The 216,216-nt window shown below is 38.2% G+C and overlaps 2 protein-coding genes across 12 annotated transcripts; both read right to left on the bottom strand.

Moving 5' to 3' along the window:
• Nucleotides 1–19,058: 19,058 nt before the first annotated feature.
• Nucleotides 19,059–190,969, bottom strand: pleca (plectin a). Of its 11 annotated transcripts, none has more exons than XM_063014810.1 (37): nucleotides 190,738–190,969; nucleotides 180,505–180,700; nucleotides 79,060–79,121; nucleotides 74,095–74,184; nucleotides 72,536–72,571; nucleotides 69,751–69,828; nucleotides 69,482–69,574; nucleotides 63,056–63,222; nucleotides 59,930–60,045; nucleotides 55,671–55,777; nucleotides 55,396–55,515; nucleotides 52,091–52,186; nucleotides 50,849–50,976; nucleotides 48,797–48,890; nucleotides 47,519–47,673; nucleotides 47,065–47,401; nucleotides 45,756–45,833; nucleotides 44,816–44,977; nucleotides 43,563–43,667; nucleotides 42,864–42,959; nucleotides 42,430–42,555; nucleotides 42,072–42,224; nucleotides 40,805–40,959; nucleotides 40,526–40,652; nucleotides 39,903–40,086; nucleotides 39,550–39,582; nucleotides 38,923–39,080; nucleotides 38,090–38,268; nucleotides 37,730–37,868; nucleotides 34,999–35,355; nucleotides 34,684–34,767; nucleotides 34,486–34,590; nucleotides 33,492–33,590; nucleotides 28,618–31,965; nucleotides 21,318–28,418; nucleotides 21,144–21,226; nucleotides 19,059–19,868 (listed from the first exon to the last, which is right to left on the bottom strand). In XM_063014810.1, the coding sequence occupies exons 1-35, from the start codon at nucleotides 190,879–190,881 to the stop codon at nucleotides 22,089–22,091; spliced, it is 14,037 nt and encodes a 4,678-aa protein (XP_062870880.1). In that variant the 5' UTR covers nucleotides 190,882–190,969; the 3' UTR covers nucleotides 19,059–19,868; nucleotides 21,144–21,226; nucleotides 21,318–22,088. The 11 variants fall into 11 exon arrangements, with proteins under 11 accessions (XP_062870880.1, XP_062870838.1, XP_062870905.1 ...); XM_063014768.1 differs by lacking the exon at nucleotides 190,738–190,969 and adding an exon at nucleotides 186,725–186,799; XM_063014835.1 differs by lacking the exon at nucleotides 72,536–72,571.
• Nucleotides 190,970–199,778: 8,809 nt separating this feature from the next.
• On the bottom strand, nucleotides 199,779–213,703 carry eif3eb (eukaryotic translation initiation factor 3, subunit E, b). Its single transcript, XM_062986194.1, is given in 14 exon segments — nucleotides 199,779–199,862; nucleotides 200,740–200,874; nucleotides 201,614–201,716; nucleotides 202,023–202,061; nucleotides 202,063–202,118; nucleotides 207,294–207,395; nucleotides 208,343–208,469; nucleotides 210,593–210,717; nucleotides 210,814–210,906; nucleotides 210,908–210,967; nucleotides 212,380–212,479; nucleotides 212,951–212,989; nucleotides 213,068–213,187; nucleotides 213,690–213,703. Coding segments are annotated over 13 exon segments (1,113 nt in total). The 3' UTR covers nucleotides 199,779–199,862.
• Nucleotides 213,704–216,216: the final 2,513 nt, after the last annotated feature.

Genomic DNA, 216,216 nt, shown 5'->3' with positions numbered 1-216,216 from the left:
GTACCAGGGTCTGTCATGGTATGGGGGTATGTCAGTACCAGGGTCTGTCATGGTATGGGGGTGTGTCAGTACCAGGGTCTGTCATGGTATGGGGGTGTGTCAGTACCAGGGTCTGTCATGGTATGGGGTGTGTCAGTTCCAGGGTCTGTCATGGTATGGGGGTGTGTCAGTACCAGGGTCTGTCATGGTATGGGGGTTTGTCAGTACCAGGGTCTGTCATGGTATGGGGGTATGTCAGTACCAGGGTTTGTCATGGTATGGGGGTGTGTCAGTACCAGGGTCTGTCATGGATTGGGTATAAAGGAGGATCCACTAAAGGATCTTTAAATCAAGACTGAAAACACACTTTTTTAAATTGTCATTTAATTTTTAAGTGTTGTGCAATCTTGTTAAGTATTTATCTATGTTTTAGTTTCTTAGATTGCTTGGTATTTTATGTTTGTATTGTACAGCACTTTGGTTTACTCTGTCATTTTAAATGTGCTAGGCTATAAATGCTACAAATGTCCTAAAACAACTCAGAATGAAGAAGTTTATAAAAAAAGTTACATTATATATTATATTATGAAAAATTTTTAAATGTTTAAGATTTATATAAAAACATCTTTTTATGAATTAATCTTTGCAGGAATGAGAAGTGGTGGCACAGTGGCTCGGTGGGTAGCACTGTTGCCTCACAGCAAGGTCCTGGGTTGATCCCCAGGCGGGGCGGTCAGGGTTTTTCTGTGTGGAGTTTGCATGTTCTCCCCGTGTCTGCGTGGGTTTCCTCTGGGAACTCCGGTTTCCTCCCACAGTCCAAAAACATGTAGTCAGGTTAATTGGAGACACTGAATTGCCCTATAGGTGAATGGGTATGTGTTTGTGCGTGTATGTGTGTCTGCCCTGCGATGGACTGGTGCCCCGTCCAAGGTGTTACTGTGTGCCTTGCGCCCATTAAAAAGCTGGGATAGCCTCCAGCACCCGACCGCCGAAACCCTCGAGTGACCCTAATTGGATAAGCGGTTAAGAAAGTGTTTGGCCACTCAGGTAGCGCAGCGGTGAAAAAGTACGCTAGCACACAGTGTGGTTTTGAATACATCGTATCAAATCTCAGCTTTGTCTTCAGACTGGGCTGGGCGGCATGAACAACGATTGGCTGTTGTTCATGGGGTAAAAAGGTCTGATTATTGGTCCTAATAACTGGTGCAACTGTGGCCCCCGGCCATCTCCAGTTCACCTCACTTGCATGTGTTTGGACTGTGGGAGGAAACTGGAGCACCCGGAGGAAACTCACACGGACATGGGTAGAACTCCACACAGAAAGGACCCAGACCGCCCCACCTGGGGATCGTACCCAGGACCTGCTTGCTGTGAGGCGACAGTGCTAGCCACTTGGCCACTGTGCCACCCAAGAAAGTAAGTGAGTGAGTGAGTAAGTGAGTGAGTGAGCAATGAGAAGTGACAAGCCAATGGTTTCACAGGTCTTAAAAGTGCTTTTTCCTAGTTCTTGCTAATTTCTGACCAATGTGTTTTTGTTAGACCCATTAAAAAATGTTGGGGTTGGATTATTTGCCCAGCAGTGTAGTACTTTCTGTAAGTAAGCTGAAGGAAAAACATTGTAATGGAATTACATTATTAACATACATCTTCCACATACATTTTCACATTTTCATAAAATCTTAAGGGACATGTTGGTACATTTGTTCACTTATAATACAATGACTTAAATGTATGTTTGCAGGTGTGTTATCTGTCTTCATCATCAGGAGTTATCTTACTCTTGTAAGGATTACAGAAAAGCAAGTTTTACCTGCTTCCGTCTTGTCAGGCACAACATTTTTTAAGATAGTGGGAGTGGTGGCACACCTGATCATTTGTCATGTACAAACAAGGCACGGCAAGATAAAGGTTTTCTGTGGAAACAGGAGTGGCATGCCAAGGATAATAATCAAAAACTCCTTTATTTGATATAACTCTTTTAATTACATTAAAGCTTTTGTTTAACTGCCATAAACAAAGAATGACTTAATGTTTTGACTGGCCAACTTTATTGTATTTTGTAAATGTAAACACATTTAGAATTTGATGCCCTTAACACACTCAAAAAAATTTAATTGTAAAAAGTTAGAAGATGTAACGTACACCAGTTTTAAACATTGCATAATAAGCAGATGAACTGCTAACAGGTGATGGTATCCTAACTGGCTATAAACAGAGGATCCACCAAATGCAAGCAAAGATGGGTCATAGTTCACCAATTTGTACCAAACTTAATCAGAGAATTAATCAGTTCAAAATAAATATTTCTCAGTGCAAGATTGTAAATAATTAGTTTTTTATAATCTACCTAACATTTGACTGTTATCAGCAAAAGGTGCAAAAGCCAACATCCATCATAATGTGGGGGTGCATTAGTGCCCATGGCATGGATGAATTGCATGTGTGTGAAGGTACCATTGACGTGAAGGCATTTGTTGGGATTTCAAAGAGACACATGCTACCATCAAGGCAAAGTCCTTTAACCAAAAAGTCCATTTTTATTTCATAAAGCCAATGCCAGCCTTCATTAATTCATGTGCTATAACAGAGTGGCTTAATGGACACAAAGGGTGTCTGTGCTCGACTGACCTGCCTGCAGTCCAGATCTGTAGCCTATTAAAAATGTGTGGTGCAGCATGAAGAGGAGAATCAAACAATGACAACCATGGCCTGTTAAGCAGCTAAAGTGACATATCAAGCAGGAATTGGCAAAAAATTCCACTTGCAAAACTGCTACAATTAGTGTTTTCAGTTCTCAATTGATTTAAAAGTGAAATTACTAGGAAAGGTGACAAAACCCAGTGTTAAACATGCATCTGCATTAACTTTTTTTGAGTGTGTTACAGGCATTACATTTATAATTTAATTTATAATTTACAAAATGCAACTTAGGTGTGCTGTGGTATCTGGCAACAAGATGTTAGCAGCAGATCCGGGAACACCCCACAAGAGCTGCAGTTTTGGAGATGCTCTGACCCAGTTGTCTAGCTATCACAATTTGGCCCTTGTCAAACTTGCTCAAATCCTTGCAGTTGCCCATTTTTCCTGCTTCTAACACAACAACTTTGAGGATAATATGTTCACTTGCTGCCAAATATATCCCACCCACTAACAGGTGCCGTGATGAAGAGATAATCAGTGTTATTCACTTCACCTGTCAGTGGTCATAACGGCGGCACAGTGGCTAAGTGGGTAGCACTGTCGCCTCACAGCAAGAAGGTCCTGGGTTCGAACCCCAGGTGGGGCGGTCCGGGTCCTTTCTGTGTGGAGTTTGCATGTTCTCCCCGTGTCCACGTGGGTTTCTTCCAGGTGCTCCGGTTTCTTCCCAAAGTCCAAAGACATGCAAATGAGGTAAATTGGAGATACTAAATTGTCCAAGACTGTGTTCAATATAACTTTGTGAACTGATGAACCTTGTGTAACTACCGTTCTTGTCATGGATGTATCCAAAGTGTAAAACATGCATTAATATCCTAATAAACAAACAAACAGTGGTCATAATGTTATGCCTCGTATAAATCACTAAGCAGTCATTTTTTTAGTTAATTGAAAATTAATAATGGTAATAATTAGGCTGTTTCTGAATTTCTGCTTTTTGAGCATTTCAAACAGCAGCATTGCTGTTCACAGGCCCTTATCATGTACAGGCCTATGTCATAGTAATTTTAAATGACTACTGCAGTTGTTCTTTTTCTGTGACTGAATGATTGTAACACAAACGTCTTAATACAAAAAAAAAAAAAGAAGTTTGCTGTGATGTTACATCTGTAACATTTGCAGAATCCACAATACTTATGCATCCATACATGTCCTTTTCAAGTGTAAACTTTTGACTTCAAATCAAATCAAATCAAAGTTTATTTGTCACATACATAGTCATACACAGTACAACTGGCAGTGAAATGCTTTAGTGACTGCTCCGCCACAGTAATTACAAAAACTACAAATAGTTAAAAAATATATTATACAGAAAATATAGAATGTATATAAAAGTAAGAATATAGAAACATTAGAAAAAAATAACAATATAATTAAAAAGAGCAATTTAAAGTAAAGTGAACATCAGAAGAATTAACAATGTAATTACAAAGGGCAATTTAAAGTGAACAAGTGTGTAAAGTGACAGTAGTGCAGAAACTGTGCAACATAATGCTACATAATGCTATACAGATGTGATAATATAATAAATACACAAGTACTAATCTATACATATACATACATATACATATAAAACAGTATACACGCATATACTTATATACACATACATATGTCCACATATATACACATACATATACATATAAATTAGGTTGTGCACATTGTGTAAATTGGTCCTAAATGCTATTTTCATTGAGGACTCGAATAGCTTGTGGGAAAAAGCTTCTTCTCATCCTCTCCGTTTTGGCTTTTAGAGCACGAAAACGCTTCCCAGATCGTAACAAAGAAAACAGTCCATTACTGGGATGACTGTCCTTTAGTCCTTTACTATCCTCCTGGCCCTTGTCCAGCACCATTTCCTGTATATGGACTGCAGGTCAGGAAGCTCAATCCGGATTATGCGTTCAGCTGAACGCACCACCCTCTGTAGAGCCTGCCTATCCTGCTTGGTGCTGTTTCTGAACCAGGTTGTGATGTTTCCCGTTATGATCGATTCAATGGTGCAGGTGTAGAAGTTACGAAGCACCTTGGATGGTAGTTTGAAGTCCCTCAAGCGTCTGAGGTGATAAAGACGCGGACGGGCCTTCTTTGCCAGCGCAGTGGTGTGGCAAGACCATGACAGGTCTTCCAAGATGAAATTCAGCTGTAGTTGTTATAGTGACTGACAAATGAAATCAGCATTATCTTTTAGTTATATTAATTGGGTTTGATTCAATGTACTCCAAAATTGTGACTTATACCATCAGAGCCTGCATCATAAAGTTATTGTTAATTTGTTCATTTTAATGAACAGCTTCATCCAGATCATCATCACTGCAAGGCAGAAAAGTAAAAGTATTGTACTGCATTTTAAAATTGTCAAATAAACCCCCCCAACACACACATACACGCAAAGTAATAACCACTTCATTCAGATCAGGGTGGCAGTGGGCCCGGTTCCACCTGGAAACACTGAGCACACGGCAGGACTACAGTGTGTACAAGACAACACACACACACTCATTTAATCAATTACACCTAGGGTTAAATTAGAATGGCCAGTCCACTTTCATGTTTTGGAGAGGTGAAAGTGAAATTGTGTGAGTAATAACACAGAGACATGGTGAGAACGTGCCAAACTACTCAGTGACAGGACCTTAGTGCCGTGGATCACTCACACTTGCTGCTATACCACGGTGCTGCCCTTACCTTTCTGTAAAGGCATGAAAAATGTTTTGCATATAAGGATGACAAAAAATATTTTCCAATGAGGGAAAATGGTCTTTTAATTATAGTTTAGATGTTTCACCTAAAAAATAGACCAAAACACACCTATGTTAACCTTTAGCTTACATGACATTTATCTCAACAAGTCATTTCTGTCAACATTCTGTCAAACATGTTTAAATGTGCAAAATACTTTTACTCATGCACAATTGCTTGTAATGTTTAAATTTGTGTGGGAAAGAAAGCAGCCAAGTCAACTAAAACGTTCTTTAGAATGTGTGTTTATTCAAACATGCATATTAAGTATTTCCACCGCAAAACTATTTAACAATCTTTTTTAATCGTCATATTACATTTATTTTAAACATCCATAAAATCATTTTGTACAACCCCAAATCAGAAAAAGTTTGGACAGTATGGAAAATACAAATAAAATAAAAATGCAGGTGTTCCTTACATTTACTTTGACTTTTATTTGATTGCAGTCAGTTTAAACCTGAGATATTTCATGTTTTGTAACTAACTTTATTTCAATTATTAATATACCTGCATTCCTGCATTTCAGGCCTGCAAAACATTCCAAAAAAAGTTTGGACGGGGGAAATTTAGGGCTAGTAATGAGGTGAAAAAACTAAATAATAATGTGATTCCAAACAGGTGATGTCAACAGGTGATTATAATCATGGTTTGGTACAAAAGCAGCATCCAGGAAAGGCTTTGATGAGCAAAGATGATCAGAGAATCTCCAGTTTGTCAACAAATGCGTGAAAAACCAAAGACGAAAATAACCATCCAGTTTGTTATCAGCAACAAGTCCAAAATCCAGGGTCTGTCATGGTATGGGCTGTGTCAGTGCCCTTGGCAAAGGTCATTTAAACCTCTGTGATGGCAGCATTAATGCAGAAAAGTACATTGAGATCTTAGAGCAACATATGCTGCCTTCAAAACGTCATCTTTTCCATGGAAGTTCATGCGTTTTCAACAAGACAATGCAAAACCACATGCTGCACACATTACAAAGGCATGGCTGCAAAAGAAGAGGGTACGGGTACTGGACATACCTGTCAAGTTTTGGATTTTAAAAAAAGGGAAATTTTCCGCCGCCGCGCTTCGAGCCGTCCCACCAGCCCAACCGAGGTTCAGTATCCCTTACATTTTAAGACAGGTTTACAAGAAATCTAAAATAACCACCTGTGAACCACTTACAAACTACAATTAGATGATCAGAATCTGATAGGCCTACCTTTGTTGACACTGAAATGCTGTGGACATTCCTACATACAGTGTATCACAAAAGTGAGTACACCCCTCACATTTCTGCAGATATTTAAGTATATCTTTTCATGGGACAACACTGACAAAATGACACTTTGACACAATGAAAAGTAGTCTGTGTGCAGCTTATATAACAGTGTAAATTTATTCTTCCCTCAAAATAACTCAATATACAGCCATTAATGTCTAAACCACCAGCAACAAAAGTGAGTACACCCCTTAGTGAAAGTTCCTGAAGTGTCAATATTTTGTGTGGCCACCATTATTTCACAGAACTGCCTTAACTCTCCTGGGCATGGAGTTTACCAGAGCTTCACAGGTTGCCACTGGAATGCTTTTCCACTCCTCCATGACGACATCACGGAGCTGGCGGATATTTGAGACTTTGCGCTCCTCCACCTTCCGCTTGAGGATGCCCCAAAGATGTTCTATTGGGTTTAGGTCTGGAGACATGCTTGGCCAGTCCATCACCTTTACCCTCAGCCTCTTCAATAAAGCAGTGGTCGTCTTAGAGGTGTGTTTGGGGTAATTATCATGCTGGAACACTGCCCTGCGACCCAGTTTCCGGAGGGAGGGGATCATGCTCTGCTTCAGTATTTCACAGTACATATTGGAGTTCATGTGTCCCTCAATGAAATGTAACTCCCCAACACCTGCTGCACTCATGCAGCCCCAGACCATGGCATTCCCACCACCATGCTTGACTGTAGGCATGACACACTTATCTTTGTACTCCTCACCTGATTGCCGCCACACATGCTTGAGACCATCTGAACCAAACAAATTAATCTTGGTCTCATCAGACCATAGGACATGGTTCCAGTAATCCATGTCCTTTGTTGACATGTCTTCAGCAAACTGTTTGTGGGCTTTCTTGTGTAGAGACTTCAGAAGAGGCTTCCTTCTGGGGTGACAGCCATGCAGACCAATTTGATGTAGTGTGCGGCGTATGGTCTGAGCACTGACAGGCTGACCCCCCACCTTTTCAATCTCTGCAGCAATGCTGACAGCACTCCTGCGCCTATCTTTCAAAGACAGCAGTTGGATGTGACGCTGAGCACGTGCACTCAGCTTCTTTGGACGACCAACGCGAGGTCTGTTCTGAGTGGACCCTGCTCTTTTAAAACGCTGGATGATCTTGGCCACTGTGCTGCAGCTCAGTTTCAGGGTGTTGGCAATCTTCTTGTAGCCTTGGCCATCTTCATGTAGCGCAACAATTCGTCTTTTAAGATCCTCAGAGAGTTCTTTGCCATGAGGTGCCATGTTGGAACTTTTAGTGACCAGTATGAGAGAGTGTGAGAGCTGTACTACTAAATTGAACACAACTGCTCCCTATGCACACCTGAGACCTAGTAACACTAACAAATCACATGACATTTTGGAGGAAAAATGACAAGCAGTGCTCAATTTGGACATTTAGGGGTGTAGTCTCTTAGGGGTGTACTCACTTTTGTTGCCGGTGGTTTAGACATTAATGGCTGTATATTGAGTTATTTTGAGGGAAGAATAAATTTACACTGTTATATAAGCTGCACACAGACTACTTTTCATTGTGTCAAAGTGTCATTTTGTCAGTGTTGTCCCATGAAAAGATATACTTAAATATCTGCAGAAATGTGAGGGGTGTACTCACTTTTGTGATACACTGTATGTAATTCTTATAATACAGCCTAAATGAAAACACAGTTACAAACCTTACAGAATGCATAACTCTGCCCCATCCTGCTCCTCTTTAGAAAGGTAAATTCGATGTCCCATTTCTCTAGATATTTACATGCAGTCTTTACTTTTTTGGCAGGAATGCCCTCTCTCTCCTTGCATCCATCCATCTCTCCCTGTTCCAGGTTTGTTCCCGCTGTCCGCACTAACCTCGTGAGAACTGCCACTTGCAGCAGCCTGGGTGGCAGTTCTCACGAGGTTAGTGACATTTCAGTTTGGAGAGGCACAGGAATGTTTTTTAAAATTATAATTAGTGATGGGAATTCCGGCTCTTTTTCTTTTGGCTCGGCTCACTGAAAAGAGCCGGCTCTTTCGGCTCCCAAGTGGCTCCTTAGATTTTTTGTTCCTTAAATTAATTTATTACCAAATTACATGTAAAATTAATTACTAATGTAAAAACATTGTATCAAATGTTTATTATTTAAATTGTTTTATTTATATACTCAACATGGAAGAGTGCTACAACAATAAATTATAAAATACAAAAACAAAGACCCATCTCAATTAAACAAAAAGGTCTGATTGTGTATATTATTTGTACATTTGCATCTAGAGTAAAAGAACACATCAACAAAACATCACTCAACAGTATAAATGAAAATGTGCAAAAAAAAAAAAAAGCAGCATCCAGGTATTTGTAAGTCTTTAGCGACGATCCTGTTTCTCCTTCTGTTTTCATCTGCCCTGTTTTTTTTTAAAGATTCTCTTTGAGGGGACAGATGTTGCTACATTACACAGTCTATGTGCCATCACATGTATAAGATGTGGGTAGACTGAATACACCAGTTCAGTGGGTCTGTAAAAGGGGCTCCTCGTGTCCAAACTTTACTGTTTCCTCTCACTCATGTTCCTCACCTTTCCAGCGTGTAATGTCTGCGTATGTAAAGCGCAATGTCAAACTTCATCAAGTTCTCTCTATCTCTCTCTCGCTCTCTCTCCTCTGTTCGTGTGCACACCGCTACGCATCTTGACCAATCATGTGCGGCTTTAACAAAAAAAAAAACCTGGAAAAAAAAACCGAATCGGCTCCCGATCAGGAGCCGTATCCCATCGTTACTTTAAAGAGCCGACTCTTAGAGCCGGATCGTTCGCGACCGAGCCATCACTAATTATAATATAATACGGGAAGTTTACGGGAAAATACTAATACGGGAGGACGGCGGGAAAGAGGGGTAAAATACGGTAGTTTCCCGGCCAAAACGGGAGACTTGACAGGTATGGTATTGGACTGGCCTGCCTGCAGTCCTGACCTGTCCCCAATAGAGAATGTGTGGAGAATTTTAAAACGAAAAATGCGACGACGACCCCGTACTGTTGCACATCTTAAGACGTGTTTGCAGGAAGAATGGGACAAAATAAAACCTGAAACATTAAATCACTTGGTTTCCTCGGTTCCAAAACGTCTTTTAAGTGTGGTGAACAGGAATGGCAACATTACAAAGTGATAAAAGCTTTACTGTCCCAACTTTTTTTGGAATGTGTTGCAGGCTTGAAATGCAGGAATGGATGTTTATTAATAAATGAAATGAAGTCGAGCAGATAAAACATTAAATATCTCAGGTTTATCCTGTCTGCAATCAAATAAAAGTCAAAGTAAATGTAAGAAGCTCTGTGTTTTTTTATTATTTGCATTTTCCATGCTGTCCCAACTTTTTCTGATTTGAGGTTGTAATTGTGATATTGTTTTTGTTTAATACAAATATTGTTCTTTGTAGAAAGTTTCTTTAATTATCTGCATTTCTGTGCATGTTACATGATCTTTGTCACATAAAGAAACGCATAACAATTGCTTCTGATAGCTGTGTTGGTCGACACCCTGTATGATCTTGACTGGATTCACTTCTCACATTATCACTTCTAAAGAATTTCGAAGTCGATGGGTGTAATTTGTTGACAAAAGGATAAAGTTCATCAGCAAAACCTGAAATACAGGTCCATATTAAATAAATACTGATTGTATCAACAATAGGGAAAGTGTTTACTTACTGTTTTTTTTTTCTTCAAATTAAATTAAGTGTATTTTAATGATTTTAAATCAAGTGACATGTATTTTATATTTTTTAAATAACCCATTGTCTGTAAAGCAGCTTCATTAACATGTAGGTTTAAACCGCTTAATTAGCAAGTCCATGGTATAAAAGTCTATAATAGAAGTAAGTAAAACCTCTCTAAATGTAATTATGAAAAACCTTAGGAATCAAAAGAGATCGATTCCGCCTGAAACATTGGGAGAGGGGTGTGAAACATGCATCCCAAGTATGGGGTTACCTGTAAAAGCTGTTTGGCTCTGATGTTCACAGAGTTGTTAATTATAACAGGTTAACATCACAATTTACATTTACTGCATTTATAAATAAATAAAATGAAAATGAATACAACTTAGGGATACAAAAGTGGACACTTGGCAGTGGTGGTGCTCTGACCAGTCATTACTGATCATTCTGATCACTAGTTTAGATAAGTGTTATCTGTAAGGCGGAAGCAAGCATAATAGCACACTTGATATGATAGCATGGCACAAATTCGTTTTAAAATGGTTAACATATTAACAGACAGTGTTCCAAAAATCCTTTGTGGTAGAACACAGTTGTCTGTGTTAATATTAAATGTTATAACATCTAGGGCCCCATCCCATTTCAAGTGACAGCATTGTATTGTAGAATATACTTATATGTAGTCTGAAATATCCTCTTTATTATAACAGTTAAAGTATTTTAGGTTAAAAACTTAAGCGACATAGGGCCCCCCACATTAATGATAGACAGACAGACAGATAGATAGCTCTTTTAACTACATGCACTTTAAATAAGTTGTGAATTCAGAAAGCATTCAGATCTCTTGACCCTTTGCACACTTTATTGTTTTGATTGATTTAATTTTAAATGAATATATTTGTCATTTTTACTATCAGTCTACTCCTGATCACCCATAATGACAAAGTGAAATTATGCTTTCTGCAGTTATTTAATAATCAAAACCTGGGGTTTAAGGCAGGGGTTTGTCTGAGCAACTCATAGACATTTGTAGACTTGCCCCAAAGCCACTCTAGTGTTGTTTTGTTTGTATTACATGTTAAAACATGCCTGTGCTCTACTGGAAGTTTTCTTCAAGAATGTTCCCGTGATTGGCTGCATTGATCTGTCCCTTAATTCTTACCAATCTCCCCGTCTCTGCCACTGAGAAGCACCCCATAGCATGATGAATTTTAACTTGTGTGAGTCCTTTTCAGGCTGCCATATGCCTTTTACCAAACAGTGGCTTCTATCTTGCCAATGCAGTTTAATCCATTCAATTTGCCAACCAATTCATTTAACTTAAAATCCAATTAATTTAAAATGCAACAGGTGAACTCCAGTTAGGTTGTAGACACATCTCAAAGCAAACAGAATACAGCAGACTCAATGTGAAGTGCCACAGCACAGTCTGAATACTTTTGTAAAAAAGAGATTTAAGTTTTTTTTATTTTTATTTAATTCTTAAAAAACATTAAAACATTACTTCAGTTTCAGTTTCCACACCACAATAAAGTATGTAACAAGTCAGGGGTTCTGAGTACTTTCTGAATCTACTTTAAGTAGTGTTTTCTGTCCAGTAGAAGCTGATTTAAGTAATCTAATAATTATTGATCCTAGTTTTAGTTTAAGGTTGTTTTTACATTAGAACTATTTTGGCTAACATTTGCAATTTTTTAAACAGTGTAGGTATTAATGAAAGATTCCACAAATACTGCCATGTTAATTACTGTCAGACAGCTACTATCAGACATGACATAAAGTAAAACATGATGTAAGACATGGTGTAAAACATGGAGTCAGGAATCAGCATGACAAGACATGCAGTTGTAAGAAGATTTTAAACTTCAGAATTCATGCTTCAGGCTGCATGACACCACTACGTCATTAATAGTTTTACAATAATCATGTGCCCGCCCTGCTTTATTGTGTGTTAACCATGGCAATGTAATAACAAATACATATACTTCATAAGACATTTTTTACAAACTGTGTGGTTAGCAAAAGAAAAAGGACCTGGTAAGGATTCAAAAGCAAACTTGATATTTGATAACCTATAGTAATAAGCTAACCAAAGAAATTTGTATGTAATATCCCAATAGCATATTTTTATAGCGATGTATTGCTTAGTGGGCATTGATACCTCAGAGGTTAGGGCTGTGGGTTGACAAATTAGAAAATTGAGGGTTCAATTAATGACTATCAGTGGGTTTTTGATCATTCTATACATAGTCTGTACATAGATTATTTGCTCAACAGGCAAACAAAAAACAACAAAAGTGAGATGTAAAAGAGCATGAACAATTAAGTTATCATGGTGTCTGTTAATGTCATCCCTAATTTTATAGCATTAATAGGCAGAGGTTCTTAATGGCTTCAACACTAAACACAGTTAAGTCTCTGATTGTAGTACTAGTCTCTTTAAAAATACACAATTAAAAGATCATTAGTACTGTTGTTACTGTATGATGTAATTTTCAGATTTCATTTGAAATTACACTTTTGTTTGATTATATGTGGGGCCAATTAACAAATAACAGCCTTGTAATTAATGTAACAGTTTTCTTTTACAAAAAGGACTCTTAGCAGGATGATCTGTCTGTTTACTATTTGTCATTAGAAAAAAAAATGGGGGGCAGGGATGCTGGCTATAAATAGTTTTAACACAGTAAGATAATATTATATTAACTTAATCTGTTATTTAACACTTTTAAATAATAACAAAGACAGACAAATCTTAAAATCTATAAAATTATGAAAACTTATGAATACTGCAGCTTAATTTACATTTTTCGGGATTTAGCAGACGCCTTTATCCAAAGCAACTTACATTACAGTTACAGTATACAGTCTGAGCAACTGAGGGTTAAAGGGCTTGCTCATGGGCCCAAAAACAGCAATTTGGCAGTGGTGGGGCTCAAACCAGTGACCTTTTGATGATTAGTCCAGCACCTTAACCACATAGAAAACTATATTAAAGTCTAAACTGAAAACTATTAAAATGCTAATACAAACTTAAAAATCAGGTCTATCACCTTTTTTGCTGTAACAAATTTAACTAAATGACTCCTCATTAGGTCAATATGTACAGAGTTCAAGATTTTAATATTGCCAAATACATGTCTATTTGTGATTAAATAATTGTATAGAGGCTTACTCTCTGTAAGAAATAGACTACAATGATTATTTTAATGATCATTAACAAAGTAAGTATAATAAATACATTAATGAAGTGATTTCACACAGAGCTGAAAAACAACAACTACTACATTAAAAACAGCACAGAACAGTTAATGGTAGTGACAAAATTTGTTGTCTCCCTCACTTGGCTAGTGCTTGTCTGTGCTGTTTTTAAGCAAAGGTGTGTATTCATGCAGGTGCAGTATTCATCTGTGCTAGCCATTATTTTGATTTCCCATTGGCTCATTACAATACTTAGCTTATAAATAGTGGTTTTATTTATATAATATAGTTAAACAACCTCTCCAACAGTTCAGGTTTGGTGCAACATTTCTGCTAACTGGTATCAGTATCCTGAAACTACTTATACTGCTTTTGAAAGCTGAAATGACCTAGAATCCATTTAGTTTAAGGTAAGTAATAGGGCATGACTAGCACTTCTAAACATATAAACTCATAAAGTCAACAAATCTCTAAAAATGGTTAGCCAAGTCTGCTAAGAGGCTAGTTAATGCTTTAATATTTTATATGCTTTAATATGACATTGGTCTGCCAACAATCCAAGAAACACTGGATACAAGGCCAGGTAAGCACCTTTGGGCTCCTGCAACAGGCCTTAGCCCTCAATTGTTTGGACTGTTTTTGATCATAATTGTAAGCTGATTTGAATGAAAGTCTCTACTAAATGCATAGATTTAAATGTAAAATGGAAAAGACACAATAAACAGAACTGACTTACTATCCAGAGGCAATTTATAGTATCCAACAAATGTTTTTTAAGGAGTTAAGAAAACCAAAATAAACCAAGAACATTCACACATACACAAGGATAGAGGGAGATAGCTTGTGCATGGAAACTGCCGACATGTAAATGAAATGCAATTTCATATATGTTGTCATTTTCACCAAGGTGCAAATATTATTTTTACCCTGGTACAGATAGCACCCAGGTGCAAATAACATCTGCCTGAAATAAAGAGCTGTGGAGGAAGAATTACACACAGGGTTACTACAGGCTAGGGTCAAGCTAGTGTTGTTAATGCTCCACTTGCCTCTCCACAAAGTTGCCTTTATGCCTAATTTATGGCAAATAAAATATTTCACTTTTTCTCACTCACTTTTTTCTTTTTTTCATTTAGTGACATATTTAAATGTTATTAAAGCAAATTATCCTAATGTACAGTGAGAGGATAACATCCCAGTAATAGCTTAAATCCTTCTCTGAATGTTGTCATATTAGGCCTGAATGGTTTGCAGGGGAATGTTTAATCATACTGTATTTTAAGAACATAATCGTTGAAGGCTGCAAAAGCTTTATAATGTACTTCTCGGACTAGAATCCATGAAAAACCGATGGAGGGTGTTAACAAGCCCGGAGTGGCTAATCGGGAGATTCGGGAGGATTCCCGATGGGCCGGCTCATGTCAGTCTCGAGTTTGGGCTGGTTGGATGGAAAAAATAATTTTGACATTTATCTGTCACTTATCTAATCTTCTTCTTACATTCATTCATCTGACAGCGCAGCCCCTACCTACAGGGGTTGGACAAAATAACTGAAACACCTGTCATTTTAGTGTGGGAGGTTTCATGGCTAAATTGGACCAGTCTGGTGGCCAATCTTCATTAATTGCACATTGCACCAGTAAGAGCAGAGTGTGAAGGTTCAATTAGCAGGGTAAGAGCAAATTTTTGCTCAAAATATTGCAATGCACACAACATTATGGGTGACATACCAGAGTTCAAAAGAGGACAAATTGTTGGTGCACGTCTTGCTGGCGCATCTGTGACCAAGACAGCAAGTCTTTGTGATGTATCAAGAGCCACGGTATCCAGGGTAATGTCAGCATACCACCAAGAAGGACAAACCACATCCAACAGGATTAACTGTGGACGCAAGAGGAAGCTGTCTGAAAGGGATGTTCGGGTGCTAACCCGGATTGTATCCAAAAAACATAAAACCACGGCTGCCCAAATCACGGCAGAATTAAATGTGCACCTCAACTCTCCTGTTTCCACCAGAACTGTCCGTCGGGAGCTCCACAGGGTCAATATACACGGCCGGGCTGCTATAGCCAAACCTTAGGTCACTCGTGCCAATGCCAAACGTCGGTTTCAATGGTGCAAGGAGCGCAAATCTTGGGCTGTGGACAATGTGAAACATGTATTGTTCTCTGATGAGTCCACCTTTACTGTTTTCCCCACATCCGGGAGAGTTACGGTGTGGAGAAGCCCCAAAGAAGCGTACCACCCAGACTGTTGCATGCCCAGAGTGAAGCATGGGGGTGGATCAGTGATGGTTTGGGCTGCCATATCATGGCATTCCCTTGGCCCAATACTTGTGCTAGATGGGCGCGTCACTGCCAAGGACTACCGAACCATTCTGGAGGACCATGTGCATCCAATGGCGGTGCCGTGTATCAGGATGACAATGCACCAATACACACAGCAAGACTGGTGAAAGATTGGTTTGATGAACATGAAAGTGAAGTTGAACATCTCCCATGGCCTGCACAGTCACCAGATCTAAATATTATTGAGCCACTTTGGGGTGTTTTGGAGAAGCGACTCAGGAAACGTTTTCCTCCACCAGCATCACGTAGTGACCTGGCCACTATCCTGCAAGAAGAATGGCTTAAAATCCCTCTGACCACTGTGCAGGACTTGTATATGTCATTTCCAAGACGAATTGACGCTGTATTGGCCGCAAAAGGAGGCCCTACACCATACTAATAAATTATTGTGGTCTAAAACCAGGTGTTTCAGTTATTTTGTCCAACCCCTGTACATCGCAGTAGATCAGATGGGTTCTACCATCTAAGGGAATCCCCCCCTCCCAAATGTTTCAGTTGGTTTGGCCCACGAGTCGTCTTTTCTTGAGCGCCGGTAAAAGTAAACTTAGAACAGAATGGGCTTGTTAAGTCTGACGTCACACGTGACGTTCGGACCATTTCCGGGTCCAAACGCAAACAACTATGATATGATAAGATAAGATAAGGCTGAACCTCTGAACCTTTTTATATATATTGTAAAAGCTATATTGCACTAATTGTAATTTTCTATGTTTATTGTCATAAATATTTCCTGTTTGGTTAAATAATACTTATTTGAAGTGGAGACTTGGTATTTTAACTATTGATAATTTTTCCTGGTAATCAATGTATGCTGTTATTCATTAGTCCTATTTGGTTAGCCCTTAAGAGGGCAGAATTGTATTGGCTCTATATACGGAAAATATATATAAAATATACGGAATGAAAGAGGACGCGGAGCAATAGATTTTTTACCGTAGTTTTGTTTGTTATACGCCAATTGCGAACATATTGAGTTTTTATTTTGTTTTTATAAGAAACTTGGATTAATGGATAAGCCAATTTAAGAAGAAAGTTAAAATAAATAATGTTTGTGGAAAACTTATGGAACTCTGTGTCGCTGTCATTGGAAATTGGGTTTACAAACACGAGTCATAAACTTCTAGTCCTTCTCAATAGCGATCTGGACGAGAAAAGGTCTTTTATATATATATATATATATATATATATATATATATATATATATATATATATATATATATATATATATATATAGACAAGATGTGCAGTACACTAGTTACATATTACATGTAAATTAAAAACAGCTTGAAACACGTGTAATGAATATACAATTTGACAGTTTACATTAAATTATGAACAAAAATATTACTTCATGATATCTAATTGCAAGAAAAGCGGTAGAAAGACAGTTGGGTAGTTTTTTTCCGACTCGGACACAGCACTGTGGTATATCCGCTTGTTAAGTCGTGACGTGTCGACCTTATGAAACGTCACATCCGGGTCCAAGTTGGCTGAGACCCCTCGTATTTTCAATATACCACAGTGCTGTGTAATAATAATAATAAACATAATTTGAAGTGTAATATATTAAATAGCCTAACTCATTAATGGAATGATCCATGACTACTGAAGGGACAGGTAGTCTAACAGAGTTATGTAATGTAAAATATAACGTAGAGAATATACATGATATATGTTAAATTGTTCAGACATTCAGAAAGATGTCAGCATGATAGCCTAATTTATTTTAACAAATGGAGACAAATAGCCTAAATCACTATCAATTTTACACCATCATAATATAGGCTAAAAAAAAAAAAATAATAAAAAAAAACACTTCAAGCATGTTATGTTATTCAGCAAAATAAGCTAAGCCTTAATGAAATGTTTTATTTTAGCCTCAGAGCAGCAGATAAGCCAGTCTGATCCTGCTGGTGAACCGAGTAGGCATGGAGAGGCCAGGACTACAGAGACAGGTAGAGAGGATAAAAATGAACTAAAAAAACTAACAAGTTGCACACAGAACAGATGTGATGGATAGATTCTAAATGATACCCAGTACCCAGATATTCAGAATGCTGAAAATGCATTAAAATCAGCCCAAACGAAATAGGTAAACAGGAACTCTTGGAGGCCTTCATGTTAATGTACACAGAGAAGGAAATTCTCATGTCTATAGACAATCACACCGTTATTAATAAAGTTGCAGAAACCAGTGCACTGCTTAGGAGGCTTTTGATGCTGTAGGTAGCCTACTAAATATGTGTGTAGTGAAGCTACTTAAGAGTTTAGTGTAAACCTCTTAATAGAGCACCTCTCTGTGGGGAAGACATGCAATTTTAATTTCAAATTATTTTTATTTCAACTTATTGCTCCTGTACAAATGTAAATACGTTTTCATCTTTATAACATTTTTTACCTTTTAAATCTTTATCTGATTTAAATTAAACATGTTTAAGTGAAGTGTTTTCTGTTAACTTACCAACATATACCTGAACTTATACCCAATAAAAAGGCATTGTAAGAGCTAGCTGCTGTTTTATTTATTCAAATTCTTCCTCCATGGAAAAAGTGGGCCGGGTTTGGGAATGAAACTCCCGGGCTGAAAAAGGGTCCCCACTCCGGCCCTGGGTGTTAACGTCCAGAAAACTATGAGCATCATCAGGAAAATGTGTTTGCACTATAGGGTGTTCCTGTAAATAAACCTCCCATTCATTTGTTGTTACATAATCATGCAACAGCATTTTAACCAACTGACACATAGACCATTATATCCACCCGCTGTATACTGCAGACACTGAATACTGAAGTGTCCAATAATGTGGCATAATTTGGGAGGTGCATGATCTTTTAAAGTAAGGCATTTTGTAAATTATAATTTATTTCGTTCTCCGCTTAATACAGACACAAAGACATCACCAGTCTAGTGTCATATTGCTTTTTTCAAAAATGGATTTAAAGAAAAATAATGTATTTTATTTTTAGATCTGACATATTTCTTATAATAAAGAATAGCCATATGTAAATATTGACTGTCTCACAGAGGTGCAGTTAATTCTGTGAATATTTCTAAGTTGTAGTTTTGGGACATTTAGCAACTATTTCATAAACTGGCTATTTATGCATGTATATATGTTTAAAGTCCACAATAAAAGCAACATAATTCATGTTTAAAGCAGTTTTTAATAGTTGAATTTCGATACTTTATTTACATATGAATACAATACCATTCTTTTATACAGTCTTCTTTACCATGCCCAAAATCAAGGCATTATTGGTTCAACTATATCCTTAAAACAATGTTGAACATAGTTGTTCATACTGCATTGTTTAAACCACATTAGCACAAACATGCAAAGCAAAAACAACAATGGATAATAATAAAAGGACAATATTGCTGATATTGACATGATATGAATACAGAAAATGCCATTGTTAATTGGAAATGTTACGGTGGGCAGAATAAACATAAAAGCAAAAATATACATATAATATAACAAGTACTGTAATGGCTATTTAACATGACAATTAACATTCACAACATGTGGTGAATAATGCATAATCTGCTGCCTTATCTGTGCCATATATTACTATACAGAACTTTAAATAAAATTTAATTTTGTCATAGATCTCAGACTGTTCAGTAACATCTAACTGACTTATTTGCAGCAAATATTTTATAACTTAGCAAATGTCAATAACAAGATAATTTGGCCCATTCAGGCAACCTGAACAACTATAGTGTTTAACCACAGATCCCACAAATGAGTCTGAAGATTTAAATCCTTTTTTTAAAACCAACTTAACAACATAAAGCAAAACTAACAATGAACTATGACTGCAAAACATATTAACAAAGGTAGCAGAACATGTATGTTGGTCAGTCAAACAGTCTATTTGTAGCTTTTTTTTCATTGGAGAAATCTGTTCCTTAGGATTTCAACAGTGGGCAGTGAATGCACATGCACAAATACTAGAAAGACAAACAGAAACAGTCCATTAAACCAAATCAAATAAAAATTATTATTGAATTGCATGGTAATTTAATAATAATAGATTTAGCAATTTATTTAAATACATGGCATGTATTGCACTATTTTAAAATACTATATTTATGAGTGCATTTACCAAAACTATTTGGGTCAGACTGGTATTATTGTACACAGATAAGACAGCTTTACATTGCCATTGGCTTAAAGACTCACCGTTGACTTAAGTTTTTTTTTGTATTTATTTATTCATTAAGATTTTAACATCAAGTTTTACACACTTTGGTTACATTCATGACAGAAACGGTAGTCACTCATTACACAAGATTCATCAGTTCACAAGGTTATATCAAACACAGTCATGGACAATTTAGTATCTCCAATTCATCTCACTTGCATGTCTTTGGACTGTGGGAGGAAACTGGAGCTCCCAGAGGAAACCCACGCAGACACGGGGAGAACATGCAAACCACACAGAAAGGACCCGGACCACCCCACCTGGGGACCGAACCCAAGACCTTCTTGCTGTGAGGCGATAGAACTACCCACTGAGCCACCGTGCCGCCCAAAAGCAGCTTGTAAGCCCATGTCAATGTAAAGCTTGCTTGACTGAATATATGTGTCCTTTATTTTTGACCGCAGCTGACATTTTCTCTCAGCATGAAAATCACCAGACTCCATTTTATGTACTTTTTAAATAGGGCCAGTTAAGCTAGCCCTATTTATATGGACCCATGAAAGTCACAAAGTATATCATTATTACTAACATAGAAAAAAAATGCAACAAAGAGTAATAACTTTTTGGACAAATTAATAGTCTAAGTTGATGTATGTATTTTTGAAGAAAAAAAAACCCTTATAAACCCACAGTAAGGTATAGAAGGTATAAAACAAACTAATGAGAGTTTTAGGTGTTTTAATCATGTAGTCTAAGGGAAATCCAAACATTTTTAGATTGTCACATTAAAAGAAGTCTATGTAAACTGAACTATATTATACCAGTTTAAATGTTATAAAAGAACAATATTCTAACCAGAGTATTGCAGATACCAATGTCTGGAATAACTTTTAAAAACTTTTAACAATATTTTTCAGTCACTTTAGTATTAGCATAACACACTTATAATAATATCTCATGATAACATGTACACGGTCAACCAAGTGACATAGCAAATGACTTAATAGCATGCATTAATATGAGATTGACGTAAACCAAAACAGTATAACAGACAATATTCTGACCCAAACCTAATTATTACCTTAATCTCTGAAGTTCTGAAGTAGTGGCAGAGTTTTAATTTAGAAATTTAAAGCAGATGCACCTTGTATCAGGAAGAAAAAGCTGGTGAAAGATCAGAAATCTTGTTAAGACACTTAAGCTTGAATTAATTCTTATAAAAGAATATGACAAATGAACATATCTGTATACTTACAATATAGTGAATGCAGACATCTGGTGACGTTTGGTGAAGAAGACTTGGTGAAGTTGAATTGTTCTTTGAATGGGACAGATTGAGACAGGAGCTGACGTAGACTGGGTATGGGTAGGATAGGATTTCTCTTGGATATGACTGCATTGTTTAGTCTTTTTGAGTCAGTTCTTTTGTAGTTGTAGTGAGATTGTTAGCTGGACCAATGAATCCATCTGTATGTATTTAAAATATGCAGCAATAGAAGGGCATGGCTGCTGTTCCATTCCATGTGAAAAGGAGCTGTGACAGTTTTACCAAAGTGTTTTTGAAGCCTTGTGTTTCTTTAAAATGCCTTATTCTGCTCTGCAGATGGTTACCAGTTCTTTGAACATGCTTCTGTTAAAATGCCCAATATCCGAAAAAGATCTTTACACAGACAGAATCAAAATATCCTACACATCTCACACATGCTGTTCTTTTCCAGATTTTGTTCTCTTCAACCAATTTTAAATAAAAAAGTAAATATTTGGCATCAGCCTCATTAAAGAAAAATACAGAAACAGCGTAATTATAACACTGACCATTGTAATATGGATTATTAAAAAGAAATTCCATCTAACCATTGTTTGAAGCTCTAACATGAAAAAGTACATTCGATATTCCCAATAATTATAAAATAATACAGAAAATATATTTTGCCCATTAAAAATACACTAAAACACACTAATTAGCAATAGACCCACAGCCCCATAATAGCCACATGCAGAGCAGAATAATAGTTTTAAAGACAAATTAAGCAATTAAAGAGCACTGGAGCTGTAATGGTGCCAACATGTTCTTATCCTCAGAGAAACAGTTCCTGTTCAGTGTTAATGCTGTCAGAGCTTGCGCTAGTTTGTCTATATTCAGCTCATTATTCACGCCGGAACTGTACCGTCGTCCATAGCTTGGGGAGCCATAAGAAGGCGAGGAAAAACTCATGGAGAAGCTAGAGCCTGTAGCATCAAAGCTCCCTCGTCTCGACCCAGACCTTGAACCAGTTCTGGAGCCAGACCTGGACCCTGAAGTTGATCCGGAGCCACTGACATTGTATGGGCTATAAAGACCTTTAGTAGACTGGGATGATGCCTCCAGTAAGCGTAACCCAGTGCCCTCCTCAATCATGCTTCTGTCCATGGCATCTTTATAAGAGATCTTTAGCTTTGTTTTGGGACAGGTGAGGTATTTGGAGTATCCACTAATATCTCTCAGTTTTTGGGCAGTACGTGCATCTAGGGTACCCTTCTGTACAGCCTCGTCTAAAGACACTCTGCCTTGAACGTCTGGTTCAATTAATCCACCAGTCAGATATTGGACTTCAAGGAAACGCTGGCCAGCTTCATAATACAGCCAACCCTTCTTTAAAGCTTGGGCAGCTGACATTTTGGCTTTAGTTCTTGAATCTTCAAACCCCTGGAAGGCCTTCTGAGCCAAGTTGATGCGATCAACCATTATTTTGTCAACCAGGCCTTTGTTCATTGCATCGGCAACAGTGAACTTTTCACCGGTAGTTGGGTCAATTATACCACCAGTGCATGCCTGTGCTTCGAGGAGTCTTTGACCAGTAATGTTGTCAACCAGGTTCCGGTGCATGGCCTCTGTAACTGATACCTTTTCCAGAGTATCTGTGTCTAATATCCCAGCCACTGGACCAGTTTCCTCTGTTGGGTCATTCCAAGTTGTTGCTGGGGCTCTTATAGAGGGAACTGGGCTCATGGGGTATGATGAGGATGAGCCAAAAGAAGACGAACGTGATCTAGAACCGCTCATATTGCCAGACAACATATCAGCAAATTCAGTGATAGACAGGGTACCTGAACGATACTGGTCCAATGCCGACTGGTCTATAAGACCCTTGGTGAGAGCATCATCGATGTCATACTGACGCCCAGACCTTCTATCAATGATCATAGACTTGACCCCATCTGAGGATGAAGTGGTAATTTCTTCCCATTCACATTCCTGTTCTGATAGCTCCATATATGTCTGCTGATCAATAAGACCTTTGCGGTAGGCCTCGTAGACAGACATTTCTTTTCCTGTTTCAGGGTCCACAATCACTACCCTGCGTTTGCGCACTGATGACTTTGATGAGGTCTTTCTTTCTCGTTTCTTCTCTTTTAGCAGTAAAAGAGCAAGTCCAGTTTCAGGGTCAGTCATGCATCGCTCCATTAACTGAAGGTAGGTCAGATTTTCTTCTGTATTTGGATCAAAGAAACCTTTAGTATCATCAGAGGGATCTGTAAGAATATTGTTCATCTCCTGATCAAAGAGGCCACGTTTGTATGCCATTTCCACAGGAAGACGGTGACTCTCCTCAGGATCAATAATTCCACCTGTGGCAATTTGAGCCTCCAAAAGACGAATGCCATGATCTTTAAGGATCAGATTTTTTTTCATGGCTTGGAATAGGGAAATGACCTTGCCAGAGTATGGATCATTGTACCCAGTCACAGCTCGCTCAGCAGACAGAAGCTTGTCTTTAAACTCTGGGCCAACCACTCCCATTTTAACGGCTTCATTTACTGTCAATTTAAGATTTTTAATAGGATCAATGACATATCCAGTGGCTGCTTGGGCCTCCAGCAGTTCAAATGCAGTGCCTGGTCTAATCATGTTTTTCTTCATTGCTTGATAGATTGAGAGTCGTTCTTTACTAGCTTCCACATACACACCTGCAATACAACTTGTACCCTCAAGGTATTTCTTTAATTGTTTGCTTATGTCTTCCACTGAGATTATGCCTTCTGTGAGCTCTGTGTAGGTCTTCTGATCAATGATCTCAGAGGATAGCAGTTCATCCAAGGTAATTTGCTTCCTCAAACCCCTTAATAGGAGTTTCTTGTCTGCAAGAGACAGTAAATACATTCCACTGTCTTTGTCAACTTTGCATCTTTTGAGAAGTTGAGCATATGATGACTTTTCCTCTGTTGTTGGATCGGTAAACCCTTTGACAGCAGTAGACAGCCTCTCACTAGTTTCTTTGTTGATATATCCACGCTGCATTGCAACATCAATTGGAAGGTGAAAATTGTACTCATGGTCCATAATGCCACCAGTTGAAAGTTGGGCTTCTAAGATTTTCAACGCATATTCCTCAGGAATCAGATCCTTTTTCATGGCCTGGTACAAAGAAATAACTTTTCCACTATATGGGTCTTTGTACCCTGTGACTGCCCTTTCTGCAGACAGGAGTTTGTCATGGAGTTCAGGGCCAACTAAACCCTTGCGGACTGCCTCATCAACTGTTAGCAGCTCATTTTTAACTGGGTCAGTCATAAATCCAGTAGAGGCTTGTGCCTCCAACAAGTCAAGTGCAACATCAGGCTTGATGAGGCCTCTTCTCATGGCCTGGTAAATGCTAACTTTGGCAGAGTTGTCTGAAAGCACACCAGCAATGCTGCCTGTACCAAAGAGGTAGTGCTTAACAGTCGGCATTTCCATAACCTCCCGAATGGTTTTCTTGCCTTGTTTTAGTAGATTGTAGGTTTCAAGGTCGATTATACGAGAGCTGTATAGCTCTTCAATTGTAACTCTGCGTCTGATTACATCACACAACATACTTTGCTCAGTTTTAATGATTTCTCTGTGTTCAATAATTTCAATGACAATGATAATCATTCTCTCCTTTGTGATTTTTCCTGACCGGTATTGTTCAATAAGTCTTCGTTTATCCTCATCAGATATCATGTCTGATGACATGACATCCCATAAGGACATTTCTTTTCCTGCAAAACTTTTGTGTGGTATATCTATTTGAGTACAAGCCAAGTCTGATTGTGCTTGTTCTTCAGTGTAAACAAATGACTTCTCAATATCTTTTGGAGTTTCAGCCTTAGAAAGTGGTAAGAGATGAAAGCCAAAATCAGGGTCTTTTGTACACTTTTTCATAAGCTGTTTGTAAGTGACACCCTCTTGGTTGTTGGGATTGATAAAATATTTGATGTCATCAGAGGGATCTTTGAAGGACTTGACTACTTGCTTGTTTAGGTAACCACGCTGAATGGCTATGTCTGTAGGAACACGGTGGCTATTTACTGGATCGACTATTCCACCAGTGGCCTCTTGAACATCAAGAAGAGAAATGGCATGATCTCTAGGGACAAGTTCTTTTTGCATGGCCTGGAACAGCGAAATCTTGTGACCGGTGTATGGATCTTTATATCCAGTTACTGACTTCTCTGCAGACAGAAGTTTTTCATGTAGCTCAGGTCCAACAAGACCAGCTTTTACAGCATCATCCACTGTAAACCTCTGATTTCTAACTGGATCAATAATAAACCCACTTGCTGCTTGTGCCTCCAACAATGAAAGGCCAGTACTGTGCGTTAGTAATTTCTGCTTCATTGCCTGGTAAATGCTGAGCTTTTCTTTTGATGTTTCATCAAGTACTCCAGCAATACCGTCTAATCCTTGCAAGAACCTCTTGACTGAATCAGTTTCACTTATCTCTTTTGGCTTCTTGTCGCCTTGCTGGAGTTGATCATAAGTGGATTTATCAATGATTTTAGATTCTAACAGGGATGTTGCATTCACAGGTTGTCTGAGGCCTTTAAATGTATGTTGCTGCTTTTTATTCTCATTTTCATCAACCATTGTGATGACAATGCTAATAATCTTTTCAATTGTGATCTTGCCTGATGTGTACCGTCGTATTATTTCAATCCTCTGTTCTTCTGTCAAATATTCAGAGTTTATAATTTCCCAGATGGTAACCGTTCTTCCTTTTAAGGGTCCACAGTGTAACTCCAATGTTGCCTTATCTAGGGCTTCTTTTGTCTTCTCATTTAAAGCTGTGTCTGATTCATTGGACGTGGTCTGACTCATAGCTTTTTCTGAAAGTGGCAACAACGGTAGTCCTGTTTCTTTATCATTGATGCATGTCTTCAGCAGCTCTGCATAAAAAACATTCTCCTTTGTGTTTGGGTCCAGAAATACTTTGCTAATGTCAGATGTGCTGCTTAAGGCCTCTGACATTTTCTCACTGAAGTATCCACGTTTATAGGCAATATCCTGAGGAATTCGATAGCTCTTCACTGGGTCAATGATTCCTCCAGTTGCAAGTTGGGCCTCCAGTAGCCGGGTGGCATAAGCTTTGTTGATGAGGTCTTTTTGCATTGCTTCAAATAAAGATGCAGTCTTTCCAGTATATGGATCCTTGTACCCACTTACTGCTCTTTCCGCTGATAACAATTTTTCATGCAACTCTGGACCAACAATACCCGATTTTACAGCCTCATCAACTGTGAGCTTTTGGTTTTTCACTGGATCAATTATGAAGCCAGTTGCAGCTTGAGCTTCCAGGAGGTTAAGTGCAGGTTCTGCTTCAAGCATTTTCTTCTTCATGGCTTCATAGATCGATAATTTCTCCTTAGTTAACTCATTGTACACTCCAGCAATACTATTTGTTCCCTTTAAGGCTTTCTTAATAGGTTCCCTCTCAGACACCTCTTTAACAGAAGTTTTGCCATTATGTAACTCATTAAATAAATCTTTATTGATGATCTTTGAATCTAGAAGCTCAGATGCTGGCACAGATGATCTCAAACCATCAAAAGTTGGTTCTTTGTTTTTCTCTTTGTCTTCCACAACAGTAATTACAATCTTTATTATTTTCTCGACTGTAATTTTGCCTGATTTGTACTGACGAATAAGATCTTTTCTTTGCTCCTCACTGAAGTACTCAGAATTGATAACTTCCCAGATGGTCACAATCTTTCCTGAAAATCTTCCAAATGGCACTGACACATTAGTTTTACTGAATGTATCTTTTGTTTCTTCATCTGTGTATGTCCTTTCAATAATGGATGCTTTCTCTGTAACAGGTAGAAGTGGAAAGCCAGTTTCAGTATCTGGTGTACATCTTTCTATCAGCTGATGATAACTGAGGCTTTCTTGCGTGTTGGGATCAGTAAATCCTTTTCTATCATCGGGAAGATTGGACAAGACTTTACTTAGCTCCTCATCCAGCTGACCTTGTTTACATGCCATTTGGAGTGGCACACGGTGACTGTTTACTGGATCAATTATGCCTCCAGTTGCACTTTGAGCATCAAGTAGTTTAGTTGCTTGCTCCTCTGAGACCAGGCCCTTTTTCATGGCTTCAAATAATGAGATCTTTTGCCCAGTGAAAGGGTCTTTGAAACCAGTGGCAGCCCCTTCAGCAGAGAGCAATAAGGAGTGAAGTTCAGGGCCAATAATGCTCTCCTTTACTGCTTCATTGACAGAAAGCCTTCTGTTTGTGATGGGATCAATAATATATCCAGTTGCAGCCTGAGCTTCAAGAAGTGTCGTACCTGTGATAGGTAAAATTTTGTTTTCTTTCAAAGCTTGATAGATGCTCATTTTTTGGTTGGGTTCTGCAATTATACCGCCAATGCAATCCTTGCCTTTCAGACACATCTTAACTTTGTCCAGCTTGCTAAGCTCTTTCGCAGTAGTTTTGCCTTTCTTGAGTTTGTCAAATTCTTTTTTGTTAAGCACACCAATCTCATTAAGTCGGCTTGCAGGTACCTTCTCCCGGATTCCATCAAATGCCAATGGTGATTCCTTGTTTGATTTTACACCATCCCCTTCTTCAGAACCGTTATAAACTTTGCTTGTTGTTTCCTGGACTTTTACTGTGACTAACTCTTCCTCAGTAACATTGTCAGTTTGTGTTCTGATTTCCTTTGTTTGGGATATTGCGGGTTTCTGTGCTCCCTGGAGTTGCTGAAGCTTTTCTCTTAGTTTCTTGTTTTCCTTACCCATAACTTTTTCTTGTTCTTGTTTTTGCTTTTCTAGCTCCCCCATTTCTTTCTTCCTATTGAGCATCTCTTCTTCAGCTTCTTTCTGTCTTTTGACTGCATCATCCAAGATAGCCTGGAGTTTCTTTTTCTCTTCCTCCATTTGCTTTTTCTGTCGCTCTTGTTCATCTTTGAGGGCTTTGGCTTTCTTCACTTCCTCCTCAAATTGTTTCACTAGCTTTATTTTCTCCTCTTCTATGGTCTTCTCCCTTTTTAGCAAAGACTCTTTCTCTGTAAGGAAAGTCTGCTCAAGTGCCATCTTCTCTTGTTGTATTTGTTCTTGTTGCACATTGGCTGTCTGTAAAAAAAACCCAGAAACATGAATTATATAGACACAGCTATGACGATACGCAGCTATACAATGCCTCACTAGCAATCAGCATACAGAAGGAAAACATTATAGGGTTTTAATTAAGGTTTAATAGGGTTTCTAATAAGGTGTTAATTAAAACATTTATTTTTAAGGAAAATTTAAAAACTTTATTAGATGACTATACCTCTTTTGCTTTATTTTGTAAGTCCTTTGCCTCTTTTTTTAGTTTGTTCTTCTCCTCCTCAAGCATAGCAATTGCTTTACGCAGATCATCTGCCTCTTTGTTGCTCTGCAATCTCTCCACTTCCAGTTTTTCAACAACTCTTTCAGAACTTTGTTTCTCAGTCTCGAGCAAACGGTCTCTGATTTCTTCTGCCTGCTTTTTAAATTTCACAGCCTCTTCTTCTGCCTTTTTCTGTGCATTGCTTAGCTCCGTTACCCTCAGCTTTAGTGCCTCAGCCTCGGCAGTTACTTCCTGCTGCTTCTTGCGTTCTGCTTCTAATGATTTCTGGAAACCCACAGTCTCGTTCTCTAAACGCTGCTGCATCTCCTTTTTGGCCTCCAAAAGTTTTTGAGCCTCTTCCTGAGCCTGGTCTTTTTGTTTCTGGAGATTTTCAGCCTCAGCCTTTAACTTGGTTGCTTCCTGAATAGCTAGCATTTTTTCCTTGAGCATCTTTTCAGCCAATTCTCTTTGTTGAGCAAGTTCAGCCTCTGCAAGTTGTCTCAGTCTGGCAGCTTCTTGTGCATCAACACTAACCCGAGCAGCCTCTTCAGCTAGATTTTTCAATTTCTCAGCTTCCTCTTCAAGGAATTTCTTAGTGTTTTCTTCATCTTTTTTCATAAGTCGCTGATTCTCCTCTTCAATCTTGACCTTCAATTTGATTAATAGCTCCATCTGATTTTTTATTTTAGTAAGCTCATCTTCCACCTGTGCTTTCTGCTTTACAGCGTCACTGACTTCATTCTTTAGGCGCTTCAGTTCATCATCAAAGAGGGATTTCTGTTTGTCTGTTTCTTCAAGTTGTAGTTTGACCTTTGCTAACTCTTGCTCAACCTGAGACTTTTGATTCAGCGTTGTTTCAGCAAGTTGTTTGTGCTTGGCCATTTCTTCCTCAGCCTTCTGTTTCAGTTTCAGTGCATCTGTTTCTGCTTTAGCACGTTTTGAAGCTTCTGTTTCAGCTTCTTTTCTTAATTTTTCAGCTTCCTCCTGAGCTTTGGCCTGTTTAGCTGCTTCTGCTTCAGCTGCTTGCTTTTGACGTTCAGCCTCATCCGCTTTTTGCTGAAGCAGAGCAGCTTCTTTTTCAGCTTTCTTTTTGGCTTTTTCCGCATTGCTTGCCAATTTCTTTGCCTTCTCAAATTCTTCTGTTAGCTTACCTTGAGCAAGGTTATCCTCTTTCTGTTGGACAATGACTTCTTGAGCTGTCTGCTCAGCAGCAGAATACTTTTGTGCAGCCTCTTTAGCTAAAATCTTCTGTTTCTCAGCTTCCTTGTCAGCATTTTCTCTCTGTGTTTTGGCCTCTTCAGCTTTCTTTTTAAGATGCTCAGCTTCTTGCTGAGCAGCCTTGCACTGTCTTGCTGCCTCTTCTTCAGCAGCTGCGATCTTTTTTACTTTTTCTTCCGCCTCCTTTCGTTTTTTCTCTTCCTCTTGTGCCAGTTTTCTAAATTTCTCTGCCTCCTCTTCTATTTTTACTTTACTCTTTCCAGTTTCTTCTGCAAGGTCCTTAAGTTTCTTAAGCTCAAGTTCAAGGTCTTGCTTTCCCACTGAGGCCTTTTCAAAGTTTAGTTTTAAGATATAAATCTCCTCTTCTACAACTTTCTTCTGTTTCAATATTTCATCAACAATTCCCTTCTGTCTGTCTAATTCAGCGTCGGAGGATGTCTTTAACTGGCTAATCTTTTCTTCAATATCTTGCTTGTGCTGAGCTGCCTTGTCTTCTAATGCCTTCCTTTGATAAGCTTCCTCCTCAGCCTTTCTCTTCAAACGTTCATTCTCAGCTTCCTTCTCTTTTAGAGCGATTTCAGCCTCAGTTTTCAAACGAGTTGCTTCATTAATAGCAGCTAGTTTTTCTTTCAGGATCTTTTCAGCCTCTGTTCTCTGTTTGGCTGCTTCATTCTCTGCGAGTTGCCTTTGTTTCTTGGCTTCCTCAGCAATTGACCTCAGTTTAGCAGCCTCTTCGGCAAGTTCCCTCATTTTGGCTGCCTCAGATTCAACAAATTGCTTGCTCTTTTCAGTACTTGACAAGGATTCTTTTTCAGCCTTGGTTTTTAGTAGCACAAGTACTTCCATCTCCTGTCTTACTTTGGAAAGTTCCTCCTCCAGTTGCTTCCTTTGCTGTACAGCTGAGTTAATTTCATTTTTGAGTCGTTGAAGTTCATCATCCAGTAAAGCTCTTTGCTGGTCTGCGTGTTCAAAATCTAATTTCAAACGGATAAGCTCTTGCTCTGCTGCGAGCTTTTGTTGAGCAGTTTCTTCGGCTTGCTTTCTTTGCTTTTCAAGCTCCTTCTCTGCAACCTCTTTTTGTTTGAGTGCAGCCTCTTCAGCTTTGGCCCTCTTCTTTGCCTCTTGTTTAGCTTCCTCTTTCTGCTTTTCGGCCATCTCCTGAGCAGCGCTCTTCTTAAGGGCTTCCTCCTCAGCCTGGAGTCTCAGACGAAGAGCTTCGTTGGCCTTCTGTCTCCACATCTCCAGTTCTTTCTCAGCTTCTTCTCTTGCTCTATCTGCATCAGCTTGTTGTCTTTTCAGACGATCTGCCTCCTCCTGCAGCTGAATAACAGTGCCTTGCTCCTGTTTCAGCGACTCTTCCAGTTTTGTTGTTTTTTCAGCTAATGGTGAGGGTTTACTCTGCAGCGTCGTGGCCGCTGTTTGCTGTGCCACCTCTGCAGAGACTTTGATTTGCCTTTCTTTTTCCACTTCAGCCTGCTTCACGCGCCTTTCAGCCTCTTCGGCTTGATGCTTGAACTTCTGCAGATCCTCGAGAGCCTTTTGCTTCTGCTTTGCAGCCTCCTTTTCTGCCTCTGATTTCTGTTTTAACTCTTCCTCTGCCTTGCGTTTTTTCTGAGTCTCTTCGCTGACTTGTTTTCTTAGCTTTTCTGCCTCTTCTTGGGCAGCCTTTCTAAGTTTGTCAGCCTCGGCCGCTTTGTCCCTGAGTTGCTGTAGTTCTGCCTCTGATGTAGATTTCTGTTTCTCAGTTGTTTCTAGCTGAAGTCGGATTATGCGGATTTCTTCCTCAATCTTGATTCTACTTTGCAAGGCCTCTTCTACTTGTTGGCTTTTAACTTTAATCTCATGATCAGAGAGTTTTCTTAGTTCCTGCAGCTCCTGTTGGATGTTTTGTTTCTGTTTTTCAGAATCAAGAGCAACTCCTTGTCTTTTGCTGACCTCTTCTTGCATCTTTAGCTTCAGTTCGGCCGCTTCTTGCTCTGCTTTGGCAATGGCCTTAGCGTGAGTTTCTGCTAACTGTTTCTGCTTTTCTAACTCGGCTTGCATCTCAGCCATTTTACGCCTCTCTTCTTCTACAAGTTTTTCGGTAGCTTTCTGTAATAAATGGAAAAGTAAAGGATTGCATCTTGGTTTAGATATTATATTTGTGAAAGCATACACAAAAAATGATTTAGTTTAGCCAATAAAATATATGGCACACAGAATGAGACACAATCACTTTACTGCACAATAAAACAACTGGAATACTGAATGAAGTCATGCCAATGTTCTTATTTCTTGAGACAGCTTAAACATAAGTATTTATCAATTCCAAATTGAAGGCTATTTTCTCCAAACATCTGAGTAGCAGCAGTGTAATATGTATATTGCTTCTACTTGTGGGTAAAATTAGAACAGGGTGACAGTTAGCCAAATAAAACCAAAGTATTAAGTACAAATTACTGCCACAAACATGGGAAAAATGTATATGCTGGAGTTTTATGTATTACAAATATAACATTTGGGCTTTCGGGAGCCACCGGGAGACTGGCCATCCTCACAAACACAAATGGTCAGGTTTGAGAAAGGGAAGGTCATATAGAGTCTCTTTTCGCTGCCGCTGCCATATATGATCCTGGTAGTGGTAAGGGTGCCTGCACAAGGGGGAAGGAGTACACATGGTGCTCAGCGTGGCTCTCACTAGATACAGCATGATACAGCTTTGTATCACAAACCGACACTGGCAGGTAATAAGAAGCGCATAAAATTGGACAAAATCTAAACTTCATGTATGTGTGTATTGCAGTCTAGTGATACAGCAAACAAATGATAAAAATAAAATGAATGACAGAGCAGAATGCATAACACTAAAAGATACGAACTCAAAATGCATTTAGTGCATGACTGCCATATAGCATCCTTTAATTTAGTATTTTAGACCAGAACATGATGTTAATGTATGCAAGTAGGTTGACAATGCACTGTGGTGGGAAATTTACCTCATTAGTGCGCAAACATGATAAACATTTATCATGATAAAGTACTGGCAAGCCGTATAGAGAGGCAAACAAGCAGAAATGCATAGTTAGAAAATAAAAGAGGGAAACCAGAATTGTGCTTCTTAAGAAAAGAAAATAGAAAAAATGACATTCAGCCTAAAGCATTCTCAGACTGAAAAATTAAGAGCTCAAGCAAGGACAGAAAACAGGAAAATGTTATTTAGATTTTTAAGGGTTTAATAAAAAAGGAAAATACACCATTTATTTTGTATTAGTGTTTGTTGAGTAGGAGTATATGCTGTATTTGACTGATAATAATCTGAGTTTGCTTCAGGCTGAGAACTGACTGCAGCACTTTTATATATTTGATTTGTGTCAGAGATACAGAGCATTCATCCCTACACAGTTGTGCAAATATAATGAAAAACGGAGAGCACTAGGGAAATGGAATGTGCTGAAGCACTTGCCTTAAACTTTACTCAAGTTCTAGGTGAGCAACTTGCATGCAAAACACTCAAACTATAATCCATTGTGTAATTGTGTTACTATCTACAATTGTAACTGAAAATGTCTAATAATTTTCACATTACTGGTAGAGTTAATATTTTAGTATCTAACATGATGTTAGTTTCTGACACTTACCCCTTCAACCTCAAAGCGTTTTTGTGTATCCATGATGAACCTAATATACTGGCTTGTCAGTGTCAGCAGCTCACTGTAGTGTGTTCTTAGAATGACATACTGGAAAAACAATAACAATCAATATCAATTGAAAACCTGACAGGTGACAATTAAGCATTTTAAAAACATTTTTAACAAATCTGCTTGAATGGATGTAGAAAAAAGCTCTTAAAAACTTTACTTGTATTTATTTTTTTTAATATTCAGGTATAAATTTACTGACTAATTCAAATAGAAATAAAAACTGCTGTAATTACAAAATATTTCATATTTAATATTATTAAATATTATATTATTATATTCATTTACCTAGCTAACTTTACTAAACATTAAAATGCAGTTACAGACTGTGATGTCCAACATTACAATGTAATAACAGCATAGGTTTATCTAAGAAAAATCTGTTTTAAAAGCAGGACACAAAATTAAACTGAAAATATAAATCTCTGTAACAGTCAACTGCATTGACAACTGATGTACAGATGCTGTTTTTATGACTGCCCAGCCAAACTCTGTTCAAGGAGGACTTTTGCCTTCTGAAAAACTTCATCTGCAACTTTTTCTCTAATGTTAATTCTAGTTCTAATTTAAATATTTATTCATAAATGCAGCTCCCATGTAGGTGTCTACACATTTTTTATAATTTAGAATCATACCTTTAAAACATTAAAAATACTTTTTAAATTGACAGTCAATAGTAATTTTTAACCATAAAAAAGTAAAAAAATAGTGCTTTGTAATCAAATTGGATTATTTCTAAACTAGGCATATTCAGGCATATTAATTTAAGATGTAATATGGTGCAGTATTGTGGATGCTGCACAGTCTAGAAAATTATTTTATAAGCAAGGATTAATGCCAAAGAATATCTAAAAATAAATCACACCACTTCAAATAAAAAGAGACACTAAATGTTAAAACACTAATGTGAATATACAATATACGTAGTACACACCTCTTGAATAATGCTGTCAGATGCAGACTCCATCTTAATTTTCTTCAGAGGTGATGCAATGGGCTCCACCAGTGCTTTATAGGTGACTAACTGAAGTTCATAATCCTGAAAAGAAACAAAAAGAAATAAATTGGTGCTAAAATCGTGATACATGACACTAAAATCTGTAAAAGAGCTTGAGAACTTTAGCTTGCTTACCTTTACTGTGTCAATGTAGGATTTAGTGTGTTTTTCGCACTCATCCACCTTAGCTTTATTTGTGTCAATCTCTTCAAGGAGTTTCTGTTCATCGTGGTATAGAATACAAAATACACAATTAATATACATTTTAAATGCTAACACAAGACCCAGACAGATGCACTAAAGAGGTGATGCTCAATCACCTGCTATTTTGGCCTCAGCCTAGTTAAGTACACGTATATTTATACCTTATTTTTCATTTAAATCAATTGAGTATTAAGCAAGAAATATGTATGTTTTTTTCATCTTAAGCATCACCCCCAGTACTAGTACCTTCTCCTGAGCCAGCTGTTCTTTAAGGGCCTTGATATCATTGATGGGCATTGCCTGTATCTTCTCTTGTCTCTGCTTGGCATCTGCAATCCAGCGGATGAGCCAGTCATAGGTCTGTCTATAATCTTGCATATGTTTGCCCAACAGTTCCAGTTCCTTCTGGCGAAAATCAAACTGGGCAAATACAGCCTGCCAGCGCTCCCTCAGGCCTGTTACCAGCTGCTTGTAGTGATCCAACTCAGCATCACGCTCGCTGTGGACCTGAGACATGCACTCTGTAACTGTAGCAGCGTTCTGAAGGTCAGCATCAAGCTGGTCAAATGTTGGCTGGTTACTCTCAGCTTCTGAGCGTAGTTGCTGAAGAAAATAAACAAAGCAGATATGAATTATTATTTCATAATTTGTTTAGAATTAAAAATGAAACATAGAGGTTTACAAACATGATGCCTTTTTATTTGAGCTTATATTGCAAATCTATGCTTTCATAAAGGTTTATGTTTTTATTGACTACCAAAATTATGGTGCTGTGACAACTCATCAGCATGGTGTTTTCAACTGCAGAACTATTGTTTACTTAAAAAGAATTTTAGAAGAAGAATGCCTTTATTTGTGATATATGCATATACAGTGTATCACAAAAGTGAGTACACCCCTCACATTTCTGCAAATATTTCATTATATCTTTTCATGGGACAACACTATAGACATGAAACTTGGATATAACTTAGAGTAGTCAGTATACAGCTTGTATAGCAGTGTAGATTTACTGTCTTCTGAAAATAACTCAACACACAGCCATTAATGTCTAAATAGCTGGCAACATAAGTGAGTACACCCCACAGTGAACATGTCCAAATTGTGCCCAAATGTGTCGTTGTCCCTCCCTGGTGTCATGTGTCAAGGTACCAGGTGTAAATGGGGAGCAGGGCTGTTAAATTTGGTGTTTTGGGTACAATTCTCTCATACTGGCCACTGGATATTCAACATGGCACCTCATGGCAAAGAACTCTCTGAGGATGTGAGAAATAGAATTGTTGCTCTCCACAAAGATGGCCTGGGCTATAAGAAGATTGCTAACACCCTGAAACTGAGCTACAGCATGGTGGCCAAGGTCATACAGCGGTTTTCCAGGACAGGTTCCACTCGGAACAGGCTTCGCCAGGGTCGACCAAAGAAGTTGAGTCCACGTGTTCGGCGTCATATCCAGAGGTTGGCTTTAAAAAAAAGACACATGAGTGCTGCCAGCATTGCTGCAGAGGTTGAAGACGTGGGAGGTCAGCCTGTCAGTGCTCAGACCATACGCCGCACACTGCATCAACTCGGTCTGCATGGTCATCATCCCAGAAGGAAGCTGACGCACAAGAAAGCCAGCAAACAGTTTGCTTAAAACAAGCAGTCCAAGAACATGGATTACTGCAATGACCTGTGGTCTGACGAGACCAAGATAAACTTGTTTGGCTCAGATGGTGTCCAGCATATGTGGCGGCGCCCTGGTGAGAAGTACCAAGACAACTGTATCTTGCCTACAGTCAAGCATGGTGGTGGTAGCATCATGGTCTTGGGCTGCATGAGTGTTGCTGGCACTGGGGAGCTGCGGTTCATTGAGGGAAACATGAATTCCAACATGTACTGTGACATTCTGAAACAGAGCATAATCCCCTCCCTTCGAAAACTGGGCCTCATGGCAGTTTTCCAACAGGATAACGACCCCAAACACAAGCTCCAAGATGACAACTGCCTTGCTGAGGAAGCTGAAGGTAAAGGTGATGGACTAAACCCAATTGAGCACCTGTGGCGCATCCTCAAGTGGAAGGTGGAGGAGTTCAAGGTGTCTAACATCCACCAGCTATGTGATGTCATCATGGAGGAGTGGAAGAGGATTCCAGTAGCAACCTGTGCAGCTCTGGTGAATTCCATGCCCAGGAGGGTTAAGGCAGTGCTGGATAATAATGGTGGTCACACAAAATATTGACACTTTGGGCACAATTTGGACATGTTCACTGTGGGGTGTACTCACTTATGTTGCCAGCCATTTAGACATTAATGGCTGTGTGTTGAGTTATTTTCAGAAGACAGTAAATCTACACTGCTATACAAGTTGTACACTGACTACTCTAAGTTATATCCAAGTTTTATTTCTATAGTGTTGTCCCATGAAAAGATATAATAAAATATTTGGAGAAATGTGAGGGGTGTACTCACTTTTGTGATACACTGTATATGTGTATAAGCTGGGGTCAGAGTGCAGGGTCAGCCATTGTATGGCACCCATTGAGCAGACAGGGTTAAGAGCCTAGCTCAAGGGCTCAACTGTGGCTGCATAGCAGAGGCTGAATTTGAACCGACAATCCTCCACTTGATAGCCCAATGCTCTACCCACTAGGCTACCACTGTCCCACTAATGTAGGTAACATGATGGGACCCGTAGACAGTTGGGTGCTGGATGCAGGCTGCATCAAGTGGTAAAAAGGCTGCTTCACTCCCTCTATTGCCTTTTTAATAGTTTTTACTGAATTCTTTCTATTCTTTTTGGGAACTGGTAGACTGAGTAGCTGGTAGCCTAATTGAGCTTTTGGCCACACCCACTGCAACAGGTGAAAAAACAATTATATAAAACCATTTTGGAGAAAAGGCCACTCCTTAATAATGCCCATGGTTTTTGAATGTTTTGCTCATAAAACACATATTTTAGGTGTCCAGATACGCAATTAGGTAAATGATGAGGTTATACCTTCAGCTGTACTTTGGCGGTCTCTAACTCTTTTCCATCTGCTGGAACTTTGTGGACATCACGCAGCAGGTTCTCATACTTTCTGAGAGCATCTTCAGCACCTTGTGTGCTGCGTATTACCAATTCAATGGTCTTCAGCCTACAAAGACAAAAAGATAAGTGTGGATTTCCTAACGAATAAAGTGCTTGGAGTAGAAAATGCATGTTTAATACAGGGAATAAATATGACTATTGAATTCATACCTATTAAAGTAAAACACACAGTCGAATACAAAACATTAACAGGACTGTTTCAAACTTAAATATTTTACACCAAGCTGGTCTATAGTAAATGAATACATTAGATGTAATATGACTTACTTATCCAGGTAGACAGAGGAGAGGCTGTAGATATGTTTCAGCTTCTTCTGGGTGATGTCGAGCTCAGAACGCAGAACAGGAGCGGAGGTGGATTGCTGAGAAGTGGCTAACGCAGCTTCACTCTGCTTGACCACAGCATCCAGATCTTTCTTGATGCCATCCAACTCTGTCTGCTCTTTCTGTTTAAGGAAATAGAGAGTATATGGTTAGAGCTAAGACATTTGCATTGATGGCATTTAGCAGATGCTTTTTTTCCAAAGCGATTTACAATTGTGACCGTGTCCAGTCCAAGCAATCAAGGGTTAAGGGTCTTGCTCAAGGGCCATACTGTGGCAGCCTTGAATCAATTACTTAGATGGATGGATGGATGGATAGATAGATAAATCACTTTATTAATCCCAAAGGGTAGGTCAAGCAAAGAACAGTGCTGGATGAGCTGGAATTACACATATGGGTAATGCTTTATTGTCATTAGTGTCCTAGGCTGACATACATGAATTGTGTCAACCAGTCAACATCACAGACAGTCACAGCCCTAAATGCATTAGACAACGTTTATGTCAAAAAGAAAAGTATGTCAAAATGGAATTTAATACTCATTTAATACTCAAGTGCTAATTTGCTTTTATAATGTTTTTTTATATGTCAACATCAAATGAACTTCAGAAATCAGATGATTCTAGTTTTGTATAAATGTAAACACACATATTGACATACTATATCAATGCTATGCCTTTTCACCATAATAAGTTTGACTAAATATTACAATCTGCATGACTAATTCTGAATATTACATTATAAAGCTTTAAAAAAGCAGACATGGCATAGTGTACCTTGTGCTCAGTGGCCCTCTGGGCGCAAGTTTTCTGTGGGTCCTTGTCCACTGGCTGCCGTAGACGGCTGACCATACGTGACTCACAGCCCTCAAGTCTTAGCCTCAGGTCTTTAATCTGAGTGATGTAGTTCTTACACTCAGACTCATCCTGCTCTCCTATTAGGGATAAAAATCATTTTATATTAGGCACTTGAAATGTAACAACAAAATAGCCCAGCACTTTATAAACAATAGATTAGAATGTTTTATGGTGCAATTTAACAATTTACTTTATTTATTTAAATAAAAAACATTAGTAATAATCCTTGACATTCAATGGAAACCAAGTGTGTAAAGAGTGCATTTCAACACTGCAACAATTCACTAGCATCGTACAACTACAATTTGAAAGCTTCATGCATAGCAAGGTGAAACAGGCTGACTAAGACATAAATGATAAGCAGCCAGGCTGTGAATGTCAGGACATTCAAACAGCTCATTCACACAGCACTGTTAAAAATATACCGGAATGAATGAATAACATACATGTGAGTAAAATAATATAAGATCAAACAGAAAGTGATGCTTGGTTTAATCATAAATGCAGTTAATTAATTTTTAAATCCAATCAGATTTTTTTTTTTACCAGAAACTTTGTCTTTGGAGGTGAAGACAGGTTCTGTAACATACATTGTACAGTTACTGTCTGATGTCAGGTTAATGGGCTATAATCAGGGAGATCAGACTGGTATTCAATCCTACATTAATCTATGTGATTAATGAATGAAATCATTTTAAATACCCAAATACAATTCATATTTTAATAAAATATTCATAAATATCTTAAAGAAAAATGAACTCCCTGATTACAAAACCATTACAATGTAAATGAAGACTGATGCTGAGAAATAAAAACCTAGGTGAATTATAGTAAAGCAAAATTAATAGAATAGCTTATGTAAAATAAAAATCAGCTATAAAACAGGTCATTGTGCTTACCTTGCTCTAACGAGCGCTGTAAGTTATCATAGTGCTGAGTAGCATTATTAAAAGAAGTCTCGGCCCGCATACGCTCATCTGCACCAAACAGTTCTGAGTCTTGGCTATCACGCATGAAGATCTGATAATGCTGCTCTAGGTTCTTCAGAGATAGATTGTACTCTTCCAACTTTAAAGTCCTAAACTGGAAAACAAAAGCAAAGAAAAAAATCTGAATAAAGATAAAAAATAGGTGATATTTTAAGGAGTTGTATTATTATTATGTGACTAAAAAATGTGGACACCCCTTCTAATAAATTAAGTGGTTCAGCCACAGCTAAAGTTGTGTCCGTGTAGAGAGCCCTGACATAAAACCCAAATTAATGAATTGGAACATTGATGCTAACCAGAATATCTGGTCCAACATATATGGATGAGATTACAATGGCTACGTTGATGGACATACTCCAAAATCTAGTGGAAAGCCTTCCCAGAAGAGTGAAAGCTGTTACATACAACAAACATTAGGTCAGGTGTCCACATACTTTTGTCCATAACTGAAACTACTCTTAAGATTCAAAATAGTTAGAACAGTAACCATACTGCTATGTATATGTAATAATACTTTCATTTTTTTTTTTTACCATAATTATGTTCCAAGAGTTGATGAACTGAATGTCTCTCATAAGATACTGCCAGGACAGAAGACTCTTCATGTCCACGTGTAACTTCTGCCAGAGAATCATCAGCTTCTGTAGACTTGAGTCCAGACTAAACACAACACACAACAGACTGATCTTACACCAACACACTGTAAATAGTAAGGTTTGAGTCTGTGTTATAAGTGTTTTTGAAATATCCTCTAGCTTTACATGGATGTCGCCAACAAAATAAAAAAGGTCAAAACAAAAGCAGTTCTTTACCCAGTGCAGCTTTCTACAGCCTCCTTGTTGGTGGGTGGAACGATGAAGCAGATGGACGGCACTGACGCTTCATTTCCATTTGTGCTTCTTACCTTCCACTTGGAGACCTGTGAGTTGTTTAACAGCATGCATTCGTTTCCCCTGTGTACTGTGATCTGGATAACGTGGACAAAACGAGAAAGCCTTCATGTTAGCATGGCACTGGTTGATGCAGGATACCAGAAAACTTTTACTTACATTACAAATATGTTACATTATATGTAACATATTAAATTACATTACAATATGTTACATTACAAAAATGAAAGTGATAAAAAGAAAACTGTCCTATAGTTATAAAATACACTGAAGTAAAAAAATGGGATTTGTCAAATTCAAAGCATGTTAAAGGAATAACTAAGACAGCTTGATTTCTCTATGGGCCAATTACTTTTTTATGTGCAGGATTATTATAGTAAATAAAAACAGTGCCACAGTGGGTGGTGTGGGTGCTGCATAAAAGTGAGAGTCAGGGGACCTGGGTTCAGTCCTTGGCTCTAGTCACTATCTGTAAGGAGTTAGTCATGTTCTGTTAAACTCCATGTGAGTTTCCGCAGTGTAGTCCAGTTTCTGGACCAGCAACAACCCTGGACCAGCAACAACTTATTACAAACACAATTTACTGGTGGACCATAAATGATGCACTACATGGCCAAAAGTATGTAGACACCTGACCATTAGCTTGTTGGACATTCGATTCCAAAACCATTGGATGTCCAACTACATGACCCCTGTTTTAGCAGCTGTTACAGCCTCCATTCTTTTGGGAAGCTTTTTTACAATATTTCGGAGTGTGTCTGTTCAAATTTGTGCCCATTTAGTCCAAAATCATTTGCAAGGTTAGCTACCAATATAATATGAAAATGCCTTGTTCGCAGTCAGTGTTCCAATTTACCCAAATTACAATTTTAAGGTGTTCAGGGGGTGTCAGATCTATGCAGGATGTCAGATATGAGCAGTCCACTAGAGTTTCTCCAGGCCTCAACAAACCATGCTTTTTTAAATAACTTCACTTTGTGCACAGAGGCACATTTCTGCAGGACCAGGACTATCCTTAAACTGTTGCTACATAACTGGAAGCACCTTATATTATATAACTGATTTTATTGGTTCCAGCACCACCACTGCCAGGGTGTCATTGTTGGGTCCATTAGCAAGGCCCTTAACCATCAATTGCTTGGATGGTATTCGATTACAACTGTTAGTATGAAAGCAGTGTTTTTCTTACCTCCATTTGTTTGAAGTCACACACAGCCTGAAGGGGTAGTTTGCCTTTGATTGGGGTGGCAGGATTTCGGGGTTTAAGTTGAACAATGGTCTTGGCTCTCCTGTTTAGGCCATCTAGGTGAGTCTTAAACTCATTCAGTTGTTCTTTCTCATCCTATGGTTTAAAACAGACATAGCACAATTTTATATTGAAAATAACATACAAGTTTTAATAAGTAAATTATACTTTAATTATGGAAAGTATTAAAACAATACTGGCTAATATGAAGACAATTTATAAAAGTAAATTTACTATAATAATGAATTTAAACAATGCAAGAGCAGTAAAAATTTATGTGGTCAACATGCAAAGTACCTACCTCAGCATCCTGTACAAGGTCCTCTAGGCGTGTCACAGTGATGGAGCGGTCACACACATATTTCTTCTTCATTGTCTCCTGCATCTTCCTCATTTTCTCCTCTGCTTCTTTTACATCTGCAAAAAACTGTCAGCCAGAGAATGTTAGGAGCACAAACTTGATTTAGCTTTGCAGCTTTAAAACATTTTGTGGATTCAAAAAGCATTCAGACCAGGTTAAAAACTGAAATCCATTTTTGTTTTAGACCATTCATTTAATACTTTGAACGCCCTCAGTCAGCAATTACATACAGCTGTATATTCTTGGATATATCTCTACAAGCTTTGCACACCTAGATTTGGGCAGTTTAACTCATTTTTAACAACAGATCTTTTCAGGCTCCCTCTGAATTGCAATCATGAATGAACTCTGAAGTGATAGTGTACAACAGATACCTGGAAGTAGGCAGTGTTCTCTTTGAGGTGAGTCTCAATGCAGCAGCACAGCTGTAAGATCCAGCTCCACTGAGTCTGCAGAGCAGCTGTGAATGCCTATAGAAAATACAACAATAAGAGTTATACAGTAGTACTGATATTTTGTGTACCAAGGCTGATATAATATTTGCTTTTCTAATAAGTCATGCAATGATTTGATAGTGAGTATGATATAGGAGCAGATATTTTTAAAAAGCCCTGGATTGGTTTGTGTTGTGTTGATGGAAGTTTGTTTGACATTTTTGTTTGTTTGACATTTTAATGATTTTTTTATGTTAAATAACTCAATATTATGATTTTATCATTTGCTCAAACATAATTGTAGCACTCTAGTTTTTCATGTGAACATTTACATTGTTGGTGAACATTTACACAACAGTCACATTAGTGCGAATCATTTATTATAGTTACTGTAATGAAATTCACACAAATTGGATCAGTCTGTGATCCATTTTTCCATAGATTTTTGGTGTGGATTCGAATCCTGGCCTCAGTGGTTAATGTTTTTCAACTTCATTGATAGTTGTTATGATCATTTTGTTCTCAACAAATTACATAGTTTGTATCAGTAAACAATTTTTGTAAATTGAGATTCATTGTGTAATTTAAGTGTTTAAATATTTTGGGCAGTGTAGTTGAAGAAAAGGTGGTCTGTCCTACCTCCACAATGCTCCTGGCTGGATGGCCTTCCTTAAGCAGTTTCTCTCCAGTGGCTTGAACGGCATTCACTCTCTTTTCCCTCTGCTCTAGTTCTTTCATCAGGCCCTGTATTATAGCACTTCTTTATTAGACTCCAAATCTACTTCAACGCAATTTTTACATATAATTTCAAACCCATAAAAGTAAGGACATTTTGTGAAATGCAGTAAAAACAAAAATATGTGGTTTGTTAATTCTCTTCAACATTTATTTTACTATATAAAGTACAAGTAAATTACTTTTAATGTCTTAGGTGACCAACTTTCTATTTTGTAAGTGTAAACACATTCAAAGAAAATTGGGACAGAGGCAAAATAAAAGTGAAACTTTTAAAGGAGTATAAAAGGAGGATAAAAGGAGAATCCACCAAAGATAAGATAACACTTTATTGATCCTGAAGGAAATTGCAGATTGATCCCGAAGGAAATTGCAGAAGGCTGAGAAATTGCAATGGTTCAGTCTTTACAAACAAAGATAGGTCATGGCTCAGAACTACATGTAATAAGTTCAAAAATAAAATTCTGCAGATTGTTTTTGCAATATTGCAAATAATTTAGGTCTTTCACCATCTACCATACATAAAACTGTGAACAGATCCTGGGAATCCGGATGAATCTCAGTAAGTGCAGGGCAAGCCCGGAAATCACTGTTGAAAGTGTGTGTCCAGTGAGCCCTCATGTAGCACTGCAGAAAAAACTATCATGCTACTCTGATAAACTGTAATGTGATGGCCACATGAGCTCAGGAATACTACAGTAAAACATTATCACTTAACACAGTCCACCTCTGCATCAAAAACTGCAACCTGAAACTCTGGCCTGCCTGCAGTCCATATCTGTCTCCTATCAGAAATGTATGGCTCATGAAGAGGAGAGTCAAACAATGGTGAACATGGACTGCTGAGCAGCTGAAGTCCCGTATGGGTAAAAACCTCTGCTTGCAAAACTGCAGCAATTAGTGTTCTTAGTTTCCAAACTAGTAAAAGTGGCTCCATCCCAACTTGCAGGCATTCAAAAATTATTTATAATTACAAAATACATGTAAGTTTTTAGGGAAGTATTAAAAGTACTTGGGTTTACTTTGCACTGTTAAATAAAAGTAAAAAAATAGAAAAAAACTAATCACAGATTTTTGTTTTTACTGCACTTTACAAATGTCTCTATTTGAGTTTGTAATGGTTATCGGAGAGCACATGGCAAAGTATCATGTCATACCGAGTAGTTATCCTTCTTGGCAGTCATATTGGTGTTGCGGTCACTCCAATCATAGTTCACCTCTTCCTCCTCTTTTTCATTAAGCCACATCAGTTCTCTAGTAGCAGCTATAACAAACGCATGAAGCTGGGTCAGACTGGACAGCCGAGCCTTAGAGGAGTTCTAAACGAGAAAAACAACACAGGGAAAAAGCTTATTTTTGTTTTTGTGAAGTCCATCAAGGAAGAGTAGCTTTAATAAAATCCTCAGCCCTACATTTACAACATTAACGTTATAGTGGAAACAGCTTTGAGATTGATTTATGGAGAATATAAACAATATAGAATGATATAATGATTTTATGTCACATTTACTTATAAGTAAAATTTAAAAACATGTTCCATGCAAACTTGTATAAATTCAGGTAAACTGACACAGCAATCACTAAGATACAGAGTTTTAAGCTGACCTGAAGCTTTATTGAGAGACAAGGTTTTATATGTACAAAGACAAAGAAGTGTGAGTGAAAAATTTAGCCTAATCTAAAGGGTGTGTGTGTGTGTGTCAGATTAATCGCCCTGCATTCCATTCCAGTAAGTAGGGGTGGTTTGTTGTTGTGTCCAATATGAGCTATGTGTAATTCTCTAACTTCTTGTGTTTATAAAGCCTTTATTTTTTTACTTAATTTGTTTGATACATGTTTATTGCAAAACATGCTGCTCAAAGATTCCACTTCACTTGGTCCGGAATGTATTATAAGATTGGTGAAAGCAGCAGAATTAGTTTTTTTCTGTACCTAATTCAGCTAATTCAGTCTGCATTGATAACAAACCATTTAACACTTGAAGAAAATAAATAAGTAGATGATACAATCAGTTGCTGTGGTGGTTGCTAACTTTTTAATTCCTTAAGTGGCCCTACAAAATGAAAAGGGTGTGGGATGTTTTTTTTTTTTACCTACCAGAAGTTTTTTGTATTGTAGGTCCAACTTGGCCAGGTAATCCCTGTATGCTGCTTTACTTGCAGGGGTTAACTGATTCTAAAAAAATAACATGGAGGAAAAACGCATTTTTAATGCTACTAGTAAAACACAATTTACTGATAATTCCTTTTAAAACTATTTCTGTAGAAAGTAAAACATGATTCAGCTTTCATCTATACCCTTAATATATGTACCACTACAAAACATTAAATACCAACAATCTATTATTATTAGGGATGTAACAATACACTCTACCCACGATGCGATAGATTCACGATACTGGGTTCAAAATACGATTTTTTCCTGATTTTTTTAAACAAAATGAAATTGAAGACAAATTATGACAAAGTTTCCTTTTATTATTTCTCTTGAAAAAATAAAATCAAATACTGTATTTGTGCTTATCTTTTATTTATCTAAATAATGAATGCCCTTTTATTTCTGAGGTAGGTACAAACTATGCCAAATAATGCTTATTGTGTAAAAAAAACTGAAATGACATTTTAAAACAAATCGAACATTATATAAATAGATGAATAGTACAAATAAAGTATCCTCCCATAAATAAATTTGGCTGGAAAATCCCCTATATTTTAACTTTGTGTAGTGCCATCAACCAGGCGAGGTGAATAGCGCCAGTGCCCTCTGCTGTTTAAAGTGAATATCAATTCATCTTAAACGAATAACCGATTCAAATCATGGCACATTGTGGTGCATTGTTACATCCCGGCTTATTATTATTATTATTATTATGATCAAATAGAAAAATCTGTCTTTTGTCTTAATGGTTCTTTGTTCTATCCATTCTTCTTGTTGCTGGCTATCCTCTTCCTTTTTTACCTTCAACTTTTTCAGCCATAATTGTCTTCTTCTCATAATGTGTCCAAAATAAGAGAGCTTTAGTTTGGTAATATAGGCTTAGAGGTTAGGTTTGATTTGATAATGGATCCATTTCTTTGTCTTTTTTCCATCAAAGGTACTCATGTCATGACATTTTTCATGTCCTGCTTTTTATTGTGCAGCTTTCACACCCATAAAAAACACACATTTACAATTATGCCATTTAGCACATGTGAAGTGACTTACAGTACTGTGAAAGTATACACAGGGGCCTTGCTCAGGGGCCCAACAGCAGCAACCTGGCAGTGGTGGGGCTTGAACCAGTGACCTTCTGATTACTAGGCCAGCTCCTTAACCGCTAGACTACAAAGTCCCTACCATACTACCATACCCCACACACTACCATACTATTCATTATATTATCAACATTTACTGAAGACATATGTACCTCATCTGCCCGTGCACGGTCGATCTTAGATTTAAAGTCCTCTATAGACTGATTAAGGCCTCTGTGACTGCCCAGTTGAGATTCTACAGAGGGCAGGTCTGCTCCCCACTCTGAGTTGTCCATACGTCTTTGGTTTTCTTCTACCCAGGCCAGCAGGTCCTGAATGTAGCGGAGCGTGACTTCATCCAGCTCGGGACGCACGCGCTGAGGGGCCTGCTGCAGGATTGGAGATGCAGACACCTGCATCGCGGGTACCTGTGTCACTGGTACTCCAGACTTCAAGCGCAGATTGTACTCGCTGCGCAGGTTCACAAGACGCTCATGCAGACGGTATACTCTGAAAAAGAAACAGCAAGTAAAATATTAGTTATCTCACTATATTATTATAAATATAGTTTTCTAGCACTTTGAGAAAATAGGTTTGATATGTTTAAAGAATTTAAATTGTACTAACCTCCTGTACATCTGTTCTGCCTGTAGATGGCGGCCATCCTTAAGAAGCTGTACGTCATTGAAGAGATAGCGGATCATGTTCTCAGCCTTGTCCAGGTCAGTTTCAATCTCTGCTGCATGCTTGACTGGCTTTCCAGTTCCCAGAGAACGCACATCCTGCCATTAAAATTACTATTTACTAAAAATTACTATTAGCTTTTAAACATGACAAACTAAAATGTTATACATATTATATATAATGTTATACATTAAATATAAAATGTTAAACATCATTTTGCCTATTCTTCTTATTATTTTTTACTGACTTTCCATATGGGATTAATAACAAGATCTATCTATCTATCTATCTATCTATCTATCTATCTATCTATCTATCTATCTATCTATCTATCTATCTATCTATTCTTATTGTTATTATTATTATTCATTTCATTTTTATCAGTGGCTTTATCCTGGTCAGAGTCACACCAAGTAAACAGTGGGAAACACTGAGCACAGGGCAGGAATACTCACAACACAATACTCACATATATATATATATTAACTTGATTAAACCTTTTTGTATTAAGAGGTATGACAGTTATATCAGATACTGTGCTAAATGTCTGTCACTGGAGCATTCTGAATTGAAATTAAATGATAGTGAAAATGATGAAAGCAGCAATGTCATTTATTTTGCTACAATAGCCTTAAATCAACTTTCCACAAGCTTAAGAACCGTACACAAAAAGGTACACAAAGCTCAATGCTGCAATACTAAGAGCAAGGCAAGTATTTTAGAACAATAACAGTAATGGCAAAAATAATGCCAACTGCCTAAATGAACTGAAATCTAACTTGTAATCATAGATTTTTCTTTGTGCTCCTGTTTGTTTAAGTTAGAAGCACCAATGCTCCAAGCCAAAAAGCTTTTGGTGAATTCCTGCAGTTTCTGTACCCACAAAAAATGTACATGCAGTGGAGTAATATAGTGGCATCGGCGAGGAAGAAGTAAGCATTTAGCTCTTTCACTCATAGGGAGTAGCTCTTTATTAAGAACTGCCTTTGAATGGTATTACACAAGCAAGAGCAATGACCAGATCTGACGTAGCAGACCACTCACGCACTTTTTATCCCCCAAAAATGCCTAGGCTGTGGCCGCACAACGTCAGCCAATGACGCACGCAGGGGAACGCCCCCCCGCCATACTACAATGGCGGACCAGCCGGTCACCACAATATTCTTGAAGTAACATTCTTTTTTTTCTGTGTAAGTAAAAGTATATTTATAAGTATCTCACCGTCTGCAGCAGTGTCTCCACCTGATTCAGCTGCTCCTCACACACACTTGATTCTGTCTGCACCTTACCAACTGTCCTCTGCAGTCGCTCCAGCCTGCACACAACACACATGGTGCAATTCTTAAGAGACCAAACTATGGATATAATACAGACAAAACCTGATACTGTACTTCTATTTTATTCAATCATTTTCAAGGACTATCTTAGTTATGTCTGTCACACATTCATACCTAGGAGCAACTCAAGAAGATAATTTACTGTTACATTTGTAAGACTTGAATGGAACCTGGGTTGTCAAAACAAACCCACTAACTTTAAAATGATCATACTTTTTACATGGTAATTAAATCAGTGTTATTTTTTTCTGACTGGCTGATTGCAATCCATGACTGCATCCACTGAGTCGCTTCATATATTACTCCTAATTATGTGGCATGATACGACTAAACCACTGAATATTTTCCTCAATTTGCTGAGCATAAATGCAGCCTGGTAATTATTACAAAGCATAGCAATAAATCACATAAACACTTACATCTTTTTCTGGCAAAGCAGATATTCCAGTCCATGACTGTAGTTCACAAAAGCCATGACTAAAGCCAGCCACTATAAAGCTTTATATTTTATCCTTAGTGATGTGGAATAGTAAGATCTCTTTCTTTCTATTTCTAATGTTATAGTGGAGCTTTACTGAGGCACAGCAGACTCATGATCTTGTGACAAAGGGCCGGCTTCCAAATTATTAAAGCTTGTTTATTTCAGATTTGCCCAAAAGCACTGTAATAACATGCTCATGATATAAATAATCTCGTAATAAATAAGTCTGGTGAAAAATAGTTTATTATGAAGGCTGAAGTGGTATGCATGAACTGTATGTTTTTTTTTGCAACAATATTATTTTGGAACTATGTAACATGTTTCACTACTAAAAGATAGTGGATGCAGATAAAATAACTAGAAGAGTTCATCTTTTCTTCTCTTTCTTTTTTACTTTCCAATTTTACTTATTTTTCCCCCCAATTTTCTCCCATAATCTAGTCATATCTAATTACCCTGGTTGCGTTACGCTTCACCTCTATCGATACAACCCTTCACTGCTGACTGAGGAGCTTCCCAACTGACACATCCACTCGGACATGTGTGCAGTACCAACTGCCTCTTTTCACCTGTATGAGGCAAGTTCATATGCGGATCAGCCTTGAGCACGAAGAGACACTCTGCGCAGACACCATCAAGGCGTTGTAATTGCACCAGTTATGAGGAACCTTGGTCCGGCTATTCCAACCCTATGAATAACAGCCAATCGTTGTTCATGTGGCCGGCCAGCCCAGCGGATGGCAGAGCTGAGATTCAATAGAATGTATTCGAAATCCCAGCTCTGGTGCGCTAGTGTAATTTTACCTGAGTTCATCTTTAAGATTATACACACCTGATCTAGGTTTCAATCAGTACTTTTTGCTATAAATGTATTAGAATCCAACTAAACATTAGTAAAAAGGCATGCTGTGTGTGATTTGTTACTGACAGTTGCAGAAATTACTGCTGCAAGGTATGAACTGAATTTAATGTATTTAGTTCAGATCTTCTACAGAGAAGGCAAAATCACAGCTGGTGCAAGTAGAATGAATACTATGGAAATTATTTAGAATGTCAATGTCAGATCGTTGTTTACATAATTACATACATAACTGAAGAGTTTGGTTTCAATATCCAGAATAACAATTTGCAAAATATTTGAGCAAACCAGTAAAATGGTTTGTTAATGGGAGGAATTATACTGTTATTGTAGTTTCACATATAAAATTCAACTAGGTGCCTAAAAAGTATTAAAAGACAAGGCAATTAAGATTTGTTATTAAAACTTTATATAGCTACGAATAACACTGACATACTGAAAAAAAAAACTAAATTATGTAAATAATAATCTTTTAAATATTAAATAATTAATTAGAATCTTGTGTTTGCGTTTTTATTCTCTAATACAGTGGTAAACAATTGTCACACTCGTGACCATACTTTAAGAGGGCTTTAGGAATGAAATTGCATTCTCACCGTTCAAACTCAGTTTTGAGCAGTCGCTCTCGTTTAAGTATGGCTGCATGCAGACGACCCCACTCTTTCTCCACATCGATGGGATGGTAACCAGGAGGAACCTTAATCTGACCCTTCTGCTCTGCACCCTAAAAACAAAAGTAGTAATAAAAAATGTCAAGTAGAATTCAAGTTTTTAGAATAACCGTAAAACGACACGCTAACATACTACTAAGTGCCTTAAAGTCGATTCCGACTCCTGGTGACCATATAAAACAGGATGTTTGGTGTTTCTCCAGAACTGTCTGCTGTTTTCATCTTCATAACTCTTAATGGTTTATTAATTAGTCCTCTAATTGTATCAATCCATATTGTTGCTGGCCATACTCGTCCTCGTTTACCTTTAACTCTTCTAAGCATAATTGTCTTTTCCAGTAAATTGGTTCTTCTTATAAAGTACCGAAATAACAAAGCTTTAGTTTGTTTATATGGGCTTTAAATGAGAGGCTAGGTCTGATTTGGTTAAAGATTCACTTGTTTGTCTTTTTTTCCTATGAGGTACTCATAATTTCGCCAGCACCAATTCACCAATATTCATGCTATTTTACTGTCCAGCTTTCACATCCATAACGAACAACATCCATCCTTTCATCCATCCATCATTCTGACAGAAACCTGTTTACCTGCCCGAGGTTAAGGAATAAAGTCGAGACTGCCGTGCCAACAATGCTGCTCCTGCTGGATGTGACGGATGTAACTCTGTTATTATTTATTTATTTATTATTGCTAGTTATAACTTTTAGTTCATTTTCATTCTGTGCTTGTATGATTTGTGTAAATCTTATTTATTTAAAGTATCCTCCAGACCACCCAAGAAGGATGGGCCCTGCTGAGTGTGGTTCCTCTCAAGGTTTCTTCCTCTAAATTTAAGGGAGTTTTTCCCTGCCACAGTCGCCCTCGGCTTGCTCAACAGGGGTTTTTGTATCTGTTGGTCCTGGATTTTGTAAAGTTGCTTTGAGACAATGTCTATTGTAAAAAGCGCTATATAAATAAATTTGACTTGACTTGACAACAGAGATGACCACAGTCTGAACAATTACTATCTTTATTTGATGAGACAAATTATTACATCTAAGGATCTTTTTTATTTCCACTTAATCTTGTTCTGCTCAGTACAAGCCTCTGTCATAGTACCTGATTGATAGATCATTTGCTGTTAACATATTATAATATACACCTACCAGGGCACTGTATGTTATTTACCTCAAAAGCTTTGTAAATATGCTTGGAGCGATTTTTGTCGGCCTCCTTTGCTGGCAGCTCTGTCTCCTTGTATTTGAGGAACTGGCGCCAAAGAACCTTCAAAAAAACAAGACAGGTTTTATTAGTTATTTCTATTCTGTATTTTTGAATGATGTGTACAGTGGCTTCAATGGTAATTCACTAAATGTTTATATTAAATGAATAGAGCAATAAAATAACTAAAGTTTAAAATAAGGACCATGCTTAAAACTTTATCATATAGACAGTATACAAATCACACGTTTTCACATGATCTCTACTCCATGACTCCAACATCTGTGTCTTTTCATACAAAACCTGACTGTATAGCATTAAGCAGAGTTTATGCGTATCAGAGGATTTCCCCTTTCCAAATTAAAATCACCACATACAGTGTATCACAAAAGTGAGTACACCCCTCACATTTCTGCAGATATTTAAGTATATCTTTTCATGGGACAACACTGACAAAATGACACTTTGACACAATGAAAAGTAGTCTGTGTGCAGCTTATATAACAGTGTAAATTTATTCTTCCCTCAAAATAACTCAATATACAGCCATTAATGTCTAAACCACTGGCAACAAAAGTGAGTACACCCCTTAGTGAAAGTTCCTGAAGTGTCAATATTTTGTGTGGCCACCATTATTTCCCAGAACTGCCTTAACTCTCCTGGGCATGGAGTTTACCAGAGCTTCACAGGTTGCCACTGGAATGCTTTTCCACTCCTCCATGACGACATCACGGAGCTGGCGGATATTCGAGACTTTGCGCTCCTCCACCTTCCACTTGAGGATGCCCCAAAGATCTTCTATTGGGTTTAGGTCTGGAGACATGCTTGGCCAGTCCATCACCTTTACCCTCAGCCTCTTCAATAAAGCAGTGGTCGTCTTAGAGGTGTGTTTGGGGTCATTATCATGCTGGAACACTGCCCTGCGACCCAGTTTCAGGAGGGAGGGGATCATGCTCTGCTTCAGTATTTCACAGTACATATTGGAGTTCATGTGTCCCTCAATGAAATGTAACTCCCCAACACCTGCTGCACTCATGCAGCCCCAGACCATGGCATTCCCACCACCATGCTTGACTGTAGGCATGACACACTTATCTTTGTACTCCTCACCTGATTGCCGCCACACATGCTTGAGACCATCTGAACCAAACAAATTAATCTTGGTCTCATCAGACCATAGGACATGGTTCCAGTAATCCATGTCCTTTGTTGACATGTCTTCAGCAAACTGTTTGCGGGCTTTCTCGTGTAGAGACTTCAGAAGAGGCTTCCTTCTGGGGTGACAGCCATGCAGACCAATTTGATGTAGTGTGCGGCGTATGGTCTGAGCACTGACAGGCTGACCCCCCACCTTTTCAATCTCTGCAGCAATGCTGACAGCACTCCTGCACCTATCTTTCAAAGACAGCAGTTGGATGTGACGCTGAGCACGTGCACTCAGCTTCTTTGGACGACCAACGCGAGGTCTGTTCTGAGTGGACCCTGCTCTTTTAAAACGCTGGATGATCTTGGCCACTGTGCTGCAGCTCAGTTTCAGGGTGTTGGCAATCTTCTTGTAGCCTCGGCCATCTTCATGTAGCGCAACAATTCGTCTTTTAAGATCCTCAGAGAGTTCTTTGCCATGAGGTGCCATGTTGGAACTTTCAGTGACCAGTATGAGAGAGTGTGAGAGCTGTACTACTAAATTGAACACAACTGCTCCCTATGCACACCTGAGACCTAGTAACACTAACAAATCACATGACATTTTGGAGGGAAAATGACAAGCAGTGCTCAATTTGGACATTTAGGGGTGTAGTCTCTTAGGGGTGTACTCACTTTTGTTGCCGGTGGTTTAGACATTAATGGCTGTATATTGAGTTATTTTGAGGGAAGAATAAATTTACACTGTTATATAAGCTGCACACAGACTACTTTTCATTGTGTCAAAGTGTCATTTTGTCAGTGTTGTCCCATGAAAAGATATACTTAAATATCTGCAGAAATGTGAGGGGTGTACTCACTTTTGTGATACACTGTATATCAGCAGTGTATATGTTTTTAATAACACAACACTATAACACAACTCTGCAAGGTATTTAGAACTGAGTTACATGCACACATTAAGAAGGTAATGCCAGGATTGTGCATTGATTACACCAAATATGAAATATTGCAGACAATGCGTGGTAACCATATATTTTTTATACCATTAAAGTCATGTTTAGGGCAATAAACAGTGCACAAAACTATAGAATGACATTTTAGGGTAGCATTATTTTGTATCATTATTTTATTAAGACAATTCCAATTCCAAACAATAGCATTTCCTTTCAATTTAGCATATGTTTTAGTTATACCCACACTTGAAAGATAATTAATAAATATTAAGTACAACAGAATTACTGTAGCTACAAATTCTTCAAATGGCTTTAAATCTGTAAAGTGTATGCTACATACATGTGTAGTTACCCATAAACATTTAATCCAGCTACTCTGTATATTGCATGGTAAACACTGTAAATAAATAATCATATAAAACATTTATGTAAAGTGAACACCTTGGCCCTGAAAGTACCAAGCATGTAACAGCCCCATCTGCTGGCACTGTTAGAGAATCATGTCTCTTGCCTTGCCATTTATGGCCACAAGAGGGGGCATGGAGGCTAAGATAAACGACATGTGAATTCCTCTTTACTGATAGTCATCTGCGCTTTGTTGAATGTGTTTTTCTTTATCACGGTCTCTTCCTCACAAATTTACCAGCTCCTCTTTGAGCAACCTGCTTTCTCTGGAAACCGTAACGCTGGGATCCATCTGGTTCGGTTTTCCTTCAGCTCAGAGGCTGGTACTCTTTATCTTTTCCTGGGAATCTGACCTAGCCAACATTGCAGCACTTTTCAACAGAATTCTCTTAACTGAAACAGGCTCTACATCTGGACCCACGCTGGCTGCGGGCTGTGCCAGTTAGTGGGGTGGAGTGCTACATGTGCTTTGTTCTAGGATTTCTTTCTCTTTCTTTTCCACTTTTACTGAAAACTTGGTTGTTGTTGGCACTCTAAGCAGCTTGCCATATCGTGACAACTAGCTTTTGTTTCTGAGCTATCACTTTTCTTTTCACCTTCTCTGACCCGGGCTGCAGATGTATGTGTTTGTTTGTTGGGTCAAAAAGAAAACCTAAGGAGTAACTGTCCCCACATCTATATTAAGAAATCTCTGAAATTCTTAGGTAACCTAATCTGGAGTCAAAGTGTGTGTCCTTTCTGAACATGCACATCTTAGGTGACAGTTACCTCAATTTCCTCATAACTGGCGGGGAATTTGCTCTCCTCAAACACAACAATATGGTGTCTTATCCACTGCAGCAGCATGGTGACCAGCTCATAGTACTCCTGCCAGCGCAGCTCCAGCTCCTGTGGGACAACAGCCATTTAGCCACTCAATTTATTATATTACACTTTACAATAGTAATATTTAAAATGCATGATGTGAAAGTGCTTATTTGCCTGTAAGTAAATTACACTTGACTTTTATTTCTTTGTTCTTTCTATATTGAGAAAAGACTCACATTGGCCTGGACTCCATCCTGGACGTTTGGAACCCTTGGCATGACGTCATACAGAGAAGAGACGTAGGTAATGATAGACTTCTCATCAGGGTGTGGCACATCCACATCTAGTCAGAAGTAGGAAATCAGACATAGTTGATTTATGAAATAAAATAAAATTGACAGTTTGACTGTGGGCTGGAACTGCTATTGTGTGTCTGGAATTAATGGAACAAGGCTAGCCCAGACCAGTTCCATCTTGCTGTTTTCTCCTTTGTTTAGTTCTTAAATATGCATTCACTTTATAAAGTCGTTTGTATCTTCTATGCTTGTACATTTAATGATCACAGTGTCATTATCTCTATAGATAAGCAAAAGTTTCAAATAGTTTGATTATGAACTTATTTCCTTTCACAAACTGCTTGATTCTGGTCAGAGTTTAGGCGCCATCTGAAAACACGTTTATGAAATGATTTCCCCCCAAATAATGTAGTCACCATTACTGCAGGGTGCTCACTTGACGTAGTGGACTATTATGCTAGCCCACTACCTTTGACTGAATAGAAATTCCAACAGACATAAATTCCAACAGACATGGTTTTAAAATGGGATGTCAGACAGGCTGATAGTGTATTTCTCCCATGTATATTTGCTATTACTTGCTGTCGCTTTCCTCTATCACACAAACAGCAACCAGTTACAGTAAATTATAGGTGAGGGCTAACACATGCTCTTTCCAAGACACATAAAGCAAGACCCCTTATCTTTTCCAGTTGCTGCTCATGCAACATCATAGTGTAGCTAAATGCACCTGGAGGTGGGCACTAATAAACCCCACAAATAATAAATAATAACCCCACAAATAAAGGATCATCATCTTATGTGTAACACTAAAGCCTTTGTGTGCTCTGGTGCTCCTGATGTGCCACGCCCCCCTCTCCATGAGCACACTTTGTCTCCTGCCACACCCAGCGCCTGATTGGTTCATTTAGACTGATTAGCTCCAGCTGCCCTCAATAAAAGAGGAAGGCTGGAAGACTGACGCTGGGATCTATTTTGGCTTTTCTCTGGTTGTTGCTCCATGTTCCTTGCTCCATGTTCCTTGCTAGCTTAGTTAGCCTAGTTTATGTTTGCTTAGTTCACCAAGTTTGCCATGTTTGCCTAGTTTTGTGTTTTACCTTGTTTGCTATGTTAGCCTAGTTTACCTTGTTAGCCATGTTTGCCTTAGTTAGCCTTGTTAGCCAGTTTGTCATTGTTTAGCTGTGTTTAGATTAGTTTGTTTTGCTGTGTCTTGTCTTTGTTTTATAATACATATCTAGTTTTGGTTACATCTCTGCGTGTGTGACCTAATAGATCCCCTACAAGGACACAGCGAGATGTTTCTGGTTTATACGTTCCCTGAATTTAACTCCATGAGGTTTCCTCAGACTTTACCGCTTAGTAGGCCAGCTCCATATGATGGAAGTGACTCATTTGTCGACGGCTTCCTTCTGCAGAGCCAGCTCTACCTGCAGCACCTTCTGGACCCCCAGCCAGCTGAAACCGACAAGGTGCGGTTTATGATGTCTAGACTGAGGGGTGCCGCTCGTGAGTAGACCAGGCAGCTGTGGTCTGACAGGGGAGCTGTGCTGAACTCAGTTAAGGTGTTTGAGGGCCTCATGAGAGCCAAATTTTCACGCAGCAAAGCGCCCACTGCAGCTTATACCCGGCATCCAGTGCCCACTGGGGAGGATAAATTTTCCCCAGTGCCCACTGCTGATGCTCGTGACCGTCCCACGTCCATGTTAGGAGCCAGTCAGGATCGTTTGTTTAATAATGCTTCTTGTAATGACCCCAAGGGCTCCAGGGGTCCTCTTGTTTGTTCGTCGGCTCCAGTTCCAGGTACTCAGTTTCGTGTCAGTCCTCTACCAGTTCGGTTAGGTTCATGTTCGCCAGTGTCAAGCTCGGTCCAGTCCATGTCATGTTCGCTAGTTCAAACTTGTCCATGTTCATCTGTCTCTGTCAGTCATAAGTGTAAGTCAGCAGGTCAGGGTTTCCAAAACGGTCTGTTTGTACGTTCGGGCCCTCCTGCCACCCAGACAGAGTTGAACAGTTCCAAGTCCTCTCCAGTTCTGTTTCCTGTCAAAGTACCAAGCTTTACGTTCCAGCCTGCAAAGTTCAAGCCACAATCTACTACAGACAATTCTCCTTCAACTCTGCTGCTGCCGCCACCAGGCTTCAAGCAGCTGATTCAAGAAACCTCTTCAGGTTCCAAGCAGCTGATTCAAGAAACCTCACCAGGTTCCAAGCAGCTGATTCAAGAAACCTCTTCAGGTTCCAAGCAGCTGATTCAAGAAACCTCACCAGGTTCCAAGCAGCTGATTCAAGAAGCCTCTTCAGGTTCCAAGCAGCTGATTCAAGAAGCCTCTTCAGGTTCCAAGCAGCTGATTCAAGAAGCCTCTTCAGGTTCCAAGCAGCTGATTCAAAAAGCCCCTCAGGTTCCAAGCAGTTGATTCAAGAAGCCTCTTCAGGTTCCAAGCAGCTGATTCAAGAAACCTCACCATGTTCCAAGCAGCTGATTCCAGACACCTCTCCAGGTTCCAAGCAGCTGATTCAAGAAGCTTCTCAAGGGTTCTTACAGCTTATTCAAGAAGTCCCTCCAGGGTTCAAGCAGCTGATTCTGAACGCTTCTCCAGGGTCCAAGCAGCTGATTCAAGACACCTGTTCTCAAGGGTCCATGCAGCTGACTCCCAAAGCCTCTTCGCCAGGCTCCACGCAGCTGACTCCCGAAGCCTCTTCGCCAGGCTCCACGCAGCTGGTTTTTGTTCCCAAGTCGGCGCCCCCCGATGGCGCTTCAGGTCTCAAGTCGGCACTCCCAGAGGGCGCTTCAGATCTCAAGTCGGTGGCCCCCGATGGCGCTTCAGGTCTCATGTCGGCGCCCCCCGATGGCGCTTCAGGTCTCAAGTCGGCGCTCCCAGAAGGCGCTTTAGGTCTCAAGTCGGCGCTCCCAGAAGGCGCTTCAGGTCTCAAGTCGGCGCACCCAGAGGGTGCTCCTGAACTCTCGTTGGTTGGTTTTCCGTCAGCAGCCTGTGTTCTGACGCTTTTGTCATGCCTGCCTCAAGATATACTTAAAGACTTCAAATTTGCCCCACAGGGTCCAGGACCTCCTTGTATTTTTTGTTTTCTAGGCACTGCCTTTAGGGGGGGTTATGTAACACTAAAGCCTCTGTGTGCTCTGGTGCTCCTGATGTGCCACGCCCCCCTCTCCATGAGCACACTCTGTCTCCTGCCACACCCAGCGCCTGATTGGTTCATTTAGACTGATGATTAGCTCCAGCTGCCCTCAATTAAAGAGGAAGGCTGGAAGACTGACGCTGGGATCTATTTTGGCTTTTCTCTGGTTGTTGCTCCTTGTGTCCATGTTCCTTGCTCCATGTTTCTTGGTATGTTGTGTTTCTGTTCATGTTTAGTATGTATTGTTAGCTTAGTTAGCCTCATTTATGTTTGCTTAGTTCACCAAGTTTGCCATGTTTGCCTAGTTGTGTGTTTTACCTTGTTTGCTATGTTAGCCTAGTTTACCTTGTTAGCCATGTTTGTCATTGTTTAGCTGTGTTTAGATTAGTTTGTTTTCCTGTGTCTTGTCTTTGGTTTATAATAAATATCTAGTTTTGGTTACATCTCTGCGTGTGTGTCCGCCCCTTTGTCTTGCCTTAGCCCCCTATTTGTGACATAATGCTTCAGGTCACACATGGGAATTTAATAAGGTGCTATTTTATAACATCACATAATAGAACATGATTAATTTTTAATTCAGCAATAAATAGATACATTTCTTTAAGATAGTATTTGTCATTAAACCAGCCAAATTTTTTTCTGTTAAGTGTTAGAAGAATCCTGCCAGCAGAATGTATATATGGCTAATTTCCCAGTACAAACTTCATCCATGATTTAAAATATTAATGCAGCCTATATAAACAATAATTTATCATAAGGACAGCTCCTAGGTCTGCATTAATGACACAACTTAGCTGTCATGCCACGTCAACCGCTTTCTTAACTTATTAACTACCTAAACAGAAATATTACCTATGATATTATTAGAGACTCCAAGTGTCAACACTCAACAGTAAGACATCTATTTTTGGCAAACTCTTTGTGATTATTTGTCAAAGACAATTAATTGGTTACAAATGTGTAATTGACTTTTAACAATCTGACTTATTTAAACCTACAGGCAACGTAAATGTGTGCCAATAACAACAAAGCTAAATTGCTCAGCCTCAGGGAGCGTTCCGATTTACCTTCTGGATCGAGCAGGCGGGTGACGCCCAACTCTTTTTCTGCTGCGCTGAATCCCTGCTCCAAATTCTCCAAATTCGTCTGTCTGTACACCTTATTCATGTCAATCAGACTTGGCCTAAGGTAAGAATACACAGGAGACGAACCAAGTCAGAACAGGTTTACAAAATGACAGGAATTCTGCTGCCAAGGAATGAAATTCCTGCTGTTTTTCCATAGAAAGTTCACCCCTTGGCTTTGCTTAAAGCATCTGCTAAGCCTGGGCTGAGATTACACCCTTGTCACCCCAGGTTTTTTATGCAAAATTATGCAGACAAAATGACATTTAAGTTATTACTGCGTAATACTACGTAGTTTTTACTAGAGATGCATGAGTACCGATACTGGTATCGGGTATTTGCCCGATACCGCACTCATTAACTTGTACTCGTACTCGCAAACGAGGCTCCGATACTAAACATCCGATACCGTGTGCCTAGTGCACGTTGCTGCGTTATGCCTGGTTCACACTACACGATTTTTGCCCTGATTTTAGCTCGGCGACTGGTCGGCGCTAGATTTGCCGGCTCGGGAGCAACTCGGCGTTCAAAACTCAAAAAGTTGAACTATCCAACAACTCGATCCGACCGGCTCGCCGAGCGCTCGATCGAGTTTTCTAGCATGTCAGATATCTGATCCAATAGGTATCGGTATCGGCAAGTACAAAAATACATGTACTCGGTTGGGAAAAAATGGTATTGATGCATCCCTAGTTTTTACTCATTTACAGAACCTGAGTTAGCTTTATATTAGTGACTGGACAAGCAAAGCAGACTTCCCATGTATAAAACCTTGTATAATACTAGGACTGGAATTGGTCCCCCAATTGTATTATATGTAACATTATAATTACAAAGCTTTCAAAACCAAAACTGAAGTTAGGCATAGCTCCACACTATTTTAAAATTAAATCTATTAAATCTATTGTAACTTTTGGCAAGTCATAAAACAGTATAGTAATTAATACATTTTCAACAAATAAAAAATCAATACAAATTTGACCACTCATATTGCAGACAAAACAGCATGCACCTAAAAGCTCCATCTACTTTAGTAAACATAAACAACTGGATCATTTTGAAAACTAGTGGGTCACACTGAAAGGTCAAACTCTCAAGTTGTATAAAAGTAGGATTTTTAAAAAAGGGTAAAAAAAAAAAATTCATCATTATATTAAAGAGCACATTTTGGAGTTAAATATTTTTTTCAACAATATGAAAATGAATATTTAATTATATAATCCAATAACATTCTAAAATTAAGCATTTAAATAACAGAATTAACTGCAAATTTGGTTTTGTGTCTAATACTGGCTTCACCAGCAATGGAATATGTACTTTTTGTTATATTTACCTACCAGTGAAAAACATAATTCTCAATTATATTGTCTCAAAAATACAATCAGAAGTAGTTGTATTGTCTTGAAACTAAACAATCTGAAAATGTAAAAATTTTTTGCAGACTAAGGCCATCTTAGACACACAGTTTGCAGGTGTCTCTATTTTTCATAGTGCAAATAAGCTTAAATGGGGAAAAAAGTCCGACACTGAAGCTACAAAGCAATCTTACACACGAGTGCAATGTTGTTACACAAGCGGCATCACTAGTCACATGGTAAATAGCATTAAAAACAGTAATAACACTAATGGTTAAGCAATAAACTCACATTTAAAAAACCAAGCATGATTTAACAGATTGTGTCTTTTTTCCTATTTTTTCTATTCAATTGTTTTCATGACTTTCCCAGGTTTGACTGTATCAACCCTCAGTGTTACACACAACCTACCATCCAATTTCCTTACAAACTGCCACCACAGTATATTAAACAAGAGTCAGTAAAGTTTTGAAGAGAATTTCACTAATCCTATAATACAGAATGAACTGACAAAACATCAACTTCTCAATACAGCAAACAAAAAAAATCATCTCTACAAACAGATACTGCCTTCATACATTTGGTTGCCCGTTTGTGTGCTATAGTAGTATCCCCTCTGGTCAGCAGGAACAACTTCAGTATAATAGGTGTTGCTGTAGGACTGAGGGTAGAGCCGCTGCTCCATGCTTAGCTCAAAGTCCCCGCTCTGAGATCCATAGTTGGAGCGAGCCTCTGGACTTAGGGACTCCGAGTCATAGGAGTATTCAGAAGGCACATCCTCACAAAACATGATCACCCGGTCATCAAAGTCACTAATCGAGCCATGAGTGCTGCTCGAGGAGCTAGTGTGTCTTTTCTTTCTGCGGAGTTTCCTTTTCAGGCTAAACATTGCTGCTGGATGTTCAGTTTCCCAAGCTTTAAGGTGAAATCCAAGCTCCGTGTCAATCACAATACTGGATTTTGTTAATAGATTTGATTTTCCATGTCTAAAAGATTACTTCTTAATTTATTTAAAGAGTAGCAATGCTATAGTTGATCCATGCAAATCTTCCAATAATATCCTCTATTAACAGCATGCAATCAAGGTTAATGTAGCTTCCAAAGTTTAAGGCCTGCAGAGCGCATGAGAAGCTGGATTTTCTCTGCAGAAACTGAGGCATACCTGTGGCTCTGCAGGTACATGAAGGGTGGTAAAAACACAGCCGGTGAGAAAACGTAATATTATGATTTGCTACGCCCTCCAGGGCAAGCCAAGTTTTTACTTAATCACTTGTGGTTAAATATGACCTGTTTCTAAATGTGTGTGTGTGTGAGTGTGTGTGTGTGTTAAAGATATTAAAAACTATCCCTAGGGAGGCCTTGCATATAACACATAAACTACTTCATGTTTTGGATGCAGAATGATGTATCTGATCCGAAGGGTCCAAATATGAATAAGTGCACATAAATTAAAAGATGACACAAAGAACACAGGTGCTCTGAAATACCTTGGTGGTAAAATGTGTCTTACATCAGGTAAAGCAAAGTGAAAAATTCCACATAAATTAGATCCATATGAAACATTACTATATAACAAATGTACATCATTCATTCATGTACTTAAAATTATTTATGCACTGATAATTAAATCAAAAACACTACATTACCAATGTGTTCTTTTTTTCTTTGTAGAGATGTAATTAGCACTACTGTTTTTAGAAAGGTTTTTTCTAACCTATGTTTGTGGATAATGGCGTTGAAGAGCCTGCCATCTCTCCAGCTGGTGGTAAAGTTGTCACAGCGCAGACCATGGTAGCCTTCCACCATGCGCTGAGACCACAGCAGCAGCCTCTCTTTGGCAGTCATGTCGTCTGACTGACCATTTACCTGGATGTCTGAGATCTGTAAGAAAAAGTGTAAGACTTGTTTTTAAACTATTCAGATGATTTTCAGTCTGTGTAAGACTTCTAATTGAACCTGAAATATAAGTTTGATTCATTATTGATCAAAATGACTGATTATTTACCTCTTTCAATCTTAAGAGAATTCATTCATATTCACCTAAATTGGTTGATGCTCCTTTTTTAGGTACAATCTGTACAATAAGATTAAAATTGGGACTCTGAATTAGATATTCAGAAACATACATTTTAAAAAACAGTCCAGTGTTTTGCTTTGGTACTGTGCTTGGGATCCATGTGCTTTAATTGCTTTTTGGGTTTAAGTCTTTAGGCAAAAGAGAGCAGGGTTTAGCTACCACTTAGAATTGAATCCAAAAAAACCCACTTTAAAGTTGTTAGACTACAAGGCTTTTTGCCACTTTATTTTTATAAAATTTGATTGTTTACTGTTTTCTTTTATTATTATTATTGTTTGTCATTATTAAAGTTTAAAATATAACATCACCTTTTATCTTTTACAGAAGTTAAATTCTGGAAAGTGGCTTCAGCAGTCACATAGCAACAGTGTTAAAATGAGAATAAATAATGATTTTACCACCATGTTGGGCACAGTAAAAGTAAAGGATATCCTGTAATAATATTCTTGTTGTTGTTGCTAGGATACATTAGTTAATAAATATAGTGGTTTGTGGTGATCATACGATTCTCACAAAGTATCTTATGACTGTTGCTCATCTTTTAGTCCTTTGCTTGTGTTTGTGTTTGTGTGTGTGTGTGTGTGTGTGTGTGTGTGTGTGTGTGTGTGTGTGTGTGTGTGTGCCTTCGTGGGTGGGTGTTTTTACTTGTGGTGATTCATAGTCAGGATTTCCCCTTGGCTTAATCACACCACCCCTTCCCCAAATCTCCAGCTGTAACCACAGTTATCTTATACAGTATATACACCATAGGATTGTGTTTTGTGTGGTTGTCAGGAAACATGGTGGTTTTAGACAGCGAGTTTTTCAGCTATGTGTAGATAATGAATCACACGGCATAATAACACCCTTCACCCTCTCAGTTCAGTTTTATGAGACCCACTTTTTCCACTGCTGTTTTAATTATCTCAGTAACAACAATAATAAATTTTTAGTACAAGTGTTATATGAGAAGCTTTAGGTGTGCAAGCCGAATTTCACCAGCAGATGACATAAGCATGACATTGTGAGCATTGTTTTTATGAGCACTGTTTTTAAATTCTGGAATGACCTGTCACTTGTCACAAGGCCACTTAACACTTTCTATATGTCACTGTGTTACTTCTAATAAAAACACATTAAGTGTGGACTTCTGCTAGTCACTGCTCTCTCTTTCTTCTGATCTGAAAAGTGCATGTGGGGAGCAGGTCATAGCTGAAAGAGGCCAATTTTTCTCTACTACACCATAAATTGGGGCTTAGTCATGGTCATTATTAATTGACCAATTTCAATGGATTTACTAAAATAAAGAAAAATCAGTTTATAGCTTTGGACCTACTCTTTTTTCCGATTGTAATTAACCCAGGAAAAATAAAGACTATAGATCAGTGGGTGGATGGGTGGGTGATATACACTATATGACAAAAAGTATGTGGACACCCCTCCTATTTACTGAGACATTTCAGCCACACCTATTATTAACAGCTGCAAAAAATCAGTTATTCAAAAGAAATGATAAGTTTACAACTCTTTCCTGTTCCAGCACGTCTGTTCCTCTGGGCACAATTAAAGGTCCATAATGTTATAGTTTAAGGAATTGTGGAAGAACTCCAGTGGTCAGTACAGAGACCTGCCCTTAAAGCTTATCTTTGGGATAAAATAATGTGGCAACTATAACATTGTATGTGCTATTTTAACTAAATAGGCACACATTCTCAAAGACACATTCCAACATCTTGTTGCAAGCCTTTTTTATGACTGGAGGCTATTAAAGCCGCGAAAGGAGAGAGAAGTAAAGGAAACTCTAAAATCTATATTAATGCCCATGATTTTGTAAAGGGATGTCTAACAAATGAATGGTTAGGTGTTCACTTAATTTTGGCCATATAATGAAGCTAACTCCTGTAAAATTAGAGAAACTGTGCAGAAATGCCTTGTTGGTTCCAACCAAATCGTTATTATAACTGAAGTAAAGTGAATGATCATGTATTTATAAGATCTACATAAGTTCTAAGTTAAGCTTATTCATTTATTAATACAATTTTATAAATTTATAAATTAGGTATTCCATATATATTAAAATCCTTAGCTTGGGTCCAGGACAAAAGCTAAATTATAAACCAGTAACAAAAAGAGAGCTTGGTTAAAAAAAAGTAAAACGGTTGATGTAGTAGTCCCATCAATGATCATTAATAAAATATTGGAAAAAAGAAAAATTAAGCCTCATGACTCATCAAACCACTGCGCCAGTGCAGCCGCACCCATTTCCTTACAAGGACACTGAGTCACTGAGGCGGTTGGACACAGCATTCGACCATAAACCTCTGCAACACCATTTTAATGTCAAAGTATTCAATTTATGTGCTTTCTTTCCCTCATGTAAGAAACCAAAAGAAAAACCAAACTCTGTTCCAGTGCATGACAAACCACTTTTCCATCTTAAAAATAGGTTCAAACTTTTCTGGTGTAGCAAACAGGCCGCTGGTCCTTACACGTAAGCTGGCATTAAGTTTGTTTACACTATTCGATATAAAATGCGACTTGTAAATCGGAATCATGTGCACAAGTGTTTTATAATAGCGTTACGTTTTAGGAAAAGCAATAAATTGTTTGCCAACTGCAAAACCCACACCAGATTTTAAAAAGAGCAACTAGCTAAAAGCTTTATTAAAAACACATGTGGTCTCAATTAACACAATAAGCCAGTCAAGGCAGCAGACATGTCCATGCCATAGAACTGATCAAATATCAGATCAAAAACAACAGAACCTAAGGGTATATAACTGTCAGACGTACATTACTGGTATACATGATACACCAGTGGTGTAAAATGTAGCTAACAAGGAAAAAAGGAGAGTAGTAATAATTTTTTCTCAGTGATTAATTTTGCTACACGTTAATCAAAAACGGTTATAGCCTTAACATAAAACAAATTTTTTATAACCAACCAGATTAATGTGCAGTTTTATTGATGTCTTTAGATCTAGACATTGCAAAAATGTAAAGATAAGAACATATTTCAGAGCTGCGTGAGGCATTTGCACAGTCGTGATTAAATATGTGAATGTAAACCAAATCAAATTTGATAATTATACAGACATCCCAGGTCTCCCGAAAGTTCCGGGAGTCTCCCGCATATACATAGCGGCTCCCTGATGCCCGCAAGTCAGATAAAATCTCCTGGAATCTAGAACGAGCGGCCAAGACAAGAGTGACACAAACTCGCATGCAGGCGACACAGACTTTATTCCCCGATCGTGTATTAAATCCCTTATCTGATATACAATCTAGCGCACTGTGTAGGGAACATAAATCAATTGTCTAATATACTGTCTAGTGCACTATGTAGGGAACATAAATCTATGATCGAATATACAATCTAGTGCACTATGTAGGGAACAAAATTAATTATGTAATAGGGATGGGTGATTTTCACGATTAATTCGGTTAATTCGCATGAACATTTTCACATGATGTTAGAATGTGACAATCGCGATTGTTTACATACTTTATATTTTAATTAAAATACCAACATGTCACGAAGCAGAAACTGACCAGACGCCCGCGGAATATAAATCAGGGAAAGTCTAATATAAAAAGGGCGAAAACAGTGTACAAAATCAGGTAGAGTCCAAAACCAGCGAAAACCAAAACAGTAAACGGAAGACAACAAGGATTATACACGGTAACGGTTAGATTCAGTAATAAGGAGCGCAAACACGATCTGCAAAACGAGACACAAACAGAAGAGTTTAATTAAGATTCACTGAATCAAACACCGCTGAACTGAATCAAAATACGGAGCCGATGAGAGCGATCAGGATTGGCTGGAAAGTAACGAATTACATTTACTCGCGTTACTGTAATTGAGTCGTTTTTTTTGTGTACTTGTACTTTATAAAGTAGATTTTACAGCCTGTAATTTTACTTTTACTTAAGTAAGTTTTGTACTAAGAATTGTAATTCGCTACATTTTAAATCACATCCGTTACTGAGTAAAAAAATCGCGTCTGGGAAACTGCTGCAGTGAATTCTGCGATAGGGAGTCAGATCTTTTGTCTCGGTTCCTTTTAAAGAGCCGTATGTATGTAACGACTCCCAAATGCGCGAATCGGTTCCTTTATTTTGGCTTAAAGGGCCGTTCAAAAGAATCGAATCATTCTACGACACATAATAGTGGTTAATACAGTTTGAAAGTTTTATGGGACTAAAATGACACATTACACATCCTTAAATGTTTAAAATGTTGTATCCACCCCCCAAATCACAAGAGGACAAAATCAAAGCTGAGCTGAGTGATCACTTGATGCCCCCCCAATGTAGATACTGATACAGACTCACTCAGTGGTGGAAACAGCACAGTAAAGGCTCGTGTTCCTTTTAAGAAACCTGTAAAGAACTTTTTGTAGTTTTTTTCCTAATGTAAGGAGGTTCTGCTGAACATTATTTAAAATAAAAGTTGTTTGTGAGCTATTCTTAGATATAGATAAATAAGGATATAGATAATTTAGATCTATTTTGTTTTAATTATTGTTAATTATTGTGATATCGTTATTGTTATAAAGTTTGAGTCCCTTAAAAGGATAATTATAGGTGGTGCTGTTACTATTTTTGCACTTCTGCAGCCTTTAATTACAATGCAAAAAAAGAAATTTGAGTCTTATTTTAATTGCATTATACAAGAACAAAATAAATCGAAATCGTAATCGACAATCGGGTATGATTTTAAAATAATCTAGATTTTTTTTTTTTTGCAAAATTGCCCAGCCCTATTATGTAATACACTATCTAGTGCACTATGTAAGGAACACAAATCATCATCTAGTTATACTTTCTAGTGCACTATGTAGTGAACATGAATGCGTTATCTAATACACTATCTAGTGCTTTATGTGTAGAACATAAATCCATGATTTGATATACAATCTAGTGCACTGTGTAGGGAACATAAACCAATTGTCTATTTCACTATCTAGTGCACTACGTAGGGAACATAAATTCATATCTAAAATACTATCTAGTGCACTATGTAGAAAACATAAATCCGTTATCTAATATACAATCTAGTGCACTGTGTAGGGAACATAAACCAATTGTCTAATTCACTATTTAGTGCACTACATAGGGAACATAAATTAATATCTAAAATACTATCTAGTGCACTATGTAGGGAACATAAATCCGTTATCTGATATACAATTTAGTGCACTATGTAGGGAACATAAATCCGTTAACTAATACGCTACCTAAAGCATTATGTAAGAAACATAAGTTTATTATCTAGTACACTATAGTGCACTAAGTAAGGAACATACATTCTTTTCTAATATACAATCTAGTGCACTATGTAGGGAACATAAATCTATTATCTTTCACACTATCTAGTGCACTATGTAGCACACATTAATGTGTTTGTGACGCAAACAGTTAGCTTAGTAGCTCAGTTAGCAGCTCCTAAAAGTTCTGTTATCACTCATATCCTTTGTTGTGTGCGAGAGATTTTTTTTTTTTTTGGGCTTGGGGTTCGGGATCGAGGTCCGGGTGTACATCCCTGAAATTAGTTTTTGCAACTTGGGATGTCTGATTATACAAGATTCATGAAGTTCTTAAAATAGATAAGCAAATATCAAGAACCAAACATCTGCCACTGTTATCTCCAAAACCATGTCCCCAAACACAAAAGCAATCATGCATTGATACATAATTGACAGACCAGTTAAAAAACTCACTGTGCTGATATTGCCCGGTAAATATTACTTATCAGCCGTTGTTTGTTGGTGTTTATTTGTTCATTCATATGATTCATATGATCATAATTTTGTTTGGGTATAGGAAATATTTTGGGTAATGGAGTTGTGCATATAGAATATCTCATAGAGCTGATCAAAACACACTAAAGATAGATACACACATCTGTGCAGGGTGTGAATTGGCCTTAACAATAATATCATTGCATGCTGTAATATTGTGGCTGCTGAGTCATTTCTCAACTTGTCAACTAGGTAATTAACAACTACTAGAAACTCAGTTTTATTGCTTTTCATTCTTGCTGTAAATGTGCAGTAAAATGCTTTGAACTGAATCTACCTGGAAGTGAAGAATGATGGTCCATATCAGCCCAAGGGTCAGTTTAGGGTTTCCATCTGCTATGTCATCATTCCTGATGTTGACCAGTTTTACCTGGTATAGGAGATACAGTCAGTGGAGTTTGTTTAAATATACAACTTTATATATAGTATATAATATACTATTTATACTATTTATTAATAGTATTTTAAAAAATATATAAATATTTATTTCACATGCCTGTGAACAATCTAAAAAAATTGAATGCAGTGAGACTGTGAGAGACTTACCTGTCTGTGTTTGAGAAAGTCCAGGGCAATCTGCACATTCTGGAGCTTGTGAAAGCGCATGCGACCCTTCTCTCTGGGCTGAGGAACACATGTTATGAGAGGGTGATTATTCATTATTGCTCCAAAAAGTGAGAAAACTGTATTTGTCATGTACACTTGATATGCACACTTGCCAGCAAAAGTTAAGAGACACCTATATTTTTTAAAATTCTTTAATAAACCCTAACTAGGCTTTGAGGATAACAACTGAAAAATGATAACCCACCTCTACTCTTTACTGTAAATGTTTGAGGCAGTCTAGAGTCAACAATCAGTAGACAAAATCCAAATGTAGCTCATCTGCATAAAAATGTTAGGAAGTTCAAATTGGATTGATTGTTGGTTGTGATTGTAGATTTTAATTTGCCAATTTATATAAAATAAAGTATGCTGTCAGCAATGTGATAACAGTTTAACAAAGTCTCCTTTCTGTTTCAGCACCTGTGAACAATGCAAAGTCCATAAGGACATGGCTTGAAGTTTGGTGTGGACTTATAACTGATTAGTATGAATAATAAATATTTAAATGAACAATATACTTTGTTCACCAATCAGCCAAAACAGTAGGACCATGCACCAAAAATGTGCATGGCAATGACTATTGTGTAACAGTTGTTACAGTCACAGATGTAGTAAATGTTGGTCTGATGGTAGTACACATGTTGAATGCAGCAAATATGGGCAGATATCAAAAACCTGAGTGACTATAATAAGGGCCAAATTGTTATAGTGAGACAATGGGAAAGAGTACAGAAAACAGTGTTTGGGTGCTCACAGGCAGCCATGGTGAGAACCCACCATCAGTGGTCTGAAGTCGACAGGTTGTTGAGTGGCCAAGCTTTATTGATACCATAAGAAATGAAAGCCATGAGTCTGGTATGAACCAACAAAGGCTCAAATTGCGAAAAATTCAATATTGATAATGAGGTGAATGTGTCACAGTGCATCAAATCCTTCTGTTTATGAGGTTGTGTTGCACAAGCCTGTCAAAGTGTCCATGCTAATTCCTGTCCACTGTGTAACACACCAGCAAGGCAACAAAGGCACACAGGCACTGGAATTAGGAAGGAACAATAAAAAGGACAATAGAAGAAGTCAACTGGTCCGATAAATCCTGTTTTCTCCATGATCATGGAAGGCAGGGCATGTGGGCATTGTTTACTTGTGGAAGAGATGCCACCAGAATGCACTGTAGGATGATCCACCGAAATTTACAGAAGTTGAAGCTGCTGGTACCAGATACCACAGGACTCATTCAGATGTCTTGTGGAGCATGTCTCAGCATATTAAATCTATTTTGGTAGTATATTAGGTGGATGGTTTTAATGTTTTGGCTAATCAGTGTATAATGAATTTAGTCAGTGTATGAAACTCTAAATTTATTATTAAAATAGTGTAAAACTGTTCTTACAACTGTTACCCGTCTACCACAACCTTATTGCAGTTTGTTGATGCTCTGCTCTGGCTCTTGTTGAGTATCACTAGTTCAACTTCTGTTGTGTTTCTTTGCAAGTATCAAATAAGCTTTAAGGTGCCATGGGATCTTTCAAACATGGGCAATGCATGAAAAAAGCAAGCTGTCCCCAAACACTTGTTCCCTCATAGTGGTGACAATGACCAAGTTAAACTGGGTATGATTCCACAATAAATATTCAAAGCAGAACTATTTAAAACTTCTGTGGCAAGAGTACATTCAATCCAGATCATGCATTGATCAGTCATATAGCCAAACAAGAGATCTTGATGACACATAAGTCATCCACTGGCTTTCAGCTAATCTTGTCAGTCCTGTATAAATAATTCTGTTTTTACAACTTTACTAGATTGGCAAAAATATGTGGACGGCTTTTCTAAACAATGGATTCTGCTAATTTAACAGCAGCTATTGCTAATGGATCATAAAATAAAGGGGTGTAAAAGCTCACTGCCATGGAGTCTGTAGTGGTTGAAACATTATTCGGTGTAATGAATCAGGATTCACATTTTGACATCATGACAAATAAGTGCAAGTTTGGCAGACATTATACCTGTCATAATGTATAGAGCCAATCATTGAATTTAAAGGTGGGGTCTAAGAAAATTAGCAAATTAGTATATATAAAATGGTTTGCCAGGATTATTATGGGGGAGCCTTACTGGTCTGCACAGGGTCCTGACCTCAACCCCATCCTATACCTTTGGGATAATTTGGAATGTTGGCTGTGTGCAAGCCATATCACTTAACATGAGGATAAATAAAGCTATTCATAAAGTCATATTTTAAGATATTGTTGAAAGCCTTTCCAGGCTGTAGAGCGCCAAAAGGCACTAACTAAATATTATTGTTCGTGCTAAAGAAATCTAGTTGTAGGTGTCCACATATCTTTGGCCATGTAGTGTTTTGTAAGCCATGTAGCATTGCATTAAAAGATAAACTAAAAATGCATTATGAAACTGCCATAAGTGCTACATATATTTACAGAGATGATATTTAATAACTTGTTTAATAAAACAATGTTGCTGAAATTTAGGCAATGCGCATTATCATATCAGACTCAGCACAGGTTGAGAAAATTTCAATGTCTGTTAACAGCAACACTTACAAACTGCAAAATGCTTAATAAAACCTGATCAATCTACCTGAGATCATCTCTTATAGGGGTAAACAAGACACAGGAAGTGACATCATGCATAACCCAGGTCACCTGGGAGTGACGCATGCCAGACCTCCTAAGGAGGCGAGTCAGAAAGTTCTAGACCCACTCACCAACCGTGAGTTCCTGACAACGTCACGTTCCCTCGGCTACCCCAGCAAGAGCATCGCAAGAGAAGAGGCAAAGGCAAAGGGGTCAAGGTTAGGGCAGAGGTCAGCCAAGTAGAAAACTGAAAAGTCAGGGGCAAAACCAGTGCAGGATGTTGAAACAGGGTCAGAAAACACCATATTAATAAGTTAAAAGACATGCAATAGAAAGAAAAACAGAAAGAGCAGTTGAAGTGAGTAATGCAGTTGAGCATTTGAAACCCTGTGGGTTAGTTGTGTGTTCACCTAACTCACATGAAGGTCTAAAGTGGAGTGGATGATATAGCCAAAATCCTGTATGCTATATTATACACTACATTTATACAATCCTATATAAATTGGTATCTGAACCAAAATATTATTGTCTGGGCTGTAGTCACTGTATACCTACTAGTGTGTCATTTTGAGACAGTAAAGAAACACCACATCTCAGCTATTCTGTGAATGGTGTGAAGCCTCTGACCACTTCTTTTCACCAGCCAACAGCAGATTCCTCCAAAAAGCCATCTTTATTTATCGGCACTCTGGGTTTCTCCATCAGTCGTCCCGGCACTTTAACCACAAAGTAAATGTTGTTCTTGCAGTTGCAAGGAAGTGAATCCCAAGCTAGCATTTGATTCTTCAGACAGGGCCAATTGTTTTTGTTGAAAACCCAGCCAGGCTGGTAGAAGTTTATTATTATTTATTTTTTGGTCCTGGAATTATGTACAACAGCTTTGAGACAAGTTTTTCAAAAAGCACTATACAAATTGAATTATTCTTCACCAGCTGACCTAAAAAGACAGAGCTGGTCTTTCTGTTAAAGATAAATCCTGTTTGTGTCTAGGTGGTGTCTTGTATGAATAAAATCTGTCATGTGTCATCCTTTTGATCTTTCTTTTATGGAAATCACACCAGCCAACAGCAGATTCTTTCAAAGAACCCTCTGTATTTCTCCATCACCATTCAGCACTGTGTTTTTCCATCACTCAACCAAAAAGCAATTTAGCATTCCTTCCATCAAACAGGGCCAATCAATGTTAAATGCCTAAACAAGTTGTAATCTTTTATTTACTTCTTTATTTTGGTCCTGGAATTATGTATAGTAGCTTTGAGACAGTGTCAACTGTATAATACACTATACAAACGAATAAATAAATCTGATTACATAAAGCACCTCTGTACAGTTATACTGGGATAGACAGCACTGTTTTAGTCATTCACAGCACAGGTCTAATAATCTAAATGTATCTGTTTTTTTGACATTATATTGTCGAATCGCCCAGTCTAACTGTCAGTTGTATAAATTCAACACAGTGGCATGCAAGAAAAGATGAAATTCAATGCATGTTCATCAAGGTGCCTGATATTTATGTGTTAACTCTCATGCAGATATATTGTAAGTTAGGGAGAGATTTACAGGTCGAGCTAGAGAAAATCTGAATTACAGAAGTGCAAGAGTAAGAGGTAGTAATGGTTGGTAAAAGAGGTTGGTTTAGTGGTACCCATTGGGATATTATAATTTAAATGTGTGCTGTAAGACTCACCAGTGTCTCTCCAGAGAGTACCTCCAGCAAGGAAATGAGGTTGTGGCCATCTCGCAGATCCTCGTACAGGTCTGTGATGTGCCTCTGTGCCTAAAAATAAACAGATAAACAAATATGATTGTATTTAATTACCAGGCAGAACTGTAGACGAACAATGTACCAAAAGATCTGGTTCATCATTTGAACAGGTTTCTTTTTAAAAAAAATCCACTTAAAAAAACCAACTACAAACACATAGATAACTATACTCAATGTTACATGCTAACCATAACCCTGAAAATATTGTATTAAACAATAAAAAATACCTATGTTTATTAAAACAAACTCAATACTGTTGGGAAAGTAAGACAAATGCAAATAAAATAGAGAAAACAAAGTTAGTTATCAGTTATTAAGAATTTCACCACCCACGGTCCATAACATTATTAACAGATTTATAAAACCTAGAGAATTTTTCTGTGTTTAAAGGGCAAGTCATAGAACTAATACTGAATGGCCCTGATCATTAATTAATCCTTATTCATTCCAAATCTTTCAAAATTTCATAATAAATTAATATGGAGTAAATGTAATCATATGATTTTGGTTTACTTCAGAGAATTCTTGGCCAGAAATAGATAATCAATGCAAACCAAATTAAAAACATCTAGAAACAGAGCTGATTATTCTGAGTTCAGGTTCATCTGTGAAGGACTGATGCAAAATGGAAACGTGAATCAATGGGCTGTGGTCTGACAAGTCCACCTATCAAATACATTAGGATTTTTTTTAAACAGTAAGCACTAAAAAAATTATTTTTTATTTATTAATTTATTTATTTATATAAATATTTCTTTACTTAGTAATAATTAAATAGTTATTAAAGAAGCAGACAGTAAACCACTGAACAGTCAAACTAAGAATTAATAAATGAAGACAAACTGCACAGCAAATCAAATCAAACAAGACAGTTTAAGTGTCAAAGCAAGTTCATAACTTTGATCTGTAGTATTTTCTTCTGATCTGTATTTTGTTATCACGGTAATAGAATCATCTAGAGGTTTTGCTTAAAGCCTCCTTCAAAAGAACATTTAAGCCCAAATTTTGATTTACAGGGTAAGAACAATTTTGTATTTAAAACAAGAACTATAATAATGCAATCAACTGCAATTTGAAACATTTCTATTTAAGGATGCAAAAATAAAGTAGTACCAATAAGAAATGTTAATGTAGTGGCCACAGTGTGATTTACCAAGCACTAAAGTAATTTTAAGAATGACGATTGCATGCCATTTTGTAAAAGATAGGTACTACTCTGATTATCAATTTGCACCATATTGTTATTTAATATACTGTAGGTTATTGTAGTTCTTTCTGCTAAGAGGCTTAAGCAGTGGGTAGAAGCAACAAGTGCTGGAGAACACAAGGGGGAGACATTTCATTTTAATGTGTTATTAGGCTACGCAAACTTCATGCAGGACAGGTTCAGTCAGCACACTGTTTCAACACTCAACCTACCTCAGCTTTCCAGTGCTGATGGACAAGAAATGAGAAAAAAATAATAATAATGGAAAGTAAGACTCCGAAGAGAACAGAAATATATGGTAACTGCATATTTTAATTTATAAGGTATAGCGAATGTGATGACAGAGAGAGAAAAGCAGATGAAGGTAAACATGATCTGACAAGTTGTAATGTTGCACTGACTGTCAAGACTTTACCACAATGCTGATAACGTCTTAAAAACCAGATCTGATAAACACATAAGGCATTTTTAAAGCCAAGTGACCAGCTGTTAATACTGAAAAGTCTCTTAATTCTTAAACATTGCATGAATTTAGGAAGAACTATTTTGTATTCTAGTCATTTGGTCATTTTACAAAACAAAAGAAGTCACAAGTCATTGCTTCTTGTTACAGTAGCATTTTAACATCTGAAAACGAAGTACAGTACATGACCCCGGTCACATGCAGTTAGGCTTCTTGTGATCAGATGCACTCTACACAACTTGTTCTAAAGCAGCCACAGATTCATTATAAAATTCAGTGAAGCAGCAACAACACTGTTACATGACTGGTAAGATATAGTTCCCTACATGATTAAACATTTCTAGGTTAGGAATTAATTAGAAATGCAAGAAAAGATTGGTTGAAGAGAACAACAGAACAGCATTATGTTTTATACGGACGAGACGTTGTATACGGATGCATTACATTGTATACGGATGTATATGGACTGTTGTGTAATTATCCACATGTTTATTTAAATACTATTTCTTCCTCTTCTTTTTTATCTTTTTGGAGAGTGTCAAACTAAATTTCGTTGTATGCAAGTATAATGACAAATAAAGGTTCTTCTTAGTAGGGAGAAGGAACCACTTCAGCCTGCAAGACAACAGTATGTTGCAAAAATCTTACTGTATAGTAAAGTAAAATAAGAATAAAACACCTTTCTCTGAATTATCTCTAGTACCGTCATTGGCTTTTTTCTTTTCACCAGGCTCTCAGGAGCTGACACTACATGTAATATTTTATACTCAACAGTCTTAACTTGGTTTAGCAAACTCCCTATTTTTATTCTTATTTTATTCTTTTATTTTGTGTCTGATTCAGTGACTAAATGATTTATTCTGCTATTAGTGGCAGCTGGACCACAGAAATCTAATGCTTAGTATTTTCTTACAGTTGGCTATCTGTTTACAGAAAAATCCCTGAGTCACCAATCTGTAGTGTAAACCAGAGACTGTACACTCCCTATATTGTGTCAGATTAAAAGTACAAGATATGTACAAATTGGATTTCTCTGACTAAGCACTTTATTATAAACAACTACAGTATCTGGTACATACATTCATTGTTTTATAAGCTACACCTACCATACAGATGAACTTTGTGTGTATACAGTTACTGACTGTAGCCCATCTGTATACTGTATACTAAACAGATGATGTTGGGTTATAGACCTTTTTTGAGCAACACAATGGCACTAACATGGTAATGAGAAAATAATGTGTTGTTCCTGGATGAGTGTATCAGGTGTAGTGATGTTGTTGGGATTTTTTATCTTACTGGCCTCTTTCTTGAAAACACAGACCCTGTAAGCACTTGTTGTGGGTGGATAGTGATAGACTTAAGCTATTTTCTTTTTTCATGCACAATGTGTGTTAATCCCCCTCTATTGACATTTAAGTGTTTTATATCCCAACAACACTGCTGCACCCACTACACTCATATCAGTACAACACAAAATCCTTATAGATGGATGGATGGATGGATGGATGGATGGATGGATGGATGGATGGATGGATAGATAGATAGATAGATAGATAGATAGATAGATAGATAGATAGATAGATTCAACTTTATTGTCATTGCTAAGTACAGGTACAATGCTATCAGTGATACTAGCCTAGAGAATAACTGTTATACAGATCAGTGATGTATTAAGTTAACACGATGTATTTCTTCTGCTCTCACAAAATTAGTTTATAGTTGTGGTTTGTGGGATAGATTTTTTTTTCATTTTGCTTTTGACTTTTTTACTCCCTTTATCTCCCCTTTATTCAATTTTTGGTAGAAATCTAACTCCCAGTCATTTGGTTAGCAGGTCCTATAAAGAAACTGGTATATAATCCTGCAGCTCCCGAGTACCTTAATGCCTGTTGGGCAGATGGTGAACCCAGGGAGGCATGAACCATTTCTTTCTGCTGCAGAAAATAAAGGTTGACCAGATGTGGATGACTCACCATCACACTTGCACACAGCACCCACAAACGCTGGCACGCAACTACAGACACACATTTCACCAGTAGAAAGTTCTGGGTTTATATAGGGTTTTTCCTTTATGTCAGATCTTGAAAGTTTTTTTTTAACTCTCTCTTCCTTTCTATGTGTAATGGCAGGCAAACCAGGGTACTTTTTTTTAGCATGGTGATAACGTTGGTTTATTCACCGAGTTCTGTTTATGGTGATGCTCAGATAAAGCTTCAAACAAAAAGACAATTAAGTATAACCATTTACATGTGTGAATATTTAACATAATAGAAATTATTTATTATGCCACATTTACTTTTTATTTACATAATTTAGCAGAAGCTTACATTCAAAGTGCAACTATGACCTAAAAATTGCAAACAAGCCTTCCTAATAATAGTCCAGTACCGTAACCAATGAGCTAATACTATTACCATGAGATATACTTTTTATATTAGATATAACTGATGGTATTTTACAATTTGTATTACATATTTGCACTGGTTGGCTAATTTTTAAACCTAGTTTTGTTATTTACTGGCAGTATTTATATTTTTCAGTGCATATACAGCAACGATTTAACATACAATACCGCTAAACTACATTCAATTTGTGTATGATCAATAACCATTTATCTTGATCAGGTCTGTGAGAGGCAAGATGGAAACACACACTGGACAGAGCACCATTTAATAACAGGATATTACACACACTTGACTATTCATTTATTTATTCAGACCTAAGGTGGTTTAGAGCAGCCAATGGTAATCAACCTACTGGCATGTTTTTGAGAAGTAAAGAGAATCAACCTAAATCTACATGTCTACATGAGAATCTACATGTACATGTAAAGAACATACCCAAATCCACACAGTAAGGCACTCTGTGGGACCCAGGGCTGGTACACCAAACTTCCCTTAATGTATCTATGTATATATGCATGTATGTACAGTATATATGTATGTATACACACCAAATAATCAAAAGTGCCAAAATAATACTATAAATAAACTTTATAGGACAAGACTTGAAGGATTACATAATATGTTAATGATAGCTACAGCAGAGTGACTGTCTCACAGTTGTGGTATGAAGGATTTGCACTCTATCAAGCCAAGCTACAGTTATTAGTACACGACTGTTCACCTCTAGGCTGGCATGATGTATGTTTCATAACTGTATAGAATTAGTGTTTTATAGACTAAATGATATGTGTGGGGATTGATGGTGTTACCTTCATGAGATGCTTGTTCACCCATTTTGTGAAGGTCTTTTTCTGTACTCGATCACGCTCATCTGAAAAACACAAAGAATAAAACACAAAGATTAGTCACTAATAAAAAAGGTTTTATCCTACATTTGGAATATAGTTGATGGCTTATGGGTCAGCAGACTATACACAACACCAATGACTCACTAATGAGCTCTAATAGTTGCTAAATGCTATTTTAATTCATTACTGCCATCAGTGCATTACGGAGCACTATAGAACTATAGTGCAAATCAGTTACATGGATAATGTACTGGACAAGTGATCAGATAGTTGTTGATTCAATACCCACTGTGGCTGGGTGGGTAAAGGCTAACAGGTGCTTTCTTTGAGACACTTGATGACAGCAACCAAAATTTTTTAAACTGCAACTTGTAGCAATTGCTTGGTCAGATCAATAAACACTATATGGACAAAAGTATTGGGATACCTCTTCAGATTTTTAAATTCATGTGTTTCGTGTAATAAATCAACTACAAACAAAATACATTATGTTTCCAACTCAGCAGCAACAGTTTTGGGAAGGCCCTTTCCTGTTCCAGCATGACTGTGCCCCTGTGCACAAAGCAAGGTCTATAAAGACATGAAGAAAGGCTTGGTTTAAAGAAATTATTAACTGGCCGTATGGAGCTTGAACCAACAACCTTACAATTACTAGTTTGGAACCTTAAGCTGAGCTACCACTGCCTACAGATCCTTTGTAGCACTTGCATTCTGTTTTAATATGCATATTCATATTTAATATGCATTAGGCAGATGCTTTTATCCAAAGCCATTTACAATTTAAGTTGGGATACAACACCTTAGCAGCTAAAAATTTAGGACCCGGCTCAAGGGCACAACAGTTGCAGCAACAGTGCTAGGATTTTACTACAAAAAGAGCCTAGTACGTTAACTGCTAAGCCCTAATAAATGTCATCACTGCAGCATTACTTAATAAATAAATTTGATTAAATTATACTGTATCTTACTTTGTGATTTTCCCTTGGTTGATGTGCATTTGATTTTACACCATGAACAGAATTTGATTGATTGATTGATTACTTTATAATCAATTACTTTATAATCAATCATATTTAAAATGTAAACTTATTTTATTACATGTAAAAGGCTTTAAAGATAAAAATGGTATTACCATATAACATGCCAACATGTCTGAAACTTGTTGATTAGAATGGGATGGGATGATAATAGAGCACTGGTTTGTAACTTGAAAAGCAAACTGCTTAACTGCTAATGGAATTCCTATATGAAGACTTTATAAACAAGTGCTACTTTCATTTCCAGTTCTCAGGTAATGCTTTTTTTTTTTTATTTAGATTTGTTTTAAGTTAATTCCAAAGAAAACATTGTTTCATGTGCATTCATTCTTACTGTATAATTTAATACAAAGATAAACTCACATTTTTCTAAGCATTAAAAAGAGCAGGGTGGTTTTGGGCCACGTGTATAACCACTTATTCTGAAACCAACGAGCAAGATTCGTGCCTACAAAGAAAGGATGTGGTATGTTTTTTTTAAAGTAGGTTCAGTACCAAGGTGTAAAAAACCCCTTAGACATGTTACATAATTCCACTAGTATATTCTAGTTAGTCAAAAACAGCTCGATTAGTGACCAGAAACATCCTCTTTATGTGTGAAGTAAACACTTCATTTAATTAGTGGATTTTGCTATTTCAGCCACACCCATTCTCTAGAGGAACAGCCGAACACTGGTGATAGAAGGGCTCATGTTGTAGAGCTCACTGATTTTTATCACAGCACTCTTACAGGATGCCATCTTTCAAACCTATTTTAGTAGATTTCTGCCATGCTAGAGCTGCCTGGTCAACTGTGGTAATTGTGAAAAAAAAAAAAAAGTCCAGGAGTAATAACATCCCATCCACAAAGCAGCGTGTGTTTGTTTATTGGGATTTTAACGTCAGGTTTTACACCCTTCGGTTACATCCACAACAGGAATGGTAGTTACTCATTACACAAGATTCATCAGTTCACAAGCTTATATCAAACACAGACATGGACAATTTTGCATCTTCAATTCACCTCACTTGCATGTCTTTGGACTGTGGGAGGAAACCGGAGCTACTGGAGGAAACCCACGCAGACACGGGGAGAACATGCAAACTCCACACAGAAAGGACCCGGACCGCCCCACCTATGGATCGAACCCAGATCAAACTTCTTGCTGTGAGGCGACAGTGCTACCCACTTAGCCACCGTGCTTCCCCAAAGCAGAACATATGCTAAGTGATAAAGCACTTAAAAAATGAAAATAATCCATCCTAGGTTGCAGCACACAATACTGCTTTCCATAAAGCTACACAAGCACAAGAACAGTTGGTTTAGAGACTCATAGCTGGAATCTCACTGTTAAATGAGGGAACGGTATGAAACACACCAGTACTGGACTCTGGAGTAGTGGACACATTTTCTCTGCTCCATGTGACAATCTGACTGACAAGCCTGGGTTTTACTACAGAGGTTTAACTAGCTTTACCTTTTTGAGACTTTTGTGTGAACAGGTAAAGGTACAGATGATAAGTGAATGTGCTGCATGATATAATGTAAAACATGAACTGATAGACTCATGGTAAGTTGACTATAGAAAAGTGCCGGTATGTCACATTATGCTAAAACATTAGTTAAGATTAACCTCAGCTAGATAGTATAATACACAACTAAATACTGAATAAATTAGTTACTGTTAGGTAATGCTTGCTTGGTTGATAAAATTCGCTGTGGTCACTGTCTGTCACTTGTACCCTAACAGCCAGCAATACACAAGTGCTCTTTTGGCTTTATGTGCATGTTTTAGGGTGCAAATATTTATTTATAGGATTTTAACATCATGTTTTACACACTTTAATTACATTAATGACAGAAACAGTAGTTACTCCATACACAAGATTCATCACTTCACAATTTTAATGTTGAACACAGTCATGGACAATTTCGTATCTCAAATTCACCTCACATGCATGTCTTTGGACTGTCGGAGGAAACCGGAGCACCCGGAGGAAACCGGAGCACCCGGAGGAAACCTACGCAGACACAAGGAGAACATGCAAACTCCACACAGGTGGAGGTCCCGGACCGCCACACCTGGGGATCGAACCTGTGACCTTCTTGCTGTGAGGCGACAGTATATATATACAATAATAATAATAATAATAATAATAATAACCCAAGGTCACTTTACTTGCATATCATACTACATATCAAATTAGAGACAGAAAAAACACTTAAGCCAGAGGGAAGTACTGAGAGAAAAGGTATGTTTTAGCTGAGTTTTAAAAGAAGAAATGAAGAGCAGAGGCAGGGAGTTTGTGGTAAGGTGCTCCATAGTTTTAAAGGCCATGACACTGAATGACCTACCACCAACTAATCTAAATTTCAGAGCAGACAATAGCTGCTGTATTTAATGATATTGTAATCTAGGTTTTACCCTGTTAAAGGTTATACTGCATGTTTGCTAGGTAAATCAGTTAGAAATGACATGAGAACACTTTATGCTTCATGTTGTCTTAAAACACAGTGAATAAAATTAGAAATGGTTTAGTTTATCTAATAAACACTAACAGATTGATCTTCTTTAATTTCTACTGAAAGACAGGAATGCTTTTGGTCACTCATGCAATTTGAGCCATGAAGTGATGGATGCACGGCTCTGCATGGGTTGGTCCTGTGATTATAAAGCAATTGGACACACCTTTAAGATATCTGTTACAGCATTCATGTCACTTGCTATAAGACACCAGACATATGCAGTACATCACATGGAATAGGATCCCATACATTGTCCGTGTATAGCTTAGAAATAGGATCTTGGTCATTTGAATTATTATTAAAACGCATATAGTCACTGCACTAAAGTTTCTGAAATGACAAAAAAGAATGCCACTCTCAACAACACAAGAGGGTTTAAACAAGTTTGGAGCTTTTATTTGTTAATATCTTGCAAATAAACAAATTGAAATGCTTTGTCTTACTTTTCTACAAAGGAATGCTGCATGCCATACTCATACTTGTGCATACTAGACCAGGCGCTTAATGCCAAATACATTATTTAAGATCGGGTCTTTTTTTTGCACAACTATTTCACAAAATAACATTGGCTAGTAACTACTATTTAAGATTTCATTTCATTTTAACTTATATCATCTATGTTCAATGAATATGCACTAGCAGACATACTTGAACATACAAATTTACTGAAATTTGCTAACATTAAAGCGGCCAAAAAACCCTTGAAAGCTAGAACACTCAAAAACAATGCATGCTTTTTTGAGCACTACCTTTCTTTCCTTCTGTAGATTTAAGCATCCCCTGGAAATAGGTCTCATCCGTGAAGACTGCATCACTACCCGAACTGTCAGTGGAGTGAGTCCTAAAATACTTTTGTAGCGCCATTTCTACATACAATTTACCAGCACTGAATGCACTTTTCTGCAGCCCTGCTGTAACTGATTGCAAGAAGCTACTGAGCGTGAGGAGGAAATCGTAGAGCTGGGTGGGTGTGTTCCAACACAGTGATCTGTTCTCACTCTGCTCCTACTTAACCTATTTTGCCTCTTCTTTTGGTTAGTTCCTCTTTTTCTCCTCCTCCACTCAATAAACAACCTCATTCCAGGCCCTAATGCCAAAAGGTCCCATTCATTGTTCTTTTACGGAGGAGGGGGTCACTGGAAAGTAACCCTGTCTCATCCTGCTCCTCCCCCCATCCACACTGAGTGAGGAAAGACGGAACCATAAGAGCCCACAGAAGCAGTGCGGCTATAAATGAAGGAGAGGGTAAACCTGAAAGTGGTAAACAGGAAGTAGGAGACAACTAATCCACATTAGCAACAAGAACTGAGATCATTAAGTGTAGCAGAGGCTTAAATGCAAACTTGCATGACCACGTGAGGTTCAAAATTAGTTGGAGCCAACCAAAATATTAAGCTTCCACTGGTGTATCAGTATTATTAAAATGACACTAGTAATTACACACCAAAACATGTCTGTAAATTTGCAAACATAAAAGTGATACTAACTGTAAAGCACTAGTGAGCATAAATCACTCACTTTACGATCACAAATTCTTGCCTGACCCTGATAACAAGATGTAAAAGCCACACAACAAAAACAGAACAAATATTCAAACTAAATGATAGTGATATAAATGATGGTATATAAAACCTCATGCAAAATGCATACATGCAAGAATACTTCTGGTAATGCAAGAAAAGTAAGAATTGTTTATTTGCTAACTATATATGCTTTAAATATAAAACACCTGCACTCATTTATATCTGCACTCATTTAATATAAACCTGAACCATGTGCAATACCAATTGTACTTGTGTGCAATACATTTTATAAAACAGTGTACTCTCTCTCACTCACTTAACCGCTTATCCAATTAGGGTCGGGAGCCTATCCCAGCTTTTCAATGGGCGCAAGGCACACAGTAACCCCCTGGACGGGGCGCCAGTCCATCGCAGGGCAGACACACATACACACACACATACACACACCCATTCACCTACAGGGCAATTCAGTGTATCCAGTTAACCTGACTGCATGTTTTTTGGACTGTGGAAGGGAACCGGAGCTCCCAGAGGAAACCCATGCAGACATGGGGATAACATGCAAACTCCACACAGAAAGGACCCGGACCGCCCCACCTGGGGATCGAACCCAGGACCTTCTTGCTGTGTGGCGACAGTGCTACACACCGAGCCACCGTGCCGCCCTAAAACAGTGCTATATTTGTTTTTTTAACTTTTTTAAGTTTTAAGTTTATTTTTTTGTAATTGTATATATATATCTTTTTATATATCCTTACATTTCAAATTTTTTATATATGTTTATACACGTTTATATCTTTATTTATATTCTTGAAAGCTGCTGTTATGTTGCAAATTCCTCCCTGTGAGATAATAAGGCTATCTTATCTTATCTTACCTCATAAGAATTTAAGTTTCCCTGACATTACTCTGTAATTGTGCACCACAGTCCTGTCATTCGTGCAGCATAAAAAAAGACTAAAGCAACACCTAACTTTATAGGGTTCAGATTTTTTGGAATCTTTGGGAAAGTCCCTTCCCTGCTCCAACAGGACTGTGCCGATGTGCACAATTTGAGTTACATAAATAGATGGTTTGACAAGTTTGGAGTGGGTGTACTCCAGTGGCCTATACATAGCCCTGACATCAACTCCGTTAAACAACTTTGGGATAAACTGGAACATTAATAGCAAGCCAGGCCTTCTTAAACAACATCACTAAGATCAATATCAGATCTCAGAAATGCTGTTAGTCGAAATGTGCTGCTGGCTGGGAAAAAGAAGCAATCAGCGGCTTTGCACATCTTGAGGTAGGTGTGTGCCAGTCTAGTACTACTGTCTAATGTGGATGTAGTGCATGTGCTAGATTACATTTGTAGCATTAAGCAGACGCTTGAATCCAAAGCCTCTTACAATTATGACTGAATAGAATTTAAGCAATTGAGGGTTAAGGGTGTTGCTCAGGGGCCCAACAGTGGCAAGATGTCAGTGGTGGGGCTTTAAGAGGTGACCTTCTGATCACTAGTCTAATGGTTTGGGACAGTGGTAGCCTAGTGAGTAGACCTTTGGGCTATCAACTGTATAAGGTTGAGACTTCGAATCCAAGCTCTGCCATGCAGCCCTTGAGCAAGGCCCGTAACCCTCTCTGCTCCAGGGTTGCCGTACAATGGCTGACTCTGCGCTCTGACCCCAGCTTCCAAACAAGCTGGGATATGCGAAGAAAGAATTTCTTTGTACTGTATGTCTGTACGTATATGTATATTTGACAAATAAAGGCATTCTATTTATCTAAACAAGGAGAAATAGCAATGTGCAATTAGAAATTACTAAAACTTGGAAGAGCGAGAGGGTGCAACCACAAAAATTATGTGTGTGTAGCAAAATCACATGGTTTGGCACAATTGACAGACTGGCACGCACGGGCAGTGCAAAAAAATAGTTTTGAGGAACCATGTTATACATGTGGTTTTGTGCAGAGAAATCTAAGGTATTAGTGAAAAAGGAATTAATGTGATGTGATGTTTCAGTTCCCATTGTGACTCAAAGGCATGGGCGAATCATCAAAGTTAACTCCTGACTTGTGTGACATATCAAGACAGTGCCATTATAGATAGCACGTGTCCGGATGATTGTGTGTGTTGTATTGCCCTGCAATAAATTGGGACCCTGTCCAGGGTTTATTGCCGTCTTGTGCATAGTGTTTCTGAAAGGATGAGCTGCTACCATGACCAGCATGAAGAGCTTGGTAAAAATAATTGAATAAAGCGTCTTTGAGTATCTTGAAAAGCGCTATATAAATAAAATTTATTATTATTATTATTATAAATAATTGATTATAAACAATTCATTAGTGTTAGTTACTAAGCAGCTGACATGTCACATGGGAAAATGTGACTCACGACTGAGATAAAAAATGAAATGCAAAAACAAAGGAATGATTTGAATCAAGCCCACTACACCAACCACAAGCACACCATGCCCAATTTGCCACACAGCAAACCATTGGCTTTGTGTGGTTCAAACTAGGGCATTATCATTATTATTATATGACAAAATTCAAGCCTGTTTACAGACAAATTATTCTAATTCACTTCAAAGCACTAATCTTTGTTTGTTTTGCAACCAACCAGACCAAAAAGCAAAGCTTCGGGTTATAATTACAGATTTCTTTGGTCAAGATGCACAAGAATGCAACACACCCCGAAACAACATCAGATAAAAAAACAACAACACAGGGTAAGGAACCTTGGCATTCATAGCCCAGGACCTCAGCCTGTTGAGACTTGAGCTTGAGATCTGCCTGAAGTTATGACAGCCGAGACAAGACACACAGTCAGCAAACCATTCCAAAATGCAATTCCTAAGAATGGCAATTATTTTCATAGAAAGCATGAGGTAAATGATATCTAAACTAAACTGAAAGACATAAGAACACTAGACAATTGAGTTTAACTATGGCCAAACAGCACCAGAATCATGGAAACCTGGGTTTAATCATTGCCACTGGTCACTGTCTGTGAGAAATTTCATGTCCACAGGGGTTTCAACCACATACTTCAATAACCTCCACCTTCCAACTGGCCTTATTTAAGATATCAATTCTAATCCAAAAAAACGTGGTGATTTTTTTTTTTTGCATTTTTCCCAATTTTCCTCCCAGTCTATTCATGTCCAATTACCTGATTGCATTTAGCTTCCTCTGTACTGCTGCTAACCTCCACTTCTGATTGAGGAGATCCATGACTAGCACATGCTCCCTCCGACACGTGTGCAGTAGCTGACTGCATCTTACCTGCATGAGACGAGTCCATATGGGGCTCAGTCGCATGCATGGAGAGTCATGCACTGATCTCCATAATCTCCCATCTGTGCAAGTGCCATCAGTCAGCCAGCAGAGGTCATAACCGCATCAGTTATGAGGGATCACCTCCGGCATCCAATTCGACGGATAAGCCAATTATTTTCCGTATAGGTGCCCAGCCTACCGGTAGCAGAAATGAGATTCCAAGCCAGGTCTTATAAAAATTATAAAAGTATAGTCAGCCTCTGGGCCATAATGTAAAGTAATGTAAAAGTACAAGTGAGAGCTTGAGCCAGCAATCTCATACTGACTACTGGAATGTTCTCATAACATACTTTCCTCCTCATTTGCCCATAGGGAGTCATAAATATGTCCTGATTCATGACGGAGGCATGGTATGCGATTTACAAATATCTAAAATAAGGTACACGTTTTCAGCAGTTATAACATTACAAAGTACTGGTTCTTACAGCCACAAAACTAGGTGAAGGATTTAAGACCCCCACCCTCATGCTGAGCCCTGCTATTAAAGATCATCGCTAAAATTGCTTCCAGTTTTAGAGCATTACACAACATGGAAGACCCGGCATCCACTTCTCCTTCTCCCAACGGCACAAGTGAGAAACAGAACATGGCATAAAGCCACCTCAGAAAAAGGAGAAATAGAATTAAAATTGTGGTGTGTATTACTGGGTGTTTACAGGATGTTTAAAGAACCATGGCTGTTTTATCAGGCATTTTATTTCATATTAGGGGAGTGTTTTAGAAAATACTGTTTTCCATTTAGTCTAGTTGTTAATTCTATTTTGATTAGGATGAGGAGCTTTATGGATGTTTTAAGATAATGTCTCCCTCTTGTGTTCCGATGGAATATAAATACTAAATGTTAATAAATGTTTTATAAATAATAGAAACGTTAATAAAATAATATTCAAATTAAAAATAAACAATATATGACCTGTATTAAGTAACAAAGCACATGTAATCACTTTGTAAAGGAAAGGTGAACAATGATTTTTTTTTTTTTAAACACAGCTAATCTTTAAATCTTTTTAATATGGGTTTAACTTAATTAGGGCAGCCAGTGTCACAATCCAGTTTAAGATCAGCTGCACTTGGTTAGTTAATAACTATGCTGTTACTATGGGAAATAAAATATCCTACATCTCCAAAGCAACAGATCCAAACACAAAGTGGCGGACTAAAACTAGTTGTATTTTTAGACACTGTGGTTTTACTTCAGAGGAGATCCCAAAACTTTCCAATGCTGTAAGGAGATCCTTTCCACGTCTTTAGTGGAAAATGGACCTTTCCCAACCATAAACTATCCTCAGCAAAAACGCCACGATCCCCAAAAGTATAGTACATAAAACATCTGACATCTATTATCATTATCCATGAAAAATAGTCACTAGACATTTAAGTTAATAAATATTTATTTATTTGCTTAAATCATTTGGTAGTCAGACTAAACACAATTACTACATGTTTAAAGCAATTTACACTTTTAAGCTTTCTAAAATTCAACCAGTAATTCTGACAAAAGCTTGGTCATTAAACCCCAATATAACGCTTTCAGGCCATTTGAGTGGAAGAAGCTTGAGATGCCACCCTCTCCTCGTTGGTTGAAATGTCAGTGGTCCAAATAATTTAATTAGAACTTTTACATTAAGCCTTAACTTTCCTGACAGCTGTGTGTGGATAACACTAAGTGATATGACATTACATATTATTACATATTTACATATTATATGTAAAACAATGATTATGTGCTGAAGGAACTGTATTACACCAAGACCCAGATGTTCTACAAGCTACAGTTTTAAATAAAAGGCTTTTAGAGGTAAACACAAACTTGATAGCTGTTAGTATCGTTGTTTGAAGACCCACACCCTAAACTCCCTTTAGTATTTGTTTAATAGTCAAATTAGGAGTCTGGTATTCAAATAATGTTCCTATAGCTACAATACTTAATCTTAACACAAAGAACTACATATCAAATACCTCATTTTCTCCATTCTATTTCTTTTTTTCCCTTTTTGAAGTAAACCAAATATTTGTCTTGTGTTTAAATAAGACTTTTGTTATTTAAAATAAAACTGAACAAAAATATCTGTTGGGATTTTTTTGTTTTACTTTTAGGGTGCAAATGAGTTTTATGAATGTTATGTTTTGGTTAATCTTATTAAACCCTGTAATCCTAAACCCAATGTTTACACACAAAGAATTCTTGAAATGCATTTCATTAGTTCCAGAACATGCGTCACTTTCTAAAAGGAACTTGGCCTATAAATCTTTGGTTGGGCTATAGAGTGCAATAAAGAGCACAGTACAGAGGACAATGCACCGCCGCATTGAACTGAATGAGTAATCCCAACAATGGACTAACCAAATGTCACTCTACTCTCAATGCATACTGCTGGTTTTTTTTGTACTGCATGATACCATATGGTACTGTACGGTTTTAAATCCTCTATCCCACATTGTGTTTGCTTCCATTACAAGTACAAGTAACTTGTACTGTCGCTGAGTACCAATGCAAGAAAAAGTGCAGACCATAGATGCAATTGATAAAATGCCACTGGAATGTAACAACAAAAGTGCCGTATTTAAAACCCAAAACAATACAACAATCGCAGTGGAGCAAACCAAAACTCGTCCTGTTGTTGCTGCTGCTATTGTTTACAGGTACCATGGCATGTTAGCTTTCAGCGTCAGATAGACAATTGCATCACAGCCTCACCTTCAGCAAACTCCAAGTGCCCTTGTGCAAGTGAAAACTGTCAATAGCACATTAGTATGATACTGATGGTTCTTTGGTGCATGGAAGAAACCTTGCAATTAAAACGGAATTAGGAACTTCTTTCACCGAACTCCACCCAAAGCCAGTATGTAGCAAGTAGACTAATTACAATACCAAAGATACCTGTATGATGTACAAATTAGCGGAATTTCCATGTAGACAAAAGTATCTTGTAGTGTCCAGTATAACATAATGTTAACCAGTTTTTTTCATAAACATATTACATGTATTTCGTTATTTTTTTTAAGTGTTATGGGGGTAATTTTAATTTTAACCCTCCTGTTATGTTTATGAGTAAAATTGACCCGTCTTAATGTTTCAAAATCTAAAAAGATATAGTTAAAAGTATTTTTTTGTATGAAACTTCATTGATTTCCCTTATTAAGCCAATCAGAAGGAGTTAATAATGAGATATAAACAATGATAATTGGGATTTTTTAGTTTCTGACACTTTTAAATAATTAAACATGTTCCGGGTCAAATTGACGAGAAACAAACATAACAGGAGGGTTCAACATTTGAGTTGTAGAAAAAAATTATTTTGTTGTATCAGCCTATTAATAAAAAGGTTACACTTAGGATACTTAGGATGTAGGACTGTAAAATAGTGGATCTTCGATAAATACTGGATTTGGGATTATTTATTTAGCTATTTTAAAAGACAATGTTTTGTTCCTGACCAATATGTTTAGCAGTTTATTATTTCTGTAATATTGAGGTAATCACTTTAGTAAAAATGCAAACTAATTAATTAAGATTTGTGTTTTGGTTAGTTCCCCAGAGTGGAGTTTGTTGAATTAAAATTTTCAGTTAAATAAAAAATATGTTTTGTCGTTTTACTCTTTATCACATTTTAAACGATGAGTTACCACACTACATAATACTATAAAGACTAGTATGTAGGATGCTATAGTTGTATGCATCCTTAAACACACGCGGGAAATGAAAGCTGGCACGCGACGGGTAAACCACCTAAACTCCTCCCACCCGCCCCCGCAAGCAGAAAGGTAACGTCCCAAACCGCATACTACTAAACAGTAGGCTATATCAATAGTACGCTACCTATGGTTTGGAACAGACCAGATTCACACAGACTTGAGTATAGCAGTAGTGAGTGAGCACTCACCAGCACAGCACATGCGGCTGTAGAGATGCGGTCCCACTTCTCCACAGCTCAGTTCGTGTATGTACGCGGCGCGACCGTAAATCACATCCAGACTAAAAGTAGCGAGACACGGAGCGAGAGCCGCGGCCGCCGCCATCTCCTCCGCTGCAGCCATGTTTAATATGAAACTGTCGCTGTTAGCGCTGAGCTCCCGCCTTGTTTAGGTCGCTCAGCGCTGCTGTTTTTTCCAGCAGAGACGCAGCAGACATGAAGACAGGAGGGAGGAGGAGAAAAGTCCGGCCCATCGAGCTCAGGGCTGGAGTTGAGTAAGAGCTCCGGACTGTACGAGCTGTAATGTGACTGCGAAAGGGGACATCCCTGTTCAACCCGTCACACCAACACCTTTTTACTATTATACTCATTCATTTAGTCTCTTAGCTTTCATTTAACCAGCCACACGCCGAACCTAACAGCCTAACTTTACTTTAGTCTGTCTGCGTTACCGACCAACTTTTTTCTCTCTCCAGGGGATTTTAATTTTATTACACTTCTTAAAAGAAACATTGTTTCTGCTCTTTAAAAGATAAACGAGCACTGATTTCCTTTTTTTCCTTTTTTAAATATAGATCTATGCAAGGATAGACTGTTTAAATTCATATATTAAAAAGTCAGTTGATACAGTGGATGTAAAAAAGTTACAGAAGTTACCTGTTAAAATGGCAGGTTTTTGTGATGTAAAAAATTAGACCATGATAAATAATAAAAAAAATTCTACCTTTAATGTGACCTATAATCTGTGCAATTCATTTAAATTCAAACTGATATAGTTTAGAGGGAAAAAATAAAAATAATGTGGTTGCATGTGTGCACACCCTTTTATAATTGTTCAGAATGAACCATTAAACTTGTGTGAATAGTCAGTGACACCTGTCACCAATTAAAGTAATTCTGATTAACCCCATTTAAAGTTAATCATATAAAAGCTTTTCTGACATTTACTCAGTGGCATCATACAGCAAAAGCTATAGTCCACAAAAAGCCTACAAATCATCCAAGAGACCTCACTGTTTAAAGGTATCAATCAGAAGATATGTACAAAACTTTTTCAAGGCATTACATATACCAGAGAACACAGTAAAGACCATCATCAATAAGTGAATAAAATATGGCACAACTGTGACCTGACAAAGAACTGGACGTCTATCCAAAATTGATACAAATATTTGTATAGTGCTTTACACAATAAACATTGTCTTAAAGCAAATTTACAGCATCTCCAAAAACCCATGTCGAGCAAGTCATCAACAGTGCCAGAATTAAGGAAACTGCTGTGTACAGGTAAGCCTGTTCATAGCGTATGCCTTTTTTTGGTAGTGATGGGGGTTAATGAAACCACCCATTTTACTTTTTTATGTGGCTTAAATGCAAATTAGTAAAATTATAAATAAATAAATTATAATTTTCTTTAAAAGGTTACAGTGTTAAAAGAAACATTCTTAATTTAAAAACAGCCAAGGAATATCCAAGATAAAAAGCATGATAAACAATTGTTCTAATCATTGTTATATAATAAAGCCTTTGGACTACTTAATCAAAAACATCAGTAAGACACTAAATATGTAACACAACAATGCAAAATAGTGTCAAAATTTTGCTTTCATTACTGAGGTTGTGTGATTCCACCCTTAAACCTGTTTTTAAGGTTAACTATTACACCATGGTTCCTAGTTCAATATTTGATTAGAAAAACAAACACATGCAGCTGTTGCTTATGTAGTACTCTGTGACCTAATAATGACGTACAATTAAAGCAAACTAAAGCTGGATTTTGGAGCTACACAATTTTCTTCATAGGAGATAAATAAAGAACAACTATCTATGTATTTGCACTATCAAAATGAACAAATTAGTAAGTTTTGAACTTTGTACAGTGTATCAACAACCAACCTGAGCTGGTGTGCCATTTCATTAAATAAAGAACTGTACAAATCATTTTACATTTTAGCCACAAGATTTGACAGCAATGAATCACAAAAAGTATATGCGACCAAAACAAAATGTTTAAACTAGTAACAGTAACCAAGTAACCTAATGTTTAGATTGATGGTAACAGCAGAACTAGCTTGGCAGAGAGGTTAAACAGACTATTGCTATGCTACAGATTAAGTTGCATCATAGTTGGTGAACATATCATCACAAACCTATTCAGGAAGGCACTAACCGCCCCCAATACATACTTGCATAGAGTCTGCTAAGACACCAGGGCAATTTTGCTCATGTGGTCTCCTGGCCACAAATAACTATGCCATTTTAGAGATTAAGCTTGCACTTTCTGCTGTAGATTTGGCTATAGTAAATTTCCATAGCTGTAAATGAGAAAACTTAAGACTCACAGCTAATCTGACCGCTATAAAGCACTTACTGCAGTGGAATGAATGATTGGACATAGAGGCTCATAAAGAAATTTTAAAAATGTAAAAGTCTGCACAAATTATGCTTTTATACATTGATTTAAAAAAAAGTAATTTTTAAAAACATTGTTTATTGTAATTGTAAAGACTGAAATAGGGAGGGGCAGCATGGTGGCACAGCAGGCAACGTGGTACCTGCACAGCACGGTCCTAGTGACAAGGAAGGTTTAAACCCCGCCTTCACATGCTGAGTGGGTAATTTTTGCATGTTGTCCTTATTCGCACTGGTTTGCTAAACCACCTGCAACCTTCATTAGAAAACAATGTTGCTAAAAATAAATTAATGGATAAACAAAATATCCTGCTTTAACTAACTTTAACTTGATATTTACTAAGAGCATTTTACAATTTACTTAGGAATTAATGTTTGTCCAAAAATATTAGCAAGCACTCATTAGACATAACTGGTCCACAGTGCACAAAGTGGAAGAAAAAGAACATTTCGCCTCTTTTTAAAAACGTTCAAGTTTTAAGTAACCCAAATGCTTTTTGGTAAGTCTGAGTCACTAAACCCACATGAAAATAGAAAACAGAGGAAATCAAATGGAGGCACGCAGGCACTGTGAGTCACTCTCGACCACAGCACATGTGCGGCGCCGAGTTTGATTAAGACCTTCTGTTGAGCAGTATTTTAGAAGTAAACGGCTCTGAGGTCAGTGCTAGCTCCACCTGAAAGTAGTACACAACACCAGCACAGTAACTAACTCTTATATTCTCTTCATATGAACTGACATGAATAACAACAGGTTGTACATTTTGTAACAGTAGTAAAAGTTCCTGAGGGTGACAAAGTGGTGCAGCAGGTCGTATTGGATTAATGAATGATAAGCAAATGGTTTTTTCTTGCCATTTAGACTAGTCACTGCAAGAAGTGAACCTTGGTGTTTACAAGATATATGAATTCTAATTGTTAATACAATATATGGCCAAAAGTATGTGGGCACCCCTCCTAATTATTGAGTAAAGGTGTTTCACTCACACCCATTGCTAACAGGTGTATAAAAACTATTTCAATTTGCTGTTCCAGCATATCTGTGTCCTGGTTCACAATATTTATTTATTAGGATTTTAATATCATGTTCCACACACCCTGGCCACACCCATGACAGAAGTGGTAGCCACACAAGATTCATTAGTTCACAAGTTTAATGTTAAACACAGTCATGGACCATTTTGAATCTCCAATTCACATTACCTGCATGTCTTTGGGCCATGGGAGGAAACCGGTGCTCCTAGAGAAAACCCACGCAGACACTGGGAAAACATGCAAACTCCACACAGACAGAACCTAGGACCTTCTTGCTGTGAGATGACAGTGCTACCCACCATGCTGCCCCCTGGTTCACAATAAGATCTCTAAGAACAAGGTGTGAAGGAACTCCAGTGGACCGCACAGAGCACTGACCTTAACCCCATTAAGGACCCTTGGGATGAATTTGAATTGCAAGCCCAGCCTTCTCATCTAGCATCAGACCCTATCATCACAAAAGTTTTTTGACCCAATATGCTCCCAAAGGTGCATTTAAAAAATCTAGTGGAAAGCCAGTAAAGTCAAGTCAAATGTATTTTTTTACAATAGACATTGTCTTAAGGCAACAGAATTTAAGACCAACAGAACCCCTGTTGAGCAAGTCGAGGGTGACAGTGGAAAAAGGACAGTGGAAAGGAAGAAACCTTGAGGGGAACCAGCCTGAAATTTGTTATAGCTACAATTTAATGGGTAAGAATAATTGGTATTTTGGTTCCTCTGAACATTTACATTTTATCATTTAGCAGATGCTTTAATCCAAAGTGATTTACAGTTGTGACAGTATACAGTCTAAGCAACTGAGGGTTAAGGGCTTTGCTCAAGGGCCCAACAGTGGCAACCTGGCAGTGGTGGGGACTGAACCAGTGTTCTTCTGATTTCTAGTCCAGTACCTTAACCGATAGGCTACAGCTGAACAGTGGGCAACACCTACATACACATACACTTTATTCTTCCCATTTTATTTTGTGATTAACAATTTTAAAATTGTTAATCCAGTTTTTTGGCACCTTTGTTGGTGGGACAGCAGAGTGCCCAGAAGAAATCCAAGCAGACATGTAGAAAACATGAAAAAACTTTTACAGAAAGTGTCCAGAGGTGAGGATCAAACCAAAGTCCATGCTTCTGTGTGGCACCTAATCCGCTACCTGAGCAACCGTGCAACCATCAAACAGAAATAATATAGAAAACTAAAACAAACGTAGAACTAAAAGTACTTCAAATTATAGTGGGACTGATCAGAAGGTGGTTTCATAACGACACAGTGGGCAGCCAGTTTATGGTACCCTGTCAGGGGGTTATTTAGGGATCTGAGCAGGTTTAAATAAGGAACAAACTGATCCCCCGTAAAAACTTCTATGTGGTTTATTTAGGTCGGTGAACAGGCTGTGTGTATCCTGGATACCAACATAAAACCCACACCGATACCCTTTAGTTCTCAGAAGGTGTGACATCTTTGCAGTAGGAAACACATCAGCTATTTGACGTGTGCTTTAATACTCCCTTAGCTTAGTTTGCTTAGCTAATGTATGTATATCTTAAACCAAACACAAAATAACTGAACATGAGCTCTGTGTTTCGTTTAGTCATACAAACACAGGATGGAATAAATCCATCTGTACAAGGCTGAATGTCCGGATATGATTTTGTAAGTCTCTGGACTTGGGTGGTGTCTGTTTTCTGAATCATTTTACAATCGTTATGCAGTTTTATTGTGCTGAGATAGCCTTGAAAGGGTTCCTTCCTGCTTTATGATCCCTTTCATTAGTATTTAATCTAATTTACATAGTACTGATTCTCCTTTCCCATAAAAGCTATTACACATACAGTATATGACTAAAAGTATGAAAACAAGTTATAGTGTTTTGGTCACACCTATTGCTAGGTGTAATAAATTCAATGACATAAAAGAACTGATATGCTTTTAACTTTATGGCATCAGTTTTGAGAGATTTGCCGTTTTAGCATGACTGTCCCTTCACGGACAAGACAAGATTAATAAATACATGCTTTGATGAGTTTTGATGAGATGTGGAGGAACTTTAGTGGTCTGCACATATTGTAACCTTGATAAACATATAACATCTTTTGACTTAATGGAAATGAACCCCACAGACACGGGGGACAGTAGTAGTTCAGTGGTAGCCTAAGTGGGTAGGGCTTTGGGTTGAGAGTTTGAATCGCAGCTCTGCCATGCAGCCACTGTTGAGCCCTTGAGCAAGGCCCTTAACCCTTTCTGCTCAAGGGGTGCCGTACCATGGCTGACCCTGTGCTCTGACCCCAGCTTCCAAACAAGCTGGGATATGCGAAGAAAGAATTTGTTGTACTGTACACGTGTATACACCGATCAGCCATAACATTAAAACCACCTCCTTGTTTCTACACACACTGTCCATTATATCAGCTCCACTTACCATATAGAAGCACTTTGTAGTTCTACAGACACTGACTGTAGTCCATCTGTTTCTCTACATACCTTTTTAGACTGCTTTCACCCTGTTCTTCCATGGTCAGGACCACCACAGAGCAGGTATTATTTTGGTGATGGATCATTTTCAGCACTGCAGTGACACTGACATGGTGGTGGTGTGTTAGTGTGTGTTGTGCTGGTATGAGTGGATCAGACACAGCAGCGCTGCCGAAGTTTTTAAATACTGTGTCCACTCACTGTCCACTCTATTAGACACTCCTACCTAGTTGGTCCACCTTGTAGATGTAAAGTCAGAGACGATCGCTCATCTATTGCTGCTGTTTGATTTGGTCATCTTCTAGACCTTCATCAGTGGTCACAGGACGCTGCCAACGGGATGCTGTTGGCTGGAGATTTTTGGTTGGTGGACTATTATCAGTCCAGCAGTGACAGTGAGGTGTCTAAAAACTACATCAACACTGCTGTGTCTTATCCACTCATACCAGAACAACACACACTAACACACCATCACCATGTCCGTGTCACTGCAGTGCTGAGGATGATCCACCACCCAAATAATACCTGCTCTGTGGTGGTCCTGTGGGGGTCCTGACCATTGAAAAACAGAGTGAAAGCAGCTAAAAAAAAGTCAGGACTACAGTCAGTAAATTTAGAACTACAAAGTGCTTCTATATGGTAAGTGGAGCTGATAAAATGGACAGTGAGTGTAGAAACAAGGAGGTGATCATAATGTTATGCCTCATCGGTGTATGTATATATGACAAATAAAGGCATTCTATTCTATTCATTCTATTCTATACTCCAAAATAATGTGGAAAGAATTAGTTTGTTAAATATGCAACATGTGTCAGGGGTGCTGAAATGCTGAGTTTTTTTTTAATCCAAGTTAAGAAAAGTTAAATTTTAAGAAAGATAAATAATTCTTTTATTCAGAGGGTTCCAGTGGGTCTGGAAACACTGAGCGTAATATAGAAATCCACTCTGGACACGTCACCATTCCAATCCAAGACACCATACTCACTTCCTTATTTATACCCACTCCTTCTCATTTAGTTACACAGTTTATAACCAATTCAGCTGCTGAAATGTTTCAAAAGGAAACATCAAACCTGGGTTGCTGCATCTGTTCTGCACCTGCTAGGCCACCATAAAACTACAAAGCATACATACAATTGAACATAAATAAAATATTGCAGAATTACAATAGTTTCTCACAAATGTTTTTATATGGTTATTCTCTCCAAGTAATTGTATAATCCTGAAATGTGTAAATATCATCTGATTGGTCATTTACTCTTTTTGCCAGCCTCTATTTTGTGCTCTAGACTAAAACAAAAGCCACATGAAGTTATTTCTAGTTTTATTTCCTATTTCTCTTTAATGATATATTTTGTAATCTCTGTGGTTCTACTACTATGACAGATCTGACATGCTTTGACATGCTCGACTTACTACACAACACATAGGGCTTAAGGTGCTTAATGGGGTGCAGCTGATCCTGCTCTATATGGCATGAACCCAACATTTAGTCTCATCACCTGTTCCTTTCCACATAAGACACAACGAATCAAAATAAAGAGCACAATAAACATTTCAGAATGCTGTTAAACATTAACAAAAGTTATTGAAAATTAAAGATCACTTATTTTAATGTGGACAATGGGAAACCTGTCCAACTGGACACACCCAGGTAAAGAATCAGTGACGTTGCAGGGTTTACTAACAATAGCACTGCTGTTGCTAAACTGTGATACTGACCACACATAAACGAGTCTCTGTTTTCTAACTATACAAGATCATCAGGTTTAGTTCAGTAAATAAAACGAACGCAAATATGCAAATTAGGAATTCGGCCCACAGCCTTGCGGGTATCGTTTACAATTCAAACTAGCTGAAGACTTTCAAATACTGAGGCACACCTACTCAGCGTGGCATTAACAACAAAGATCCAGACAATAATGAGTCATGTTAAATTATCTGATGAGATTATACTAACTGCAATGACTTATGTTTGCATGTATCACATATAATTCCATTTTACTGCTGCCAAATTAAAACTTTTGTTGGTAATGAATTGAAAATGAAAATGAAAACACTGTACCAAAAGGATGTACACATGTTTTTCATGATATTCGAAGGAATTATTAAAGCACTTAGTGTCCAAATGAATCCAAAAATGCCCTGTGCACACAAGTAGAGAGCATTTTGAAACTTAGTTTCTGCATTTTAACACTTTGACAGCTTTTTAAAAAACATTGTGGAGGGCGGAGATTACTGAAATGCTGATGAAAACAGGTTTAACTAGTGCACGCCCTTTACTGTTTTATTACCACTAAAAATATGTGTGGACAAAACAGCAGGTTTTACAAAGCTTCGAGTGCTAACTAGAACTAAAAAATTTGATCATATCACTCCTGTTCTATCATCTCTACACTGGCTGCCAGTTAAATTTCGCATTGATTACAAAATACTTTTACTAACCTATAAAGCGCTACATGGTCTGGCTCCACAGTATCTGAGTGAGCTTATTAATTACTACAGCCCAGCGCGTCCACTTCGTTCACAAGATGCAGGGTTACTTATAGTTCCTAAAATTAAAAAGACCAAAGCTGGTGGAAGAGCGTTTTCTTACAAAGCTCCACAACTCTGGAATAATCTTCCTGCCTCTATTCGGTATTCGGACACAGTCTCAATGTTTAAGTCTAAACTGAAAACATATTTATTTTCTCAGGCTTTTGATTAATATAGACAAAGGTGCAGGGCTTGGGGGTTCTTGGTCATAGAAACTTGTGGTGATCAGGGATGTTGGGTCGCTGTCGTTCTGCCTCTCTTGTCCAATCACTCTGGTTTGGGTAGGAGAGGTGGGCGCTGATGTCCTGTGAAAGCCTACATGACCTTGTTACCTGCTCGCTCTCCCTTTTAGTTATGCTGTAATAATTAGGGCTGCCGGAGTCTAAAACTCTCTGTAAAACTGTTTGTCAACTAGCATTGTGCATTATTAACTACATTCTCTGTTGTTTTACCCCGAGGGCATTCTGATGGAAACCTGTTTACCCGCCGAGGTTAAGGATTAAAGTCGAGACTGCCGGGACAACGATGCTTCTCCTGTCAGATGTGACGGGTCTGGAGTAATTGCAACGACAAGAAATCACTACAGACTTTATTGAAGACTAGAGCGGATAACAACTCTATTATTATTTAATTGTTTATTTATCTATTTATTACCACTGTATGACTTTTAGATCATTCAATTCTGTGTTTGTATGATTTGTGTAAATCGTGTATTTATTTAAAGTATCCTCCAGACCACCCAAGAAGGATGGGCCCTGCTGAGTCTGGTTCCTCTCAAGGTTTCTTCCTGTAATTTTCAGGGAGTTTTTCCTTGCCACAGTCGCCCTCGGCTTGCTCAACAGGGGTTTTTGTATCTGTTGGTCCTGGATTTTGTAAAGTTGCTTTGAGACAATGTATATTGTAAAAAGCGCTATATAAATAAAGTTGACTTGACTTGACTTGACAAAGGTTAATGTTTAGTTTTACTTTTTTCCACATATTTACTGTAAACTGTCCATTGACAGTGGACTTGCCACTATTCGCTGCACTCTGCAAGCTAGCTGTTTTTTTTTTTTCTAGGTCTTAGGGTGTATTATTTTAAATATAAGAGAAAAATCTGTTTTTAAAAGATCCAAATTCATACACACAAAGATTAAATCTAAAAAAAAATGTTCAAAAAAGCTAAGTGGGTAGAGCTTTGGGCTATCAATCATAAGGTTGAGAGTTCGAATCCCAGCTATGCCATGCTGTCACTGTTGGGACCTTGAGCAAGGCCTTTAACCCTCTTTGCTCCAGGGGTGCCATACAATGGCTGACCCTGAACTCTGACCCCAGCTTCCAAACAAGCTGGGATATGCTAAGAAAGATTTTCATTGTACTGTACATCTGTATATGTATATATGACAAATAAAGGCATTCTATTCTATCTATGAATTGAAACCATTAACAACATAAACATAGCTGACATGAGTTCTTGTAAGAAAAAGCAGACTGCAGGTGAAATGAGATAACATGGATATTCATTTATTTATTCCTCCCCAGGATTGCAGTGTTTTTGGGTGCAAGGCGAGACCCCTTGGATGATTTGTCAATCCATTACACGGCATCACAGACTCAACTATTTACTTCATCTGCTCAGTCAAACCTGGAGCATTTAGAGCAAGCAATCCATCCAGTGTTACAGTTTTTGAAAGTTAAGAGAAGTGCCTGGAGGAAATACCATGTGGATATGATGTGAATGTTACAACGTTAACTAAAGGTGAGGATTGAAACCAAGCCCCCAGTACCCTGAGGCTCTGGAACTATAACACAACCGTAGTAATATTTCAGTTTATTTCAATATTTAAAAACTACAATCCTGTTTTAAGTAAATTTGTGTGGGGAAAAAAGCATGCATATAATAATCTGCCACGATGAACACCTTGACTATTACAAAATTGTTTTAGTTCTGACATTGCTTTCTTAATCCAGCAACTACTGTGTGTACCTGTGTACACTTGTCACTCAGTAACCTGTCATTATGGTGGTTTGGGTGTGGTTCAACCTGCTAAAAAAGTCAAAGCCCTGAGAGACAACAAAACACAAAGGCATTCTCTCTGATGACAAGTACACTAACAATTACAGGATCTTTGCAGTTATCAAAATATTCAAATGCTTCTTTTAAGAAACTCACTACAGACACCTGGACTGTAGCCAGTTAATCAGCACATGAATACTGGAATCTCCCTTTACCTTTCACCCACTTGCAAAATAAAAAAAAGAAAAGCTTGTATTTGTCTGTCACTCAAAAAAAATCAATCAATAAAATGTGAATTGTTAGTTTTTGCATGATAATTCAAACCGTGATTGAGTTATTGGCAGAATCTGAAATCTTTGTAGTTTCCTTATTTTGTATATTTGAACCTAGTTTTGCAGTAGTCTTAGATTGTGTCAAACTAGTCTAGATGTCAAAACTCTGCGCTGCCAAATCATGCCAATAATAATAATAATAATAATAATATTAATAATAATAATAATAATACAACTGATAATAATAATAATAATGATAATAATAATATAATGCTTACTATTACTGCTACTAATAATAATTACTACTACTACTACTTCAACTCATAATAATAATAATAATAATAATAATATAGTAATTACTACTACTAATAATAATAATAATTACTACTACTATACTAATAATAATAATAATAATAATGTAATAATATTAATAATAATAGTAATAATAAGAATATTACTATTACTACAACTCATAATAATAATAATAATAATATAGTAATTACTACTACTACTAACAATAATAATTACTACTACTATACTACTACTACTAATAATAATAATAATGATGTAATAATATTAATAATAATAGTAATAATAAGAATATTACTATTACTACAACTCATAATAATAATCATAATAATAATAATATAGTAATTACTACTACTACTACTACTACTAATAATAATAATAATAATTACTACTATACTACTACTACTAATAATAATAATGATATAATAATAGTAATAATAATAGTAATAATAAGAATATTACTATTACTACAACTCATAATAAGAATAATATAGTAATTACTATTACTACTAATAATAATAATTACTACTACTATACTACTGTACTACTACTAATAATAATAAAGTAATTACTACTATTAATAATAATAAATTACAGTTCACTCACAATTTACAAAAATAAGCCCTATGCATACCTGTGTCAATGCTATGCTAAGGGGGGGGCAGTAAAGAAGAACAGTTTGACACTGTTAGTAACAGGATAAAAAACAAACATTCAGGAATGCCAGTTTTATAAAGTAACTGTTGACTTAGCAATGATTATCTCACATATTAAGTAAAAAATTACACAACATAAAAGCTTGTCTAAATAGCCAGTTGCAATCCATGCCTCAGTATGGAATACTTAAAATTTGACCACAGTAGTAAAAGCAGAAAACAGGTGGCTTTCCTTGGCACGTCTAAAACATTTTACATTCTCCACATTCCAACCAGCCCCCCTTTTATAGCACACCACATGTAAAAACTAGATAAGCTAAACACATAGCATTTTAGCACACACACTAAGAAGTAAATAAAGGAAAATCACTGTACCAAGATCTTGGTTTGTATGTACTGTCATTTTTGGGAGGCTTGTGACGCAAGGATACGCCTCCAAAACGTCATCAAGTTCCACCCAGCAATTTTAGGGTTAACTTGTGTGTTTGAGAGAGGCAGTAAAAAGTGGTGAGAGAGCAAGAGGAAAGAGAGAGAGAGACAGACAGAGAGAGGCTGTCACACATGGGAAGAAGTGTAGAGCTTTAGAAACGCGCAATACACTCAGCTACGCTCAGTAGATACACTTATCAGCAAGGACCGACACCATCAGAAGACAAACAGCACTTACTCCTCTACCTCAGACCGGTCAAACGACTTCTAGTATATTTTATTTTAATTCTATTTTAATATTTTTTTTGTAATTTCAAGGCTTTCTTACCTTCAAGATGTTTTCTCCACTGCCTCCAGTTCCATACAATTATCAACGTGACTATGTGGCCCACAACCACAAGGGTTGGGAACACGTTTCCAGGGGGGCTTACCGGCATTGGGCCTGGAACCGAGTGTGTCCCGATGAGCGCTATGCAGAACGAGGCTCAAGGTGAAAGGTGAGGGAGGCTGCAGAGGAGGGGGGCTTGAAAGGGGTGTGGTGCCCTCGCTGGACTTTAAACGCCGCAGGCAGGCCAACTGAGCCGAACTCTCTCGAGCAGCGAGAGGCTGAACTGCCCCCCTCTTTTTCTCTCTGACTCAGTTCTCTGGTAAAAGTGGCTCTGTTTCCTCCCCTCCCTCCCTCCCTCTTGTTCTTTCTCTCCCTCCCTTTGTTGCTCTCTTCTTTCCTTTCCTGGCTGCGCTCGAGCTCTCCGGCTACAAAAAGGCACTTCTAACAAATGGTCTTGCTTTTATCTCCTCTACACCTCTGTCCTTCCCTGATTCTGTTATGCAAGCTTCTCTAGCGCAGGCTGAAGGTTTCATTGCTTCTTCAGCAAGACATTCTGCTCTTACTGGCTCGTTTAGTTGCGGCTCCACTTCAAGTTAATAATACATGACTGTTTGGTTTTGTTTTTTTGGCTCCCTCTGGCACGTGCCTGCAGGCTCAAATAAACAGTAAACGTCTTGACTTTCACTCTGCCAGGAGTCCAAAAGAACAATTCAGTATAGTGAATTACACTGCCCATTAGAAGACTAATTGTTATTGACTTTTATTTGATTATGCTTGCATCTGCCCAGTATCATCTGCCCACTATCCTAAATCATTCTGATATCAATTTCAAATCCGCATAACCGGAATGGAAGCAAACGCAATATATATATTTCTTAGTAAAGATTTTACAACCACTGTTGCCATCAGTTTGTAATTACAGTTTCATTACAGTGTACTGCTGGACTGAGAATAGTCCACCAACTAAAAACATCCAGCCAACAGTGCCCCGTAGGCAGCGTCCTGTGACCACTAATAAAGGTCTAGCAGATGACCAACTCAAACAGCAGTAATAGATGAGCGATCATCTCTGACTTTACATCTACAAGGTGGACCAACTAGGTAGGAGTGTCTAATAGAGTGGACAGTGGGTGGACACAGTATTTAAAAATTCCAGCAGCGCTGCTGTGTCTGATCCACTCATACCAGCACAACACACACTAACACACCACCACCATGTCATTGTCACTGCAGTGCAGAGAATGATCCACCACCTAAATAATACCTGCTCTGTAGTGATCCTGACCATTAAAGAGCAGGATGAAAGCAGGCTAAAAAGTTATGTAGAGAAACAGATGGACTACAGTCAGTAATTGTAGAACTACAAAGTGCTTCTATATGGTAAGTGGAGCTGATAATATAGTTCATATGCGGATCAGCTTTGTGCAAGGAGAGCCACACTCTGATCACATTATTCCTTGACTCTGTGCAGACGCCGTCAGTCAGCAGAGGTTGTAATTGCATCAGTTATGAGGTCCCTATCTGGCTCACTTTGGCTGTTGGATAAACAACAGCCAAACGTTGTTCATATAGTTGCCCAGCCCAGCCGGATGGCGGAGCTGAGATTCGATATGATGTATTTGAAATCCCAGCTCTGGTGTGCTAGCAAATTGTAACGCTGCACCACCTGAGCAGCTAAAACCTTTTTTTAAATGCTTTTATTATAATTTCTGTCTAATTAAAAAGGCTTAACGTGGATTATGCAATTTTAGGGAATTGTTAAAAACCATGCAAAGATTGAGTTAAACTTTCTCTCTTTCCACTCCTTTATTATATGTCTACCATTTCCTTTATAGTCATTCCTTCCAAAATACCCAAACCAAAAACACATTCTGTAATGTGCCCTTATTTCCTTATGGCCAAAATGTGCTGGGCATTAAAACTTAAATATTTTTCTGTCAGGGCTACAAATCTCACAACCAAATATTATATTATTGTTAAAAACGAACACTTATGTTGTCAATTACAACTACATAACTGATTACAGTAAGTCACCACAAAGCAAAAGTCACATCTGTGTTTAAACCAATTACATTCTAGCAATTATAAAATGACAAATATATATTCTACTTGTTTGCTCCTAATAATTAAACGACAAAAACTCTACTGATGAGAGTTGTACTCTTATACTGAAACCCCACTTGTTTCTATTCATGACCAACGCAAGATTAACAATTAGTTGGCCAGCCTGCTAAACTGGCTATGTTAGGTAAATAGCTGCATACCAGATCAAATACTACACACTAAATAATGTGGAAAACCGTCATAGCCTTTAAGACATAGCCAATCATGTCTGTGTAGACATTTGGCTGACTGAAAGCACAGCCGAGATTCAAACCCCAAATCTGTGGTAATGGGCTAGCATGGGTTACCACTGTGCCAACTGATCGTCCCAAAAGCTTGGTTACAAATAAATATAATTATGTACAATAACATTACTGAGAATACAGTGCTACAAACTTTGTATTTATTTTATAATTGTTTAAAATGACCTATTAAGAAAGCTTTAAAGCTTTAACTATGAACTACTATGAATGAACTTGTTTGGAGCAACCTGCCAGACTCTATTTATTTAAGGGTGTGAAAAGTCCTTGACATTATCATTACTTACTACGCACCATGTACCAAACTTTCTCCCAGTCATAAAACACACAAAGAAACACACTCTTACTCTACAGCCTTACAAAAAAATGAAAATACAAATTCCAGGTATTCAAATTCTTTCTTCTAGTGTCTATTCAACACAGATAATGTTGTATTTGCCCCAACATGTGTTGTTCGACTGAAACTGTACACCACATTTACAGCAGAGAGCAGGAAGAAACCTAAAACCAAAGTCTGTCACCCACACAGCTCTGGGGAGTGGCAGTGGCGGCGACAATGTCAGTCTGAGCTGAATCAAGCTGCTGCAGTTAGATGACACATTACGTTGGATTTATGCTCAGCATGCAAGAAACTACAGAAGAGTTTATAAGTAGAAAAGAATCTGGAGCAGGTATGTAGGTATGCAGTCAGCCTTAGAAACTGTCACATGACATAAACTAAAACCACACGCAAAGTCACACCACACGACCTACCAGGTATGAGCTTTATTTAGAAGCTACTAAAGTTGTCATGAGAACTGAACAACAGAAAAGTTTAAAGACATTGACAGGGGGTGGTAGGAGCAAGACCACATGGTGTCCTTATATCATCTGGCTGGCACAGCCACGTGTCTGCTAACTTTTGTAACCCTAAGAACCATATTTGTGTTCTGAATTAGAAAGTGGTGATGGATAGAACCAAAGAAGTGCCCCCTAGAGGCTGCTCTTTAAGCTCACTTTTCCACTCTGATTGGTACTGTTCAGTTTCATCTTTATTCATTTGCATAATTTAAATGATTTTTTTTGTTTATATAGTGCTTTAACCAATAGCCATTGTTGCATAGTTGCTTTAACCTTGGTTGAGCGTACTTTGAGTCTAATACTTGGGTAAAAATAAGCTGTATTTAAATAATCTTGTTTGAGCTGTATCTACCACCTCCGACAAGTGCGCAGTAGCCCACTGCATCTTTTCACCTTCACGAGGCGAGTTTATATGCCGATCAGCTTTGTGCATGGAGAGACACACACCCTGATCAGCATTATTCCTCGACTGTGCAGACTCCATCAACCAGCCAGCAGAGGTCATACTTCACTTAGTCATGAGGAGTCTCTAACCGGCTTATCTACCCTACCCTATGAACAACAGCCAATCGTTGTTCATGCAGCCGCCCAGCCCAGCCAGATGGCAGAGCTGAGATTCGATACAATGTATTCAAAATTCCATTAAAAACTACTGTGTGCACTAGTAAAAAATATTCATTGTTGTTTGTTGGTATAGTCCCAAGAAACTAAGAAATGCAAAAAAATATTTTCAAACATTATTTTCTTGGTGAGACCATTAAAGAGGTTTAAAGAGGATCTGGAACCCCATTGAGCAAACCAAAGATGGCAGTGGCGAAGAAAAACTAAAACGGTAAATAAAAAGGCTACTTTTAAAGGAACCAGCCACACCCTGCCTAATATTTCATAAATTCACCAATTCCCATAGTTGGATTTTTATGGTAACTGCTGATAATGGTAAGTTTTGTATGAATTTTTTGTCCTGTTCTTGACCACAGTGGCTGTTTGACTGTCTGATCCTATCCTTCATTGCATCTGGACCTGTAGGATTACTGTTGATAACTCAGACATTTAGCTCTGAGCCACGCCCCCTTGTGCATGTACAAGAACCATAACAATAGACATTTATACAAATCCTTGTCCTGAATAGCTACAATTTTGTGGTCCAGATTTCTCCTTATTACACAGCCAATGTATTAAAAGCCTATTTTTTCGATTCTTCTTGGCCTCATCCAGACTGTTTCAATCCAACTGAATGCAATACTGATTGTCCAGACCCTATTACACATAATCAATAAATACAACATGGCTTTAGAATGATTTAAATGGTCTCAGAAGGCACCAGATTCTACCTACCATCGAGACGTGGACGTCGACGACAACAGCAACAGCAGAGGCTCATCGCTGTAAGTTTCCTTTAACTGAAACAATCGACTGACAAATCTAGCTCATCTGACCCCAAGACACTGTACTCTGATCAAAACCAAGGGGTGGACAGTAAGCAAAGATGGAAAAAAATGCTGAAAAGGAAATTGGGAGGGAGAAGGAAACGACGGGGGTTAAAGTTTACTCTCACATGACTTTATATTGTGGAACCTACTTTCCTTATTGTGGTTGTGAAACAGGGAACATTACTGCACTTAGACCAGTAAATGCATTTATTATTAACATGTTTAGTTTAAGAAAAATTAAGGAAATGTATGAAATGTTTAGAAAATGTATGAATGAGACTAAAAACCATCAAACAAAGATGGTATTATGTTCAGTCTTTGAGGAAGCACCAGTGGGCTGTACCAAACATACCAAAATCCCTCAATTATAGGGTGAAACTATTTTATCCAGGGTCAAGGCCAAAACTTATGAGACCCTTACCCCACCCCTCTCTAGTCCACTCCACTCCATTCCATGCTCAGAGACCCAACAGCAGCACCTTGGAGGTAGTGGGGCTGAAGATCTAAGCCTTCAGATTACTAGTCCAGTACCTTAACTGCCGAGCAAACACTGCCCTAATACCCATCAAACATGTGTATTTGGCAATGCTGGATGACTCCATTGCTACCTTGGGTGTAGCCCATTGATCAAGCTAATGTTTCATCAAGAAAAAAAAACAAAAAGTTAAGACAAATTTAACTTCAGTATCAAGTTAAATTGGATCAAGTTGCAGGGGGTCTGGAGCTTATTCTGAGCACAAAGCAGAAATGCAACCTGGACAAGGAGTAAGTCGTGACTTACGTAATCATTTATATTAACTCACAGTTAGGGATCATTTACTTTTTACATTTACTAGTGGGGTTTAAGAAGAAATACCACATGCCAAACAGACAGTAACCTTAGATGGGGGTCAAACCTGTGTTGCTGGAGTTGTGTCTTACCAACAGATACTGCTTACCAACAGTTACTCACTCTCACTCACTCACTGTCTTAACCGCTTATCCAATTAGGGTCGTGGAGGGGTGGGTGGGGTGTGGTGGGGGTGCTGCAGCCTATCCCAGCTGAAGAGACAGTGCTACCCGCTGAGCCACCATACCGCTCGTACCAACAGTTACATCATGCTTATTTAAAACTGGCAAGGTAAAAACAAGCAGCAAATTGAGGAAGGCTGATGTTTTGGTTTGAGCAAATGCTGACTTAAAGCTAAACAACACAGTGAATGGGCAGCACATATCCAGACCCAAATTATTCAAGGATTCACCCATCCCCCCTTTCAGTGTATTTTGGTCCATGCTAGGGTCTTGTGAGCTCTGTGAAATATTTAAAGATTTAACAATGTTTAGTTTAGCCCTGGGAACTTTTCATGATGCCAAACATTTTCCAAGCAAAACACTTTAAGTTATAAGAGGGCAGATGTAAATGGCATTTGTACCCAAAACACTCTTGAACAATGTCTCCCGCCATTTTATATTTTTCTTCTCTTGTATCCTGTTGAGTCCTATCATTTATGTATTTATGTGTTTATCATGTATCTGTCTCTATTATTGTATCTTGATGTATTTTTCTATTTTGTAAAGCGTCCTTGGGTATTGTGAAAGGCGCTATATAAGTCCAACTTATTATTATTATTATTATTATTATTATGACACTGACCAGGAAACAATGGCTGATAAAAATCAAATGAAATTATTATTATATTTGTTTTTTTTTTATTAATGTGCTATATTAAATCAAATATTTCTATACAGACTGTTGTTTGTAATATCTGCAATAACATTGATAAAATACTCAATGCCAGAGCGTTATAGAAACTGTAGTTTCATATATGGTATTAATTATGAAATTATTATTGTTTTTGCATTTTCATACTATAATTGGAAATTAAATACTACAGAGAGAATTGCATTCCTCGTGTAACTAACAAACTGTTTTACATCAGGCTGCAATAATAAACTCCCCAAAACTATTTTTATCTCTCTAAAAGACAACAACTTTCAACATTTATAAAGAATTAGTGCTCCCTATCTCCCTCCCTCTCTCTCTCTTTCCCCATGAGACCTTTTGCAATTCACTCCTTATGCCTGTAGATAGATTTCAAATGAAGCCTACCTTGGCCCTGCTGGATCAAATCCTCCATGAAGAATCTACCATCATCAAACTCCATCATTGCTAGTCTAATCTGCAAACCACAAAATCTCACACCTAAAACACACTGAGAAATGAACAGAGAGCCTGTTGTGTATTTCGTCCTTTATACTGCTAGGCTTTATTTCCTGCAGTCACTGCTCAAGTTGGGAATAGTCATTATTGGCAGGATCACGGGTGGCAACGTACTACCGGAGTGAGCTGATTTCTGCTTCTTTTTTTTTTTTTTTAATAAGAGAGCGGGAGTGAGAAGAACCAAGGAAAGGAAAAAACAAAATGGAAGTAAATTGGACTCAGATCTCCCGCTTCTGCTTCGTCATTTACCAGTGTGGGAACTGGAAACTTTTGGAGCTGGACGTGATATTTTAAAGTATTCTGCATTAACCACAGCCCACATTACTGACTCATTCCAACCAGACAGTGATTCAAAATCTGGGCAAAAATATCACTTGGTTTATTTTTTCTGTGCCATGAGCTGCAGACAGATGTTCTTGTATTTTATGCAGACATCTATAACCAGTAGATGGCAATGTATGGAAACACATCTCTCATTCTAAACCATCAATTACCGTTACCTTTCTGTTTAGATCAGGGGTTGGAGAACAATGTAATACAATCATTCAAAATAAAATTTACTGGGAATTATTTTTGTTTCTTAATAAATAACATACTTTGTCTTCCCTTTTTTCCACACAGCATTCCACACAGCATTCCAAACAGCGTTGCCAGCTCCACTGTTTACACATAGAAATTAGCTAATTATGCACTGCTGCCAGTGCTGCTATTTATTTATCTGTAAAACTGAAGCTGGAGATAATTGCATAATTTAGACCAACCAGCTAATTACGGTGACTTATGTTTTAGTTTTATATGTGCCTTTTTAAAATGTATTTTAAATGCATTCCAAATGTTACATTACTTACATAATATAAAACTTTCAGAGAATTACATTTTTCCAAAGTTTTCGACAAACCTTTATACAATTACTTAACATTTTAGTCATGAATTGGAATAAACAACCTTAATACTGTATACTTCTACTTATACAATACCAAGCCATCAAGTCTATTATACAAATAAATCCAATACTTACATACTTAGTGGTACCATAAACAACATAAAAACAAAAATGCTAAGTATTAGGTTTGGACACTCACTTTTAAAGTCTTAAATCTGGTTAGGCCGGGTGGCACGGTGGCTAAGTGGGTAGCGCTGTTGCCTCACAGCAAGAAGGTCCTGGGTTCGATCCCCAGGTGGGGCAGTCTGGGTCCTTTCTGTGTGGAGTTTGAATGTTCTCCCCGTGTCTGCGTGGGTTTCCTCCTGGTGCTACGGTTTCCTCCCACAGTCCAAAGACATGCAAGTGAGGTGAATTGGAGATACCAAATTGTCCAAGATGTGTTTGATATAACCTTGTGAACTGATGAATCTTGTGTAATGAGTAACTACCGTTCCTGTCATGAATGTAACCAAAGTGTAAAACATGACGTTAAAATCCTAATAAACAAACAAACAAACTGGTTAGGCCCTAATTTACTTGTTAGGACTGGCTAAACAGGTCCCCTTAGGAATTCAGTTGATGATAACTATTAAGATAACTAAGTGCAATAAGTACCCAGACTCTTTAAAAAGGTGCTAACACTTAACCTCTAAGTGGCTGACTATGAATCTGACATTTAAGCTTATTGATGCCAGGGGGTCTAAAGAAGAAAATTATCGGCTTTTGCAATGGGATTGCAATTTCCAGTGTCTTAATTATTATTAACAAATGGCAGTTAAAAGGAATTGTGGATGAATCAGTGAAGCAGTATAAACAGGGGAAGATGTAGCTTCACAGTAAAGGTACTGGACTAGTAATCAGAAGGTCACTGATTCCCACCACTGCCAGGATGCCACTGTTGGGCCCTTGAGCAAGGCCCTTAAACCTCAATTGCTTCGACTGTATACTATCACAACTGTAAGTCGCTTTGGATAAAAGCGTCTGCCAAATGACAAAAATGTAAATGTAAACAAGGAGACAGGATTTATCAGTCAAAAGGCAGTTTAAGAAATATTCTTTCTTTTCCCCTCTTTAATTTAGACACAGTGACATAATTGGTCCAGTTTTATATAACCTACTTCTATAAACAGTTCTCTGGCATAACTCTGGCATAGCCAGGAATTCCTGATATCAAAAACAACCAAGTCTGGCTGTATAATTTAAGTAATACAAAGTCACTTGACAGATTAAAATAATGGAACATTTCTTCCATGACAGGAGTCTCCTCCAACATGACAATGCCCCTCATCCACATGGGTGACTGAAATGTTTTATAAGTATAAATCATACCAAAGGAGGAATTATATCCACACTTCTAGTACAGTTCATGACCTGGACAATCTTTGTCATGATGGATTGAAAGCTATTCTGACAGAGACACTCATGGTTTTAACACCTGCCTGCTGATCTGAAGGTCAACATGAAAAAATGCCTAGAGAGGCATCCAGGGTGGTCAATTAGATAGCCAATCCCACATGTCCAACCCTCTGGTGACAGCAAATGTATACAAATTTCAAAATAGAATAGCACAATTTTATTATATGACGAACACATTTAATATTATCAGCAAAGAATAAGAAAAATACTTTGGAATTGTGAGTACTTTTAACTTGTATGTCCTTTTGGAACATTCAACTGGGTATGTACAAAGCATAAGTCAACAAAAGAAAACACAATAGTAAGGGGGTCTCAGAAGATGGTGTTTCTGTTTAAAATTCCCCACAAAAAATTATTATAGTGTTATTTACTTGAATGCCGCCTAGGCATTTTTGTATATTACACCATACACATGTGCTTAAACCAAAATTCTTCCTTGCTCTCCAGAAGTCTCCTTGCTTTGAATCTTTTTGTTAGTATCATACACCTAAAAGATTGACCGTGTATATTGTACATTGGATACTAGTTTCCCAAGGTTTTTTTTAAACAGTAAATCCTAAAGAACCTAATGTATATTTTATTACAGGATCATTGACTGTCATGAGGGGTCATTGAGCATGGCATTCCCTCTCTGTGAGGTCCTTGATGAATGTCTGTATGAATGTAAACATTTTGTGTATCTTTTTCCCATCTCCAAGCCTTTTTCAAGCCTTAAACCCACCACTCCCCAGTCACCATTAGAGTGAGTTCTTTGCTTTAGATATAGGTTAAAACTGTGATTAGTAAGCGTTGATGGTCTGAACATTATTAATGGTGAATGCAGTTCTGCATATTCTTTACACAAAAGATCCGCAAAATCCCTGGAAGTAAATGGAAGCAGTAAAGCCTCCAGGAAAATGTTCTTTACAAATTTATTAAACTGTAAAGAACACATGGCCACAACGACTTTGGCATTTCCCCCAAATCAGGACTTATGCACTGCCAATGTCTGTCCACTTCTGGCCAATAAAACACCATCTCAAAAAAGCACTCAAAATCCACCTGCAGATCAACAGGTTGCATAAAAAATGATTGACACACTTGTTTTTTGCCAGGAAAAATCTGCCAATGCTGATGATGTCTAAAGTTCCATGATTTTAATGGCAAAACTGACCAGCCCAGGTTCTGCTTTTGAAAAAAGATCAGTACTGTATACTCTTCTTGCCTTTGTCTTTGTTTCCTCAATTTCTATGTATTATATATAATTTTGGCAAGAAAATGTAATGTATTTCAACAATAAAATTAAGGGCACAGCTTCCGGGAACACCAGTTTCCTTTGGTCAATACGGTTCTCTTGAGAACTACATGAGTCACTACGAAGTTCCCCTTCTAAATTTCAGAGAAAAACAATATGAACAAAAGGCAAGCTATAAAAAAGTGAGAGGAAATAAGTGGGGAACTATGGAGAGTCAGGGATATGGAAAAGTAATGGAAACCTCAGAGCCAAGAAGCCATTAGCGCTGTATTACCTTTACTATAAATTTAATCAATGATAAATGCTGAAGTGCATATTCTCTGTAAGGAAGAATGCACTTTAAAAGCATATGTAAGAAATTACACTGATAGATACTGTCTATAAAGCTTTTGCTTATTAAGATGATATAAGAACGCAGGACATGGACAAATATTGAGCTGGGCATGCCATAGAGCCCAGAGTGATTACACTGTCCACTTTGAGCAACACATCACTATCTAAAATAAGCAACAAACTGCCAAGTGGTATAACTGAGACAGAGAGGACACACGCTCATCAAACAGCCTCAAATAATATTCGAAATTCTTTAAAGCAACATTAACAATATAATAAGATTAGGATTTATTGTAGAGACTTATCTGGATCTTAAAGAAAATGACTAAGTCATGCACAAAATATACAATATAATACTGAAACAAGAGCCTTCACAAAAAAACTGGTAAATAAAATCAGCAGGATAAGACTAAACCTTTGTAAACTGTACATTAAACAGAAGATCAGCACTGAAACTAGAAAAAATATTTCTACAGTAGTTTTTTATGCAATTTAATTCTGCATGACAATTTTACTTGCCATAAATATATAATATAAATTTTGGCACATCCAGTGCTGAGTTTCTAAAGTATTAAATAGGTTTTAAAAATGTTTAAATTGTTATTAAACATATAAACAGCAATTTTGTTTCTACAATATTTAAAATATTGCTTTGTTATTTAGATTTTAATCATTTGCATTTTGCAATGTGATTTAAAGGGTCATTACAGAATTAATTTTTTCACTACTGCTTTACCCTGGTCAGGGTTGCGGTGTATGTGGTTTTTCCAGGAACACTGTGTGAAAGTTTGTGACAGGGCGCCAACCCATCATGGGGCTTAGATCGTCAATCATGCTGAGTAGACACCCCGCCGACTGACAGAACCTGCTGAGATTCTAACCAGGATGTCAGTGATGGTAAGCTATCACAATAGACTACTGTGCCCTATTTCTTTTCATTTTTAAGTTTTACTGCCATTTTATTCTGGTCAGGGTTGCAGTGGGTCCTTTCCCCCTGGAATCACTATTGTCTGCCAGTTAAAAGTCACTAAGTTCTTATAATGGTGTTGCAATAATGATCTATTACAACCTGCCACTTTCTTTAGTGATACCTAGAGAAAACAAATACTGCACAGTCAGAGGAAAAACGGAAGAATAAATAATTCAAGAACACAAGAAGAGCAGTGTCTGCATTGCCATGCTCACAAAGACCAAGGCACCAAAGCTCTTCTATTAAATCTCTACAAACATCAAAGAGACTTTCAAAAAAGTCACAAGTCACAAGACAACACAGGACAAGAAGTGTGAAATAGAACAACTCAAGTGGATATTCACTTTTTTCATACTGAAAAATGAGATGATTGCTGGCAAAAATAAAGACAAAGTAATATAACATCAACAAATGTATGCTTATTAATTATGCTTAATTAAAAAAAGGGCTTTGTCTGGTTAGTAGTACCATTTCTACTAAGAGAAGCTTTTAAAAATATGAATGTTCATGCAGCTCAAAATGTCCTGCTAAATGTTTCAAAAAAGTTTTTAAAATTTTGGCTGAAATATTCTACAAGAACCAGAATTTTCACAGTTAACACTTTAAATAAAAACACTAACTCTCACTCTCTTATGTTCTCCAAAAAATACAGCTGTCTTTGTATTCATTTTTTTGTGAACACTGTGACTTTACCATATTCAGTGCTCAATCCCATACATTTAGGCACTCTCAGAAAAGTATGTTTGCTTTTTAAATGGCAGGTTACTAAAAAAAATCCAAGGGTCCATTGTGACAAGATTATATTTAGAGAAGATGGGATGGGATTCCAATCCGAAGTTAGAAAAGGCATTCACTTTAAACAGCCCTTTGCAATGATTCTTTTTAATGGATTAATGGATTTTTTCATGGAAAAATATGGTGAAATGTTATATAAAAACTAGGGCTGTCAAACGATAAAAAAATTTAATTTAATTAATCGAATTTTTTTTTTAAAAAGAAGAAAACAAGGATTTTTAAGTGAAATGTTACAGTTAAAATGGTGAACACATTTTATGCTAAATGTACTGATGTTAAAAACTGCTGGGACAAGAGAAAACTGTAATTCACTCACATACTAGGCAGAAATACTATCCAGCAGAGACCCCTGACTTCGTATATATGTCAGATTGTAGGTTAGAATTTCTCCAAATATTGTAGATCAGCGGTGCTTTAGGTGGGATAAGGTGTAGTTATTGTAACAGACTTTTCTGTGCTTGTATCGTGACATTTGATGGACGTTTCTACACGAAGTGAGTGTGTTTTGACCCCTTGGGGCTTCCATAGTTCATGGACTAGCATGCTTGGCTAACGCGATGACTCCAGCTGTCCGGTACCGTAACAGAAAAAGTAATACAAGTTTTCTGCTCCCGACAACTTGTGAATATACTGTGTATTTATTTCTTTATTAAGCAAGTGCATCACTACACGCTTGGTTACATTATGATAACAAACCGCAAATGAAAAACGCTGGTAAGTCTCAACATGAACTACGGATGACTCGCAGGGCCAAATAGAATTTGCGTTAACGGCACTATTTTTTTTTATCGCGTTAAATTGAGATTGCGTTAATGCGTTATTATCGCGTTAACTTCGACAGCCCTAATAAAAACAATGATTATAGTTGACTGGATTGAAGAATTTATTGGCACGATCATAGGTTCCTCCAGCAGTCTCTGGACCCGGAACCCAGAACAGATGCTATAGCTGTCCCTTTACACTGCTCTGGTCACATGACATTGGGTGTTGGACCCATTGGGTGTTAGCCCAACAGGTATGTTGCTTATCTTTGTAGCCTAGACTCCCAGCGGAGGCTTAAACACAATATAACTAAGAATTCAAGACACAAACCAGCATTAAGTAATATAAAGCATAAAATCCCATTTCTTCCATAACAAAGAAAACAAATGTTCTCTTCAGACATTAAACTCCTTCAGTTCTCAGTACAGAGGGTGCTGCCTTCTGCAAGGTTGAGGCATGATCACATCAGAATGGACTGCGGCCTTGGCTAAATTAGACTGGCCACAATCTTTACCCTAAAGCTGTGCAGGAATTCACTGGAATTCCTCCACACCAAAATCAAACCATGTCCTTAAGGACCTTGCTTTGTGCATGGGTGCACATACATACCATAATAGCAAGAGGACTTTCCGAACTACATTTACATTCATGGCATTTAGCAGATGACTTACAACTGTGGCTGAATACAATGCAAGCAATTGAGGGTCTTGCTCAGGAGCCAACAGTGTCAACATGGCAGTGGTTCTCAGTACAGAGGGTGCTGCCTACTGTAAGGTTGAGGCATGATCACACCAGAATGGAGTGCAGCCTTGGCTAAATTAGACTAGCCACAATCTTTACCCCAAAGCTGTGCAGGCCCACTGGAATTCCTCCACACCAAACTCTTCAAACCATGTCTTTATGGGCATTGCTTTGTGCATGGGGGCACAATCATGCCATAATAGCAAGAGGACTTTCCGAACTACATTTACATTTATAAAATTTAGAAGTCTATTTACAATTGTGGCTGAATACAATGCAAGCAATTGAGAACCTTGCTCAGGGACCCAACAGTGGCAACCTGACAGTGGTTAAATAACTGACTGATTACTACCACTGCACTACAACTGTTGCCACAAAACTGAAAGCATGTATTTACTTTATGTAACTGATTGTATTCTGATAGCAATGGGTGTGGCTGAAACACCTGAACTCAGAAACTAGAAGAGGTGTATCATAATTTCCACAAAAAAATTTAAACCAATGGCAAGATTGTTTCTAACAATCGTTCAAAAACTCTCTGTGAACATGGCCCTGGTCTGGCTCTCAAACCTCCTTAGTCAGCACGACTTCCTATAAACCTAGGGTGAAAGTGTTCCAGTATGCTGAATCACACAATTAATACCAGGAATTAGGGGTCTAAATATGGAAGTTTATGAGTATTAAGAGACCACAAGCCCCAAAGCCCTATAATAGACAAAGACTGAGAGAGAGAGGAACATTTCAACATGCACTTTTTTATTGGAAACCCCAGAACTTTCCAGCTCTCCGTGAGCAAATATACCCAACACTTTTGTTTAACTGTGCAGTATTACTTACATCTAAAACTGAATTTGAGCTGTTACATAGACCAAAGTGGGAAATATAGATAGTCAACAGTTATTTAAAAGAAATATGCAAAGGAACTGGCATTGGCATGGTGGTAAAAGAAACAGAATTAGTGTGTGTGTACTTTTAGAACATATCTACATTTTCATTCACATTTTCAGCATTTAGCAGATGCCTTTATCCAAAGCGACTTATAGTTCAAGGATAGTATACACTCTGAGCAATTGAGGGTTAAGGGTTAAGGGCCTTGCTCAAGCGCCCAATAGCAGCAACCTGGCAGCGGTGGGGCTTTAACCAGAGACCTTCTGATTACTAGTTCAGTTTTCTAAAACTAAATATTGTGTACACTTATTGTTTACCTGGTGAGTAGAAGGGGCAGGTTAATGCAAAGTTTCATAGTACTGTATGTACAATAGTTCATAGTAAATAGTCTTGGTATCTAGATAATGATTAGATTGGTGGACTGTCTGGCATGGTGGTAGAAGACATGGTGGCATGGTGTGAGAGTGTGTGTACTTTTTAACACATATCTAAAACTAAATACTGTGTATGCTTATTGTTTACTTGGGCAGGTTATAGCAAAGTTTTATAGTATATAGTATATTTCATAGTAAATAGTCATAGTATCTATATGATGACTGGATTGGTGGACTTTCTGCCATGGTGGCAAAAGAGTGTGTGTGTGTACTTTTAACACATATCTAAAACTAAATACAGTGTATGCTTATTGTTTACTTGGCGTGTATAACGAGCAGGTTGGTGCAAAGTTTCATAGTTTATAGTATATTTCGTAGTAAACAGTCATGTTGTTGTATGATTGAGATGACTGGACTGGCAGACTTTCAAGAGCCTCAGGATATCAGTCTACATTCCACACGGGTTTTGAATCACCTCAGCAATGACAGGTAATCTAGAGTACTTGTTATCACTTTCGTTTTTGCTGCATTTATCAGCATGTTACAGTCTTCTTAATATGACACACCAGCTCCTGAAGTTCTTCGGGTAATGAGATCAATAATATGATGTCATCAGCATAGCTGGGTTTGCTGATGGTCTTTTCACCAATCCTAAATCCACCGGAAAATCCTTGTGGCGTTTTTCTTGTAACCTGTTCTCCAAGGATGTTAAACAGACATGGTGAGTTGTTACATTTTTGTCAGACTCCCTTTCTTACTCTGAACCATGCTGGTGTGTGATTGGTGTGATTGAAAGCAGCATGTTATTGGCTCTACAGATTCCTCAGTAGTCCCATCTCAAGCATGGTTATACATAACTGGTCATGTAGTACCATGTCAGGTCCTTTTGTGCAATCAATGAAACAAACATACAGCGCCTGGTTCCGTTCTCTTGCTTTCTCCATGACAACTGACCACTGTGTAATAAAGATAATGTGATTCAGAGCTACCATGTGACTGTTTTGGGCAGACTAAATATTTCAGGATGTGGTCTAAACAAGAAAAAGAGATCCAAGTAGCTTGAACATTTTGCTCTTTCTTAATTTGCAGTTACTTGTAATTAAGTGTTTTCTGTTTGTTAGGGGGAAGGCTACTGCTTAGCAACTATCATTGATCTTCAGCAAAAAAAACTGCCCACACTCAGAACTGTTCATGAAGAAACAACCCACAGACTGTTTGAGGTCACATCTGTAAAACATTGCCTGTCTCCAAATCAGATTTGGATAAACAGAAGCATTATGGGGTTTTAGACAGTAAGAAAAAATGCATCACTAAGATGCTAAGAAGTGTATTAAAATCTACCACTTTTTAATGCTGTTACCACCCTCACATAAATGCTGGGATAAATGTGTAAAGGTTAAATACAAACTAGCACTACAAAGCTAAATGGTGCAGTTCAAGTTGCATTTTACCCCCATTTTTCTCCCAATTTAGCAAAGCCAATCTGCTGCTGGGGACCCCAACGGTAAGACTGTGCACACACTCCCTCCAATGTGTGCGCAGTTTTACCAATCCCTTCTTGTTCACCACACTTCAGTGAATTTGCGTGTGAGGTCGGCTTTACACACAGAGAGCCACGTCCCGATCTCTGCGCTCCTCCACTTCTGTGCAGGCGCCCTGGGCAAACAAGGTCCTCAACACAGCTCCACCCATTTTATTTCGGTCTTTTCCCACCCAGCAGACTGGAGGCCAGTTTTGTCTGATGCAGGCTTTAGCCAATTATGCCTGCTAGAGGGCTCAAAGCCGACTGGTAGCAGAGCCGAGATTCTAACCTGGGAGTTCAGAATCTTGGCGCTGGTGTGCTAGCAGATTATCCTTTTTAAGGATAAAAATTTAAACCTAAAAAACTGAGTTGGTAGATTAAATGAGGATATATGCTTAGAAACAATTCAGATTCTCAAAGCTGAAAAATGGCTGATGGCCGAAACAACTCAGCCACTGAAAGGTGCACTTGTCAATGCGTTCTCAGTGCCAATCCCATAAAAACTGTGCCATGTCAGGAAATTATTTATTTATTAGGAATTTAACGTCATGTTTTACACACTTTGGTTACATTAATGACAGAAACGGTAGTTACTCATTACGCAAGAATCAATTTAGTACTCCAATTCACCCGACTTGTATGTATTTGGACTGTGGGAGGAAACCAGAGCTCCTGGAGAAAACCCACGCAGACACAGGGAGAACATGCAAACTCCACACAGAAAGGACCCGGACCGTCCCACCTGGAGATCAAACTCAGGACCTTCTTGCTGTGATGCGACAGTGATATCCACTGAGCCACCGTGCCACCCTGCCATGTCTGGGATACCCCTCCCCCAGGACATAGCCAATCAGTTCTGTATGTTGACGCCTGTCTGGCCGATAGCATTGCTGCAGATTTGAATTCAGGATCCCAGCAGTAGTGGACTAGCATGATTTACTGCTGCACCATATGAGCGCCCTTTACATACACACAATTTTTGGAATATGTAGGTTGTTGCCACCCACATCAAAATTGGCTGTAATTTCAAACATATAAAAAGTTTGATTTTCTTATTATTTACAATACAAATCAGCATGAGCATTTCAGTGGCCACAAAAGTACTGCCTTATTAGAACATTTAAAACATCTGGAAAATAAAGTGCTTATAAAATCCATATCCAAGCCACACTTGCGCTTCACAAGTATTTCTTTGTTTCCTCTATGGAGTTGAGTTTATAAGCCGCGAGTGTTCTTCAGACCATTAAATGTGTTTTTGACCCATAAAGCAGTGAAGAAAGGATCCAGGCAATTAGGATAGAGCTGAGAGCCTCTCACGCACTGACAGAAACAAAGTGTCTCTTTCTTTTAAGTAAAGCCTCTAAAATCTCTTCTATTGTACTCTGTGCTGTCTGTGTGCTGCTGAATACACTGTACAATGAAGAACTAACATTTTTCAGTGTTAACATGATAACATCAAATGCTATTTCACTTAAACTGAATTTTTTTCTCTCTTCTGAGACAGGAAATGGTTCATTAGTTAAGGATCATATGCTGCTGTGTGTGTCTGCAGCATCCTATAATTAAGCACAGAGCCAGGCTGCTCATCTAATTAGATGAATCAGTGTTGCTGGGTGTTTGTCAGGAGCCGTGGCTTTATTAGACACAAAGCAAAAGTAATTGCAAGCTAATCAATTTGTTTTTATCCAGGGCTTGTCATCTGTGGGACTGGTCATTTATAAATATTTACTTATTTACATATTAAGTTATATTTATAATATACAGTGGTACCATGTTACTCAAAGTCCCCTAAACTCAAAATCTTTAAAACTCAACACCCTTCATTGAGAAATGCCCTTAAACAATTAGCTTTGCTGAGCGCTCGGCTTGAGCGGGGCGGTAAAACGTCATCAAAGTGTGAATATGAGACAATCTGCATTTGTGTGGAATAACCGTCAAATTCATTAGCTGAATTTATCTAATGTTTCACTTTTAAACTTGTGTTACAGTCGGGGTTTTGAGAAATTGTTAGAATCAGTTTTTACTGAGAGAGTCTAAAATGGTTATCATTACAAAAAAAAAATTCTACTTAATGAAGAAAAAGAATGGCGTACAAACACTAAACCTCTCTAAATTATTACTGCTCATTTGTTCTCACCACTAATTAAGAAGCATAAGAAAACAATAAAGAAGTAAAGGTAAAGTGCAGGTTTTATTGTTTTTTATATTGATTTTTAACTGTGTTTAATTGTATTTCAGTGTTTGTATATTATACCTGTGCTATTTTCAGTGTATAAGTGTCAAAAAAAAACAACATTATATTATATAAGCCTAAAATATTTGCAGTTCTACAGGACCATGGAATGCATTAACATGTTACCCATACATCCTTATGGGAAGAAATACCTTAAAACTCAACGCCTTTTAATCTCAACGCCACTCCCAGAACCAACTGGCGTTGAGTTTAAAGGTACCACTGTAACTGTTTTAATAATTACAAACAAAAATACATTTTAATGTCAAAATCTAATCTACTCTAATCTTTTAATCACATACATTTCAAACCTGCTTTTATGTGCCTTGTGGGTATAATCATATTTTTATTTTAAAGGAATTAAACCTCAGAGACATCTGACATCAGTGACCAAAACTTTGTTTTTGTCATTCACGTTACTCAAAAAACTGTTTAATTAATATTTAATTGTAAACATTTTATTATTCCAAATTTCTTTTAGATGTTAATAAAAAATTGAACTTTTTGCAGTTCACCTGCTGTATACACTGACAGGGTGCAGGAAAGATGATGTCCTGCCCTCCTGCCATGCTATTATTGGCTGGCAGAGACATGGAGGGGCAGATGACTGACAGTGCCAGTTCCTTTAATTAGCACTTAATGGGTGGCATCTGCACCTGTAATTTAGTGCATTCTGGCCTTATAGAGAACCTGTTTTGTCTGTTTATTATTTGTTTAGAAAATGTGTATAGTTTGTGTAAAAGTTCTTTGTTCTTTATACTTCAGTTACCTCCAAAAACCCACAAAAGAACATTCCTAAAGCCAACCAGATTTCAATCAATCATAACTATTAAATATTTATTAAACAAATTTGAGCCACCCATTGCAAACATGTATAAAATGAATTACATGCTACCAACTTTGCGGCAATAGTTAGGAAAAGCCCCTCTGTTCCAGCATAACTGTGCCCGCACGTCCTGATATTGCAGAGTGAGATGTGGCCCTGGGTCGACAGGGGAGGTGCTTCAATCGAAATCTTTCGACCAATCACAAACTAGCCGCTATGACATCACCACATTTGCCGGGCCTTTCTCGTTTTTCTCCTTTTTTTTCTATTTTTCTCATTTTTTAACCTCAACCAGAGAAAAAGCTCCGTGCCATGCACACACTGAATCCCCTTGTTATAATACATGCTTTACATGTAGTAGTACCGTTTTTTTTGCTTACACAGAATAATATTTTACATATTGTAGCTAGCCCTGGCTTGGCTAATCTCTCATAGCTTTTAGCTATGCTAGCTAGTAGTTAAGCTAGCTGGCTAACCTAATGGTAAATCTGAGAAATTTATTTCATGCTTTGCACACTGTTAATATTTTGCTTGGAACAATGATTTCCAACATTCTTTCAAATACTGAAAGTAACACAGTTGCCGGATCTTTTAGCTTGCATACTCATTACCTAGCTAGGATTAGCTAGCCCCGGCAAATGTGGTGATGTCATAGCAGCAGCTAGTTTGTGATTGGTCGAACGATTTCAATTGAAGCACCTCCCCTGTTGACCCAGGGCCACATCTCACTCTGCAATATCAGGTTGTGCAACTGTGCACTTCTGCACAAAGTAAGGTTTATAGAGGCATGTTTTGACAAGGTTGGTGAAAAGAAACTGAAACAATGATTGAAAGCCAGGCCTTTTTGTCAAACCTCAGGGCCTGAAGTCACAGTTGCTCACATATTCTCAATGATACACATATCAAAATATCTTCCCAGAAATGTGAAGGCTGTTATTCCTACACTTATTCCACAATTACTATGATTAGTGCACAAACTTTTTGTCATAGAGTGTATGTCATTGCAGTTGGTCTAACATCATGTGTAACTGCTTCATAGAAACATTTGCACCTGGGAAAGTGCACAAACAATACACACACAAAGTAAGTAATGGCTCACCTTTCACCCTCTAACCTTCAGCTAAAAAGCTCAATAGCCTCTTTAAATGAGCTGCTGTGTCTCTTTTATTTATGTTCAGTTTAATTAAAAGTGCAAATAACAGGAATAATTCTCTGACAAAAGCAAAAAATGAAGTTTTGGAATGGAGCATTATTAATACAATTTACTAAAATTCCAACCAGCAGGGCTGAAGAATAAACAATTTATCTTGCTAAATGAAACGATATCTGCAGTGTAATTTTAGTAAGTACAAATGCAGCACACATGGACAAACATTCAATCACAATGCGACCTGCTCAGCTCAAACAGCGGAAAGTGTGACGCAAGCTATATACTGTAACAGTTCATTCATCAATCATCCTACAAGGAAATGTTTTGTCTATTCATAAATCACATTTTTATATCGTCATTCATATAATTCACATAGAATAGACCCTTTTGTTTTCAAAATCATTTAGATTTATTATTCCTTTACTCCATTACAGGAATGTGGCCTATAAAGCACCCGTCCCAAATAGAGATCATAACATTTTGGGACCAGATTTAAAGTAATAATATAAGTTATATATATATACATATATATATCTACACACCGATAAGGCATAACATTATGGCCACCTCCTTTTTTCTACACTCTGTGTCATTTTATCAGCCCCACTTACCATATAGAAGCGCTTTGTAGTTCTACAATTACTGACTGTAGTCCATCTGTTTCTCTACATACTTTTTTAGCCCCCTTTCACCCTGTTCTTCAATGGTCAGGACCCCCACTAAATTTAGCTGCCAACCATATTTGAAAATAATTGTAACCAGTAAAAATGTACCAATAAAATACACCCAAGAAGCCACATTTATATCTGGATGCGGGATTGTTCTGGAAAATTTCATTTCTTTTTGGTTGCAGCAACTTCTGGGTGGCAAAGCTCCTTCAGCCTTCCAGTCTCATAATAACAGGGAGGAAACTTATATCACATTACACTGCAGTTCCTGGCAGGGCTGGAATAGTGGTGGGTGCTCTATAATTTAACTACTAATAAAGCTCAGTTGAAATTAAAGGAGAGAAAAAAGGGGAAGGAATAAAAAATAAATAAAGAATGAAAAAATAAAACTGATTAGCTGAGCCCTGACCTTAACCCATCTAAGGCAGCCCATTACCTATTGTCACAAATGCCGTTTTGACTGTATAATTCATAGTTTGAGGCTATTTAGAATATATATATATATATACAGTGTATCACAAAAGTGAGTACACCCCTCACATTTCTGCAGATATTTAAGTATATCTTTTCTTGGGACAACACTGACAAAATGACACTTTGACACAATGAAAAGTAGTCTGTGTGCAGCTTATATAACAGTGTAAATTTATTCTTCCCTCAAAATAACTCAATATACAGCCATTAATGTCTAAACCACTGGCAACAAAAGTGAGTACACCCCTTATTGAAAGTTCCTGAAGTGTCAATATTTTGTGTGGCCACCATTATTTCCCAGAACTGCCTTAACTCTCCTGGGCATGGAGTTTACCAGAGCTTCACAGGTTGCCACTGGAATGCTTTTCCACTCCTCCATGACGACATCACGGAGCTGGCGGATATTCGAGACTTTGCGCTCCTCCACCTTCCGCTTGAGGATGCCCCAAAGATGTTCTATTGGGTTTAGGTCTGGAGACATGCTTGGCCAGTCCATCACCTTTACCCTCAGCCTCTTCAATAAAGCAGTGGTCGTCTTAGAGGTGTGTTTGGGGTCATTATCATGCTGGAACACTGCCCTGCGACCCAGTTTCCGGAGGGAGGGGATCATGCTCTGCTTCAGTATTTCACAGTACATATTGGAGTTCATGTGTCCCTCAATGAAATGTAACTCCCCAACACCTGCTGCACTCATGCAGCCCCAGACCATGGCATTCCCACCACCATGCTTGACTGTAGGCATGACACACTTATCTTTGTACTCCTCACCTGATTGCTGCCACACATGCTTGAGACCATCTGAACCAAACAAATTAATCTTGGTCTCATCAGACCATAGGACATGGTTCCAGTAATCCATGTCCTTTGTTGACATGTCTTCAGCAAACTGTTTGCGGGCTTTCTTGTGTAGAGACTTCAGAAGAGGCTTCCTTCTGGGGTGACAGCCATGCAGACCAATTTGATGTAGTGTGCGGCGTATGGTCTGAGCACTGACAGGCTGACCCCCCACCTTTTCAATCTCTGCAGCAATGCTGACAGCACTCCTGCGCCTATCTTTCAAAGACAGCAGTTGGATGTGACGCTGAGCATGTGCACTCAGCTTCTTTGGACAACCAACGCGAGGTCTGTTCTGAGTGGACCCTGCTCTTTTAAAACGCTGGATGATCTTGGCCACTGTGCTGCAGCTCAGTTTCAGGGTGTTGGCAATCTTCTTGTAGCCTTGGCCATCTTCATGTAGCGCAACAATTCGTCTTTTAAGATCCTCAGAGAGTTATTTGCAATGAGGTGCCATGTTGGAACTTTCAGTGACCAGTATGAGAGAGTGTGAGAGCTGTACTACTAAATTGAACACACCTGCTCCCTATGCACACCTGAGACCTAGTAACACTAACAAATCACATGACATTTTGGAGGGAAAATGACAAGCAGTGCTCAATTTGGACATTTAGGGGTGTAGTCTCTTAGGGGTGTACTCACTTTTGTTGCCGGTGGTTTAGACATTAATGGCTGTATATTGAGTAATTTTGAGGGAAGAATAAATTTACACTGTTATATAAGCTGCACACAGACTACTTTTCATTGTGTCAAAGTGTCATTTTGTCAGTGTTGTCCCATGAAAAGATATACTTAAATATCTGCAGAAATGTGAGGGGTGTACTCACTTTTGTGATACACTGTATATATATATATATATATATATATATATATATATATATATATATATATATATATATACAGGGGTTGGACAAAATAACTGAAACACCTGTCATTTTAGTGTGGGAGGTTTCATGGCTAAATTGGACCAGTCTGGTGGCCAATCTTCATTAATTGCACATTGCACCAGTAAGAGCAGAGTGTGAAGGTTCAATTAGCAGGGTAAGAGCACAGTTTTGCTCAAAATATTGCAATGCACACAACATTATGGGTGACATACCAGAGTTCAAAAGAGGACAAATTGTTGGTGCACGTCTTGCTGGCGCATCTGTGACCAAGACAGCAAGTCTTTGTGATGTATCAAGAGCCACGGTATCCAGGGTAATGTCAGCATACCACCAAGAAGGACAAACCACATCCAACAGGATTAACTGTGGACGCAAGAGGAAGCTGTCTGAAAGGGATGTTCGGGTGCTAACCCGGATTGTATCCAAAAAACATAAAACCACGGCTGCCCAAATCACGGCAGAATTAAATGTGCACCTCAACTCTCCTGTTTCCACCAGAACTGTCCGTCGGGAGCTCCACAGGGTCAATATACACGGCCGGGCTGCTATAGCCAAACCTTTGGTCACTCGTGCCAATGCCAAACGTCGGTTTCAATGGTGCAAGGAGCGCAAATCTTGGACTGTGGACAATGTGAAACATGTATTGTTCTCTGATGAGTCCACCTTTACTGTTTTCCCCACATCCGGGAGAGTTACGGTGTGGAGAAGCCCCAAAGAAGCGTACCACCCAGACTGTTGCATGCCAGAGTGAAGCATGGGGGTGGATCAGTGATGGTTTGGGCTGCCATATCATGGCATTCCCTAGTCCCAATACTTGTGCTAAATGGGCGCGTCACTGCCAAGGACTACCGAACCATTCTGGAGGACCATGTGCATCCAATGGTTCAAACATTGTATCCTGAAGGCGGTGCCGTGTATCAGGATGACAATGCACCAATACACACAGCAAGACTGGTGAAAGATTGGTTTGATGAACATGAAAGTGAAGTTGAACATCTCCCATGGCCTGCACAGTCACCAGATCTAAATATTATTGAGCCACTTTGGGGTGTTTTGGAGGAGCGAGTCAGGAAACGTTTTCCTCCACCAGCATCACGTAGTGACCTGGCCACTATCCTGCAAGAAGAATGGCTTAAAATCCCTCTGACCACTGTGCAGGACTTGTATATGTCATTTCCAAGACGAATTGACGCTGTATTGGCCGCAAAAGGAGGCCCTACACCATACTAATAAATTATTGTGGTCTAAAACCAGGTGTTTCAGTTATTTTGTCCAACCCCTGTATATATATATATATATATATATATATATATATATATATATATTAGGGCTGTCGAAGTTAACGCGATAATAACGCATTAACGCAATCTCAATTTAACGCGATTAAAAAGAATAGTGCCATTAACGCAAGTTCTATTTGACCCTGCGAGTCATCCGTAGTTCATGTTGAGCAGACCTGGGCATTGTACGGCCCGCGGGCCACATCCGGCTTCGCGAGACATCCCCAACCGGCCCGCATGAGATTCGTGGCAATTAAAAATTTGATGTGAATAAATGTACATCACACATGCAATATAACGTGACTGTTTTGACGGGAGCGCTGTGTCTTTAAATATCCGCAAGTTTGGATTGACGTGTGCGCGAGTGTATCAGCTTCACTGTAATGCGAACAGAACTGAGTGTGATTGACGGTGGAGTTTTTAACAAGACACGAACTTCTGAAGTATTTATTTACTGAAGTCAGATGTAAAGCTGTTTAACGATCACAATTTAGTGTTTAAATCGCTGTTACGGTACTAAACAGAAATATAAGAACATGAACGATGCGGGGGTCACACCTGAAGCTTCTCTAACTAAACTGCAAAAGCATCAAGAACTTTTTATAAAGTTTAACACGTCCAGAACTGAAGCAGTCAGGACCAGCTCTGTGATTTTAAAAAGAATATCCAACAGTAACAAAGGACTGAAAAACAAATGAGGTAATTAGACTCAAAACAAAATAGTGTAAAGTTTAAAAACCTGCACATTTTGTTCACATTTGTTTTTGTTTTTTTGCATTTGTTTGTTTAAATAGTGAAAATGTTGATGTTAATGTTGATGTTTTTACTCTGCCTACTTCTAATTTTCTGATTGTAACATCTAAACATTAACAGCTTATTAGAACTGTACAATTTACTGCTTTTCATAAAGAGTGGACAGTTGTAGCCTAGTGATTAAGGTACTGGACTAGTAATTAGAAGGTTGCTGGTTCAAGCCCCACCACTGCCAGGTTGCTGCTGTTGGGCCCTTAAGCAAGGCCCTTAACCCTCAATTGCTCAGACTGTAAACTGTAACTGTAATGTAAATTGCTGTGGATAAAGCCGTCTGCTAAATGCTGAAAATGTAAATAAAGAGATAAAATTAATATTGAGCAGAATTAAGTTCACCTTATTGGTCCGGCCCTCCACAACAGTCCCAGTTTCTTATGTGGCCCCTTGGAAAATTTAATTGCCCACCCCTGTATTACTGCCTAGTATGTGAGTGAATAAAACTCCCTTACAGTTTTCTCTTGTCCCAGCAGTTTTTAACATCAGTACATTTAGCATAAAATGTGTTCACCATTTTAATTGTAACATTTCACTTAAAAATCCTTGTTTTCTTCTTTTTTAAAAATATGCGATTAATCGCGATTAACTATAGGAAATTCTGAGATTAATCGCGATTAAAATTTTTAATCGTTTGACAGCCCTAATATATATATATATATATAACATTAAAACCACCTCCTTGTTTCTACACTCACTGTCCATTTTATCAGCTCCACTTACTATATAGAAGCACTTTGTAGTTCTACAATAACTGACTGTAGTCTATCTGTTTCTCTGCATGCTTTGTTAGCCTCCTTACATGCTGTTCTTTAATGGTCAGGACTCTCCCAGGACCACTACAGAGCAGGTATTATTTGGGTGGTGGATCATTCTCAGCACTGCAGTGACACTGACATGGTGGTGGTGTGTTAGTGTGTGTTGTGCTGGTATGAGTGGATCAGACACAGCAGTGCTGATGGAGTTTTTAAACACATTACTGTCACTGCTGGACTAAGAGTAGTCCACCAACTAAAAACATCCAGCCAACAGCGCCCCGTGGGCAGCATCCTGTGACCACTGATGGAGGTCTCGAAGATGACCAACTCAAACAGCAGCAATAGATGAGCGATCGTCTCTGACTTTACATCTACAAGGTGAGCCAACTAGGTAGGAGTGTCTAATAGAGTGGACAGTGAGTGGACACGGTATTTAAAAACTCCATCAGCACTGCTGTGTCTTATCCACTCATACCAGCACAACACACACTAACACACCACCACCATGTCATTGTCACTTCAGTGCTGAGAATAATCCACCACCTAAATAATACCTGCTCTGTGGTGGTCCTGTGGGGGTCCTGACCATTGAAGAACAGGGTGAAAGCAGGCTAAAAAAGTATGTAGAGAAACAGATAGATTACAGTCAGTAATTGTAGAACTACAAAGGGCTTCTATATGGTAAGTGGAGCTGATAAAATGGACAGTGAGTGTAGAAAAAGGTGGTTTTGTTATGGCTGATAAGTGTATATATTCCTTGCGTCTGAGTTAAACACATTTTCTTATCTTTATATCAAAGCTGCAGTATCTAAATTCCAAGCAGTTAAGGATTTGTACATTTTTCCAGCAGAAATAATGTCTTGCAACCACCATGAAAATGTAATGAAAATGTTGTTGGCAGCAAATATACACTAGACACACTTTAACTGCTAAAATTAAGATAAGCAAGTGTCTATCATTTTCTATTTTCTTTAGTCTTGAAGTTGATGTTTTTAGTTTTAGAGCCTAAAGCTCTACTCAGGAAAAACCTGGCAACCTCAAAGGTATGAAATAAACACAAGCTGACTAAAAAAAACTGTTACAGAGGTATCTGTTACAGAGATATCTCTTGCACTTAAGTTGCACTTAAGTAATGTTTAATATAGTCCAGTTTTGTTCTTCATAAAAATTTGTTTTATTATTGATTACTCAAGTTTGATCAGCATATTTCTTTACTGGTTGTATCAAAAAGAATAATAATAAAGGAACAATGTCAGTAAAGATAAAAGGTTTGTGAGAGGCATTTTTTTTTAAAGAGATTTTTGTGTTCATTTATTTCTTTAACGAACCAGGCTATGCTATGATAAGGCTCTGTAAATGAAAGCCATTTAAACTTGTAAATTCTTGTAAACCATCTTACCATGCCATTTGTGTTTTGCAGAACTGTTCACATACCAGAGAGCAAGAACTTTTTTCTGAAGCAAGAAGTTTTTACTGCCAAGGAATTTAAAGAGGTTAAGAGGTGTTAAAGCATACTTACTCTTTTTTTGAAGACTATCACCACCCTCCCACACCCACCCAGGGACAGAGGTAGAAACAGAAAAAGCAGCTTACCTAAAAACAAGAAAAGACAGAAAAGAAAAACATTAGTTGCAATGGTACCAAAATTTGCCATTTTTCCATGTCCATCAGTCTTAAACCACCTGCAGTTTTTAAGCAGTAAAGCTGACATTTTCAGACATTACAAACTGGCTGAAGTGGGAGCAAGAAAATAAAACGGATGCCAGTTTCCTGGCAGATTTGACCCAATGTGTTGCCTGTTTAAACAAGAGGGATGAAAAAAAAACAAATGAAAAATAATGGAAGGAAATAGCAGATGGTGCTGCAGGAGGGGTGTTTTTTTAATAGCAAAGTACTGCAGTGTATAAAACTTAACTCTTAATTCCTGATTTAGTGCTGCACTTCCTACTACTCACACATTTCATTTCAACAGTTCAGTGCATTGTTGCTTTTGTGGCAGCACCATCTACTGGGTATTTCAGAACCGAGTACCGTAGTTATTGCCTCAGCTGCATTCAAATGACCAGCATTTTTCACAAACTTACTACTGGGTGAAATTTGTACTATGCACAGCATAAATTATCTCACCATAAAACAATGTATTCAGCTGTGAATTAAGATGCATTTGTATAATGTGCACTTTTGAAAAAGAAAATACACTTAAATAAACTCAAATAAACATGTCCACAGTGTTATCAGTCAGTAAAAGCTACAATGTCTAAACTATCAAGTTGTAATTTAATAACTAGTAACCATTTTCTTTTAATTTATCCATGTTAAGTCTAACATTTCCACTGCTTGTCTTGCCTTTTGTGCTTTTATGCCCTTGAACACAATTCAACCGAATTACCAATAGATCATTTCTCATCAGACATGCTTAACTTAATTGCATTCTAAAATAGATGCAAACAGAGATGAGAGAAAACACATGCAGACACAGTGAGTACAGGCAAAACTTTATAACCAATGCTAAAACCCTAGAAAACATGTTGCTGTGCAGCAACCACTTAATCTGTGCCACCCTGCCACTCCTTTTAAGTCAAAGCTATAAAAAAACCTAGCATACTTGACTACAAGTAAGCGAATTGTGTGAGTCGCTTTGGATAAAAGCAGCTGCTAAATGCTGAAAATGTAAATGTAAACTACTGATAACTAGTCCAGTACCTTAATCACTGAGCTACCACCACCCACACTGTTAGCCCGGACTTTATATTTAATCAAACATTTTTAGTACAACATACATAAATTATTTAAGTTTTTTTGCTCTACTCTAAAATGCAGAGTACATTGTACTAATTTGAGTACACATTTAAATGTGCTAAAAGATTTAAGTTTACTAAACAAAAAAAAATACTTTTCTATCAGATTAACTTTAAAAAGTTAAGTTAAGGTAATAAAACAGAAAAACCATTTACGTGTAAGTCGCCTTTTTTCAGCTCGCTGTTGGTGAATCAGGCAGCCATTTGTTTTAACTTTTGTAACCTGTTGTTGCAAATTACTTTTTACTTTTCATTTAAGGCTTTTTGCACAAGTAAACTTGTCTTCCTGAAATGTCTTTTGTGAAGTGGAACCTTTGTTAAACTAAGTGGACAAACATTTTCTTCCTCATTATGCTATTTTTGAGTAGCATGTACACCAGTCTGATGGGGCTTTTTCATCTTCCGTCTAATTTTGGTAAGTGTTGTACTTTACTTAACAATTTTGTTTAAAATAAATGATCTTAATGTTGACACTAAATAAATAAGCAAACAGCACTGCTTTATTTGCCGTATTTAGGCTACATGCTAGCATGTTAGCATGCTAGCCTTCATACGAAGCAAAGAGTGTGCTGGCTTGCTTTATTTTAATCCTTAAATTAATGCTATTAATGTTGATTTTAATACTTCTGTTTCTTGTTTCTTTGTGTTGTTTTACAGGTTCATGGTTACTGTAAAGAGCTGTTTGTGTTTCATCAGAACTTTATATACAGTTTGTACAGTTGTTAAGATGTTTTCTTGACATGTTGTATTTTAAGTAAATACTTCTGAAGTGAAATAAAGAAAAATAATTGTATAATTGTGTCTGTTTCTCTATAAACATTTGTAATTCATATTTAAAATGTAATTAACATGAAAACTAAGAAGAAATCAATATTTTTTTCCATTGAGCTCAAGATAATAAGTAGAATTATTGGGAAAAGCAGTTGGTATAACAAAAAAAAGAAAGTTTAATCAACTTGCCTTTCAGGTGTAATAACTTAATGTTTTAAGTTATGCTAACTCAAGTTTTCATTATACATTACTTAACTTTTTTAGGGCAACCGGTTTCCTCAAATTTTTTAAGTAGATTGAACTTGTCCGGGCTTACAGTGCAGTTCATTAAAGCATCATTCATCAATCTTACATCAGTAAATGTAAAGAATTATATGCTGTTGCATAGTATATAACATTTATACTGTAGTTTATGCATTATTAAAAGGACCTTATTTCTTTCAGATTAAAAGTAAGCTGATTATAAAATATAAAAAGAGAACATTGATAATTATAGTGAAAAGCTCCAATATACTTCAATCATCTGGATCATTTTGCAGATGAACTGAAATAGATTAAAGGTATTTATCTTCTTATATAAATATATACAAAATTACACACAATGGAACGACAGCGCAGAAAAAAGAAGTAATGCCTAAAGTCTGAATTAACTCTTAGGTAAAAGATTTAAGTGATGCTATAAAAATCCAATCAACAAAAGTTTTGCCCATCATGTCTGCAACAATGACACAGTTTTATTGATTTAAAACACCAGTGTGGCTGGTCATGACACACAAAAACTAGTTTAAAACAGCTTCCATTGTGAAGGAACTTCAGCCTTATAAATATAATAAAGTGACTTAAAACTACATATTTGTAATAAATTTGCTCTGTAAAAACAGCTGTGTCTAACCTTAACTGAAAGTGAAATAACAGTACAACAGTGCATGTTTTCCAGAGTTTGATGGTCACACACATTTAGCAGTGGTTTCTGTCCTCATACCAAGATTTCCCCTAACTCCCTGAATCTTTCATGATATTATTAACTGTAGATGGTGAAAGACCTAAATTCTTCACAATCTTGCACTGATAAACATTGTCTTTTAACTTACTGACAATTCTTTCATAAAGTTTGGCACAAACTGGTGAATCACAACCCACCCTTGTTTGCAAAGACTTATGAAAGAACCTTGATGAAAGAACCTTTTTATACTCAATCTGAATAATCTCACCATTTACCAATTAAACTGATAATTGTTTAACCTTGCAGAACAGCGTTACTTGTATAACCTTAGTCTTATTTTGCCTCTGTCCAACTTTATTGAGTATGTTGCAGGTGTGACATTCTTATTTTTATATATAAAAAACAGGTTTAGCACTAAAAACACTAAAATGTTTTCTTTGTACTTTTATCAGTTTAATAATAGCTCAAGCAATTTAACAAATAACAGTTTTTAAGCATATAATGTAATGTAATGTTTTACAAATTGTTCAATGAAATGTTTGAAACATGATTATGGTATTTTGGTTATAGCTGTTCTTTATTTTGATATGAGCCAAAAGACACAAAACATAGACTTGTCCACTAATAGCCACTGAACCTTATCTGTATGTAATTAACATATTCATTATGTTCATGTTGTTGATAGCTGGGTTCGTAATACAGTATTAGTTTCTGGGACATGAGGACACCATCTTTAAATAAGCCTGGTGACCACCTGCTGTGTTAACGTAAACCTATAAAACACTCATGCTATTTCACAGTATGGTGTGGTCATGTGAGATGCAAACTTATCATACAAAAATAGATTTCTGTTATGTTATCTGTCAGTCATGTTACCCAGATATAACAGGGTGGATCACGCTTTGCCATTGAGGTGCCAGGTGTAGCCCCGCACCTGCCGGCTAAAAAGTTAGGTAGAAGAACAATACTGTGGCTAGGTTAACTAGAAACTTAAAGCATTGGCCAAAATAATAGAAACAAACAAGAACCCTGTTCTCGGAGGGAGAAAAAAGAAAGAAAAACTAGAACAAGCTGCATACAGCAATGCAGGTGTGGCACCCCACACCCCCAACTGGTACAGCACACACCCAGCGTGGGGCCAAACGTGGGGCCAGCATTGGAAAAGGACCGTCACTGGGCAGCTCACTCATTCAGGACAGTTCTGTCATGATGATTGAAAGACCCGACACCGAATGAGCTCCCAGAAAGAGGTAAAGCCTGTTGGTCTCAAAAGAATCCATAACCAAGCCACGCCGCCAATCTCCACAACAAAAGGGTTTGTTACACTGGGCAAAGATGTCTCATAGACAAGTATAAAATATACTAAATTGGCAATAAAAAAGTGCTGGCATATTAAGGCATTTTAATCATAATAAGGAGCTGTATATATCGATGTCCTGTAATGTGTTCACATATAAACCACTACATTTTTGTTTGGGGTTTGTTATAAAATACATTTTCTCTATGTGAACAGGTACAGCAAAGTTGCTGTATGAAGCCTCCACGTGTGATAATCCAGTAATATTTAGGGTTAGAGAGTAAAATTTTTCTAAAATTTTTCTCTTTCATTTCTGTACTCGTGCAGCTATTCATTCTAGCGGACGCTAAACATGCTAGAATGAAATACGTAAATCACTATCCCATTAGCATAAAACTGGTTTTCCTGACTAGCAGACATGACATGATGCAGACACTGCTGTGCCTCACATCAGCAGGCATGAGTCAGCATTATTTCCCACCTCTCTTTGTTTGGTCTTGTTTTTGCTATGCTAGCATCTTCTGCTGGCACTAGGTGCTGGGGAAGAGAAAATGCACTACGCTCATTAGAGCAAACTGCAAGTGATGAGGCATGATGAAGCATAATAGATAAGTTATGGTACCTTTTTGATGTTTACAAGATATAACATTACTGCAAACACAAAAAAAATGTGTGGGTATGAGGAATATGGATAATTAAGTTACATATGGCTTTTAGTGACACATTAAAGAGGATTTTTGTCTTTGTAAAAAGATTATGTGATTAGATTCTGGCGTAACAGTACTTGCAAAAATGGATAATATCTTTACAGAGAGTTATACATTATGAGTTTTTAGACACGCGTACTGATGACTTCTGTGGGCTTTTCACAGTTGTGTTCATGGGAATTTGTGCCCATTCAGTCAAAAGAGCATTTGTGAGGTCTGGCCCTAATGTTCTATAAGAAGGCCTTCCATTCAATCACATTCCGAAGGTGTTCATTCCGGTTAAGGTCAAAGCTTTGGAGTTCCTCCATACCAAACTCATCATGTCATGTCTTTATAAACCTGCTTTTGTGGACAGCAACACAGCCAAAATGTTGGAAGCAAATATATATTAAAATACACACTGGATTCTACAAGCCAGACAAAACAAAACATGAAGTGGAATGATTTATCCTGGAGCCGCTTTATCCTATCTATAGGTCCGGTTCCCCCTGGAAACATAAGCAAGGCAGGAATAGCCATGACAGGACGACCCCCCCTCCTCTCACCATCAGACTTAGCCAATCATGTCTGTGTAGAGGTCAACCAGCCCGTCAATAGCACTGCTAATTTATATGATGTAATAAGCATAGTTCAATTTATACCTAGAGCGTACTATGTCAGTCACATACTGTACACATATCAAAGGTATATATATAAAGTGGTGGTGGTATCTCTTAAGTCTGCATCAACTCATTTAAAAACACTAATGCAATGCTTTTCACTGGTGCTTGAATAGAGGTACATGCCATGCCATGACTTATGCCCCAAACACATCCACATTATGAATGAAGTGTTAAAAAGTAGAAAAACACAATTAAGTATTTTAACCTTACAGAGAAATCCAACATTCAAGAACACAACTACCTCACTTCCTTGATGTAACAAGCAAAAAGCAATCATACGTACTTTACAATAAACTGGTAATCAATTTTCAAAAAACTAAAAAGTGCAGTGTTTTTATGATGCCTGTATTTTAGATTACAATGCTTAGACACATCTGTTCTCTGGAGTAGGAATGGGGGTGAGGCACATTGAACCCCAACTCAAGTCTAAGCCCTATCCCACATTTACAGAACAACCAGGCTGGGTCAATTCTGAATCAATTCATTGATTACACATTGTGCACTGTAAAGCATGAGTGGTACAACTATTTTCGTGGAGCCAAGTATGATCTCTTCATGACAATATATGTCTGGAAATAACCAAATAGAACCAAAATCTGATTATGGTAGGAACAATGTTACTTTAAAATCTAAAAACCTATCCAGTAGCTTTTTTTGAGAAGCCCAGTGATAGTATAAAAATGTCCAGAACTCACTATGGACTTTATCACAGACTGGACTAAATAATGAAGTTGCTTGTTTTTCTTTTTTGCTAATTATAACCTTTAGTTTAAATGAATTTTGTGCATGTATGATATGTATAAGTCTAATTCATTCAACTTATTCTCCAGGCCACCCAAGGACAATGGGTCCCTGCTGAGTCTGGTTCCTTTCATGGTTTTTCCTTGCCACTGTTGCCCTTGGTTTGCTCGACAGGGGTTTTTGGTCTGCTGGTCCTGGATTCTGTAAAGTTGCTTTGAGACAATGTATATTGTAAAAAGCACTATACAAATACATTTGCCTTAAAACAGTATGTTACATTACTGTTAATTCATAAGGATTTAAATATAGAGACAGATTGGTGTTTTTCTAATAACGAGGCAATTATTTTAAACAAGTAGACTGTCCCACCTAGATCTACATTCTAAAATATTCACACATTCTTGACAACATTAGTACATGAATTAATTAGTATGTGTCAATATAGAACCAGTCCAAGAAAAGCTGGCTTCCTCTAACAAATGAGAAGACATGCTTCTGAAGCTCTTTCTTAAAAGATCTTCATCTCTGGCATCAGATTTCTCTGCCAGAAACCATGATAATCCTCAGGGTGCAGCACTGCAGAACCTATTCTTGGCATAATTGGAAATAATTGGGCAGTATCTACTGTTACATGATGCAGAGTGATCTTTTACTGCCTTGTATGCTTGGTATCAGTGAAAAAGCAGAAACTGGCATGAACATGATGTGTTCACACTATTAAACTTAGCAGAGATCCAACAGCAAACTAAATGCCACACATAGCTGTCTAGTGCACACATCAGTCCATCAGTTTTATTTAAAAACAAATGGTATTAAATAGAGTGATCTCTGTGTGATCTTTTCAGCTATAACTCTACTCTACTGAGAAGGCTTCTGACAAGACTTTAAAGTACGTCTTTGGATATTTGTGCCTATTCAGTCAAAAGAACATTTGTATGGATGGGCATTGATGTTGGTCGGGAAAGTCTCAGTTAATGTTCTAGTTGATTCCAAAACTTGATTCCAAAACTGTTCATCAAGACATATAGTCTTATGTCTTTATAGACCTTGCTTTGTGCACAGGGGCAGTCATGCTGGAACAGGAAAAGGCCTTTACAAAACTGTTGCTGCAAAGTTGGAACCATTCTATTACTGGTTTATTACACCTGTTAGCCATTGTTGTGGAGACAGTGATAGATCAGTGGTTAAGGTACTGTATACTGTATACAGAATACAAAGACATCACATGCGCTTGAGTGTGTAAATCAGTGTATGTGCACAGAGCTAGAGAGTGAACTCAGTAGGAGGTTTTACGTCTCAGCAGATACGGATTGTAAAAAGTTTGGGAACCACTGATCTAGGGAAATTAAAATCTACATGCACTGCTGAGATCTTAAACTAAGTTAACTGGCTGAGACGTGCCATGCATGTTAAATCACTGGACTTGGGTTTCAGTAGGGTGTAAATCCTTTGTCTGCCTTGACGTTTAGAACAAAAACAGTAGAAGCACAGCAGAAGATTGTTTTGCTCCCAAGCCAGACACATTTTAGTGCATTCCAGACTGTTTTAACAGCCCTGTCTCATTCAGCCTAACTGGGTCACAAATGTTGCCTTCCAGAAATACTCTTAGAAGACACATAATATGAACAGCAGGGTTTGTTTGTTTGTTTGATTCTTAACGCAATGTCAGCTGCTATGACTATTATCATGGCTGAATAAAAGGTTCCATCTTTAAAAAGTCAAAGTGGGGGTCGATATGTTTCTTTATAGGAATTCATGAAGAGACTTATGGATTAGGGGAAAACCAGGGCTGCTGTATGTAAATAATTATTGGTTATAGAGACAAACTTAGGGGGTCTACAAGGAATGTGTCCTTCAAAGGAGTCACTACTGCATTTTTGCTGTTAATGTGGAAATGGAAAAAACATTGGCAGAACCCGAGCTGTTTTTATAACCAAACTATTTACTTTCTGCAAGATGCACCATCTAGCGATTTTTATGTGTCAGTAACAGCATCATTGTCTAAAAAGCCGTGCCATAAGTAGGCAAAATCAACACAGCGCTCGTAGCAGGTAGTCACAGCGCTAACGTCAAATGACTGTCGTTTGACGCTTTTAGGTATAATCAGATAAACCAGGCATGGTGCTTCTAGTGGTAATGTATGGAATATGTTTATGCTAGAAACAATATATGGCCAAACAAGGCTGTTACAGTTATGCAAAGATGGGTACAACTCCATATTAACCCACATACCATCACTCTGGTAAGCAAATGGTGTTCCAATTCTTCTTAAAGGTGGTTTTAGGTTTGATGTCAGAGCTCTGTGAAAGCCACTCAAACTCCACCACACCAAACCTGTCAAATCTTTGTCAAACCAAAATCACCTTATTGTAGCTTACAGCACAAGTGCATAGTTGTGCTGATCTTCCCCAACTGTTGCCACAAAAAAATGGAAGAATAAAATTAAGGCCCTACCTAATTCACGGTCATAAAAATCGCATCACAGACCGTGAAATGAGCAGTTTCCCATGAAATATGCAATTTGCTGTAAAATCCAAAATTTATGTTTGTGTTTAACGCTTTTTATTCACACAGTATATTAAATATGAAGTGCAATATGCAATATGAGGCAGTCCTAGTAATCATCAATCATTAAGTTAGTGTAACAGACTTTTCTGAGTTGTAGTGTGCTGACAATTTTTGATGTATGTGTTTATGTATTGAGTGTATTTTGATGAGTATTCGGATGAGTATTATCGTCTTTCAACTATTAAGGTAGGCTGCGCCGTGTATTGTAGCTTTCAAGTATTCTATCATTCAATTTATGTATGTTATTTAATGACTGCCATGAAATGTGGCACTTTTCTTTAAAAATCCAGAAAATCTATGATTTTTGAAAAACGAAGTCCGTGAAATTAAGCAATTCCCATTTAGTAGGGCCCTAAATATTAAAGGTAGAATATATTTCATACAGTCGATTCAGAACATATTTGGACCCCTTGACTTTGTACACACTTGCTGTGGATTTGACATTCAAAAATCTAAATGCCTACTAGGAGAGATCTGTGCAAGCACTGGACATCTAGAATTGGGCAGTTTATCCTATTATTAATGGCATTTTCCCTTAAGTTTCATGAAGTTGGATAACAGGTGGAGAAACCGAAAAACAGGAGTAGATAGACACAAGATATTCTGAGACTTGCCTCAAAGTCACTTCAGTGTCATTGTCATTTTGCAAGGGGAGCCAAGTCATCCTTCTCTGGCTGCATTCATTTTTACTAATGTCCTTGTCCCTGCCACTGAAAAGAACCCCTATAACATGATGCTGCAACAACTTTGTTTTACCATAGTGAGGGTATCAGGGATGTGGTGTACAGAACTCTGGCCAGGATTTGTACTTGCAGGATTTGCTACACCTACACACAGCTCTAGTGGGAAATGCACGGCAAATTCAGCTGGTCTTTTGTTCAGCTATAATTACCTCTCATAAATGACTCAGCAAATATGTGTCTTCGACAGCAGCATTATTTACTCTGGCTAACCAACCAAGAAATTCACCAGCCCTGCTGTGCATCTGATGAAGGCCACAAGCAAAAAGTGAGATGCCAAGAAGAACATGCATTAAAGGTTTTATCAAAAAAGCAAGAAAAATATCACTTAGTCATGGTCTGGTGATGACTAACTTATTGTCTAGGGTTGCTGGCTAGCAGAGGACATGAACCAAAACACCTGCTATAAGCACTTTGAATACAATAAAAATGAAAATATACAAAATATACAGTAGGTATCTGACCTACCTATTCTCTGTTTTTGCCCTGGGGGCTACAAACAGCATGTACCATAAACACAAAATAAAGGCTATGTGACCTGGTGTCTCATAGTGTGTAGCAAACACAAGCTTGAGAAAAAGCTTGAGCTCTCCTTAATGGGTGATTTGCTTTTTCTATTAAAGATGTGACACTTACTGGTAATCGCTAATATCAATCAAAAGCCTGCAACACACTCCAACAAAGTTGGGATAGAGGCGTGTTTACCTCTGTGTTCCATCACCTTTCGTATAAATGAGACTTTTTAATGGTTTGGGAACTTGTTGCAGTTTTGCAAGTGGATTTTTTCTTCATTCTTGTTATGAGACTTGAGCTGCTTTACAATCAGTGGTCGCTGTAATCTGATTCTCCTCTTCATGCTGCACCATACATTTTTAATAGGAGACATATCTGGACTGCAGGTAGTCCATTTACCTGTGTCACTGGTACCTTCACACATATGCATGTCATCCATTCCATAGGCACTGGTGCCCCCCCATACCCAGATGGATAATGAATTTTGCACCTTTCCCTGATAAGTCTGGATGGTCTATTGGCAAAGAAAGACATTATTGGTGATCATGAACATATAGAATGTTACTTTAGTCCATAGATACATTGTCACCTTGTTTTGGATGTTCATTTGATATTTGACAGGGATAAAGTGGTTAAAAATCATAAATACATTCTTTTTTATTAATTTAATTAATCACTTTATCATGGTGGCATGGCGCCAATCCATTACAGGGCTTCGGTCACCCCCAATATAGTCAATCACGTCTGTTCTGACTGGCCAACCGATAGCATTCCTGTGATTCAAACCTGGACAGGCTAGCACCAAAGACTGCTGCACAACCTTAGCGCCCCATACATTTCAGTTTTATATTTGCACGTGGTAGCTTATTTGTAGCTCAGTGGTTAAGGTACCACGCTTGTATTCTGAAGGTTGCTGGTTCAAGCCCTACCATTGACAAATGTGTTTGCTACTGGTACGGCCCTCAGCAAGGCCCCTAGCCCTCAACCCCTCAAACTGTATGGAGTCTTAATTGTAAGTCACTTTGGATAAAAGCATCCGTTAAATGCAGCAAATGTAAACGTCCCTCACCTCTGGGCTTCACTCACTCTCCTCTGGGCTGTGCTGAGTTAATATTTAATAAGGTGGCTCCTGAAATTAAAGAAGGCTGATTCACTCGGGTACACTTCCTGCTTCTACACCCTCTATTACACCAACACTACAGTAGGAAGTGAGATTATCTCTGGCTGTTGCTGTGGCGATGCAGCATCAGCGTGCCGCATGCTTGTCGCAGCCTGCGCGGATGGAGAAGGAAAGACAACAATCTGAACAGAGATATAAGTCTAAAACCGACCCTATCAGCAGCATGGCCTGCAACGATTACCCTCCCCTAAGCTGCAGTGCCTTAACTCTAATAGCTTTCACAAAAAAGATGGCATTATCCCTTAAATTATGGCAGCGATATATACAGCTGATGCCTGCACCTGATTGAACACTTCCTACCAAAAATAACTTCACTCTAATTCAATAAATGCATCAAGAATCACCTGGTATGTAAAGTAAGAGAGAGAGAGTCACAGATTGTACCTTTGAGAGAGCTAATCTCCTGCTGAATGGATCTGGACATATCCATGCTTCCGCACTTCCCACAGCTTCTTTAAAGATGGGTGTAGCATGCACTGTGTAAAGTGAGTTAGTCCTGCAGCTTCCAGTACATTGGCAGATCTGAAGCACTACTGACTGCGTGGCTTCTGTTGTGATCTCTCTCTCCCTCCCTCAGTCACTCACTCACTTTTTTTGCAGGAGAAGTAGGAAAGGAACCACTCCCTCCTATCCTATTCACTTTTCCTTTTACCACACATCACATCCCATGCCCCCCTCCTTAAGATGTCCAATTTAATTACAATGCAGGACAAACTTCCACCGTGTTCAGTGATGGGACACTTGGCAGTAAAAAGCGCAGATAATGAATAAGAGAAAGTGAGAGAGTAAGAGAGAAAGGAAAGGAGAGAAAGAGAGGGAGAAAAGAGAGAGAGAGAGAGAGAGAGAGAGAGAGAGAGAGAGAGAGAGAGAGAGAGAGAGAGAGAGACCTGCTTTTGCATCCTCTCTTTGTAACTCATTTAACCACATTGTATTTTGGTTCAGCGCTTCAGCACAATGGCCTATACAAAAACTCCTTCCATGGGAATAAAACTTAGCAGATTTCCACTAACTACAAAGCAGTTATTAGACATTAATGAATGACTGTGTGTGTGAATTAAATACAATTACTTAAGATATTATGGATATTTCTGTAATAATAAACTGGCACTGACTATTTTAATTGGTTATATGTGTTTTCACAAGTGGTATTGGATAACTCCCTGCTGTCCTGCTTCAAAAAAGAAATTAATGCAGGAATGCAAATGTAAATTCTGGTATTGAAATGCACGAAAAGTAAAAATAAATTTTAATACAAAATAAAAAGTAGAGAATGCCAAAACTACACGACTTGATGACATGAATACTGTAATTTATTGTCTGTGCTAAAAAAATACATAAGTTTACCTTCCATTTGTAGCTAAAAATAAATGTTAATGTTAAAATGTTAGTTTTATATCAAGGTTGCAGCCTCTATGAATCTGACTTTTCATAATAAAATGCCTATATTAATCAAATTTCCATTTAACATTTAAATGAACATAAAGGATATTATAAGCTCAACCTTGGCCTCCATATTTACAAAGAAGGTGTCCAAAATCTGTTTTCACCTATGTGACCATAATGTCTAGTGGAATGCAATGACCACAATATCTAGTGCAATGCAATGACCATAATATCTAGTGCAATGCAATGACCATAATATCTAGTGCAATGCAATGACCATAATATCTAGTGCAATGCATTGACCATAATATCTAGTGCAATGCAATGACCATAATATCTAGTGCAATGCATTGACCATAATATCTAGTGCAATGCAATGACCATAATATCTAGTGCAATGCATTGACCATAATATCTAGTGCAATGCAATGACCATAATATCTAGTGCAATGCATTGACCATAATATCTAGTGCAATGCAATGACCATAATATCTAGTGCAATGCAATGACCATAATATCTAGTGCAATGCATTGACCATAATGTCTAGTGCAATGCAATGACCATAATGTCTAGTGCAATGCAATGACCATAATATCTAGTGCAATGCAATGACCATAATATCTAGTGCAATGCAATGACCATAATATCTAGTGCAATGCATTGACCATAATGTCTAGTGCAATGCAATGACCATAATATCTAGTGCAATGCAATGACCATAATGTCTAGTGCAATGCAATGACCATAATATCTAGTGCAATGCAATGACCACAATATCTAGTGCAATGCAATGACCATAATATCTAGTGCAATGCAATGACCATAATATCTAGTGCAATGCAATGACCATAATATCTAGTGCAATGCATTGACCATAATATCTAGTGCAATGCAATGACCATAATATCTAGTGCAATGCAATGACCATAATATCTAGTGCAATGCATTGACCATAATATCTAGTGCAATGCAATGACCATAATATCTAGTGCAATGCAATGACCATAATATCTAGTGCAATGCATTGACCATAATATCTAGTGCAATGCATTGACCATAATATCTAGTGCAATGCAATGACCATAATATCTAGTGCAATGCATTGACCATAATATCTAGTGCAATGCAATGACCATAATATCTAGTGCAATGCATTGACCATAATATCTAGTGCAATGCATTGACCATAATGTCTAGTGCAATGCAATGACCATAATATCTAGTGCAATGCAATGACCATAATGTCTAGTGCAATGCAATGATAATAATATCTAGTGCAATGCAATGACCATAATATCTAGTGCAATGCAATGACCATAATGTCTAGTGCAATGCAATGACCATAATATCTAGTGCAATGCAATGACCATAATATCTAGTGCAATGCATTAACCATAATGTCTAGTGCAATGCAATGACCATAATGTCTAGTGCAATGCAATGACCATAATATCTAGTGCAATGCAATGACCATAATATCTAGTGCAATGCATTGACCATAATGTCTAGTGCAATGCAATGACCATAATATCTAGTGCAATGCAATGACCATAATGTCTAGTGCAATGCAATGACCATAATATCTAGTGCAATGCAATGACCACAATATCTAGTGCAATGCAATGACCATAATATCTAGTGCAATGCAATGACCATAATATCTAGTGCAATGCAATGACCATAATATCTAGTGCAATGCATTGACCATAATATCTAGTGCAATGCAATGACCATAATATCTAGTGCAATGCATTGACCATAATATCTAGTGCAATGCATTGACCATAATGTCTAGTGCAATGCAATGACCATAATATCTAGTGCAATGCAATGACCATAATGTCTAGTGCAATGCAATGATAATAATATCTAGTGCAATGCAATGACCATAATATCTAGTGCAATGCAATGACCATAATGTCTAGTGCAATGCAATGACCATAATATCTAGTGCAATGCAATGACCATAATATCTAGTGCAATGCATTAACCATAATGTCTAGTGCAATGCAATGACCATAATGTCTAGTGCAATGCAATTACCATAATATCTAGTGCAATGCAATGACCATAATATCTAGTGCAATGCAATGACCATAATATCTAGTGCAATGCATTGACCATAATGTCTAGTGCAATGCAATGACCATAATATCTAGTGCAATGCAATGACCATAATGTCTATTGCAATGCATTGACCATAATATCTAGTGCAATGCAATGACCATAATATCTAGTGCAATGCAATGACCATAATATCTAGTGCAATGCAATGACCATAATGTCTATTGCAATGCATTGACCATAATATCTAGTGCAATGCAATGACCATAATATCTAGTGCAATGCAATGACCATAATGTCTAGTGCAATGCAATGACCATAATGTCTAGTGCAATGCAATGACCATAATGTCTAGTGCAATGACAGTGCAGACAGCAAAAATTCCCATGGAATCTGACACTGAATGTCTGATTATAAAACCTAAAATTTCCTTTTACATTTACGGCATTTAGCAGACACTTTCATCCAAAGCAACCTACAATTGTGACCGTATACAGTTCAAGCAATTGGGGTTAAGGACCTTGCTTAATAATGCCACAGTGGCAACCTGGCAGTGGTTGGGTGTGAACCAATGACCTCTCAATTACTTGTTCAGTACCTTAACCACTTGGCTCCAATTGCTGAAACCACTGTCCAATCTGCAGCAGAGAGTCCTTGGTCTGAACAGCCGGAATACATGTGACTATGTTATCCGACCCCCCATTAATGATATTAGAAATGTTAAATCAGGAAAAACCTTTTTAATTATATTTCATTTAAATATGTTAATATTTAAATGCATTATAATTAAGGCCCTACCTAATTCACGACTGTGAAAATTGCATCATGGACCATGAAATGAGCCTTTTCTCGTGTAAAATGCAATTTGCTGTGAAATTCAAACTTTAAGGTTTGTGTTTAGTGATTTTAAAAAATTTTCACATAGCAATTACAGTGGGGCCAAAAAGTATTTAGTCAGCCACTGATTGTGCAAGTTCTACTACTTAGAAAGATGAGAGAGGTCTGTAATTTTCATCATAGGTACACTTCAACTATGAGAGACAAAATGAGAAAATAAATCCAGGAAATCACATTGTAGGATTTTTAAAGAATTTATTTGTAAATTATGGTGGAAAATAAGTATTTGGTCACCCACAAACCAGCAAGATTTCTGGCTTTCAAAGACCTGTAACTTCTTCTTTAAGAAGCTCTTCTGTCCTCCACTCGTTACCTGTATTAATGGCACCTGTTTGACCTCGTTATCTGTATAAAAGACACCTGTCCACAGCCTCAAACAGTCAGACTACAAACTCAACCATGGCCAAGACCAAAGAGCTGTCGAAGGACACCAGGAAGAAAATTGTAGACCTGCACCAGGCTGGGAAGAGTGAATCTACAATAGGCAAGCAGGTTGGTGTGAATAAATCAACTGTGGGAGCAATTGTAAGAAAATGGAAGACATACAAGACCATTGATAATATCCCTCGATCTGGGGCCCCACGCAAGATCTCATCCCGTGGGGTCAAAATGATCATGAGAACGGTGAGCAAAAATCCCAGAACTACACGGAGGGACCTGATGGATGACCTGCAGAGAGCTGGGACCAAAGTAACAAAGGCTACCATCAGTAACACACTACGCCGAGAGGGACTCAAATCCTGCAGTGCCAGGCGTGTCCCCCTGCTTAAGCCAGTGCATGTAAGAAGAAGAAGAAGAACCTTTATTGTCATTATACTTGCATACAACGAAATTTTGTTAGACACTCTCCGAAAGATAAAAAGAAGAAGCAAAGTATTTACATAAGCATATGGTTATTTAAAAAGAGGCAAACATATTTACATAAGCATATGGATATTTACACAATAACCAGTACAATCTAAAGTATGGATTTCAAGATAAATAATATAATAATATATGGGTGAATATGAATATGTAAAGTGACTGTGCTGTGTGGAGATACCAGTTCAGTTTCAGAAATGATTTATGTTGAGTGAGAGAATGGTTGTATGAAGATGTGCAAATACGCAATGTTCAAGTTCACAGTCTATGAGGTGTTGGAGGGGTGATGGAGGCCACAGCTCGTGGAAAAAAGCTGTTTTTCAGTCTGTTCGTGTGTGCACGAATAGCTCTGTACCGCCTCCCAGATGGTAGCAGGGAGAACAGATAGTTCCCAGGGTGTGTTGCATCCTTACTGATGCTGTCGGCCTTGTTTTGTAAACGGCTGTTGTAAACACTGTCCAAGTTGGGGAGTTCGGTCCCGATGATACGTTCCGCCGCTCTGACCACCCGATGTAGGTCCTTCCTCTCTGAGGCTGTGCAGCTGGAGTACCACACAGTCATGCAGTTGGTGAGGACGCTCTCGATGGTGCTGCCCGTCTGATGTCCAGACCTGTCTGGTGATGTCCAGGCCCGTCTGAAGTTTGCCAGAGAGCATATGGATGATCCAGAAGAGGATTGGGAGAATATCATGTGGTCAGATGAAACCAAAATGGAACTTTTTGGTAAAAACTCAACTCGTCGTGTTTGGAGGAAGAAGAATGCTGAGTTGCATCCCATACCTACTGTGAAGCATGGGGGTGGAAACATCATGCTTTGGGGCTGTTTTTCTGCAAAGAAAAACAGCCCCTGTTAAGGGAAGAATGAACGGGGCCATGTATCGTGAGATTTTAAGCCAAAACCTCCTTCCATCAGTGAGAGCATTGAAGATGGAACGTGGCTGGGTCTTCCAGCATGGCAATAATCCCAAACACACCGCTCGGCAACGAAGGAGTGGCTCCGTAAAAAGCATTTCAAGGTCCTGGAGTGGCCTAGCCAGTCTCCAAACCTGAACCCCATAGAAAATTTGTGGAGGGAGTTGAAAGTCCGTGTTGCCCAGCGACAGCCCCAAAACATCACTGCTCTAGAGGAGATCTGCATGGAGGAATGGGCCAAAATACCAGCTACAGTGTGTGCAAACCTGGTGAAGACTTACAGGAAACGTTTGACCTCTGTCATTGCCAACAAAGGTTATGTTAAGTATTGAGTTGAACTTTTGTTATTGACCAAATACTTATTTTCCACCATAATTTACAAATAAATTCTTTAAAAATCCTACAATGTGATTTCCTGGATTTTTTTTTTCTCATTTTGTCTCTCATAGTTGAAGTGTACCTATGATGAAAATTACAGACCTCTCTTATCTTTCTAAGTAGGAGAACTTGCACAATCAGTGGCTGACTAAATACTTTTTGGCCCCACTGTATGTGCCTCACGTTTACTGGTTCATTTGCAATTTGAGGCGGTCCTAGCAATCCTACAGCAATTCAGTTAGCAATCGGTCAGTCTAAAAAACTCTTAACCAATTCTTTGGACACAGAGACGTGTCAAAACACGCATGAGTATGTTCATATTTAAGATGAAGCATGAAGCCTCGCACCATCACTGGATGTTTTAGGTTTACATTCAGTCATTAAGGTAAGCTGTGCTGTGTATTCTAGCTTCCATTTATTCTATCAATCAATTTATAAGTGTTTTTTATCAGTCAAAGTCCCATGAAGGTTTGATGGATGAGGTAGAGGGGGGAATTATAATGAAGCATTGAATTTTGCAGGGTAAATGTAGGGTAAAATGTGTATTGTGTGTAAATAATAAACTGCTTGACTGTCATTGATTTAATGGAGAACTGCAGTCAGACCTGACTTGTTTGTAACTTCTATTGATTGTGACTGAACACCACTGAGCCATGATGAAATTTGAGCACATGAAACAGCACAGCAAAGCTGTCCTAGCAGCATCTCTGTACTAGCAGATAATAGTTATTAAGCAATGACACCACGTCTCAACCACAACCACAACAACAGATTGGTAGTGATTCTGAATGAACACGTTATGAAAAAAGCCAGCTTGCTTCATCCTACAACACACGTGTGGTCATCTAAAAGCAGACGTCTAGATCACCAAGACGTTGAGACATCATTTCAGTTTTCCATTAGCGCACTACTCATTGTGTTGATGGTTATAAGTTGCAGCAGTTTGAGAGGCACTCCCCATGCAGATGATGATACAGCATTTTAACAGCAGCCAACTGAAACCAAGTGAGAGAGGGTAGGAGGGAACGAAGAGAGAGAGAGAGAGAGAGAGAGAGAGAGAGAGAGAGAGAGAGAGAGAGAGAGAGAGAGAGAACAGAGAGAGAGAGAGAGAGAGAATGTGGGTCTGGATCTGTTGCTGGACATCAGCGTAAAGCTCTCACTTTCTATCTAAAACAGAGGTGTTGAACATACAGCACAGGGGCCAAACCCATCCCACAGAGCTGTCCAATAGCCTAGCGTGGCAAATTCAGCAACCGATAAGTGTACTTGTACTTATAGAACGCAAAAAAAACAATCCAGTTGTATAAAATTACCTGATTGCATTATGCTTCCTCTCTACTGATGTTGACCTCCACTCTGACTGAGAAGAGCTGTGACTGACACACACCCCTCCGACACGTGTGCAGTATCCGACTGCATCTTTTCACCAGCATAAGGAGAGTTCATATGTGGATCAGCTTTGTGTACGGAGAGACACACCCTGGTCCCATTATCCCTCGTCTCTGTGCAGGCGCCATCAATCAGCCAGCAGAGGTAGTAATTGCATCAGTTTGGCACCCTCCCTGAACAACAAGCCAATCATTGTTTGTGTAGGCGCCCAGCCTGCCGATAGCAGAGCTGAGATTCGAAGCGACGAGTTCGAGATGTCAGCTATGGTGTGCTAGCAAGTTTTATCGCTGCTCCACCTGAGCGCCCGCAGTCTGTAGTTTCTAAAACTGCCACTAGTTGCCACTAGCCCCTGCTTACCGCAAAATCGAACTGGTAAAAAGTATGTGGACAGAGCAGCACTGTGACTCAGTGGTTAGCAATTTCACCTCACAGCAAGAAGGTCCTGTGTTCAATTCCCAGATGGAGCGGTCCGGGTCCTTTTCGTGCAGAGTTTGCATGTTCTTCCTGTGTCCGTGTGGATTTCCTCCAGAAGCTCCGGTTTTCTCCCACAGTACAAAGACATGCAGTCAGGTTATTTAAAGCTACTAAAATTGCCCTAGGTGTGAATGTGTGTGTGCCCGCGACCTGTGCGGGGTGTTTTCTACCTTGTGCCCGGTGAATTGTACCCACCTCGACCCTTAATAGGATAATACTGTGGTAAAACATGAATGAATGAAACGTATGTGGACATCCTTCTTAATTAGAGTTCAGTTGTTTCAGCCACAATAATAGCTAACAGAAGTATACAATCAATTATATTTCATAAATTTCATGCTGCAAACAGTTTGGAGAACAGTTTGGGGAAGGCCCATATTCAATGTATAGAATTCCACAATAGGAAAGACACTAGGCAAAACAGCATCCATGGAAGATTTGCAAAGCGCAAACCACTGGCTCATCCTGCATTTGTAAGCTTGGCTGATAAATGTTTATAAGTGTGTGTCATGTTTTACTAAAAAAAATACAATGAAAAGAATGCAGAGCAATGCACATGATTGTGATCAGGCTGATTCAGCAATCTGTTTGGTTCTAGAGAAAAGCACCTAATCCTTCAGCTGGCAACCTGACTAAAGCATTACACCAGCAAACTGAAATGCATAAACATCCGGCCTGGATTTGTAAAAGCCTGCTGTCATTACAGGTTTGTCTTAATGTGTGTTTGTCAGGAGATACTTTGTCTCTTATCTGATTGGGCTGCCAGCCACGTAGAGTTTAGCACTGAGAAAGACAGAATTTTAGACCTGTGGTTTAAACAGGTTGTGTTAAGTCAGCAGATTTATTGCCTGAAGGGTTTATTTATAAAAATCCTGAACAACCTCTGAACTAAGGTTTTAACAAAGCCCAATTCCAGAAAAGTTGGGACACTTCCTAAAAATGCAACACAAGCTGAAAACTGTAATATGCTAAATTGCTGATGTTTTTCAGTGCAAGACTGCGAATAATTTAGGTCTTTCAGCATCTACAGTAAATGATATCATGAAAAGATTCAATGTTGTGTTAAAAACAAGGGTGAAAACTGTTGTTAAATGTGTGACCATCTAGTCCTCAGGCGGTATTATTTGAGAAAGTGTCATACTACAGTGATGTACATAGCCTCATGGGATCAGAAATACTTTGGAAAATCATTGTCACTTAACAAAGTCGACCACTTCATCATAAAATGCAACCTAAAAACTGTATTATGCAAAGAGGAACTCACTCAGTGGTAGGGGGCTAGCGTGTTTAACTGCTGTGCCACCAGAGCTCCATATTTAAATCATCAAAATAAACTGTGTGAAATTATAAGTTCAGGTGTCAGGTCTATGATCGTCTCTACATATTTTCCCTTTTTATAAACAGTACAATCTATAAATATTTAGAGCAGCATGGCCGAGCAGAAGTTCTAGTCAATGATGGACAGCAACAGGGTGCTAGGAACCTGGGTTCAAACATCGTTTCCATTTACTGTTTATAGCAAATATGGCATGTTGGCATGAGTGTGAGGCTACCTGAAATAAAATGGTACATTTTCTTAGTCCTGCCTTTCATACAGTGTTTCTAGGTGGCACAGGACCCACTGCAACTTGAGGTTAAAAGTTTACATACAATTGTATTAGACATGAATCTTATGACAGTTTTAAGATTTTAATGATTTCTGCAACTGCTCCATTTTGTGTATAAATGATTGAAACATAACATTGTGTTTGTTTGTTTATTAGGATTTTAATGTCATGTTTTACACTTTTACATTCATGACAGGAACGGTAGTTACTCATTACACAAGACTCATCAGTTCACAAGGTTATATCAAACACAGTCATGGACAATTTTGTATCTCCATTTAACCTCACTTGCATGTCTTTGGACTGTGGGAGGAAACCGGAGCACCCGGAGTAAACCCACACAGACACGGGGAGAACATGCAAACTTCACAAAGAAAGGACCTGGACCGCCCCACCTGGGGATCGAACCCAGGACCTTCTTGCTGTGAGGCAACAGTGCTACCCACTGAGCCACCATGACGATTTTTTTTAGTTAAATAAAAATATTTTGTGCCATGCACTTTTCAAACAGGTGCAGACAAACTAGCCCTTTTACATGGGCACAGATAATTCATCAGCAGTTTTCACAATCCCAAACAAAAAAACACAAAAGATGTCAGAAAGTTAATTGACAAGATACAGTTACAACCAAAAGGATTCAACCACCAAAGCAAGTTAGGATTATTAGCAAAACTTACAAACTTTCAGCTGTATGCAATAAACCAATCAAAACCAATTTGAATAGCTCAACACAACTATAATAAGTGGTTTCTTCAAATATCACAAAATGCTACTTTAAATGACTACTGCAGTCTCAGAATTATTCAACCCCTTCATAACAAGTATCATTAATACTTGGTAGAGCACCCTTTTGCTGTTAATATCTGCTGCAATTGACTCTTCGCTTAACTTAGCCATAAAAAACTCTCTTGACATAGCAGTATTTCAAACATGACATCAAACTTAACAATTAATAAACCTCTAGCCAGTCCAGGTATTTCATGTGTTTTATCTCGAGCACACCTAATGTACTAATAAAGCCTTTGATTAGTTGCATAAGATGTACTTCAGACACCTGATTTGCAAATATGTGCTGGGTAAAGAGATTTTATTCAGGGGGTGAATAATTCTGTGGCATTTGGAAAAACCACTTGTTATATTAGTTGTGTTAAGTTACTTAAATTCTTCTTGTTTGATTGGTTTATTGCAAGTAGCTGAACATTTGTAAACTCTGCTAATAAACCTAATTTGTAATGGGAGTTGACTTATTTTAATTGCAGATGTAAAACTTCTAACACCAACTAATTAACTATTTGTTTCTATCATATAATAACTGAAAAAGAAAACAGCTGCAAAATCAATGAAATCTGAAAAAGACTCCCATGACAGGCATGTACAAGGGTAATAAACTTTTGACAACTGTTTGTTATTTGCATTTAGCTAGCTTAGCCATTAGTCTATTATGGGATGATAGGTGAACATTGGAGCATAAATAATAAATATTTCAACATTTTGGTAAACTGTTGGATGGTAAGAATGCAATATGTCTCTAAAACATGACCTATTATTATAAGTATTTATTACACATGTGCTGCAATATACTGATTTTATTAAAGACTTAAAAATACTACTTTAAATAACCGATTTTATAGTCAATTAGTGAGAGAAAACAACATACTGTATATTTTGTCAAAGCGTTTAATGGAGAGTTTGTGACTACATAGGCCTTGTCAAAATCTATTCATGGTGATAACGTAATATTTATTATACTCTCTCGTTGATTTGGGCAGGAGTCCAAGCAGCTGTTGCCATGTGGGAAATGTTAAAAATGCCAGCCTGAGAACTTAAGAAAGTGGGCACCCCAGAGACAGAGATGGGTAGGGCCTCACTGTAATCCTACCCTCTGCTTACATTTATTATTAACCCTGGAGCTATAATAAACCAGTACTACAGTCATTTATTGAGCTAGTTTTAAAAATGTCAACACTAAAAAAATCTAATCAGTTACAGTACATTATATTAATGGCTGTTGAATTTTACTAATAATTTATAATCTTCTGGTATCAGAATTAGACTGAAAAAACATAGAGAACATCTCACATACCAACAGTCACATCGTTAAACTATAACTGGGGGGTTGTAAGTACAGTATTTAGCCAGACACCCATTTTATTGTTCAGCTCAGGTGTTTTAACCACACCTATTGCTATTGAGTTTAAATACACTTCAAACACAATACACTTCCAGTTGTGAAAACAATTTGGACAAGTTTCAGCATGACTGTGTCCCTATGCACAAAGCAAGGTCCAAAAAAACATAAACTTAGTGTGGAGGAATTTCACTTAAAATTATTTAACACCTTTTGTCTAAATAAAGATGTCAATAAAGAGGCAGGTCTTCTGGATAGTGTTGCATGGATGTCTTTGCTCATCTGCACTTTATTTCACATATGTTAAATATTAAAACATTGTCATCATCACTCATTACAAATATTACAAATTATAACTATAAATTGAATCATATTGCCTGCTAGTCTTTAATCTGTTTTCTACCATCTCTGCTACAATGTTGTCTTGGAGTTATGTAATAATAATAATTAATACATTCTTAAGAGCACAGTTGGTGTAAATTAGAACACTGGTGTTGAGCAATATGACCTGGCTATCAGTCATGACCAACCTCACCAATGCTTTGGAATTAAGTTCCAAAGTCTTATATTTCTCTAAAAGTATATTTAATTAGTAAATCACATTTTAAAAAAGTGCCAAAAAGTTTTTGTTTGATGTAGGAATTTGGTGTTATTAATACACACAAGCTTTAGAAACAAGCTGTTTGAAGTACTGCTCAATGTTCTAAACCTATTAATAAAGACTCACTATAAATAAAGTTCTCTTTTATTAGAGACTAGAGTGGCTTTTCCCAGCAGCTGCTTTACAGATGTCTGAAAACTGGTATAAATCCTTTCATATCCTTGTACTTCCAAAACTTGCCTAAGTAAAATAAATAGGAAATAAAAACAGGCATTTCCATAAATACTTAACCCTGATTTTTGATGTTGTCTAAAAAAGTTAATATCTAAACTAGAGGCACTTGAAATATATTCATGCATCTCTTTTACAGACAGTTTTTTTGCTCCAGCCATGTAAAATTTGTTTTACTATGTCGCTAATGCACAGAATGTCCTCAAACTTTCAGACTAGGAATGTGCATGTAATGACCCCCACCCCCCATATAATGATGTAAACCTTATGAACATATTTCACTCGCTAGCTTTGTGTAATGTTAGGATCTGACAGCATTCTAATAATTGTTAATATGACAGGAATGTTTTACCATGCAACCCCTCCCCAACCAATCCAGATAAATTTGGTCCCCCCCTAGTGTTGAATTCATAGTTCCATCCTTGTCCCAATCGGACTACTCTGTGTTAATTAAGTTGTATACATGGGTGTATTTTGTTCTGATTGAGCCATCAGTCAGATTATTAATGGATTATCAGGCTGCAAGTGAATGTGGATACTGATACACCACCAGTATTATAAAAAGACTCTGGTTTTAATAATTAATAATAAATTTTAATTGTTTTTGTCTTCTTTGGTCAGGGGAACAAAACGTCCATTATTTTAATAATAAACTTTAAGCATTTCTGGATATTGTCTTAACTTGCTCCAACCAACAAGTGTTAGAATGTGTTTACAGTTGTTCAGAACTCTGGGCATTTGTATCACTTTAGGTTTTTATAATTGTTTAGATTGTACTCTGCCTCACCAGTAAGTCATTACTTACATACTTAAACTAGGCGTCTTGTATTCCACACTTTATTTGTGTTGTGTAATACGATCCTGCTGTGTGTGACTGAGCAGTTTATGAATAACCTGGATCACAGTTCCACACTATAATCAGAGCTGGTGGTTGGTTAACAGGTATGTGTGGTGTCCTAACCACAGATATCTCACATTGCTGGGCAGATTTTTTATTAGGTGACCAGATGAGCATTCCAGTCTTCATGCTTCATAGCAGTTTAGGGATACACCCTTTATTTCCAAAAGAATTAAATGTGGGTGCTGAATTGTTTGCCACTTAAATTAAATTATCTTCTATCTAATATTAGGAAGAATGTTAATCTCTCAAAACATCCCAAAAATGAAATTAATGAAAGAAATTTCCAGACTCCAAACCAGACTTTGTGGGAAACATTGTGCAGCAGAATGAAAGTAAATGTTGCAGGAAATTGTTATATAGGCTGTGAGTGGGTATTAGAGCCAAAACACCAAAAGAAAAATAGCCACTTGTGTGTTAAAAAATATTATAACACACTGTATTGGACAATACAAATTATGAAGAGTATTTATTTGTTTATTAGGATTTTAATGTCATGTTTTACACACTTTGGTTTTTCATGACAGAAACAGTAGTTACTGGTTACACAAGATTCATCAGTTCACCAGTTTAATATCAAACACAGTCACAGACAATTTTGTATCTCCAATTCACCTCACTTGCATGTCTTTGGACCGTGGGAGGAAACTCTACACAGAAAGGACCCAGACCGCCCCACCTGGTTGCTGTGAGGCGACAGTGTTACCCAGTGAGCAACTGTGCCGCCCATAAAGAGTATTAAAGACATACTGTACTGAATATATTTTCCTGGTGACCATGACCGAGAAGAATGAATAATGCATAGAGAGTCAGTTACAGCACATACAGCATGTTCAGTAGTTAGTTGTAGCAGAATATAGTTATACGCCCAGTGCTTTAAAATGTCCTTATGACACTATGGGTCATAACGTCCAAAGGTGGGAAGGCTAAGAATAAAATGAATCTTGATGTGTCAAAAATCTGCATTTAATGATTCCAATATTTTTTAGTTTACTAACATTGTTGCTAATTAGCCAAACTGTGCCTATTATGGCATACTAAATGTGCTTTAGTTTGGAAAATTCAATGTGCATGGTTTTAATTAAATAATATTTCTTAACTAATAACACTAATAACCCTGTGACCATTGTTACTAAAATCTGCACCATAATATTGCGTGTACTTTGTATTTTATTTACAATTCCCTTTTATTTATAAACATATAATAAAGAGAAACACACTGTGTGCGATGAACATGCACATGTTTCATATGTTAAGCACAATGTGTGTTTTTTTTTTATGTGGCCTAATTGGACATTATTTTAGGCTTAGTACTTCTAGCTCCGTGTTACTTATGAGAAGCACGAGTCTAACTGGTCTTGACACACAATTAAATATAATACCTGTTGGTATGGAAACATCGCAGCTAGTTAAGGTTCACAGTTTGGCAGCTAGCACAAAAAGCACTCCCCAGTCCCATTCACCAATTGGGTGGGGTCAGTTTGGAGTATGTAATTCCCTGCCTAAAAACACATTCCACTGCAGTGAATTGCACTGAAAACCGGAAAAGATGAGAATGATGACTATGTGAAAATGTATTAATGTATTATAATTTTTGTTTTATTTATTAGGATTTTAACATCATGTTTTACACACTTTGGTTACAGTCATGACAGAAACAGTAGTTCATCAGTTCACAAGGTTATATCAAACACAGTCATGGACAATTTAGTATCTCCAGTTCACCTCACTTGCATGTCTTTTGACTGTGGGAGGAAATCGGAGCACCCGGAGGAAACCCATGCAGACACGGGGAAAACATGCAAACTCCACACAGAAAGGACCATGGACCACCCAACCTGGGGATCGAACCCAGGATCTTCCTGTGATTCAGTACTACAACATTTCTTTGATAGATATGGGGCTTGGAGATTCTATTTAAAATACTATACTATTTTAAATTTACAGGTTGAATCACAGGAAGGTAATTCCACTGGCAGCACACTCAGAGGAACAAGCCAGTGAATGCTAAGCATGAGACACTGACACTCTACACTGATATCTGAGCAAACATCCCCTCTCATCTGAGCTGCAATCCGAGTGAGGGCACAATTTGCTGGGGCTTGGACCAAAGCTACCCTGGTTTGTCCAGTAGTTAAGGTGATTGAGTAACAAAACACACAGCAAAATAAATCTAAACATAGGTTGTGCTGGTTTTCCCTTCCTAGCACTGATTAATATGAAGATTGCTGGTAGCCAGTGTAGAGAAAAAAAGGCAACAGAATAATCCACATCCTACTTACTACAAAATATTGCAACTTCCATTGTACTCGATGCATAAATTCTTTAGAACTGCTTTAAGTTATTAAGTACACAGCTTTTCCATCTTATTAATATAAATAACAGCAACTGCCATCATTGTTTCCTATATTATAACAAATGTGTTATACAAGCCCCGTTTCCAGAAAAGTTGGGACAAAGTTGAGACAAAGTTAGGATAAAACAAAAATCTGTAATTTGGTAATTTTCTGAACCTTTATTTAACTGCCAAAAGTACAAAGAATATATTTCTAATGCTTCCACTGACCAGCTCAAATGAATTTGGTAAATATTATCTAGAGGCAGATGGAATGCCATTATGTGTCATATATACATATAAATATGTACAGTACTACTAATTTTTTTATTCACATATCTTGGCTAGTTTGGAGGCTGGGTCAGCCATTGCACAGCATCCCTGGAGTTGAGAGTTTTAAGAGCCTTGCTCAAGGGCCCAACAGTGACCAGGATTCAAACCCACAACCTTCCAATTAATACCCAATTCCAATTAATACCTGTTTCATAAATATAAACATATTTTGTTGGATACTTTATTTATATTGATGCCTGCAACACACAAGTTGAGAAAGAGACAGTCTTGGCAACAGTCTGTATGATTTTCCTAGTCCTCTACACTATAGTGTTGAAGTGACAGCAGTAGCCTAGTGGGTAGAGCTTTGGGATATCAATTAAACGGTTGAGAGTTAAAACCAACTTTATTTAAAAGAAGGCGTTTGTACTGATAGCTAACAGAGAGGGAGTGCAGTATTACGAAGCATGAACAAATACAAGAGGACATTAGAAAAAGGTAACAGAGTTAATGCCTTTACAGCAGTGCTTATTTAGATGGCTTAATTGTTGGCCTTATTAAATAACTTCATCTTCCTCCATCACATTTGTGAATTCTTCTTATGTTTCATCCTTTCACCAAAGAAACTGAACCAAGACTGTTGCCAAGATAGAAGTCATTAGTAGTGTTCAGAGACAAGGCATCACACTTCATGGCCTTCTTAATGAAACAGCAAGAGGGATGAGCTGAACAATAACTAAGCTAAACAAAAACATGGTGATGTGTGGGTTAGCATAAATTGTCAGGTAAGTCTAAGGTTTCTACTTCCTAACACCACCAATAGAATGCCTTTATTTGTCATACATACATATACACATCTACATTACAATGAAATGCTTTTTCTTATATTCCAGCTTGTTTGGAAGCTGGGGTCAGAGCCATTACACGGCTCCCCTGGAGCAGACATGGTTAAGGGCTATAAAGTGGCTGTATAGCAGAGCCTGGATTAGAACTCACAATCTTCTGATTGATAACCCAAAGCTCAACCCACTAGACAACCACTGTCCCCTATAACCAATGTTTGTAACCATACTTTTTAAGGTTGTTACACAGTGTTCACTTGACCATTACGTACAGCAAACTTTAATGTGTTCGATAAATACAGCAACATATCTGAGCAGACAGGTACATTTCTTTTGTGTTAAGAGGCCATCAGTCTGCTATTACAAACAGTCTTCTCTAGGCGCTGCTTTTCTTTGTTAACATCTTTAATCTGCACCGAGTAAGCAGTTGAGATGACTTCATTTATTTGACTAAACTGTACCAGTTTACAATAGTAAGTAAAACCAGATCTGAATGTGCATCAGATGGGCAGGTCAGAGTTAGTTGAGGTCAGAGGTTAACTCATTCGTTCAGGATAGCAGATGTGGCAGCACTGGGAGCGGCGACACGCAGCTTCAAAAGCATTTTTTGTAAAAGACACTGTCCATCTGGTAGAGAAGCAGCAGTGTTCAAAACAAGTCTGATAAAAACGTAATAAAAGTATTTACTCCTAAAATTTCATAAAACGTAATAAAAATAGAAGTAATTGCACTATCAATGTTCTAGGTACGATTTGGACGATGTACTACTGTATTAACAGGTCTGTTAGGGCCTCTGTAATAATTTTGGCTGAGTTGCACTGAGCAAAAGAGCTCTGTTATAAATTTGACACACTGAACTGTCAAGATGATGCACATGCATTGCCAACAGGCTAAAATAGTTCCATGTGCAATGCATACAGTACAGTATATGCCCAAAAGTATGTGGACAATTCTCGTAATAATTAAGCTCAGATGTTTTGACCACTCTCATTGCTAATTGTTGTTTCAAATAAATTGGATGATATTATAGAAATTATAGAAAATGAAGCCATTGTTTAGCTCATCCCTCATGCTCTTTCATTAAGAAGGCACTGAATATAAATTACAGAAAATAAATTGAATTTGTGGCAACAATGTAGGAGGGCCTGTTAGAAATTAGCACAAAAACAAGGATGTTCCTGTATTTGGCTGCCTCAGTTCTTACCAATCATCCCGTCCCTGCCCCTACGAAGCACCCCCAGAGCATGATTCTGCCACCACCATGTTTCACCCTATGTATGGCATTTGTTTTGTGTTGTAAAGAAAACACATTTTTAAAATGATGTCTTTGTATGGACACTGCACTATGTAAAGTTATTTATTTTAAGTTTATACATCAAACGACAGCTAATCACCCATAATGAAGAAGTAATATATTACAACTACTCCAACCTGGTTTGGACAGTTTATCCCACTCCAGTGTTGTTTTGGCTGTATGCTTCCAGTCATTGTAATGTTGATAGTATTCCCTTAAGAATGTTCCTGTATTTGGATGCATCCATCTGTTCCTTAGTTTTTACCAATCATCCGGTCCCTGCCACCATAAAACAACCCCACAGAATAATTCCGCCACCACCATGCTTCACCCTACATATGGAATTAGCCATGCGATATGAAGTACCAGCTCAGTGGGTAAGCACTGTCACCTCACAGCAAGAAGGTCCAGGGTTCAGTCCCCAGGTGGGGTGGTCCGAGTCCTTTCTGTGTGGAGTTTGCATGTTCTCCCCGTGTCTGCGTGGGTTTCCTCCGGGAGCTCCGGTTTCCTCCCACAGTCCAAAGACATACAAGTGAGGTGAATTGGAGATAAAAATTGTCCATGACTGTGTTTTACATTAAACTTGTGAACTGATGAATCTTGTGTAACCAGTCACTACAGTTTCTGTCATGAATGTAACCAAAGTGTAAAATGAAGTGAGGGCAAGCCATAGCCCAGTGGTTATGGTACTGGGTTAGTAATTAGAAGGTTGCTGGTTCAAGCCCCACCACTGCCAGGTTGCTGCTGTTGGGCCATTGAGCAAGGCCCTTAACCCTCTCTTGCTCAGACTGTATACTGTAACTGTACTGTAAGGCACTTAGGATAAAGGCGTCTGCTAAATGCTGAAAATGTAAAATGTAAGTGCCTGTTTTTCACAAAACATAGTGCTTGCTGTTATGCCCAAAGAGTTCCATTTTTGTCTCATCGTTCCATACACCGTCATAAAGGCTTGAGTGATAAAATGCTGCAGAGATGATAATCAGTCCAATAGGATTTCCCATCTCTGCACAGGACATTTGCAGCTTATCAGAGTAAATGGTGGGTTCTTTCCCTGTCCAGGCCTTTCTTGCCTGTATGGCCAATTTGGCTGGACAGCCAAACTCAAAAAGCTTTAATCATTTCCTAATTATCAAGGCCACTGTGGTCATGGGAATACTCAAAGCTTTAGATAAAGTGTTAAAGCCTTTTCCCGATTTATGCTTTGCCACAACTTGATCACAAAGATCCACAGATAGTTTGAACTCCATTTCTTGATCAAAAACAGAAACAGAATCAGCTTTATTCGCCAGGCATGTTTGCGCACACAAGGAATTTCTTTCCAGCTGTTGGTAGCTCTCTAAAATATACAGACAATGTACTTTACAGACTAAACAATATGCAGACAATGTGCATATTTTTACATGCTAAGCAAAAAATACATATACAAGAATAGAAAAACACTGTAAAGATATAATAAAAATCAAACATATACATACAGCAGAACAAGATTTACTTTCTGTGTCTATTGTATTATGTGTGCAGAGCTCTGTAGCACCTGCCAGAGGGGAGGAGGTTAAAAAATTTGTGTCCGGGATGTGAGAAGTCTGTGATTATTTTTTCTTCCTGGTTCCTCATTCTTGTTGAGTACAAGTCCTGGAGGGTGGGCAGGGGAGCACCCATGATTTTCTATGCTCTTCCACAACATCTGTCTTGTTTCATCGCTGATCTGCACTATTTTTATTTTTGTTCTTACAATGCAGTGTAGACCCAGATGTGTTTTGTCAAACTATGTCCAATCTATACAAATTGCAACAGGCGAACTGCAGTTGAGTTCTAGACACATCTTGAGGATAATCAAAGCAAACAAGATGCACCAGACCAGAATACTTATTTAAATAAGAGATTTCAGTTTGTTTGTTTGTTAAATGGGAATAATACTCATTCAGAATTAAATTCACAAGTGTGCAAAAAGTCAAGAGGTCTGAATACTTTGGTTTGAATACACTGTGTAAGCAAAACGGTGAAATGATCAGAAAATGAAACAGAAATAAAAACAGATTTCCAGAAGTATGGGACTGATCTGATGCTAAAACAAGTTTCAAAGCTCTTGCTCATCTGTACAGAATTACAGTGCTGGGTTGAGTGGAGTTCTTGTCTGTGATCAGAAATTGGGCCGATATTTATAGCCACCACTCCTCAGTTCCTATGCTCCAAACATGGGGCAAGACAAGGATCATGGACAGAGTGAATCAGGAGTGGCTTATAGTAATGATATTGGATAATCAGGTTTGGGATGCTTTGAATTGGTTTATTTTACTGCTTGTGATCAGTGGGTGCATAACTCTGTGTCATGCACCCATAATGTAATACATTATTTAACTTAAGTTTAGTCAGAAGAACATAGTACACTTGACAAATTGTTATTTTTAAATAGAACATTTATTTAAGTACATTTATTGTTATTTCTTAATTTTTTTCAGTACTGGTGATGTTTTAACTGCATCTCAAATCCTGATTTGTGGGGAACTTTTTTTTTTTGTTCCTAAATCTGGCTTACATACCACGACTCAAAGTCACTATCAAGGGCTGCTTTTCCAACATTAGTGAACAACACACCCCAGTGGCCCAATCTAAAACCAGTTTGCCTTGTACCTGAACCTGTCCCATAAAGACAGGATAAAAACCAAGCATCTTAGAAACCCAGCAATGAGAGGTTTGAGTGGCAAGGCTCAGCCTTCAAAGGAAGTGAATACAGGTAAAGCATCTAGAACTATTTATAGCTGCTATAACTAGTAACAGAAGGAACTTACTTATATTGCATATCTATACGAGGGATCTTCATAAAATTTCCACACTTTTATATTTTTGTTGGAAACGGTGAGGGGTGGGAGGAGTAGTAATTGGTCGTGTCTGAGAGACTGAGAGAGCTTATAGTCCAGATTTAGCACCATCTGATTTCCACCTTTTTGGACCACTCAAAGAAGCTTTAAGGGGAAGAAGATTTTCATGTGGTGATGATGTGAAAGCAGCGGTGCACCAGTGACTACACTCAACCAAAAACACTTTTTGCTGATGCCATTTAAAAGTTAGTTTGATGCTGGGAAAAATGCATCGAAAGGAGACTATGTAGAAAAGTGCTGTAATCTGTTTTTGAAATCTTTAATAAATAGAGTTAAAAAATGCAGAAACTTTTTGAAGAATCCTTGCATTACAACATTTATTGTATAAATGTAAGTTTACACCATGTATTTTTTTTGTATGCATTTTCTCCCCATTTTCCTCCCAATTTAGCGCACTCAGTTTTGTCTTCCGCTGCTGAGAGATACCAGATTGCATCCGAGGAGAGCACGTCACTGTACACACCTCTTTCAACACATGCACAGCCCACCTCTTCTCGCCCATGCATTCTGCATAGGCATCTCTTCCGCCAATCAGGGTCCTTTCACAGCATATGAAAACCCACCCACCCACCCACATATAGTCCGGCCCCCACCCTGCATATACGGTGGCCAATTAGCATCTGCTGCAGGCACTGCCAATTATGCCCGCCAGATGGCGCCCAGCCGACCGGTGGCAACACCGAGTTTTGAACCGAGGAGTTCAGAAACTCGGTGCTGGTGTGCAAGCGGAATATCTGGGCGCCTACACCATGTATTTTTAATAAAACGTATTAGTCTTGCTAAGCTGCTATGGAATAACTGAAATAATGCACTTTGGGGCTTACACTTATGAGTCAATTATAATCAAATCCAAGGTAATGAAAGCCACACCCCTCCAACTTGACACTGATTATTTTCCTCTAAATGTAAAGATGTATGCATGCGACATGACATTACACGAAATGATAATGATTCACAGACAGCACTGTTTTAATCAGTATAAGTGACACTAAGCCCATAATCATATTTATGTGAAATATTCGCCAATCCAACAAAAATCATAAGGCAGCTAGTAAGTTCAGCAAAACTTTCAGAAGCACAACATGAAACACCATGTGACATCCAGCAAAATATAGCATGCAGCTCTGCCATCATATTTATGATGCTACATGATACACAACAACTTCTCACCACTGATGCTTTGGCATATTACTATCACCCACATGCACCACTCATATGTGATTACAAACAATAGTTAAAGGCTGAGGTACCTTTATATTTCTCCCTGACATTCTCATAGGCTTGCACAAAGCACTGCTCCTCCACGTGACCCGGAAAACTGGCTGGATCATACATGCTCCTGAGGTCAGGTCACAACAAGTGTTCTCACTTTCTTACTTTCCTTGTTTTCAGTCAGACGTCTCTTCTCTGTCAGAGCTGGGCAGCATGCAGAACAGTGTGTGTGTCTGGGGTGCCTCACTCACTCAACTCAGAGTGCATATATGTGTTGCCGTCCACACTCCGGGTTCTCATGTCCAGACCACCAGTACCACTCCCCCTTCTAAGCTTGAGAAATACCAACCCACACATTCACTCACTAACACAGTCAGCCCCTCCTCTTAAAGTCCTACACACTGGCCTGGAGTACAGATCTGATTGCTAAGATAAGATTTCTAACAGCTCTGTTGAGATAAGTCAATAAAATATATATTTTCCACCCACTTTCATCCCAGGCAAAACAAAAAAACAAAACTCATTATATGCTAATGTGGTTGTATGAAAACAGAAAAACTGGATCTATATGTACTGATATACTACATTTATATTTTTGGCATTTAGCAGACGCTTTTATCCAAAGCGACTTACAGTACTTGTGTACAGTATATTATCTATAATAGGTTAAGGGCCTTGCTCAAGGGCCCAACAGTGGCAACCTGGCAGTGGTGGGGCTTGAACCAGCAATTTTTCGATTAGTAGTCCAGTATCTTAACCACTAGGCTACAACAGCCCTCAAGAACACACAGAGCTCCTCAATGGTGGAGAGTATAACGCTCTTCCATTGTAGCCACTTACAATTTTGAGTAGTTTTACATGCAATTGAGGATTAAGGGCCTTGTTTAAGGGCCCAACAGTGGCAACCTGGCAGTGGTGGGGCATGAACCAGCAACTTTCTGGTTACCAGTCCAGTACCTTAACCACTGAGCTACCATGTGATAGGTTAACTTTTTACAACACAAAAAGTCCTATTAGAAATAAAGAAAATAACTGTCAAACTGATAGCGCTGTTATACAGGTCCTTCTCAAAAAATTAGCATATTGTGATAAAGTTCATTATTTTCCATAATGTAATCATAAAAATTAAACTTTCATATATTTTAGATTCATTGCACACCAACTGAAATATTTCAGGTCTTTTATTGTTTTAATACTGATGATTTTGGCATACAGCTCATGAAAACCCAAAATTCCTATCTCAAAAAATTAGCATATTTCATCCGACCAATAAAAGAAAAGTGTTTTTAATACAAAAAAAGTCAACCTTCAAATAATTATGTTCAGTTATGCACTCAATACTTGGTCGGGAATCCTTTTGCAGAAATGACTGCTTCAATGCGGCGTGGCATGGAGGCAATCAGCCTGTGGCACTGCTGAGGTGTTATGGAGGCCCAGGATGCTTCAATAGCGGCCTTAAGCTCATCCAGAGTGTTGGGTCTTGTGTCTCTCAACTTTCTCTTCACAATATCCCACAGATTCTCTATGGGGTTCAGGTCAGGAGAGTTGGCAGGCCAATTGAGCACAGTAATACCATGGTCAGTAAACCATTCACCAGTGGTTTTGGCACTGTGAGCAGGTGCCAGGTCGTGCTGAAAAATGAAATCTTCATCTCCATAAAGCTTTTCAGCAGATGGAAGCATGAAGTGCTCCAAAATCTCCTGATAGCTAGCTGCATTGACCTTGCCCTTGATAAAACACAGTGGACCAACACCAGCAGCTGACATGGCACCCCAGACCATCACTGACTGTGGGTACTTGACACTGGACTTCAGGCATTTTGGCATTTCCTTCTCCCCAGTCTTCCTCCAGACTCTGGCACCTTGATTTCCGAATGACATGCAAAATTTGCTTTAATCCGAAAACAGTACTTTGGACCACTGAGCAACAGTCCAGTGCTGCTGTTTCTGGTTCAAAAGTGGCTTGACCTGGGGAATGCGGCACCTGTAGCCCATTTCCTGCACACGCCTGTGCACGGTGGCTCTGGATGTTTCTACTCCAGACTCAGTCCACTGCTTCCGCAGGTCCCCCAAGGTCTGGAATCGGCCCTTTTCCACAATCTTCCTCAGGGTCCGGTCACCTCTTCTCGTTGTGCAGTGTTTTCTGCCACACTTTTTCCTTCCCACAGACTTCCCACTGAGGTGCCTTGATACAGCACTTTGGGAACAGCCTATTCGTTCAGAAATTTCTTTCTGTGTCTTACCCTCTTGCTTGAGGGTGTCAATGATGGCCTTCTGGACAGCAGTCAGGTCGGCAGTCTTACCCATGATTGCAGTTTTGAGTAATGAACCAGGCTGGGAGTTTTTAAAAGCCTCAGGAATCTTTTGCAGGTGTTTAGAGTTAATTCGTTGATTCAGATGATTAGGTTAATAGCTCGTTTAGAGAACCTTTTCATGATATGCTAATTTTTTGAGATAGGAATTTTGAGTTTTCATGAGCTGTATGCCAAAATCATCAGTATTAAAACAATAAAAGACCTGAAATATTTCAGTTGGTGTGCAATGAATCTAAAATATATGAAAGTTTAATTTTTATCATTACATTATGGAAAATAATGAACTTTATCACAATATGCTAATTTTTTGAGAAGGACCTGTATATGTCTTCTCTGGTAGAGTGATTCTGTCAGCTACTGTGAATCACCCAGATTTTTTTTTTAATAACTGCATGTTTTGATAGAGATGTTTACCAACATGTGTAAAGCCACAATCTCTTCTTTACAACAGCCAGCAGCAGATCCTATTCCTCCATTGCGTGTGTCAGCGCCTTAGCCAGACAGTAAGATTAAAAATGTAAACATCAATTTTGCCTTCTTTTTATCAGTCAGGGCAATTGGGTCTGTGAGGCTGGTAGCACTGCTGACACTAGAACTCTAAACAGTGTTTTTGAGTTTTAATTTTGAACACTGACCCCCACCTTAAAATAAAAAAACACCAAACGACGAAATCAACAGCAACAAACTTAAATGAGAAAGTATTGTTGTTTAATGTGATTAGGGTGATTATGGGGTTTTCCTCCTCGGTGTGTGTGTGTGTGTAGAAAAGGCTCTTAGTGTTTGTCAGACTAGAAATACTGGCCGATGGCAAATCAGGAGTCATGTGATTCAGCCCAAAACTAGCGAGTTTAGTTTAAAGCCAATCTGATCCTCCTATTGCTACCCTGACAGTATGCCAATATTTTTTTCTTTTATTCAAAAACAACATTATTATTATTAATTTCTTGTTGTGCATCTAGATATATCTAATGTCTGCAATAAAAAAATAACCAAATTTTTACCCAATGTTACTATGCTGCAGTAGATACTTTACCAAAATAATCATATCTAAAAGAATAAGTACATATATAGTGTTTGCCCAGGAGAATATGAGAATGCTCAGGCTTCTGTTGTAAAATAGCTTTGACTGTCAGCACTTTAACACGATTTCAATGCAACAAGGCAACTAACAAAGAAAGCAAACAGTGGACAACTCAATTGCAGGGGCATCAGGCAAACTGGATTTTTTTTACTGGTAAAAGCACAAAAAATAATGATGAATTGTGAACAAAAACCTTAAAGCTCAAGGTGCATATTAGTCTAATGAGTCGAGTTTTAAGTTTTAAAGTCAGCAAAAGCTTGCTTTTACCTATAATGAATCCTGTCCACTGTTAAGATGGAAATGATTGGCCGCTCAGGTGGCGCAGTGGTAAAAACACACGCTGGAACCAGAAAAATCATTAAAATTAACATTAAGTTTAAAAAAACAGAAATAAACTTTATGTACATTATTTTAATTTATTTATTAAATTATTTTATTACCCTTTCACTGTTTATAAAAGAGACCTTTTTCGATTTGTTTATGCAATATAAATTTGAAAACACAAGTCTGGTGGCAATATAAAAACACATCCTTTTGTTTTGATAGACTGCTCACTGGATTCGTACACTGAGATTCTGTAAAAAGTAAAATATTGCAATCAGTGCTTTAAAACACCAAGCACCAGTGGATGTAATTCAAGTTATCCTGTATTTGATATTTTTAATCAAGGGAGTTCAGTATGTGGGAGATTAGTGTTCTGGAGGCATGGCACAGAGAGGATTGGCACACAGACTGAATGCCTTTAAATCCGTTGTTTATTTGAACTTCTCTGACAAAAACTTTTTTATTTTAAATGGTTCTTTGGAAAAAATAAACTCAAGTCAAGATCTGGTTTAAACTGCATTAGAAGTCAGCTGTATTCAATCAGTTTACTTTTGGAAGTGAATCAAATTGTTATATTGTGTAGTATATGTATTGTGCATTGTTTTATTGTAGTGTACACCAATCAGGCATAGCATTATGACCACCTTCCTAATATTGTGTTGGTTCCCCTTTTGCTGCCTAAACAGCCCTGCAACTGTGATGCACTGTGTATTCTGACACCTTTCTATCATAACCAGCATTAACTTCTTCAGCAATTTGAGCTACAGTAGCTTGTCTGTTGGATCGGACCACGCGGGCCAGCCTTCGCTCCCCCATGCATCAACGAGCTTTGGTCGCCCATGACCCTGTTGCCGGTTTACCACTGCTCCTTCCTTGGACCACTTTTGATAGATACTGACCACTGCAGACCGGGAACACCCCACAAGAGCTGCAGTTTTGGAGATGCTCTGACTCAGTTATCTAGCCATCACAATTTGGCTGATGGTATTTCGATGGTAGGCATTTTTGTGCCACCACTGAAGCTATAGAGCTTCGTCCTGAATATCTCATAAAAAGATATTTACTCGAAAACAAAGAGTTCTCTTTTTTCAACCATTTTTAAACCAGTTCATAGTATGTTATTAAATGGGTAATGTTGTATCCAGACATTTGTTCTGTAATTGCCCTTGAAATGCTGAGTAGTGTATTTTCTCTGCAAAGCCATCTACAATAGCATATCCCGTGTCACACAGTGGCATCCAGTTAATTTAACTTTTATACACAGTGCTGATCTAGCAACTTTGTATTAAGAATTGAAACATCTGGAAGAAATAAAGCAATTCTGCCCTCAACAACCACGTCTATTTGGAAGCTTCTTGTGAAATAACTTAATCATGTCTGATATATGTGTGTGTTTGTTTCAGGGTTTCAAAGATATTTTTGCTATGCATGGAGTAATAACGGTCATTTGGGAGTAATTTAAATGTCAAAGATTGAGTTACTGGTTTTGGCACAACCTGAACATAGACAAATACAGTGCTAACAGTGTTCAGCTGCCTAGAGCCAACAGTCACGAAGTCTGTCTGCACCTGACCAAGTCGAATGTTCAGATAATATGAAGCAGCTTTGCTTTCTGGTAATACACAGAGAGGTCAAATCCAGCAGTTTAGCTTTAGCATGCCTAGAAGCATATGGTAAACTTTATATACTGCTAAGTGGTTAAGACTGGGACTGTTAAAAGTTACGAAGAAACTATCACAAGTCTGATGACTTACGCTCATACAATTACACACACATGCACAAACACACACACACACACACACACACACACACACACACACACACACACATACTTTATGTGCTCATAATATAATAAACACATAAAACATTTGGCTTTTCTATTGAAAGGTTGCAACCAACAAGCTAACAAAGCATTCCCCAAACCCAGATTAACTTATGCCTTATCAACTGCTACATGATGAGGCATGAACCATTCCTCCATTTTTCTAGAGTCTAATGGCAGTGTGCTTTACACCATCAAAAAAAACATTTTTACACGCTTAGCAATGGTGACCTGACACTTCATAGATTCGCTGTTATAGCTACAGGACCAGAAGTAATCACTTAAAATTCAGAGAGGCCCAAACTGTCTGTTTCTTTCATAGCAAAGTTCTAAACTATAATACATTTACCTAGGTTACTTAGGTCTATTTTTGTTTGTCTTTTACATACAACAACCAACATACACCGATCAGCCATAACATTAAAACCACCTCCTTGTTTCTACACTCACTGCTCCACTTACCATATAAGAGCACTTTAAAGTTCTACAATTACTGACTGTAGCCTGTTTCTCTGCATGCTTTGTTAGTCCCTTTTCATGTTGTTCTTCAATGGTCAGGACTCTCCCAGGACCACCACAGAGCAGGTATTATTTGGGTGGTGGATCATTCTCAGCACTGCAGTGACACTGACATGGTGGTGGTGGTGTGTTCGTGTGTGTTGTGCTGGTATGAGTGGATAAGACACAGCAGTGCTGCTGGAGTTTTTAAACACCTCACTGTCACTGCTGGACTGAGAATAGTCCACCAACCAAAAATATCCAGCCAATAGCGCCCCATGGGCAGCGTCCTGTGACCACTGATGAAGGTCTAGAAGATGACCAACTTAAACAGCGGCAATAGATAAGCGATCATCTCTGACTTTACATCTACAACTAAGTAGGAGTGTCTAACAGGGTGGACAGTGAGTGGACACGGTATTTAAAAACTCCAGCAGCACTGCTGTGTCTGATCCACTCATACCAGCACAACACACACTAACACACCATGTCAGTGTCACTGCAGTGCTGAGAATGATCCATCATCTAAATAATACCTGCTTTGTGGTGGTCCTGTGGGGGTTCTGACCACTAAAGAACAGCATGAAAGGGGGCTAACAAAGCATGCAGAGAAACAGATGGACTACAGTCAGTAATTGTAGAACTACAAAGTGCTTCTATATGGTAAGTGAAGCTGATAAAATGGACAGTGTGTAAAGAAACCAGAAGGTGGTTTTAATGTGATGGCTGATACATTTGTGTACATTTAAAACTCTCTTGCTTTATTTACCCATTACACATTGTAATGTCCTAAATAAACCCGGAATTCAAAGTAAAAATCCTTTTCCAGGGCATTTTTGTATAGAACTAAGGCAACATTAAACAAATACATTAGCAGAGTACACTATTTTTCTGAATGAACTAAAAATGTGTATTTTTAAAAGAGACTTTGTATTTGCACAAAATCTGACTTTAATTCTTACCAGCCATCATCTTTTAAATTGGCTTCTCTTATTTATTTCATGTGTGTTTTAAATAATGTTGTTATTGCCTGAGCTAATTAAAATAACATGTATAGTTGGTCAAAACACTGTGGTGCTCTGGCAGTTCCAAAATTGAAACACATACATCTTTAAAAATGTTATTATAGAAAATGCTTTACAGTTAGAATTAAATCTGACAGAACTGACGACTTTATCATTGACGTTTCCTCTTTAAAATTATAACACACAGCTGACGGGGAAAGTATTAGCAGGGAGATTGTGACTTGTTCAAAAGGTCTCATTCTATGACATTGACTGGGCAATTCAGTTAGACTTATCCTACTGCCTGTGTTTGTCTATAGTAATATCACAAATGTTTACTTTATAACTGCTACAACGCTTGCGGTTAAATTAGCTAAACCCCCCAATGAAGGCGCTTCCCACATCATGTAGTGTATTTGTTTAAACTCATGCTGGAAAGAACAGCAAAATGGGCTAAACAGAGCCACATAAGCATACACGTCTGGAAGGAGGTATGGCCCATAAGTGGTAAATAATGTGGTCCAGGTCAAAAGGCCACATGACCTATTTCCTCACTCACAAACACAGCAACAGAGTTTCAGCAGTAAATCAAAATTAAACCACCTCATTACAGTTTCTCCAGTTCAAAGCAACCTACTTTCTACACTGACTTTAAGTGGTGGAATATATTAAAGTTTATGTGTTCGTAGATCTGAAAGGCAGCTACTTCAATAGCCAGGAACCTACTGAATCTCAAATTTAAACCAGATTTGTAGTGGGGTGAAGACATTTTTCCTACTGCTGACACCATGCGGTGACAGAAGGAATCACATTCAGAATCTGATTTGCAAATACATTTGCAATGTGTTAGTTTTGTGGTTGGCTTTGTCCTTAATCGCTTAAAATCAGGGCCCAAATAGGCATAAACAACAACTAAAATGTGAGAACATGCAACAACTCTCTTTATATTTGTCAAAAATTAGTACCACTGACACAATTACAGTAAGGTGTACAGTAAGCACAGTAAAGAGGCAAAGTACATTGGTTATAAGTAAGCATTCAGTCATTTATCTTTAGTAACTACTGCATCCTGATCAAAGGTTGGAATGGGTACAAAGACACCTGAAAACACTGAGCGCTAAGCAGAAACAAACCGCCGTGGACACGAAGCCAAACTCTGAACACCTGACTCACACCTATGAGAAATATAGAGAAGCCAATCCACATTCTACGTGTTTTTAGGAGGAAAACTAAATACCTGTAGAAATCTAACATAAAAACAGGGACAATCATGCCACTCTATGTCTAAACTTTAGTTGAAGTAAATGATTTCAAGAAAAATAACATTAAAATGTTGAAAAAATTACAATAATAAATCACAATTATTGACAACATTGAACAAAATGTCACAAAAGCATTCCATGTACACTTTAAGTGTACAATTAAGTTTGTGTGTAGATAATAATGCATGATTCTCTGTTATACTGGGGTTTAAATAAATAGTGACACAAATAATAAATGTAATAAATTAACATGGGAAATATCACAAACTAATGAGACAAAACAAATATTTGTTGGTCTTCATACAAATGTGGTGTTGTAAAAATAACTGTTAACAGAAAATAACCTAAGATGGCTCTATGACAAACTAAAATAAAAACACAGCAGGATATTCCGCTAGCACACCAGTGCCGAGATTCTGAACTCCTCGGTTCGAAACTCTGCGCTGGGTGCCATATAGCGGGCATAATTGGCAATGCCTGCAGCAGACACGTTTCTGCTAGGGCAGGATGACTATGTGGGTGGGGTCTTCAAATGCTGTGTAAGGACCCTGATTAGCAGACAGAGAGGCACCTGTGCAGAATGCATGAGTGAAAAAGGGTTCCGCTAAGGGCTGCAGGTGGGTCGGAGGAGGCGTGAGCAGCAGTATACCCACCTCAACTGCAATCAGGGATCCCCCAGCAGCAGAAGACAAATTGACTACATTAAATTGGGGAGAAAATGTGAGAAAATACATAAATAAAATAGAAAGAAAATAAATCTTACTGTCTCTGCCAGTAGTACTTGCAAAATAAGAGTTAGAAATCTTAAATATGTACCTACATTAAAAATTATATATTGAACCTTATTTCAGTGACAATTGGTGCAGTCAGGAATGTCAGATATATGTACTGCATTATATTATCACTTATCTCTATATTATCTCCAGTTCTGTTAAAGTCTGATAATATTACATCAATACACAAGGTCCCATGATGGTTGCCCTCCTGTCTGGGGTGTGGTAGTGCATTGCTCCCAGTGATTCCAATGTACAACATGAAAAAATGCTATTATATTTGACAAAATGCTGTGATATTTGGCCACATCACCCAACGCTGACCGTTTAGGCATTGTTCCTAAAACTTAAACATTATAACAGACATGCAAAATATTCAAATCATTCAACCTTCAAGCAGTCTGCTTTGCCTGCCTGAAACATTTCCCAGTTAACAGAGAAAGTCATGCATTACTCAAATTTGTATACCATTACAGTGACTTATAATCAGTACTGAACCCATTATTAGAAACATTATCTCATACAGAGAATGCTGCTCTGACAAAATCTCCCGAAATAGGTCTAGACACAAATAATGGACAGGAACCACAAAACGCAATAGACAGCACTGTTGCAGCACTTTTACCAACTACACCCTGGTAAACCAGTGGATGTACAGCTCCTTTCACGCTCAGTACATCTAAGCAATGTGTTATCTTCACTGATAGTTTGAGCTTTGTGTTATTCCGACATGCAGGCATGCACATGGCAATTTACTGGGTTACACCCTTTTACATACAAAAAACAACACACACAGCGCTGACATACAACAAGCCACACTACAGATAGACTTTACAGATTTTGTACTTTATACAATTAAGTTTGTCTCTCAGCTGTCATCTCTACTTGAGTCAGGTTAAGTAATATCACTGAAGCTAACAAGGCTTACATTGTTTGCATGTTTTAACATTAATAACATCATTACATCATAGGTGACGTGGCTAATGTCAACAGATAGTGTTAAAGAAACCACACCATCGGAGGGTAAAACATTATTCTTTATCAAGCCAAGATAATTACCCTGAGGCAAAACATAGCCACTAATGTTTTAGATTTGTTCATTCACTTTATTCACAGCATCATCCGCTGTGTTCTGTAAGTCTTTGTCCCAGACCATTTTTAAACACACAGGCAGAAGCCCAAATGATCACCTCTTCACTACATAAGCGCTTGTGACAGAAAAATGTTAATTTACACTAGAAGTATTAATACATAATCAATTACCAATCAATAATTAATAATTACTCCTTAAAAATGTAGATATGCTTAGGGCATTTTTGTCAGTAGTCATATTCCAATAATACTGCTACAATAAAATGTTAACATGGCGTACGTGAATTAAAGTGTGTCAATTGCTTTGTATCACATCCAAACCCCAGTTCTAGCTCATTTAGACCACTTTCTACGTCCTAGCAAAGAAATTTCTTTTAACAGAATCTTCCACTGTCCTACAAGGTCACCAACAAGTATAAAAAGATGTTTGTTATATTAGTGTTAACTTTTAAACTCACAATCCAGTCTTTGTGGTATTTTATTAAGGGTTTTTTTAACCACATGCTCTACCTAGACTATAATGCTGTTCAGACCACCAAATAAACCTAATGCCCAAGTAAACACTCTTTCAGGTAACTCTTTCAGGTAAAGCAACAAAATCTGGAATGGAAGGTACCCAGATAAATAAATGTACTAAACTGAAGTTTTTCTTAAAACAAATTAAATCAAGTATAAGTAAAAATAAATGATAAATAAACTAAATACATTTCTCTGTCACATACAGTATGTACGTACAAAACCCATTTCCAGGATAGTTGGCAGACTTATAACTGTAATTTGTTAAACCTTTTAAACTTTTATGTAAATGATAAAAGTACAAAGAAAAGATGTTCATGTTTTTACTGACAAACCTAATTGTATTTTTTAAATTGAAGGAATGGAAGGTTCTACAATTAGCCGTTTAAGTGGGAACAGGTGATGTCATCAAGATCGTGGTTTATCACATTGTGCCAAACTTCGAGAGATGTGTCAGTCATTGTCAGAGACAATGTTTATCCATGCAAGATAGCAAAGAAATTGGTCTTTCACCATCTATAGTTCATAATATCATAACAAGATTAAGGAAGTCAGGGGAAATCTTAGTGTGTAAAGGCCAAATGCACAAATTGCTGCTGAAAGTGTGTGACTATCAAGCCCTCAGATGGTATTGTTTGAGAAACCATCACCGACATAGCCACATGAGATTGGGAGTACTTCGGAAAATGCTGCATCAAGAAATGTATGATTTAAAGCATACTTTGAACACATAAGCTGACCACCTCACCACTTACGACTTTCTAAAACGAGAATAAAAGAATGCCTATATGTATGATGTTCTAACTGCCGGTTCTGACCTAAAAGGGTGACCAAACTTTGCAAATGCATCCATGCACATGTATAACATTAAGTATTTATGAACTGACATTTGCAAAGAAAAATGCTGCTAAGTTTTGTTAACTTATTCCCAAGTCAAAATTAACACACTATGTCATTTAACGGGGTGCACAAACTTTTGCAAACAACTTTACACAAAGCAAAGAATTGTATTAATTGTGTGGTTTAGAAAGCTGTATAATGTGATAAAGCTACATTACGCTGTAAAATCATGTTTTTAGTACTTGTTGTTTGTTATGCTTATTCTTTAGTGGCACACATTATGACAATTCACACTTGCCAGTCTAACTGAACCAAGATTAAGGTTGTGGCTCAAACAGGCATTTCAATCTAAAAGGCTGCTGCTCACAGGACTGTTTTGGTTATATAAGTATTGCTTATAAAAGTGCAGACTGTGTCCAGTAAAGTAGATTGTGCAATTGTATTATACCATCAAGCTGGTGCTAAAAATGTTTGACTTCATGTTTTTAATTAGACTAAAAAAACATGCGAGTTGGTGGGTTTAGATGATTATTATGCAAGTAAACAAGAAGTTGGGCACTACACCAAACATGAATCAAGTTTACCAAAGAAAACTCACTAAGCACACATACACCAAGTGCTTGCTCTTACACTGCAGACTGCACTGTGCATACAAAGTAGTGAATCACTTGCACAGGACCAGTTCAATGTTATACTGGGTCAGGCAAACATTGGATATATTATTCAAATAATGAAGGACATATTACTACATCACATGGTAAGTCAACTGGAGAGCATGACTGTAGTTTTATACATGTGGCCATAAAAATCATTTAAACAAAAAGTAATAATCAATGGTGTTTAAGCACCTGGTTGTTTTTACTGTCACCTTGTTTGACAGTAAGGTTAGGCATTAAAATTGGTTCAGTTGAAATACACTGATCAGCCATAACATTAAAACCACCACCTTGTTTCTACACTCACTGTCCATTTTATCAGCTCCACTTACCATGTAGAAGCACTTTGAAGTTCTACAATTACTGACTGTAGTCCATCTGTTTCTCTACATACTTTTTTAAACTGCTTTCAATCTGTTCTTCAATAGTCAGGACCTCCACAGGACCACCACAGAGTACGTATCATTTGGGTGTTGGATCATTCTCAGCCCTGCAGTGAATCTGACATGGTGGTGGTGTGTTAGTGTGTGTTGTGCTGGTATGAGTGGATCAGACACAGCAGCGCTGCTGGAGTTTTTAAATACCGTGTCCACCTACTGTCCACTCTATTAGACACTCCTACCTAGTTGGTCCACCTTGTAGATGTAAAGTCAGAGACGATCGCTCATCTATTGCTGCTGTTTGATTTGGTCATCTTCTAGACCTTCATCAGTGGTCACAGGACGCTGCCCATGGGGCGCTGTTGGCTGGATATTTTTGGTTGGTGGACTATTCTCAGTCCAGCAGTGACAGTGAAATGTTTAAAAACTCCATCAGCGCTGCTGTGTCTTATCCACTCATACCAGCACAACACACACTAACACACCACCACCATGTCAGTGTCACTGCAGTGCTGAGAATGATCCATCACCCAAATAATACCTACTCTGTAGTGGTCCTGGGAGAGTCCTGACCATTGAAGAACAGTCTGAAAGGGGACTAACAAAGCATGCAGAGAAACAGATGGACTACAGTCAGTAATTGTAGAACTACAAAGTGCTCTTATATGGTAAGTGGAGCTGATGAAATGGACAGTTTCTCTGAAAGAAAAGGGCACATTAGCACTGAGGGTGAGCCTCGAATGGATGGATGGATGGATGGATGGATGGATGGATGGATGGATGGATGGATGGATGGATGGATGGATGGATAGATAGATAGATAGATAGATAGATAGATAGATAGATAGATAGATAGATAGATAGATAGATAGATAGATAGATAGATCACTTTATTAATCCCAGAGGGAAAGTCAAGTATTACAACAGCTCAAGGTACAATAGAAAAAGTATTAAGTAAATAAAAGACAAAAATTGGCAGTCAAATCAGCTAGTGTGTATAAAGATCGCTGCTCTCAGTCATTTATATGTATTACAATAACATTTTCAACTGACAGAATTATTAGACTATTCATTTTTGTTGGTTATTGGTTAACTGATTATGCACCCTAGGACATCCCTACGTTTGAGTAGTACCATTTAAGTAGGCTATGGGTAATGCAGTGGTCTGTTGGGGTAGTCCTTTAGAGCAGAGACTCAGGTCAGATTTCTGGCCTGGTCTGGCACAAATAGGCATGGAAAGGCCACTACAACAGAAATGATAACTGTCTGGTCAAGCTAAAGAGCACCAAGACAGAGCGCATAGTCTGGTCCTCCTTTCATGTTAAAGTTCTTTGAGGAAGTCTGCCAGTGGCTGGTAAAAACAAGTGACCGGCAACCACACTTGTGTCTGAGGAGGTATGCGGCAGGCTGCATCATTCTCAGCCAGCATGGTTGTAATTCATGCTGTGGAGGCTGAGAATGTGCTTACCACCCATTATTTTCATGCAGTGTTTTACTGAACAATGGCAGTGTAATAGCCTAGTTGTTGAAGAGCATCAATAAGAAATGCATTAGCCTGTCACAGGTCTAAAATTTAGAAGTTCACAGGTCTAAAATTATAATTCCAAGTTTTGTGTATATCAGAGCACTAATTATTTACGTTCTTTAGTTCTACAATGTAGAAATTCTGTTAAGGACTTGAGCTTATGAACAGTGTACTGCTGGGTGTATAACAATAAACAAGACATAAGACTTCACCTTGCCAGATGCATATATCTAACATTTTAAAGAAAAGACTGAATAAGAGCGTGTGAAATCTAAATCTAAACCTCCACAAACCTGCGATGCGAATGACGGCTCTGTCTGCAGGGTCCAGCACATCTCCAGAGGCTGACTTGGAGCGTTTGATGCGCTGGTGCTTAGGCAAGTTCCAGGGCAGTGTGTCTCCAGGTAAGGATGAGGTGCTTAGCTCGCTCCTGCTCTCCTCGGATGCAGACCTCTCCCTGAGTCGAGGACGAGAAGTCCCAGACATAGTCTGCAACAAATTTACAAGGCAGATCACTTTTTGGAAAACCTATACATCACATCCAGAGACAACTGACACTCGATATTTATTATTCACACCATTCAACACTGGCAAGTGTGTTGGAGACTAAAAGACAAATGTTTTAAAGTGCTAATATCAGTTCAGTTGGACTGGCAAAAAATCAATCTGTATGCAGTGCTCTCAACACCAGGTGCTATATATAGAGACAGAGTTCTGCAATGAATATACTGACTGTAAAAGTCATTATAATGACTCAGCAAAACTAAATTTAGTCCAAAAATGAACACGAGGCACATGGTACACATATCATCTCTTATTTTTCACTGTGTAAGATACAGCATATGGCCACGGGATGTGTACTCAACCTTTAACTGGTGATTTTAGCTTGGTAGTTCAGGTATTCTGTCATACTAAAGCTCAAATGCAGCAGCAACAATATGTTACCACAAGAACTGTTCATCAGGATTCTAATTATTAGGCAGCCCTTAGCGGAACCCTTTTTAACCCATGCACTTTGCACAGGCGCCTCTCTATCTGCTAATCAGGGTCCTTACACAGCGTTTGAAGACCCCACCCACATAGTCCGGTCATCTCACCCTTGCAGAAACGTGTCTGCTGCGGGCACTGCCAATTATGCCCACTGGATGGCGTTTCAAAACCAAGGAGTTCAGAATCTTGGCACTGGTGTGCTAGCAGAATATCCCACTGGGCCACCTGGGCACCTAAAAGCATCATCTAACATGGTATAAAGCACCGCATCATTGGACTCAGCAGTAAAAACACAGTCAGTGGGGTAATTAATTAGACTGCATAATTAATCACCACCTGACGAATAAATCTTGTTTAAATGTTACCTGCCGAAAGCAGTTCCTGCCGTATCATCTGGTGGATCATGAATAATGGTATGATATGTTGTCTTTAAATAGCTGAACAAAATTTGACAGCAAAAATATTTTAAGATTTTGTACCAGCTTTTGCTGAAATCATTCTGGGTGGTCCTTTTCTTTGCTGGCATAAAAAAAACCTGGACATCTTTTTTTCCCAAGCAATATGAAATGTGGACTCATCTGACCATAGGACACATTTGCACTGTCTTTCAGTTAATCTGAGATGAGCTCAGGTCCAGAGAACTTTCAGGCATTTCTTGATGCAGTGGTATACTGTGTTGAGTGACGACAGTTTTCCGAAGTACCCCAGAGCCCATGTCGCTAAATTTAGCATAAAATGGTTTCTCGTGCAATGCCATGTAAGGGTTTAAAAGTCAAGAGTATTAAAACAATGGCTTCAGTGGATTTAGTGAGAAATATTGTTTTGAGCTGATTGACAATTGTTCAGGAAAAAATAGAAAACTGCCCAAGAAAAAGAAGAAAGAATTTAGAGACAGTGGGGGGAAACAACTATTCATATACCTACTTTATTTATAAATATGCACAATGTGTTTTGACAATTTACTTCTATTTAACTATGGGTTCAAATAGATAAATATTCCTGTTATTGCAGTCTTTAAGATGCTTAGAACCTCATGGGCCTGGTTATTATTTCATTCATTTACATTTAGCAAGCATGCAGGGTACTTTATAAGTAAGAGCTATAGTCACTGGTAATTTACATGAAATATAATCTGCATCCTCGTTTTCTTTGTATCATTTACTGAATATTTGTTAACAGAAAAGACCAACTTTATTCCTGAGCCAAAATCTGCACAATTTACTTTGTTGAAAAAAAAATCTGTCTGAGCTGTTAAACTAACCAGTATCCCGTTTTTGTCAAATACTGTACAACTGCAGACATAAAACCAGTTTAATCTTACGTCTGTGTGTGATTGTATAAATGGTGAATACTTTTCTACTTAGTTTACGTTCTGGTTGCACTAACTTATGTTGCCTGTGTTATATACATCTGATAGAAGGCAACGTCACGGATGAAAACTCACACTGTACTCCACTCATCCTAAACTGCTGTATTATTGCATAACATTTTGGTGATTGTTTTGTAGTTAAGGAAGTTGTAGTTAAGTGAGCCTGGACTTTTTTTTGCTCGTTACCATACTGAAACCCACAAGCTCCTATGCAGTGGAAAACTATAGTACAATAATCATGACTTATTTCTGTCCTCGATGGCTGCAGTAGAGCTTTTTGAAAATGTTACTTTTCCTACTATGTCTGGTAATTAGCTGGGGAGTTAAATATGGTGTACTGGTTAAATTTGATTGTGTGTAAAAGCTTATTGTAGGTAACATTTGTGCTTTATCTTACCAAAACAAAACATACCAAACCCCTACCCCCCATTTAATATGCGGATGTCTAAGTTGCTGGATTTGGCAATAAAATGATCATTAAACAGAAATGAAAGGCAAAAATGTGATTTTATATTTTTACCTTAAAGATTAAATTCAGATTGTTTGTCAATGCAAGGGTGCAAATTTCACTAGCAAATGGGCTTCAGACAATTACTGTAACACTCAGTAAAGAATAAAAAATAATAAAAACCCAGGCACATAACATGTGTGAGACACCTGGGACAGGAATTTGTGCATCACTGCAATGCATATCTGAAACATCTCCTAGCTCTACATGCACACACACATCCCTGGTAAACTGGTGCAGTGGCCAATGGCAGTGTCCCCAACCAAGTGAGTAATACATCATACTTACAAAAGGATCCTTCAAACCCCCATTTAAGTTACATTGTCAGCAATTTTATTACAGTGGTTCTGCAACAAAATCTTTCATGTGATGTTGTAAATCTGACTTGGGCTTGGAAATTTTCAATTGAGGTGGCATGCTTTTGTCTAAATTTTTAAAAGTTTTTAAAGCTTTAGTCTAGCACAACAGAAGTCAAGGGCTCATCATTCCCCAGATTTAAACAAAATTAAATATTTACTGGAAATTCTTGTGTAGACTGTAAATCCTCACCTCAGAAGAATGCTCCACTTTCCCACCACAAACAGTAAAGAACATGTATTTCTGTATTTCAAGAGTGCTTACAGATGTTATGATGGTTATTACGTTATTAAGTTTGTTAAAAATTAAAACATATTTATATTACAGATCTGGTGTGACTTTTAATTAAACTGTTATAGTTAAAAATAACTGCATTAGACCAGGCGGCGCAGCGGGATATTCTGCTAGCACACCAGCGCAGAGATTCTGAACTCCTTGTTTCGAAACTCTGTGTTGCCACCGGTCGGCTGGGTGCCACCTAGCGGGCATAATTGGCAGTGCCTGCAGCAGACACGGTTCTGCTATGGTGGAATGACCGGACTATGTGGGTGGGGTCTTCAAAAGCTGTGTAAGGATCCTGATTGGCAGATAAAGAGGCGCCTGTGCAGAGTGCATAGGTGATAAAGGGTTCCGCTAAGGGCTGCAGGTGGGTCGAAGGAGGCGTGAGCAGCAATACACCCACCTCAACTGCAATCAGGGATCCCCCAGCAGCAGAAGACAAATTGACTACGCTAAATTAGGAGAAAAATGGGAGAAAATGAATAAATAAAATAGGAAAAAAAACTGCATTATCTTCAGTAGGGATGCACCGATCCGATATTAAGATCGGATATCGGTCCCGATATTACCAAAATGAGCTGGATCGGATATCGGATAATCAGGCCGATCCATGGATCCAATACGTTCACTTTAGTTCGTTTGCGACGCATGCTAAGCCCATACAGGACGCGCTGCTGACGTATGGCGTATAACACAAACAAAAAGAGCAACATGGAGCGAGCCAAAGGGTCAGCTGCATGGAGGTATTTCACGCTTGCTATGCTAACAAGTTCGATGGCAACATGTTTATTACTCATGTTTAGCTGCTATATTTTATTTTGAATTACTGTTTGCACTAAATATTTACGGATACGTTTATTTGAAAAAGTTATTTAAGCTACTACTGTTTTTCTCATTGTCAGCAGCCACATTTTGGGTGTGTTCGAAAACCTAAGGAGCTGCCTTGCTGTCTTACTGTCTACATAAGCGGCTGCCTCAGTAGAGAGGATTCTAATAAGTCATCAACTTATAAGTCAGGTTATTCGAACGCGCTACATACACAGAGATTCCATCGGGTTTAGCATTTAGCATCTTGCCATTAAAAACAATGAACTGAGGTAGAACAGCGCTAACGCTAACGCTAACGTCACTATAACATTTCCCTTCATGTACCGATAACGGTTACATTTCCTGACAAGCTCGAACTTGCAAATAAAAACACTTGGTATAAGTTTATACAAGTTAAAAATCAGTAATATTTTATTTACGTTTGATAATAACTCCATTCGTTTCTCCGCCCCGTCAGCTATGTTTATTTTTCTGTAAGAAAAGCGCACCCGACCCGCAATGAATGCTGGGATTGCTTTGGTCACCAAGGCAGCGTCGGATGTTTACTCGTTGAGTGAAAATAACACTGAAATATTAAGATGCCTGTTTATGATTTTATTGACAAATAAATAGCAGTTCAGTACATTTATATCTGTGTTAATTATATTTTGTTTTGCAAACTTAGTAATGTTTAAGTCAATCCTGATGCCTTAAGTCTTTCCCACATAATAAAGTATACGGTTTATTAATTCAACAATGGTATCGGATCGGTATCGGGTATCGGCCGATATGCAAAGTATATGTATCGGATCGGTATCGGAACTGAAAAAGTTGGATCGGTGCATCCCTAATCTTCAGCATGCAATTTATACCACAACACAAACAATATAGCAAATCGTCACTAGCAGTAGACATTCACAATATATTGAATATATGAATTTTTGGACATCCCATTCCAAAGTCATAAGCATTAACAGATTTGTTCCACTACTACCACCGCTTTGCGGCTACAACAGGGTTTCCTAAATTTTTTTGAGTTTGTCTTTGAAAATTGGTGGACACTTAGTTAGAACAGCACTCGTGAGATTAGGCACTGATGTAGGACAAGAAGGACTGGCTAACAATCAATGCTACAAGTCATCCCAAAGGTGTTTAGAGGGGTTTATTTCAGAGGTCTGTGAAGGTCACTGGAATTACTTCACACCTAACACTGCGGCACCTAATACACTCAAACCAGAACAATACACATTATAGTGTCATTACTGTGCTACTGTCATTGCAGAGGCGAGAATGGTCAGCTATCCTAATATAATCAGGTCAGTGGGGGTCCCTTTTGATTCATAAATGAGGTACGATATGACAAAAAGCTACAAACAGCTACAGTCGGTAAGCTTATAAAGATGTAGCTTATGAAATAATAAATGGAGTACCAGATAGGTGTATCTAATGAAGTGGTCAGTGAGTGTTGTTTACATTACTGAGGTAATAATCTCTTTTTAAAACAACGGTTATGTCCTTAAAGTTGGTTCTCATTTAGATTTAATTAATACATTAAATCATTATTCTAGTCCAGTTTGCTATTCAAGGTACAGCTCTAACACCCACGAAATGTGGCAAATAATTAAATTAATTAAATGATTGAAATCAGGTGTGTCTGAGCAGGGAAATCACAAACAAGGACTGGAGCCAAGTAGTCCATAGCCTATTTGTATTCTATCAGACAGAGTTTATTGCAATTGTACAATAAGATAGACACACTGCAGTAATACAGGCATCATACAAGGCATATCCGATGATGCAGCAAAACACAGAACATCCCAGCAAGAGCGATGTCCGCATTTAAAACTCACTACACCTAGTCTCACTACTTAGTGAAACTACGGCTTTGTAATTTAGCTGTTCTGACCCCTAAACCTGTCAAAACGTCATGCTAAAGTCACGCTTAGCACAATTATTTACTGAATGTACACAACCAAAACTAGCAAGTACCGGTGAGACTGAGGCTGCGTCCTAAACCGCATAGTGTTCTACTAGATAGAATGCGGCTTCGGATACAACAGTCTCATGTATTTATACATGCAACCCCATGCTGGTTGTTTACCAGGCTAATAACCGAAAGCTATACTTTCTAACGTTCTGCAAAACACTTTCCTAATAAAACAGCTTAAATAATATGAAGACATTTTTAAAATGAAAGCTTTACCGGGGTGAGAATCCGCAGCGTGTGTAGGAATAGGTAGAGAATCAGGACAAGAGCAAACGCAGGTGGGTGGGTAGTGATTACATGTTCCTCATGGTGCAGATGCAGAGGAGCTCAAAAGCGACATCACTTCCCAGAACCCACACTCTCAACTCATGTAGAGCAAGTTCTTTCTCCATACACAGACTGTAGTGCCACTCAATACACTAACTGTTATATACAGCACAATAAGACAGTCACTTATACACTGCTGAACCAATAGTGTCAGTCTTATACACTGCACAATGACCTTTCATTACAATAACCCATGGTTTGTAACAGAACTGCCTAAAAACTCCACTGTCCTGCAAGACTGAATGCAACTTCATTTGTAGAATTTTATTGGGGAAAAATGTCAGATTACATAGTTGCAGTGACACGATTTAGGGGATGGGGACAACGGGGTCGGTTAGCAAGTGGCAGGGTGGGAGTCAGAAAGCTAGATGAGTCCTGAGAACCTGTATTCGATTGTCTCATTGGGTCATAGGTGTTTTATTAGTTCTTATGTGTGTGGCTTTCTTTCAGATAGTCCACAGTTATTTATTTATTAGCATTTTAACGTCATATTTTACACACTTTGGTTACATTCATGACAGGACAGATAGTTACTGGTTACACAAGATTCATCATTCCACAAGTTTAATGTCAAACACAGTCATGGACAATTTTGTATCTCCCATTTACCTCACTTGCATGTTTTTGGACTGTGGGAGGAAACCCATGCAGACTTGGGGAGAACATGCAAACTCCACACAGAAAGGATCCAGACTGCTCCACCTGGGGATCAAACCCAGAACCTTCTTGTTGTGAGGCGACAGTGCTACCCACTGAGCCACCCTTGATAGTCCACAGAAGGATCATATCTTGTGAGTCACTGAGCATGATTACACAGTTTGTGAATTTAATAAATACAAACAGTTGGTTGGTAGTGTTATTTTCCAGGTCTGTCAGTGTATACAAAAATGTGCATATTGTCAAACAGGAGAACATTTTAGTTATTTTCAGAACAAAAAAGTATGTTTTATATGTTTATATGCTCTCAACACATTACCTTCTAAATTTGTTACTAACCTTGTAAGAAATTAGTAGATTAGCCAGACCTAACAAAGATATTTTTCTCCTTTTCCTGTAAAGTTATAGTATGGTAGGGCAGTGGTAGCTTAGGGGTTAAGTTATGGTTAAGTGGTTATGTGGTGATCCAAAGGTTGCTGGTTCAAGCCCTATCACCATCAAGTTGCCACTATTTGGCCCCTGAGCAAGGCCCTTAACTTCCATTGCTTGCACTGTATTCAGTCACAATTGTAAGTTGCTTTAATAAATATCTGATAAATTGTCCACAGAACAAAATCAAGTCAAAGTAGATATAATCACAAGAAGCACAAGTCTGGAGAAGGATAAAACACCTCCCCACAGCTTAGTTAAATCCATTGAGGCATCTACTGTCACTCAGAAGTACAAGTCAATTGTTTGCTATTTAAGGTTTTGTTCAGGAATAAGTTGCAAAGAAGTTGCCTTTAGTAAAAAAAACAAGCTCCCCAAGACTCCCAAAGGGAATTACAGTTAGTCATGTGGTCTAAAGAGACTAAATGTAACCCTAACAAGGCACATCAGCCAGGTAAACCCATTTCCACTATAAAATGGAGATGCTTTTGGAGATGTTTTTTTTTTTCAAAAACAGGAACTATCTGGTCATGATTACATGTAGATAAGACTAAGAAGGAAATGTGTAAACAAAAGTTTTTGATGAGCAATTGATACTGAATATGAAAATCAATATCCTTGAGTGACAGTCCTGATCTTTACCCCAAGGAACATCTCACACCTGCACACCATTACTTCCCCCGTAACTTGCTAAATTATGTGTCCATGTGTCTACTATGTATAAAACATAGAAGAAAAAATGACTTACAGAAGTGCTTCCTCAGTAAACATTTACCTACTCTAATTCAAGTAGGCAACTTACTGTTCAGTAAACTGTGGAGTGACCCAAAGAAAAATCTCAGGTCTAAAAATATCCTATCCAAAACTCTTGTAATAAGAGGTGATTCTTCATTACAGCAATTTTTAATTACACTATCAGTCCTAAAAGAGTGACAATAAATAATGCCTTTGGTCAGTATGTGTCGTTAGAGTACCTTTTAGTTCAGATAAATTGGCTTGTTGGGGGCTCACAGTGATATACTAAACTGAACTATTACATAATAATCACTGCTTTGGCTAGTTCTATAATTTTATAATTAACTAGCTGCCATTGGCAAAAGCAAAGCAACACCAGAGCATTATTATCTAACATAGACTTGTCTGTCAGATATGTCTGGCTCATAATTATGTCACTTCATTAGTGGTTTTACTCTTAAGATAAATGTCCTACCATGCCAAGTGTCTTTTTGGAAAATGCTCCTTTGAGTCCTTGTTTTAAATGGAAAAACCTGACTCTTACACTGTGATGATTAATTAGATACAAAATCACTACATATAAACAGAATCAACCATCCAAAAGTTTTTTATTTATTTATTTATTATTATTATTATTATTAGTTTACAGGATTTTAATAGGTGGTAATTAGAAAATTGCATTTTTGGTGTTTGCCAAAGTTCTCCTCTGAAATAAATAAATTAAACAAAACATGAAATATAAACCCATTGACACCTGGAGGTGTTCTACAGTCATGTTTGCATCAGCCCTTATCACTGATAACTTAAACAGGCTGACTGTTTGTCATCCTGTTTGTTTTAGTGTGTATTAAGGATCTCCTCTGGTGTATGGATGATGCAAAGCCCGCCTCCCTCCCCACCCGTACACACACTGAAAAAATATAGAAACATTTAAAAAAGACTATTTAAAAAAAAGACATGATGAAGCTTAAAATATTTTCAGGACTGTAATGTTATTTTCTATATAATGGCTTGTTGTATAAGTTAAAGAATCACTATATAACAGAAAAAAGGCACCATTGAGGAGAGCGAAACTGTCACATGCCCCCTCCGACACGTGTGCAGTAACTGACTGCATTTTTTCACCTGCACAAGGCGAGATCATATGCCGATCAGCTCTGTGCACGGAGAGCCACACCCTGATCAGCATTATTCCTCTACTCTGTGTAGATGCCATCAATCAGCCAGCAGAAATCGTCATTTGCTCAGTTATGAGAAACCCGGTCTGGCTCATCCTGCCCTATGAACAACAGCCAATCATTGTTCATGCAGCCGCCCAGCCGGATGGCAGAGCTGAGATTCGATACGATGTATCGTGTTTTACCGCTGCGCCACCTGAGCAGCCTTCTTGTAAAAGTTTATCAGGTCTGTCAGATCAAAATAAAGTAAATGAAGCATCAAAAACAAGTATTAAATAATAGCAATGGACAAATCGGGCAATAAACATATATATGAGCTCAAGTTCAATCCATCATTAAACAAAATATGTAAAGTACAAGTACAACGAGATTTAGTGTGCTCTACTTACATATAATAGAGAATAGATATATACAAAGTAGTCCTGAAAACAAAATAGATATATACCAAGTAGTCTGGGAAATAGAATAGATATTAGTCCAGGAAATAGATATATACCAAGTAGTCCAGGAAATAGAATAGATATTAGTCCAGGAAATAGAATAGATATTAGTCCAGAAATTGATATATACAAGTAGTCCAATGGAGAAAGTATGCAAAGTGCAATGCTTCATTTGTACATGTGGACAGGCATGAAATATGTGTGAATGTGCAAATGAAAAAAATAAGGTAGTAGTAAAAGGATCTCAGTAGTAGAGGGCTCCCGCTTTCCATATAGGGTGTCAAGTGCATTCCTAGCAAGGCAATTTAGCAATGGCAGTAGCAATGCCATCAACCGTATAGCAGCTCCAAATATTTACACTTAAATTACAGTAGCTTACAGTTATACTTTAACATGTTATTAGTCACTATTTAAAACTGATACATTTTAATAGATTGCTAAGTAGCAATGAGTTTTCATTCACCTTTTCTGCAGATTCAAAGGTCACAGTGTCAGGTGCATAGGTGACTCTCAGATGCCGTTTATTTCTCTTCCTCACAGTGACAGGCTTTTCTTGCTCTCCCTGCTTCTCCTCCTCCTTCTCCTTCATCTCCTGCTTCTGCTCCATCTTCTCCTGCTTTGTCTTCTGTTTCTTTTCCTGTTTCTCCACCTTTGTATCCTTTACTACCTTTGACTTCTCATCATTCCACTTCTCTTCCTTCACCTGCTTCTCCTGTTTTTTATTCTTTTCCTTTTTCTCCTTCACTATCTTATGTATCTCCTGAGTCAGAGGGGTTGCCATTGTGATCATCCCAACAATCCCGTCATTAACCAAAGCTGAAGTGACATTTTTCTCCTTCTGCTTCTTCCTCTGCTGAAAGAAACGTGAAAATAGAGTATTCATTAGACTTGTTAAAAAACAGCAACAGTAAAATCACAGTTAAACTGCCTCAGTTAAAGTAAAAGTGAGCAATAACGAATTAACCACCAAGCGGTTTTAGTAATGAATTATGTGGCTGCTTTTCAGTCATTTCTGTGTCTGCTTCCAAGATCATACAAAGGCCTCATTGTTAAATGGTTGCTGACTATTAAGGAATAGAAGGTCACATTTGTTTACCTGACATCTCCAATCATTTACACTACATCAGATGAAAAACATTCATGCATTTCACTCTTTGTAAAAAGCAAAAGTTTTACTAATTTAAAATCGAAATAATCGAACGATGCTTTGATGATCAACAGTATCCCCTTTGCTTATAGAATCTGAACTGAAAGACACACACTAACACACAGCTTGCTCCCTAGAATCTGACATAATACATACAAATAATACATACAACTTTGGTGCTCCGGACCAAAGATGAAAAGGAGCATCCAGACTGTTATCAGCGAAAGCCAGGGTCTGTCATGGTACGGGGCTGTGTTAGTAGCCAAAGGTAATTTACACTTCTGTGATGGCAGCATTAATGCAGAAAAGTACACTAAGATCTTAGAGCAACATATGCTGCCTTCAAGACGTCATCTTTTTCAGGGACGTTTACGCATTTTTACGCAAGACAATGCAAAACCACATGCTGCACACATTACAAAGGCATGGCTGCAGAAGAAGAGGGTACGGGCTGGCCTGCCTGCCTGCAGTCCTGACCTGTCCCCAATAGAGAATGTGTGTAGGATTTTAAAAGGGAAAATGTGATATGATGACCCCGTACTGTTGCACATCTTAAGACGTGTTTGGAGACATGGGACAAAATAAAAGCTGAAACACTAAATCACTTAGTATCCTCTGTGCCAAAACGTCTTTTAAGTGTGGTGAAAAGGAATGGCAAAAGGAACTGTCCCAACTTTTTTTGGAATGTGTTGCAGGCCTGAAATGCAGGAATGGATGTTTATTAGTAAATGAAATGAAGTTGAGCAGACAAAACGTGAAATATCTCAGGTCATCCTCAGATCATCAAATAAAAGTCAAAGTAAAGAAACTCTTTTTTTTATTATTTGCATTTTCCATGATGTCCCAACTTTTTCTGATTTTGGGTTGTATTTCTCACACTTGCTTTTTAGCATGCTATTGTTTAATGTGTGCTGCAGTATTGCTGCTATGTGTATAAATTAAACACTGTTAATATATTAAAGTATGTTGTATATTGAGGTATGTCCTAGCTGTCATATAAGCTTATGTCATAGCACAAACCCCATTTCTAGAAAAGTTGGGATGTTTTGTAAAATGCAATAAAAAGAAGAATCTTTGATTTGCAGATTCTCTTGAATCTTTCTTTGAATCTACCTTTATTGTATTTTGTATATACAAACAATTAAAAAAATTTATGCCTGCAACACACTATGAAACAGTTGGAACAGAGGCATGTTTACCCCTGTGCTCCATCACCTTTCTTATTAATGAGACTTTTTAATTGTTTGAAAAATGAAGACACTAATTGTTGCAGTTTTGAAGGTGGAATCTTTCCCCAGTCTTCCTTAATACAAGACTTTAGCTGCTCAATAGTCTGTGATCATAGTTGTCTCATTCTTAACTTCAAGATGCACCAGACATTTTAAATAAGAGACAGATCTGGACTGTAGGCAGGCCGGTCAAGCACACACACTGTTCAGTGTCTGTGCACCATGGTTCTGGAGGATCATTGTTTCATTTCAGTGTGTACTTGTATACAGCTCAAATGACAATACAGCATCTTAAACTAGAACTTTGGGTACTCTTACCTTGTTTCCGGCTTTGGTCTTTGAGTTTTGCCTCATACCTGTAATAAAAAAGATGATAGTCAATAACGGTATTAGTGTATGGAAATGCTATAGGTAGATCATCAACCAGAAATACACAAGTAACATTAGTCTAAATGGGGCAAAAAGAGCAGCGTCTTTCAAAATATAGATTGAGCCAGCCTAGAAACAGAGCAAGAAGACCAAGATGCTGTAATATGGCTTGTTTTATTGAGGATTAGGGAAATGCTTTGGGCTTCTCATGACACACTTAAAGCCTGGCTGTTTCTCCGAGCACTTTTATTGTCCTTGGCAAGTGAAGGCCTGTTCCATGTGGTTGCCTGCAGGTATGAATTTCACTCCCTACTCATTGACAACAAGGCTTTGTATGTATGTATGGATAGATGGACAGATGGATGGATGTATGATTGGATGGATGGATTGAAGCTGCTTCAGATTAGGTGGTTATGATGCCTATGAGCCTATTCAGAAATGTTGAAGTGTTTCAATTCATTGCATGTCATCTCTCACACACTCATATTTAGATACAATTTAAAGTCAGTCATTTTTCCATATCAACTTAGTATATTTTATTTTTAATTGGAAGGTAGACGCAAACTACAAATAAAAAAATAAATAAATACTACCTAAACTACCAAAATAATTTAAATATGGATAAGTAATCAAAACTGTTTGAAGATGAAAACATTTTTCCTCTGCAAAAAGAGAAGACAGACTATACTTTCCTATTGTAAATATAATGAATCATAAGCAAACTTGTGTTGATCACAAATATTTGCTTAGCACAATTTTATGCGTGTATTGTGTAACTTGTACTTTTTGAAATTCGACATTATTAAAAAAGAGGATGAGTCCAAGACCAGTTGTGTGGCACTCATACTATTTTGGTTTTGTGCTTTTTGTCCAGACAGTCAGATGTATTCCACCAAAATACCCCGCCCCCCCCAAATAAATAATATATATATATATATATATATATATATATATATATATATATATATATACAGGTACCAATCAGGCATAACACTTTCATTTATCTAATCTGCATGCTTTTACTGCATATTATACTGCATATATGTGCTGTAGTTCCCAGTATGTTTAGAGGTTAAATGTCCCTAAGCCATAATAAAACAGTAAATTATTCTACAGATTATTTTCAAATAATTTTGGTTCATTTAATAATTAACAGTAACAATGAGAAAGAACCTGAACATTTACAAATAAGCAAATAATCCAGCGCTGACAATGACTTGTCTTCAATTTAAAACACATTACAATTGTGACCATAGAAATTGAGGGCTAAGGGCGTTGTTTAGGGGCCCAACTGTGGCAATGGTGGTGGTGCTTAAACCAGCATCCTTATGATTACTAGTCCAGTACCTTAACCACCTTAAAATCTGGTTATTAAAATCTGATTATTACATGAATTTTCTACTATGAATTCCTAAATACAAATTATTTGAGCCCTGTAACAGGCTAGCAGGCATGGCACCCTGTAATTAAGAAAGTACTATATATTAAAAAAGTTTGTGCTCATGTAATGATACACTTCTATCTTAAGTATATGTTTTGAAATACAAATTTTCCCTTAGCTTCAATGTAACATTCAAACATCTGTCACAACATTTCTAAACATTTAAATTCTATAATAAATTAGTACACGGCGTTGAAACATAATCCTTAAACAAACATTGACTTTACCCTTCATGCTGGTGATACAATGTTATACTTATCAGTTCAGTTTCTGCAGCTCCTTTACAACCATATGAATGACTGTGTTAGGAATAGCATGAATAAAACTTCCTTTTTGTTTGAAGTATTATAGTTCCATTATAATGTTCAGTATTATGAAATGCTTTATGCACCAAATGATGACATCCAGGAGCTTAATTAATTAATCTGTAAAATTGAAACATATCATTATGAAACATTTAGGAAACAAAACAACATTTTTTAAATTGTTTGTTTGTTTATAAGGATTTTAACATCATGTTTTACACTTTGGTTACATTCATGACAGTAACGGTAGTTACTCATTACACAAGATTCATCAGTTCACAAGGTTATATCAAACACAGTCATGGACAATTTAGTGTCTCCAATTCACCTCACTTGCATGTCTTTGGACTGTGGGAGGAAACCAAAGCACCCGGAGGAAACCCACGCAGACATGGGGAGAACATACAAATTCCACACCGAAAGGACCCGGCCCACCCACCTGGGGATCGAACCCAGGACCTTCTTGCTGTGAGGCGACAGTGCTACCCACTTAGCCACTGTGCCGCCGCTTAAAATAATTTCTTAATGGGAATATTGAAACATGATACTAGCTGGCCATCCTTCAATTTATTGCAGCTAATTGAGAATATAACACTTTGTGTTTTTACTAGGAGAAAGTTAAGTCATATCATCCTGGTATTATTTAGATTACATTACTACCTGTTGAATTCTGCATTTACAAAAATATCCATGGCTACATAAAAGTGCAATTTACACTTATAAACCAAAAAACATTAGGACCACCACACCACAACTATGCATGACAATGCCTTTTTAGTACCTATTTTGCATGTCCCAGTCATAGATATAATACATGTTGGGTTGATGGTAGTTATTTGTAGTGTACTAGTCACAGCTGGATGAAGCAGATATGAGTAGCATATTATTTATGTGTGACAGAGAACATAAACGCCATGATGTCTGGTACGGACAAACAGAACAGCTATTATGGCTCAATTTGCAGATAATTGTATTACTAGTGATGAACTGAATGCGTCACAACACACAGCGCATCAAATCTTTCAGTTAATGGGACAGTGTAGTTTTTGGGGCCTGCTAACTTTTGTCCACCTCCAAAAGCACCTACAATGGGCACTCAGGTAGCAAAAAGAGACAATGGAGCTGTGAATGAGGGTGGATTCATCGAACAAATCCTTTTTTCTTTGAGACAACACTGGCGACTGGGCACATGTGCATTGTTTACCCAGGGAAGGAATGGCACCAGGATGCACTGTAGGAAGATTCACCTTGCAACATACAGAAGTTGAAGTTGAAGGACCTGCCGGTAATAACTTGCTACCAAATACCACAAGACACCTAATGTTTTAATGTTCTGGCTCATCAGTGTTAGTAAAGATTATTTAAAAATATAATATATAGCTGCTCAGGTGGCGCAGCGGTAAAACACGCTAGCACACCAGAGCTGAGATTTCGAACACATTGTTTCGATCTCAGCTCTGCCATCCGGCAGGCTGGGCGCCTACATGAGCAACGATTGGCTGTTGTTCAAAGGGTGGGACAAGCCGGACCAGGATTCCTCATAACTGGTGCAATTACGACCTCTGCTGGCCGATTGATGGGGCCAGTGCAGAGTTAGGGAATAATGCTGATCAGGGTGTGGCTGTCCATGCACAAGGATGATCCACATATGAACTCGCCTCGTGCAGGTGAAAAGAGGCAGTCGGTACTGCAAAATTGTTGGAGGGGGCGTGTGTCAGTTGCGAATCTCCTCAGTCAGCAGTGGAGGGTTGTATCGGTAGAGGTGAAGCCTAACACAATCAGGGTAATTGGGGGGAAAAATGGAGAAAAAGAGACAATATATCTTGTAGTTTGACTTGCTGCTAACTTTATCTAAAGATCATTTTGCTTTTGAGTGCTGTTATAAAGAGGTGCACAGGTGGTGCAATGGTAAATTAAGCAAGCCCATTACCTCTGGGAACCAGAGTTCAAATCCCCAGATGTGCTATCAGCCATCTGGCTGACTACATACAGGTATGATTGGCTATGTCTGTGGAGGGGTGATCAAGGCCCTGGGGTGGATTGGCGTCATGTCCGGGGTGTGTGTCCAGAAAAACGAGATCTGCCTCGACCCTGACGATGATGAAGCAGTGGTAAAACACAAATATGAAATAAAGTAAAGTGGTAGACATGGCATTCTGTTTAAAATATATACTAGAAAATGTAAATGAAATCTATACACGAAGTCACGAGTAACATTCGAAGGGCTTTGAGCTGAAGATCATTTTTCTTCTCAATCCTGTAATCAAGAGGGGCACATGGAACCCTGTTGGATGAAGGCTTGAAAAAACGCCCCCTTAAATGTCAACACACAAAAAATTATACGGCTAAACAACCCTGACCACAATCTACAGTCTGTTCCAGAGAAAATGCAGCCCTTCACTGGAAAATCTGTCCCCGAAAAAAACAGCAAACTTGATGGATTTAGATGAATGAAAAAGAAAACTTTCCACTGTTAGACATTTTTCAGTAGCTCACATCCTGCTTCTGTTTTACAAGCCATTTCTCTTCTGGACACCGGCCAGTTAAAGAAAAATGCACAGTTGTAGACTTTATCAAGTAAGAGAAGTTTGTTAAAAGAAGGTGGAGCTGATTACAGTCATTACAGAAGACGGAAACATCTCTTACCTGACAGATATCTCTCTAAAGGAGAGACAGAGCTCCGGTTCTCCCAGCAGCAGAAAAACAGACTCCAGATAAGCAGAGTGGCCAGAACCAACACTACAACCCAGACCAGCCGGGCCAGAGCTGGATATTCCAGGATCAATTCCAGTAATGCATCCATTCTTCAGTACTAATAGAACTTTTTCTAATCTGTAGAGAACTGCTGCTGTGTGGCACAGCCAGATGTGAACCAGCTGTGCACGCTCAAGCCCACAGCCCACGTCAGCTTTTGTTGAAGAGAGTGCGCGCAAACAGGCACGTGTGTTTCTTTTTCCTCAGCTGAGCAGCACACCCACCGAAGAGGCACTAAACCGTCTGGAATATTCAACTGCTACCACCAGACTGAACACACATCCACGCCTTCATTTTTTCTCTCTCCCTGACACAGAAACCTGTCTGCTAATTGTAAGGGAGACTGCAAAAAATGCACCTGAGGCATGTTAACATTCGACTTGTGGCCTAAATTAGAGGACAACCAGTTTAAGAGCTCATACACTTTATGGCCAAAAGTATGTGGACACTCCTAATTATTAAGTTCAGTTAAGTTTAAGTGTTTCAGCCACACTAATTGCTAACAGGTGTATAAAATCAGTTATATAAAATTAATTATATGCGTCCAGCTGTTTGGCAGCACTTTGTGGAAGACCCTTTTCTGTTCCAAAATAAAGGAGTCCTTGTGCACAGTTAAAAGGACATAATATGACAAGTTTGGTGCGGAGGAACCGCTGGCCTGCACTGAGCCCTGAAGACCTCTGGGATGAGCTGAAATTGTGAGACAGGTCTGTCTGTCTGTCTGTCAGTGCCTGACCTCCCAAATGCTCCTTTGACAGAATGGGCACAAATTCACAAGACGTCACTCCAAAATCGAGTTATAAGCACCAAGGTAATGGAAGAGGAGTACATTGATGCTCACGGTTTGATTCAGCTAATGTCTACATGCTTTTGGTTGTATAGTTTATTTTAAAATAATAGGAAAAAATATGGACAGAGAACCATTTATGCTGTAACATGTATAAGCTATAAAATAGCCCTGACGATGAGTCTTTTGTAGGAATCCAAAGCAACATGAGGCAACCAGCAGTCACAAAAAGGTTAAACAGTAGGTCTATTCTGTAAGACTACAGAATTAAAAATGCTTTTTTATAACACGGCCTAAACAAAATCTATACACTTTTGTTACAAGGACAATGTGTAAACTTCGTATAAGACACACAATACCTAGACTACTAAGCAAAAGTAACATTTACCATGTTTTCTACACCTGCACATTGTGTTTTGAGAAAGTGCCACAATCACTGCTGCCAACAGCTGGAGTACTGTTTAATTGGTTCAGTTAGTGCTTTGCATAGGAATTTTACAGGACCAGATGCACATTTTATTGCAAACACTAGTTTCTGACTATGTCAGAGTAGTTCTGGATGATAATACATAGTTTTTCTAAAGTTATTTGATTGACGTATAAGGTGACGTAAAAGGTCGTTTGAAAAATTGTCGGTTGCTAAGACGTGTATTGTGTAACCTTTACTTTGCTGTCACCTAGTGGACAGAATACATCACCACATGGGCAGAAGACTATAAAAAGAGGTTAGAAATACTGTCCTAAAAATGCATTGATCTGCAGGTTACACCACAGCGGTTTACAGCTTATAAGGAGACTTAAGTAAGCTTCCTAAAACTATTAAATATATTTTCTTTTTAAATTTATCTTCAGCTTTATCCTGGTTAGGTTTTACAGTTATGCAGTGACCCAGCCTATAAAAAGGACACGTGAGCCTAAACGATGGCAAAAAATTATTTTATTGTTAATTTTTCCAATCAACTACTTGGCTTCTATATGAATGTCACCTGTCTGTTTACAAGATTTATTTAAATAAAAACTGTAACTGGTAACAAAACTGACAATAATGTTAAATATGTAAATTTACATTTATTCATTATCCAGCTGCTGTCTGAAGTGTGCCATATAGTTAAATCATCTAGTCCTAAATGTTAATATGAAGATGACAGTTTTCTATTACCATTTTTTACTACCTGATTACAATACTGTGAATGTGTGTGTGGGTGTGTGTATAATACACAAGTAACAAACCAAGTTAAATGTGAAAAGTTGCAGTTTATTTAAATATTATTTATATTAATATTAAATAGTTGTGGTTCAAAAGTATCTGCTGAGGACTGAACCTGCTTATATTATAATTAATCTGGGTTAAGAAATTAAACATAAGTTATCAAAAATGTTTTTATTTATTTATTTATTTATTTTTACAAGGAATAAAATACCAGAGCTTTTTACAAATACAATTAAAATGTTAGCTTTATTGCTTGGGGTATATACAGATAAGGATGACAGATTATTTACTTGGTTCTTGTGCTGATCTAATAGAATCTGGTATCTTGGCCTGCACAGTTAGGTGTCTGTAAAATAAAATGTGATCATTATTTTTGGTAAATCATAAATAAACACAATTGTATTATTGGTTGAATAACAGTAAAAACACTATGTAATTTTAGATTTAGTTTTAAAGCTGGTTTAAATCCTGCAAATGTTTGCAGCTAGCTAAAGCTAAAATGTGTTATATAAATTATATAACAGATAGCTATAGATAAATTGGCGATGTGTAAAAATGTGAGTCATAGAAATGTACCATAAATTGGGCTGTTAATTATGCCAAACACTGAAAATTACTATCGTAAAATAGTACGATTACTATTAAAATTACCCCTTCACTTCTTTTAAATAAACAATTTTGTCAGAGTTCTCTGCATTAATCTGTTTTTGCATTTTTCCCAATTTTCCTCCCAATCTAGTCATATCCTATTACCCAATTGTATTTCGCTTTCTCTCTACTGCTGCAGACTTCCACTCCTGACCGATGAGAGCCGTGACACTCGCCTCTTCCAACAAGTGTGCAGTAGCTGAATGCATCTTTTCACCTGCACAAGGTGAGTTCATAAAGGGCTTAGTCTAGCGCATGGAGAGTCGCACACTGATCTCCATCATCCCTCACCTCTGATGTAGGCACCATCGATCAGCCAGCAGTGGTCATAATTGCATCGGTTATGAGGAATCCCTTCTGGCATCCAGCCCTGACACACAAGGCAATCATTGTCTGTGTAAGTGGCCTGCCTGCCTGTAGCAGAGCTGAGATTCAAATTCACGAATTCGAGACGTCAGCTGTGGTCTGCTAGCGTGCTTTATCGCTGTGCCACCTCAGTGCCCTGGTGTTTTTCCTTGTGTTTTAATGCCAGGTGAGTAAAAATTCCTAAGCTAAGTGTTTAGTGTTTCAGGTACCTAATTTCTGTTGCTGTGGCTGAATTTCTTCTCAATGTTCATGGCAAGCATTTGGCAGCGGAATGACAGACTCTTGGTCTTCTCTATGACCTGCTGCTACGGTAAGACAGAATTGTTACCCATCACCACATGGTCCTGTGGAGACAAATAACATATTCACTCACTGTCAGTTTTACCACCGCTTTATCCTGGACAGTGTCGCAGTGGGTTTAATTTATTGGGCAAAGGGTAGAAAACACCCCAGACCGGTCACCAGTCCATTACAGGGCAGACACACACTCATTTCCACACATACTTACACAATTGTTAGGCTTGACTGCATGTCTTTGGACTTAAGAGAGAAAACCTGAGCACCCAGTGGAAACCAACACGGATACAGAGGGAACATGCAAACTCCACACAAAAAAAAGGCAGCCCAGCCCAGCCCCCGGCAGCCCAGCCAGGGAATCAAACTCAGGCATTTTTTGCTGTGGTGCAACAGCGCTACCCACTGCGCCACCGTGCCGCTACAATATAATCAGTTAAAAGCTATTTTCCAATGCTAACCTAAAAAATACTGGCACTGTTTTTAAAACAGTTTAAACCAAGTCCATTTATTTGCTTTTTTATTTTTATTTTATTTGAAAAGACGTCTCAGGGTAAACTATATTAGCTTTCACTTGTTTGTTGAAATTAATTCAACATATTTTATTTGTACACATTTTGTATCCTCCACATAAAATCTCCTAAACAAAGATGATTCTATTTCAAAAAGGCACAAAGAACAGACACTGCTGCAAAAAAATTAAAGGGCTCATCAACCACTATATTGGACTCGCTAGACTGCACTGCACTGGCAGATTCAATTAATAGAATGCCTGTTGGGCTTTCTTACCAATTTGGAGTCAATTTTAGCGTCCAGCCTGGCATTGCGGATTAGGTTTACTATCCATCGCTCAGCCTCCTCAGGGGTCATGTTCAGCTTATCTGCCAACATGCTGCAGATGAGCAGGAGGAGCAGAAAAGAGAAGCGAAAGAAAAGACAAGCAAAAAGGCTCTATTTAATCAGTGTTGTTCACATTGATTCACAAGTTCAACCTAAACATGAGTGACTTAAGCAGAATACTTTTAGCACAAGTCTAATCATATTTTAGTACTGCAGTAAAAAAAATTGTGGTATTTATTTTGCTTGCTTTCCTTCAGACAAATCCTACTAAGGTAATGGTAATGGCATACATAACCTCAATTACAGTAAGAGTTTACAATGTAAGCTAATTAGCGTGCTATTTTCCCGGGAAGTTTACCTGATGCTGATGCACTGATGAATCCGACAGAATGTCTCGAGCGTTTTCAATGAAATCCCCCAGACAAGCCACCAAAATAAAGTCGTTCACCAGTACCTAAAAAAAAGATGCAAAATATATCAGACATGGATTAAGAAAAGGGATGCAAATTGCAGCAAGCAAGAAATATGAAAGAAGGCAAAAATGACACTAAAAAAGGAAGCCCAAAAATAAGCTGGTCTTTTAATTTAAGAATACGGCATGAGTCAATACAGCTGTAAATAAGACCAAAAGCATAATTAAAATGTACAATACAATTCTGATTTTTCAATTTTGGCTGCTCCCATATTAGCGGACGCCACTTTTATTCAGGCTTGGGACCGGTAATGAGATTGCACTGACAAGCGCACCTCCCAGTGGCTGGGCTGTTTTGGCCATTCCCTCTTAGACAATAATATGCAACACATGCAACACAGACCGTTAAGGTTCAAACCCCTGATCTTATTATTAGTGTACTTTACCGCTACGTAACCAGGGCACCCTGCTCATTTGTTAAATATATATTTATATATATAGAAATAAGCTTAATTTCACAGGCCTTGTTTTTTAAAAAACACAGATTACACTGATTTAAAAAAAAAAGTGCCACACTTCACGGTAGTCACCAAATTACACTCATAAACTGAATGATGGAATAAATGAAAGCTACAACACACAGCACAGTCTTCCTTAACGGTTGAATGTAAACCCAAAACATCCAGTGACGGTGTGAGGCTCTGTCTCAAATACGAAAATCTTTGTCCGTGTTCTGTTCACAGAACTGGCTGGAAGTTTTCCAAACTCAATTACCCAAATAGTGTTTTTAGCTGCTTTGCACTTCAACATCTTGGACATTTTGACTAACCAATTGCTAACTGAATTGCTGTAGGATTGCTAGGATGCATCATATACCAAATTAAGTAGTAAACGTTAGGCTCTTGAATGCTACGCGAATGAAAAACGTTAAATTGCTAAAAACAAACCTTAAATTTAAAATTTCACAGCAAATTGCATATTACATTGGAAACGGCTCATTTTATGGTCCGTGCTGTGATTTTCATGGCTGTGAATTAGGTATGGCCTTTTTGGACTGCTCAAAGATGATAATGATAATAATGATAAAGTGATGATGATGTGAAAGCAGTGGTGCATCAGTGGCTATGCGCTCAGTCAAAAACATTTTTTGCTGATGGCATTAAATAGTTGGTATGATGCTGGGAACAATGCATCGGAAGGTGACTATGTCGACAAGTAATGTACAGTGGACCCTTGACTTACGAATTTAATTGGTTCCGAAGGGCTGTTCTTAAGTCAAAATGTTTGTTAGTTAAACCTATTCTTCCTAAGAATTAATTAACAGAATTAATCCGTGCCAGACCTCCCAAACCACCCCCTTTCTAATGTCTTAAATGGTCTTTTTTGTTATAAATACAAGTATATTTGCCCTTAAATCTTAAATTATAGAATAGACATTACTGTAATAAACAATAATAAACAACAATACACAGTACAGTACTTTACTCAGCGATTTTCTTCTTCTCAGCTACTGGCAGGAGTAATTATACAACACAACAAATGTAATAGATTTTTACATTTTCTCAGCACTGTGCTTCCTCTGCACATTCTTTGTGGACATTTTAATATTGAATTTTACAAAATATAAAAAAAAACACAGGAAAAACACTGTCCGCTGTCTGAATGTTCGCTCACTATATATACAGTGTATCACAAAAGTGAGTACACCCCTCACATTTCTGCAAATATTTCCTTATATCTTTTCATGGGACAACACTATAGACATGAAACTTGGATATAACTTAGAGTAGTCAGTGTACAACTTGTATAGCAGTGTAGATTTACTGTCTTCTGAAAATAACTCAACACACAGCCATTAATGTCTAAATAGCTGGCAACATAAGTGAGTACACCCCACAGTGAACATGTCCAAATTGTGCCCAAATGTGTCGTTGTCCCTCCCTGGTGTCATGTGTCAAGGTCCCAGGTGTAAATGGGGAGCAGGGCTGTTAAATTTGGTGTTTTGGGTACAATTCTCTCATACTGGCCACTGGATATTCAACATGGCACCTCATGGCAAAGAACTCTCTGAGGATGTGAGAAATAGAATTGTTGCTCTCCACAAAGATGGCCTGGGCTATAAGAAGATTGCTAACACCCTGAAACTGAGCTACAGCATGGTGGCCAAGCTCATACAGCGGTTTTCCAGGACAGGTTCCACTCGGAACAGGCTTCGCCAGGGTCGACCAAAGAAGTTGAGTCCACGTGTTCGGCGTCATATCCAGAGGTTGGCTTTAAAAAATAGACACATGAGTGCTGCCAGCATTGCTGCAGAGGTTGAAGATGTGGGAGGTCAGCCTGTCAGTGCTCAGACCATACGCCGCACACTGCATCAACTCGGTCTGCATGGTCGTCATCCCAGAAGGAAGCTGACGCACAAGAAAGCCCGCAAACAGTTTGCTGAAGACAAGCAGTCCAAGAACATGGATTACTGGAATGCCCTGTGGTCTGACGAGACCAAGATAAACTTGTTTGGCTCAGATGGTGTCCAGCATGTGTGGCGGCGCCCTGGTGAGAAGTACCAAGACAACTGTATCTTGCCTACAGTCAAGCATGGTGGTGGTAGCATCATGGTCTTGGGCTGCATGAGTGTTGCTGGCACTGGGGAGCTGCAGTTCTTTTTAGAAGACAGTAAATCTACACTGCTATACAAGCTGTACACTGACTACTCTAAGTTATATCCAAGTTTTATTTCTATAGTGTTGTCCCATGAAAAGATATAATAAAATATTTGCAGAAATGTGAGCGGTGTACTCACTTTTGTGATACACTGTATATATATATATATATATATATATATATATATATATATATATATATACAGTGTATCACAAAAGTGAGTACACCCCTCACATTTCTGCAAATATTTTATTATATCTTTTCATGGGACGACACTATAGACATGAAACTTGGATATAACTTAGAGTAGTGAGTGTACAACTTGTATAGCAGTGTAGATTTACTGTCTTCTGAAAATAACTCAACACACAGCCATTAATGTCTAAATGGCTGGCAACATAAGTGAGTACACCCCACAGTGAACATGTCCAAATTGTTCCCAAAGTGTCAATATTTTGTGTGACCACCATTATTATCACTGCCTTAACTCTCCTGGGCATGGAATTCACCAGAGCTGCACAGGTCGCTACTGGAATCCTCTTCCACTCCTCCATGATGACATCACGGAGCTGGTGGATGTTAGACACCTTGAACTCCTCCACCTTCCACTTGAGGATGCGCCACAGGTGCTCAATTGGGTTTAGTCCATCACCTTTACCTTCAGCTTCCTCAGCAAGGCAGTTGTCATCTTGGAGGTTGTGTTTGGGCTCGTTATCCTGTTGGAAAACTGCCATGAGGCCCAGTTTTCGAAGGGAGGGGACCATGCTCTGTTTCAGAATGTCACAGTACATGTTGGAATTCATGTTTCCCTCAATGAACTGCAGCTCCCCAGTGCCAGCAACACTCATGCAGCCCAAGACCATGATGCTACCGCCACCATGCTTGACTGTAGGCAAGATACAGTTGTCTTGGTACTTCTCACCAGGGCGCCGCCACACATGCTGGACACCATCTGAGCCAAACAAGCTTATCTTGGTCTCGTCAGACCACAGGGCATTCCAGTAATCCATGTTCTTGGACTGCTTGTCTTCAGCAAACTGTTTGCTGGCTTTCTTGTGCATCAGCTTCCTTCTGGGATGACGACCATGCAGACCGAGTTGATGCAGTGTGCGGCGTATGGTCTGAGCATTGACAGGCTGACCTCCCACGTCTTCAACCTCTGCAGCAATGCTGGCAGCACTCATGTGTCTATTTTTTAAAGCCAACCTCTGGATATGACGCCAAACACGTGGACTCAACTTCTTCGGTCGACCCTGGCGAAGCCTGTTCCGAGTGGAACCTGTCCTGGAAAACCGCTGTATGACCTTGGCCACCATGCTGTAGCTCAGTTTCAGGGTGTTAGCAATCTTCTTAAAGCCCAGGCCATCTTTGTGGAGAGCAACAATTCTATTTCTCACATCCTCAGAGAGTTCTTTGCAATGAGGTGCCATGTCGAATATCCAGTGGCCAGTATGAGAGAATTGTACCCAAAACACCAAATTTAACAGCTCTGCTCCCCATTTCCACCTGGGACCTTGACACATGACACCAGGGAGGGACAACGACACATTTGGGCACAATTTGGACATGTTCACTGTGGGGTGTACTCACTTATGTTGCCAGCTATTTAGACATTAATGGCTGTGTGTTGAGTTATTTTCAGAAGACAGTAAATCTACACTGCTATACAAGTTGTACACTGACTACTCTAAGTTATATCCAAGTTTCATGTCTATAGTGTTGTCCCATGAAAAGATATAATGAAATATTTGCAGAAATGTGAGGGGTGTACTCACTTCTGTGATACACTGTATATATATATATATATAGAGAGAGAGAGAGAGAGAGAGAGAGAGAGAGAGAGAGACGGTTGGAGTGAACTTGTTTGTGATGTCACGTGTTTCGTGAATTTCTGTTCGTAATTCGAAATTTGTTTGTACGTTAAGTTGAAAAAGATCGTTCGTAACCCAAAATGTTCATATGGTAAACCGTTCGTAACTCAAGTGTCCACTGTAATTTGTTTTTGAAATTCTTAATAAATAGAGTAAAAAAAAGTGCGGAAACTTTCTGAAGAACCATTGTGTGTGTGTGTGTGTGTGTGTGTATATTATATATTTTTTTTTTACAAAGTTATCAAACAGTATGAAAAAAACAGCTCTCTTCTAAACAACCTAGTCTTTAGGACTTCGATAATGGCTTATATTAAGCTCTGCACTCAGAACCTAGATCAGTCTGAAAGCCAAAAAAAAGCTCTGAAAGCTGATATAAGCAAGAAGTAGATGAATAGGGTCAGTAACAAGGGTCTCCACATCCTACTGTGCAGTTCAGAGTAAAAGCTTTGAGGTTCTGTGCTAACAGCAGTGGCGCTTTGAACCCTTCCTTTGAGAGAAGGCAGTAAATTACATGACACATGCTGTCAGTGATCAAACCTCAAGCTCAAAGCAACAGGACACTTTAAAAACCCTACCCCTCATCTACCGCCAACCAGCAGCACAGTTCATAACGAAAGCTGAGAGAGATGGCAACCTGAGCAAACCCCCTACACAGTCACACTAACTCTCAGCAGGTGGTAAATCATACTGACTCACACTCCCGGAGTTTCTTCTGAGCACTGTCAAAATCGAAGTTAACATAAAGACACTCCACAAACACGGTGATGGGATCCTTGTAGGTGTAAGACTCCTGGGAAAAGAATGAAAACAGAATCCGTCATTTTCTTTTCACTAATACGACAGCAAGCAGAACATTTTCACTAACGGATGATGCTATCTGGGCCTAGAGAACAGGATTGGGATGCCCAACATTCAACATCATACAGGGCTGCAGAGACTTGTAAAACAGCAGGGCAACAAAAGAGTCAGACAGACAGGAGGAGAACATAGGGTACACACAAGGAGTTTAGGTAGTGAGAAACAGCCAGGGTGTGACCCTTTTTTCTGGACTTTTAGCCTCTTTGTCTTGTCATTTTCAAATCCCCAAATCCATTGATGCTTGCACAACCCTTTATCTGATAAAGGGGAGCTGAATCAGCACACGCCCGCCCTGGCACGTGTTTAATCAGTGTTGGGTTCCTTCAGAGATGTATCATGTACAGACAGCCATGTTAGACTCCAAGTGACTCCCCAGACCAGTCACGGAGGTCTCATAATGCAGCCTTCCCTCCCTCAAATACAGCCAAATGTGTTTGTGCGTATGCCCTCACGAACTCACGAGTTCGGACACTGAGCATTGGTGTGCTAGCATGTTACATAGCTGTGCTAGCTGAATGTCCAGTACTCAAGCATAAACAAATAATTTATTTATAAGGTCTGCCAGTATGGCAGAGACTGTCCACAGAACAAATCAAAACTGAAGACAAACAGCATTTAAACAAAGGCTGTCATTTATTACATATTAATACAGCACTGATACCTCACAATTCAAATCAATTCATCAGAGCGAAATAAAGAAGATATAAAACTACAGTCACACTGCCCAGGTCAGGCTGCTCTTCTTAACGTGATCAATGAATTAGCAGGGTACTAGTGTCATACTTAATGTTTTTATTTTGATAACTATATCCAAACTGTGTCAATACTGTGTTAATAAAATTCATGAAATAAAATCTAGTGAACTGAGCAGTATGTTACCTGTTGGATAACTTTCACCAGATCTTTGAGGACTTGTCTTCGCTTTCTCACATCCTTATTAGTAATGACAGCCATGGTCAGGTACCACAGAATGTGTGGGCACATGGTCTGAAAAGCATTTAGACACCTGCAAAAAGTCCACTTAAATGATGAAGCTTAAGCATCAGACATATACTGTATAATAATAAATTGCATAGGTCACCTTCCCTTTATGGTCTATTATCTTTATCATTATCTAACTTTATAATCATGGCATTATATATTAACCCATAAGACAAAACATTAGGACCACCTCCCAAAAATATGCATGACAATGCCTATTTTGTAAAAATGATGTCACCGACAGGAATATAATAAATGTTGGGCTAGCCGCTCAGGTGGTGCAGCGGTAAAGTACGCTAGCTCACCAGAGTTGGGGTTTTGAATATATCGTATCAAATCTCAGCTCTGCCTTTCCGACTAGGCTGGGCGGCTGCATGAACAATGATTGGCTGTAGTTCAGGGTTAGAGGGTAAGAGAGTCGGATCATAGGTCCTCATAACTGGTGCGACTGCGGCCCCTGCTGGCTGACTGATGGCGCCTGCACAGGGCTGAGGAATAATGCTGATGGGGGTGTGGCTCTCCGTAACAGGGCCCGTCAAGTGTATGAACTCGACTCGTGCAGGTGAAAATGCACTATCTGTACTGACTGTGCGTACCGGAGGGGGCGCATGTCAGTTGAGAGGCGTCCTCAGTCAGTGGTGAAGGGTTGAATCAGTATAGAGGACACATTCAGGGTAATTGGACACGACTAGACTGAGGGATAAAAATTGGGGGAAAAAAGAGGGGAAAAAATATATATTAAAAAAAAAAAAAAAAAAAATGTTGAGCTGATGGATAGTTCATGAGTCCAGTGCAGCAGATAGAACCAGGCATAAAGCCCTGAGTAACACTGATATATATATACATATATATTTACATAAAACATATAAAAAATAACTTTATACACACTCTTTGAGACCCCAGCTACATGATTAAAGACCCCAAACAGAACATAAGGATGGATTGAAAACATATGTGGAAGAAAATTTTTATTTTTAATTACATTGTGTTAGGTGAAGTGTAGGAACCAAAACTATTGCGTTGCAGTTCATTACTTACTGTTCTCTGTGAAACTGTTGTTCTACTGATTTTCGGGTGTCCTGCAACTTTTTTTTTTTTTTTTTGCATTCTCATCTAAATCTAGTTGTATCCAAGTCCCCAAGTGCAAGTTCCTCTGCCAGAACAGACCCCTCTGACTGAGGTGAGCCGCAGACTACCACAAACCCCCGCCAACATGCATGCAGCCAGCAACTGCTTCCTTTTACCTGCCGGAGACAGGGTACCAAAAAAAGCAGTTTCATGTACTACTATCTACTACTATCAGTAAACCAACCATCGCTCATCTCTTGGCTGAAAATTGGTAATGCTAATTTTAAAAGTTTTCCAATTTCCACCCACTGCACGAGTCAAGCAACAGTCACCCATCCAGAAAGGTTAGCATATGCTTACAAGGCACATAACACCACTTAACCACCTCCTAATGACCTGTGGCTCTTCAATGCCAGTGGGCAGATCAAATGATTGGAGGTTAATTGTGTATACATTTGCTAATTAAAATGTTTTCCCCACTTTTCTCCCCCCCTAATCTAGTCGTGTCCAATTACCCTGATTGCGTCCTCTATACTGATTCGACCCTTCACTGCTGACTGAGGATGCCTCTCAACTGACACCCCCTCCGGCACGTACAGTAGGAAAAAGACTGCATTTTTCACCTGCATGAGTCGAGTTCATACACTGACAGGCACTGTGTACGGAGGGCCACACCCCCATCAGCATTATTCCTCAGCTTTGTGCAGGCGCCATCAGTCAGCCAGCAGGGGCCGCAGTTGCACCAGTTATGAGGACCGACTATGGTCCGACTTTTTACCCCTATGAACAACAGTCAGTCGGAAGGCAGAGCTGAGATTCGATACGATGTATTCGAAACCCCAACTCTGGTGTGCTAGCATACTTTTTTACCGCTGCACAATGATTAACATCAATTATACAATCACAAATTAGCAATAAAAAATCTGAAACCCTACAGACCAGCAGAAATTGGATGCAATCTGGACATCATTCCAGAAAGCTGTAACTGGGTCCTACAATGCAGCTTGTTATCAGGCCATCCTAAATGCACCACTTCAAAGTTTTTCATGTTCTAGTTTTATGATTTCACTAAACACTCACTGAGGTTGGTAGAGAAAGAGCTCAATGATGTTGTCTCTGCCTTTGGGGTGATTAAAGAAAACAAAAAGGGACCCATGAATGAGCCACGTTCTTTGCTGCAGAGACTGGAGAGGTGAACTCACTGACTGTAAGAGAAGAACATGTTGGCACAAACTTAGATAAAAAAAACAACAAAAAATATAATAACATGACATCCCACTTTTCTGTGACGCAGCTGAGACATTAAAAGTTTAATGCTGTTAGGACTCGTTGTTGTCGATGGTTTCTCTGAGGCGTGTTAGGTCCTCCATGGCTGCCTCTCAGTTCTGCATGAGGGACCTCAGAAGCAAGCTTTCCCCACAGTGAACTCAAAGCATTCCTGTCTGTGGAGAGAACCTGGCAGCATAACAAGAGAGCTTTTAAATATTTGAATCCAGAGATAAGATGACATGATAAAATGTTTTATTTTAACCACCAGAAAGTTAAAATAAAGGGTCAAGTACAACAATGAGCTGTCTACTTGTCAGAACAGGCTGTTCATTACAATGTTTACAGATAATCACAACATTCATTTGTTGTGTCTCTACATTTTGCAGCTGGTAGCTGGTAGCTGGCAGTGGAACAGTAGATTGTGGGAGTGTTTGTCCACATGATATGCTTCATTTATTCATGAGGCTCCCATGAAACCCAGCAGCAATGACTACTGCAGCAATGACTTTTCAACACCATGAAAAGCATTTTCACATCAATTTAGTCCTTTTCCAAAATTTAATCTTACTTCTCAACTTATTTTATTATTGATTAGGATTTAACATCATGTTTTACACACTTTGGTTGCATTTATGACAGAACAGGTAGTTACTGGTTCTACAGGATTCATCAGTTCACAAGTTTAATATGAAACACAGTCATGGACAATTTTGTATCTCCAATTCACCTCACTTGCATGTGTTTGGACTGTGGGAGGAAACCGGAGCTCCCGTAGGAAACCCACGCAGACATGGGGAGAACATGCAAACTCAACGCAGAAATGACCTGGACCACTCCATTTGGGAATTAAACCCAGGACTTTCTTGCTGTGAGGCGACAGTGCTACCCACCAAGCCTGCAACTCTGTCATTAGACTACTTTAAGCCCTATCTGAGTTTTATAGTCAGCAAGTCATTTCTAAGTAAAAATAAGGTAGCACATGCTCTCCAGGAAACATACTTTTGGCTTTCTTTAGCAGATTTTTGCCAATTAATCTCTCTGCTATTATGTATTATCTATGGTTTTTTAAAATTTATTTTCTCCCCTTTTTCTCCAAACTTTTAGTGTATCCAATTACCCAACCGCATTATGCTTCCTCTCTACTTATGTTGATCTCCAACCTGGTTGAGAAGAGCCGAGACTAACACACGCCCCCTCTGACGTGTGCAGTAGCCGACTGCATCTTTTTACGTGCACGAGGCGAGTTCATATGTGGATCAGCTTTGTGTACGGAGAGCCACACCCTGATCAAAGTATTATCCCTCGTCTCTGTGCAGACGCCATCAATCAGCCAGCAGAGGTTGTAATTGCATCAGTTATGAGGAATCACAGTCCGGCTCTCACCCTGTATGAACAACAGCCAATCGTTGTTAATGTAAGTGCCCAGCTTGCCAGATAGCAGAGCTGATATTCAAAACGACGAATTTAAAATGTCAGCTCTGGTGTGCTAGCGTGTTTTACATGACCACCTGAGCGCACTATTATTTATGTTTTAACATTTTAAGATATAAATGATTTAAGTTAAAGACAAAATAATGTACTCCGTTGAACAAACTCACCAGTACTCTGAAAAAGCAGCGATATTCTGCAGCACCAGAGTAGTTACCACACTCATACTGAAACTTTGCATAATGGTAAAGAATGTTCTCCTGAAAGGAAAGAACTCCTGACAAAACTGTGACAAAACAAACTAACATTAGCAACTACGGAAATATTTGTCCACCTTTGAGCTACCTTTCACTTCCACTTAGCATTACTAGTGGCGGCCATAGACTAAACAAATATACAATGGGTTCTGCATCCAGGTGGTGTAGCAGGATACTCTGCTAGCACACCAGCACCGAGATTTTGAACAAGCCGGCTCTGTTACCGGTCGGCTGGGCACCATCTAGCGGTCACAACTGGCAGTGTTTGCAGCAGACAAATTAGCCACCGTGTCTGCCTCAGTGGAAAAATGACCGGACTAAGCGGGTGGGGTCTTCAAACGCTGTGCAAGGACCCTGGTTAGCAGAACGAGGCACCTGTGCAAAAAGTGGATGAGCCTCATGTGCGAATCCACCGAAACACGGGCGTAAAAGAAGGGATCCGCAAGGATATGGTAATAAATAATTAGACCAAAGTAACTTATTGTGTTTGTCTGCCAAGTAATTAAACAGCATCCTTCCATGTCTTTAAGAAACAAAACCAGACACTTCATTGTTATTCCTGACATATAACTTACAGGGGGGAAATTAATCACATGCTTACCTGATGGGCTGCATTTGTCTGGTGGTTTCTGGGTCTTCAAACAGTTTGAAGATGGGCTCAGTTTCTGCCTGCAAATGCTTTAGCTGAGCCACCACTGCAGTTCTCTTCACCCTCAATGCTCTATAAATGCACTAGAAAAGAATATTCCTAAGGATATTCTATACAGCCCACTGACTAATTTACAAGTTAAGGCCCTGAGCAAGAGGAATAATTATGAACTGTAATTAAAACCAATGGAAAACCAAAATGCCAGAGTGATGCCCAAGGGTAGTATGAATACTAAATGACACTATATACAGTAGTTTGCACTGGGGATGCAAAATTGACGGGATAAGCTTATAGCATCAATCAAAATATAAACCACAGCACATCTCACATTTGTTATGTTTCAGATCAACAAATCTTTACACTTTATTGAATAAAAAACCAGTGCAACATAGCAAGCATGGCAGTATTTTAAAACAGTAGGATAAACAAACACAGAGCTCAGAACAAGTTCAGCATCATGATGGTAGGTTTTAAACCAAGGTGGTAGCAAACAGTTTATTACAAGGCTAACAAAACATTCTCTCTCTGGCTGTTTCAGCACTGCTTCTACACACTGACATTGAGAATTTCTCACTGCTGCTGCACCATCTTGCATGCCAAGGAAGAGTGCTCGCTTTGCCGCTGCTGCTCTGCCCTGCACGCTGATGGTGGGTGTCTGCTTTCGCTTCTGTTACTCTGTGTGCCAAATAAAAAAGGACTGCTTTTTACTGCCGCTACACTGTTGGCAAGCTGACTGAAGAAAGCTTGCTTTACCAGGCTTAAGCTATTCCCGACTTTCTACTGTTCTCTCTTTATGTTTTATTCAATAATGTTACGCTGTTCTTATTATGTCAATTGTGTTTGATGATGTCTCTTCTATTAAATATTTGTATATTTGTAATTGTATCTTTGTTTCCTTAAAAAGTGCTATAGAAATAGCATGCATTATTATTATTAACCAAAATGTTTGCCTAATGACTTTAGTATAGTTAATATACAAAGGTCACTGCCAGAAAAGTTGGGACATTTTGTAAAATGAAGTTATACCTTTATTTTACTGACAAAAGTAACTTAATTGCACTTTAAGTTTAAACAAAATTTAAATTTGGTGCCTGCAACACAAAAAAAAAAGTTGGCACGGGGCAAATTAGGAGTAAAAAGTTTAAAAAATATTTAAGTTACAAAGTTATAAACAGGTGATGGTTTCATGATTGAGTATGTAGAAAAATCCATCAGAGGCTCACCATCTGCTGTAGCAGGCTGTGTTCAATTAAATAAATACACATTTGTGTAGGGTGGCATGGTGGCTTAGTGGGTAGCACTGTTGCCTCACAGCAAGAAGGTTCTGGGTTCGATCCCCAAGTGGGGATAAATAAACACATAAGTACAATAGTGTTTCTTGGTTGAGTGTTATGTTTTACAATACGTTTAAATATATACACAAAAACAAGCTGGATTGTCGTTGGTTAAACATTTAAAATGTTGAACACTATTGAAGCATTGATGCTTAGTGTTGTAACTGTCTCTGATTAACTGTCAATTAAGTATCATATATAAACTGTATTGAGTCTGGTAGTAATAGCCTAGTGGTCAAGGTACTGGACTAGTAAGCAAAAGGTTGCTGGTTCAAACCCCACCACTGCCAGTTTGCCACTGTTGGGCTCTTGAGCAAGGCCCTTAACCCTCTTAGACTCTAGTTGCTTAGACTGTATACTGTAAGTCGCTTTGGATAAAAGCGTCTGCTAAATGCAAAAAATGTAAATGTAATACAGCTATACAGACTTGTTACTGGCTACTAAAAAGTAGCTCCACATGAATCAGCTTGTACATGAAATACCTGTATCTGAACAGACAAACATCGGATTGGACCCCGCTGGTTATATACATTCTTACCTCTTTAACCAAGAGGAATTTAAATAAAGGGAAACACGAGATCTCGGTCTAAAAGTTTGCTATCTTTGGTATCAAATCGTCACAGAAAAAGCTTTATTGAAACACCTTGTGCGGACAGCGGTGATGATTCATACATGATTACACGACTCTCTGATGTGAATCGAGTCGCAGGCACAGATAAGTCAAATTTTTGACAAGCCAGTATTATAGCATGGGAGGCTTTTAATTAAATTGACTACAGGTTTTAATTTTCATTTATTTTATATTTTATAGGATATTTAAAATATTTTTAAATCAAACAAAAGTTAATTCCCTTGATAACTCTCTTAAACCTTTATTTATTATGTTATATTGCCAAAATTACAAAAATAAATCATTACAGAAAGCTTATCACAGAATGACCAAAAGAAGTCAGAATGTGTATTGTAGTCAGATGAGTCTGTCATCAAGTTCTTCATGTCAAAGACAAAAAGGAACATCCACACTGTTATCAGCAAAAAGTCTAAAAGCCAACATCTGTCATTGGGGGTGCATCAGTGCCCATGGCGTAGATGACTTGCATGTGTGTAAAGGTACCATTGATGCAGTGAAATATAGAGAGACCTACAGTATGTTGCAATTGAAGCAGTGTCTTTTTTTGCATGTGCTTTTTTTGCATGTGCTTTTTTTGCTAGTCGTTTCTTATTGAAAATGTATATGAACATGACAATCAGACAAAAGCAGACATGAACTGTTAATCAGCAAGAATGGGCATAAATTCCACTTGCAAGACTGCAGCAATTTGTATCTTCAGTTTCCAAAACATTAAAAAGTGTGATGATGTAACAAAAGGGTAAAAGCACTTGATATTTTATTGTATTTTATTAAATGTCTTTACAGTTCACAGAAATTGGGTCTGTACACTTATAGTAGTACAAAATTAGCAAATAAATGCTTCGGTTACCCACTGTTGCTCAGTGTTATTGGCAGGCACGGTTCTGTTGATTTAAGGTAGGAGAAATGCCCTGTGAAAAATGTAAAACCAGTTTTTGATGGCAGATCTCTGATGGTGTTTTTTTATGTTATGCTGCCTGGCCATCACCTTGGTGAAGCGACTGTGGTTATACTGGTCAACCGCTTGGTCAAGTTGGTTATGCTGGTTAACCAGTAGGTCAAGTTGGTTATAATGGTTAAACAGTTTATGAACAAAATAAAATAATCAAAATAATATGCAAAGCAAAAAATAATAT

The sequence above is a fragment of the Trichomycterus rosablanca genome, chromosome 2 (genome assembly GCF_030014385.1).
Source record: "Trichomycterus rosablanca isolate fTriRos1 chromosome 2, fTriRos1.hap1, whole genome shotgun sequence".
Lineage (NCBI taxonomy): Eukaryota > Metazoa > Chordata > Actinopteri > Siluriformes > Trichomycteridae > Trichomycterus > Trichomycterus rosablanca.
This window is presented reverse-complemented; position numbering and strand designations above follow the sequence as displayed.

Bases quoted from the DNA above. Each gene is read 5' to 3' on its own strand.
- pleca (XM_063014810.1), bottom strand. From the start codon at position 190,881: ATGGAGCAGAAGCAGGAGATGAAGGAGAAGGAGGAGGAGAAGCAGGGA. The intron at 52,187-55,395 runs GTAACTGTCACC...GTTTTTTTGAAG, and splicing joins CCAGTTATGAGGAAATTGAG to GTTCTTTGGCGCCAGTTCCT. The intron at 44,978-45,755 runs GTAGGTAAAAAA...TTTCTCGTTTAG, and splicing joins TACAATACAAAAAACTTCTG to AACTCCTCTAAGGCTCGGCT.